The 288358-nt window shown below is 44.7% G+C and overlaps 1 protein-coding gene across 2 annotated transcripts; it reads right to left on the bottom strand.

The window, feature by feature from the left end:
* Positions 1-60080: 60080 nt before the first annotated feature.
* Positions 60081-260123, bottom strand: GRIN2B (glutamate ionotropic receptor NMDA type subunit 2B). Of its 2 annotated transcripts, XM_021267270.4 has the most exons (14): positions 259970-260123; positions 258691-259133; positions 224565-224993; positions 175814-176412; positions 135191-135305; positions 92061-92269; positions 91587-91758; positions 90754-90907; positions 89073-89198; positions 85750-85979; positions 70978-71138; positions 68667-68854; positions 66612-66850; positions 60081-64349 (listed from the first exon to the last, which is right to left on the bottom strand). In XM_021267270.4, the coding sequence occupies exons 3-14, from the start codon at positions 224973-224975 to the stop codon at positions 62442-62444; spliced, it is 4512 nt and encodes a 1503-aa protein (XP_021122945.1). In that variant the 5' UTR covers positions 224976-224993; positions 258691-259133; positions 259970-260123; the 3' UTR covers positions 60081-62441. The 2 variants fall into 2 exon arrangements, with proteins under 2 accessions (XP_021122945.1, XP_071891853.1); XM_072035752.1 differs by lacking the exons at positions 60081-64349; positions 66612-66850; positions 68667-68854; ... (7 more) ...; positions 258691-259133; positions 259970-260123 and adding an exon at positions 250759-250828 and having other exon boundaries at positions 175810-176412.
* Positions 260124-288358: the final 28235 nt, after the last annotated feature.

Raw genomic sequence — 288358 nt, 5'->3', positions numbered from 1 at the left:
TGAGGGAATCCAGAGGATTACTGCATCAATTATCAGGCCTGGTTTGGACTGGAGGAGCAGCCCGAAGCAGGCTGCTGTGAATCCAGCTGAGAAGCGTGACACAGCGAATGCAGGAGCAGAGAGAGGCACTCACTGGCTGATGACCTCCTGGAGAGGCACACAGTGCCACAACCCAGAGTGCCACGGCTGAGGCTCAGCCGTTCAGGTGCTCAGCCCCATCCTGTAGCAGGCATGGTGGAGAAGAGACGACCAGCACCCCATGCTGCCACTGGAGGAGGAAACCAACAGAAAGAGCATGCAAAACTACGGAAAAGAGAAGCCAAATGACCACAGTCTTTCAAAAAGAAGATAAACCATCTATAGGCCAGTGACTTTGCTAGAAATGGGTGGTAGATCCTTGTGTACAATGACCCAGTTACATCAGGAAGCCAGAAAAGTTGGAGCGCATCCCAAGTAGGAAAGCTTCTTGCAAGTGAAGCAACACTGTGTGCACTGCAGTATGCAGATTTTTACATGTTAAGTAGGTGAACATCCCCATTGCTGGAAAAGGGCTGAGCTTGGCAGTCAGGTCACACCTTTGCTCTCCCACTGAACACCAAAAGGTGCACAAAAGCGGACTGTGTGGGGGAAATGTCAGTTCCTTGCCACCTCTGTGCTGAGCTATGCCTGGACTCTTTCTGCCTAATTAGGGGCATGAATGAATAACCCTGCCTGAAAGAGTGCAGCCCAGACAGGCTGAGAGCAGACACATGCTCATGACTGCAATGAGCTAGAGGCAGCCCTATGGCAGAGGTCACAGCCTCCCAGGGAGGGGACAGCACCCAGGTGAGCAGATGTGGGCTAAGGGGCAGCCAGAGCCTCCCAGCAGGAAGAGGCTACAGTTGTACCATGCTTCACCGGGCAGCAGCCCACCCTCCAAACCTGGCCTTGCTCCCCTGAGGGGCATCAGGGTCTGACCCTACCTGGCTGTAAGAAGTGCTGGGGATGCAGCACGGGGTGGCTGGGCTGCCAGGACCATAGGATGCTGGGCTGTCTGTCTGCTGCTTCGCCTCGCTGCCAAACAAAAATCAGGGGGAGGGATTTTTTATTTTTTTTTCCCTCTCTCTCCTCTCTCCCTTCCCGCAGCTCATTTTTCTTCAGCCTTTCAGATAAGGGAGCGTGCCTCAGCAGCGTTAATTATGTTCTGTGGAGGTGAATATGGGGCTGATGGCTGGTGGCACCACGTCCTCTCTGCCTGCAAGCCCAGGGCACTGCCTGCTGCTGCTCCCCTCTGCTGATGTGGAGGTGACACAGGGAGATGTGAGCTCACACCTGCCCAAGGAAACCCTGCACAGGGACCTGCTGCAGAGCTGAGGCCAACTGCCAGGGGGACCTCGGGGTGCCTGTGCACCATCCCCTGGTCTCTCCCTCACCATAGGAGCCGTGGATACTGCAGAACACAGCCCCAGCAGCCGAAGGGGTGACAACTGCAAGGAGAAAGAAGGGGAACGTATTAGTGTGGGACAAGCAAAGAGGTGAATGGGATGGGAAGGAGATGACACCAGGGTCAGAGGGGGATAAAGGAGTGCACGCTCCTACAGAAACTGAGAAACTGTTTCACATTAGATGTTTTCAAATATCGTGACAGTTCCTTCTTTCATAAAATGTTAAAGGGAGAAACTGAGCTCTAATTCCCTGCTCCCCAAACCCATTCTCTGCTCTTGGCTTGCAGCTGTGGCAGGAGGACTCTTTTGAAAGGTTGCCTGAGGGGGAGAGATTAACACAGAAAAGCATCTTCTCCATGCTCCTGAGCTAGAAGAATAAAGTAATTGGCCTGGTCTGCCTTCAGGGTCTGCTGGTGCCAGTTTCTGGCTGGAAGACAGAAAGGCACAGAAGAAGATGAATGATCAACCACCACCTTCATCCAAGGTGGTCAAGAAACCACCTGCATCCCGTCACACCAGAAGTGTCCCTGCTGGAGATGAACACAGCAGTATACTGCTGGAAGCTCTTAAGAGAAGTCCATGATAGCAAGTGAGAGGCAGGAATCAAAGGTCAATGTCAAGGGTAGAGGTCCTGGGCTGTCTGTGCAGCCACACACCAGAGTGGGCAGAGGAGGAGTGGGCAATGCACACCCCTTGGCAGAGCTTCCCCATGGGGGGAATGGGATGGACATGGGGATGTGAGGTTCATGAGCTGGATTGGACCTTCCACCCTGAGCACACCATCAGCAGCAAGTCTGGGGATCGGGTTCATTCTTCAAATATTTACCTGCATTTATCTGCACTAGCTTCGGCATCCTGGAGTGAACGCAGTACCTCAGCGTCCCACACTACTGATGCCTGGTAGCCATTCCTACCTCCCCGCTGCTGCTCTCTGCCACTGCCTCACAGGGTGCCCTCCAGATGGCTGACTAACCCTCCCCTCCCACCCACACAATGCAGGGAAAGAGAAGACCTCGGTAGAAGGACTTAGGTGCTGTCTTATTCCTTCACTCAGCCCTGAGGAGTATTCACAGCCTAACGGAAGGAAATTGTGAGTCTTTCTGCTCTGAGGGGTGTCAGAGCTAAGCAAGACCTGAAGGGCAGAAGGAGCACACAAAAAAGGTGGGGGGGATCACTGAATAGAGGAACTCATTGGCAATGAGAAGAGCAAGCAGAAACTATCAGACGGATCAAAATGACACTGGCAGAAAGGCAAAGAAGCCTCTCGCTGAGGTGGAGTGGGTTGGACATTAGGTCTCCCGAGTGGCAGAGGGGGAGGGAGGCTGCTGGAGGATCTGGTGGGATGATTACTTGGGGACCTGACAAACCGACGAATGCAGCAATTTCCATTTCAAATGGGAAGGCGAGAGGAGATCAAACACATTTCACAGTAATGATTCGGAGCCTTTCCCTGCACACAGACACACAAACACTCAGCATAATTGAAGCCACACGCAGCTAAGATGGAGAAGCAGAAATCTGCTTAAGGGGACTGGGGTAAGAACACCCACAAAGCAAACACAAAATCCCACACTGCAAAAACAAACAGCTCCGCTGCATCCACAGAGCACCCAAGGAAAAGCCATTCCCCGGTGTAATGCTTGCCTCCCTGCAGTTTGCCTACCACAAGCTGTCCGTACACGTCAAGAGGCACTCCAGAAAATAACACCACCCTCCTCATCCCTCCTCAAAATCTGCTGACACCTATTCCCAAGCCCATGAGTGAATGAGACACTTGGAAAATAAAAATAAATAAATAAATAAATAAATAAATAAATAAATAAATAAATAAATAAAAAGTGATGGTAATAAACACTTGCTATTGGGCCTAGGTTTTAGACGGATGTAGAACAAGAATGTCAGTACAGAAGATGAACTTCAGCTCTCTTTACTTATTCATCCATTTTGTAAAAACGATAAGGTGACTCCAGTATGAAATTAGTGAGGAATGTAGATCAAGTGTTCACTGGTTTTCATTCCTTTTTTCTCTCCTGCTGAGAATGCCTTTAGCTATTCATTAGTAGCCTGATATGGATTCTTTCTCCTGCCTATAAACCATCCAGAGATTCATGAGCCTACTTTAGAGGGTGAGACCTATTGCTATTGCCTCCCCCTAAAAAGGGGTTTAAGAAACAGACTGTCAAGAGGTAATAAGGACTGAATACCTTACTCAGTCCCAGATTTCCCAATGCCATTTTGAGAGAGCAAATCTGAGCCCTTCCCAAGTACCATCTTACAGCCTCAGTGCTTTCAGACAAGAGAGGAAAGTGTTTCCATGTTGGAAAATGTATGAGTCAGGTTTATTTCATGTAAAGTGTAGTGTATTTATTTATTCAGTGAATCCAAATTTGGTTAAAAATTCCTGCCCCAAGCTATAAATGCTTGCCTTTGAAACAAGAGCATCCACAACCTAACATTGTGTCAGTCACCCCAAAGATCATCCTCCTTCTCCACATTGCCACCTCAGATGACTGTCAGCAGAACATCAGGGCCTTTCACCCAGTCAGAAGAGCTGGGAACCCCCTCACTCGTGGGGATAAAACCACTCTGCAGAGCACTGGGTCTTTTCTCCAGCCTGAGGCTGAAGCCTGCATGCCTCCTGCTACCCACTGTGTAACTTGTGCAAAGCCACAGGAGGAGGAAGAGAAAAAGCAGTTTCTAAGGTAACCGTGCACCCAGTGCTCTGGGCTGCACAGGAGAAAGCAGCTGCTTGAACGGCTGGGAGGCAGTGGACAGAACGTGGCTGGGAGCTGTTCCCTGCAAGAAGCCCCATCTGGTATAGGGGAGATGCAATGCTGCAGCAACCTCATCTGGTGGGGACCAGGATGAAATGGCAGGGTGACACCACGTCATCTGCTCTGGACATGCTGGTGACACAAAACCCTCTTGGAGAGTACCACAGTGGATGCTATCTTCAAATCCTGTGGCGTTTTCTCCCTCCTCCAGCTGAAGTCAAATGCTGCTCATCATCCTAGCTGCCTGTCTCCTTCCCCACAGACTCACACTGTGGCTCTGGCTCCCAGGAGGGGTTTTAACACTTGTAGTCTGGCTTTCTCCATGGCTCATCTACTGCGGTGGTGGGAGACAAGGAGGAATCTACACAGACAGAGCAGTTATGTCCCAGGACAGAGATGGGACAGAGCCTGGTTGCACCATGGCTGGGAGATCTCCAGGTCAGACCAAGAACCTTTCTCTCCTGATAGGTGATGTGGCCAGTCCCCAATACAACTAAGGAGGTTTAGGCATCACAGGAGTTTCAAATCCTGCAGGGCTGAAATGAGAGAACTGAGGTAGCTCATGAGAGAACTGAGGGGCTCATGTGCATCACATGCTGAGGTGCAGGTCTGCATAGAGTGCACTGGGAACCCCTGGTTTACGTGCTTTTTGGACAAAACAGAGCACCAAGAACCCAAACAGGAACCGAGCCTCCAGCTAGGACCCTTTTTCTTAGCACAAGGTAGACGCAGTTCGGTGCCATCTCCAGGGGAGGTCACCCAAGCCACAGCCTGCCCAGCCTTGGAGGGGTTTTGGTCCCTCCTTTGGGGCTGAGGCTTCTGGCTCTTGCAGTGCCAGAGAGGTTGGCCTGGGGGAAAGAGGGTGAAGAAAAGCTCAGAGCTGGTACATGAAGCAGCATTCAGGCAAGCATGGAGCCAAGATGGCAATGGATGGCATGGGCTAAGAGGAGCCCTGCCCTGGGGAATGAAGAGAAGTACATATGTGCACCATGGGGCTGCACACAGGGGACAGACCAGTGCCCTAGGCATGAAGGAACCTCTGAAAATGAAAGAACCTCTGAAAATAGGTGGTGTGTGGGTGAGCACATATGCCCGGGGCAAAGGAGAGGCTGTGACAGCCTTGGGGGCTCTCAACCTAAAGCAACAGCGGTAGGTAGCCCTTCTGCTCACGCTGTGTTGGGCCCCACAGAAACCCTCTTTTGATGCACAGCCCTGGGCATCAGCACTCCTGGCTGGAAGAGTCTCCTTTAGCAGCAGTAGCATGTAGATGCATACATGTATGCTAGAGGCAGATGTTAGTTCCGTGTGTGTTCAGGGTGGGTGCAAGGGCACAAAATATCTGTGCCCTTATATATCTTATCTGTGGCACTGAGTGAAAGCCCAAACAACTATTTTCGAGCACATCCTATAGAACTTGGGCAGCAGAGCCTCTGCCCATGCATTACACAGGAGCACCTCAGCCAGCTGGCAGCCCCACCTTGTGCTTCAGCCAGCACCAACGCATCCTTGCCTGATATTGAAACCATTACTCTTCACCAGCCCCTCACCCTGTGCTGCCTCTTCATCCCTGAGAAGCTTGAAGCTAAAATTATACACCCGAATAATTATTCTGTGGCTTGGAAACAATCTCCCTCCCTCCCTCCCCACCCTTTTCTTTGACGTGTGTGTTTAATATCAAATTATTTATAACCCAGCCTCGCGGTCAAGTTTTTAATGAAAGAGCTGCCTGAGACTTTTAAAAGCATCGTATGCACTCGACTGGCCGCATTATGCTGAGTAAGGGCTGCAGGGGCTTTAGCAAAAGGAGACTTGCTGCCGAAAATCCCCCAGTCCATGTGCACACGTGTTTTACTTGCTCACGCTGCCTCTTGTTCTCCCCATGTCATTTGTTCTGTCTCTCCTCCTCCCTCTCCCCTATCTAGATCTGCAGTCTCTGCCTGGCTATCATGAAATTACTGCCAGCACTGATGTCTACAAATAAAAGAATGATTAAACAGGGATTCTTCAATACCACGTGGATTTTTCCTTCCCTAGGATTATGTATAGTATAAGAGAGGTCAAATAAATGCAGGAACAGTTCCTGTAACACTCCCTCCCTCCTTCCTTCCTTAGCTTTATCTGCTTTTTTTCACTGCACTAACCTTTTCCTTCCCTACATATATATATGCACACATACATATTTCTCGTCTCCTTCAGCGTGAAATATTGATGAATTCTGCTCCCCCAAATGAAGGCTTGTTGGAGCAGCAGCCTGCAGTTCATCTTCAGAGCAGAAGGAATGCAAATTTGCTGAAATCCTGGGAGGGATGGGGATGGGGCAGTGACATGCAAGGGCTGCTGCAGCAGCTGCCAGCTCATGTTTGACTCTGCGCAGGGGCACAGGCAGCAGCAGGGCAGGGATCTGCCTGAGCAGCACCCACTCGCCCAGCTCCCCAGCAAGATGCAGAAATGCAGTGAACGAGCAGGAAGCTTCCTATAATATACCTTGAATTATAGAGGCGAGCCAAGCTGCTCTTAGCACAGATGTAAATCTGTGGCTCCTGAAGCTAAAAAGCAGTTATTTCACATTTACACTGTCATTGGGGGGCTTATAAATGTAGTTTTCCGTGGTGAATTCTGCCATCTCAGGCACCACTGCACATGTCCAGCTTTTGGGGGCGCTGGCAGGAATAACACACGCGTAACAACTTGGTAATCAATTCCCTCCAGACCTAGTGTAAAAGACCTGTCCCCAGGGGATCTGAGTACTTGGAAGAAGAAAACCAACAACAACCCATAACATTTCGGGAGCTGCGCTTTTCTTTCCATCCTCCAAGGAGCAAACTGATGCCTGTTTGTCTCGGTGCATAATTGGGCTCCGAGCGCTGAGTGAGGAACATCAAAGAGGTGGTGTTTGCGCACAGGCCTCCAAGTGGAAGCGCTGCGGCCCTTTGTGATCATCTGGCGTATAGGCAGACAGGAGGAGGTGCAGCTAGAAGGGCTCCTGAGTCCCAGCTTGCAGAGGTCCCAGGACACAGCCTTTGCCCAGGGGAGCCACCCCTGCCTTGTGGGTGCTCTTTGAAGCCCTGTGTCTGAGGAGGCAACCTGTGTCCTGTGTCAGAGGCCTACTGGTCAGGCTCAGGCAAGGTGAAAGCAAGGAGGAAGCACCAGGTGCTAAAATGCTTTTCCCAGTCCCCCAAGCCACTACTGGACACTTTCCCCAGATGCGAAGGCTTCTCCAGATTAAGAGAGGAGACTGGCAAGAATTTCAAGAATTTCACCCAGATAAGCCTACCCCCTTGGCTCCCCAGCCCTTCCCAAATCCCAGGTCTCTCACACCACACCACTCTCTGGCTGCAGTGAATGATAGTGCCCGCTGCTCCCCCTCCTTCTCCTCCAGGCACTGCCAGCCTCATATTTTATTTTTCCCCCTCGCTCAGAAAGCAGTTTGGTGCATCCCACTGTGTGGCTTATCTTGTGCAATTAGCACTTCCCGCCATATCTGATAGGAGAGAAGGGCTCAGCTGCCCCTGATTAATTGCCGAGTATTTGCTTTCTTTTCCACTTCTGTGGCCTGGAATTAATTAGTTTATCCCTCTTATTCCTTTCATGGGCCAGAGAATTCTTCTTTTGTGCAATTATATATAATAGCAATGCTCAAAATACCCTGGGGAACAGTTGAGAGAAGCTCTCAATGGGGAAGAAAGGAGCCTGAAAGCAGGGAGATTATTAAAGGTCATATGCCCTACAGCTTCCCTGTGGTCTTAAAATATATACTATCCTCTCACTCCAGCACAAATCCCTCCCCTTGCCACCTGCCTTACTGCCTTCTCCAGGCTTTTCAGCGAGTTAATGTCCAAACAGCAGGAAAAGCTTGCAGACCCAAAACCCAAGTGCGAGTAAGAGATGCCAAGCAAGGGCCCCCTTGGCTGGACACCTCCAGGTGATACAGAAAACACAGATCTCAGCCCAGTGGGCGCAGTCGAGCAGTACTTATCTGGCCCCTATAAGCTATGCAGAAATAAGGACATTGGCTATAATTTAAAGGAGATGCTACAGCTCAGATGCAGTAGCTAAACAGTCTCTGGCTGAGGAGGATTGCTCCTGTGGTGCCCTCAGAGGACAGCCAACAGCACCTTGCTGGCTTGGAGGGATGGAGGAGGGAAGAGGCTTCCTGAGTGCAGAGCAAGCACACCATGCTCAATCCATCCCTTGCTAAGATGGGCTGTACTGGAACCAGTGCTCACGTCCCAATTCTGCCCTTGTGAACACTAGTGTAAGCCAGGAGTAAATGAGTACAAAAGCACTGTTACTGAAAGCAATCATTGCTCTTTGGCCAAAAAGAGAATGCTTTTCTGCTAGTCTTTATTGAGTCTCTCCAAGCCAAGCTTTGTCTAGAAACGACAGCCCACGGGGAATGATTTGTGGGTCAGCCCTCCAGGTTGCATGGGGTTGAATGAAATCATCTGGGAAAGGACAAGACAGGATTTTACCTAATTCCCATAGGAGTTGGCACTAGCTCAATTTAAGCCCTTATTTACTGAAGTTTATAGACCCATAATTGTCATCTTCCTTCCTATCTCATTCACACCCCTCATTAGGCAATTTGATCTTTACAGTCTAAAGCTCCTGGCCCATCTCACTTACAGCTGCTTTCTTTAAGCTGGGACTTGAAGTGCCAGACAACCGTGTTTAATCCAGAGCAGAATGAGTGTCAGGGTGCTTTTCAGGTGTCAGCATTCCCATGCGTAAAAAATCCATTGGTATCTAATCTAACTCATAGATGTGGCAACTCAGTGCAGCCAGGATGCTGGAAGTGTGACACTAGCCTCATCTGAGAAGCCGAGGGAGGGATTCTAGAACACTTGCGGCCAAAAAAATTTGGCAAGAGCTTGTTTTCCCACTGCAATACCTGCAGAGCTAAAGCTGTTCAGCTTTGAGCCAGGAAAGAGACAGCAGGGTGACTCTTCCTGGGTGTTTGCAGGCAGCTTGGGTGGTGGGGCAGAATAGGGTGCCTAAGAGACCCTGGCACTCTGCTCTTTGGATTGACATTTCTCTTCCCCTGATCCCCTGCCTCCCTAAATCCCTCCTATTCCTACTTGGCTCTGCCTTCATTTGGCCATGTTAATTATTAGCAGTGCCCGGTCATCTCCTCTGCAATCATTTTGGGCAGACTAATAAATAAAGGTGATAAACGTGTGGAAGGTGAAGCCTGTGCATCGCCAGGGCTGCAAATCAATGGCTGAGGATGGCAGCTGGGGCGGTGTGGCCTCTCCTCCCCCTCCCTTTTCTCCTTTTCCCGCTCCTGCCTAGCAGCCCTGCTTGTTCTGCATCACGGACTCCTCTGGACTTGTAATGCAGGCGGGGTACAAGCGGAGTGCAGCCGTGCTTCAGGAGCCTGTTACAACACAGAGATGTGAGATACGTGTGTGCCAGGGCAGGGGGAATGGGTCAGGGGCTGGCCAGGCACATAGCACGGAGCTAGGGAAACACAGGCACAGTAGATAGACTACACACACTAACACCCCTGTTATTTGCATCACCATCTGCACCCCTCCGTATTTTGCATGCTCTAGAGAGCATTTGCTGAGCAAAAGGCATTAGCATACAAGAAGGAGGGAGCTTGCTTTAAAGCAACTGTATGCATCTATCCAGAGCTGTTCTGCGGCAGACAAGTCATTTAGGGGACATAGTTGCATCTCTCTCCTTGAGAAGATGTTTAGCTCTGGTGGATTCTCCTTTGCCTCAGCATGGTGCCAGAGGAACAACCATTGCTCTACTCACAGCATCAAAAGGCAAAAACCACTGACAGAGCTGTTCCCTTGACCCATTTCTCTGGGAGAGGACAAGGTGGGGGTAGTTTCTTGCCTTACTCTGGAGGGTGTATTCCTGGTCCTTGTGCTGCAGGGGCTTCTGGGGAAGATGAGTCTATCGATGGGGATAGCTGTGCCAGTGGTCTACTACGGCTCAGAAGCAGCCTCTGTGGCACTGTGACCTATGTGTTTGAGTTCCCTACAGCAGTCACAAAGTCCTTTTTACTTCTCTGCATGAATTTCCATTTATCCCAGAAGAGGGATTATTCTTGGACTGGTGTCCTGGTTCATATCCTTTGACATGTCCATCCTCCAACTGTGCTCTGCTGATGTAAAATGGCCCATCTGCCTTGACTCGGGCAGTGCTGCAGTCATTTACATCTCCTGAACCTCTCTCTCCTTCATAATTAGGGGCATAACTGGTCTAACATGAACACCTCTAAATGGCTTTAAATGACAGAACTGCAAAACTGAGGAGTATTTACAACCCAGCACCTGCAATGCAATTCATGCACATACACCAAGCATCATCCTTCATTTAACCTTGCAATAATCTATAGCTTTACTAACGTGGTGCTTGCAGTGGTGACTTGAAAGCAAACCAATAAATATGACTTTTGAATTATGTGGAAAAGCCTTCAGTTTTCTATCACTTTGCTTCACGGCTCTGAGTAACAGCATGCAGGGAAGATATGCAATGTGCTGGCTTTGAATGACAAGGAAAGGCAAATGCCTGCCTGTGCTGGATCATTCAGGTTTGTAGAAACAGAGCCCAGAGGCACGTGCATTTCTGCAGTGGCATTTGCAATTGCAGATCTGCCTGTACAAACCAAGCATTTTGCACAGGCAGACTGATATTTACTCAGCTTCATTTGAATGCAAAGCTGCCATCATTACATACATAAAGTCAGCATGCGACTCCTCACAAGCGGACACACTACCCCCAGTGGTGATGGACAGCATACCCTAGCTTCCCAATGGCAAATTCCCTGGATTTCAGTGCTAGGCACAGCTCAACAAGAGCTCAACATCTCATCAGACTGCAGACTGCTGTCACACGCTGACCACCTCAAATTCTCCCTACTGGTTTCCATGCAAAGCATTTTTTTTTTGCTTCCTTCTGTACATGCTTTTACTGGGTTTCCAGACATTATTAAGCATCTGTCACAGTCCAGCCCAGAGGTAGCTGCGTTTTAGCTGTGGCTGAATGATTGCTGTGTACGTAGTTTGCAAAGCACTTAGCGATTCTTCAAGATGACAGGCACTGGGGATGTCAGTCATTTTCATTAACATAAATAAGATATGTTTCATTTTAGTCACTCTAAAATCATTGAGTCATTTATTGATGTCTCAGTAATTTATGAGCTCTCTGTCTTGGCTGGAAATCTACCCATGTGACTGTTTGCAGTAAGAAATGGGCACAGTACAGAGATAGATCTCTGTTTAGCTCAAGTTCAACTATTTCTACCCTGGGTCAAAGTATTAAACAAACGGGGATGACAAGGCACAAGAGCCTTTCCCCTGCAGCCCACACATTTAGTCACAAAACGCTTTCACTACAATGCTCTGGTGTTCCTCTTGGTGCCGTGCCTTACCATGGGCACCCAAAAACTGAATCTAATTTCCCTTTTGCTGGCAACCTTGTCCCAGAAGGCAAAGGTCACATTAGGACAGAGACTGAATTCCCTTCCCTCTGCTGGAAATGGCCAGCCAAGTGGAGAGGTGTTGGTGGGATGCTTGCTCTGCTGCTGCTGGTGCTGTATCTGACGGGGTGATGGAAGGGAAGTGTCAGTCTCCCAGGGTGTCAGTCAAGCACTCTCATCAGACTAATTTCAGACAAAAAATTTGTCATGCAAAAGAGAACTGAGTGGGTTCAGATGAGCTCTGGAGAGGCATCCAGATTTTCTGCTGATGAGACAAACAAAAAAAAGGGATGCCAGCTCTTCATTGTCCAGCTCTGGCCAATAATTTTTCTTGGGGCAGGAAGAAAAGGTGAGGAGCACATCATGGCACCAGTGGGGTGTGCTGAGAACCCATACTGACATTTTTTCCCATAATCTCACCTCTCTTGCTGGGAAAGAAACCACTTTAAAAACAGGATTTATTGGGTGCAGCAAGAAGGGGGATAAAAAGCAATCCAAAACCCAAGCTTTGTCTCCCTTTTTTGTCCACGTTTGTCACCCAAACTTGTGTCTCCCTTTGTCTCCTTCTCACCTTGTTCTTTCCTTCCTTCCTTCCTTCCTTCCTTCCTTCCTTCCTTCCTTCCTTCCTTCCTTCCTTCCTTCCTTCCTTTTTTTTATCCTCTGTTTCCATCATGTTTTCTTCTCTTCTCCTTCTCTTGGTTTTCTTTTGCATCCCTTCCTGCCTCTCCTAACACCTTGTCTCTTTCTCCTCCTTTTTTCCTTAGCAAACCCATAGGGATCCTACTCCATTCACAGGACTGCAAAAGCATGCAACTCCCTTAAGCTTTACTTTTAAACAGGTGGTGGCAGTGTTTCAGTGGCTAGCCAGAGGAACTTTGGCACCACTGTCTTGCATTCAGATTCTGTGCCAGTACACCCCTTCCAAACAGCCCAGGAGAGCTGGGAGACTCCCAGCCCCACATGCACTCAGGGACCCTTCCCCCCAGTGCAGAGAGGAGATGGTCCTGTCCTCACTGCAGTCTCATCATACTTGGGGGTGCTGCTTTTTAGAGAGCGTCACCAAAAGCTGCCACTTGCAGCCTACAGCACAGGGTAGTCCTTTGTCCACTTCAGCTCCAGAACCATTTGGACAACTTAAGTGCAGGGGAGATGTTCATGCACTGCTACATTTTACAGCTGGGTCCCATCAGAAGCCTTCACTTTGCATGGGCAAGTCACACCCCAAAGCCCCTGCTCCTCCTTGCTCCCACCTGAATGTCACTTCTGTGATATACAACCAAGCCTCAAGGCTGGAATTTGTCAATTCTGCATTTGTCAACTTGTCACCCAGGAATGTTAATGATCTCCATGCATGGCCTGAAGACTTCAGAAGTAAAATAGCTCATCTGGAACATCAGGACTCCCATTGGTTTACTTTTCCTGCTTCCAGGCAGCAAAGTTCTCTTGTTTTTGACCAGCTAATTGTATTTTTCAAATGGGTTTTATCTACTTGTCACGTGTCAGCAGGACATTGAGGACATACCTGGATGGGCTCACACACAGATAAGCAGATGGGCAGATGGGCACACACCAGCGAGGGGTGTTTTACACAGGCCATGGGAGCCATTTCATTTCAACAAATGGCACAGTTTTCTATCCAGTGGATGGTACGCAGCACTGGGGGTCCAAACAACCACTGAAGATTATGCTGCAGAAGTCTAGCACTTACTCAGTCCACTTGCTTTTGTTTAAATAATTGCTCTTTTGCAAGCTACCTAGTCTGATAACCCTAGCACAAGCTCAGTTACAACTGATGGCAGTGAAGCAATAGCACAGTAAGTTTTCTTGGCTGCTTCAATTTTCTCTGGCCAGTGGAAAGTTGTAGCTGTGAAGGTGCAATCTCCGTGCTGATGACAACTGAGATGCTTTATCTCCCATCCGTGCTGAGCTATTAGCATCCACACAATTATTTACTGCGGCCTAGCTATGAGCAGTAATAGAAGGTATCGTGGTATCTCTACTGTGCATTGGTATCTGCTCTTAGTCAAATAAAGCAGCCACTCTGAGTGAAAGTGATGCATGACATATAACACTGCTGGATGAGTTTTCTCTGGCATCCGAAAGGCAGAAACGCAAGCGGAGCACAAACATACAACCCAGCACATGAACACACATTGCTAAATTGTTAAAGGCATGCCTAAGCTTGTCATAGACAGGACACTTCTCTGAACCGGGGCATTATTGCTTTTTTTTTTTTTTTTTTTTTTTTTTTTTTTTTTTTACTTCTCACAAGATTTATTGAAACTCTTTCTCACTAAGCACAATAGAGGAGCCAAGGCTGACATTTGAAAGCTGAGGCAGTTGTCTAAATGTAAAAGGCAATAAATCTATACCAAGCCAAAAGGCCAGAACGATCTTAGGATATCTGAGAAAAGGGTATATCTAGGCTGATCTCCAGATGGGAGTCCAGACCAGTCCCTGTTGAGCTGCCACTGTAGTTGCTTGGCATTTCAGACCTTTTATTTTATATATTTTTTTTAATTTGTTGTTAATGTAATTTTTCACAGTCCTTTTGAACAGGTTCCACTGAAGCTCCCCATAGCTCTTGATGCATTTTGGAGACTTGGGTCACAGTGTAAAAAAGGTGCATGCCTGAGCTCCAGTGCTCTGGGCATCGGGAAGAGGTAGGAGCCCTCCAGCTCTCTCGCCTTGCCCGTACGCAGCAGCAGGATCATTCAACGTGGCCTCTTACAAGGATGAAGGTCCTGGCTTCAGGACTGGTTTCCTCCCTCCCTTTGGAACACGTGCCAATGTGTTTGTGGGTGGAGACAAGAAGGAGCCCCACTGTCCACATTGGCAGTGACTCAATATGCTATTTCTGGAAGCTATTATATGAGTGTTTTTTTTTCTTTTTTCTACATTAAAATACAAGAGCCCAGGAAGGTTGCTCAGGCCTATACTCCAACATGCCAGATCCTGTAACTTAGATCAATATTTAACTGTATAATAAAATATATTCATATAACATAGAAAGACCATCCTTCCTCAATATTCTTATAGTGAAAACCTTGTAAATCTCCAGTCAATTATTTAAAATAAAAAATAACCCAAATCTCCAAGGACCACACAGCCCTGTGTTGTGCTGGTGCACCCGCCTTGGCCTGGCCTTTCAAGTCACCTCCCTGCAGCCGTGCCAGTGCGCCCAGCACTGCAATGGGACTGGGTGGGCACCCATGTTCTCCTCTCCCACCACCCATGGCTGGGCTGCACAGAGCTGCAGGTGACTTAGAGAAGGGTGCACAGCCTTTTATTTTTCTCTGTTGCCTTCCGGGTGAGCCACCAAGCCCCCAGATAGCTGTGGACAGTCTGTCTGCTTTCTTCTGTGTCTGAGTTTTGTTCTCTTTCTCATACTCACTTTCTTTTTTTTTCTGGTTAAATAGGAGCTTTGCTCAGGGTTGGCCAGGGTTGGAGCAACCAGCTGGGAGCACAGGGGAAAGGAGCAGAAAGCACAGCAGTGGGGCAAAGGCAGGGAGACAGGTAGTGGCTCCAGATGGCAGGGAGGGGACACCGAGGTCGGGGGCAAAGGCTGGGGAAAGGAAAACCTGGAGGGAAGCAGGGGATGAAGAGATGGGGTGGAGTGAGTTGAATGAGGAATCTCAGGAGAGAGAGACCCGGCCGTTCAGCTGGGCATCACACATCTCACAGGGCAAGCAGTTTCTCTCAGCCTAAAATGGTTTTGTTAGTGCTTGGAAAAGGAATAAAATGTGTGCATCCCTTATATATATACATAGGTTAATAACGGTGATCTATTTATAGGGTGTAAATTATACACCATGTATGTTGCTCAGAGACAAGACATTATTTTGGTGCCAATGGGGAAAAGGGACTGAAAGGAAAAAAGAAAGAGACAGAGAGAAAGGGAGAGAAAGGAAGAGAGAAAGAGAGAGAGAAGCGAGGAAGTTGTGAGCTCCTGCAGCCCTCCCCTTCCCCCTGCTCCTCACTGACTGACAGCACAGTGCATGCTGCATGCAAGAGGGACAACTCTGAGAGGAGCTGCTTGGGGTCAGCTCTGGGAGCCAGATCCCTTCCCTTTCTTCCTGCCACAGACAAAATATCTGGGGTTGTTTCTGAATGAATCAGGGCATTTTCAAAGGCCTTCTGAGTGCCAGAGCGAAATACCTTGAAACACTGCAGAAGGGCTGATGGCCCCTGGTATCTGGCACCCTCCTGCCTGCTGCAGGCACCAGTGCATGGGCCACCTGGCAGGCTTTCCTGGTCCCCCAGCAAGTCACTTGAATGCTTCAGAAAAAAGAAAAAATTTCCTAAACACTCTCTGTTTTCAGTACCTTTGCCAGCCACCCTCTCCCTCCTTTTGCAATCACACATCCACAGAGGAGGCATCTGAAGCCAAATTCACCTCCCAGAGTTAGAAACCTTGTCACACTGCCTCGCTTTGCAGTCAATAGTAAAAAGGGAGAGAAGGCAATTCACTTGCCTGCCCTCCCCATTAACTGTAAGATGGTCCTATAGCATTTAATTGAGTGTAATAGTTAAGTGCCTAACATTAGATGAGACAAGTCTAGGCCTTATGAGAAACCCAAGGAATTGCTTCCATCAAGCTTGCTTTGTACAGAATGAAACCATTCAGGAGTAATCCTGGGTCATGGCACAATAGGAAAGATTTATTTTTAATGTAACTTTTTAAATGTAATTATTTTTAATGTAAACTTTTTTTTAAAACTGTAAACTTTTCCAAGAAGCCTGGGGTTTCAGAAAGGATCAGGGGAAATCTAACACAGCTTTTTTTTTTTTTTTCTGAATGTTCCAGACCTCTTTCTTTGGATATCTGAGCTTCATCACCTAATTGCTCTTTTCTTTCCACAATAATCCACTTTTTTTTTTTTTTTCCATCTAGAGTTTACACTGCATTTAATAATCCATTCCCTTTGTTTTTATACACTGAGAAAGGAACAAGGGGTTTTGATCCCACTTGCCTATACAATTAAAATACCCTTTGTCATCTCTCAGGTTTCCCCATATGTATCCTATATGATGGAAGTGAAAAATCTGGAATACAAAATCCACTTATTCTATAGCCCCAAAGTGAAAAGGACCATACACCCATCCTGCTGGCACAACAAACATGGCCTTGCATACCAATCCATCACAAATATCTGCAATATCCCCTCTGAGGGATGTTACAATCCAGATGTGGACAAGAACCAGGTACTAGTGCATGCAGAGCCTCAAATGCGAAGAGTAAGTACATGTGCGGAAGTATGCAGCACTGAAATCTGAATTCAGTCCACCTGTGTTTTCTCTGGTACTTAGTAATTGGCTCAGATTTGGAGTGCCAGCATCAACCACACTCTGCAGACCAGGTTTCCTGCATTTCAGTGAGGACAAGGGATGTCAATATTCAGAACTGGATAAAGATGAGAGAGATTTCTTTGACAGTCCATTCAATCATGAACAGCTGAGTAACAGGTGGCTGAATAACTGGCAGGTAATGCTTGACATTGTTTCAAGCCATGTGTTGCTCAAGAGAAAGGAACAATTTAAGGCAGTCATCCTTGGGGTAGAGCTACAGTGAGATTGTGGGCTTGGGTCTGAATTAGCAGGGCAAAAGGACAAAGTGATTCTCTGAGCTGCTTGTTAGGAGGGTTGGCATGCACATGCACAATGGTGACATGTTCAGTGTCACATGAGGAAATATCCAGTGAGCTCCCTGGAAGCTCCAGCAAACAGCAGAAGAGCATTACCACACTTGACATTGAGCCTTCCTCCTGGAGCCACTGTTACAAGCCACCCTAGGACACGGTCATACAGAGCAATCATTTTCATGGTGAATGCCTGTTTGGTGACCTGTGTGCAAAGGGTCTGTCTAGTTCCACCTGAAGGGGCACAGAAACACTATCCCAGAAAAATTCAAGGGTAACTCTCACACAGCGATATTCAAAGTTATCTGAGCAGGCACTTCGCGAAATGTTACATCATACAGAGTCCCATAAGAGCGTTGTACAGAGGTGCTGACCTCTGCCCTGGAGGCATTTTTTGATAGGGACTCTCCAGCGGTGATGCCGTGTTACCAAACTGCCTTTGCATCCCAGTGGTGGCTGTTCCCACAGCTGGAAGAGGACATCCGTGCAGGCAGTAATGTGTGGGAGGGGAACTGGCAAAGCAAACGCCGCTGCCAAATAAATAGAAACTTGGATCTCCAGAGTTTTCTGTTTGGCCTGGAGGACAAGTCAACCAGCAGAACGGATCAGCCTAGCTACTCCTCATCCGAGCTCCAGGGAGCAGCCCTACCTAAGCACAAGGCACCCTTCCCCCGCAAGCTCTGATCTTGCCAGAGCTCGAATACAAGCAACATGAAAGAAAATCCCACAGTTGCTGATGAATTAGTACATGCTGCCTCATCTCCAAGTTGATGCTAAAGCTAAATCTGTCTGCATCAGATTAGAGAGCCACATTGCCTCCCCAAACCCTGGCACCTCTAATCCTGCCTCGCTCCTATCCCCTGAAGCTCAGAACCAATTCCTGGACCAGTGCTCCCAGCAAGCAGACTGGCAGCCTGTACCTTTGGCAGGGTCTCGCAGCCAATCTCTATTTTCACTGGTGCAGCAAATCAGAACTGAACAGTCTCCTGATCTGAGCCTTGCAGGGCACAGCAGTCTCCAGATCTACTGTCTGTAGTACCCGTACTCATAGCCTTCCAATGCCAGAGACCCCCTTCATCTCCATGCCTCACAGCCTGGCTGTAACTCCTGCTCCAAGGGCAGACCCCTGCCAGGGAGACTCAGCAGGGCTGAGGTTCTGCAGAATCACATCTGCTCCTTTGTCCTGGTTTCCCCCAGCTCATCTATGATTTCATTCAACTGAAGTCACAACAGCTTTTCCAGTCCTACGTAGGCAGGGCACATCCCTTAACAGTTTTATATATATATATATATATATATATATATATATATATATACATATATATAGTGAGCTTTATTTTGGGGTGGGGGCGGAGGGGAGGGTGTTTAAATGCAAAAGTCTGAACCTATAGGATAAAATCTCCACTCAGCCTGAGGGAAGAAGCTGCCTGATTGATGGGGAGCGTCACTGTAGTGGGAAAGAACAAATAGGGTGAAGATGCTGCCAGATGGGAAACTGAATCCTCCTTGGCTTAGTGAGCATAGAGATAGCTGATGGTGTACATACCGCTGGCACAGTCTGCAAACAACCTTTAATCCTAACAGTAGCTACCATCAAATCCTGCCACAGCCTATGAGCAGCAACAAAATATTGTATCCTAGCAATCGGGGGTCTTCACAAAACCTTTCCCTGTCCCGCTCAACAGATTCACACCTCTGCCCTTACACTTGTGCCCTGAGCAGCCACCAGTAAAGGAGACTGGAAGGATGTCTTCCTTGCCCACAGCCCTTCTACCTCTCCGACATCTGGGTCCTCTGTGCAGCAGAGACCTGGGAGGGGTGGCTCCCTGCAGAAGGCAAGATGGTTTCTACGTGGGTGAGACTGTTGTTGTGAGGGCTTCGGAGAAGGAGAAAAGCCTCCTCTGTTACTAAGCAGGGATCTGAAGGCCGTTGTCGGGGGAGAAGCAGAAGAATTCCATAAAAGGAAGAATTATTCTGCCAGCAGCCAAACCACCTTGACTCCGATCTTGTCAGATCTCACCGCAGCAGGGCTGGTCAGCACGGGGAGGCGAGTCCCCTGGGGGAGCAGGGTGTTGCTGTGATGCAGGGGAGGAGGGAGGGAGCTTCTTGTCCTGTGTAGACAAATAAACATGTTTCCCCTACATATTTTTTAAGGTTTTATTTTCTGACCAAAAGTAAAAGAGCCCCTTATGATTCAGAAGGTGCTAAGAGCACATCAGGTGGAGCATCTGATCTGGCTTTCTCACCTGATTCCAGCAGGAGGAATTGGATAATGCCTGAGTACCATCCCTCTCTTTCCACCTTCTTTCCAGCCCCAACACTGTTTGAACATCTCTGAGTGCATAATGTCCCTTAGTTACAAGTGATGGAAGGCCCTTAGGAATACAACGACCCCTTGCTTGGTGAGCAGGACACTCCCAGGAAACCAGCGTGGGGATGGACGTGGCAGAGGAGAGCTTAGAGCACGGTGCGTCCACTATCAGTCCAATACCAGAGACAATAGGAATCACTGTGGTCTCCAAGGGAAAAGAGGCACCACTGCCCCTTTTTTCCACAGCACCCAGGGATTATCTAAGGGAATTTGTCTCCCTCCTTTGCCTCTGGATGATGCCCTGCACAGCCAGCAGAGCTGCAGAGGCTGACACCACAGCAGCACACTGGGAAAGAGCCGGCAGCAGGGTTAAGCATACCCGTCACTGTTTCCCCTTGGCTTGAGCAAGTTGGTGTTGATTTCTCTCCAAATGCCGGTTGTTTAAATTCACTGTATGACAAGTAGGAGGAAAAGAATAGATCAGGGGAAGGAAATAACCAACTCTCATCCTGCTGCTGCTCTTTGGCCGGTAAAGCGATAAGGCAGAAAAGAGAGAGGAGGCTTTTCCCTTGCTTCATTATGAAGCTGAAAATTGCAGAGCAAATGAAGAGTATATTTGAAGATAGCACAAATCCTCGATAAAGCCTCTCTGAAACTTGATGAAAATTTTCAAAGTGTATCAGGAAAGCTGGGATTCTGTAAGGGATAAATCCATCAGACAGGATGAATGGAAGAGAGACGCAGATGGTTGGTTTGGGCTTTCCAGAGCAAGGCAGGGATGTAGGGTGAGTTTTAACCTCTTTGCAGCCTGCTGGCTCAATGTCAGGGATGAAGTGCTAGCTTGGAGATGAAGCACTCAGGGCCTTCACTCTCTGCTCTCTTGTCATTTCCAGAGACAGCCCCAGCATGCTGGCACTGCAGACACACAGACTTTTGGGGCAACATGAGTGTGGCATGCTCCCCGTCCCACCATGTTGTGTTTCTTCCCTGCCCTGCAGACAAGCTGTAGACAGTGCAGACAAGCGGCACATTTGGTGGTTCCATGCATCTCCAGAAAAGCAGAGCAGCCTGCTCTTCTCCAGGCAGGGAAAAGGCCATGGCCAGGGTGGTTGTAAACATGGTGTTGAGGTATTTGGGAGGAGCTGTAGAGGCAGTCACAAACTTCAAATCTTGGTTTTCTCCAGTGTCTCCTGCAGAAGAGCAAGCAGAAGACTCTGCCTAGTTTTTCAGATCTGTACTGACCCTAACTACCACAATATGAAATTATTTGGCCTAAACTTCCTACCTGTTCTTCAAAGATTTCTCTTCTTCCCTTTCCCATAACCAATAAATTAATTCCCTTGAAAAAGGCCTGTAATTAAAAAAAAAAAAAAAAAAAAAAAAAAAAAGTACAAGACTTTGTGATAAGGTAAATACAGAACATGCTGCTTGGAGACAGAAATTCTTTCGATGCAGGTTAATTAGGCAGAGTTGCTGTCCTGGTCTGTCTGACAGTGGGGAAAACATGGTTTGAATGTTGGAGGGAAGTGCCCACACCCTTCCCTTGCACATCCAGCACCATCCACACAGCAAGCATTGCTCAGGAAGGTTCCTCAAACAATATGGGTGGTTCCTCCCTTTGCACACTTGTAGTTTAGGAAGAGATACTGCTAAGACCAGCTCATACAGCAGCAGGGAAAAAGGCCAAAGAAATATGTTTATCCTTGATAGGAAGAATTTGAAAGGACTGTATTTATTTGCCCCATGGGCACCTATTTCCCAAGGGAATGTGGACAGGAACCAATATTTGTGATGCTCTCAGCGCTTGATAGGAAGGCAGGTCAGAGAGAAGCAGTAAGACACAGCTATGCCTCTTCCTAGCAGATCATCCTGGCAACAGATGTTTTGCCTTAGGATTTTGTGCTCTTCAGTGCCCACCAGGCAACAGCAACCTGACTGCAACACCCTGAGAGTGAACTGATCAAGAAACATGCAGGGATAAAGAGAAAGAGAGCAACTTCGCTATATATGTTGAGTGGAAAAAGAATATCCCACACAAGGATGGATAGATAGATAGATAGATAGATAGATAGATAAGATAGATAGATAAAGCAGGCCACAGCATATACAGCAAAGGAAAGTATGGAGAGATGATGCAGATGTAGAATTCAACCCAGAAGCTGAACAGTAGAACAGTAAGGAGAAAAAAAGGAGAAAAAAGGGATGGAGAAAGGTGTACAAAGTATCCATTACTAAAAATAAATGTAGACAAAGAAGAACAAGGTCATGGTAAGACAAGGGAAACAGGAACAGATCCTGATGAGGAAAGAGAGAAATTGGTGTGGGTAGAGAGGGCTTGCTCTTCCACAGTGAGACTTGCACACGTAGCTCTTGCTAAAGGACAGATCTAAGCAGGGGTGGATTACCCCAAGCGAGGAGGCTTCTCTGCATTCATCTTGAACATTCATGTATGAACCTTTTCCCTCTGCCTGAGTTTCATGTACCAACTCAACCATCAGCTCTGTCAAAGATCAAAGTGAAAACGTGTGTATTATTCACAGTGGTCCCATCCCCATCACCACTCCCAGATAGGTAGGTAATGTGGATTAGGTGGCTATTAGCAGCAGGTTTTGACCCGAGATGAAAAGTGTTAGGCAGACTGGCCACCTCAGATTACCCATCCCTGCTTGTAGGAAGCCATCAAGGAGACCACACAGCTCTATGTAATTATCTTAGAAAGCTCCTGGTTATACATAATAACTTGTTCTTTTAGTAACTGTGACAATACCTGCTGTTCTTTTAAAAAGTTCGGCCTTCCAGAAATTTAATGGCAGAGTCCCAGAAAGCTGGATTAGCTGGCTGGGAAGGCATGGGCACTTCAGGGAACAGCAGGTCTCAGGGCTCATCTGGGGAGACATGCAACTACCAAGTGAGCTCTTGGCCCCAGGTAGTGATGGAAACACTGCGGACTTTCCCAGGAAGGAAGGAAGAAAAAATGTATTATAAGAAGAGGAAGAAAGCCTTTGATGCTCAGTTTATTGGGAGGCATAATGCAATATATGAGAGATTTAACCAGCATTATCAAGAACTGGAGACTGCTTCAGAAGTTCTTCAGAAGAGTGACACAGAGCTGTTCAGGACACATCCAGAGAATTTATAAGAGGCAGCATCACTGCTGGCCTCTTGTAGGAGTGCAGGAGTGCTGGGCATCTCCTTTGAGCTTGACCCCACATTGACTTTGGCAAGGAAAAAAAAAAAAAAAGACAACCAAAGAACTAGGAGAGCATCTCCAGATTACTGTCTTCCCAAGTCTTTATCCCTCACTACAGATAGACAGTTCTTGTACCGTTTATTGGTATATTGAAAGAAAATAGTGATACCTCACAATGCCTTCAGCCACAGATAGATATTATTTAGTCTTGTTTTAAAGGAAAATCATATCACAAAGGATTTCAGCTGCTATGGTGAAACCTCAAAGGCAATTACACCTTGGATTGCCAGGAGCTCCCAACAGAGGCAGGAAAAAATACCTACAACCCTCCAGGCTGGCCCAGTCTCCAGAAAAAGCTCCCAGTTGGCATGAAGGAAGGTTGATTTTTTTCTCCCCCCTAGATGACTTTGTTGCCACCAGCTCCAGGCTCTGTACCATTTGCAGAGGCTAGCTATTAATTCAATGTGCATATATAAAAGTTAGGCCTGGGACATTTTGCCTACAAAGCTTCTTCCTTAGCAGGCAAAGGTCATGTTGTCATTTCGAGAAGAGGGCAACAGAGATAGTAAGAGTTCCACTTCTGATGAGAGAAGGAAGTTAGATACCCAGGTGGGATTAATGTCCTCTAATTTTTGATGTCAAAATACAGGTAAAAGGATAACATAGGAAATGGAGCTAGACCCATCTGCAGTCAAGGGAGAGACAGGTACATTTATACTGTGATTCTTCTGATATATTTGACATAGGTACATAAGGAAGAGTTGAAACATGCTCTTCCTTCCCCATGGCTTTAAGGGAAGCCTGACACTGTGGTAGACGTCTATCCTTAGAGAGAGAAACCCACCACTGGCTTTGAAAGACTCCAGTTCCCAAGCCAAGGCATAGCTAAAGTGGCAGTGATGAATAGCCTCGTACATTTTCTATGGGATATCAGTGTCACGGGCCTTTTGCTAAAACTGATATACTTGTGAAGATGTGCACACTTTGCCTGCTGCAGGTACAGGACCTCTTCCATCACCTCGCTCACCCCAAAGCAAGCCCGGGGGGCTGTCTTGGTCTCCGATCAAGAGCTCGGGTGCTTTCCTCCCAAGACACAGCAGAACCCCACCAAACAGGCAGCTGTGGAAAGCAGGGGCTCATCACCCTGCAGACACACAGGGCCACCACCACCCTCCACTGAAGGGAAAAAAAATAAAAATAAAAATAAAAATAAATTAAAAAAAAAAAAAAAAAAAAAAAAACAGGCAGTTTCCATTTCCTCCATGAGAAAACTCAGTTTGTTTATCCCATCAGAAAAATGGTCTCAGTGCCAAGCAGGAGGTACTGTTCCTGTCTGTCCAGCCACATCTTCCTCATTTCTCTGTTCGTTGGGGTCTGCTAAACTTGGTCCATGAAGGCTGCAGAAGGGTCTATTGCTGAGGAAAATAGCCCAAAAACACAACCTGAAGAAAGGACAATTAAAGCAATCATTTGCCTTTTCTCTGTCTGACTGGCAGCTAGGTGCAGGGTGCAGGCAAGGAGAGCTGTGCCATGATATGGTGCCAGAAAGGTACTTCACAGAGAAACTAGGAAGATGTTCTTAGGAAAAATATCTTCTTTTCTGGGTGACTCAGAGTCCTGTTTAACAGGAACCACATGCAAGTGAATAGCGATGTCTCAGGAGCCCCCTCCCTCTACTACATTTAAGTGATCTTGCTGATTTCCAGGGGGGAATATTTGTGTGTTTATGTTGGAGAGTGAAACCCTGTATTGCAGGGTTTCATGAAGCAGATTCCTTCCCCCAGTTCTTCAGCATTGCTCTCTGAAGGAAGAAGCTGGCTTGCTCCATCTCTGGCATCTCCTCAGAGACTGCCGACAAAAATGCAATTAGTTCCAGTTGCAGAAAGCTGTCAGTTTTTCATGTGTGTGAGCACATGTGCTGACCACATAAAAACAAGCTTACAAAGCTGGAAAATAATTTCTCTCCTGCATAAATTTCCTCTCCATCTTCTGTGCAGATACAGTAGTCTGGGCAGTGGCCGCAAATGGCACGATTCAGACAGGACCTGGAAAGAACCCTGACGGCCCATTAGGGATGAAGGAAAATTTCACTGCTAGGATAGGGCAGGGGGAAAACTGCTTTTCAGGGGGAACAATACATGCCAGGTTTCTTTGCATAAAGGTGTCCATGGGGATTCTCTGCAAATTATGTGTGCTGTCCAAGGTCTGGCCACATGCCAGCATGAATTATTGCATCTCAGCTTCCTTTCCAGTTCACATCATCTCATCTATGCAGGACACACGTGCTAGGGGTAGATTATAGGTGTCCTATTTTCCCCCTCTAAACCATTCAGAAAAAAAGTCATGGTCCAATATGCATGAGTTGTTAGCACTGCAATCACAACAGCTTTCCATTGAAACAAGGCAGATTGAGGCCATTCATTTTGGATGTGCTTAAGAAAGTTTTAGTTCTTGTTTTGAAAACACCAGATCTAGAAGCTTACTTTCCAAAAGCCTCCTGAGATTTCCTGAAATCACCAGAGCCCAAGCCTAGCACTTTAGTAAAATCCTACGCAAGGCTAGGAAGCTTACTTCAACAACTCTCAGCAGTCTCTGATGTTACTGCTATCTGTAAGGCCCTGGTTGCAGTCTGTAACTTCTACTCCAAATAAAGTACAAAAGTAAACATCCTGAAAAATAAATATAGACCAAATGAGGCTGCTTGCTTCCTATCCTGTCCACAGCACATGGCTTCTCTGCCCCATTATCTTTCAGCCGTTGCCTTCTGTGAGCACGTGCCATCTTTGGAAGCACTTCACCTGCAGCACCCAGACTAAAAGCACAAGCACAGCACAAGAAATTCAAACTGGGCCCACAAACAAGCTCCATCGCCCAAAGGAATTGCAGAAGATGGCAGCAGAGATATAAATCATGACTGACACTAAACCCCAGATGCATCACTTCACAAAGTCCCAGGGACTGGTATTCGGAGCAGAGGAATTAGGGAGTCTGGTTTGGAACTAAGAGGCAGAAGACTTTGTGCCAGACTGCCTGAAGGATACTAAGTACATTCATCTTGTCCACAGATGAATGAAATGTTATCAGTAGAGCCAGAGAGGATAATTTGACCTTTCTGTCTTTCTCTCTCCCTCTCTCCCTGCAGCTCAAGGAGAGAAAAAGAAATCCTTCACAAGTTCTATCAATAAACTTCAGTTCCCTTTCTGTTCCCTGGGGCCTGAGAGTGCAGGACAAGCCAAAACACCCCTTGCAGGCAGGAGAGACTGAGGATGCAGCACAGGGAGAAGTGGAGGAGCAGGAGCTGGCAGAGGGTTGCCTGGGAGTCAGGGCTCCTCATATTCAAGCACCTCATCTCATGCCAGCATTGGAGACATACCAGCAACACGCTGCAGAATGCATGGCACCGAGGGCTGTGTCCAGCCAGAAAAGCAGGGAAACCAGAGTACCATTGAGACTGGATACTTCTTGAGCACTGGCAGTCCTACTTGAAATACCCCTCCATCCAGCCCTAGTAGGACTAAACACTCTCTGAAACACTGGAGAAGTGCACAGTGCACACAATGAAAGAAGGAGCCTGCTGTGGGAATGAAGAGCATTGGAGCCCACGGGACATGATGATAGCCAGGCACAGAGCACACTGTACTTTGCAAAGTTGTGCAAAGGCTGGCAACCAGAACTTCCCTCCTCAGCTCCTTCTTGCAGCAAACCTGACAGAGACACAGCTTCATTCCTCCCAGCTTCACCCCACATCTCCCCTCACGCTGGGGTCTCCCATTCAAGTATTCAGCAAGTTCTTCTGGTAGAAGTTTTACTCTAAACGATAGGATATATTTTTCAGTTAGTTAGGATATATCTTTTTGGCTGAGAGAGGAAGCTCTGAAATGCCAAGAAAAAGAAGAAAATGTGCAAAGCTTCTGTGAAGTCCAAGAGTGGGAAAATGTTCATTTGGAGCAGTACAAGCACCACATGAGCGTTTCTCAGGAGTGCTGGGGGAAAAGAAAGAAAAATCCAGCACATCATCTCTTCTATCAAGACCCAACACACCATCCCTCTAGTGCCAGCACTGAATGTGAAATCCACTTTTCCTCAAAAAAGCAGCCTAATTGATGCACAGAGTGTGAGCACATTACCAGGAGGGGTAAGCACTGTGGGTCTGTGCATGCACAGGCGTCAATGGGAGCAGGAGGCAGTGGGCAGGGATCGATGTCCCCCAGCTGGGGGCTGGAGGGGAGCAGGGGCAGCGGAGGAAGCACAGGGGCCACAGAGAGGTACCCTCAAAGGACAGTGCAATGGCCCGGACAGTGCTCAGGTTTCCCAGCACTCAGATGAGCACACAGCCAACACACTTGATGGGAGCTGCTATTTAAGCAAGCCAGTTGTTAATAAGTGGAGCCTTTTAGCCCTAATTGTTGGAGAACCACAAGCCAGCAAACCTCCCGGAGCTCTTCAATTATTGATCGTGCCCCAGAACTGCTGGGAACAGCTAAGGCATTTCACAAGTCACCACAGAGCTGCTGCTGCCCATCCCTGCTCACTGCCCTGATGCTGCTCTGGCATGTCAGAGCTGGACATGACTGACGGGGGGGCTGCCTGTGATAAACCTCCGCGGGCAGAAACACCTACAGCCAGCCAGAGGCTCTGGAATCTGGGGAAGAAGGGCTTTCTGTGCAGGTGTTTGCAGCTATTCTGCACCCTGTCCACTGCTGGTTTCCCCCCATTTCCCACCCATCAGTTCAGCAGAGTCTGTCTGAGTCACACAGGTTTTGTAGCCAAACAACCCCCAAGTGTTTCCAGCAACGGCCCTTTTGCTTGGTTCCTACATCCCTTATGACTTTGTGTGTCCTCTCCCATTTGAGTGCTGGACAAGGTGTTTATTTCCACACCCAAGCAGAGCCAGCTCACAACTACCAGAGTTTTATTCCTAAATTATTGCCATTTCTATGCCTTCAGTCAGGCTAAGGAATCTTTCTTCCCTTGATATTTATCTCATCTGCAAGATACCATCAGTTTTAACTGCCTTCCCCCCTGTAACCCTGAATGCAAAGCATGTAGATGGGGACCACTGCCAGATGTATAATGATCCCTTCCCACCCTGCACCTCACGAGGCGAGGAGCCAGCACGCAGCATGTTGCAGGGACACAGTAAGTGGTAGCAACATTCACAGGAGGCAGCAATGGGCTCTGAAACTCCTCTGGCTCCACGGTTTGAAGCCCATGTGGCTCCACCAAATGAAACATTCAAAATGTTTAATTTTGAAAATGCCTATGGGATAGCTACAACTTTGGAAGCCAAAATAATAATAATAATAATAAAATTCTATCCTGGCTACAGCTTCTGGACTCCAGGGTACAAGCCTGGAAGCCCACGTGAGGGGCAGTATGGTAGTTGTCTTCCTGCTATTTTCCTGTCCCATTAAACAGATATTTAATATGACCAAGCCCCATGTTTGTTTGGATTGAGGTCTGTGGATCAGTGTACTCTGCCAAACAGCAAGAGCCTCATGAATCAGCATTTTCTAATAATAATAAAAAAAAAAACACTCTGTCAGATAAACTCATCAAGCCACAAAGCCTTCCAGATCCTGGGAGACGTTACAGTACAGGAGAAGTTTCAGGAGTGGCAACCATCTTCGTGGGTTTTAGATCCATGACTTGGACCCTCCTCTTTCTCCAAAAGGAAATACGTTTTCTGTCTTCTGATACCACTGTGTGCCTTCATTTTCAGAGCCCTCAGTTGTAACTCACAAAGATAAATAGAGGAGTAGAGGGAGGAGGGAGCTCTGAAGGAGCACAGCAGTGCCTGGGATGCTTCTCTAGAGCCAGCCTATTTGTCCTGCTGCCAGTGTCTTGCAAGGACTTTAACTGGCTTCTCCTGAAGGCACCTAGATGCTAATAAGCAGAGTAAGGAAGGGGATGCTGTTTATTTATGTTTAGTTACGCGTTTTTAGACTCAAAAGTGAGCCATGCTCTGGGTGAGAGCCAAAGTCCCTCTTTCAGCACAATCTCTATGCACAGGAGCTGCCTGTCTGACCCAACTAGCAAGACCCCTCAAGGCAAAGGCATGCTGGCAGGGGAGGCATTATGTGAGCCACTGCACCAGGAAGGGCTGAGCTCTGCAGGACTACATGCAGGTCATAGCAATGGCATGCATGGAGGGTAGAAGGATGCTAAGCACTGTTGGTCATCTCTGTTCCTGCTCCTCGGACTGTGGTGAGGAGCTAACCTCTCAGACATGTTCAAAGGGCATGTCAGCACACGAATGAGCTACAGGCAGAGTTATTCCTTCTTTGTCCATCCCAGACCTTTTCTCTACGGCCATATTTGGTTTACGCAGTTCCATTATCTTCTCATAACTCTCCAGTAAAGCCCTTTTCCCGCAGTCCCTTTCTTCCTAGGTTTCTTTCAAGCTTTGCTTTGTGCTTTGCTCATCAAGTCTGTGAGATCTGTTCAGGATAGCACTTGTGCCATGGGCAATGGCATTGCTAGTGGCTTGAACAATCAATCACTAACAAGGTCCACGGCAGATTTCAAAACAACTCTGGAACATGAAATGTGTGGTAGCTGGAGCTCTGATCTGACATGGGGCAGCTGCTGGGTTCTGCTCACAGAGACCAGCCCTGCAGCTTCCCCTGCTACCAAGCCTTTGCCATGTAAAGCCTATGCAGTATGCAAGTCCTACACTATAACATGTTTTTACTCTTGCAACAAGGAAAATGACAAATAAAATTCACACAGATCATCTCCTGCTCTTGGGCTAGGGACCATGCAGGAGACTGTTCAGAAACTCCTGGGAGCTGCAGAAGGCCTTAAGCTGGGGCCTGAGGCACAGGCTTGCCTTACCTGACTCCACAGGTTAGTCCCTGAAGGGTTTGCCCCATACCTACTGCTGTGGGGTTAGTCTGTAGCAGACCCACAGACTGAGTATTACTAGCAAGGTAAAGGCCAGGCCCCCATTTGTGGGTGAGAGAGGGCAGCAAAAGCCACCAGGGCTTGGCTGAAAGAGCATGGTTGCCAGAGGCAAAGAGGATATCCATTCCCAAACAGCCTTTTATTCAGTGAAAGTTGTTGATAGAGATAGAAAGCTCAGGCACTGCTGCATCAGTGGGTTGGTGGCACCACAGAGGGGAGGCTACAGGACCCCCCCACACTGTGGTGTAAGAGCTCCAGAATCACTTCCATCTGTCTAGCTCATCCCACCCAACATTTCTCTTCCTGCCCAGAGATTACACATTTCTTCTGATTGTTAACATTTGAGCTAATTTTATTTATTTATTTATTTATGATGTCTTCACCGTAACAGTACCTCCTCCTGCAAGCAGCACTGATCTGCTCAGCCCTGTGCAGGAATGGGGCAGCCATGGTGTAAGGAGAACCTCAAGCCTAAGAAGACTGTATTCCTGCCTGAATAACAGCCTCTGGTGCCCTGCTACACCTCCACCAGCACCGAATCAGTGCTCCCATGTGCCAGCACGTACAATGATACAAGAAGGCAGGTCACCTAGGGACTTACTCCTTCACACTGCTGCTGATAGCAAGAAGTGTTATAACGCAGCACAGCACTGGTGGCCCAAACTTGTCCAAACTGCTGCAGCATGTAATGCTGCAGACAGCAGAGTTGCCCTTATTTGATGCTTTGCAGCTTTTGAAATCTGCCAGCAGAGGAGAACTGAACGTCACAGCTATAGCAGCTTTTCATGCAAGCGGGTGATTAAATCCTGCCTTTTCCATCTCTGAGTCCTGCAGCCAGCCACAGAGGTGACAGCCCACAAGCTGCCCTGAGTAGTGTCAGAGAGAGGAGAGATAGACATTCTAAGGTGGTTGTAGGTGTACGTAGATGCTGAAAGGCTCAGAAGTTGGGAGAGTCATGTAATAGGTGAACCCCAGAAAGAACTGGGCTTTTAGATGGTTCACACTCTGGGATTTACACATTTGTATTACTATTTCACATCACAATAGGGGAACTACATCAGAAGTGCACATGTGCAGTTCTTGTCATTGCCTTGCCACATGGAGAGAAGGTCATCTTTCTTCCTGAAAGGGAAGGGTAGAGATGGGGGAGCTGGTGTAAACCACTGGAAAGTTGGGGATCACCAGTCTGTGTGCCACTGTGCAGAAGACACGACATGCTAGAGCCTACTGCAACTCTCCAGCTCATGAAAGCAGATCTGGAGTCAAGCATTTGATCCCTGTACTGGTGGACATAATAGCAAAGTTGTCCTTATATCATGGAGACTATGTGAATGTAACTACGTGGACAGAGGTGAGATCTGGCAGGCTGAGAGGCAGCAGAGGCATGCAGTTTAGATCTCATCTGAAAATGCATAGGCATTGTAAAATGCTGTAAATTAAAGATCAGTGCAAGTGTGTGCGTCTGGCAGGATTACAGTTCAACAGCAGCTGCAACCAGCAAAGCAAAAATCATTGAGAACTTTCTGATCTGGACAAGAAAGCCACTTGGGAAAGATGCCCTGTTTCTACCAGAATCTAGCTGGCAGTCTATACATTGATCACCCTGTTAGAGAGTAAAGGGGGGAAATAAAACAACATTATACAAATCTGATCTGAAGTCTTTTAAAAGTGGATTGTGTTAAAATTAATGCGCCAAAACAGCAGTTATTTCAAGAAGTGGACTTGACCACTTGACCTTGAAGTGACCGTGAATGCTTGTGGTGGCAGTGAGAGCTGTGTGCCTCAATGGACAGGATCAGATGACTGCCGGGCCTGAGCTGCCTTGTTTTTGATGTTACCCCTCTCAGCTAAGATGTGTTTGTAGCAATGATCACAGCAGCACTTGTGAGAAATAAATGTTTATAATGCTCTGGCTGAAAACTGCTAACAGTTCCTAACTGCCCAGAAGGAAGCACAAGCAAACGCTGCAGGAACAAACATACATCTAATTTTAAAAGCCACAGTATAAAGGCCAAATATTGGGGCAGACAAACAGCAGTGACTAGACTGACTTGCAGTAAAGCAGAGACAATCTCAACACAACGAAAAGGCATCCAGGCACAAGGACTCTGTGCCGTGCATGCTAGAAAAGCATTGGAGAAAAATACTGTTCCCAGCAGACAGAAATGTAAAATGAATTAACAAAATGTCTCTGAAGGACAAAGCCCTGCTGACGATTTAAATAACTGTTTTGAAACCAGCCTTTACCACAAACTGGTTTGAGATTGACAGAAAGAAACAAACAAAAAGGCAAAAGAAACATGACAGAGATTGAGCCAAGCACAGCTACATCACAGCAAGGACCTATTTTGATAAAAATAATTTTCTGAAACAGCCACCAAGGGGGTTTATGTTGCAAAACTAAGCCTGACATCTTTGCATTACCAAGACCAATTACACAACTAGAATTTGGAGTTAAAAATCTCACCTGGGCCTAGTTTACAGATCAATGTGCCAGTGAAGACATCACTGCTTGACCCGAGATATTACTCAGAGGAATAGAACTCCCTTTGGCACACAGCAAAAGGATCACTTCTTTATTGTCTCAAAACTACTTTTTTCCCCTTTCTTTAAATCAACAGAAGTTCATGAATTTTTCTTTACTGCATGCTAAGAAAAGAGTATTTAGTAGAGCATAAAGAAATGACTGAATTAGTTAAATAGAACCTCTGTGGGAAAGTCAGTTGATAAAAATCCAGGAATGTTTTTACTAATGGGAAAAAAATCTGCTAAAAATGCAGGACTATAAATAATGGATAAATTAATACTTAAACAAAGTATTTCTGCTTTGTTGCAATTGAGTTGCTGCAATATTAAGTTGCTCCTCATATGAGGAGGGACTGAGAGCTGGTGCATTCCAGCCTGGATAAGAGAAGGCTCAGGGGTCATCTCATCAGTGGAAGGAAGGTACTAAGAATACACAGCCAGGCTTTTCTCTGGGGTGCCTAGTGGCAAGATAAGAGACAGTTGACACAAACTGGAACACAGGAGGTTCCTTCTTTATATCAGGAAGCACTTCTTTACTGCTAAGGTGACTGACCATTGGCACAGGTTGCCCAGATGGGATATGTAGTCTTCATCCATGGAGATCTTCATGTGCACCTGGATGTGGTCCTGGGCAACCTGCTCTAGGTGACTCTGCTTGAGCAGGGGGTTGTATGACCTTCAGACATCCCTTCCAACCTCAACCATTCTGTGATTGTGTGAACTGAACTGGCAAGCGAAAAAGCTTTGTGGATGAAAAATACATTGTCAAAGATGACTTTTTCAAGATTAATAGTCCAAGGTGTTAGCTAGTGTGAGATCAGAGAAGGGGTTGTTGGAACAACTGCCAAACTGTGGCATCTAGAAAAATGTCTAAAGACAAATTGAGAAAGGATCCACAGAGGTCCTAGAGATTACTCTTTGTTCATGCTCCAGGTACTGTTAAAAAAGAAGGAAATATGAAAAAAAAAAAAAAAAAAAGGTTTCATTACTATGAAGTAAGCTGTTGCTCTGGATCTAAGGTTAATTAATAATGACATTGCTACGACAACAACAAACCCCACAAAAACAAATAAACAAAACCCTATGTGCCAGGACATACAGAAAACCTTTCTAAAAAAGATGGTCAGACTGCTACTTGCTAGAAAAATGAGAAAGAATTAGATGTGTCATAACCCACTAAATGGCACCATGTGGCACAAGTGACTGTGACATGTTTGTATAAAGATAAATGACAACAATAGTGTTTGAAATAGAAGGCTGATCATGAGTCTGGGTTAAAACACAGCCTGCCAGTGGAGAAATCACAGTTTGATCAAGGGTTCAAGAGCAGTGCAAATAGTTTTGGAAAGAAATTGGAAAAGCTGACTGATAAAACACCTTTTCCGACACACATCTGGGTTATAGGTCTGTGATGCTGCATCATAAGAGAAACAGAAGAGAACTTGCAACATAAGAGAAACAGAAAATTGCACCTCCTTTTCCAGGACACACACACAATATTGCTAATGCCATTCTGTGTTTGCAGAAGGAACCCAATACCTCAGGGAACTGAACAAGGTTTGCCAGCTACCAAAACCAGCCAAGTGGCCAAAGTGGACAGAAGAAATGCAAATAGTTTGGTCCCACTGTCTGACTTTTGTCTGCTAGCAGGATTTTATCTCTGATGTTCTCAGATTCAATATGTTTGCTTTTATTAAGTTAATAGAATGGCACATTAACAAACAGGGATCAAAATATGTTGCACTGAGGAGCCACTCACTTGTACTCCCACAGTACTGTGCCTTCTTCTCCGCTGAAAACAGACATATTTTCAGACATATTTCACACATATACTTCTGGGGGTTTGAAAGCAATAATGTTGAAGCACTTGTGTGTCTCAAGGCCTCTCTGCACCCTCTCTACCTGATTATGCAAAGATACGATTTCTCCCCATTAGTTCTGCCTCCTGCACATCCATAGATTCTTTACCTTTAAAACTGAAGCACCAAGTAAATCACTCATGTACATGGTAGATAAAGTCAGCCATCAAGAATAGTCTGCTTGCAGCTCTCCTTGAGCAGACATGCAAACCCTCTGTCACGTCCTTGCAGCTGCAAGGACACAGAAGGCCATGGAAATGGCTCATGTTCCCTCTGGGTCTGTCACAAGAAAAGTGGAGCAGTGGGATGCACTGCCAGGTGATAGTTCCCTGTGAAATATTTTATTCATGTTAAATGCCTCAGCGTTTAAAAAAGCAAAGCAGATGTACTCTAGGTCTAAGAACAGTACAAGAGTCCCAGTACCGAATATGTAGCTCCATCCAAAGACAAAAACCAGCCTTGGTACTCACCAACTGATTGCATTTATATCCTGCCAGCAGGACGGATTCCTTGTTACTCCCAAGAGCAGGGAATTCCCATGCAGGGCTGCCTCTAGCTGCTAACCCACTCTGTGAGTTTACTTTTGATTTGGGATTAATTTTCAAGAGTGCCCATGTGGTTTTGCATGGCTGCTTGTTCCTAAGAGCATTTAGCCTACCCTTTAGAGTTCCTCTTTTCCTTCTCTGGAAAAAGAGCTTCACTAGAGATGGAGTTCCTGATCGAGTACTTACAGAAGTGATGTAGGTAGTGAAAACACTTTTTTTTTTTTTTTAAGAGCCTTACTTACACTGTGTTTGTACTATGGCATACACCTTTGGAGGCGACCTTACTACAGACCTGAACCCCACCTGCTAGACCCTGTACAAGCAGAGATGACAGGAAGGCCCGCCCTATGAATTCTGCATACCAGACATGGTGAAAAGCTGCTGGCACAGCATGGCTGCCAGAGGAGACACAGTCCACCAGCTGCAGAAGGGCAGGAGAGCTGCCTTAGCAGCCCGGAGCAGAGATCCCTTCTCAAGCCCTGCACCCGTGCCCTACCAGCTGCTCTACCTCCCTGACCACTCCACAGCAGGATAACCTGTGGTCATGCCATACCCACTGTCAAGGACTTATTTAACCATCATTGTAAAGAGAAATTGGAAACAAGGGAGGCTCTGACAGTGAGATGGAGGCAAGAAGGAGTAGACACATTTGCCTATTCCAGCTACCTTTCCTCCCTCTTCATGGCTGAAATAACTAAGAAGCATGAATGTTTTTTGCTGGGTGTTCCAGCACCCAAGTGTGCCCAGAGCATCCTCTTGCTAATGTCAGCAGCAGCAAATCTCATTATGGTCACTGGCATCTCCATGCACAGACTTTGTGGTGAAAAGGCAATGAGAGAACTGCTGTGGTTTTTGTTGTGGGTCACTAACGGCAGTCAGACTGCTTTAGGTGGCTGCTTGGGCTCATCCACCTCCCTCCAGCAAACCTGGGCAATCCCTCAGAGCACAGATCCTCCTACTTGTGCAGCTTGCCTTTGCTATGGCCTTAGATGAATCAACTGGAGATGTCGCAGTTTCTCTCCCCTACCTGAGCCTTATTCTACTCATAATTGTGTAATCCTCTAATGTCTTCCCATCCCTGCCAGGGATTAATTTATGTTTTTAATCATACGCTTGCTAAATTTCAACCAAGTTCAAACTACCTGTTGGGTCACAGCACTCCTATATAAATGTCTAATCCTTAAATTTACTAGTCCTTGTGCTGGTCTGTGACAGTGGTTTTGCTCTGGACAGGTGGGAATTGATGAAGCTGTTCCCCTCTGAGGGCTGTTTTGAGCAATGAGAACTCCAGCCAGCTGGAGCGATTGGGAGAAGAGCTGTAAGTCTCTCTGAGGGCATTGCCCAGGAGCTTTGTTGTGAATAAATACTCTGCCTGGCTTTCCACAAAAGCTGTTGCATTATATATATTTGATGTATGAAACGAGCAAATCCCAGGGACTGATTAATTGCAGGGTGAGAAATGTAAGTCCTTTTAATCTATAAAAAGGGAAAGCATGTTGCCTTTAAGACTTCTTCTCTTATACCAGGCTAACTTGGAGTGTCTGTTGGCCTGTTCTTGATCGTTCATCATCTACCTGTTTATTGCCTTCATTTCAGTCTCCAGCATCCCTAGTCTCTCCATGTATCAGATCCTTACTCACCCCCTGACAGCTCCCCAGCCCCTCTTGCTTCAGATCATTTGAATTGCCCTTCACTGGAGTGATTTCTACACTCCTCATTAATTACACCACTCCTGTTTTCCCTCCTCATGTTTATCCTTCTGTTTGTATCGGCACACCTCTGCTTGTTTTACAACCACCTGGCAACACATGATGACAGGGTGTTGAAACAGCTTAGCTGGTAAGGGCTGGATAGCCGTCAAAATGCCACGTTAGGTACACAGGTGTTGCTGACTGAGGAATTGGCTCAGACACCCAGTCACCTACAACAGCACACATTCAGATTACCACATTACTGAGCTGAGGGAGTAGGGAGACATGCCTGGCCAAAAGCTGCACTAGCTCCCATCTGTGTGGGAAACACTGGGGACATAAAGACAAGAGCTGCAGCCTTCTTCCTCCACAAAGAGGAGGACACAGGGCTTGCTTAAACCTCTTTGTTCCCAGCATCAGCAATGGCATCACAGTGGGGCTGTGATCTTGTGGCTGTCTATTTGCTAAGGAAGCCAGGCATGGATGCTATTTCTGCAACCTACAGCTGTATTGAATAGCCCTCCCAGCCACTGATGCCTGCTGGCAGGAGCTGCTGTGCCATTGGAAATACCCTCTGCTAGCTGAGCTGCAAGCCCAAGCACCTCCTGTGCTTGCAAAAGGGTCACTGGTAATTCTGCAGGCTCAGATTCAAATCCCATGTGACAGGACACACATGCAGAGAACATTTCACTTGCAACTGAGATGCACCAAGCTCTCACAGTCAGTGGTACCCAAGCACTCAGGATATCACAGCCTGTTATCCGACAGAGGTGGAAAAAGGGTGTACAGAAAGATGCATCTAATTGCTCTGGGAGAGCAGCCTCGCAGTGCAAGCAATCACTGCTTTCTGGGCACATATTGTCATGCAGTCAAAAAAGGCTTCCCTTCACTGGAAAATGTTTCATGCTATCACTTACAAAGCAGATGTGCTAATGTGGACAGTTTCAGTGTTGGCTAGATAGGCTATGCAGTGCTACTGCTGTACTGAGCCGGGCAGAGCACCTTTGCCACAACAACCCCATGCAATGTTACAGGCTTGGGGCAGAGTGGCTGAAAAGCTGTGCAGAGGAAAAGGATCTGGGGGTGTTGGTTGATGCTCACTTGAACATGAGCCAGCAGTGTGCCCAGGTGGCCAAGAAGGCCAACGGCATCCTGGCCTGTATCAGAAATATTGTGGCCAGCAGGACCAGGGAGATAGATGATTGTCCTCCTGTACTCTGCTCTGGTGAGGCCTCACTACAAGAAGGACATCGAGGCCCTGGAGTGTGTCCAGAGAAGGGACATGGTTTAGGGGGTGACAGTGGTGGTAAGGGTATGGTTGGACCAGATGATCTTGGAGGTCTCTTCCAACCTTAATGATTCTGTGATTTTATGATCTGGGCTGCTGAGATTATCCACAGTTACCAAAGGGATTACAGGAGGCAGTTCCCCTGGGCAGGGTTTAACTAAGACAGTCTGCACAGCAGCCCTTCAGTCAGGCTCTAGAACAAGGACTGTGCAGTCACTTTTTGGTACTTTTGGGACAGACATTTTCCTCCACATTGTTAATTGAAGAATATGTCTGCAAAGAACAGGTCTCACACAATAATCTTTCTGTGATTGCATCTCCTGAGCTCGGACATGTCCAAATGAATATGCAGTACTGTGTATGTGGCTGATTGCTGAATAAAGAGCAGCATTCAGATAGTTGGTGCAAGGAACACTGTGCAGTAATAAGTCAGTCTATGAGAGGTTTGGATAGTTCAGGGTGTTTTCAATATATGGATGAGCATTCTTTCTTTTATATTTTCTTAGAGGGTATTATTGCATATAGCCCTATATAGTACATTGCACAATCATACAATAATTTAACAAAAATGAATTACATCTTTTGTTGCTGGAACAACACAAAAGATAAAAAGAGGAATATAAATATGAATGCATACGTATATAAAGGAATGAAAATGTATTTAAAAAGTCAAAAGAAAAAAAAAAAAAGGAAGTTGGTGGTTTGAAGTCAGGATTGGGAAAAGAAATCCAGCTATACCCATTCAAAATTACAGGTAGAATTTTTAGATAAGAAGAAATTAATTATACAAGCTGGAACTGGGCCAGGACACTGTCTTTTTCTATACTACACAACGTTATCATGTTTGAACATGCTCGTATCTAATTGAGACAGAGAACACAATGCTGAGTGCAACTTTCCTCTGAGAGCATGAGCAAGCCAGCACCCCCTCTCTAGGTCACTCTGGTCTGATTGTCATGGGACATCATGCATTTCAATGCATTTTTTCTAAGGCTCCGCTGACCACAAGATCCAGTCTCTGACTGAACAGTCATCTTCAAGCACCTCTATCCTTCATGCTCTTGCACACATCTGTGCTAATGTTACACCAGCTGAGAAGATAGCTCCATAGGATTTAGATACGGCAAACACCCCTGTGCAGTTTACATGCATGGGGACCTGCAATACTTCCATTTCTACAGTGCTTTCTTTACATCTCACGTGTCAGAAAATGGGGGAAAAAAAGAGAAAACACAACCTCACAGCTGTCTGTCAGACCTCATTCAGCTTTTTCAGTCCTGGCTCAAAGCATTAAGCACATCTTACACCAACTGTAGAATCCTAGTTTCCCTCTCCCATTAAAGCTTTACCCTGTGCAAAGCACCACAGCAATGACTTTTGCTGTAGGGTCCTCTAATAAGCCTTTCTAATTTGAGAATAATGAAGGCTGAAGGGTTCACATCCCGCAGGCCAGCCAAGGAAGAGGGCAGGCCAGGATAGTACAGGTTGGGGAGGACACTAGTACATTTTAATTGCCTGCTAAACTCTCACTTGTCCTCCTGGGATGGAAAGGGGCCCTCTCACTCCACGAATTTTACTGATGGCACATGATGGAGTGGTTTCATTCCCCACACCTTGCACAGGAGAACATGGCATCTGGCACAGGAACTTTACTGGAGCAGTCACATTTCTGGATACCTTGGGATGAATGCTGAAAAGGTCTGAGTAGGTTGTGCTTATGGAAATGGAGGCTTCCAGTCACACTGAGGGAAGGAGTCAGGAAACCTGCCCCACTCCTAGTGGGGTAAATCCATTTGCCAGCATTTGCTGGGGGATGCCCTCAAGAGATGCTGCACCCAGAAAAGGAGAGTGGTTCCCCAAGACAGGCACAGGAGCAAAGCTCCTTCCAGCCACAGCCGTATTGACAGCATGGCAAGGAGTGTCAGGATTAGCTCCTGGAGGATGGTAGAGTAGCCATATTTTGGGACAGAGGTGTAGAGATCTCCTTGTTGTATTTGAGACAATGTCAGCTACTGCACTCATATATATCTTTGATTACAGCTACATTTTTTCTCCAAACACACACATTATTTTCTGACTCCTTTTACTACTTATTGATCTGTTGAGTACAGGCTGCCAAGCGATGCAACAGGCAGTAGAACTCATTATGCTTTCTCCTGATCCCTTTTTACATCACTCAGCCCTCCCCTCCCATGTCCCTGGCATTTTCAGCCATACCATGGCAGAGAATTTGTCCTAGAAAGAAATCTCATCCCCTTTCTCCTCATGGTCTGGCACTCAGTGCAACATATCTGCCAGGGAGGCATATCTCCCCTACCATCTCTGCCACCTTAACTTAGATACATGTGAGCTTTGGTTGGCCTACCTTTAGCTGTCTTCCAGTAAAGGTGTCCATGGATCCAGGCTTCCAGCAGAGACCTGCCCAAGCAATGAGTTTAGTGGGAGATATGTCTGAGCCAAAAGTGGCATCTGAGATAATATAAAAAGTCTCTAGAATCCACTGGCTGGACCGAGTATTGATGCTAATTGGTTTCACTGAAAACCTAAGCATATACCTGAGATTTCAAGCCCTAATGCTTAGGTGAGACCCTCCACATACACACACGTACACACACACACACACATGCACATGCTCACACTGGTCTCAGTTATCTTGGCAATTGTCAAGAGAAAGGCTCATCTGGGGACAGTTGAACCCAGCCATTGGCTTTAGGCAAGGCATAGCTTATGTTTGAGAAATGCCTCCTGCTCTGCCCTGAACATGGAGAAAAGCTTGGAGACATCCCTTGCCAGACACCTAATGTTAGGAAGTTACATGCTCACCTAGGTGGCAAGCGTAGCACGCACTGGATGTAGCAGCGAATAGCTTTTTCCTATCATTGTCATACTGTGCTGTGTTTAAAATCTCTTCTGTAAACCTTGGATTTAGAAGAACAAAAGGTGACAGTGTGGGCTGATAACATCAGAACAAACTTATACTTATGAAACCTGAGTATCGTAAGGTTAGTGATAATGTGATTATATCTCCCCATTTTTCCCATTTTTTTTTTTCATAGCTACTCCTGAGCTACCAGATTCTGGTGGAGGTGAAAGTCAAAAAAGGAGGAAAACTAATATATCTTTTTCCAGTTCCAGTCTGTTGCTGTGCATCTAGGAGATTCAGAAAGAACCTGACTTTTTTGGTTGCTATCTCATTCACTGATAGCATCTCCCGACTTCTAAAAAAAATTATTTGCTTCAGCTAAAGAGCTGCCAGTTGAGCTGTTTAAGTTCTGCTTGGATTTTATTTCAATGATATTTACAGAAATGAAACTTAATGAGGAGAGTATTTTTTAAGACCCTTTGGATGATTATCTTTGCTTTTCACTTATGCGTGCCACTTAGTTTCCTGCTGGATTGCTTTTACTCTATTAGTAGTTTATAAGTGTGCAGTTTGGCCCAAATGTGATTTTTTTTTCAGACTGGAAATTGTATATGTAAATGGGCAGACATTTCTTATTTCAAAGCAGAACTTGCCAATTATTAATTTCAGTAACAACAAAAAAAAGGGGGGAGGGAGGGGGCATACTATGAAGAATATTGAAAAGGTGGAAAATTGGCCTTGTTTGAAAAGATAAAAGATTGAAACTTTTTGAAACTTTAAAACTGTTTACTTTTCCCCTGCACCTCCAACAAGAATTTAATTCTGGCTTGCAAGTGAAATCTAGTGAAATACTCCTTCTCCTTTGGCAGAGGAACCTGAGGAAAGAACTAAATCTTGAATGATCTATACTATATTACAGTTATATGTTGGAGTTTAGTCAGTTTTGCTGACAGTGTCCTGCATTAATGCAACTCTGTCCCTGACCTGTTAAGAAAACAAAAATATCAGGTTCTGGCTGAATTGGCCCCAAACAATCACATTTCATTTTTGCACTATCTAAGCTAGTGTCAAAAGAAAATAAATTTGATTCCCCATCAAAATAGGGATGTTTTGAACTCAGAAATACAAGGGTGAACACCTCTGCCTTAGTAGCTAGCACATATGGGCTGAGATTGAAAATAAATAAATAAAAGTACTGACACCTCCCCCTCCTCTTCTGGTATCTGGAGTATTTATGTAAATATAAGACTCTTTACCTTTATATGTAATAGCCATAGATTTTCTTTACTGGTTCACTTTCTGCTCCCCCTATCAATTATCTGCATTTACTAACGTTTAATTTCCATCAGCTGTTGTTAGAAGCTCCCTCAGCTGAGCACTGCTTTTTATACTGAGTCTGGCTTGCCATGTCTGAGTGTTTCTGCCATGTTCCACCCTTTTAATTGCACCCCATAGGTAGTCAAACAACCTCTGAGAAGCTCATCTGGTCCATTTTATTTATTTTTAGTTCCCCTAAAAATACCTAAAGGCTCACTACCCTCTTGCCATTAAAGGTGACCCACTGTTCTGTGTTTTCAAAAACAGATAATTCTTAGCACTTCTTCAAAAATATCCTCCTTGTCCATTTCTATTGGTTAGACCAGGGCAACCTCTGCAAAGCTCTGCTCTTACCTCTTGCCCCAACTTCCCTGCAGTCTTACGGGCCCTGATTCATGTGGCTTGTGCCAACACAAACTGACATTATTGGACAGTTCCCTTTGCCACCCTGTCCTCTTCTATAGGCTGGGCTTTGTTTTATGAAGAATATGTATCAGTGTCTTGTCACTTACTGGTCTGACAGGAGGCGTTCAAGACAGCTCCAAAATATGACAGTTTGTTTAGTGGTTTTACCAACAGCTTCATGCTGGCCTTTGGCCTTCAGCCTCCATCCAGTTTCCAGGCAATGCAGAGTGAGATAGAGCCCATGGAGGGAGTCTGCCATCCATGCATCTTCCTCAGCATGTGTTTGTGCTTCTTGACTGGGAAAGATGCCAGATGTTATTCCCTTATCCACTCTCACCAGGTAACCCCAAGACACAAGGCTCAATCTACAGCTGCTTGTGAATGCCAGGGGAAGAGCCCCTCTCAGGTAACATTGTAGCCTAACTTCAACTCAACCCCATTTCAGACTTTCACATCACAGGCACAGCGCAAATTCCCAGGCATTCTCCAGTACAAGTGTAAAATGAACAAAGACAACAACGAAAATGTTCTGAGTATGGGTTCTGATTTTTTTAACCCTGATATTCTGTGGTAGTTTTCTTTATTTTTGAATATAAAGTGACAGAAATAATTTGTTGTTAGAAAAGAGAAAGTATCTTTGACTATTTACAGATTTTGTACATCACAAAGGTTTTCATGTGTTTGTTTGTTGTTTTTTTTTGTTTGTTTTCTTCTTTTTTTTTTTTTCTTTTCCTCCACATCCTTTAAACAACGCTGAACTGGAAATCTCAACAGTTCACAAAAACCCTCTTCCCCAAAAAACAAACCGCAATGAGAAACAAGAGAAATCAAAGAGGGGGAAAATCAACTCCTTTCATAGTTTTTCAGGAAATCCATTTGCTTAAATATATATATTTATATATTTATATATATTATTTTTTTTTTCAAGTTCAAACACCAAAATTCAAGAGAGAAAGGAAAACGAAACTAAACAAAACAAGTGTCTTCCCCACCCCCCCTCCAGAATCTGTTGATCCCTGCTTGTCCAAAATCAGAAAGAGTTATTTACAGAAAGAAGAACCGGAGGGGGGTGAGGGTATAGGGAAGAGAAGGATAAGGTGGTGACTGGTGGAGGAAGGATAGTAGGATTAGGGCCTCAGAGAGATGAGGCAAGCCTGAGTTCGACCGCGCTTTCCCTTAGGAAGACGCTACACTGGGGAAATACCCACAGTGTCCCCTTGCCCCCGTGTTCAGCGCAAGGGTGCTGCCTTTCTGGGTCCCCGTCTCAGTCCCACACCAGGTGCTTGGTGGTCATCGCTGTCCTTCTCTCTGCACCCTCCGCTGGTCATCCCCACGCCAGCCGGCTGTGCGCTGTCCTCAGCGCTCACCTCTGTCCCCAGCCAGAGGTGCTCTGGGGAGCAGAGCAGAGCACATTGGGGTCTCCACTGCACCCAGCTGAGCCCCTTTAGGAGGACCAGGGCCAAGGTTATGAGGCCATGACAGGCAGCAACGTTTCTTGGCCCTTTCCCTCCCTACTGTTGCTGCTCACCCGTATCACTCCAAGCCTCAAGTCAGCTAAGCTTCTTGTTCACAGCATCCTGACCCCAGGGCCACAGCACTACATGAAACTCATCCTGTTGCCAGCTGTTCTTGGCATCCTCATCTTCTGTTTCACAGCTGCAGGGCATTGGCAAGTAACAGGTGCTAAGGAAAGATTTCTCCATGGAAAAGCCACCTCTGATCCCTGTCCTTCCTTCCCTTCCCACCACATCCCGACTCCAACAGCAACCTGCTGGAAAAGTTTTGCCAGACAAGTCAAATATTACACTGCACAAAAAGAAGTTTATGTTGCAGATGTGAGCCTGCAATTTACACATGATTTGTGTGTATTATAATGTATTAATCAGGAAACACTATGTAAATGTGTGTAAATGCAAACCACGATCTTAAATCAGTTTTGCATAATACAAGTAAACAAATTAATCTCCCAATGCACTTGTAAATGTTAATAAAAACTTGACATTAACCATTAAGCTTAGATAATGTTATTGGATGAGAAAGCAGTGTTGTATGTCACATGTACCCTTGAAGTGCAAATGAGTAAAATTTACATGTCCAAGACATGCATGTTCTTAAGAACACAAATTGCTGCTTGCTGCAAGTCATGTAAGCTCTACTTTTCCCATCAGCAATTTCTTTTTAAAACACTGCCTCCTCCCTGGAGAGAGTAAACCATCTGAAATTAAATGTAAGGAACCCTTGAATATTTGAAGAGTGGCAGTGAATGTGTAAGCAGGAGTATGCATAATTTAAAGGGGCACTGGCAAGACAGACCTAAAATTTTGGTGTGATTATGAGGCTGGAACTTGTACTTAGCTGAACTGTAACCTTAAGAAAACTGTTTTTATCAACCTAGCCTTTGAAGAGGGAAGGAAGATAGGTCAACCTCTGTCCAGTTGCATATTTGTTTTCACTTCAAAGCATCCTGCACAGTTTGGAAGCAAAGCTGGAGAAGAAGCAGTCTGGGAAGTTCAGTCACTATTCAGAGACCAGGCTGTCTTGGACAAACTTCATCGAGAGCTGGCAAGTTGGATGAACACTGTGCATGGTGCAAAGAGGTTCTTGATGAAGCCTCGCCAATATGACAGCCTGAGGTGTTACTGCACATTGGTGGAACTGAAAAAGGAAATTATTTTCTATACAATGTTTTGACAGCCTCCCTGTAAAAGCTGAGAGTTTGTAGCAGCCTGACAAAAGTAGAAGAGGGATGTGCAGGACTACCCATGAGGTGTACACTAAGATTTTGATGTGTGAGATTCCAAGGAAGGAACATGAGTTGTGTTTTGATTCGTGGTAGAGCCTCCGTGATCAACTCAGAGAAGTCACCCCAGAGTAGCAGAAGAGGCTGACCCCATGCATTGCACATATCCTAGAGAGTCTGTACTGCCCAGCATTTCCCTGGGTAAGGCCCATACATTCCATTACTTATTCTGCCTGTAAGAGCAGAATTAACTAACTAAAAAAAAAATGTAGCCAGTAAAACCTCTCTTTGGGCAAGACTGGGATGAGGTATAGCACCCTCAAGGCTTTGCTCAATGGAAGAAGTGGAGAGAAGCTAGAAAACCAGAACACTGTCAGAATAGCAAGATTTCTCACAAAACTCACCTGAAGCAGAAGCTGATTGCTTTGGGCATGTCTTTGCAAATAGCACTGTCCTCCCTTCATGACCTCCAGAGGGGTAATAAGAAGAAGACAACATCCTGCCAGGTACTGAAATGGTGACAGGCAAGTCTGATGTCTGATGTGTGGCCTGCTGCTTTTGTATGGATTACACACTCACCTCCTCACTGTTCCCCTGCCTGAGTATGAAATTCTCATTCCCTTGTCATGTGAAGGGAGCTCAGTTGGTGATGTTTGCACAATGATGCAAAGTGACTATTTCTTTCTCAAAAAAAAAAAAAAAAAAAAAAAAAAAAAAAAAAAAAAAAAACCACAAACAAATAGAACACAAAAACAGGCTGAACCCCTGATTATCCCTTCAAGCTGAGGTCCCAGCATCTAAAATCATGTCTCCCAGCACAAATTTCCTGCACTGCTGCTAACAGCATCCCAAATAAATTTGTGCACTTTTGTGCATTGCTTTCTCCAAACAGCAACCATGAATGTAGTACATGAAAATGTTAGATGTCTTTCCCCCCTGCCCCTTGGCTTTACCACAGTTCATACAACAGGCCCCATTAAGTCACCTAGCTTATCAGATCTCTTGGTGCCTCAGTTATTTCCCCTATTTCCCCTCAGTTATTTCTCCTATTATTTCCCCTGTAATATGTACATGTTTCATTTAATCTGAAGAAAATTAGATGCAAATACACGCAAGATTTCAGGATATTTGCATAATATATGTAAACCATGGCATCTGTCAATTAACTTGTAAATGCTAATATCAATGTATTTTAGTTTGGCATCAAAACTGCAAACTCTTTGAAGTAAGGATTACAGCAGTGCAAAGCATCGAAGGGACAAATCTTGTTTGAAAGCAGCACCTAAATGTTTTTGATCAATTTTATGTCAGGGTTTCACCTTCCTGGCAAAACATCTCACTTGACTTGGTATTTGCCAGATTAATGACTGATTCCAACACCATCCAATTCTGCAGCAACACTGCTGTTGTTAGGAACAATGGAGTCATTTTGAGCAACACAAAATTAGCTCTGAAGCCACCAGCCACTGCTTGCATGCAACGTGCATCCCCTTTCTGGTGAAATCCCAGCCAGTGTGCTACCCACTTCCAACTGTCGAGGAGGGAGCTCCCGCACCCTCTGAGAGTTGGTGGTTGAGATTATTACCACAGTTTTGTAGGCTTAGGAGAGCTGTTAGTCTACCTGACTGTTGAATACTGCAGTTCCTTTATAATGGAATTTTTTAGAAAGGATAAACATTCTTAAATTTTGTAGTGGAAATTTTAGCAAGCATCTGAACAGCTAAGCACATTTGGCTTTCAATTAAATGGGGTTTATTTTAATGTCTCAAGTGCTTCTAAAAACCCTTCTCTACTTGCTGAAAATATGGCACAAGCATTAGCTAATGATTTCTTCTCTGCACTCAGTGCTGCTGGCCCCCATACATCCCCCCATCTAACCAGGGGGTGTAGTCAGCATGCAGTGCAAGCCATGCAAGCACTACGTGTTTAAGATTCTGGACTTGCAGCTCATCCTTCAAGGTCAAAGAGGCACAGAAAATGCCCCTACCCTTTTCAGCAGAAGCTGGACTCTTCCTTCAGTGAAAGGCTGTAGAAACATATGCAATGCTTGTGTGTGGATACCAGCCAAAGATCTGCCTTATTCTACCCCTGAAAAACAATACTCTAGTTTAGACAAAGATGCAATAGCCTGAGTTTCAAATGAGGAAAGAACCTTTCTTCTTTTTTGGGGGGAAATTTTCTTCTGGGGGCAAGGCAAATAGACAAGAAGTAAACCAGCCTCCTCTTTTCTGCTTAGACATAAGTCTACACACAAATCTTGAAAGAGTGGCAAGTGTGTGGTGGAAGTCATTTAACATTTCAGTGCATGTCCCCTCTGCTAATAGCACAGCAGCAACCTGCAGCCGAAGGGCAATCGCTTACCCAAAGCTTAACCTTGCATCTGGCAGACCTTGGTCTCTCGCCTCCTCAGCGAGGATAACTAATCAGAGAGCCACAGAGACAGGTCCAAAACGTCATGCTTCTCCAGTTTTAATCTAATGCTTCAGATAAGAAAGCGGCCATGAAGCTTTTACTCTCTGCATATAAAGAAGGGGAAGGTCAGCAGGGACAGCAAAACAGGCTGTCACTGCAGCATGCAGAGAGCCCTGAAGTGGCTTGGGGAGAAAGGAGAGCATCTGAACGGCTAGTCCCTAAGCAATATGAAGCTGCAGAGCCAGCAGAAGTGACTGGTTCATAACAACTATCTCTCTTTAGTCCCAAAATGGAATGCTTCCACCTGTGTCTTAGCACAGCAAGGTTCAGCTGCAATAGCTGAAAAAGGAACATTTTGGCAGAGGAAAGGGCCACCAGAGCCAGTGGAAGTGGATTTACCACTTGGAAAAGTCCCTACTTGTGGAAGGCCAAAGAGGAGCTCTGAGCCTGTTTATTCCAGTGAGTGAAATACATCAGCAAATATCACATAGGTGTGGGACTTGCATACTTGCAGATATCTTTAACTAAATTTCTAGGTCCCTTGTTCAAATGCAGAAAAGACACATAGAAAAGCTCTTATCCACTGACAGAATCTTGGCTTTGTGATGGACCATGCAAATCATCTGTGAGGGCAATCAAACTTTGCAGCACTCACATTAACAAAGACAGAGAGATATAGATATTTCAAGGAGAACAACTAGGGTTGGAGTGCTCAAAAACTCTGGATTCCTGCCCTTGCCATATGTGTGTGTACTGGAAGGATATTTGCCCTTCTTCTGGCCTTGTAAAGTGTCTACCTCTAAAAACCTGGGAGATCTGAGCAGTGAGGTGTAGAGACAGGGTGGGCAAAGTGCAAGCTTCCCCCAGAGTGAGATCAGGGTGAAATTATCCACTCCATCACTACTGGCACAGCCAGCCCTTGGAGTCTAAGGAAAGAGAATGAGCCTGCTGATGCACTCTAGGGAAAGAAACATGAGTGAGTGCAGAGGCTGGAGTGCAAGAATGGCCCCTGGCTGAACTTCCAGCTAGCATAACACATGGCCAAAGCCCTGGTTCCAGACTCTGACACATTATGCTTGGAAATCCGAGTCTTCACAGCATTTGCCAATGTTTTGTTTTGGTTTTGTTTGTTTGTTTGTTTTCAGCTCTATTCCCCTCCAATTCCAGGCAATTGCTTTCAAAAAGTATTCCACCCAGATGCATGTTTCCAGGCCACATATTTACTCCTAGCCACCTGTGTGGCAATGTTACCTATTTTTCTCCACTACACTCATTCTGCTGCAGGTATTTCCTGAAGAAAGTCCCCAAAGCTGAGATTTTCACTGTGACTTTTCCTTTCCTACTACCAGAGCCAGCCATGTGCTGTCAGGCCAGCAGATCTGATGTGCAGAATGCATTTTCCATGCTGAAGCTGAGGTCCCTCAGATGCTCAGTCCCTTTCATGGTCCACTTCCTCACATCCTCCATGGAGCGTCCTGCTGATTATAGAAGAGAGAGTGATAGAGCACCTCTCAGATGGAGGACACAAGAAAGCCTGGGGGTCATAGAGTCACAGTGCTGCTCTCACCCCATACCACATTCTCTTGCTGGTGAGCACACACTGCACACTAGCACAGCATCCCACAGTGTAGAAGACTCTCAGACAGAAAGGACAGAGGTAACAGAGAAGGTCCCCTGGTAGCTGATGGTGAAGTGTTTTAATGATCAAGTGGAAGATGAAAGCATGATGGATGGAAGACGAAATTCATATTCAGCTCTGACTCACACAGGTCAAGGAGTGTTTTTAAGACAGAATGGACAGAGAAACCCACCAGATTCCATGGGATAGTCCAGAAACCAGCATCTCCTGTCCTCTGACAATTCAAAGGACTAATCTCTTGCTCCTTGGCAGGGTGGGATGGCTGCTACCCATCCAATGCTCTAGCACCTAGCATCAGAGCCTCCCAGGAGCCAAAGAGCACTAGCACACCACTTCCTTCAGGGCAGCAGACAATCTCCATAATTTCTAAAAGGGACCGGAGTGCTAAGAAAACAAACTGTTTTGCTTGGAATTGGGAGAGGCAGACTACTTCCTTTTACACTTGTATTTTGATTTTTTTTTTCTAAAAGGAATGAATAACGGTACCAACGTAGCTTGCAAAAAGACAGTACCATTTTCCCTTACTCAGGAGGAGATACAAAAAATTCCATGCTTAACTCCTGTGCTTCACAGAGCAAAATTCAAAACTTTGTTAACCTTTCCTTTCTCTCTGACCTCCTTCACACTTGCCTCTGCAGTACTGCAACCTCAAATGCTCAAAAAGGACAAATAAAGCAGAAAAAGAATCATGAACACTGTTAACACTCAAAAGCATTCATTATTATTTTTAATTTGCCTTTTGTTTTTTGAGTCTTTTGGATTAATTCCATTCTTATTTTCAAGACTTTCTCCACAGCAGAGATAAAATATTCTTTTCATATAAAATGTGAGTTGTGATTTTTTTTCTTTTTTCTTTTAACAATCACAAAACTCCTGTAACCAAGATTGAAGAAAAACATCAGATATTGTTAAACTTGCTATAAAAGCCATAGCAGTATCATCCCTCTCTCATATAACACTGCTTCTCTCTTCCTTTTTTCCCTCAAAAACTAAACAAAAACACCCTCTGCACAGCTTTTGTTCTTGATCATTTTATTTTGGTGGTTTTCATGCTACATAAAAATTAGTTTTATATCAAAAATTATTCACAATATTTCCAAAATAGTTCAAGTTTTTTTTTTCTTTTTGTGTTTTTTAAATATTTTTAATTTATTTTTATTTCTTTTTTTTTTTTTACTGCAGCTAGGGTTACAAAACATCCCATTTCCTCTCGCCACCACCAATTCACTGTCAGTTCCCTTTTACATTTGCATATGTAAAAAAGAAAAAAAAAAAAATGAAAAAGAACAAAACCTTTTTTTTTTTTTAATCATTTACTTGAGAAATAAAAAGTAATTTGGCACTCATGTCTCTGTGGCTCTGATTTTCACCAGTGGAGAGTTTGGAGGTGGGCATGTGTGTGTGTGTGTGTGTGTGTGTGCACGCGCATGCATGTGTGTGTGTAAAGGAGATGAGGAGGAGGCAAAATTTAGGCAAAGATGGTCTCAGAAGTGGATAGGGAAATATCTGCTGTGCACAACAGCCTGATGGGTGGCCAGTTCACCACAAGATACTAACAGCTTAAGAGAAGAGGAGGTAGCCGTGTTGGGCAGTAGAAGACTTACACTAGAGGTGAGTATTTCTTTTCCTTTTGGTTGATAGACTGAGCTGATCAAACATGCTCTCAAAAGTAAATGTACATAAGTTAGAAATCAAATACAGCCAAAGCTGACCAGAGCCAGCTTTAGAGACGCTACCTGCCCCAACCCTAGCAGACACAGCAGTCCTACACTACAGCTCTCAGCCACTTCCACGTGCCAAAGGATGAAGGTGCCGGGCTTTCTGTTAGGTGGCATGGCATCGAGTTCTGGGCAGATACACATGCCCCACCTTTAACTCCTACTTCATGGCCTGTGTGACTTTGTTCCTCCCTGAATGGCATTGTCCAAGCTGAGGGGCAGCCCTGTCCAGTTGCAGATATCTAAGGGGAGGCAATGCTGGACAGCTCCGGCCTGGGCAGGGTTATTGACCTGTCTCCATGGCCTTGCTCCCACTCTGGCCTGGGGAGGCCTGTGTGGGGAGGAGGAAAAAAAGGGCAGTGAGGGGGTGGCTCAGGCCACTCCAGATCAGTCGGCCTCTTTTCTGCCTGTTTGTCCTCTTTTCCCCTCCTCCTGCCCACACATGGGTGGGTGAGAGTCTTTCCCCAGCTTACCCTCTTGGCCTGAGACCAGAGTCCCATGAAAGCACGGGTTCTCTCTTGGGCACCAATGGATTTTGGGTCAGGTCCCTCAACAGCCACAAGGCCCCTGCCCAAGGAATCACCACAGAAACCACCCGAAAGGGCCTCTCTCCCTCCTCACAGGGGCAATTCCATGTAGCCTCTGGAGGGAGGGACCCAGGGGTCAGATTCCCTCTCCACTTTCTCCCCACCTTTTCCCCACCTCACAGCAGCCTTGGGGGCAACGGCCAAAGCTCACTGAAGTAACGCACATTTTTTTCAGAGAAAAATCAAGAAAAAGAAGAAAATGAAGGAAAAGAGAGGGAGTAGCAAGAAAAAGAAAAACAAAAAAGAAAAACAAATAACAAACAAACAAACAAACATCTGTGCATAACAGTTTGCCTTCTGTGACTCCATAGGGAAGTCAGTGAAAAGCTACTTCCCAAAAGGCTACTGCCTCCTCTATAGACCAGCCCTTGCCTCCAAATACAGATGGTGCTTTGGTCACTGGCAAAGAGACGTTTCAAGATAGCCCTGCCTTTCAGGAAAAACACATACAAAGGAAAGACCCCAAACACAGCTGAACCATACAAACAATAACTGCACAGAACTGAGGTCTCGGAAAGTTGTATTGCTGAAAACACCTCCCTGCTCCCACTAAAAGGACTGCAGAAAACAAACAAATAAATGAAAGAAATCAACAACTAATCAACAAAGACATTATTTCCACATTAGAAACTTTGAAAATGCAAAGCTAAAAAGAGCAGTTTGCTGCATTTCTGACCGCATGTGAGAGAGAGCCTGCTCCAAAGAGAAGAAAAGCAACTGGACAGGCAAAGAGGCCTTCAAAGCTAACAGCTTTCTTTGCTAAGGTCCACTCTGACCGTTGTCTAGTGGGAAAGTCATTTCCTACAGCACCTCTTGAAGGCTGCAGCTTGCTAGGAGCTTTTAGGTGTATAGCATGTTGATAATAGTAATAATACATAAAATACACACGTACATATACTCATACACACATACATGTATATCTTCTCTTCCATAAAACACAAGCCTGGCAGAGCACAGGATACAATGTGATGGAAAGAACGGTTGAACATGGTAGAAAGCAAAAGAGGTGAATGGATGTGGTCTGATTGAAGGAGTCACTGGATTCCAAAGATTATTGTGTTACATCTTATATATATACATAAAAAGAAGCCATCAAAGAGGCCCAGTGACACCAACATTAATGGGCTGGTTAAGCAGACTTAAGATGGTGTATATGATGAGGGCACTAGTCACTAGGTGTTGCTCCTCCCTCATCTGGTTAATCATGGCATCTCTTCAACAGGTCCTGATTGTCTTTTCTGGCTGCAAACAGAGGACAGCAGTGTCTTGTCCAGCAGTTTGGCCAAAGCACTGTACTGGTTGGCACTGTAGGGCCCTCCTAACAGGTTGTTCTCTCTGGTGCTACTAGTGTAGAGATCTCTCTGTGAAATGAATGGGATGAACGATGGCTGCAGAAGATTCACTCCCTCCCACCCTTCCTATTTACCATCTCCTCTGAAGAGAACTGGGGATTTGCAAGATCCCAGATCCAAGAAGCAGTGGTAAAGGTCTTCTATATAATGGGCATGGGAGATCAGGCTAATACAGCTCAGCTTGTGTCTGATCCAAAAGCAAGAAAGGACAGGATAGTGCTTTCTTGCAAGTGGACTTACAGTGCTTGCACTGCCCTGGAAAGCAGCAAAAAGACAGGCAAGGAAGCCTCTTGTTTGAGTCACAGGGAAGGATTGACCAGATGTCTCTTGAAAGACTTTACCAGTCAATTCAGGATTGTCTTCCTGCTCCACTTGCCAGTTAAGGCCTAAGTAGGTAATGAGTGTGGCACAATGGTTTGAAAATGTGGCACAGTGGATTCAGCACAGACGTGAATGAAAGTATGGAATAAGTTTCTGGTGCTGTATTCAAACCATCTTCAGGAGGTCTGTGTCCCAGCCTTGTCACTGATGCAGACTGGTCCTCCAGACTCCTAACAAAGCAGCCACGCCAGGGCCTACCAGGTAAGCAAGAGCAACAACAGGGCTGCCATGGTACCTATGGGTGCCCATCACCTGGCTTTAGCAGCATACGGCTTCAAATACTTTTTGCTTGGCTCAAAACATGCGTACACACACCTAAGCACACATACAGGCTGTAGCATCACACATACAAATGTGCGCAGGCCACATAAATACACATACAAATACAAACCCACCCTTGCTCCCCACAAATAGACACATGCAAGAAATACAGACAAGTAGCAATAGGCATGCAACATACACATGATGATCCCAAGCAGAGGGAACCCCTCAAAGCTATGTTCAAGCATGGTGAGTTCCTGGGAGAGGAGTCCTGGCAAAATGTATTGCAGGAAGAGGCCAACACAAGCAAGAGAATCCACAAAGGACATTCTAGGCATCTAAACCCTCATGTAGTTTTGAGAAGCTTGAATTTCACAGTTACTGGCCTGTGTTGATGGATCTGGTTCCAAGGCCTGGAAGGAAAACAGAGGGATAAAGCACAAAGCTATCATCTTACCCCTTAGTTAATTTTCGTCTGTTCAGGGGCAGGTATAAACTTTTTTTGGGTGACATGGGACTTACCAGCCACTGCCCATGGATCTAGATAGAAGTCCCAAGCAATATATGTGCTCTCTCCAGACACCCTGCAGATGCTGCAGGTATGTCATGTTTATGGCGCATTGAATAAGCAGCGGTAACACAGAAAGGAACCTAGTGACAGTGACAAAGGCAACTCAATGTTTTGGCTGAAAGCTAATTTTATAGGATGTACTCCTAAGGAGATGGCTGCCATACAGATGCACATTGTTGGTGTAGCACCAGACAAGCCAGTGATTTCTGACTTTATTTATGTTTAGAGTTCTGCCAGGAGTCACTCAGATGCACAGTCTCAGACTTAACACCTTCTCCCAGACTGACGGGTATTTGCAGTCATGTATTCACAAGTACACAGCCCACTGTGGACCATGCTGGGACAGCCATGCCAAGGTCACAGCAGAGGTACATGAGGGGGACGTCCACCCTGCTCACTCTTGTGGTTGTAGTGGCTCCTCCCACCCAGAAACCAGAGGTGCATGGTGATCAAGTGTTGGCAGAACCAGCTGGGAAAAGGCTACTGCTCCGGATAACCTCTGGGTATGCTGTCTCTTTCCATTGCTCCTTTCACTGCCCATATACTTGCACACAGTACAGTTTGAACCCTCAGAGACCATGGCACATGGCAGTACATGTACATGCACAGCGAGGTTGACTGACCCTTTCTCAGACTGTGACCAGCAGACCCAAATGTCTTCACAGATGAGCAGCTGGCAGCATGCATGGCAGTCCCAGCCTGCAGAGGATGGTTGGTTGATGGTGATTCAATAAGGACCAATGCAAGTTGTCCAAAAGGCAAGGAAGGAGGTGTCTTGGCATCTGCCTAGAGCCCCTACCTGTTTCACACTGGTTCTGTTTCTGCATATTCACCATGTCATACCCCATCGCTCTCTTTCCTGGTGCTAGACCACAAACCCTAGTTATCTAGTGTCAAGTTGCCAAACAGAAAGGGACAAAATACTACTGGCACTCACTCCCAGGTTTGCAATGGCAGAACATAATGTAGGAATTTAGAAGTTTAGGTATCTAGTCAGTAAAGGAAGGGAGCCCTGTGCTTCTAAAAAAAATAGCATGCTTCTTTCCAGAAGCCTTACTTCATTGATGTAGAGTAAAAGGGAATGACTCCACTGACCCTGATATGGGTCAAACTGGATTGGATAAAACTGTAACTCCCCCTGCTATAAACTCACCAGTCAGCCATCAAGGAAGGAAAGGATATTCTCTCACTCAGCTTTCTCAGAAAAGACAATTTGTTTACTTCCTTGCACTAATTAATTTGCCAGACTGGTTGTTTCTTATTTCTTGAGCAAGTAAGAGCAGAACTCCATCTCAGTAAAACTGACAGAAAAGTCAAAAATAACTACCAAATATCACCATCTAAAATCCTGGTCAGGGCTAGAATTTTCCAGGAGATAAGAAGAGGCCTGGCCTTTACTCTTCCGCACAGCATTGCACAGTCCAATGAAGACAACAGAGCGACAAGACAGAAGAGGAACACAGTGGGTGAACAGCTGGTATAAGTCACTCTGAGGGAAGAGGCATAGAGATGAAATTGAAAAATCAACATGAGTAAAATGGGAAATAAGTAGATAGAAGGCTGGGGAGATGATGCAGTAAACTGCTGAAGAGATCAGAACACCTGAAAATGAGGTTCTGCTCAGAAGAATGAAAAAGAGTACCTAAAGCAGAGGAAGTAAAGTGGGTAAGACTGGCACAAAGGGTCCGAGATGGTGCCACCTCCCCTCCCACAGGTATTGGAAAGGCCACGAAAAGAAGGAGATGGAAGAGTTGGTCAGGAGGAGATGAAGGCCCAGAGATCCCTGTAGTAACAAATGTAGTCTGCTGACATCCCAAAGGGAAGACAATAGGGACCAGGGAAGAGAAAGTAATCAAAGAGCAAAGAGCAAAGCACATAGAGAAGGAAACAGCCCTGTGCCTCACACAAACAGTCCCTAGCAATCAACACTGCTTTTATTACAGGAAATTATTAACACCCTCTGCTACCCACCACCCCTCACCAATCCCAAACCTCCCCTGTTTGGGGACCCTTTCTTGGCACACACATATAACATCCAGATAAACTTTCCGAACCAGCAAAAGCAACCACTGAAACAACTTCAAACACCACAGACCAATAAAACCACAATTTAGAAGTTAACTTTCCCACCCCCCCATGCCATTATTTAATAAGGAAATACTGTACAGATATAAAAACCACCCTTTTCCCCACCTGAATATAATTGCTTGAGTTAGTTTCTGTACATATATACACATATATTTACACAATAATGCTGCAGTCAAGAAAGCAGATATGTAAAAGTCACAAAGTGAATACATAAATTAAATAACTACCAGAAGAACTTTAGGAAAGGTCACGTTGTTCCTACTTGGCAAAAACACATTGTGGGACAGAGTCATTAAGTGTACTGCAATGTACCATATATATGTGTGTTTATGTGCGTACGAGCGCACAAGCCTCACAGCTTCCTGCTGTGCTGGGCTTGTTCATGTGTATTTCATTTCCCCAGTATGTTTTGTATGTGTACACATGCCCAGAGGAACCCCTGTCCCACAGCAAGGAATTCATCTGACCTGTTGGAGTGCATACCAGCGCTTGCTGTGAGCTTTGAATGGCAGGAGGCCACCAGGTTAAGAGATCTGTAGCTACTAACATGTTGCAGAGACCTTCCTTTACCTCAGCACCCAGGAGACTGTACCCTTGGCATTGACAGACCTGAGTCCTGGTCTCTGAGATACAGTTTCACTGCCTTTTTTTACACAAGCAGATTCATGCTGTGTCAGTTATGTTGTCAGCAATGACAGAAGGGTGCCAGAATTCACTCAAATGGCATGGCTAGGAGAGGAATTCGGGGATGCTGAAGATATGAATAAAGAACTCAAAGCCAATTGCTAAGGTTTTTTTTGTTGTTGTTGCTGTTCTAATGGCAGACACCCAGGTCTGTCTGCAGTCAGCTCCAGGGAGGTCCAGAGAGCCTGTGATGAGGATGAAGCAATAGCATTCATATTGCCAGTGAGACAGTCAGCGCCCCAGCTTGCCTTTGAGGGGAAGGGAGGGAGGGAGACACAGGGAGTATAGGTGGGTGAATGCAGCAAGGGTCTATGGCTTGGAAATCTATTTGGCTGCAAATTGAAAATAAGCCCTTGTGGGGACAACAATCGGGTCCCACTAGTTACTATCTCGATGTGCCCTGCAGCATCCAGCAGCATGGTAGGTGTGTTCCAGGTGGACACGCCAGGTGTGTTCAGCAGCAGGGAAGCACTTATGGGAAAGAGTGGGTGCGGGGATCGTGGCTTGGAGTCTGTCCCCATTTGTTGCCAGCAATCCAGCTCCTTTCTTGCACACAGCTCCCAGGGGCTCGGGTTATGAGCCAGGCATATGCCACAGAGAGGCAGCATAATCAGACCCTACCCTCTGCCAGCTTGGATTGAGCAGGAAGGGTGAAGTATAATTCCTTAGAGCAGTGGCGCAAAGAGTCAGCACGAAGTCCCTTCATCAACACTCATCATATTTATGCCCTCCCCTTTTTCTTTTTTATTTTTTTTTTGGCAACCAAAAATACACGGGGAAGTGCAACCTCCCACCCTTCTCCATGGGAAGAGCTCATCAAAGGTTGCTTGACTGGAGTGGAGGATGTGTGAAAGGCCTAAGTCTGATCATTGGCTGTGTTCCCAGGCTTGCTTCCATCTGTTGATAAGCAATGGAGGTGGGAGGATATGCCACATTTGATAGAAAGCTCTAAAGCAAAGACTTGCCTATAAAGATCCCTGAGGTATCTCTGATCACTCTAACCTGTCACTACCATCATATACATTCTCTGTCTCCCCCTCTCTTTTGCTGGCAATGTTGCTGTGAGAAACAATCCTGATTTGAAGGTACAAAGGGGCTTTTTTCAAAATGGATGCTAGAGTCTTCTTGGAGTGGGGAGTTCAACATCAGCATGCATTACTGAAGAAGTCATAAGCAAAGAGGGCCAGCTTGGCAACTCTTAACTCCTCCACCAAATCCTTCAGGACAACATAAAGGAGCCTTCCTTCCCCCATGCACTAGACGTCAAAATACCAATTCCCTAAGGGCAAAGTTCATACTTGCATATTGCTGAGCATTTTGAACCCACTGGGGTTCTCACCTGGAGAGTTCTGACAGCGCATGCTGGATTTCAGAGGGAACAGGATGAGTTTTTGCCAAGGAGGTGGGGCCGGTGTGCTTCATTGTCTTGACAGACAACAAGTCCTGACTGTAGCTTTTCTTTCCTATTTATGATGTGACATGGCAAGTTCTGATAGTGCCCTCACTGGAAGGCATGATGGGAGACAGAGGACTGCTACACCAGCATGTGTTGTGTTGTGCTACAGTAAAAAGCTGGTGTGAATACTCCAAGAAGGTTTATGATGTGGAGATCCACGGCTGCAAGTTCTACCTGCCAGCTGCTTTCCACTGTGCATGACACATCTCTGATATTTTTGGAATATTTCCTCCATCTCCTTCATACACATCTTCCTTCAGCTGAGTACATACACTCCAGTACCACTTCAGAAGAACATGGCTCATGAAATACCTCTCAGGGAGACATGCCTGGGGCTAGATTGAGGAGGCAAATGTCAGAAACATTGCCAAAGACACCTAATCTTTCCCAGGAGGCTGGCTGTAAATATACAGTAGAGGTCAACAAACTGTAGAGGACACAATAGTTTTTGATCATTTTTCTTGTGTGCAGAAACTTTCATAAAGGGGAAATGTTCCCAGCCACTACCCCAGAAAATTCTGGTGTTTCTACAGGAGAGAGAGAGAAATGGCAAAGTAGGGGATATGGAATATTGTCAGGCTCTGGTATGAAATCCCATTCTTTTCAGGACAGGTAATAAACAGCACATGGGTGGTATTCTAGTATAGATGATACCTGCTGCTAATATTACCTGATTGATTCACTTGAATGCTTAGAATGAAAATACACCAAATCTAAATTTCTAAATATATAATCAGAGTTTAATAACATCATTGATTTATTTTCTGGATTATGAATTACACCCTCCCCCTGCCCCTCCCTTCCCCTCCCCTTCACCTCTGTCCCAAACCTTGTTGACCTGTCAGAACTAAAATAAACAAAGCAACCAGAAAAGATCACTTATAGAGAAAGAATTAACCTGATGGACACGTGGCCTAATTTATTATGGGAGAAGGCAAAATACCAGACTCCTGTAGTTAGACCAGTGGTTCAGTCCAGAATTTCCAGTTCTTCTTTTCTGGTTGCCCTAGAGCATTCATTTGAGTGGTTTGTGGCACAGTTAATATTTGCAGAGCACTCCCAGTGTTAACAGTGCTACACAGTATCAACACTAGATAATGAGTTTGGCAAACTATCATTTGCCAATCAGTGGAACAAGGGACAGACCAGTTCGGAGAAAATACGAACCAACTTTCACCCCAGAACACAAAAATCAGAACCTTTGAGAAGAGATTTGAAAAAAGTTCCGTTAACTTCTTTTTGGTTTGTTTTCGGCTTAATTTCCCTGCAGAGCCACCCTCCAGGTTTCCTTGTTCCAGGTGGGGAGGGATGTAAAGTACTGAAATAACCACCAACGAGATTAGCTGCCCTTGCCAGCTGTCAAGCTCCCCCCCAAGCCCTTAGGAAATACCAGAAATTCTCACAAGCTTTCCCAGGTCCAAGATTTCTAAACCAAAGTAGCATTGGAGAAGTCTCTTAATGTCAAGTGATGGTCCAACCTGAGCGGCCAACTTGATGGTTCACCCCACCACTATCAAGACAGCGTAGTGCCTTGAGGCCCAAACTCCACAGAGAGATGCTGGTACAGAGAGTTTATATGCAAAAAGGAATTGGGGGTGTTCCCATCAAAACATGAAACCCTGCTGGCAAGGCTTGAAGTGACGTTCCGGCGTCTTCCATTCATGAAGATAAGGTGACTGGGCGATACGGGGGGCCTTGGGGGAACACAATACACACAGGATTTTCCTCTCTCTCGCTCTCTCTCGCTCGCTCTCTCTCCCTCATTCATACGGCCTCGACCCGCGTAAACCGCTTCCAAAAACGCAGCCTGAAAAGTTGTAGAAAACAAACAGAACGGAAACAAACTCCCCTCCCTCCCACCCCACGACCTGAATATTCACGAGAAGAGAAACACCAATTTATACAAAAACGCAATAAAAAAGAAATATTTACAAATGAAAGGAACGCCTTCTTGGTGGCCGCTGTCAGAGGCGTCTGACAAGCTGCCATGTGTTCTGGATTGCAGATCGCTCTGGTAATTTGTTTGGTTTCTTTTTTTTTTTCTTTTTTTTTTTTTTCTCCTTTTTGTCCTTGTAATGAGAGAAGAGGGAAAGAATAAGAAGTTCCCTTACCCCAAAGATTAAGGGGTGGCATTACAAACACTCTCCCCCTCTTCCCTCTTTCAATTTCCTCAGTGAAATCTAAGAAAATGTTCCCCTCACCAATCCTGCCCACCCTCTCCTCACACTCTTTGACTTTACAGGCAAATCCCACTCTCCCCCCACCCCAGCTTTAAAAAATAAATAAAATAAATAGGTAAATAAATAAAAGGCCTTCTATTGGCTTAAAAAGAGAAAGATAAAATCAACCAGGGTGTGGTGACAAATGCGAGAGAGGTGGCTTTCAGCTCCAAGAAATGTGGCTCATAAAGGGGCTGCCATCTCCATTCAGAGTCAGTCCCCTGAAATGTCCCCATGTCCTTAGTGCAGGGCTCTCTTGACCCTCCCCCTGGTGAGCCATGGTAATTGTGACATTGGGACAGACCCAGGAGAAACAGGAGGGACTTTGCCACATCTCTCGGGATGGGACATGTTGGCCCATGCCCCCACCTCAGGAAAAAGAAGACATATGAAGGGGGAGTTCAACTTCTCACTCCTACCATTGCTCCCTTTCCTTTAGTTTAACTTGCATCTAAAATGATACAATGGAAAGAAAAAATCACTCTTATTGATACTAGGTGCACCAGGAAAGCTGTCACTACAACTGCAGGGATGGGAAACCCTAGGCTATTCCAGCTTTGCACTTGTGCTAGTATCTCTCTTGCACACAGAGGCACACGTACATGTACACACACATCTCAGCCTTGCACGTCTTGTCTTCAGCCCTCAGCACAAGTTTCTGTGCTCTCTGGCATTTATTCAAGCACACCCCTTGCCAGGAAGACAAGCCATGTACTTCCCTTGTACATTCAATAGTAAATATACATATGTATTTCCCATGGGTGTGCACACCCTCTTCCCACTTCCACATGTCCAAGGAGGCATCAAAACAGTCCACCAGCACCACCGCCACCACATGCACCCTTTCATGGTGTTTTTTTTTTTCTTTCTCCAGCACCATGCCACCGTTGGCAGAGGGCACTCTGTTCCTTTTGTTCCATCCTGCTGGCCAAGGGTAGGGAGGGCAGAAGGATGAAAACCTTTCTTGTCCTGCTCTCCTTGCTGAAAGGACATGCCAAAACAAGGTTGGTGTCCCCTCAAGTGAGAGTAACAAAAATCCCCACCTTTCCCTACTCTTTAGCTCTGTTCCACTGTTTGTTATCCAGACACCTTATAGGATTGTGGGTTTATTTTGCTTTCTCCACAGACATTTCAAGTATAAGATTATTGTATATACTCGCGTATAGGCTAACCCATATGATATACTGCTCCCACCCTTGAAATAAGCCACAACTAGTGAGCAATTCATAACAACCCAGCTTTCCACTCCTTTCTCCAAACTCCTTTCATTTCAGTGCAAACCTGCATCCTCTGTCAGAGCTCCCAGAAGCCTCCCTGACTCCAGGGTTGCTTGTCCAGACTCAGACCCCACTTCCTTTCCAACTATCCCAATGGTCTGCCACAGATTCAGTGGCTGTAATAGCCATAGTGAAACCACTAACCAGACCTGCAGACATATCTTCTCTCCCTCCCCCCACACCCCCAGCAAACAATTCAAAATTTTAGAGTAAAATTTCTCAGCATATACGCAAATATATATATATATATTTCAGCCCTAAACCCCCATAGTCTTCACAAAATAATGTTAACGAGAACCTCAGTATACCTAACATATAAGTGCATCATCAAGTTAATCATGTTTTTCCCCCTTCACTTTCTCCATGTCTTCAAACATTACTCTTTTCTAGGCAGTTTTAGGAAGAGTTGCCTGAGCAAGCATATGTTCCTGCATGTCCATTACACTGCTTCTGCTGTCTCCTCCTGCCACACACGTTTGTGCGTGCACATGCCTTTCTCTGCTGGGAGCCAGCAAAAGTGAAATACTAGAGTCACTGCTGCTCCCCCTCGCCCCACCCCTTCCCTGCCTTCTTCTCCCCCTCCTGAAATCACGAGCGAGGATATCCAACTCCGACGTCACTGTAAAGTGCAATGGCCAGGAATGGAGGAGAATGGGAGGAGCGAGAACATGGAAAAAGAGATAAAAGGGGAAGGGTGGGAAAGAGGAGGAGGAAGAGGGGAAACCAAAGAGGTGGCACTTGTCACCAGTGCTGCACTACTCAGAACTCCAGTATCCCACAAACTAAGGACGACCAGGGAGAGTAGCCAATGGGAGTGATCCCACCCCACCCTCCCATGCTCCATATCCACCCCCAGTCCCTCCCCGCGCTCTTCCCCTCTCACTCAAACGTCAGACTCAATACTGGAGAGTTTCTCATAAACATGCCCGTTGCTGGAGCCATTGAAAGCCCTGGGGTTTTTGTTGTTAGGCACACAGGGGTTGGACTGGTTCCCTATACAGATGTCCTTCTGGAAACGGGCTGGCACAGCCCCATGAAGGGCTGAGACCACCGGCTTGTTGGTGGTGACGATGGCTCGGAAGTCTGGCCTGGCTTTGGGCCCTCCTGCCACCACAGGCTGCCTGAAGAAATAAGATTTGCTGCCGTGGAGCAAGCATTGGTCATCCCCAAAAGTGGGGATGAAAGGGTTTTGGGTGACCCGGTCAGGGTAGAGCGACTTGCTGAGCATGTATCCCCCGCTGCTGCCGGGGTTGTTGTGGTGGTGGTAGCTGGTGGCGGGCACTGAGGACTTGTTGTTGGCAAAGGTGGTCTCACTGGCTGGCATCTCAAACATGTGGGCGTAGGGGCTCCCCTCCAAAAAGCGGCCCTTGTCCTTGAGGCTGACGCTGCGAGGGGCCAGGGCTGAGTCATCCTTCTGCAGGTCCACAAAGGTGTCGTAGGAGTGCTGCCGGCGGAGCTTGTTGCGGTTCTTCTTCTGCACCTTGGAGGCAGAATTGGAAGGGCTCTGAGGATATTTGGAGGAGGAGGTGGCACTGGTGGCCACGGGCACAGGGGCAGATGGCTGGTCCAGCTCTTGGAGTGAGTTGTCCTCACTGATGTCATACAGGTTGCCCGCTTTCTTGCAGGCCTCACACCGGATGCAAGCCTGGCGGGTGGAGTTCTGCCCCACCACTGATGGTGTGTAGTTGTGCACCTTAGAAGGGCAACTACGACAGAAATTAGTCCCAGGCCGGTCCTCCCAGTCTAGGTTGGTCAGGTTCTTCTCCCATGGCGCCGGGACCCCACTTACAACACCATGCTTGTGCTCATTGCTTCCGCCAAACTCACCCGAGCCATGCTTATGGTGGGCCCTGTTTGTGCAGGATCCACCCCCTCCTCCTCCTGTGTCACGCTTAAATTCATCTCCCCGCTCTTTGTAGATATCCGTCAGGTCCACATGTTCCCAGTGCGGAGAATTTTCCTTGGCTCGAAACTGATCCAGGTAGAAGTCCCGTAGCCCTTCCTTGTCCCTGAAGTAGCGCTTGTGGTCGGGCGAGCGGGGTGGTCGTCGGCGGTAGGCCAACTCTATCTCATCAAACTCCCGCCGGGACTTGGCAGAGGCTGGACGTTTCTTCAAGCTGTCCTTGTACTGCTGCTTCCGCCGCTTGGCTGCATTGCCTTCGATGTTGCCATAGGTGACTGTGTGAGTGGAAATGTCAGAGACATCCGAGCGGATCAGGTCATCATGGGCTCCGCTGCCCCCATAGCGGTCACTCTTGAAGGAAAACTTGCCATAGAGGTCACCCAGCTGGCTGTGCTTGGCAGGGGGTAACCCCAGGTCCAATGGCTTCTTCCCAATGGACCGCGACTGGGCATTGAAGGGTGGGTTGTCACAGTCATAGAGCCCATCGATGGAGCTGGTGCTGCCAATGCTATGGGGGCGGTGGTGGTGATGGTAGTGGTCCTGATATACATTGCTGTCCTTCAGCTGGAGGTTGCCAAAGGTCCTCTCTACCTCACTAATATAGTCACTAAAGAGATTTTCCTCACAGGGGGGGTTGTTGTAGGACTTGCAGTCTGAGTGTGTGAAGCTGCGGCGGTGCTCAGAGATATCGTAAACCGATGACTCACGGCGGATAAAGTCCAGGGCACTCTGAGGTGAGCCATTGACCCCTGAAAGGTTGGCCATGTTCTTGGCTGTCCGAAGCAGGCGGAGGATGTTGGAATGGGTGTTGTTCATAGTCGCCGTGGGGGAGTTCATTGCTGACTGGCGTTCCTCAATGGCCACACCGTGGATGCAGCTGTAGATACCCTGAAATGAGAGAAAGCATGAAGGTGAGTGGTCCTGCTACAAATACACAAAAGGGGTTGTGGGCTCAGAAGCACCCTGTGCATATACAGCACGTTTATGTAGCGTACACCTGTCAGCCTTCCATCATGAAACACTCAAATGAAATGAAGCTAGATCAGTTCCACTAACCCTAGCTGCTCTGCCTCTCTTTCTTGCCCCTCACTTTTTTTTTTCCTTTTCCTCCATTTATCTTCCTCTCCTTTGCTTCATGTCATATCTGGATGCAGCAATAATCATCGCAGTCATCATCGCAGTCATCATCGCAATAATCATCGCAGTCTACAACTTCCTCGTAAGGGGGTGTCGAGAGGCAGGAGACCTTTTCTCCATTAACACCAGCGACAGGACCCGCGGGAATGGAGTTAAGCTGAGGCAGGGGAAGTTTAGGCTGGACATCAGGAAGGGGTTCTTCACAGAGAGAGTGGTTGCACACTGGAACAGGCTCCCCAGGGAAGTGGTCACTGCACCGAGCCTGACTGAATTTAAGAAGAGATTGGACTGTGCACTTAGTCACATGGTCTGAACTTGGGTAGACCTGTGCGGTGTCAAGAGTTGGACTTGATGATCCTTAAGGGTCCCTTCCAACTCAGGATATTCTATGATTCTATGATTCTATGAATAACTGCTAGAATCCATAAGAGTTACTCAAATTCAGTAGGTGTAACACAGAATTGCAAATGGGGGAAAATAATATCCTTGGGAATGAAAGCATCTAGACAAAGGATTCTGTGTAGACAAGAGGAAGAAGGTCTATTTTGCCCCTTGAAATTCATCTGGGCATCAGTGAATCAACAAGACAGGAGCTATCTTAAAAAGGAAACAGCTTCATTTGCCATAAACTTAGCTACATTAATCACCAGTACAGATTAGAAAAGGAAACAGAGAAAGAGCAGAACTGCTGAACAGGTATATGGTTCTTCTGCATCTGGTTGAGCAAGGTACAATAGAATTTTTAATTGCATTGTATTAAATTTAACAGTGATAACAGCCTCCAAATTAACATCCCTGAAAGTGAAAGTTCTCGATTCAACCTTAAATCAGACAGTAGAAGTGCCTGATCCCTCCACCTTCCCCACTAGCTCACTTCATACAAAAGATCACTTCATCTGTGATAGACGGTTTGCAAGGACTACCCCAAGGAGCTGAAGGAAAGGGGCTCATTTGTTACCTGGCCTACCAAACAGAGCCTGCTGATTAATGTCAATTGTGAAATGGACACCACCACATCATGTTACCATGGTTTCTCAGCAGCTAGCAGATGATTAACGCTTTTCAGACTTTTCATCAACCTGGGCCAAGTCTAACAGATAACCCCAGAATGAAAGGATCTGTATTCAGCTAAGGATCACCAAGCACAGTCCCACATCTCATTTCCAGACTAAAACAGGTTAAAAACTAATGGTATAGAAGAGAGATATGTCCCTGCATGCAAAAGGCTTGTCATTTCTCCTAAACAATATGCTATGCAGCAATTATATACTCCTAGTACAATCAAAGTTAATTCTGCTACAACAGATACCAAGATCAAACATGCCAAGACTTGACCTCACTTCAGAATGCATCAAGAGAACAGACCAGTGACAGAAAGAAGAAAAAGAAGCTCCAAATGGGTTGCTGCTACCGACAATAATAGCAGGAAGATGACTCAGAAAATACTAGAATCTGCTTTAAATGTAAATAGTATTCCCTAGGGCAGATTTGCATAGAGCAATTGCTAAGTTTGCGTGGTCATCCTCGCTGGAAGGATTTTTGCATAGTTTAGCAGATGGCTTGTGGTTTGGTACTTCTGGCTGCCACCAGTAGCACAGTTCTAGTTAACACAAGTTCAGGTGAACAGCTGTAATATAGGGGACAATGAAAAGCTCCTGAATTTCTAATCATTATCCACTGTTAATTGACCTATTGTCCCTAAATTTGGTCTGCTTACAACTCACATTGGAGGAGCAGACAATTACAGTTGACTTGTCTTTATATTGCATTTTCATTTCCATGTGAAATTTCCATTTCTGCTACTACAATGAGGCAGATACCAGAAATGTCAGAGAAAAACAGTAAATACTTTTGCAACGTTAACAGAGGAAAGACACCAGCCTTTACATTGCAGACCATCACTCTGTATCACCTGTGTGTTAGACAGCCTGGGTGGATTTCCCTATCTCCAGGACCTAGGACTGTCTGAATAAAGCCTGACCCTTTTCCACTGTGCTAGCTAATGGCACTTACCCTGCTGATGGAGAAGACCACGCCAGGCTTGCCAGAGCAGACACCCATGAAGCAGTGGCGGAATTGCCAGTAGAAGAGATGTTCACAGATGAAGGTGATGAGACTGAGGGCCATAGCTGCTCCGAGCATGTAGAAGACACCTGCCATATTATCTATATCCAGCTGGCTGCTCATAACCTCATTCTTCTCGTTGTGACAAATGCCAGTGAGCCACAGTGCTTCCAGCTCCTCCATCTCCCCTGTAAAGACATGAGATGGAAAGAAACAGGTTAACCCACCCTGCAATGGCTAAGGAGCTCAATCTGAGGTAGACTGAATACAAGAAGCTGATTTAAGGTAATTTCTGGTGGCCATGCTCTTTTTCCACATTTGTTACATCTGTGAAATATCCCAACTGCTCTTCTGATAGGGGCAGGTGCAATTAGTCACTGGGAAGGCAACAGGATTTTTCCACAGTCTGATATTAGGCACAAAAATCTGTTCTGCATGACACAGCTACCACTTGCCAAAAGTCTACTGTAAGACCCTGAATAAGTTGTCCACCAGATGATGGAAGACTTTGCCTCACAAACTTCCATTTTCATATTAGGTCAATGAAGGGAAAATCAGTGACTGATAGTAGTAGACAGAAATGAGTCACTTCTAAATGAAAACATTGCCGTCTCAAAATTCAAAATGTTGATTTTTTTACATGAAAATGACTGATTTTGAATGTGTTTTCATCATATCCATAGCTCATTAAAATGAGGTGCTATGTTCTCCAAAATATTTTTGCATTTTTACCTGGTTTTCTTCCCTTCAGTTTTGCCAAAATTTGACACTTCCAAGCCCGTTGACCAATCAAAAATATTATTAATTTGTATCAACTAGGAACAAATGTTCTGTAGTCTAATTTCATACCCCACTTACTCCCATTATGGTATTTCATGAGGAGAGAGAGAAGCACGCATGAATACACATGCTAATACTGAGACATTCAGAAACAAACTAATTTTACAGGTCAATAATTCTTTTCATGCTGCTAGGGAAGTTATTTCAACCTCCAGTCCGGTGTCAGGGAAAAAAAGATCCATATATTTATACGGCATCATAGTACACTCTTAAAAGCTTTATGAAGACCCCATGTCTTTTTCTGAAATAATACATATTAGACAGCTTAGACACCCTATCCGTCAGGTGATCAATAGTCTGCAGAAGTATATAAAAGCTATGTTCTTTACATATTTATTATATTATTATACCATACGTTATTGTCAGGTTTCAGGGAAAAAAAAAAAAAAAAAAAACAGAAAGAAAGAAAGAAAGACAGACTGATATATAAAGTAAACTGTGAATTTAATTTATTAAAAAAGAATCCAGAAAGGTGTAATATGGAATGGAAAGGGAAAGCCAGGTAAATATTTATTAAAAAGAAATTAATTACCCCATGAATAATTTTTTTAATAACAGCTCTTTCTCTGTAAATAATGAGATGAATGAGGTAACTATACTGTTCTGATTAAAAATTTATTCCAAAATGTTCTTCTGAGTCTCAAGATCTTCCTTGGTTGCTTGGTTGGTTGGTTGGTTGGTTGGTTGGTTGGTTAGTTGTTTTTTTAGATTTGGGGAAATCTGAGTTAACTTTTTCATCAATAAATAATTAGTCTATTATTTCCTAAAGTCTGCATGGCTTGGTCATGTCTAGAACTATGAAGCATGGGGCAACCATGGGAAGTCCAGTATCATTTGTGGGTTTGGTCATAGCTAGTGAAAAATTCACAAAAGAAAACTTGTTTTCACAAGACACTCTTCTCACAAGATATTGTTCAAACACACATCAGAGCTGATTCTGTGAAACCCCTAATGCTTTTGATATCATTCTGCATCAACAATATAAAAATGGGTGACTTCCCGCACATTTCTGGTGCAATGTCTCCAACAAACCCTTGTTAATAATCTCCTGTTCTCAGCTCAGATCTGAAACACCAGATCTAGGGAGACAGAACTTCTACTCCATATATGCAAGGCTTGATATTTCTTAGGAAAACTGCAACTCCTCTTTTTCCTGTCACTTACCATCTCCAAAAAGTTGTAGAATGGCAAGATCAACCTGACGCTTCCAGCCTGAGTCCTTTTGGATGGCAATACCATAGCCAGTGGAGGCAAACACTTTCCCACTCCCAATCGTCACCAGCTTGCAGCCTTCATCTCTGCCAGCCATGTAGTTCAGCACTGCTGCATCATATATGAAAGCATCCAACTTCCTGCACAGGTACAAAAAACAAAAGATGTTTTAGCACAGGAAAGATAGAATCTATTAGTGCAAAGGTGTTCTCATCTAATTAAGGCAAAATTAACCTCTTCTACATAGAGTACAACAGGTTGGCATCTTCACCTTCCTTAGAGTTAATTCAGCTCTCAGGCTAGAATCTTTTTCCAGGTGAAGATATATTATAAATGACGATTGCCTATTTCTCTCTGATTCTTTGATAATTGTCATTTCTGCTCTGAAAGGAAATTTGGAAGACAAACATAGCACAAGATGAATGAAGAAAAAGTCCAACGGATCTATAGTCCTAAGAATAGCTTATATTTCTGTACTGCCTTTCATCTGAAAGGAACCTTAAATACTTTATAAAATTTATCAATATTAGATAGCAAAGTAGGGCCTGAAGTAAAGAAAAGATTTTCTCCAATCCAAAGTGCTGGATGACTTAACTGAGCAAAATATATTTTTTTCAAATTAAATGTAGCCAGGACACCATATTTAACTCCTCAGTTACTGTGAAAAGCTCTACCAGATATTTACCAATGTCAAATGGCCATGATAACAGCTGTACCATGGCTTACCATGCTAAGTAGCTCTTTTGTAAAGACTGTTCAGCTGAAAACCACAAGTGTCTATTTCAACACAGAGAAATACCCTTTATAGTTTGGGATGGGCAGACAGCACAACAGACTGATGAGAACCTTCCTTTCACCTTTCACCTCAACAAATTGATTTGGGAGTGGGGAATTAGGGGGTTACATCTTCCATACAACCAGAGACAGCCAATGAGTAAATCCTCCCACTAGACCTGAAATGAAGCTCTTTCTGGTAAAAGACCAAAGACCTTCCACCTCACGCATTCTCACACCCACAATATCTTTTCAGTCCATCTCCTGAACATATATTTCCAGGATGGTGATTATCTCAGTTTAAGTGCATATCTGTAGGGAAGTTTGTCCAAGGGTGGATATGAAGCCAGGATGACATCTACCACAAGTGACGAGCTCTATTTCATCTATGTATTTCCAGGACAGAGCATATTTATTTCCTGGATGATGACTATACTGGCAAATGTACCTTCCCAGGACGGTATCCAAAAATGGTACAATCATTTATAATGGGCTGTGTGCCTCTGAACCTGGCAAACAGGTTTAGGAATATTCAGTCAATCTAGTAATTAAATTGGCTGAACATCTTCATTCGTGCTTTGGAATGAACTCTCTCATAACACTGTGACATGGGTGTAAGAGAGAATGTTTTTTTCACTGGGGCTGATTTCTGACAACCAAAATGGTCAGCTCTAAAAGGAGGCTTTTAATTAAAAGGGACAAAGGCTTACAAAGACTAATTGGGGTTTTAAGTTAGCTCCTCTACAGATTCACTGCTATTAAAATAGAGTGAGATGTTTGAAGATACTTTTTGCTAATGATTTTTCCCACAGTTCCCAAATTACCCAAGGAAATACCCCCTTTTTATATAGTTCCTTAATATTCAAGCAACATTTTGGTCAGCTTTTAATACTATAATATTCCAGAGAGAAGGGCTACTTGCAAACTATTTGCTTCAAGCACACCTTCTATTACACTATATAAGCTATACACTGGAGTGGGATTAGTCTAAAGATTGTTTCAGCATCCTGATTAAACATAATGTTTTTTATACACAGAAGGAGAGAAAATAAAGGAATTTCCAGATGACAACACAAATGCTCTGAAAAGAACTTTGCCCACAGAGGTCTGTGAGCTTTTCGTGTTTATGCATAAGGGCCCATCAGCATGAAAGAGCTTGCTGAAGCAAGATCTTTGGGACTAATACACACAAGGCTAATATACACAAGGTACAGAAACTCTTTTTTTTTTTTTTCTTTTTTTTTTTTCTTCAAAAATCTTGTAAGTATAGCAAAAACAGAAACTCTTATACAGATGTGAATTTTAAAAAAGGCAAAAAGGCTAAGAGAATCACAAAAATACTCTCCTGTGTGTGTGCAGTCTAGCTTCACTTGTAATCATGGAATGATAATGGAGGTTCACTTTCCAAAACCCACAAAAATTTTCCCAGACAAGCATGATAAGAAGTCACATTTCTGGTGTTAGTAAGTTTGGAAGAAGTAAGCCTCACCCAGTCTTCAGTGAGAATAGTGCATCATCCACCCCTCTCTGATTGAACTTCACCATGTAGCTGTGCATTTCAGGGTAGTTGTTGCGGATGTTCCTTTCTGTGCTGCCATTGGGAACTGTCCCAAAACGGAAAGGGGGTGAGAAGTCATTGGGTTTCTGGAACTGGAGAAACAGAAAAAGAACATTTCTCACAATCTTTCAGCAGGAAGCAATCATCTGCATGGGATAACACACTCTCACCAAAGACCCTGTGTCCATTGCAACACAGAAGGTAGCTCTGTTTATTTTACTATCAGGTGGAAAACATTATTGAGAGAAGATACTATACTTCATTGTTTTCAAAGACAAACATCTCCTGTTAGTGTCTAAGAACCAAGAAACAAAACTGAGCAATCTGGTCTTTTGTCCACTCTGGATAAAGTACATAAAATAGCCAGTGATCAGAGATTAGAAGGAGGTTAGATAAAAGGAAAAGGGGAAAAGGAAAAGAGAGGTAACAGCAGCTTTGGAACACAGTCAACGAAAGATTTTCAATAAAATCTATGTGAATTTTATCCACGTAGTGTCATTTAGTTTCTAAGAAGTATCTTTTTCAGTTTTATCGATGCGTTTGCACTTCCTGATTCTGACTGAAGTGGAAAAGCAATTAATGAGGAGAGAGGCCTCTCAAAACACCTCCCGCCCATTTCACCAAATGAAGTATCAGCTTTCAGACTTTTGGGCAAATGTCCCAAATGAAATCCTATCAGTGGTTGCAAGTCACTAGTAGCGTTTGATGCCCAGAACACAGCTGGCAGAATACTCAAAACCTTTTGCTGCTCCCAAGAAATACATTCATCATAACATTCCCCTACGGCTGCAAGGCTGTGAGATTTTATATGCCACTTGCTTAACTCAAGTCATAATCAATGCTCTCTGGGGTTTTATGAGCAGTAAAATTTAGACTGTCAATTATCAAGACTGCTTAAAACCCTCAGAACCAGCAGACGGGAAGGAGCACAGAACTGTAAGCCAAGAACTGAATAAGCAGTAAATGAAAATATGCACAGGTAGTTCAGATGGAGGGAAGCCCCCCTCATCTTTTGATGCATCTAACAGTGCTAGTTTTCATTCTCATCTGAGACTGCTTATTTGGGTAATCTTAAGAAGCATGCTAAGAACATGCTAACAGTCAGACCAAACCCATTTAATGGCAACAGTTCACCAGAGACATCAATACGTGCAGTCATGCATTGCTGTCTTCTGTGGTGGAAATCTGGCTACTGTCTATAGCTGTAGATTCAAAAGCTTGCAGTCAGGCTTGGTTCTTGAATTCTGCTCAAAGCCAGTCTGAACCTCCTTAACCCAGCTGCAGAGTATCTGCTAAAGCAGTGTATCTCATTCACAGCATTTCAGGAAACAGACCAGTTAGGACCTGTGTCTGTGGATACCTGATGGCATGGTTCACATCACCAGAATGAATTTATTGCACCTACTTCTCTGTATCAGTTAACTGATCTGGCTGTGCAGGGAATCATCTCTCCAATTTGTGTGAAGAGATGGGCTGGCTCATATGTGCATATGTGTGTGAGACAAACCACATGTCCTACTGCTTTAAGCCAGTAGGAAATATCAAATCCGTTTTTTGAAACATGTGTTGGCACATCAGTGAAAAAAAGGTTTCACATAGCATAAAACAGGCAGTAAGGTGCCTCTTAGAACCTTGTCACACTCTCAAGGGATGAAGACAAATTCATAGCTATCAAAACCTGTACTGAAAGCAAACTTTGATGGGAGAAAAATCACTGCAACATAAAAAATTGTTCTTTAGTACCATGCTGATTACAGCAGCAGCTTAGGGGACCCCTCACAAGAAGGGCATTGCCATATCAGGCACAAGGTAACACAGTCTTTCCCCTGGAATGCTAAAACATGACTTTCTAAAGTAGGCAACTTTGGAAAAAGTGGCAACTTTTTCCCAAGAAGCTGCAGAACCCAAAGCTGAAGGCAGATGAGTCCCCATTCCCCAGAGCCCTCCAGCAGAGGCAAGACAGCAAGGCAAGCAGGCAAGCCTGACAAACATTGCTGTGCCTTCAGCTTCAGCATGCCCTTTGGAAGGGCAGCAGCTATGAGAGCCTCTCTATGAGCCCAAAAAGTATTAAGAGAAAAGTAGGCTCCATCCAACATTCAGTTTATACCTCCTCCCTCCATCCTGTGATGCAATCTCTAGTTTTGTCTGCTTCCATTGCTTGCCTATGAAATGGAGTAAAAAAGGATTATAGAGTGAGGCAGAGCTGTGATAGGGAAAATGACATCTCTGAATGATCCTTCATTACGGCTCGTCTTAGTATAAACCAGCCAGGGGCAAAAGGCCCTATATTTCATTTTTAACCTTCCAGGCAACCAATAAATAAATGAAAGCATTCCTCCTGAGGAAAAGGACTTTTTCTGGCATCCAGAAAAGTGTGTTTCCAGAGAAGAAAGCCAGGCTGATGGCTTCTTCAAACCCATGTACTGCACATTCACTTATCACCCCTCACTCCCTGTTTATTCCTCAGTCAGACCAGATCTGCAAATGCAAATTCTTCTCCACACACCCACATGCACACACATTTCAACCATAGAGTGGTGAAGAACGAGACAGGAAACAGTCTGAAAGGATCCACATGGGCCCTACATCATAGGTCTTTAGCTTTAATGTCTAAGGGGAACACGTACTCATCCCCAGCCTCCTGGATTTGTGTTTGCAAAGCTGAAAGCAACTGATGCCCAGTAGGCTCCACAGCCCATGGAGACAGTAAAAAAGCAGCTAACTTTTCCATGTCTGAAGACTAATACTGGCTCCTGCATGCAATTTGCTATCAGGAAATGGCAGCTGAAAATTACTGATATTTGCTGCTCGACAGTAGCTGGGCACAGCTCCATCCAGGGATGGAGGGATCTGCAAAGAGCTCTCCAGAAACAGAAACTGCTGCATCTACTTTAGCTCACTTGTGCCCCACACAACTCAACTCATAATGAAGGAGCAAGGAGGCATGTAAGGGAAAATGTATGGGATAGCCAGGGATGTAGTGTGTCCTCTCCTGGCAACAAGGCAGAGGAACTTCTGTGGAGGAAATGGAGAAGACCCATAAGGAGGAAAGTTCATTGGCACTGCTGTGCAAGATTTTAGTAATGAGAGACACTCATATGGCTTCTCCCAAAGGCTGGGAGAGTGGGTCTGAATCAAGGGTGTCAGCACCAGGTAGCAGGGTGCTTTGGCACACTGATCTAAAAGGAGTCTGAGAGATGTGAGGCAGGAGCTGAGGCACAATGCCGGGGCCATTACATAGAGACAGCCTGTGTAGAAGTAATCTCAAGGTCTCAGTAAATATTGATAAAGGAATTAACTGCAGATATTGACAGAAATGGTCAGAATTTAGATTAATGAGGGAGCTCTTGCATAATTTCATGTAATCATTACCACTGTCAGGGCCCTAAGTCACAGTTACCATGCCCCAGGCATCTGTAAACAGGAGCTATGTGAGGCTCCTGCAAGAAATACAGTGATAGCAGGGAAAGGGAAGGGAAGCAACCACACAGGTTGCTGAGCAAACCTGGCTGCAGAGTCACAGGGAGTGGCAAACAGGGTCTGTACATGTAGAAGCCCCACTTCATACCTGCCTGCAGAAGGACCTGTCCTGCCACCCAGCCCTACTGACCTCAAGGGGACACTGCTCAGGGGGGAACCCGCAAGGCTCCCCTGCAGACCTGCACCCACTGAGCCCTGGGTAGAGGTGCACCTCAGCTGCAGCCTCCTGCTTGCTTACCATGGGATCTCAGTCATGAGATGCTCCCATCATATACGAGGTGATGTGACAGCCTCTCACCTGTGAGAGAAGATCCCTTAGACAGCTGGCTTCACATTAAATTTAGGCGGGAGGTGGATGCTACAGATGGGTCCTTGCCTCATCTGACCTGGGGGCGGGAAGCAGACACGGAGCATGCCTGAGGGGCAAGACTGAAGGCAGCTCTGGGACAGGCAGTAACAATGTTCAGAGCCTGGAGGCTGCCCACCTCCACAACTCCTCACTCAACAAATTGAAATCAAGGAAGATTAAGTCCAAATCAGACCACAGGTTTGTGAATGTAACCCTTCAGAGTCAGAGGGCAGAGATCTCACTGCTCTGGAGAGCCATAAACACACACGCTGGGGGCTATTAGCACGCCCCGAGTGGAGAGCCCCTTTCCTGCTCCCTCCTCGCAGCTTGCTGTGAGCACTGTCGGCAGCAGCAGTGGGAGCGGGTTTAAGTGACTTGTCTGGCAGAGACGTTTCATTAGCAATTTGGAGCCGTGCCGTGCAGAAAGCAGCATTGTTCTCAGATGTTCGAATATCAATCTGCATAATGAAACAGGTGATAGGAGCTCTTCCCATTCAGGCAGCCAGGATTGGAGGGGATTCAGGAATGAGGGGAAAGGGTTATAGCTAATTGGCCACAATTAATCTGATGAGAATTTTTTTTAAAGATATTGTCTATCACCAAATGGTTCATACAGAAAAGCGCATCTGCACTTATTTATCTGCCTGATGTAGACCCTGTTTACACTGTAAAGTGTTTGCCAATAGCACTGAATGCAGTTTCCCAAACTCAGCAGGTCTTACAGCAAAAAGGCTCTTTTTCATCTGTCGATCCACTTTTACACTTCTTAATAAAGATAATCCTCTGCTGCATAACACAATGAGCTGGTAAAACTGGGTATGTGTGTGTGTGTGTGTGTAGTATCTTATACCTACACAGCTTCTCTGTGGTGGCTCCTTTCACTTTGTAAGGCCCAGACCCTCTGATTAAATTTTCTCCTGCATGAAGCTCCACAGCTCTGACCCTCCAAAATAAGGTCCCTAGGTTCAGCTTTGCTGTTACCTTCAAATCCAAAAGAGCTTGAGCCCGTGTTAGATACTCCAGGTTCAGTTTATTTGACCTAGTGTGTAAGTGCTATTTGAAATGCCCTAGGGAATTTCACCCAGGGAACAGGTCCCTTGTAGCCCCAGAGTCAGATCTGCCAGATACCTGAGGGTATTTTGAATACTCCAGTATTGGCTCTAGACATCTGCATTTGTACAACTAAATTTAGCCTCTGGACCATTTGGACAGCTTCTCCCACCAAAAGCATAGGTAGCCAAAAGATGTGGGTAGCAGACAGCCCAAAATGCTCACCATTCTCTTGAACTTGCCCATCAGGGCATCAGTCACAAGCTTTTGCGCAGACACCTATGAGCAGCAATCTGCTTGCTCTTTTGGCAGGCTTACAACCAGCAGATATCTGTTGTGACACAGGCCAAGTATCTCTAAAAAAGATGGCATTAATTAGTGAACTGTAACATAAGATTTAGTGACATAAGGCTAGAAAAGCATAGTCCATGCTCAAGTGCATAATTTTAGCACAACCTCTCTACATTGCCCAAACATCCTTGATTGTCCCCTTTTGCTCTGGTTCAGCTGCATGTCACTGCAGTTAGCTTGCACCTTTTTCATTGCCTAAGAGTCCGGTCAGGATATTTGCACAGGAGTTTGACCAGAACTTGTTAAAAATTAAAGGCTAGGTCAGTGGTTTTCAGGTCTAACTCCAAAGTAGCTCTTTCCCCTACATTTATGTCTTGACAGACTACTTGTGACTGCGGCCTTGTCCTTTTCATATTCCCCAAATACTTCATTGTTGTTGCCCAAGCCATGCCATGAACAATGTCACAAATCACAGAGCTGGAATTGGCCTCAAGAAGTTGTCTGCTCTGTCCTTTTTTTCCTCTGGTGGGACTCTCCTAGAAACCACTATTCCTGACAGCTCTTCATCCAGCCTTCTGTGGAAGATGGCAACCCTTGGAGACTCCCCATTCCCTTGGCAACCTACCCCAGCTTTGCTATTGGGAAGTTCATCCAAGTGTCTGAACTAAAGCCTTCCTGCTGCAATCAAAGTACACTATTTTCTGTGATCTTCACCACAGATAGGGAAATCGAAATAGTCTTTTCCTCTCTGAAGGTGACTTTTATGTTTTTGAACACCGTTGAACTGTTTTTCCCCCATATTCCAACACAGAGGATAAAGAAGCCCAGTTCTCTCAGAGTTTTTTGTTTGTTTGTTTGTTTGTTTGTTTGTTTGTTTTCTGTGTTATCTACACCTCCATCTGTTCTTGCTACTGTCCTTTGGTTGTATCCAGTTTGGCTTTCCTTGACTTGCCTTTGGTCAGTGGACATGCTCCCAACCTCCACTGCACCAAGAACAATCTGATCAGGACTCCAAGATGCTGAAAGAACATTACATTTTAAAAACTCACAGAAAGACGAAGCCAAGGAAATAAAGGCAAAGTAAGAGATAATGCTCACTATTATTCTCCTCTTTGCCTCTCTATATTATACCTTTTCCACCCTGTCCTTTACTCTTGTTATCTGCAGCTTGCAAAGTCTTCAAAGCTGTAACTGTGTACTGATCTGCATTCAGGTGGTGACCAGTTTGTTTCTGGAATGTCAGTCATCACTGCCAGCACCATCTGCAGGGCTTTTCCTGTATTCTTTTCATCATCCAGCTTGACCATGCACATAGGCACTTCCGCCTAATTGTGTCCCATCATCTATGCTGGTAGAGGAAGTGCTCTACAGATTCCCAGGTGGCTGCTCTATTGGTATGTTGGTTCAGGGCACTTTTATATTGCTACAGCAGCATCCCAACTAGGAGTGTGCCAGCACAACAGCATAGGCAAAAAAATCACACTTCAAACCTAGATCACAGCACTGGTACAATAATCTGTGAGGACAGCAGACTAAAGAGACTGTGCTGCTCTTTCTTCTATTACTCATGAATCTCTTGTACAGATGTTTCTCAAGCTTCACTCCTAAAACATCCTTCTCTCCTCTGCACAGTCACCAAGCTTTGACATTACTGACTTTTTTTTAAGTCCCAACGTGGAACTCATAGCCGCTTCCAAGTGACTACAAATTTTCAGACCTTCCTTTTCTCCTAGCTCCAATTTCTTCTCATCTTCTATATTCCCTCGCAATATGACTCTCCACCTCCTCAGCAATGGCTGAGACTCCTTATAGGTGGCCTCATCAGCTCTTTCTGATTGTCAGGCCCCAGACAGAAACCAGCCCTAAAACCACAGTGTTTCTTGTCTTCACCAGTCAAACAACAGTCCTTGACATAAAAAAAAAAAAAAAAAAAAAAAAGGAATGAACAGCATCAAATCCAAATCCAATACAACTCCAATACAACTCAGTAAGTTAGTTTTGGAAGGTCATAAAAAATCCTTGTGCTTCCTCAGACCTTCATTTTGTTGTTTATCATATTGTTAAACACCCTGTGATGTTTCTTACTTTGCATAGCACTTTCACCCATGAATTCCTCTAGATAAGTCTGAGAAAGGAGTTATCAGTTACTGCAGCTGACAGCAACAAATTTGGCAAAGAATTAGATTAAAGCCAGTTCTAAAAGAATATGTAGAGTGGGTCAGACCCACAAAAAGAAGAAAAATGTCTATGAATGTTTGGTGGTAAAACAGTAACACGTGTGGGTCAGGGAAGGGAACAGAGCAACTAGGGACAATGCAGAGGTGTGGGGGGCGGGGGCAGGTGAAAGCAAAAGAAAGGAGTTCAAATATAGCAGCTTTAAAAATAGTTGCCCTTGTAAAATAATTGAGATGAAAGCAGAAACCCAATTGGTGGAAGAAGCCTCCATCACATGCAGTTATTGCCAGAGCAGTGCACACAGTAGGACTGTGCAGCCTCGTTGCTAGCTGCATTGCTCCGTGCAGACCTGCTCTGTGCTGCTTCTGCACAGAGCAGAAGACTGCAAACCTCTGCAGGGCAGCCTGATGCCTCACAGATGGCATTTAAGGGGTCCCACATCTTCTGCAGCCAGATCTATATGCACATGCTGGGACCACACAGCCCTTCTGCTGGCCCAGGTCTTATGGACACCCCAGGCGTAGGCCTCCATTCAGGGATCGGACGCTCACATGGACAGAGTCCACCCACTGCCAGAAAAACATGCATCTCCTGGGACAGTACCACCCAGCTGCCAAGTGCGTGAGCATTACGTGGAACCTGTGCAGCCTCTCCACCCAAAAGATAACACCAAGGTTTTAAAATTTCCTCAGGACATGTTTGGCAGGCTACAGGCTTCATGGCAGCCACACTGTTAGGTGTCTCTCAAGCTTGACCAGAAAACAGCACCTGTAGTAGAATCGCTGAGCTTCACCAGCCAGAAATGAAAGCTCCTTGCACAGCCCCAATACTAGTAGGTGTGGTATCAGATACGCACACAGTCATATCTGTTACAGTTATGTGGGTTATGTGGTATTACCTACAGGACACTCAAGTTTTGCTTGCACATATGAAAGCTGGAGATAACCTGTTTCTCCCAGCATCAAATCATGTCATATATTTCATCCTTGGAAGTCAGTTTCTTTGGAAGTCAGACACAATGGGGCAAAAGGCACATTCTGAATAATCTCGGGCAAGCACAAAACAGAAATTAGTGAGGCAGAAAGATGCTGGTTAGCACGCTTATGTTAATACCATTGGAAGTGTACATGTTCATTCAGAGGGAGAAAATTGACTGATGAAAAAGACCTTGAGAGGAGAGGTGGCAGCTAAGTACAGAGGAATTTGAAATCTGCTTTGTTTGCACATGAGACAGCTGGTTAACAAATTATGAAACTCTAAGAAATTCAGATGACGTAGTTTGGTGGAGGAGGGAGGAACTCTGGTTTTCAGCCATCTTTACTAAGAAAGGCAGGTCAGAACCTCTTATCTTTCAAGCACAAACAGTAGCCCACCCACTTTGGCAACTTGTTGCTAGACTAAAGCAATAAAATTTGCAGCGAGCTGGGGGGTTGTTGTTTGTTGTTGTTTTTTTAAATCATGTAGATCTCATCCTTCCATCCCTTTCCCACAAGGATTTCATTCCTGATCATTCAGACGAAGAAGGCCAGCTCTCACCTTTCAGGCTGCCAAATCCTGGCATCAGGGCCATTATCTTTTATTTGACTGCAGAGTGCCAAGTACATTTATGGCACTGTATAAATAATAAATAAAAATATTCATCGCCTCTTTCTCTGCTGACTTACACCAATGCAAGAAGCAGGACAATCCTTTGCTTCCCTCCCGCCTCCCGTTATGCAACTCTCCAAAGACAACGTTTTCCAGGCTGCCAAGCAATTAGCACAGAAGCAACCAAGTTTGCCCAGCATCTCCAAAGGGCAAGCTGCGAGAGGCGGTGAGAAGGAGGATGAAAAGGAAGGGCTGTCCATGACTGAGGCTCAGGAAATGCAAGGAGGAATGAAAAAGCCGGAAGCTAAGGAATGCTCTGTGCCTATGTAGCTGACTTCCTCCTCCAGCAGCCTCCACCTGCACCACAAGCAAAGCCAGAAGGGTTGTGCTGCACTCTTCCCTTTCCAGCAAGGATAGACTCAGCCTACGGTCTTGCTTTGTGTATCTCCTCCCCTTGCATTCTACCTGCTCAAGCTCCCAATTGCATTTAAACTGCCACTAATCCTGAAGAGTCCCATTACAAGTTTTTACTGCTGCTAAATCCCTCCTGATTGACAAAAAAGAGAGTATACTGAGAGGCTGAGCTAAAGCATATCGCAGCCTCCTTGCTGTTCAATGCTACACAGCACTGAGCTTAAAAAAGAGGGGGAATGACAACAAAAGTAAAACTGAAGGGAGTGGATGGTTGGGGGGGAACACACGCTTGAAACTACACTGGCTTTAAACATTTATAGATTTATAGTCATAAAACTACTGAATCACTTTTTAGCATGGACATGGAGGTTTGCTGAAAGGATTTCAAAAAACATAAAGACTATGCCAAGCTGAAGAATGAAGGATGATTATATCTATGATAAATGGACCCATCTACAATTATAAAAGATTATCTGTGTTCATATTTATGTACACAGTAAACGTAAGTCACTGGTTAGAAAGATGTATTACTAACGTTATAAGCTGTACTTATTTATTACTTTGGAGATTTTAGAATAATATGCAATTAAACTGCATGTACTGCACTATTTACTATTTTTATATGATGATTTACAAATAGATACAGAGAAAACATCAGATTTTAAGGCATAAAATTTGAGCTTTTCAGAGGTCTAAATTTTTGCACTTCACTATGAACCAACATTTGTCCTATCAACCACTAGTTGGTACCGCTAATGTTATATATAAAGGTCATACAGAAACAAAGGACTGAATGCAGTTCAACTTATTTACAGGAAAATGTCACCCCTGGAGAAGCACTGTGGAAAGAAATTCATCTTTATGGTGTAAGGTTTGGGGACACTATTTCTTTATTTTTTGGCCAAGTAGGATGTGTCTCAGTCTAGGGCTCTACGGATTTTGAAGAAAGGCTCTGATTTATCACAAGAGTACTGGGCATGGTCTCCACTGGAAATGGCATGGTTTTACTTTTTTCTAGCTAATTTGTAATCACCACAGAGGTTTCCTGACAGTAAAAATCATACTGCTATTGAGAGGATTATATATTTTCTGCTATTGGACATTGCCACATAAAATTTCCTTTGTGTCATGCAGAAATCTGTGAAAGTACCACAACTGTCCATAGACAGTAAATGTGTAATCCTGTGGAAGATTTGTGCTGCCTCCAACCCATACACTTAGACAGTCTTCCCTCTGATGCACCTTTCTGGGTTGAAGACCGAGCCCCACTTATGGTCTCTTTGGAAAAATTTCTGTCTGGCAGCTATGTCTGCTCTGCACTTCTCCTAGCCTTCTCCAGAGCAGGTATTTGTTGTACAAAAGCCGCAAGCTCAGAAAGGCATTTAACTTCAATCATGTGAATAATAGCCCATTGACTTTAATATCACCACTCATGAGCGCAAAGTTAAGCACATGCTTAAGTGTTCTGGATATCTAGGATCCTTGTATAATTTACATTTAATGTGCCGCAGAGTACAATGTGGGAAATAATTCATTTTTCAGTTTCATGGCCAAGCATCTATTAGTGCAGGAATAAAGCAGATTCATTTTTGCAGTTTCTTCAGCAAGATTTTTGCTTTGTATCAACCTGAAATGCTTAATCCACCTCAGAATACTGTGTTTCTTTGTCTTTCAGTTATCTCTTTCCATCCCCTTCCTTCATTACAGAAACATCTTTTTTTTTTTTCCCTTTTTCTTAAGTGTAGGTCAATTTTATGATTAGTGCCTTTAGAAAATAAGAAATTAAAAAATACACATCAGAAATATCGAATAAAATGTGTTTTTTTTAAGTATACTGAAATGATCTACTTGGGGAAAAATCAGAATTTCTCTCTGCCTTCTTGCACACTCCCAAGATTTTTTTCAGTAATAAAAATTGTCCAGTTTAAACTCCAAATTTATTTTTTTTGAAATAAAAGGTATCCATTCAGAAAAATTAGCTGACCTATGCTGCATAGAAGTAAACCCGTTGTCTCAACATTTCCTTAACTTCTTAAAAACAAATAAGTCAAATACATGTGAAATTCCAGCAATCTATACTAATTTGCAGGCATACACAAATCCATTTCTTTCCTTTTTATGTCAATTACGAAATTACCATTTTGATACTTTATTAGCTTCTTTGGCATTTTCAACTAATTTATAGGCACGGATACTTTTTTGTTATTATTATTATTATTATTATTAACCTACTGCATTCTAAATTATTTTATTTAAATGTCCTGCTGGCTGTCCACATTTGCTTTTATTCTATTACTACTGTATATGAATGGAAATTATGTATAGCTATTAGATTATTTCACACATTAGCTCATTTTATGTAATCTTTCCTGTATTTATTGCCTTCGTTAGACCAAAATACCACAGGCATTTTTTTCTCTAATGTTTCTGAAGCTCTCCGGTTATAGGAAATTGGGTTACATCTCCTGATTACAGACAGACAAGATCCAGACCTGGGAGCTAGCCGTGATACCCTGTGACAGGCCACCTTGCTGGCCAGGCTTTTGCAGGGGTGGTGGCTGCAGCAGCCCCTGGGCAAATGCAGCTGGGACCACATCCAGCCATGCTGCTGCACAAGGTGGCCTGGCAGAGGTGACAGGTGATGGTTTGGCATCAGTGCAGGAGAAGGGCAAGCCAGGAGCGCATGGCTGGAAGGGAGAGGCCATCAGACCAGCTCTTTGCTTGCAGGACATGCAGGGCCAACACCACTGTGCAGGAGGAGCAAGTTTCTCCTCCCTGAACCTGCCCATGCCTGCACTGGCTTTAAGAGACACAGTTTGATGTGTTATTTAGCAGCTGCAAGGGTTAATGTGGGGGAATTTGGGTTCCTGGGTCAGCTCTGGCGTCAATTTTTGGCAGCTGAGCACAAACGGGTGGCACCAAGCAGGGTGAACATCACCAGGGTGCACCCTCAGGGCCAGGAGAGAAGAGCAGAAGAGGTTATGAAGCTCAGCACAGCGAGTCTCCAGGTACCCTCCATCCAACCTACCACCCTGGTACAGAGGTCTCTGCTCTAGTCCAGCTCGGACAGGTCTGCTCAAGCACCCCCACAGCACATCAGAGCCTTGATGTTAGTTCCTGTCTTTCACTAGAAAGGAAATGCTGGGGCACTGCCAAGATACCATCCCAGTTCTTAGACAGCTGAAACATTTCAGCCTGCTCTTGTGGGGAAGCAGCAGGTCAACAGCTGTAGGCAGCTCTTGGAGCAGCTCTTCCTGGGCAAGGCCCACAGCATCCAAGGAGACCTCCTTTGAAAATCTGAAGCAGCTAATTTAAGCTGGCAGGAAAAGGGAGGAAGAGCACAACACACCTCCATCTCTGGGGTATGTGCAGTGTGCAAGCTTTGAAACGGGGAAAGAGAGGAGATAAGAAAGGTGAATTTCCCAACTAGGGCATCCTGAAGCAAGGCAATGGGCACCTGAATGGCTGGTCTCAAATTCTGCAAGGCTCCTCTGCATGTACAGAGTGGAAATCCAAGAGCCCAGCAGATCAAGGTTGCTCACTCAGCCTTTTGGACAGAACTTTTCCCACCTGTCTTTATTCTCCAGAGGCAGCAGTTGGCCTTCAGTTTTTACCAGTGAATTTTCATCTGGTTCCAGATGCTGTGGTAGATCATAATTTTACCCATATGTTGCACTTGCACTAGCAGCTGTGTTTGAGGCACATCACAATCAGCTGAGTATGTGCTGTGGTCTTTTTCTTCCCCAAGACACCCAGCAAGTGCTTTAGGTAAGCAAAAGCAAACAGAGGTATGTAAGCAAAGAAAAGCAAAAGAAAATGACCTCAATCCAATACACACAGGCAACCTTACAGTGATATTGACCAAAATAGGACTAGAGACCTATATCCAAAGCCTCTATGAAGCTCCAGGAGTTACCACTTTCAATTGGTATTTCACACACATATCTCTGCAGGTACGGAAAGTATTTTGAAATACATGAGGATGAAAGCATAACTCTCTCCATGAACCTAGGCACAGCCTGAAACAATAGATCACAGGTATGAACTACCTCATTTAGCTCAAACAGTTGAAAACCTAATGATGACAAACTAATGTTAACTCTGGTAGGGCTGGCTGGTTTTGAACAGTGTCTTTCAGTCTGAGGGAGTCCACAGCTTCTCAGGTGTCTCTGCTACAACCTCTGCCCGTCAGAGAAACAACCTCCTTCTCACCCCCCCCCCCCCCACACACACACAACACACTGCAATTGTGGAGACACCGTGGAACAAATTGGGGTTGGAATTAAAACAAATAACGAGAGCACTTTTGCTTTGATTATATTATTCTGTGTCATATTTCATTCCAGGAAAAAAAAAAAAAAAAAAGGAAAAAAACTCTTAAAAATGAATCCATTACAGAATTTCCATCATGCAGCACAGGACACGGTATATACAGGGGGCCTGGCCACAATTTATTTCTAGACTGTCATGGGGGACTCAAGAGACAGTAACTAAAACCAGTCCAGCAGCAGAAAACTAACACCTTCTTGCTGCCATCCTCAATAATGATGTGTGTACCCTGTTGCCCTTTAGTTGCCCTACAATGACATGACCCGTTAAGCAGCCCCAGTGACTGAGTAACAAATTCAGCATGGGTAATCGAGCCTCACAGAACTCAATTCCTTGTGAGTAACCTTGCAACAAAACAAAAATAAAGCAGTGTGCACAGCTTCAGACCCTCATGAGCCAGACAGTGCTACCCTGCATGCATGAGCAATCTCCTCAAAATCCTCGGTTTGCAAAGCCCAGCAAAAGCAAATGCTCTGCGAGAACAAAATTCAGTGCATGTAAACAAGGCAGTGAAACACATTCTGAACAGGGAATGATCTCTTCTGCTAAGCCTTGAAAAAATGGCAGTATAACTTAAAATGCAAGCAACAGTAAATCCTCAAAGCCGAGCTGATTTACCCCCATGGGCAGAACTCGTCCCCAGAATAAACTATCATATTTGCTAGCCTAATGGTCACAGTTCCCACACAGACAAATTATTTCATCCTCAATAAACAGGTTACAGCCATTATACACGTCACTTCCAAAGGAGCATTAATTCATTTCTTGCTGCCAATCAAAGCGTTGTTTGGGATCATTCAAGTAAACACAGTTCAGTTCGGTTTCCATAATTCACTTCTGAAGTGCTTAAAATGTGTAAAAATGCAATTGAATACCAGAAAAGAGCAGTTGTGCTATTAAAATGAGGGACTACAGAAACATTGCAACTGACAAAACCTGGACATTTTCCTAGTAAAAGCAAAGGAGAAAGGGTAGAGCAGTCTCTTGTGTGAAGAAGGCTGCTTTAGGGGTTTGGGTGGATCCATTACCTTTTTGTCGCTCAAGCCAGACACCTGGTCCACGTATTCTTCTTGGATCATGAAGGCAGCCAGATTGGCAGTGTAGCTGGCCAGGAAGATGACAGCAAAAAAGGCCCACACTGACACCATGATCTTGCTAGTGGTACCCTTGGGATTCTGCACTGGCACAGAGTTGTTGAACACCAGCCCCCACAGCAACCAGATAGCTTTGCCAATGGTGAAAGAGGGACCTCCTGGCTCTAGAGTGATTGAGAAACAAGACCCCACAGTGAGTATCTCAAAACAAGTGAGAGGAATGCATTTCTCCTTACATACACACCTTGACTTCAGAGTTAAGAGCAGGGATATTCCCACATGAGATGAATACCCACAGCTGTGCACCCATGTGTTCAAGACACTATATCTAAGCAAACCATGACCCTGAAAAGTGAATTTTTAAAATATCCTCAGGTTTCTGTATTTATTCTATCTCACAGATTTCCAGTGAAGCCTTATATAATGTACCTGATTAGAAAATGCAGGATTTGAAACATTAAATTTCAGTTCAAGTACAGTCAATAGAAAAAGAGTTTGGTTAGAAACACTCTATCCTCATTTCTAGCTCAACAGTGTTTGAGCTAGTTCAATTCATAATATCTATTATGAACGATTCTAGTTCAACAGTGATGTTGTTCTTGAACTCTCAATACACACCTGTACAACATACGGCCACCACTGTACTTGGACCAGTGCAAGAAACAGCACTATCTGAAATAACAAGGCTCTGCAAATACCTCTGCAGGAGCATTTTGTTACCCAGTCTGCTGATGATGCACAAGCTAGAGAAGCACCAACTCCCTCTCTCTGTGTGCTGCATCTAAGCTACATGTGACATATACTTCAGTCTCTCTCAAGAAAATCAGCAGCTTCAAGAGTGGGTAAAATGTTTACAAAGTTGCTACTTTCCCCTTAACTCACTTTTCAGAGTAGAAACTCACTCACACCCCAAAAGCCACATGTGCTCATGAAGCACCATGCCTGAAACTTTGTGAAATCCTGTCTGACTCTCAGCAGTCTCAGATCCCCAGCATACACTGGTGCCATTAATGGGAACCAAAACCAAAATTTGTTCAACTTGAGCACAAGAGAAGCTGTCAGGGAGACTGCAGCTGGAATTACTCTAAGGATCCTACTTCAGGCACTGAGAAGATTCTCTTAGGACTGGAGCCCTCTGGCACAGTTCAAGTAGTGCCTGTCACTTTTCCAGTGGTGCTACCCTGGCTCTGCAACCCCTTGGTTTAGTATCCCATATGTTTTACCTCCTTCCTTGGGTAGGCTGAAGCCTGGTGCTGCTGCCTGTGGTTACAGTTGGCTCCAGCGCAGAAACAAAAGGGAAGAAAGTCTATTGATAGCTCCTTTCCAAAGTGCTGAGCAGGGAACCTTATGGATCATCTCAAAGCACTAACTGTGTGCACTCTAAATGCAGTTGAAAGGTTCAAGGGACTCATTTTTCACTCTGGGAACTGCACGCCAAGTTCTAAGTAGAATCATCACCTGGCAAAACTGGAGCCTCTAGATGCCAGGGAGGCAAAGTTGTTATAAGAAGCATGGTTTGACACTCCTTGCCTTTTTTACGTTCTGGAGTGGTAGTTTTAAATTCCTCTTTACTCAAATGAGTGAGATATCTAAGCCACATGCATATGTAAGGTGCAGTACTGCAAAGTGTGGACTTGCCCTAAGACATGAGTGCAAGCCCTGCAAAACACTAGTGGGAATTGTGGAGTGTGAGGAAATCTTGACAAATTCCTTCTCCACTAATCACCCCATCTGCTTGCACAGTTGTTTTGTCAGCCATAAACCAAGACAGCAATGGGGGTCTCCAGTCCACACCAGGGATCCGAATCCTTCTGAGCTCTCAAACTTTGAGAGACCAACAAAAACAAACCAACATAACTGGGGGCTAAGACCAAGGTATGCCTGCCTGTCCTGGAAAGAAATTCTTGGGTGTCCTTAAAGAGAAAATCAAGGTATGAGAGCAGGGTTATACCATGGTAGACTAGCTTGAATGCAGCCAAAGTAACATTTGCAAGAGCGCTCATTACCAAACAGGCACTGCAGTCTCTGCAGCTGCTTTCTACATCTTCACGTTACATCTGTCAGTGATAATATCTGCCTGATCATGCAGTACCACTCCTAATTACTCAGAAATATTGATACTGCAGCTGCAGTTCAGCTAACTTAATAACTGCATGGTTGCACACCTGTGCTAAGAACTGCTTCCAGTTACACACCTGTATTAACACCTCCCAGGAGACTCATGGGTTTAACAATATTTACTTGTATCCAAACATCTGTGTGGTTAAAAGTAGTTGCCATGAAGGCCCGACACAGTTCCGCGATAAGAGTTCTCCACTTCCCTGTGTATGTGGTTCTGTCTACATTCCCATTAATGCTTGTTTGTTTGTGGTGTGTTTTTTTTTCAGTTCCCTCTAATCTGATGGTATGAATTCACTCAGAGTACTAGACTGGGGAGGAAATGAGTGCATTTTCCAGTAACTGTCTCCCTCCCATCACTCTGGACTCTCTCCCATCATTGGTCCCATTTTGGGACCAGTAAGTCCCAGAAAGGTTTGAAGTGCTGATTTGTCAGGGGGTGAAGATAAGGAGATGACAGCAGGTTCAACTTGCTAACTGTCTTCCTGCCAATAAGGCAAAAAATGCTGTCTATCAGGCTGTCTGTCCATCCTCTCTTTAACTCATTGGGCTGTATTCTGAAGTTTAGAACCACAGAGTTAGGTCACTCACTTGTTCCCATCTTTCCTCCTGCCTTTACAAGATAATTCTTCGCCCACTCCCAGGGAAATAAGCTTCCCACTTTCTCAGCTGGACTTGGCAAGCCAGAGAGCCAAGCAGGGGAGGGACGTGCCCAGCTGACAGATGTGGGCTCTGGAGGACAGCACTATGCCGGGGGGCCAGTAGAGCTGCCTGCTTTCTGGGGAGACGTAGCACTGCAGATTGACAACAGAGAGCCCGCTGATTGCCTCAAAGAGAGCAGCGCCGCAGCCACTGCCAGCACCAGTTACCAGCACCCATTTCCCCTCAATGAGAAACAAATTGGCGTTAGTGTGTGCTTTAGAGATGAAAGACGCCACATTCAGTCTCCCAAGCCAAGCAAATTATCTATTATCTACATCTGTTCTCTTCAGAGCCATTTTCCACCTCCCTCCCTGTCCTCTTCAGTCTGAACTCACAGCTCAAAGTGGGCTGTATCTGCATCACAGTTAATACAAAGGAAATGCTGGTGCCGGGATTGGAAGCAAGAGAGGTTCATGGCAAGGAGCGGCTCCCCTTACCTCTGCCATCAGCAAGGCACCGATTATAGCCCACAGGGCTGAAGTACTCGAAGACAAAGACAGCCACTGCAGAGATGATAAGCAGCATCACAAACATCATCACCCATACATCAGCACTGAATGGCTCTAGAGAGGAAGAAAAAAACATGTTGAAAGGCCCAGTGTAGCACAGCTACCTCTCCCCCCCCCCCCCCTTCTTTGCCCTCCAGAGCACCCCGTGAGAGTGTGTGGCTTGGGAAAAACAGAAGTTATGGAGATGCCTTCAACCTCAGTCTGAGAAATGTCCTGAATTAGTAGAAGTGTAGTTTCCTTTTCCTGTAATGACTGCATTCATTCTTACAGCTACATCTGTGACACATGGCTCCATCTGGAACCACATGCAGCCGCTGTGACATGCATTGATAAAATAAAATGCATTGATAAAAGATTGTTCTCAGGAAGTCCTCCAGCACCATCTGGAGAGAGTGGGGGAAAATCAAACAGAACTGGCAGAATTTCAAACAAACATTCAACTTTCAAGATGTTATTGAGCCAAAGAGCATCTCCAAATTTCTGAGGTTCAGCCGTAATGATAGTAGTTTTTCAGCTATTCCATTCCTGTAGCAATGGGAACACTGGCTCATTCTAGAAATGTTAGCATTCATATTCTGCAAGTGCTTGATCTTTGACAGGTTTTCTCCATCTGCAAGCATGAACAGGTAAAGATGGTACTGTACCAGATCAAACAAACCTAGGATGTTGGTCCACACTATAGTCAATATTTCAACTTGATTTTAATATTAATTTAAATATTTGGAGTTTAGTTTATTGTTGGTTTTACACACCCCAGTAATATTAATGGAATATTGGAAGCCAATTTGCCTTGGCTAAAGGCAAAAATTGCTGAAGAGTGAGCAGTAATGAAACTCCTTCTTCAAGAGGAGTTTGGAAAAATTTCTTTGCCCATATAAAATTATTTCTGTAAGTGTTCTTAGGTTCCTGGCAGAGAGCAGACAGTAATTATATAACTCATATACTGTGTTTGCTGCATCATAAAGCATTTTGTAAAGCCAAATAGTAGTTACTAGGAAGGCATGGATGCCTGGGGCAAATGCAGTATCACTTTTGCATTCTCCGACCACCCTCCACCGCTGAAGAGCAACAGAGATCATTTTACTGGGATGCACAGTGTCAGCAAAGAACTGATGGCTCAATCCTTCTTCAAAAGCTGTTAGATCTCTAACTTCCTCCAGTTGCTTTGTCAAGGAAGGATCAAGATAATATTCTCTTTACAATAATGTCTCTGAAAGCGCAGCAATTCTTTGCTAATTGTTATCACTAAGTATAGTGGCAGAACAGCTCTAAGGTTTGAATCAATTTTTTTTCTGGCCTACACTGTTTGAACATGCTATTAGTTGAGTCACTGGGATACCACATGCTGTAGGGTAGGTGACAACCCTGAGTGAGCCCATTCTTTGCTAGGATTACTGAGAAATGCCTTGGAACTTCTAGGCAGTGCTTGTTTGCGTTTGCCTGGATTTCGCTTGCTTGGGATTTAGAACTAAAACATCACAGTTTATTTTTATATACCTGTCCCACAGATATTCCCAAAAAGGGACTTTCAGGCTAAGAATCACAAGTAACCTTCACCTAATTTTTGATGAACACTGGGTGAAATTTTAATTTTAGACTAAAATGATACCTAAGAAGGCAGAAGGTGAGACAGTTCCATTGCTACGTGACACCATGACGCTGATTCCCGTCTCTATGAAGGGCACAGAGAAATCCACCACTTCTGAACGTTCCTCATTAATTGTGAGGGATCCCACAGCCATGTAGGCCCGTTTGGTGACAACCTGGAGGAAACAGAAGAAGAGTTCACATGCACAGACCCAAGGCTAGCCCCTCTCAAATACCACAACCAAACCCCTTCTTACCCTCCTGTCTCTCCATGCAGTCCTTTTTACTCCTGTAATCCCATTCCCTATATTGTTTCTATCATTTCTCCTTCCTAATCTTTCATTGGGACACCTTTTTCTTTCAGGGAATCTATAGACATTTATCTTCCCCTCAAAGCTGGTATGCGTATAAAAAATAAATCTGCAGAGGTCTTAGGATAAACACATCATCCACCAAGAAGACTTCTTATCTCATTTTTCTGTCCTTGCTTTCTCCTCCTTCTAACACTGCAAAGTCTTATTTCATTCTTTATACATCTTATATATGATCTAAGCTTAATCTAGGTTGCAGCCTCTTTGGTGCACAGATATCACACTCTTTCTTTGACTATAAAGGCAAAATTTGTGACACTATAGGGAATAATAATTAATTGTCAAACAGGAAAGGTGGTCACGGTCAGAGTGTCAGAGCAGATTAATTCACACAGTGCCCAGAAAGAATCCAAGCCAATCATTTCCATAGAGTCACCTCCGTCCTTTCCCTGGCAGGGCACACAATAAATGATGGGAGATTGGACCTGACCTATAGCACCCAGCCCAAGAAAGAAGCCCACCATGCCCTCCCTTTGCTGCTGACCTCTCCAATCATTCCATTCCATGTCCCATTGATTTTTTTCCCATGCTTGCCATTAGTCACCAAGTAGAGATCATAGGTGAACTTGACAGACTTTGAGATTTTCTTGAGGATGTCAATGCAGAACCCCTTGCAACATTTCTTCATATAATCTGGCTCCTCATCGGTTTTATTCCTGAACAATCATAACAGTAATGGGTTAGAAGGCTGGTGAAAATCCCCTTAATTCTTCTCTGCTGTCAGTATGTGCTCCCCCTCCCACAACACAACGTGGAGAACTTCACTTGTGATATATGTGCTGGACACACTGCAAGGACTTGCCCAGTGGGGCCAGTCATGAACAGGCATTGGCCAGGCTGGGCAAAGTGAGGTGACTTTGCTAAAAATGATTATCAGGATGTGCCAGTATTGGCCCAATAGACTCTACTTTCTGCTGAGAAGGGAGAACCCAACAAAAAAAAAAACAGGGGTGCATACTCAGTCACAATGCGTTTTTGGCAAGGGACAGTGTTCCTCATGCAGGTGCCACTTAGGGGGTCCACATTCTCCACAATGACAAACGGTGCCTCTTCCAGGGTCACTATACTCAGGTGGTCGTCCTCACGTTCCTCAGAGTCAGGATACAGCTCAAAGCGGGGCCACACATAATACTTCATCTGCAGCTTTTTTTCCTTCCATTTTCCCACCTGTGGAGACACACACAACACAAAATAGACTTCTAGCTGCCCCATCCCTCTGCAGCAAACACATTCCCACAGGCCCAGACAGAACAACTCTGGAGTACTCAAGCTAACAGCTGTTGGACAGAGATATCTCTGTTGGACAGAGATATTTCTGGAGAGAAGGCTCTGAGGAAATGGGTCCAAACCAAGGAAGAGGGAGAGAAAGAGAGCAAGAGTGTGGGGATGTCTCATCTCTCTGACGGTCTCAGCCTCTGGGCAAGTGAGTGGATGACAAGGGGAATACCATCACCCTGGTCAAAAAGACATGATGTCTTTGAGCTTTCTCAGTCAAGCAACAACCATGTAGCTTGTTGTCTCCTGAAAAGTTGATTTCAGTCTGCTAGCCACAATAAAAATGGTAATTTTCCCTTAAAAAAGAGGACAAATATATGAAGAAAAAAAAAATGAAACAAAACACAATTTTGAAACAGAGAAATTGAAATATCTCACTTGAAAAAGTCAAAACAAAACATTTTTTCAAAAAATTTGTTTTCACTTATTTTCACTGAAATTAATCAAATTGCTCCATTTTAACCAAAGTTGCCTTTGTCAGAAATAACTCATTCTGGAAAAAAAGTTGCCAACTCCTAGTCAGGACTGAGTTCTTCCAAATGACAGAGGAGATAGGCAACCAAAAGAGTTAGGCTCAACTGAAGGTGTTCAGCAGTTTCAGGAGTATCTTCACAGGAGATGAACATAGACAGAGATGCTTGTTTAATAGTAGTTCTCACTATCCCCAGCTAAGGGCTCATTAAAATACTTGCACTTGTCCTTTCACAATGACTTGGTTGCATATGTTAGCTGGAAACAAGGAATTGTTCTGTTTCTGACACATGAAAATCAAGCAGCATCTGTTATTTCTACTTTTGCTATTTTTTCCACAATGACATATTGCCATTTTATATCTTTTCATTCTCCATTTCTTCAGCAAACAGAAATCACACCTTCAGAGACCAGAAAAGGGGGATGGGAACCCCTTCACCTTATACCTACTGTCACAAGTAAGAGTTGTTTTGAAGCCACTCCATTCCCCAAAGAGATGATGCATGTAGCACACCCACTGCCAATGGTAGACTAATCCTTGCAAAAATTCCAGGAAAAGAAAATACCTGAACAACGACTACACTTTGAACTATCAAAGTCTCGCCTCTGTTCTCATTTCCCCCCATCACAACTGACACTAATTAGCACCTTGGCTCTCAGTTTGAGATGGGAGGGCAAGAAACTAACTGGGCTCAAGAAGGAACTTTCCTGCTCAGTCCTCGAACAAAGCCCCCCAGGCTGGGGCTGAGACACCTTCACGGGGAGAGGCAGTGGAGGGGGGGCTTGTGTGACTGTTTTTTGGTGGTGTACCTGCTCAATGGGTAAACAGAAAAGCTTCATTCCACTGCAGTCCAACACCACCTCCCACCACCGCCAAATTTCCATCATTTATTTATTTAAATGACAGAAAGGGAGGGAGAAGCACTTATTAGAGGCTCATTAGGTGTCAGCGGTTATTCTGTGAAACTCAAAGCCCAGCTGGGGTTTGGCATTTGAGAGCAGCCAGAATTCACATAAAACACTTGTCACCTTCAAAACAAACAAACAACTGCTTCATCTGGCCATGAAAGAAAAACCCACACTGGGGGCTGGTGGAGGGAGAAGAAAGGCAGAAGAAATCACCCAGAGACAACAGCCTCCCCATCCATCCCTGCAGTGTGAACACGGCACCCCAGAGAGAGTAGGGCTGCACTCTTTGTAAGAAGAGGGTGAAATGGCTGGGCAGCAGACTTTACCCTCCCTGTGAACCCTTACAAGCGCAGCAACCAAAAAATGTCAAGGCAAGTTTGCTCCTAATGCTTCTCCCACCACCAGAATCATCCTGCTTGGGCCAGCAAACAGGGTACATAGCTATTTATCTTCTTTTTCTCTCTTTTTTTCTATTTTTTAATTGATTGGGCAGGGAAATTGTTTTCATTTTTACATACACTTTGAGCATCAGGTGGAAGTTGGCAAACTGGGAGCCCAGGGAGCTGGTGGCATCTTCCATCCGCAAAAGACAAGTAGCGTTGACTACCATAGCAGACGGTCTGTACTCACGTCCCTACCTAAGACTGGATGTGCAAAGTACATTTCTGAGGGAATAGAAAGCATATACTCATATGCTCACCCAGGGCCTGCTCAACCCTGCCCTTCCTGCTCATTGACAGAGCAGATCAATTTATCATCATCTGAGCTAGAGATTTCTGCAGTGCAATTCTAGTCTTCAAGTAACTGGGCTCAAATCCCCAAAACCCGTTCAATGAGGCCACCAGACAAGCAGAATAACTACACGCACAGGGCTCAGGAGGGACCAATGATTAAGATGCTACACAGAACAGCCCAGACTTCAGCTCAATAACATTAACTTATCATAGAAATAAGCAGTTGATGAAAGAGACATCTTGCAGTATCTCAGCAGCACTTAGATATCACAGTAATAGGCATGATATAAACCTTTAAGTGATAAATTAGATCAGATAAGCAAACCCAACTCGTAATTACCCAGAAGTTCTCTGGGACAGAAAGGGGACTTTGTAAGGCTGCGTGCCAAGCACGTTTCACAGCATTGTACTACACAGGCCAACATTATGAAATTAGGACAACAATGACAGTCCTACCATTGCCTCCTGCGTGCTGGAGCACCTCACCTGCAAATATAGTAGTACATGTCCTTTCCTTATTATCCCAATAGAGTCCTTATAAATTAACCAAGAAGGAGGAAAAACAGGGTGTAAGGAAATGTGCTTGCCAACATTTTCAAATGAACTAAGACTGTCTCAAGAGTATGTGCAAATATTACATTTCTTTGCTAACCTGAGCAATCAGGCATGCCATATAATTACTCACACACCTGCAGGCATGTATTGATATGAGTCAATGATAGAAACAAGCAAATTCAGAAAAGGTTTATGAATTAAGAGAGGGCAGATTTTTTTAGGTGCTCATGCATGTAAGGATCCAATGTGTATACATGTAGTTAAAGAGAGGCCTTAAGCAACATGTAGACAAGGACAGTAAAGATAATAAGAAACGCCACATGTGCAAAGGACAGAGACAATACAAGAGAAAGAAAATAAAAATGTGCATTGTATTCTAGATAATCTGGCATGAGAGAGAAGGAACAATTCACTCTGGGGACAGAGGTTAGCCACAACAGAATTAAATGTCACAGATTTGTCCAGGTAATGATGCCAGCTCTTAAAGAATATAACCTGCCAAGCTGTGCAGAGCAGAGCAAGGCACTTCTGAAGTCTCAGGGTATTTGGTATTAACAGCTTGTAAACTGTTATTACTTAGGTTTTGCTCAGTGCTTGCCTCAGCAAAAAGAGGAAAAATAAACCATCCCAGGCATCCTACATATTTGTCACCCTGCAGTTTCAAGACCCACTGGGTGTTCTCTGATCAGAGCCCAGTTATCCAAACTCCCACCAGGAGCACTGAAGGGTTACAGAATCAGCGAAAAATGAGGATGCTAGGGATCTTAAAAATAAAATAAAATAAAATAAAATAAAATAATAATAATAAAAAAAAAAACACTTCTAATCATGTTCTCCAAAACCCAAGTATGATCCTATATGCCGGGGGAGGGTTCCTAAGAGCCAGAATTTCACCTTAAATCCCCCCTTCTCTGTCTGTACCACATCTGATCTTATCAAGAAAGGGAAGTCACTTTGGTTTAGAGATTAATTTGGAGGCATTGAGGCAGGGGAGCAGCTAACTTTCACCTTCAAATATAGGATCCTACTTTGGATTAAAAAGCTGTTGGGAGAAGTCCAATGCATTTGTGAAACAAGAAAATGAGAGCTATTGTAGAACAAAATGTTAATCCTATATGCTATTGGTTTGCCTAAGTGTATAAGCTATCATGGGCAGACAAAAGGTAAGATTGCCTACAAAAAGTCAGAGCCTTCCGAAAACCTTCCAGCCGGCTGGCAAATTGCCTTAAACACAGTATAATGCAGCCAGAATAAAAGTGTTCTGCAGTATGTTAATGTCCATCCTTAATGAAAGGTTCTGTAGAACGTTAGCTCCCTGAAACTAATTCTTAACAGAAGCTTTGATCCCCTACCAAGAGAAGCTAAGACTTGTAACAGGCATTTCTGACAGATGTTTGTCCAACCCGTCCTTTTTACCAACAGAGAGCCCATGATCTCTGTGGGCAGTCTATCTGTCCTATTTAAAAGGTTAAAAAAAAAAAAAAATCCTTATTTCTAACCTAAATCTTCTTGCTGCAGTTCATACCAGGAGAGTATATTTCTTTATTCTTCTGCATGTGCTCTTTTCCATGTTATCATGTCAGTAAGATGTTTATAACACAAGAGCTGGTAGTCTCCTTCAGTGGATACCTTAAATGCTACATTGGCAAAAGCAACCACCAAATGACCAGCACCCAGTCTAAGCATTTACAAAGCCCTCACTCAGATTTGTAATATAGACAAGTCCAAGCTACTCCTATGAATCTCCAAAGCTGCCTGCTGCAGCCAAGGCAGAAACCAACCTCTGAGTATCTCCTACTATGCTAAGGAAGGACCAAAGAACAAAAAATCATCTGTAGAAACCTCCAACTAATGTCGACAGGTAGAGAAACAAAACCTCACAGAAATATGGATTGCAAGGACTAGGCAGCAGAGTACAACTGTGGGTGAAAAAAGAAGAGGTTCAGATACATTGCTTGTACAAGATACTCAGAGCCCTTGTGTTCTGATTTGGGGTTTAGGAGAACTACGTCTGGGTGAAGATCTTTGATTGTTTTTTTTTGATTCAGGCTCCTATTTGTACCACGTTTTGCACTAGTCTTTAAATCTCTCACTTCCTTCCACTCTTGGTATAGAAGAGATACAAGAAAAGGAACAAAACATATTTGGTCTCATTTACAAAATAAAAGACCACTCCAAACTCACTTAGAACTCGAATGCTTTCTGCTTTTCCCAGAAAGTTCAATGTTTCCTCCCTTATTACATTTTGTTTTCCAGGAGCTGAGGGGCTTGTTCATTGCAGTGGGCAAGCACAAAGACAACAGCACCGGGCAGGGATTAAAAGGCACATCCCCTGTTTTGCCAAGGACCTCTGGGACCTGATCTGCAAACACCCTTGTCCCTCCACTCCCCATTGTGTAAAATGGAGATAATGGTACATTCTCATGTCTGGGTGCACTGGGTAGATAAATACAGAAAAGGTCATAAGACTCGAAAATAATATTGAAATGAGTAGATACACATACAAAGATGTGTCTGACAGATCTAGATGAAGGAACTCTAATAGCAAGCATGAAAAGCTACCTGCCATTTACCTTCCTGTAATATAGTTAACTGGAAAGAGTTTATGTAACTTTTACACATGATTTTAATACACGGAAAAGGCAAAATCAAATATACAAAAGGTACAGGTAAGATGTTGGGCAGCTGGCAGAAAATAGCAGTGTTATTGGCAACAAAGCTGATGGAAAAGCATACCTAACCCCTCTGGGAGAGAGGGAGGGTCTAGGGAGAAAGACGAGCCTTGTTAGTACAATTCGTACAGCTCCTGAATGAGGGCATAGAAAAACCAGAACAACTGGGCAGGACCTGAAAAGGACTACTGTAGGAATAACTGAAGCACCATAGAAATAACAATTATAACTGGGACACTGCCAATGGGAGGTATGTGCTGATTAGGGTTCATAAAAGTAATGGTAAACCTTGGGGGTGCTGTTAGAACCTTAATGCTGAAGTAGATTGTATAGAAATAAGTCATGCATAAATAAAATCATTGGGAATAAAGAGATTTTGGAAGGCTGGTGCAAGATATTCCACTGGAATTGAACTACTGTAGATCCACAGGCTTGGCTTTTGGGGTGGATAGAGATGTCATTACTGTTATTAAATATAAACTATACCAGGAACCAAGTCATCATAGGAGGCTTTGGCTTCACAGAGATAAGGTAGAGAACAAATGCAAATTTTAACAGCAGCACCCTGATGTGTTTTTTTTCTGGATCTGGTAGCTGACGCTTTTCTTCGCCTCAAAATTACTCAACAGACAATAGGTCATGCTGTTTTACACTCAGTTTGGGTGAGCAGCAAAGAACCTTACAGAAAAGCTAGTTATCAAAAATAACCTTGGTTTGAGTGATTAGGGGAAACAGAGAGCCTGCCTTGAAGGAGGAGATTAAAAAGCTTGTTTAACCTAGATAAATGAAAGCCAAGAGGGGATATGATTGCTCTGTATAAATAAAGGGGGGACAGATACACAAGGGAGGAAGAAAAGTTGTGGTTTTTAAAAGCAGAAAAACAATATTGGCACAAGAACAACTGGTTGTGAGAAAAATTGCCTTGAAAAGAAGATGTTTTTTAACCATCAGAGGAGGGAGGTTCTGGAAAAACAAATCAAAAGGAGAAATGAAAAAAAAAATAAGATGGGGTCAAGAAGAAGAACAACTGGTTTGTATAGGGCCATGCAATGTCACTGCCTAGAGCAGCAGGGATGGAACCAGATGAGACTTTCCAGTCCAGTGGCTTAACTAAGCAGGAACAAGAGGAGTAACTCCTTTGTAGAAAGCCTTTTCTCCTCACCTTTTCTGTCTGCAGATGTCATAACTCAGTCTTAATCATCATATATCTGTCCCACAGCTAATCTATGTGAACACAAAGGCTCTTATTATTGATGTCTTCACCTCCTAAGCTCACATTTCTCTCATTCATGGAATGAGGTAACCATCTCCAGGGCCCTGAGAATAGAACATCCCTCTTAGCCTTCACCCAAGCTGGTTAAGTTGTGACTCTCACACTTACACTGCTGACTTCCCAGCTATTTCCAATCCCAGTGATGCTATAAGTCTCTAGCCTTGCATAGGCTGGTCTGTAGCAGGTAAAGAGATGCCACAGAGAACAACAAAAAAAAATTTCCTGTTTACAGATGCTTAGGGTGATTAATTAGCCACATCAACCACAGCAGACAAGAAATGGTTGTGAACGCTCCACATGGAAAATTCATTCACACAAAAACAACACTCCTTCCTGAACCTCAAGCTCACCTTCCACCGCCACCTGGGGAAGGCTGCTTTCTCCACCGCACCTGCAGAAGCAGGAATAGCTTCTAATAGTCATTCAATTAAGCATGTAGATTACAAAAGATGGTGCAATTTTCTTCCCTGTTTACTTATGCAGCACCTAGCATAAACCAGGGAGAGGCTTGGTGCATAGTACAGACAGGGTGAAGTATCTGCTCTGGCTTTATAACTCATTTCTGAAGTTCTGGGAATAAAAGCACTTTGCAGGAACACCGTTTCCCAGCTCACTGAGGTCTGGCATTTACACAGCTCTTGCTATTTTTGCTGAAACATTTCTTTATTGGTGCATTTATATGCTTTTTGCAATTGCTGAGGTCCTGTCCCCTGCCATGATTAGAAGGAGAAGGTTAATGAGATATACTTTGAGTGCTTCTGTCTTCTGCAAAGTCAATGAACTATGGAGCTCCACTGGTGTCAAGGAAAGGTCAGGACTGCAAGAATGCCGAGGTGTTTGCCTTGGTAAATCATTCCTCCAAAACAGAAGTTACCAAGAGAGCACTACATGCATAAAACCAGCTAGGATCAGCTGATTATTTCCTCTAGGTGATGGTACTGCTCCTGGTGGTAGCATTAACTTGGTAGCCCAGAAGGGGTTTATCCTGACAAGGCTGACTCAGGCAGGAACTGTATGGTTTCCAGAGGGACATATTAGCTCAAGGTCCTCAGTACTTCACAATGTACAGGTGACCATGATTTATGGAAGTCCACACCGCAGTCAGCACAGGCATAACCGGGGGACATGAGAGGAGAGGTTAGAGAAGTCTGTTCATGGTAATATGGACTGTGATCTGAGTAGTCTCAAGGATGTAACTCAGGAAAGTCATAGTTTCTAGAGGGAAAAATTAGGTGTTATGATGCTGGAAGAATTGGGGGGGGGGGGGGAAAGGGGAGGAAGTATATATGACAAGCATTGCAGACTGAATGTACCATCCAACATAAGCCACCTCCAGTTAACAAACACTGACAGCCCGACTCAGGCTCTTACTTCAGGAATATTGCATCCTTTAGACCTGTCATGCCCTTCTGAAATGAGGCGAGGGGAGTTGTTCTGATGTCCTAAACACCAACATCAGGCTACTCAGATTCTGGTCTGGCAAATAAAACCTAAAGCCAGAGGCTTGTATATATACATAAACCCCTGTCTTGCTCATCCCAGGTTTCACCTTGAGGATCTCTACTGCTCTCCTCTGCAGAACCATGGGGTGGGGGGTAATTTAGCAGGGATATTAGTAACACTGCATGTTTTGTGTGACAGGGGTTCAGGAGTCACAAAGGTTTAAAGAGAAGTGTATTTTTATGTGCATGTATAGACATCTGAACACTTTATGGAAGCATTTTTCAGTCTCAAGGAGGGCATCCGCATTGTGCAGGTGTGTGTCTGCATCCAGTACGTGTCCATGCATGTAATGCCCTATCTAATGATTTTTCCCCTTGGCTTTCCCTGTTGAGTGCTGGGCTTGGGTTTGCATTTTGCTGAGCTTTCATTTCTTTTACTCAGGCTTTTTTTCTTCCCCTAAAACATGTTACACAGAGGGAGAGATGGACTTGCCAATTCACACTGCAGTCTGGGAGATGGGTTAGAGCATCAGCTGATAAGTGGGTCCTGCACAGCAGTGTGCAAACCCCTGATGTGTGTTCCTCTGTCCAGTGACACCTACTCTTGACACAGAGCAAATATCTTTCACAGCATCTCTTGAGACCTAAGGCTGAAGGCATGTTTAAAAATGCAAATCCAAAGGCAGCCTTGTGCTGAGAAAATGTTGGTGTCAAAGCAGGCCCCCACAGGGAGAGAGGAGTCAACATGAAGAGAGAGGGGGTGAGTTGTCTAAACTTCACTGCTCTCTGAGCTGTGCAAGCAAGATGGAAGGCATCGCTTTGAGAAACATCTCTGAGAATGTCAGAGAGATCCTTTAACTTTCAGGAGCAGGAGGCCAGGGCAGGTGCAGCACCACAGCACCCAGCACACACCAGCCCCCTGCCCACCGCACAGTGGCCCCGCATGCAGAGAGCCTGGGCTGACACAGACAAAAGCACACCCTCGGCTGAGAGATGTGGCATGTTCAGCTCTTCTCTCACTAGTGAAAAAGGGGGACATGGCTCAGTTGGGCCATTGCAAGGGGCAACCAACTGAGCCACTGCCTGAACCTCTGACTGGCCTCACCTCTGCCCTGAAAGCAAATGGAGGCCCAAACCAGAGCAGTGTCAGCATTGCACATCTCCACCAGCAGTGAGCACCACCGGGGTACTCCTGTCTGTGTGCTCTACACTGACCCAGCACACAGGCCAGCTGCCAGCTGGGGGTCTCCCAGGCATTGGCATGGGCTGCTCCCACCAGCTGGAGAGTCCTGCCTTAGGAGCTCACGCTTCAGCCTCCAGCCCTCATGGTGCCACCTCTGTAAGGGGTGGAGGCTCTAGAAGGACAGCCTGTGAGCTGCAGGGCCCTCTGCTACAGCCAAGTACTGGGCTTTGCCCGAAAACTATGGCACTCTGCCCTGCTTGGTCAGAGCACAAGACAAGACCCGCCAGCTCTACCTGCTCTCTACAGGCAAGGCCTGACCCTTGGATGAAGTCCACCAGTGGGACAGCTGGTTCACTGCACATGTGTGTGTTGCTGCCCTGCTGGCTGGAGCCAGGAAGCATGCTGTGAGCAGCAGGGAGCTGCTCGGCCAGATTTCACTCCTTTCCAACCCCATACACAGGTGCAGACACACACACGCACAGGTACCCCCAGCAGCAGTTATACTAAGGTGATCTGGGCTTGGAGTCCAGACAGAGCTGCCAAGGGCCCAGCTGAGGCCATCTGGGCTACAAGTCATCTCTGCGCAAAAGGAGTGCAATCAGACTTGAGTAGGTTAGAGAGAAAGGTAACCTTGAAATCAGCGTTTTGGGAAAGAGGCTATCTGCCAACCTTAGCCAGCAAGGAAGTGTTAAGCCAAGGACTGCTTTCTTGGGAGCATGGCCTCAGGAAGATAAAATACTCCCATTCTCTCAGCACTGATGGACCTCAAGAGCACCTATTTTTCAAAGACTTGTCTGTCATTTTGTGCCTACACGTGGCAACACAAAGCAGGTATTGTGCTATTTCCTTTCTGCAGCTTGGAAGTAGAACAACAGGCATGGCAGGCAGTCTTAGACTTCTAAGATGAAGCTAAGGCCCGCGGCAGGTTGCAAAAGGTCTTTTGTGACATGTGCAAGTCCACACAGGGAATGACTTCTTGCAGTCTGGAATTAGCTGGATGACTTTGTATGTGAATTTAAATGTGTGTGTACTGTGTAGTTACCTCTATTATAGGGAGAGTTAGTAGTAAGCCTGTAATTAGGTTCTCTGACACTTTCCATTACAAGAGTCTTTAGGCTGGTTCTCTGAGAAAAGCCAACATCTCCGCATTTTGCAACAGGCATTTGAAAGTCAGCAGGGAAAAAACCCTGAGGCTAAGGACATGATTTTTACTTTGGCCCATCAAATTTCATTCAGTTCTAACTGCGTTATAAACTGTTAAATAACCATCATTTCTTTTCTGTCACTTTCTTGCAGAAATCCTGGCAGATGGCCCAAATGCCATTTGAGCATAAATGTTCTAAGAGTTAAGCCCATCAACCCAGTAAACCAGTGGGGACACCCCTACCAGTACTAGTCAGAAGAATGAAGACCCCAGCTTTGGCAGAGCAAAGGAAAGGCAAAAGCCAGATCAGACAGCCCACAGAATGGGGACAAGCCATCCAGGTTCTCCTCTGTCTTTTAAATGGACTCCACTGTGAAAAGGTCACTTGCACTCCACCATTTAGGATGCAGAAGAAAGTCAAACCAGTTTGAGCTGTCATGAGTGTCTGTGGAATAACCACAGGTTAGTCACTGGTTTGAGCAGTCAGACTCAGTGCCAAAGGCTCAGCGTGTGTGAGAATGAACAATACAGTTGTACAGAAAAGATTTGGGGTTTTTCCCTTAGAAAATAATAATAATAGTAATTAAAAAAACCGACAACACAAAGAAATGAAAAAAAAAAAACATCAATCAAACTACTCTGAAAAGAACTTATTTAGGTTGAAATATTAGGAAACGGCAGCTTTACAGTTTCTTTTTCAACCTTTCTTCCATCCCACTTGTGTGTGGACATTTCAATTCAAGTATTAATTAATGAGTGCATACAACTTTCTCCATGGGGTCCCTGCCTCAATCCCTGTGCTGGGAAGGTACCTGAAGCAACAGAATTAAAGTGGCCTGTGAAACAAGACTGGCAGTTCCTAGCTTGGCTTTGCAAGCTACAAATGAAATCACTGTTCTTTTATTTTCTGTACGTAATCACTTATACAGCTCTATGAATGTGCTTGAGCCCTTACAAAACTAATAAGCAGGCCAAGAAAGAATCAGTGAAGATGGAGAAAGAGCTGTCCATGAGGTACTGAATCACAAAGCACTGGCAGAGGAGAGAGGAATAAAGAAACAGCAATGGACAGCAAACCAAGGAACTAACACAGAGATTATGCAACCCCACGTTATGAGAGCAGCAGCCCTGACCTTGCCAAGGGTTTGAAGGGGCAAAGAAAGCAGAAGCCAAACTGGAAGGGAGTGCAAAGGGAGGTAGAAGAGGGTGAAGCTGGCAGGTGTCTCACGGCCATGGTGGCTGGAAGGTGAGAAGAAAGGAAAGCATTAAGACAGATCATGTTGCAGGCAAGTTTCTCACTTTGCAGCAACAGGTGTGTAACTGGCTAAGGGAGCAGCAGACCTGGTCTGCGTGTATGTACAGATCCAGGCTGGTCTGGTCTGCGTGGCCCTACAGCAGAGGCATGAGGGTGGTGGTACGTGGCACATGGACACCAGGAGGGCTGGATGCAAGCCAGTTATGGTCCAGATGCCATCTAGCCACGCTAGCCCAGTAGAGCTAAGCTGCAAGCTGAGGCAGCTCGCCAGGCTCACACAGCTGCCTTTTACCCTGCCGTGCTGCTGGGTCACTGTGGCACTGCTCTGCATGACGTGGATTTACCATCGCCAGCCTACGCCAGCACAGGCAGTTCCGTGCTGGGTTTCACAGCACAGACTTGCCCTGAGCAGCTGCAGCAGCTGCATAGAGTGCAGATGCTTTCTCCCCCAGTGCCCTGGAGTGAAGGGACCCAAGTGCTGGCTGTAATCTTGTCCTGTGCTTGCTGTGTGACCTTAAGCAAACCATCTAAGCTTTCCAAAGATCGGTTTTCCCCTCCACAAAAGGCTCTTAAGAATCCATCCTGCATTGCAAGGGGGCTGTGTGTTCCGTTAAAGCATCTGAACAGAGACACAACAGTGGGGAGCAGCAATGTAAGCCAGTACAGAATGGAGATGGCTCACCTCATCCACCCAGGGAAAATAAAGCAGCTCAGGGCTGGCCCTACAGCACCCTCACACCTCGTGTCTGAGGAAGGGGCTTTGCTGCAGAAGGGTGCCAGATGCTGCAGAGCAGCCATGCGCGTCAGCAGTCAGCCACGGAAATCGTGCTGATTGTTGAGAGAGTGACTGTGAGCAGGCAGGCACGTGGATCAACGGCTGTAAAAGGAACAGCGAGATTTCACGCAGCACTCGCTAAGAACTAGTTTGGGATCAGGAGATTAACTAAACCTCAAGAGCACGTAATTGGGTCCTCTCCAGCTGCTTTGGAAGCTGGAGTGTTACAAGTGACCAGGCAGCTGTCTTTCCTGGCTCTAGAGACGCTGTTCTTGGAAAAGGGAGCACAGCGATGCTTGAGCTGGCACAACAGTGCTCAGCTCTGCCCCTTCCAGCCTCTGGGAAGCAGGCCCATCTGACCTCTGTGCTCAGAGTAAAACTCAACCAGAGCATGCCCTGGGCCACAGATCTCCCTTGCTGCTCTGCACCACCTCTCTGCCCCACCAGGACCCTATGTTTCTGCAACCTCCCCAGAAGGCAGGATTTCTTCTCCTGTCCTGCTCTCCTATGAGCACTCCTCCAAAGCTGCTCCCCAGCTGCAGCTGAGAGCTGTGGCTCACTCTGTGGTGCTGTCTTGCAGAAGCAAACAGTGGGAACATCCAAGAGCTGTGCAGGAGAAACAGCCTTGGAGAAGGACCTGGTGAGCAGCTGTCCCTGGTGGTGAGATGGGCACTGTGGTGGGGTGGCCCATCAGGTGCAAAACAGCCCCGTGGCCAGCTGGAGGCACGTACAAGCACAACTGTGCCCCAGTGCCAACTTTAGCCCTGCCTGTTTATCTGCTGTGCCAAGAATATCCAGTGAGCCAGGCTTTACTTCTCTTGCAACAGATCGTGCTTGTGACTGAACATTCATCACTTCCCGTCTTCTGATTATTTCACCAGGCAACCTTAACATTCCATTAATATCGGTCTTTGTGGAGCTAAATATATACACTAAGCACATATACAAATACATATAAATACATCTCTATCTAGCAGAGAATCCAATTAAGTGAATATGTTACGCCTTACCAATTAATGAATTCAACAAGCTGAACTGCCTCATGCATATGATTAAAGTTCAAGCAACACCAACCACAACAACAAAAAGAACCAAGATTTTCCTGTGTCCTATCTACAAACAGATTGTTAACACTTAAATCAATGGTAAATTCAAGTGCATTTGCAAGCCTTGGGAAACTCATCTTCCCATCGATGTACAGCCTGTCTTTCAACACACTGTAGCCTAAGAAATTCATGTCCAATTGTCCCTGCATGCAGCTCCTCAGACAACTGCTAAGCCCTTATATATCTTTCTGCAGCACTTTCTGGATGGCAGGTCTGTTAAAATGCTGGTGTCCTATGGGTTAAAAGAAAGCAAATTCCATGACTGAAAAGAGTTAACTTTGTAGACACTTGACTGATGCAAATACTGTCTTTCTTCTTGTGCCTTTTTTTTTCTTTTTTGCCATTTTTTTGCCAAGTTTTTTTAAGTGTGTGTGCGCACATTCATGTCTCCATTCTTTTGTATGTTAATCTTTTTCCAGGACAAGGTGTGTGTTTTGTTGTTGATGTTGTTTTTTGTTTTTGTTTTTGTTTTTCATGCAGTTTCTGCAATAGACAGAATAGACAATACTCAGCAATAGACAATACTCAGCAATAGACAATACTGACCCCTCTAGGGAGTGCTCATTCCCTCCTTCTCTCACAATACCCCTCCTCTGCATTCATAAGACATTCCCTGGGGGCAAGTTCTACAAAAATAAATATTTAAGTAGCCACTAAATGAGAGAAGATGCACAAAAGCACACAGAAGACTTGGCTGCAGAATTCAGGGCACAAGGAGGAATGAACAGAGGCATGGCTTGGAGGGTTGGGAGAAGGAAAGCGTTACGAGTTTGAACTGGAAACACAAGCATCCCCCCTTCTCTTCCCTGATCCAGTGGTACTTTTAACCCTGAGACTGGAGCTAACTGATGTAAGATAGGTGCTGTTTCCATATCGACAGCACCATCAAGTGTACCAGCTTGCGGATCCTATACCCCTGCAGAATTATTTGTGCCTACGCCCACAGCACCACAGATTTTACCAGTCTCTATGAGATATCAAAGAATAAAGCTTGGATCATTTCTAGACTATGCGAGAAACACTGATTTGAAAGTAGGTATTATAGGGAATAGCACATAAAATTGGCCACTTATGTCACCCATGTAAGATGGTAGTTTGAAGGGTAATAAGCAGATAAAATATGCCATACCCGAGGAAGCCACATACTACTTCTGTACTTCCCAACACATCCATAAGAGCTAGAAATCCCTCAGAAAATCCAGTTAAGAGCCAGGTTCATGCAGAGTTGTGGGAGCATACTGTGGCATTCACACAGAGCCCACAGCAGGCACCAGCAGGCTTGAAGCACCACTTGGATGGTCAGAGCAGGACATTTTCTGTGTCCTGGCGTGCAGCTGTCAGAGGGTGATGCTTCTGAGGGATTTGGAGATCCTTCCTTCAGGAGACTGTCCCAGATTTCTCACTACCCCAGAGAGCTGAAAAGGTCAAGCAAGGTCCCCTTGCAGGCTCACAAGTTTTATTTTCTCCTCTGGGTACAGATGCTGGCTGCTATTTGAGTTTTGGTAGGAGGCAAGCCATCAACAAGAGCTTTGGGTCTGAAGTGAATGCAACCAGCCAAAGTCACTACTACACTCTGTTTCAGCTGTTTCTGCAGGTTTTCTTCTACCCCACCAGAGTGTATCATCATTTCACCCTGCTTCCCATCAGTGTCCTTTGGGGGTGTCCTCACTGATGAGAAAATAACATACCCACTCTGATTATAGGCATCAAAAAACAGCCATTGCACATATGCAAACAAGTGTACTCTACAGGAATGACAGAGGGGATGTTTTCTTACCTGAACTCTGGGCAGTAAGAAATGTACCTTCTCCCCTAGGCAGCCTTCTTGTCTCACATGGAGAAGCACCCCTTCCCTCTGAAATCTGAACAGTGAGAAGAGCCAGCAGTGTCCAGCAGACCCGGAGATGGAGCTGCCCTGCCAGTGTGGCATGTACCACTGAACACAAGAGACCAGCCCATTTCTGCCATCCATTCCCACTTCTTTGTAAGCAGAGCAGAAAATGAAGACAACCTTCCCACAAATAGTCATTGAGATGTCAAAGCATAACCGCATTTGCGCAGTTGGGATCCCTTGGGATTTTCACCCCACACAGCTGTCACAGCTGATGATTCCCCAAAGTGGCTGCTGTATTGTCAGGATCCTTGTAGCTTGCTTTTGCTGTGGTATCAAGCCCTTTCCACCCATCACCTTCTCCCCGTCTGTGATTACCACTGCCTGTCAGCACTGCAGTAAATATGTGTATGTTTCCAGGTCTCCCATTTCTCACTTTACAGAACACTCTCTTAAAAAGACTTTCCCATCAGAGCAGACACTAAAATAAAGAACAAGCAGGATTTTCTTGAAAGTTTCACCTGCTCCACTCACTACACATAACATTACCTGCATCTAAGCACACTTTTCTGCTTCTTTCAGGAGGTTATTGCACTTCTGCAGCTGTAACTTCTTAAAGCAGTTGTCATAGGCGCTCATGATCTCATAAATGAAGAAAAAGTCAGGTCTTATGTGAGGGTTGGACAAGGTGTCTCCAAAAACAGAAGTCTGAGGAAGTACAGACAGCAGCAGATCAATGGGACTGTGTGAAGTAGACTTCTGTGCTCCAAATCCTCGGTGTAGGAAAGCAGCCACCATAGTGCTGGACAGACTGGCTTTTGGAGAGGAATATATCCAAGTTCTTGACACCACTTTGTCATCAACAGTGCAGGTGTGAGGAACAGGATTAAGACTGAGGACCTTCCCAGACTATTGTAATCCTGCTCTCTCCCTTACTCTAACATCTTCTCTCTGGACATGACAAATGCCGCTCAGACCCCCTGCACATCCATTCAAAAGGCTGTTTCACAGATCATTTGCCAAAATATCATCTTTCCCCTTTCTTTTCAGTCTCTCTTTAGCTCCCCACTCAGCTGCATCAAGCACTCCTTTTCCAAGCTGCTTGATGTCTCTAATCCCTCAGTCTGTATCAAGATGTTAATGCTGACCTTCTCCACCTCCTTCAGTATTGTTTTTAGAGACCCATGTAGGTTTCTTCCATTTTGACCTTCTTCCTGAGGGAGGTCCCATGAATACCGGTGAAGTTATGACATTGTTTTTCTTCATACCCTGCCATAAGTCTCTCTTTTGCCCAGAAGCCTGCAGATAATTGACAAGTCAGGTTGCTGACACACTAAATCCACAAAACATACAAACACCGACCAATTTTCCCCTTGTAGTCCCCTAGCAGATCAATGCAAAAATGCTCACAGCCATCAGTGGATAAAATAACAACATCTCTTTAGAGATTCTTCCTAAAGGAAGCACAGCAAGAAAATCTTGGCTATTTACTACTGTTCTTAACCTGCCTGTGTTCCCTGTGTGTTGACCCTCTCATCTGTCTATATACCCATGTTTTCTCATGTTACTTACAGTGTTTAGTGGCTATAGCCATCATCTTGGTCTCTTGGTGCTGCTCCCAGCACAATGGAGCACTGGTTAATGGCAGGGATTTTCAAAGACTACAGTAATACAGATAATTAAAGTAACCATAAGCTTGTTCTGCACAGTTCATGAATCAAACTAACCAAGGATGCTTTTTTCCAAGACAGTGAATGACAGCCATATTACTGTGCTATTCATTACAGCCTTTCTCTTTCTAATTACCCCTCCATTTTCACATGTTGCCTAACTGCCAGTTAGAATGGCTCTGCACTGACAAACAGCTGCCACATCTTATCCCAAGGAGGTACGGCTGCTTCCCTACAGAGGTGAAAGTGATGTCTACAAACAGGGCTTAACCACGGAGAGCTCAGGGACCCACTAGGCTAGGTTTGCGGTGTCACAGATCTTTATCTGCCTAACCAGCACAAGATCACAGCAATGTGGAAAGTCTGTCCTGGATTTATACGAGTCCTTTATAGCTAGCTAGCTAGCTAGCTATAAAATTGTAAATGAAAAAATAGCAAAAACTCAATAAATGGATTTCTCTTTTCTTCCATTCATACCTCAAAAGCCTCCCTCCCTATCCTTTCTTCCCCCCATCCCAGCACAAAACACACACTTTAAGGCACTAGCTGCTCACTCCATGCATTTGACAGACTCTGATTAAACTCCCAGATAATAACCTTGCAAGGCAGAGCCAAACTTGCAGCAGTACAGGGTGTTCTCATCATTGGCTCCCAAAAATAGTTCCTTGCCAATAAGTGTCAATTGATTCTGGCTTTGCCAACCTGCACATCTACTGTCCCCCACATCCCAGGGGCTGCTGACATAACTCACCCCCTCCAGAAGGCTTGTAAGGCTCTAAATATGGCCAATAGCTGTGTATCAGTTGCCGAAAATACCTCAGGTTTGTAATATTAATGTAAATTAGGCTTCCATGGGTCCTTCCTGTCTCTGTTCCCTTGTATAAGGGAGATATGGGAGTCCTGGACTGCAATACCTGTGAGACAGCATTTGCAGGCTTTGGTCTACAACATCTTCCACAGCCTCCTAAGACCCAGTGGCAACGATCATCCTGGGATGGATATTTTAGCTTTGTCCCAACAACACCTGCTGCAGAGGGTGCCTCAGCAGAGCTGGGTGCAAGGAGGGAGCAGAGGGTGGGGAATGTACAGCTTAAGGGAGTGTGGGGTTGCAGACAAACTGATCTAAAAGGAAAGACAAGTACTTGGAGAAGAGAAGGTCCCTGGAGTGAAGAAAACAGAAGAGGGGGCTCTTAATGTGCAAGGATGGAGTGCAGTGCTGTCAACAAGCCAAATCAAGCACAAGAATGGGTCACTTTTGGGACAGAAACCACTCTATTACGCCTTAGTACTGTTCATTTTGATGTCTACATTCCAAAAATTTACTGCTGACGTCAAGCAGTGAAACTACTCTGAAGTCAATGGAATTGCAGATACTTATGCCAGAGGTGAATTTGGCTCCCAAAGGACTTTTCTATGCAATCATTTAGATAATGACCCTTCAAAGCTTATGTTGCTGCCATAGCATGACAGTGGGAGAAAAGGGGCCAAAAAAGGCTGCAACAGAATAGCCATCTGTCATACTCAAGTCTAGAGCTCAAATAAACTATATGGCATAAAAAAGAGCAAGAAATACTGGAAATTAATGAGCCCTCCTGGAGGAAAACTTACCCCCATCTAAAAGTACAAAATCACACGGAGTGTTAAAACAGGCGCCTTCATGCAAACTGTATCCCAGAATATTTCACAAAGTTAAATACAAGACAGCAAATGGCATGCAGCATAAAGAATAGCTGGTGCACTGAGCAATCAAGAGGCAGTGCAAACGGCCATATAATTTTGCCTTTTAAAAGCAACTGCATAAAAGCTCATTCATCTGTAAAAATGCTGCGTTTCTGTTTTCTGCCTTCCTAGGAGCTTTCTTGCCTGCCCTCTTTATCACCAACTACAGACTTCAGATCTTCTGAAAAGAGTAAGAACAAACACCTGCCCCTCAATGCCCAAACATTGCCTCCACACTTCAAGGATATTTTATATAGCTTCTAAGTTTTATCAGACGAGGCTAATCAGAGAGTTCACAGGGTCTCAGGCTCATAGTATATTTAAAGTACTGCACATGAAAAGGGGCTATGAATAGACACAACAAAAAACATGGATGTCAAGACATCATGTGGTGAATACATTTTGAATTTGAAAATTAGGAATGAATGGGATATGGCTTCAGGCATGGAAGAATATATTTATTTCCCACCTCCTTTGAGATGATAGATACTAAATCTGCCACTCTGACATCCATATGAAACCTAGACATAATTTTAAACATCATGAGATTCAACCTCCAAACTCTTTACAGCTATGATATCTACAAGAATTACCAGCCCAGCTTACAACAGCTAGTCAGGCAGCAAGTTACAAGCACCATTCTTTATGCTAGAGTACAGATATTTGACTTCCTCATTGCCCTCAAGATCTTCCACTCTCTCTATACCCAAATTTAGTTTATCTACTTGTAGTGTGCAACATCTTCACTAAACAGTTTGAGAAACTGATCTCTGGAAGGTGTTTTTGCAGTGTCTAATACAAGACACCTTAATACTAAATTGAAAGATATGAGAATTGAGATTTGGAAGTCCAAGGGAATTACAGTAGCTCCAATGGAAGAAGACTGAAGACAAATAGAAGAAGTCCAGGAGAGTGCAAGTCAGACAAGCTAAACCACTGTGAATGTACAATGGTGACAGACAGATAGACAGATATATACATATATAAAATGCAGATAGAAGAAAAAGGCAAGGTCCTTGGTAAGACCAAGTAAGGCAATCAAGAGTGAAGCCTGGCTTAAAGAAAGAAATAGAAGAGATCATATGAAGCCTTTATCCCTCTGCCATGGTTATAGATGCTGTACAGAAAGCGGCATGCCCTCACCAACCTTTCATCTTCACCTTGAAGACCTGAACTGGTGTGCAGAACACATTATGAGTTGCTCTAATTACTCTTGGAAACCAAGTGGCCTCTTGACCTCAGTGTGCCCACATGCTCTGAGTGGGAGAGGTTCCTCGTGAGCCTGCTCATTTGCCCCTTGCCCCTGCTCTCCTCTGAATGCCTCCAGTGCTATCACACTGACCAGAGTCTGAAGGAGCTGTTCAAACAGATGGGAACCACCTGGACTTCCACCCACACAAACCCTGTCATAGAAATTCTTCCTCCATTGGGGACCAGGTTAGAGTCCTGGCACAGGACTCTCTAATATTGTCATGCAGTGCTGTCGAAGGCAGCTGTCAGTAAGAAAGCTCAGAGACTCAGAGTTCTTTGCCTATTGTCCAGTCTGTCCACCTTTCTCCCCAGTCCTCTCAACTTATAACTAAACAACCCCAATTCATTAAATAACTGCTTGTTTGCCTTATATTCTATACCCGTGATTAATCTCACGGCTTCCCCCAGCCTTACTCCAGTTTGTCCAGACCTTTCTTGCAGTGTTATCTGCAAAACCGCACTGAGCTTTTCAGCCTTACCATTGCTGAGCAAAGCACAGAGATTACATCATGCGCCTTGCAGGCTGAACTCCTATTTATACATCCAAGTACAGCACTTGCCTCCTTTTCAACAACAAACAACCATGTTGAGCTTGTGGTCTTCTTTTATCCTGCCCAATCCTTTTCTGCAGAACTGTGATCTAGTTGATCTTTCTCTGCGCTGTATTTATGTAGATCTTTACTCCTGCCAAAGTACAATAGTTTGCACTTGTCTCTATTGAATGACATCCCACTTTTTCAGTGTGTATTTCCAATTTGCAAGATCATTATGAATTCTAATCCTGTTCTCCAACAAATTCACAGTCCCCCACTAGCTTGCTGTCATCTTCAAATTTGATATTCAAATTCTTCACCAAAGCTGTTAGAGAAAACATTGAACTGAACAGAGCACCAGACAGACCCTCACAGAACCCCATTAAATGCTCTCTTCCATTTTGACACTCTTATCCATTTTGCACGCATTTGTTACTAGCTCTCCTCGAAACCTTGCTCCTCTAGATTGCTAACAAAGTGTGATGAAAGAGATGGTAAAAAAAACCTTACTGGAGTCAAAGCAGATGACACCTTCAGTTTCACCTCTGTCCACAACGCCTGTTACCCTGTCACTGAAATATATTAGATTGGTCTGACATGACTTGTTTGCAGCAAAATCTGTTGCACTTTTACATGTTTCCTTGTAATTGTTCAGGTGCTGACAAGGGGTTTGGTTAATTCATGTTCATATTTGATTCATTTAATATTTTTTGAAGAATCAGGGTTAAGCAACAATGATTCCCCAAATCTGCAATTCCCAAGCTTCTTCCTCATCTGCCCACCTCTTCTCTCCCTCTGCCCCAGCTCTTTTTTAAAGGCAGGCATTCAGACTTCTCCAGGATCTGGCTGATACTACCTGGGGACAGATTTACAGGTGCAGATCCATTGCAGTTTGTTCACAGAAAACCCCTTCTGTATATTTCCTATAGAAATAAAGGGCCAGGTTGTGTATGTAATGTAATGTGCTGCTGGAACAGGAGAAAGGAGGAGGTTACCTTGTCTTGGGAAACATGTACCCTTACCCTTGAGCACGTCTCCCTTGTCATGTTGACAGCAGAATAGAGACTGGTATTAACATGCCCCAGACCTCCTGTCCTACAGTCCTGGCCTGCTGCATATCCTGCCATTTCAGCCCTTGACAGCAATAAGCAGTTTGGCCAGTGCACCTTAGACCCCATCCGTGGCACTTCAGCTATTTTAGTCCTTCCTTCCATTCCACACATCTTGTCAACACTCCTGTCCTTCTCAGTGGCACCCCCAGCTACTCAGTCCTGCTCACCCCAAAACCACCCATGTGTTCGGGGACTGAAGATAAACTGATGGCCTGCAGCTGGCCTGACACAACAATTCTCAATTATTCTTCTTCTTTGTCCTCCTCCAGCTCCTTTGAGACATTTCAACCCTGACTTCCCGCTCCCTCCTGCACCCACAGCTAAGTCAGTGCACCCTCCATACTGATGGAGAGCAGCTAACCACAGGCCAGCAATGAGTTGTGCACTGTTTCACAGCAGTAATCTGGGAGTTTATCTGAGCCCTGCTGCACTTGTTTCACTTATGACAGAGGACAGGCTGGACAGAAGTGGTCGGGAAGCGACCCGCTTGAGGAAGGAGTCTGAGCTGTGGTCTGGTGTGCCAAGTGGAAGTCAACAACCATGTGCTGGGAGCACACTCAAGCTCTAGGCTGAAAGAAGTCAAGCAGCTGAGACCTTTGGAGGAAGGAAGCTCCTCTATAACTACTGAGAAAACAATTAACTGGTATCCTGGGGAAATGGTGTTGTTCCAGGGATGAGCTCTGATGGACAAAATAGCATTTTCATGTACTAAATACCACGTGCACTCTTCAGTGCGGACAAGGACCCAGGTGCTCATCAATTATTGAGCTTGCTTGAAAAGGCATTTAGGAGAGTGCACAAGAGGCTGGTCTGCAGCTCTACCTCAATCCCAGCTGTGCTGCTCTTAGAAACTCAGCCAGTGAGAAGGGAAAGAAAAAAAAAATAAAGAAAAAAAAAAAGGAAAAAACAAAAAAAGAATATAAAGGAGTAGAGATGGAGAGGCAGAGAAAAGGAAAGTATCTAGTAGATCCTTCCCCTTGCCAAAGGAAATCAAATGTGGGACAAGAGACACGTCCTTGATGCCTGGTAGTATCATTCCTATAGTATCCCCCCCCATCCTCCTACTTTCTGGGATGAGGGGATGAGAACACCTTGGATTTGAGTCAGGGGAAAGCAAGGACACACTGTTGGCTCAGCAGCGCTGTTCCCACATCCCCACTGCTCGGCTGCCCCAGACTTCAGTGGAATTTGCAGCCTTCATAAGAATGCAATGTTTATGCAATTCAATGTGCTATGAAATATCCCAGGTTCTTCTATGCCAACTCCAATAAAGTAAATAGATGCTCTTATCCCAAACCAGCTGCCAGTATTCAAACATACCTTCACATGCAACAAAGACTGTGCCCTGGGTAGAACTGCCCCTAAAATTTTTGTTTATGTTGGCCACAGACAGCATTTAATCTTTATTATTGCTTTGGAGACATAGTACAACTCTCCAGAAAGTCACATGTCCAGGTGCAGCTCTCTAAGGAGATTCACAGCTGATGCGCATTGAAAATGAGAAAATGAGAACGAATCTCAAGGAACAGCTGCAGTCTCAAGGAACATTCATTCACAATCACTCAGAACTTTTCTATTTGTGAACTAGATTTCCTAAGATGTGAACAGACATTTTCCACTGAACAAGAATGTAGTTAAAATGTAACCAACCATAGTTATCTTACCACTAAAAATGGTCTTTTTAATAAAAAGAGCTAGTTATTTCTTTACAATAATATTACTTGAAAAATAAATATAAAGGTCAAATTCTAAGAGCTTTTTTTGTTTCAGATTTTTATTGTTATAGTTTTGCATTTTTGAAGAAACTTTGGGTCAAGTGTGTGCCAAAATAAGAACATACTGTATTGTCATGTAAAAGTGAAAATACGGCTTCCAGAAAGGAAGTGGTTTCTCAACTATGAGCTTGTGGAGGACTAGATACAATTATGGCAAGGAATACATTATGTCTGGAGAGTCAAAGTCCAGGAAAGAAATGCGAGTCTTATCTTCAGAATCAAGAACCTTTAAAAGGTTCTTTTTTTCATTAGTGTCTTTTACTTAGGATCACACATGCAGGCTTTTGAGACCAGGAAATACTTCTCCACACACAGGAACATCAGGTTGTGGAACTTGCTGTAATGGTACAACAGTGAGGGACACAGCTTAATGCAGATGAGGAAAGGACAGGGGCATTCCCAGCATCAATAGCAATGCCCAAAGTTGCAATGTCAATGATAAGAAAAAAAGAAAAAAGAAAAAAGAAAAAAGAAAAAAGAAAAAAGAAAAAAGAAAAAAGAAAAAAAAAAAAAGAAAAAGAAAAAAAAAAAGAAACTTGGAGTTACAAAAGCAGTAAAAACTCCTGTGATACAGGTTATAAATCAAGACCGAAAGAAGTGAAGGTGCATTAGGCAGTGCATGCACATGCAGAGAAGGAGGCAGTGCTCTGCACACACTGCAAGGACCAGTATCTCTAACCAATACATGCAGGACCAGGATAAGTGCTTGTCTCTATCACTAAGGTTTTTTTCTTCTCCTGAGCCCTGGGAGATTATACTCAAAATATCCTAGGGACAAGGCCTTGTCCTCTGAATCCAAATCACTGGATATTCATATATCACCAGAATTTTCAACTGCTTTCAAGATCTGTGGAAGAGACTGGAATGACATCCCAGAAATCAAACTCACTTTGTTCTTCAGAGAGCATAAGGCAGTCCTACCTTGTTACTGAGAAAATAAGATGTCTTGAACCACTCTGAAGTCTCCCACATCATGTACTGGCAATACTAAAACACAATGAACATATAACCTGCTGTGGAGATGCTAGACTCATAGCCAAGGACAGAAAAGCCTGTTGCGTAGAACAGAGCTTTCTTAGCAGATGAAAAAAAAAATAAAAAATCCCTATTTCTCATCATCACCAGTGAAAACCTCCTGGGTTGTGTTTGCTACGAAACCAAATGGCAGAGGCCTTTCCCTGAAGGACATCTTCTGGATTTGACATGTTCTGTCAAATAGTACTTCTCTCTGTCACCTCTTTTTGTTGCAAGTTTAATTTCAGCCACCATTTCTCCAAGTGCCTCTTTCTCAGCAGCCAGTAAAGTTGTCTTCTGGACCCAGTGTCAAGAGGAGGTAAGTAAGGGAAATTGTCACACAAGGATAGTTTCATCTGTCCTCTGTTTCTCATGGAGAGTTTGTACACAGATTAGAGAGAAAGGAGGAGTGAGTTGGTCTATATCACATGCCTTCCATTACAGACACCAAGGGTACTACCAGAAAGACCAAAAAAAATTAGCATCTCCTTTAAAGAGGCAGTTGCTGCTTACAGTGTTGCATTAAATAGTACCACTGAAAAATATGCAATAAGAAAAGACACTTTCCCCAGCCCACAGGCCAGAATACCATTGATACTCAGCATAGCTTCAGGACAGAGAATTATAAAATGCCAAGATGTTCCTTTTTTTCAAATAAATTAATTTGTTGAGAATGGGAGTAGGTAGAAAATTTTCATTCTTGAGCAATAAATCTTGAGCTTATTTATCCCAGAAACAGGTCCTTTTGTAAACTTCATTGTCAAAGACTGAAGATGGAAATCAAAGCAAATAAAATTGTCTCCTTCAGTAGATTCAGAAAAGGGCTTATCAAAGACAGCTTTAGTGAACTGCATCAAAACAGTTTAGAGGCTTTTCTCTGTATGTGGCAAACTACAAGGGGCATCCCTATGAGCTTTCAACCAAATTCTTCTTCCATAGCCATGGTTATGCAGGTGCAGGTATCTCCAGAGGACCATGATATAATGGGAAGGAAAGTGCTGTCTCCATAACATGAAGCACCTTTTTCAATGGCAAGTGATGATAAAAGCAATCTGTGTAGATCAATCCATCCACAATCCAGAAGGTTCAGCCAGATATGATTTTGCTTCTGGTGCACCAGCAGAACAGAGGAAGCAACTTCATGCACTGCTACAGCACCAGGGCTTGAGGATTTCCCCAGGCTACTGTGCTGCTCCTCATTTACCAGTCAAGTCTTATTCCCTGGGACTTTTGATGTAAGTTGTCTGCAGTCCATCAGTCTTTTTTCTAGGGAAATTAGAGGCATTGACCTAACCCAGAAGAAGGCCACTTTGTCTGATTGCCTCCTTCTCTCCCTTCCACTCACCTCTCCAGCTTTTGTCTTCTTAATTAACAAAGAAGTCAACAAATCCCTCAACTTTGTTTTGTCACTTTATATTTCACATTTCCATTTCAATTTCCTACCTCCTACATCCCCCCAAGTCAAAGTATGCCTCCCTTGTTCGTTGCCTGGCCTCTTGGTCCTTAGCAGCATTTCTGGTGTTTGCTGTGTGTAAGAGAGAGATCCTGTGAGAACCCTTTCTCCAGAAGAGAAGCCAGAGAAAGAAGGACAAATAGTTTATTAACCAACAAGGAGGCTCCAGGCACCACAGACGTAAGGTTTGCCAAACCTCATAAGATCATTGGCTTTATTTATTTCCCATTCAGTACTGTGTATTATTTCAATCTCTCCAAGTGCAATAGCAATAAAATTGAAAAACACCCATGAAAACACTTCCAATTAACACAAGGTCAGAAAATGACATTAGAGACCTCCACAGCCCATAAAGAAGAAATATACCCGACACCTCCCTGTACTACCATTCTCCTCAGGAACAGCCTGAGCAAACAGGCAGGCAGTGCTACTTGTCTTAAAGGTCAACAACCTTCATCTGCATTTTACCAAGGGCATGGAAGAATGTATCAGTATGTAGCACCATGTGCCAAGATCACACCACTGGTAAGATACATGCAAAAATACACAGATTTTTAGCTCAATTAATCTAGTTAATTCCAATGTAGGTTGTAGTACAAAGCTAAAAAATAGTCAGGTTATAAAGACAAAGAGGGATTTGGAGAGCAAATTCAGCACCTTCAGCTGCACCCAGAAACACAAACAAAGGTAGGCCCACCACTGAAAAAAGGATGTGCTGTAGGATCATTGCATGAACATCATTCATTGAAATGGATTAACCTTAGTATGACTTCAACACAGGTTCTTGCACAGTGCTCTGTGGCACACAGTAGCAAGAGAGATAATGACCTCAGCATGAAGGGCACAAAACACAAATCAAAACAGAGATGTCTTTTAATAACTATGGTGCTATTGTTTGTCTGCTCAACATCAAAAAGATGAGAGACCCCTGTACCTGGAAGTGAGCCATACAGGCTACACAGGCAAAGTGGAACATTGTCGAGTGCTTCTGAGACTCTGTGCCCTCTTCCAGCCAAACCTCATCCTCCTAAACTACCAGAAAGATGCCCCTAGCACTTATATGGAAGTCTTATTCCCCAGACCAAATGCTCTTGCATAGATAAGCAATTACCTCAAACTACCCTGCAGCTGAAGGAAGCAGAAAAGAGGTGTTTATAGAAGGTGTGTGGGCAATCCAGCAACTGAATGCTGGTTATTACAACCTTTACAGCCTTGCCATTCCCAAACTTGGCCTGAAAGAGGTGAAGAAAATCAGAGTTCTTCAGATCTGCTTCCACACAGATATTTCAGCAAGCACCTTCTCCTACAAGGAAGCCCTCTGGCAGGCAAGCAGTCAGAGAGAGAGCTCATCTACTTTAAAAAATAGCTCTGCAATATCTCCTAGAGTTGCTCCTGTGAGGCTGGTAACCTGCCTCCTCCTCTTTCTACAGAGGTCAGGGTGATGTTAGAAAATCTTTGAAGCCAGTTACATTTTCTAGCACTGTTTGTATTATGCTGCAGGTAGATAGTTGACTGGCCACATGACAGCATACATACGGTTCACTGCTCTGCAAACTGCTTCAGAAATAAATGACCAGCAACAGCAAAATTCTAAGCAAAAGTAACCTTTCTTTTAGTCTCTCCCCCAAGACAATGGAAACAATGATGTAATCAATCTGCTTTCAATGCAGATCTCATGAGAGTTGTTTATTTTAACACTTACACTTCTAGTTCCTTCTTCTTTTCCTTGACTGCCTTCTTGTTCTGGCTCTGCTGACCTTTGCACCATTGTCCAGCCCAGCACTATTTGGAGGTGTAATTTGGAAACAATCCTGATAAGCCATCCCAGGCCTGCATACGTCACATGAAAGAGCAAGGCAAGTGGTGCCAACCCACCATTAGACAAAGGTGCTGCTTGGCCCCACAAAGAGGGGTTGGATTGGGAACCGCAGTACCAGTTTTACAGCATCATTACAACACAGAGTAGTCCAATTTGCAGCAGCACAGAAACTTCTGGAGTAAGGAAAGGGGAGAGGGAGAGGGTACAAGGCAGCAAAGAAAAGATAAAGGCTTTGCATGACTCTCTCTAGAGGTTCATGTTTAGGTAGCCCACAAGAGAGGCCGTTCAAACACAGAGCACTATGTTTTTGCTTTAATTTTTATAAACCATCTTGTAAAGTTGTGAGGCTGCATAAATATTTAGCATTAATTCCTATACCCCGTTCCAACCATTTCTATGTGTTTCTGCCACTCAGTTGTGCCCATGCTCACCATACCCTTCATCAGCCCTCAATAGGAAAGAGATTGCAGCTTCAGGACCTTGACTTTGCACTGGTATCTACCCTTAGCTGTTTCTTCTGAAAGCAAGGTTCAGTTATTCCTGTCAGTGTCTGCATGGTTTTGCATTTATCATTGCATAACTTTCTGGAGCAGAGATGGTAATTTCCTCTGAAGGAGGTACACTGGCAAAGTGTACATTCCTTCTTTTAATACCAGAATCATCTGGTTCTTGGCTTCCTGAAACATACAGAAATATTCATTTGAATATAAATGAGAGGAGGTCCCTGACATCATTTCTTTTGCTGAAAATTTTAAAACTGTATACAAAAATTTGAGAACAACAACAAAAAATCAATTTGTACTGGTTGTAGCAACAAAAGACTCTAGAGTAGTTCTTTCAAACTCCTCAGCTTTCTCACAAAAAGTTGGAATGTCTCAAGAAAAACAAGCACCTCATATGAAAAAGGTGTTTTGTTTTGTTTGTTTTTTCACAAAAAAAAAAAAAAAAAAAAGTAATCTCAGTTACATTTAGACAGAGTCATTCAAAGATGCATGTCCCCTCCCTTCCTCCCTTCAGAGGACTACATACAAATGGTATTGCACACCAACATCGGCAGTTCATAGGATTGCATCACTGAGACAAGCCCCAATGAGCATAATAGACAAATGAGTCTTAACCAGTGCTTCTTCCAGGATAACAGTTACACTTTCATAATATTAATATCTTCATTATATTCCATTTGGTGCATTTCTCTAAATTAAATGATACTAGGAGCTTGCCCGCAGAGGACGATTTACCAGTAGAAGCTGTATCAGTTGACAAGTCTTCAGCTTGAAGTCTCTTGCGGACCTTCCATCATTGCTTTAGGAAACCTCTACTGCCTTTCAGTTCCCCTCTGCACAGTTGTAGTTTTCTTAGAGCCAGCAACTGAGGTGGGATGCAGCATCCAGCATCCAGCACATGGGCAGACAGACAGCATGTACTGTCACAGGAGATCAAGACATGGGCTGCTTCTTCACTCTGCCTTTCCATCCACCCACTGCAACCCTGGCTGCATTCCTGGCCAACTTAAACAGCAGTCCTGCAGCATTCTCCTGCCAATGGACTCTACAGAAACGTTCAATGGTCCCCAGTGCTGTTCATGCTGTAGCATCTCCAGAGACTGCACTTGCTTTTTGGTGAGAACCTATCACTGCAGCTGGCTCTGCAATACCAGCAGGAGTCTTGGCTGTGGACACACACAGCCTACACAGGAGCTGTGGTACCAACATTAAGAGCACTTTGGAGGCAGAGAGGAGACCTTGCTGGGATACAGGCTTGTCCCCACTTGAGCCTGCTGTGGCTGGTCTCTGCAGGCTCCCTCTGTATCAGAGGAGGCAAAGGGGTTTTCGAGCAGGGGTCTGAGTTAACCACTCTGAACTGCCTTCTGGAGCAATCAGTCCCACCACTGCTCATAGGTCTGACCTTACGAGTATCTCCTCCTTTTCCCCTCTGGTCCCAAGCTCTGAGCCTGCCCAGCAGAATTGGGGCCAAATAGCACCACAGCTGCCAGTGAGGCTTTCTGCTATGCTCCCCATGTCCTGTGAGTTTGTGCTTGGAGGTCCTGTCTTCCTCAGCTTCTCTCATCATCTTCCTCATCCTCCTCCCCTACCCACAGCAAATGCACAATAAAGGCAAAGGTCCCCCACACAGTAAGACCTGCTTTCTGAAGCAGGACTGCGAAGCATCTATTCCTCTACTCATGTTTCCTTTCATTTCAGATCTTAACTGAAACTGTGGGGGGCTTTTTCTCTTCCTTACCTACCCCTCTCACTGCCCTCTATCTGAATTTTTTTAGCTCTTTGAAGCATTACCAGATCCACTATATAGGAAAGATACAGCAGAAGAAATTAAATTGTATTGTTAGGTATCTATAATTACCCCAAACCATTTTTTTTTCCACAGTGCAGCAATTTCAAATCTCTCACAGCACTCTCTTTGTAAACCAGATGTTGACCATGTCAGCTGTGTGCTAAGAATGCATTTTCATGAGTTGCGTTTCTGGAAGTTTGCAGAGGGGTGGTGGTGGCGGAGGGGGACGCTCCTGGAAAATTCCACCCGCGCAAGCGCAGGATGGGTGGTGCAGAGCCCTGCCATGCTTGTCAGGGTGCTGGAGGGCTTCTCTGCCCTCTCCCTGCATCTTACCTTCATGCAGAGGGTGAAGGAAATGTCCTCCATGCTTCCACCCGCAGGAGGGCAGAGGGGGTGGCTGGGGGAAGAGCATGTCTGGGAGAGGGAGGATTTCCCTGGGGGTGCTGTGCTGCTGCGCCTCCAGAGCCGCACACAGAACGGCCTGAACAGTGAAAATAAAAAAATTGGTGGATGCCTTTTCAGTCAGTACCACTGTGCCTGCCTGCCATTTGGTCTGTCTTGTCCCATATTTGATAGCCACAGCAACCAGGCTCCCACCATGCTCCCCAGACAACTGGTTTGCATCTCCTAAAAGAACCCACATATACCTGATATTCTGCTTGAATTCACTTTTGCTTTACCTCATGCCTCCCCATTACTCTTTAATTGCACTCATTTGAATTGTCCTAAAGAAGTCCATCCTTTTCTTATTGATTACACCCTTCAAACACTTGCAGAAAATTATCATATTCCCTGTCTGGCAAAAATAATGCCTCGGGAAAATCTGTCCTCAGCAACCAGCTGTGTGTCCAGTAAGAAAAAGGCTACCAAGAGAAAGCAGGTTTTAACTAAAGTTCATGTAACATTACACAGTAAACCCTGGGAATACTTCAGAGTGTTTATCTGAGGCAGGGGACTTCTTAATGGAGAGAGTCCATGGTGTGGATTTCACCAGACTGTACTCTCTAATCTTTATTTGTAAGACAGTGTCTCCATTAGTCCCAGGTTGGAGCAAGGTGTCTGGGCAATGAGCAGGAAAATATATACACATGCAGGATTTATTCTGGGACCAAACACTGGAGACAGAGCACGAATGCGAGCAACTGTTCAAATACAGACACGGCCTGGTATGGGTTTGTTCCTCAGTCATCCCGAAAGCCAGGACCTTAAACATCAATCAGCTGTAGAAAAAGATACAAGGTATGGATCAGGAGAAACGTGCAGATGTGGGTTGATCTATGCACACAAGCTCATGGGAAACAGCTGTCCACAGGTAGCCTCTCAGAGGCAGAAAAACTGCAGAAATGTGATGCTGCTATAATACCAATAGTCTTTAGAAAGCAAACACAATTAAATGCAGTGATACAAAGAACTCCAGCCTGAATGAAAAGAAAGATAACTGCAGAAGAAAGGACTCTTTCTATCGAAATTCCTGAGTGTCCCAGCTTGGACAGTGAGACTCTCATGTGATGCTGCTCAGACTGGTAAACTTCAAGCACACCTCTGCTGCCCGCTGCTGCACCCAATATAAGTTGATTTGACAGCAAAAGCTATTTCTTTTGAAAATACAAAGGATTAAGTAATACCAAGGTGGACTTACCAGGAGAATGAAAGGATCTGCAGGACCTATTAGTGCTGCACTCTAGCTTATGTCCTGTTACACAGTGGGTAGCAAGTTTCCCCACCCTTGCAAGTGCTGGCCCTGCATGCTCCAACACAGCGCTCTGATTAGGAAATTAGTTACACAAAAACATATTTTTTAAAACAACACTTGAAGAACACAGGAAAAAAAATAAGGTATTGCTTCAGCATAAAGCCAAGTCTGTTTGCTTTTTTTAATTTTCCACTTATCAAACTCTTCCATTCAGCGCACACGCACACAAATGTATTGTAATCAGACATTATTAATAAAAGTGGTGTAAATTTAGATGAAAAAAAAAAAAAAAAAGGAAATCTGAAAAGACCTCCACCACTCGGTAGGAAGGAAATAGCATTTTTCAAAAATAATAAAATAAAATAAAATAAAATAAAATAAAATAAAATAAAATAAAATAAAATAAAATAAAATCCCAGTCCCAAGGGTTAGATCTGTGTCCTGAGAGGTGGTGGAGACCTCAGTTTCAACCTTGGTTTTGAATCAGGCAGAATGGATCTGAACACCATTTTCCCACTGCCTAGGAGCCTGTCCTCAGCGTCTGGCTAACTGGGATCTAGAGGAGATGCTGCCATCTCCTCCTCCACGTCGCCTCTCCAAACAGCATCTAAAGACTTTTGTGAGCCTACACGAAAACACTCAAATGTCAGTTTTCATTTACAGCAATGAAACTTCCAAAACAAATCCTTCAGATCTGACCAAAATTAATGAATATTTTCATTGATCCCAAACTATGGTTTTTTTTTCACAAAATCACTTCTTCCTCCCACCATATTTCTGAGGTTTAGGCAGTATCATCTGGAAAGAGAAGGACAAAGGGTTTATATTTCCTGGTGTTGATCTACGTCACTTTTTCCCAAAACAGACTTTGGGGATAAAATTGGCCAGGGTCCATTCAAAAACTCACCTCCTTCTGTTTGAGACTCCTCTTTCTTATCCTAGACTGCTTCACGGTGCTGCTTTGCATCATTAAACAGCCTAACCCCATTCCACCATGAGTGCCTGAACGTTACTCAGAGTGAAATGTTGCTTGTATGTTAATTTTGTAAAGTGCTTAGGATCCTTCTCGAAGGAAGGAACAATAGAAATGTAAGTCATTATTGGTACAGGAACTGAGGAAATAAACCTAAGGAAAACAAGCACTAGAAACTGTCACACGAAATGCAGACCAAGTCAAAAGCTTAAACAGGAGCAAGAAAGGCTGTCAAATAATCTTCCGGGCTTGGCATGGTAGGAGACGTTGCAGAATGCAGCTAGCCCAGCAGAAGAAAATTAAATAAACCTGGCAAACTCCTGACTCAGCAGAAGGCAGTACAACCCCCAGCGCACCTTAGAAATAAACCTGGGTCCGTAGACGCCAGACCCTTTCCCAAGGAAGAAAGGCCAAGGGACAGTGACACAAACTCAGGCACCATGGCATGGCAAGGAACGAGTGAGCACTGGCATCTAACATTACCGAAGGCAGTCTGAAAAAAATTACAGACTCAGGGAAAACACAGTTGAGGCAGAGGGAAAACAAGCGACACTGAACATATTGTACACTCAAATCGATGGCACCAAGCGCATGCCAGAGTTCATGAGCAGTGAGAGCAACTCAAGCACACAGTAGCTGCAGTGATAACCACAGTTTTAACACCAAGATACCTTCGCAGAGTAGCGGAGAAGCTAACACATAACAGCGCAGAGAAAAACACGAGGGAAAAGACTGGTCTTGTAAAAAATACTGCCAAGATGCAGGTCAGCTTTAAGCCAATCCAAGCCAGTAAGCACAAAGAGGATTCAAACCCAAGTGAGGAGCATGTGAGAACCAAGCACAGGAACACTGGCCAGAACCAACACCAGAGGATTGAAACTAAGCCAAAGACACCACAAACAAGCTACTCCTTACTGAATAAAAAGTCTGAGCAATTTCATATTAAGAAAAAATTGTTTCAAATGATCTCAGAAGCAAGTGCAGTCTGGCTTCTACTCCAGGAAAAGCAAACTGCCAAAGCCCTTGGAAAAAAATGGGGAGAGAAGAGGAAGAAGAAAAAGAAAAACAAAAAGAAAACAAAAAGAAAACAAAAAGAAAGAAAAATGTAGGGCCGTATGAATATGCAAATGAGGGCATAGCATCACCTCCTTTCTCTCAAGCCCAATGGAAAGAAGACAGAGCCTCCAGATCATAATATTCAGGAAATATAAAGATAGAAAAAGCAAAGGAATCGCAGGTCAAGCAGAGACATCAACATGAGACAGAGCTTCAAGCAAATGCAATCTAACAGGTGAAAACACTCCCTCAGGCATGTGGGCACTTCCACTCCTTGTGAGGCTACTTCAGCAGAAGCTACATGTATGTTAGCGCTTTCTCCCAGCTCAGTTTGGTTGGTTACTTCCTCTCTACCCTGATGCCTTCATGAATGTCAAGCCTTAAAGCCACCAGAATTCTTGTGTTTTTCTCAACTGTTTTTCTTTTGCATATTTGGGAAGAGTTTTGGGCTAAAGAGAGTGGAAGGGAGAAGAATCTTAAAACGTCAGTACATATCACTTAGATATATCATAATGAAATACTTTGCTAAAAAATGGCAATGCACAAAATGAAAGCTTTAGAAATTTTCTTTCTTATTTGCTATTTTTCTGTCAAAAATTGTCTATGCTACAAAATGGTTTTGATACATTTAGATGACCTGAGAAAAAATATATTTCAGGTCCAAAATATTTTGTGTTGACTCAAACAGAAATTTGAATCTTTTTCAGCCACCAGAAAATACAAAAGAACAGCTACGTTTCTTTCTTTCATTTCTAACCCAGTCACACCTCCCTTTCCATTTCTTTTGAGGATGTCATTGATTGATCAAGGATGATGGACTGGATTCTTGATAAGGCCTTGTGATAGAAGTATTTAATTATTACACTCATTCTTTAAAGCTCATCTTCCCACAGGAGCTCACCTATCATCTGAATTAAGATAAGGGTATTTATTGTCAGCAACCTGGGGTAACACATCCCCACAATCAATGAAACACTCACAATGAAGTGGACACAAGTACACACCAGCAGGGGACATGCCCCAGAAATCTCAAAGCGAGTGGCAAGCAGGAGTGGTTCTGACCACAAGAAATGTGGTTCTGGCACCAGCTCTGCAAAGGAAGGAGGTAATGAATCACAAGGTGTAGCCATACCCTAGGTGGTTTTGGTTCTCTGTAAAGCTGGATTATAACCACATGTTAAGAAGATTAGAAACTTTCCAGCAATACTGAGTATTTTTGAGTTGTTGCACCTTCTCAGCATTGTGTTTAAAGCACGCAAAAGCACCTTTACTGCTTTTTCCCATCTGCCCTTCATACTCTCAATGAGGCCCCATAAGCCTGCACAAAGTCCATTATAATTCTCCTCTGTCTATCAAACCCTTCAGAAGAGTTAGGCAGTTGGTGTGTAAAGCCTGCTGCCTACCATGCTGACTAATGTTGTCTGATTGTTCCCGTGTACTCCCCCGTTGGTCCATCTGTACCCATCTGCTGCCTTTTGTCTTCTAATTAAAGTGTAACAACTTTGGGGTAGAAGCCCCTTTCTGGTTAGCTCTCATGCAGCTCCCTGCAGAGCAGAGTCCCAGGTCCATAACTGGGTGCTGGGGACGGTGATGACAACACACAAGAGGTAACTGCACGTAGAAGCAGCAAAGGGGAACAGTGAGCTCCTCGCTGTGTGGCACAGGCAAGTCAGCTGGAAGAAAGCCCCAGACTAGAGCAGTCCTCCCAGATAACAAAGGCAAGATCAGCCTTCTTTCTCCTCCAACTGGACAGTGTTACAGCACCAGTGCACCAGCCATGGTCCTTAGGGTTGCCCTGTCCAAGGAGTCAGGCTGGCAACCCCAGTAAAGGTCAGACAGCTGCAAGCACTCAGATCAGCTCTACCAGCATGGGAATGATAGGCAGTATCCCAATACTGACTGTGCTTAATAAAGATCTCCATATTTTCTAATATCTGATTTGCACTAAAGGACGAGGTCTCTCCAAGAAGCTGTCATTGTTTCAATGTAAGTATTCCCTCTGGTAGCCAAAGAGTAGGGCCTGGTGGAAAAGAGCCAGAATATTTTTCTGCAGGCTCATGAATCATAAAAATATACTTCAAAATTCAAGCAAACAAAGTCAGGAACTGCTTCAGCAAGAGGCAAAGAGAGCAAACAGCTTACACTGTTGTATGGTTAGGAGGGGGCATCCAGCAAGTGTCCTCTTTGGTCAAAGAGATGGACTAGCTCATTACTGCAGGCCGCAGTAATCTAATCTAACACTCTGATACAATCAATCAGCAAAGATACCATTTGATAAGAATGTCCACAAGATTTAAGTTGGAGGCTTTTTCAGAAAGATCGTTGCATTTATCACCTGATAAGGAAAGCTTTGTGTCGCACTTGCAGCAGCCCTTTCCCTTAAGAGTCAGTGTAAGATTAACATGGCCATAATTAGCCATAAATCCATACAGTAGTTGGATCCTGGACAACTGTGAGAAGCCAGGCCAAATCCTGGCAGTGGGTGCAGCATAGGTGCATGAGTAAAGCCATCTGGTTGTCTGACTGAATCAGGGTCATCAACAAAGCTATCAGATGTGACCTAGATCAGGTATCTAAGGGACACTTGCTTGGGAGTGGGGTATCCATAAAATATGTATTCTTTGATGCAAGCCTGCTGTCTAATGAGAAGCAAGGAATTCAGCAAATTTTGATCTCTTAGAGAAATGTCCAGAAAAAACACTCCAGAAATAAGGGGGAAAATGAATGTACAGAGTCCCATTCTAATTTCAGCTATGTGTGCTTAAATCCAGAGTGATCCATCTGCCCTAAGTGAAGCTATATCCTTCTAAAAACTGGTTCTATGGGAACAGAATCAGTCACTAAATCTGAGTAGGTTTAAGCAAACTCCTATGCCATTTCTCTTCAGGGACAATGAGTCATAAATCCCCATGTACACAAGGAAATTAGCAAAACAAGACTGATTGGCAAAAACAATCCAATCTTGTCTCACCATAAAAGGAACTGGTGGGATAAAAAACATTTCCTTTGTGAAGTCCATGGACATCAAGATGCCAGAACTCTGCACACAGAGCAGAACCTGGCCCAAGAAAAAACTTCCACCCCAGTGAAAGAAGCATATCTGTGCATGCCTGTATAAGTGATCAGAAAAGGTTGCTCAGGTGGGCACCAGATAACGCAAGGAGGAAACTGCCTCAAACGATCTAGTCATCTTTCCAAAGGCAAGGGAGGGCCTTCAGAGAAGATACTTACATTTGTACGGCTGCAGATTTCACCTCATATCCCTACATGCTTGTTCCTCTCTTATTTTTAAAGAGCCTTCTTCAGCACATGAAATAATTAAATAAATTGAAATCCTTCCTTCTCTTGGGCAACTTGACATACACATGATTCATACTGGTTCTTCATGAAGTGGCCAGTACCACACAGATTCTTACTAAAAGCCAAGAATACCAATCAGATTTTCAGTCCTCTCCTTCTCTGTTATTTCTGCCACTGGAACACTGAAGGAAATGACTGTGAACACTTATTTTAATGTGCAGAAAGACTTGAGACTAGGCCTATACATCTTTTTCCTAACAGAGGATAATTCTCTCTTTGAGCTTGTGATTCACAGAGAGATGCTCCCAAACAACATTTGTCACGGTCACTACTGTCTCCTGGTCCCACAGAATCAGGTGGTGTCTAGTTTCTTACTGCTCTGAAGGCTGCAAAACTATCAAAAGCTACAGCCTCTTTAGCATCTCTGTGGTGTTCATCAGACCTCCAAAGCTGCAGACTCCTGGAGGTGACATATGCCTCCATAAGGGCTTTTGTTTGCGGCCATCAAACAGCCGCCTGCTCATATAAAAGGTACATGATAAAGGATGCAAAAACAATGTCCTCACCAGGTCAGGATTGAAGTTTTTGCTGATCAGTCTATCCATGACCTAGATTTTCCTTCCTATCAAACAAGAGGGCTCTTATGAGACGCTCTTTGGGTTCATCTTGCTCACCTAATCACAGAAATGTAGGCTGCCAGAGAACCACATGAGATCATTTACTGCATTCTTCTGCTCTGAAGCAGGACAGGATAGAGAGAAAAATACCGAACAGTGCAGGGTCTGTGTGTCCTCCAGCAAATGAGCCTCACCAGCAAATGAGCCTTGCCGTGTCTCACCATGCTAATGATTAGACAGCTCCCTACATCTATAACTGAACTATTTCTGCTTGAAAATTTAGCAAGATTTCTTCTTCATCCTACTCACTGTGGACACAAAAGGCAACCGGCCATGAAGTCCTTTGTCAACAATGCTTTAGATGTCCAAAGATGTATCTTTTTCCCCTTTCTCTCTCTCTCTCTCTATTTTTTTTTTTTTCCTAGATAAAACAAATCTTATTTTTCCATTTTACTTTCCTCAATCCTTCTTCCTTCCTGTGGCTCCCTCCTACATCCTGAGGGAACCTTTCCTGAGCACAGATGTGCATAACACATCTCCGTGGTAAGCAGGGAACAGGGTCACACAAGTTCATTGATTTAGAAAATCACCTTATGTGGACTACGACCCAGGCTGAACACAGCTCTGGAAAGCCCATGTGGCAGCAAGCAGTGGGACCACTTTCCACCCTGTTGCAAGGTGGCAGTCACTGAGACTGCCAACAGAATGTCACAGCAAACAGCCCCATTCCCAGGGAGCACTAACGTGTTTAGTGGTGTAGGGGAACAGGCTAGGAGCAGCCTGTCTGTGAACTCCTAATCATGGCTGCACCGATGGCTACAAGAAGCGGAACAGATGCTACTAATTGATTTTCAGGAGTTCAAAAGTCAGACACTGATAATTACAGGAGCAGCAGGTAAACATTTCATCTTCAGAGGGGGTGAGGGTTGGTATGGGCAGAGGATTAGTACATGCATCAGGGAGAATGAAGCTTTCAGCATAAGCTTCCCATCTGTCTCCTCTAAGATGTTTTGTAGTGGTACCCTGGACAAACCCATCATTTAGGGCTTTGCATACCCAGCCAGGAGCAGGAGCTACTGGGTTATTCATGGGAAGAGATGCCCTGGGAAACTTGTAAATCAAAGGGATCTTTTGGGCAGCACAAGAGGTTGCTGTCATTAGCATGTGGAGAGGTGCTCCAAATCCCCAGTGACACACCAGAGAGAAGAATCAGAAAAGCCTCAGCAAAATGGAAAGGCTGAGAACAACCGGGTGACAGAATTGATACAAAACTCACAATTCTCCTATGTTAATGATTATGCTTTGGAAGGGAAAAAGAAAACAAAACAAAAAAAAAAAGTGTTTGATGGGTAGAAATTAAAGCAGAGAAAGAATCTCAGAGAAAACCTCAGAGAAAGTGAGGTTTGTGTCATCCCCAAGGTCACTGGAGGAAAGGGAGGCAGCAGACAGGAGGAGCTGAGAGCTAATGGGACATGACTGCTGTGCGTTGCCTCAGCAGAGAAGGTGGATACGAGCAAAAGCTGGAGAGAAGCACCTGCCAGCTCTCACAAAGAGATCATGGACCCCAAAATACGTCATCATCATATGTGGAATTATAGGAGAGTAGAGGAGAAAGGCAACCAGTAAAGAAACTGGGTGAAAACTATTCCTACACAAAACACCACAGACACAAAAATTAGTGCAGTGCCTAGCCTTTGGCTCACCTTACAAGACCTCTGGCCCCAGCTCATTGCTGTATTGAGGCAGGGCCATGGGGTAGATCTCCTTCACCAGTACTCGCATGCCTGTCCCTCTATACTCAGTACAACAGAGGCATCCAAGCACCCCAAAACACACCTAGACTACATATGGCCAATGAAGCAAGAGCTCTACTAATCAGCTAATTAAAAGCTAGTGAGAGAAGGCATGTAGCCTTCTGCCCCTAAGGAACAGTTATGCCAAGAAGTGAATGAAGCACAGAACATTTGTTATCATGAGATGAATTGTTACTCATTGCTGAAATAGCAGAAGACCTCAGGATACTGCCCCTTTCCAGAAAATGGTTCTTCCATGATTGTCAGCTCTACAGGGCTTCAGTCTGTCTGAAGGACACAAGAGATTTGTCAGCATTAGGATCTGGGGACAGCTGTAGCTCTTCTGGAAAATGAAACCCTGTTCTGAAATAACTGGTCCTTTTTTCAAGATTTTTCTTTCCATATTGGGATGAAAAATCAAAATCTCGGCAAATTTCACAGATATGAAATATGGTAATAGGTTCATTCGCTGTCTGCATCTTTGCTGCTCAGAAAATGGAAGGCTTCATGCCTGTTGTAAAGCTTTCTTTATATATATATACACACCCCATGAGACATACACCTCCCAATCTATTTGCCATCTTTCAAGAATCATCTGCACCACCCCATACAGAGCAGCAAATTGTGCCATTTAATCCAGAGGAGACTAATAAAAATGATCAGAAGACTACAAAACATGACCTACCAGGAGACTGAACAAATTATTGTTTAATCTACAGCGGAGACTGGGAGACAACATGATAGAAGCTTTCAAACATACATATGGAAGATAGAAAGAGAAAGAGAATAAACAATTCTCTGTGTCCACAAGGGAGATGCCAAGTAGTAATGGGCTTAAACCGCATTCAGGGAAATCTAGGGTAGGCGTTAGAAAAACTTTCCAGAGTAAGGAGAAAGAAGCCATGGAAGAGATTGCCTCAGGATTTCACGGAGCATCGAAGGACTCTCAGAACAGGTGAAGCAAACATCTGTCAGGAATAATTTCAGTCTAGCTGATCCTTCCCTTGGGCAGAGGGAGGAACTAAATGACCTCTTGATGTTCCTTCCAGGCACAGCATCTGATAATGGATAAAAGTGTGCAGAGATGTAATTAAAGACTGAGCTATTGTGAAAGCACACAAGTGGACTGAATCAGTGTTTCCCATGCAGCTGCTTTCATCCTTCATCTCCTACTGCCTTAGTGTTTGGGAAACTCCTGTTCTTTGTGCAGTTTCTTCTGTGTATTACCTAGAAGGTGTTAGGACCAAACACCTTGCTAATTTAGCAAAAATAGTGAGACTTTGGATGATTTTACGCTGCAAAGCAATGCACTTACAAACTTATTTGGATTGTGTGCTAATAATATATGAATAATTTATGGTTTGTATCATGGCATTGCCTGGGAGCTGCTGTTAATGGCCAGCATTCCACTTTGTCTGACTCTGCAAACATGGAACAAAATTATGATCATTGCCACAAAGGGCTGTTTCAACCTTACATTTTAATGCTTGCATTTCAGGTGAATGGAGAAAATTAAGAACAAGGCTATGATGCTCCAGCTATGAAATGTATTTTTCTGTGATCAGAGCGTGATGGAGATGACTTCTGTGTTTTCCAGGAAGAAAACATTCAAACACCTCAGAGTTTGATTATAACAATCTGATCTTCCCACTGAGTGGGACCCCACTTCAAGGTAAAACATTTGTGTTTAAAAAATGCTAAGGGCTTTTCATACAACTAATACCATATCTCATTATGGTCTCATTTCAGTCCAGCTTCTACAAAATGAAGAGCTGTTCTGGCTTAATGCACACCAAGTGGTCCCCATAGACAGCAGGGTTCAGGCAGGTCCTAGGTCCAATCCCTACCACTCAAGCTCACCAGCATCTCTTCCACTAATTGTCTGTCTCAGCTGAGAGACTCCAGATATTCTCTCAGAGACTGAACAGGTTCTCTTACTGCTAATGGAAGACCCTGAGCCCTCACTGAGGGTGCAGCAGGGTAGTACATGTGAGAAGCAGGATGAAAAGAAGATTATGTTTACCTGTGCCTCCTCAGAGGCCTGCAATGCGTTCCAGCAACCAATTGCCCACAGGCTGCACTGCTAACATACCCTAGCTGGATTCATCTGGATTCATGGAAATCACTGCCTTGATTTCCTGCTATGATAGTGGAATTTTCCTGTGTGAGAATAAATCTGATGCCAGCTAGAAACAAATCCACTTTGCCTGGTGGGCTTTAGTGCAGTTATGCAAGGGGCAGAGTTTGACATGAGATACATTCTGGAGCAGCCCGTGCAATATCCAACCAGCCCGCCTCCAAACATGTCCAAGGGTTGTCTGCACATGCTATTGCCATGCTGTATGTTTCCCCATGCTCCTGTCCCACTGAGACCTCTGCTGCCAAGTACTAATGTGATGGCTCTTCTGTTTCCTTCAACACTTGCTCCTCCAGCCCTCTTCTGAAAGCACTTCTCCTGACAGCCCTCTATTTCTTTCTCATTTCTCCATGAATTCTTCATGACTTTAGCCATGCAGGATTTTTGCAAGTCCATAGAGGAGACAAGTAGCCAAGGAGAGAAGGGTTTCTCTGCCTGGTGGGTCAAGGGGACATTTTTCTAAGCCATACACATGATCACATCCAGGCTGAGCTCTGCTTCATATCTGTTGAGTGCTTTGCTGAATTCTTCTAATTTTGCTCTGACTTCTCACCTCCATCACTTTTTTATATCTTATAACTACCTCAAGCTACCCCAAGCTACTTAGCTGATTTAAACCCTTTGGGAATGCTTGTTCTGAGCCTGGACCACTGACACTTATGTGGGAGGTGAAATGAACCAAAGCTTTGCACTAACACAGAAATCCACACCATTTCTAAAATGGTGGTTTAGGTTACATGCAAATTATTCAAAAATATGCAAATTTAGATCTTTGAGCAACTTGGTATGATCTCATGTACACATTCTACCTAATGCACCATCCCATTGCGAATGACAGTGGCCAGATATATCAAGCACAGTTAACAGCTGCATATTACGAAGTGTGGCTATAGCTCAGTCATAGCCATTTAGCATACACAACTTCAATGCCTTCAAGCCACACAGAGAAGTATTTTCTGTCTCTGCCATTGAAACTCATGGCTCAAAGGAGGTCTTTTCTCTGAAAGGCAGGGAAACTTATGTTCAGAGGTGACAGAAGGGAAGCTGATTAATTCTTTATGCATGCTAATGGAAAAATGTAATGGCATCCTGCATGGAGATGACAGCAGCCTGGGTATTGGAGATACCAGTGGCCCAGGATGCAAGGAGATTGCCGACTCTTCATGAGTACAGAGGGCAGGAGGATTATTTACTCAGAGCTTTCCTCTATCCTCCTCCTGTGTGGTACAGTTGGAGAATTATCAAAGATATCCTACCCTCTCCCACTTCCTCTCCTTGGTCAGAAGGATGATCACCAGCTTGGGATGCATCTGGTATCCGTCCTCACTGAATGACAGGTTCCTGCCTTCAAAGGTAACATTGATCAGGTACCTGTAGGAGAGAGAAAAGAGCAAGACGAACATTAATGCTTGAGAACTGAACCCGACACAAGAGCCTGCCTTCCTGTCTGCAGTTTGTGTTAGGACAGTAGGAGCATACTACAAACAACTGTTGTCCAGCTGGGGACAGCAGAGGAAAATCTAAAAGGAAGTGGGTGGTAGAAGCAGGATAAATACTCCAGGAACTGGGACCAAAAGTTGAGGCAGCGCCTCAAAGGGCCTACATTTCCCCCATTTAGGACCAGGATAAAGAAGTGATGTCCCATGTTGGTGCTCACTGAATTCCTGAAAGCACAAGTCACATGCATACACATGTGCCCACAGTCCTTGATTTCCCCTTTCCACAAAGGGCAGAGGGATCCATAGCAATTAGCAATGTCAACATACTCCACAGCCTACATTTTGCTCACTGTCCAAGGGGAATTTCACATTGCATTTGAGGACAGCGATGGCCCACAGGTAAAGTAGTGGGTACAGCCTCCCCTGCTCAAACATCGAGGCAATGATGACAGAAGCTGCAGTGAGCAGAGGAATGAGCACCTGTGAGTGCTCTGTCCGTATTAGAGCCAGCATGCCTTAAGGGGCCCAATATGATCCTCTCAAGCAGCTTAGGAATAGGGCCAGGGGATGCTGGGGTAGCCCAGTGAACGTCCTTTTCCCTAGGGACAGAGTCATGTCATGTACTCTGCAAGATCAAACTACAGGGTGATCAGCCCTGCAGATCCCTGCAGCCAATATTAACGATTCCCTTTGTCTGGAAAGGCTCCGTTGCTTCTGTGCAAGGCACCCCGCTTTGGGCCATCTCATGTCAGCTGTACAAATGGACTATTAAACAGTCCAGGCTTCAGTCTCATTTATCCTCAGGCCTCTTCACTCAGCTCTGGCAGTGGGGAAGACCTTTAAGTGGACCAAGATTACAGCTACACTCATTTCAAGGCCTTTCTACATTGTGAGAGCATGTTGAAGCAGTGTTGCTGTAAAAGAGAATCAAGTCTATTGTTTTCTTAACTGTCAGACCATCCAGAATGACACTGTGGGGAAGAGGGGGAGGCAAATACACATTTCACAGTTCATTGGCTTATAAGACATCTCCGTGGCACTCTGACAGTTTCCCCTGTTCATATATTTCACTTCAATTCACAATCCTGTTGCATGAAGTAGATTTTGCCTTTGTACACCTGCTCTAGCACCAGTAGTATCATATCACTGTGAGAGGCAGAGGTGACTGAGCTGCCTGCAGGGCTAGCCCCAGGACATTGCCCACCCCTGCTTCGCCCAGTTCTCCTAAAATTACACAAGCAACGTTTCCATTGCAGACATGAGAGGCTATTCTGCTCTATTACACCACAACAATAGGAAATATTTCCTGATACCTAGCTTCAGTTTGTCCCTTGTGAACTCCATGTGAACCAATAACAGGAGGGTGGGAGAATGTGGCACTCAAATTTCTGATCTTTCAAGGGGTTCACACATTCCACCCATCTGAACACAGCACAGAGAAATCCCTACTAATGTAATAAAACCTTGGTTAACAGGCAAACATCTTCAAACAAATAGAAAAGTGGATCAAGATTTGAGCCGCTTCCTTTTCCCAAGTCCACTAATCAATGAAACTCACCCACTATTTCCCCATACACACTGTGACCTTCAGGGGATGTGTGCAGTGTAGGGAACAGCCATATGGGAGCCTGGGGTGAAACACTGCAACAGACCTATCTATTTTCAAAGGCAGACTATTTGGCATTTTCCAAAAGCCAGACCCGTTCAGCACCCAAACACTGAGCAAACCCCGAATCATCAGCCACCTGGAAAATCTTAGCCATGTAACCGTTTGTAATGGTGTAAAACAACCAGTGATAGCATCACACATGCTCTTCTGGCTCTCCCTTCCCAGCTGTTTGCATTACTTTGGTACAGTGAGTGCCAGACATAGACCGCCATGGGCATGTGCAGCCTACCAAACCTACAAAGGGCTTTGGCACTGAGAAAGACCTTCCAGGGGACCAAGATTACAGCTACACCCCTTTCATGACTTCCCTGCACTGGTGCTCAGAGTTAACAATGAAGCAAGGCTCTGAAGAGATGAGGATGCCATTAGCATGATGGGAATTGCAGCTTTATGTGTCAGTATTTAGAAAGCAGTGCCAATATCTAATGAAACAAACAGCAATATTAGACGGTTCTCGGTCCTCTTTCCCTTCCTACCCAAGAATGATGCCACTGTGGGAATCTCCCTTGCACAGCCTGACAAGAGTTCACATAAATCAGCATGAGAGATGACACAAGAGGGTGTCATTTCTGTTCATTTTCCACTGGAAAGATTAGAACCACTAATAATAATCAAGGAGGGATCATCAGTGCCTCCGATCCTTGGAGCTGCCTTGAGATTTACACTTAAAGCAGCACTAAAATCCCTCACTTTGCACCTTAATGACTGAAATTAGCCTCCAGATTCGGTACAATAACTCTTCAGAGGGTTTTCTCTGTAACCCATTAGCAACATGTTTACCAAAGTTTGAAGGAGGAGAGCAGAAAATTCAGCTCCTCCTGCAGCTTTCCCACATTCCCACAGATCACAGGGTCTTAAACCCTAGAATTCGGGGCAAGTGGCACCCAAGGAGTTGCAGGGCTTGCTCAGGTGCACTGAGCTGCATCCATCCTCCCTCCAAGAGCCCAAGTTGGTGTTGGGCAGCAGCAGCGGGTGGGTCCTGGGGGCATGGGCTTTCCACAGTGAGCTGAAGGCACACATGAACAAGCAATTTGCACAGCCATGGTGGCTACTGGCAATTCTATCAGGGATGCCGGATGGGCCTGGAAGGTAGGTCGGGGAGTGGGACAGGGGCAGGCTGGAGCCAAAGCATCAAGGCTTGAAGGACTCCCCGGCAGCGTGCTGCAAGGCAGCCCTGCTTGGATGGCTCTGCCCTCCATCACTGGTATGCCAGCATGATCACTGCCTGTTCTGGCCGGGGGGATTTATTTCCTCCCTACAGCCTACACGTGCAGTGGTCCCTGGAGAGGCAGCCGAGGGGCTAGGAGACTCCCTGACACATCTGCTCTAAGCCACACTGTGCTGAGGCACAGCACGGAGGCAATGGGCTATGCTCGTGGGTGAGGTAACGCAAGATGAAGCTGTGCCTGTAAAACGCAGCGAGGGCTTAATTTGTGATTTCCTGAGTGTATGCAGTTCCGAGATGGAGAGAGAAAGAGAGAGATTATTTTAATTAATTTCATTTGCTGGAATCACCTTTCGGCAAAGATTTTTGCTTGCACAGGTGTTTCTGAAGCCACTTACTGCAAGCACAGAAGGGTCCGACCCCTCCCCAGGCTGGCGGAGGTGCAGTAGCCACAATCCCAGCACAGAGCCGCATGGGAGCAAGATGCACATAACACTGTGGAAGCAGAGTGACATTGTGAGTCCCATGGTACAGATGAGCAGGCAGGAACAAAGCAGGATGGGACATGTCCTTGGGCACAAAGCAAGTCAGGCTCAGGGGGACTGGGCTCTGTGCTCTGACCATTAGGTAACATCACTCATCCTAGATGTGAGGTTGTCAGCCCTGTGAGCGAATGGAGAGTGTTTCCAGAGCTGGTTGGCATAGGAAATAGAGCATTAAAACCATATCAGATGGCCAATTTAGGACCAGCAGAGAGATTATGACATTTTAAATGGTTTCAGCTAGTGATGGGGAAAGCCTGGAGAGGCAAATGTGGAAGGCTCAGGGAATGTGGGGGGAGGCAGGGAGGGTGTTAACTGGGTCTTTCTCTGCCCTAGAGACAGCTCTGAAGGGGATGCATTTGAAATTAGCACAAACTGCTCCAACTTCTGCCTCCAGTGCACTGCAGGGAATCAGCTCCTCCTGAAGCTACTAAGCGTGTGGGCAAATTTGGGCAATGCCTTGGTTCAGTCCATAGCGCTCCCTGCCTCACATGTGCACACGCACACACACGTGTGCATGCACACGCACTCCCTTGTGCCCTGTCAGTGCTTGTTACACTCCGATACGACAAGCGGTCTGCCTGAAAAGGCATGATTATCCTAACATCGACCGCCTCCCCGAATAAGACAGGTCATATAAATAAACCAACCTCTCCACCGTCCGCATCAGGGAGTCGTCTCTGCAGCCCAGCACACAAACAAGGAATAAAAGGAGAAATGGAGTGCAGGCGGAGGGTGGGGATGAAAGGCGACAGGATACCTTTTCCAGAGAGGATTTGCAGGGTAAAAGGCAGATGGAGATTGTTGCAGGATACAGGGAGGGGGACACAGACTATCATCAGCCTCTTTGGAAACTCACAATGTGAAACACCGAGGCCAGTTCAGCAGCATAACAGCAGTGAGGGGGAAGCGGTGCTAGGCCTTTCCCCCAGAAAATCTGCATGGTAAAATAGCCTTTTTATTTCATGACAGGATTAAACAGCCACTGGCGAGAGCTGCCAGCGATGGGCGCAGTTGCCTGCCCAGCCCCACTTCATGCCCAGGGAAGAGCATGGATGGTGTGTTGCTGCATCCCAGCACATGTGCCCCACAGCTCCAGAGCACATTCACTGCCTGCTGCAGCTCCTGCCTGCCCCACACACCTGCTGCTGGACCAGGACAGACAGACAGAAAGGTGGGTGGGCTCAGTGGACAGGCAAAAGGGGGCTTAGGACTAGTGTAGTTATCTACAGATGGGAATTCTGATCTTCAGATGGCATGAAAACAACCAGATTGACAAACACAGGTTTAACCAGCACTAATTCCACTGTTAATAGCTTCTCTCATCTGAGAGACTGAAATAGTGTAGATTTTTTTTGTAATGAGAAAACTGCAACTGATCCCTTCAACTTCTAATTTAAACCTCCGTTCTCCAAACCCATGGGAAGCTTAAAATAATGCAGATATTATTTCTCCCTACTGTTGCTTGGCAGTTCTGTGGCTGCCTGTGCCTCCGAGGACAGCCAATATACGCACCGCAGCCACCCAGACCCAGCTGCGAGCACATGAGGTCCCTCAAGATAAGGCAGCCCCCAGGGAACACTGAATCCAATTGCTCATTCCCAAAAAGATGAGAATAGGCTCTTCACGGGCCCTCAATCAGACTTCCCCACCCCTGATACTGAGCCTGGCCAGGGCTTTCAAATGCTGTCCCATGGCTCCTTCCCCTGTGCTGCTCCTGCTGCTGCGGTGCTCATGGAGCTGTGTGAGGCGGGCACATCTGGCCACATCCGTGTAACATCTGGCCAATGTCAGGTATGATTTACAGTGAAAGGATTCCACGCAAAGGGTATGAGAGCAGCTGATTTAACATAATAAGGGGCATGGACTCTGTTCTTTCTGCGATTATGAGAACAAATTCAAAACAAAATAGACCAAAAAAAAATAGAAGCAGCCACTGACTGGAAAAATTAAAACTTAAAGGAATAGCATCTCGCTCTTTTTAATTTGCTTCTTTCTCCCTCACTGTCAGTGTTACCACTGACTCTGGGGAGATGTGCTGCAAGAAAAAAAAAGCTAGCGTAGAAAAACAAGACCAAACAAATTCCAAAATACGCAGGTATCCTACACCAGAAAATCTGTCCAGGCTCCAGCCATTTTGTGCTGCTGAGAACCAACCTGACCAGTAGGCTTAGAGAAACACACAGAGCTTGGGATTGTTTTCATTAAACAAAGAGGTTAGGAGAGCAACTAGATTAGGAAATATCCCTCAGGCTATAAGATAACAGAGGTATAAGAGATTAATATGGTTCCTTCTTGCTGTCCACAACTTTTTAGAAGAGAAGAGGACACGTACTGAGCAGGAGTAAATATTCAGCTAATATCAAAGGCGTGATACTGTTTGGTCTGCTGAGGTTCTGGCCGCTCACCTCTAGGAATGTTGAATTTTCTCAGTGTATGCTTCTAACCTGTGAAATACCTGTTTCTGGTGGAAGAGAAATTTCTGTTGATCTGTCTTAGCTGTTTCTCCATCATATTCTGCAAAGTTGTTTTGAAAACAACTTTTGAAATGTACTTGTGTGCTGAAACTTCCCAGTAACACCTTGCATATACAGTGGAAAGGTGAAAATTTTTCATCATTTCCCCCTCTTAATCATAAATGAAACGGTATTTACACTTTCCCTCCCATTTCATCTATTTATCTGCCATGAATTTGTCACTTCAGAAAGACTCTGAGCTGACAGTTCCTGGGGACTGCTAATATATCTATCTGCAGAATGTGCAGGGAGCCAGAGCAATGGCAGGGCCACTTTCCTACATGCATTGCTTGATCCTAATGAGTCAGGACCATTCCTGAGGATGAGAAGTTCACTTTCCACAGCCTATGCAGTCCAAGCTCCCTCCTGAAAATACTAAAAGGAAAGTCAAGCACTGCATCACAGGATTTTGCAGCACAGGCACCTGTCCGGTCAGGACGTGGGGATCACTACCCCACACTGAGAACTTGGGGTCAGCTTCAACCTAGGGCAGAAATGACATTAATGACACTTAGGTGAAAGGCTGTTTCTTCAGTGAGCTTCAGAGTTTTCAAAACAACCTTTTTTTTCCATGTACATAATACTATCAAGGACCTGATCTCGTTTGCTTTTCATCCTCTGCAGTCAGTGTCTTTAATAGAAAGGGGGAAAGAGATGGTGTCCATCAGGTCCCATGGCATTTCACACCCCTTTACCAGGGTGCTGCTGACAGTACCAAGGCCATCCTGTAAGTGCTAGGTCACTTGAAGGAAATACAGGTATAGGTTAGGATGAGGTGACCTGTTTATGAAGAAAAGGGAAGGACAGATCTTCATTTCCCCCGTTTGCTATGTCAGTCCCAGCAATATCTTGAAAAGTCAACCACAGCCAAATTTCTCTCACACACTTCCTGACTAACCTATTTTGACAAATGCCAGGGCCAGAAAAATTATCTATCAAAACCACCTTTTTAATGGGAAAGGGGGATAACAACTTGGCAACAACATTTTCTCATGAGGAGGTTAACATTTTGTCAGAAAGACAGAACCATGAGATCTGAAAACTGTAATGACATTGGACAGAAAATGAAGCTCCTGGCATGTTTGTGCCCTCATACCGTCTTGTCCTTTGTATGACACCTTCTACCCTTTCTTTTTTTGGACTAGAGTCCAAATGCATGTAATGTGCCACCATGAAAAAGTCCTGCAAGGGCTAGCACTACCTCAGCTAGGGAAGGGATATCACTGGAAATTCAGTCTGTTCAGTTTTCTAGAAAGAGAAATAGGAGCATAAAATTCCCATGCTCCTAATCACGAGAGAGAGCAAATAGGATTTCCATGTCAAAATATTACATTTTAAACCCAAAATATTTGATTTACAACTTTTGTTCAAAAACTATCAATTTTGCTGGCAAAATGACACAGTCCCAACTAGCTTGAGAATACACCTCTACACCTTCTGGCCTCACTGGAAATAAAACTGAAACAAGGAAAAATATTAAGAACATATTCTGGTTAAAGCTGAAAACACCTATAAATCTCAAAGGAAATCATCCTATTCTCAGAAAGTTTTTTTAACCAAAAAGCTTTGATAAAAATAAATATACTTCTGAATTGACTCATCAAACCTTTAAGTAATATAAAATAGCTAATAGAAAATAGCTTTAAGGTCAGAATTGTTACAGTGACTGGAAAAAATAAAAACTAAACATTCAAACCAAAGTGGTATCAAGCCACAGAGCTTTACTGAGTTACTGAACTCTTGCCAATTACTGATTAAGTATATTATTTTTAATTTCCACATTTTCCTGTCCTTCTTTATTCGTGAAGAATGGTAACATACCACTTTTCTCCAAAGCAAAAACATTGGAAAAAATATTCCAAGGTATTTCTCCTGTCAGAAAGGACTACCAATCTGCTGTGATAGATTTACATGGGGCAGTAAAAGCACAGAAAATTACATTTGTCAGAACAGCTGACAATAGGTCGTAATTAGGTCTTGGCATCTACCTAACAGGTCACTGATGGAAGCCATACTGCTAGGAACAGTCAAATACTGAAAGGTTAAGCACTGTCGTTCAGATCTGTTTATCCATCTTAGGGCATAGGCATACAAACATTCATAGGACAAGCAGTCATAGGACAGAAGTCACATGGGGCTCTTCACCTTGTGATTTTTCACCCAGGATGATTGTTTGTTGATCTTTCTTAATCTGTACTGCCTTAAAAAATATCCCTGTTGAACTGCTGGCCTCATACAGTGAATTTAAACACATAGACAACAGCCTTACTTCTTTCTCTTAATCATTTTTGGTCTAGATAGCTGTGGCCAAGCGGCCAAGTGAACGTACATCTCAATAGCCTCTTTCATTGTCTGAAGGTGAATTGTGTGCTAGAAGTTAACCATAAAGATATCTCCATATGTACCTAGAGTTCATTCCAGTTTCTGTCCTGGAAGTCAAGACCAATAAATGGGTGAGCACACCAATTTTCCTCTTGAGCTTTCAGGACTTTCTTGTTTGCAGAACCTCCCCCCAGATCTGCCTGAGAGGTCCCCCTCACTGCTGCCAGAAGCAAAGCAAGGCTAAAGTAACTGGAGAGATTGAAATAAATCCATTTATTATATTCTTTTGAACAGCAGACTAACTTAACTTTCTTGGCCCACTAAAAAATTCCGTTATTTGATGTTTATTGAGTGTTGAAAGCATCCAAAGTGTTTGCAAGAACAGAAATATCAGCATAGTTCAGCTGGAAGGGACCTACAGAGATCATTAGGTCCAACTGCCCGACCACCTGAATGCTAAACAAAAGTTAAAGCATGTAATTAGGGACATTGTCCAAATGCCACTGGAGCACTGAGAGCCATGGGGCATCAGCCACCTCTCTAGGAAGCCTGTTCCAGTTTCTGACCGTCCTCATGGTAAAGAAATTGCTCTTTAGAAAATTTAGAAAAATTTCTTTAGAAAAGAGTGAATTTGTGGCATTTACAAGAGAAGAGTCATTGCCTGGAAGGACACTTGGTCTGAAAACTGGATTTTCCTCAGTTCATAGCAGTTCTGTCAAGACGGCACCCTATTTGTTTCTCCCTTCCCCATCACATCTCCCAAGGGGAATAGATTAAAACAAACAAACAAATGATCACCCCTGTCAGTGACCGTGGAGGGGTTCATTTGAATTCTGCTGCTCCTCCTTTGTCAGAGGAGCTGCTCTCTGCTCACTCCCTCTCCCTTCCCTTTCTCTCCTCTGTGGGTTGATGTTTCCATGGAAACATGTTCTTTAGTGCCACTGAAATTACATCGCATTTAAAGCATTAACCCTTCCTTGGGCTGAGGAAGGTCTCAGAACAATTTGGGTCTTTTTTTTATTTTTTTCCCCTCTCCTTTAAACTTCCTTGTGATTTTTTTTTTCTCTTGCAGCATTAGGAAAACCTCATTCTTCCTGAGGAGACCTCCCAGCTAGCATTTGTCTGGCGAGGGGCACAGGATGCATCAGCATGGGGATAGCATCTAATTTAAGATTTCTATTTTCTTTTTCATTTATTTTTACACAAAACCATTAATGCATTTCTCTCCGCACAAGCCACAAATGGGGAAAATGCTGCAATAGCAAAGAAGCAGCAAGCCAGCCACAAGCTGGCCCATGGGAAGAACACAGATCTAATTAATGCCAGAGTCAAAGCACTGAAACCCCTCATAGCACCGCACTGAGCAGTAGCTTCTTCACTGCAAAGTGTCATAATCGCAGACCTCACCACTCCTCCTTGAGCCTGCCTCCTCTTCCTCTTCACAATCACATCTGTAATTAGCCACTTTTGTCTTAAGCACTCCAAACACCACTGTAATGCTTGATGCAATCAGTACCCTCATCACCAGCACCCATCCTTCTGCCACTGCTTCTCCACCCAAATTTCCATCTCTGACATCCTTCCATTGGCACTTTAATGCCACCCACCAGCACTTCCAACAAAGCCATTGCGAGGGCATTGCTGTCTTCCTTGCATCCAGCTCGATCACACAGCCCTTTCTGTGACCCCACTGTGGGCCAACAAGGCTCTGAAAGTCAGAGAATTTCCCTCCAGGTGCTTCCTGGACCCCATGTCTCTACTCAAAATTACTCTACAAATCCTCAGCCTGAAGCCTTTGTTTAGCCTCACCCCAGTCACAGCTATAACCTCCATAAGCCCTTCCTTCACTGACAGCATCCCCTCTTCAAGCACTGGGAAGACCTAAAAAGGAGATAAATACCAAGAATCTCCTTCCAGTATTTTGCCAGGGTACCTACATTCACGCATGCCCCCTTTCTGCTCCAAAAGTCCCATGACTTGACAATTTTCAACCCCCTTTTATTACCTCTACCTGCACAGCTACAGGGTCCATATTCCCTTCTATCATCTATTTTGGGTTGCCCAACTCACACTCTGAACACTTCGAGCATATCTCACCATTCTCAACTCTTGCCCCAAAAGTCAGAGTGTGAAGCCTCCTGCTTTGAGCTGGGTGCATATATAGTGCCGTGAGGATGGATCAGTGTGGGAGGAGGATGCTATTCTGAAGTGAATGATAAATATGGATAATAAACTCAACCTAAGTCTTTTCTGCCTGTCTCTAGTGGGTTCCCAATATGGGAGATAGAAATATCATGGGTACATTTTGAACATGGCTGGGAAAACTGCCAAAGTCCTACTCAGAGTTCACACATTTACATCATTTATATCACATCCGACTTGTGCTTTGTATTATTAACTTTGTGGAGTGTTTTGTGATGTAGTTTGTAGTCCAGACCCTGTTAAATAAAGTTACACACCCTTTTTACCTTCCTTTTGATGAAAGGGTGATATCTGGGGCTACACAAGCTCTTACTAAACCTAAGAGGGTGACTGTCCACTGATGTGGTTGGTCCACTCCCAGGTTCTCAAGCAGTGCTCTAGAAAACCTTTGGGGACCTTTCCCTGAAAAGTGCAAAAAGAAAGACAATATTCAACCCTAGGTCACAGGTTCTACTCCTAGCCCAGAGTAGTATCACAGAATCACAGAATCACAGAATCACAGAATTTCTAGGTTGGAAGAGACCTCAAGATCATCGAGTCCAACCTCTAACCTAACACTAACAGTCCCCACTAAACCATATCCCTAAGCTCTACATCTAAACGTCTTTTGAAGACTTCCAGGGATGGTGACTCCACCACCTCCCTGGTCAGCCTGTTCCAGTGCCTAACAACCCTTTCGGTAAAGAAGTTCTTCCTAACATCTAACCTAAAACTCCCCTGGCGCAACTTTAGCCCATTCCCCCTCGTCCTGTCACCAGGCACGTGGGAGAACAGACCAACCCCCACCTCACTACAGCCTCCTTTAAGGTATCTGTAGAGAGCGATAAGGTCGCCCCTGTAGTAGTGACAGAAGATTTTTTCTCTGCTGCTGGATGTTCAGGAACCTCTGTGAAATGCACAGATGGGGTCCACCTGGCAGGTGCCCAACACGGCTCAGTGACTACTCAGGCTTCTTCCTCAGCAGTGTCAGAAAAGAGGTTGAAGACAGAAGGAGACCAACACCCCAGGTATCAGGACTGAAGAAATTATGTTAATCTAGAACAGAGTAAAGGTACGTTGACAGAGGAAGAGATAGAGCATTGCTGATGCATCAAGCTTTTTGCTTTCTGCAGGACAGACAACAATCTGTGGCAGCCAAAAATCCATCGCCTTCCAGGAATTCATACAAAAGAAGAGGAGTTACAATGACCCAACACTATGACTTTATGGCTTCATAAATCAATAATTTTTCCAACAGTCTGAAAAGACTCTAGGTTATACTCCATCACCTACTCCACATGCCCTATTTAGACTGTGACTATTATGGCATCTGAGGCCAGACAAGCAACAAATGACTCAGATACCTGATACACGCTGACAAAAGGGAAAGGTAACCACAATGTGCATGTCAGGTGTCTGCAGTACACTGCCTGAATGTAGTTGTATATATATTAAAAAAAACGCATCCTCAGTGTTTCCTGAACAAGAAAAGAGAGAGAGAGAGTTAACTTCACCCCCACTTGCTGCACCTCCAGTGAAGTAAATGTGCCATTTTACTCTAGAGTTGCATTTGATTCTGAATTACTTCTCTGCTTCTTCTCTGAGAAAAGGTCAGTTTAAAGAAGCCCCAGGCATGATGCTAACATCGCCTCCAATAAAAGACTCTCAGGAGGTCTGAAATAAGTACATGGTCCAAATTTGGCCTATATTATCTGAATTCTTTCCCTCCTCCCTCCTGAACAGTCAGAGTGGGAAATCTCCCAAGAATATTTCTGTGCTCAGGAGACTTCCAAGACTCCTTGGACCTAGAAATACTGTGAATGAGCTTTTGCAACATGCATCTGAAGTTCCCAAGCCACAGTGCCCACTGCGGGAAGCCTGAACACAGCACAGATGGAAACAGCAAGTGTGCTGAGAGTGACACCAGAACATTTCCATGAAGAGTGCAACAAAGGGTCAATTCCCATGTCTAGCACCAGTCCACAGCTCTCTTCAATTCAACCAACTAGCAGCAATGTTATGAGAGCATGCTAGCATTTATCAAAGATAGCTGGGTGGGTTTATTCAAGCTGAGCAGAAACATGCACTTCACTGACTTCACCTTTGACTGGTGCTTAAGTTAACAAACTAAAACATAACTCACAAACCACACACTCAAGTTCTGACAGAGTGTGGACATAGCCTGGCATTTTGGGAATTAGCATGAGCACCAGGTGGGCTGACATGAGCTCTGGTCCTGGTCTCATTCAGTACCTTAGGCTGCATCACTTCCACACTTCTCACCATGCATATATTGTGGCAGTGCATGAGTTGTCTGCACCCCTTTCTCTTGGCAGCACTCACTATGATCATTTCAGAAAAAGCAGCCTCCAGAGGAGGCATCTTTCAGAAATCTCTCACTCCTCCTTTCACTCCAACATGACTTGTTTGCTTAAACGTCACATATCCATGCTCCAGGCTCCGAAAGATGCAGTGCCTTGAAAAAAAAAAATGGTCACAGCCTCCACTGCCATGTAAGCACTTCTCAAAGCCATAACCCTGCTGGGCACCCATTGGCTGCAGCTTCCCTCTGCAGCCTCCCACCACCCTCCCTGCAGGAGGACTTCACCAAGACAGAGACTTCCCCCTTGCCCAGGGACAGGGTTTCAAAGATGCATCTAGAATCAACCCCACCAATATAGTAAGATTGAAAAGCAAACTTTTAGCACTGGAAAAGGGGGAAGGGGACATCTGAAATTCTTCATGGATTATAATTTTTCCATGGCAACATGCTTCAGAAACAGAAGGGATGGGGAGGGGGGACGAGGAGAAGGAGAGAAGCAGAGTGCCGAGGAGGGAGCGAGGAGGGAGCGCACAGCACTGGTACATTGCCATGGAAACCCTCTTGCATCGGCAGCCAACTGCCAAAGTCAGTCAGGATCCCAGAAACGGACTTGGAAGGGGGCCCAGGAGGGGCTGGGGGTGGCAACCATTGCCCGGTGAGACCTAAGGGTGCCCCATCCCTGTGAACCCAGGCCCTGCTCCTCTCCCCCTTCCCTGCCAGCAGCACCACTGCTCCTGGTGCCCTCGCCCCCGCCAGACAGAGCCAAATTTGGCCCAGCTGAAGAGTGGGAGGAAATACAGCTCGGCAAGTGAAGCAACCAGGGCGGGCGGTAAGGAGCGAGGCAGAGAAGGATAATTTTTCTGGTAGCCGTTGCTTTGCTTTCCACCTTTCTGGATCGATTTGGACCACGCAGATGTATTTGTTTTCACACCCCAGATGGCTGTAGAAAGAGGATGTCACTCCTAATCACTGAAATCAAGATGGAAATGTTACTTCCCTGCAAACTTAGCTACTGAGGCAAGAAGGAAGGCTGTGCCTGACTACAATTTGGTGGGTGCCCGTTTGTGCAGGGGCATGTTGCTTTCAACTATGCCTATCCCACACAGTACAGCAAATGTCCCAGCCTCCCTCAAAGATGTGACAGATATCACCACATTGTGGCCGGGTGGAGAATTAGAGGAGATTCTGCTAATGAAAATGAAGCACACTATGAAAACGAGTTAACACTGCCTTCCAAGCCTCTTCTGCAGCACTCAGAGGGCAAGCAGCTTGGTGAAATGAATGATCAGCCATTCACACCCCTTTGCACATTGTGTTTCAACAGAAGCCTTTTGCTGCCATAAGAAACTACTAAAGACAGATTTTGGAGAAAGAATTTAAAAGGGAATGGCAACTTCAATGAACCCTTGCTAGTATTTATAGTTGTACCCCTAGGATCGAAGGGATGGATGAGTCGTTTCAGGCTGCAGACGGCTGCAGACGGCAGGAAGGAATTGACTCCTACTCCAACCACACAACTGGCTAAGCAAAGTGTGGAGGAAGATTCCCTTCTCCTGAAGCATCTGTTATCACCCATCTGAGTGCACAATGAATCAGTAGTATGAGGACAGGGCACTCTGAGGGTGGGGGGAGAAGGAGAAAAAGATTGCAAATCAGACAGCTATAAAACAAGGAGTTGTCAGTTTCCACTTTGTCAGGGCAAAGGACATCAACCAGATGAAGAGAAAGGGTACAGTTTTCATTCTTTTAAGCTATGTGTTTGGAAAACTACTGATAGTATACCACTAATGAAGTAACTTAACTTTTAATGCAACAGTAACTCAGTATTCCCACATGTATTTCAGAGCAAAGGATCCCAAAATGCTCTGTACCATTCATCTCTCTCCGTCACGTGCACCAATGAAATAAGACAGACATCTTGCATGGGCAATTCTACATGGCTCATCAGCAAAAGAAAAATCTTTACCCTTAAGCTCCATGCACGGTACCCAACCACAGCTCTGTTGGACCACTAAGTGATTCATCTGTACACCTTTGCTTGTTATTGATATTAGAGCCCAAGCCCAGGCCACCAGACCACTTCTAAGCTATCCTCACTGCTAGTCATGTTACCTGGGATAAGGGGTACCACAATCACTGATGTCTTCAAGAACTCAACATCAGGGTGAAAATCGTCACCATTGTACCAGGTTCCTACTTGGACTGTTAGTGGGACCTGAAACCAGTCACAGTTTGTGGAACAAAGAGGAAATAATAATGACCGTTATGGACTTGCATAGTAAACTGCTCAATGTGCAAAAAGTCTGCATGGGGTTAGTGGTTTTTTTTAATATGGACAGAGTTCAGGCAGTAACCAATACATCAAATTCAACTTGCTGTTGATTTACAGATCTCTACTGAGAAGATCCTGTTAAGCTGCTCAACTGGGACCAGCTTCAAACAGCTAAGATCATAAGGGCTGTTTCTTCTCAGGCTGAGCTCATTTAAAAAGTTGAAATAGGGTGATAGGTGTTACTCTGCAGGCCAATATGAGGGATGATGTTAAGCAAGGTAGTAGGTCCAGATAAGTTCAAGTTCAGTGTCATAGCTAGCAGTGAGACAGGGTCTGATTCAAAGCCTGGATAAGGTAATGTGCTCTGTGGGCAGGAGAAAGCTGTGAGGACTTCTTCTCTGCCCTAATTCTGACCCAATGAGGTGACACTGTGACCCTGACTCAAAGAGGCACAAGCATCCTTCTACAGCAAACCTGAATCTTTGATTTCAGCAAAGGAGAGGACAGTACCCAATGGTCACTGCTCTCCTGCAAGGCCACCTCTCACCCCACAACTCTCTATTGTGAGTACAACAATGAACCATGCACCAACAAAAAGAGCTAATCCCAAATGTTTTCGCCTTGACCTCACCATCACAATTACTCTCCAGGAGATCTTCAGTATAGGACACATGAGCCAAAAGTGGCACAAAATCTGTTTCCGGAGATGTTCTACTTCTGAGCTCCACTGGCAGCTAACCCCCAGCACCTCTGTTCATTATTTACTGGTCGGAGTCAGGACCAAACAGAAGCGTCTCCATGGAAGCCGGACTCCCATGGACTACCATGTCCCTGCACCTCCTGTGTCTGTCTTTCCCTTCGCACAAATGATGAGTCTATTAAATATGGACCCATATCGCTTACAGGAGCTTTTCTGGCAAATCTATGAAATTGTTCTCTGTCTCTTGAAGGCGTACGCAAGAGACATTCTTCCCCCCCACCCCACTCGCCCTCATCCTCCATTGATGGATTGGGTCTGTCAGCTTGTCAGCTCTCATTGGGCACTGTTTGACATAAGTCCACATCAGGGCAGTGAAAATCTGTTTGCAGTCAGCTCTTCCAATAGCTCCTGCAAAAGAGGGGAGGCTGACCCTCTCCAAAAACTGCTGCCTATGCTGGCAATAGGAAGGCCACTGATGACAGATATGTTAGAAAACAGCTTGAGCCAGGGTGAGAACACTAAAGGTTTCTTTAGGGTCTGTTGGTGCAGAGCAGGGGGAAGGCTGAGACCAGGGAAGGGAACTTCATGGCTCTTGGATCCCACTCACAGACACTGCCAGCAAGAACAGTAGCCAGTGACTAAAGAAGATGAGATCTACACACTGGAGGTTGTGCAGGAATGCAGCTCAGTGGTGTGGGCACTGGAATAATGTTCCAAGCATCCCTGGACTCTCAAGTTGCAAATGTCATCTGTCAATCCTAGGCACTCTCCTTCCTGAGCAGTTCTGCCAGAGGTAGCTGAGAAGGAACGTCAGAGGCTAGCTAGGCCTGCAGTGCCTCCAAAGGGTAAATTGCCATGCTACATCAAGGAGCCAGTCATTCAAAATAGGGTTTCTTGACCCCGCTTTCTTAATGTCTAAGAAAATTGCACAGTTTGATATCCCTGAAAATCCTTCTCAGAGTCTTTATAGAAAGAGAGAATTGAGGTTATGACGGCCATCATGGTGTCTTGGAAGGAAAATGTTAGATGATTAGGAACACTTAAATTGCCACCATGACCCTCACATCTCCACTTCCCTTCAGTTTATTCTGACATGAGAAAAACCATGCTAGAATACCTGGGTTTCTAGGAAGAAGCTGAGGTGCTACAATGGGCAGTTCAGAGACTAACGAGACTGAGTGCAGCCCGCAGAGATTCTCAAGAGGAACCATTTTGGTGGGGAAAGTGGGAACTATTTTGAAAAATTTCAGCCTTGTAGTTCCACTTCCAACAGTAAGCCCTCATTTGGCAAACACTCCCTCCAAAAACATAGAGATTTTAACCCCATTTAGCATTGCAGCCCTTGATAGGGAAAACACTTCTACAGATGAGCTCTTCAAATTGTAATTTTGTGCTCTCCTGCAACGTAAGATTTGTTTAGGCAGTAAAAGGAGAAACACTTGATTGGATTTCTATGCCTAGAAGACAAGATTCCAGATACCATCCATTTCCACCACCCCATGTTCTGTGAGGTAAGCAAATATAAACACAGCTCTGGACCAAAATACAACCGTGGCAAACTTTTAGAGTAATAGAAAAATTCACGTTGGAAGGGACATCTGCAAGTGATCTATTATAGTCCTCCATTCAAATGAGAGCCAACTTAGATCATTTTTCCACACCTGCTTTCCAATGAAATAAACAAAGATTAAGCTATGATCACTAACTTGCTATTCACCTATTGTTTCATGTCACAGTCACGTACGTATTCTCATATACCTGCACAAAACATACACACACACACAGAACTTTTTAGCTCCTTCAAACATATATGAATAGAATCAATGGGACTTTCCAGTCACTCTAACAAATAGAAGAATAAAAAATAATGAACAAACAAAAACAGTAAATTGTACTGCAGTCAGGTACGATGGGTAACAAGTAGGATGGAGGCTAGGCAATATAAGAAAAAGCGAGGGGCAAAAAGTGAGATTGCCTGACAGGGATGGATGAGGAGGTAGACAGTTGCGGCACAGAGAACCTCTGGATCTGTTCTAGTAGTAGTAAGAAGCACTGGGAATCTTCCAAACAAGGTTTATTTTATTTCTGAGTTTCTTAGCTTAGTACTTCTTAGCCAACATGTATGAAAAGTTGAGCTAAGCAGCCATGTTTTGGATACTGAAGGGAACCTCCTTGCTTTCAGATGCTCCTTCTCATGGAGACTCATAGGGTACCAGCTGCCTATTCAGCTGACCGTACTACCTTCTCTCCACTTCAGTCAGGAGTTACCCTGGGTGTAGGTCGAGGGACCCATGGCAGAAAGGACTCAGGTGCGCATACATAAAGCTGAGACAAAAGCTGATATTGACATAGAGAAAGAAGAATCAGTTCCCACACCAGGACATACAGAGGGAAACAAAGAGGGATGAGAGACCCAGAGTGAGCGGTGAACATTTGGCCAGGCTGAGTCACTTAAAGACGAGCCTGTTCTCCACCTCACAGCCCTGACCTGTGCGCATCAGCTTCATCATTATCCATGACAATAGTGACAGAGGATTCCCATCCTGGAACAGAGCTATGAAAGCATCTGTGACTTCATCCCATCGTAGCCCAAATGAACTTCTTCCTATCTCTGCAGCACTGATGCATCAAGTCCTATCGAGCCTTGTGTAATAGCTGGGGCTAGTCCTATTTAGAGAACTAGCTAATCCTTGCTGGTATCTTTTTAAGTTATTTGCCATAATATTCACTTAAGGCAGTAATTTCCATACTTTAACTAGACACTGTACTTTACATCTTCTCCTTTTAGCCTTTTCCCTTTCACGCATTTTACATTTGCTGTATCTTAACCCCAGGAAATACTATTTGTTCTAGGACTATTCAAGAAGGCATGGGAGGGTCAGGGAAGGAAATCTTAAGAAATTAATACTGAGATGGAAGAAATATTAGCAAACTCTCTCAAAGATAAAAATGGACCCTGCTGAAGGAGTGGGAAACACATATGAAAGAAACACAGTGCTTTGAGAGCACCTTGCCAAGGGCATAATCATGGTGGGGGGAGGAAATACATGGGAGAAAGGGAGCACCCTCTTGGTGCATGTGCTGGTCAGTGACACTTGATGGGGAGACATTTCACCACTGCTCCTATAGGAATCCCATGCTAGGTTTGGTATAGATATATTTGTCTATTCCCTTTAATAGCAGGGAGCTCTTATCCATGAGTTTATGCAGAGGTCCCTCACATCCTCCTCTCCAAAGTGAAGACCCCAGGTGTTGATCAACACTGATGATCAACACTTTGATGGTGTTGGCCACCATAGTGCACAGTGAGCCAGTATTTTCAGAGATCTGGCAGTGACCTCAATATCTCTTCCCTGAGCCTCAAGAGTCAGTCCAGCGGTCAGCAGAGAGTAGGCATGGTTGAGATGATTTTTCCGTAGATTCATTACTTTACATTTGTCTGTGTTGAAGCTCGTTGCCATCATTTTGCCCAGTCACTGAGTTTTATGAGGTTCTTCTAGAGTCTTCAGTGTGGCAGCTGACTATACAAAGGAATTTACTATAAACCACAAACCCAGAGTTTGCTCTTCACTCCTATCTCCCAGTCACTGATGGCTAAGTGGAATAAAAGGAGCTGGGGTGGGAGAGGGCTGTGAGCTCCCATGCACAACAGAGGGTACCCCAGCTCTGACTGACTCTTTGGGGGTATCCAGCATGCCTGAAGAACCAGCTTGCTGTTTCAGAAGAGAGCTTCAGAAAACAGCAAGCCCTGCAGTGAAGGGCTTGGCACTCACTTGGGACTAAAAACAGAGCACTTCTTATTAAAGAGGCTGATGTAAAGCCCATAGCAGGGAAGCGGGGGGATGATGTGTGAAGGGAGGACATGTGATATTCATTCAGTAGAAGAAAAGCAACAGCTAAAAAATGCGCAAGGTTAATATCAGCCACTTTTCCTGCCCTAGAGCTTCTTGGTACTAGGAAGCCCAATTGTCTGGGGTTTTTTCTTCACACACACACCACATGAACACACACCCTATCAGACTCAGCCTCCCACTTTTGGAGAGGAGCAGATATCTAAACCATTGACTAAAGACAAGAGCTCTGTAGGGAGGAGTGCTTATCTCAGAGCAGGACTGGTCCTAGCCCAGACATGACCACCTTCTCCAACCCCCAAGCAAGCATGCAGCCAGTCAGTGCAAAATAGAGATGGGCCACACAGTTCCCGTGGGAAGTGCATGCAGATTGGGAACATCTACATCCTTCCCTATATCTACCTCCCTTCTTCATTCCTGCTCGCAGTTGTCTGGCCTTTGCACTCTCTGTTGGTGCTAGTGTCTCTCACATTTAACAGCCTCTGTGATTCAAGAGACTCAGGGCAGCACGGCCTCTAGTGCCCATGCTCCAGCACAGCAACATCACCCAAGGCAAGGGCCAAAATGGGAACCCTCTCCAGGTCAGGATAGCTGCTAATCCCCAGTCTCCACCTTGCATAGCTCCAGTTCTGGTCACTGCCATTGCTTTGGTTCCAGTACACATGCCCAGAGCTATTCTCACTGCTTTCTGCCTGGTTTCTATCCTGGTTTCCAGGTGTTTATCATCATAAATTGGTCCTGCTTTGCCTTCCTCTCTGTCCAAGGCACAGTGCAGCCTCTTGCAGTGTTACATAGCCAAGAAACCAGGATCAGTCCTAACCATATTTGAAAGGGAGAATCAATGGAGGTAACAAGACAGTCCATTTTAGCTTCAAGTGACAGCCAGGGAGAGCTAATGAAGACAAAGCAGCAAAGGAGGCCAAGAGAGACAGGTAGGTAGACAAGGAAGATGGTGCAAAATTTTTATTTTCTATTACCCACATGTAAATGGATTTGTTGCCATGAAGCAATTTACAACAGCTGGAAACTGGTCCATAAAGGCCCAGAGGGAGTTAAAGCGTTGTCACGTCCCAGAGAGCAGAAAAAGTGGATTCAATGCTCAGCTATTGTTCACTAGAAGCCCTGCTATGTTCACCACACGTTCAAAATATTGGTCTGTATTTTCTTCACACTGTGACCAGAAGGACAGAAGAAATCTGCTCCACTGACCACCTTCCTTCCCCTGCCTGACTCAGCCACGTGCAGAACAAACTGATAATTCAGTCATGCGTATTCACCACACTCTCACTGCTGCCCACGTGCTCACCCACCTGCTGCCAGAATAGGCAACCCCCCATCGCCAGGGTTGGTCAGGCATGTTTCTTCTCCCACTCACACAGTCCCACTCAGCTCCATCCACACCCCTGGCTCTGTCTGCCTTTAACAATCATCTCCAGCTCTGGGATGGAACACTGCAGATTTGCATCCTAGCATTTCTAACTTCACATTCGCTACATCACAGAAAAATGCCCTGAGCTGAAATGAAATTTTGCCATGCTGTTTGCCTAAGGGATGGGGAAGGAGGCAGGAGGGTGTTAACAAGCTCTTTAACATGATTCATCTTAGAAATAGAATGGCTGCTGCTATTTGTATCACTATCTTTTACTTGAGTGAAAATCAGGAAATGGATCCACTTCTGGCTAATTTTCTATGCCCATGTGGTGCGATAGGGATACACCAGGAATTTTGGCTCAGGTGCTGATCCATCATTTCTAAAAGCTAGTTCTCAAATACTAGCCTCAGGTTTTACAGGGGCTAGTATTCTTCACACACACACCACATGAACACACATGATTTCTGAGAGAAAAATGGCTTCAGAAACACTTCAGAGATCAATAGAACGTGATGCTCCAGTGTAGACAGAGCCATTTACAATTTGCATCGTATTCACAAGTCCTCAGTTGCAAACATCCTCCACTCTTTCTACTGCCTTCCTGTCACCCACTAACAACTTTCCTTCCTCCTCCAAAGGCTCCAGTGGTTAAAGACATTAGCCAAATGTATGGGGACCTCAAGGTGGAAATGCTTGGCTGTTCAGATAAGTACGTTAACCAAGCTCTCCCAAGGAAGGTCCCCTAAATTTGAAGTTATCATGTATACTAATACAGTTTCACTAAATCCCTCCTTCTGAAGCATTTTCATCATTGAAAATATCTAAATATCCCTTGGAGCAGCACCTGGAGTCTGAGTCTGCAGTATCCAAAGCGAGTACCTGCACAGCAGGGTATAGCACCAGCCCCAGTGTGGCTAAGGATAGATGTGATTGTACTGATACAGAAATATGTGTGCCACCCCACAGCAGCTGTCCCTTGGGATGACAGAATTACAAAGCAAGATTTCTTCCCTCAGTCCTGCAAACATCTTGCATACATAAATCATACCAGTCCAGGGGACCAAATCAGTCTTTTCTCCCTAAGGCTCTTCCATCTTCCATCCTTCTCCATCAGTATGTAGCCCACACTACACAGGAATGTGAGGGGAAAAAAAAAAAAAAAAAAAACCTCCTCCAACATTTTTCCTTGGATACTGGTTCAAGAATATGATGCTGAGAAACCAGAATGATATCCTTTCACTCGGTTCACTGAGTTCCCCTTTCTTCTGCTAAAGCCATAGAGATGGATTTTATCTCTGCTCTGCAGGTGTAAACCTTCCATGGCTTCACTTAGTTTTCATCTGCTGCCCAGTTCTTCTGTGGGACTCAGTCTTCCAGGCTCTGCTGTTACAGATCTGCATCACGATAATCAAGGGAAGAGCTTGAGTCTGTCTCCACTAAGGCAGGTTTGCTGTAAAAGTATATAGGGAATTGTACTTCACTGGGCAAATAGATTCTGTGTCCCTAAAGGATCCCACCTGAGACAGAAACCGTGTTTCCAATTCATCTGATTGCTATAGTTAAATGTTCATACCACTCCATTACACACATCTTAATTAATCTGCTGATTGTTCCCATACTCTCCCAGATTAGGATACCCTCTCCTAGAAAACATTAGCTTATTAACCCCAGTCATTCCTTCTAAAGTAGTCCCAGAACAGAACATTGCCTACCCGCTAAATGCCAAGGTATTCATAATGTTCTGGTTTACCAAGAGGCATTGCAAAATCTCTCAGAAGTATCTGAGCGGAGGAACAACACACAGGCTCTTTCAGTAGCATCATTAAAACCAGACAAACCTTTCAATCCATTTAGTGAAGTGCCTGAAGGTTGCCTTTTCAGAGAGGGGAAACAGCACACTGAAATTGAATACACGTAGTGCCACAGGCACCAGCCCTCTTGCACATCATTTGAGATGCTGATGTTTTTTCCTGTTTCATCTTTTTCTTCTATCTATGCTCAGTACATTTCAGGCTCGTGGAGGAGGCATCATAACAGCCCTGGAGATTTTTATTTATTCCTAAGAAAGATATAAAGTGGGCAGCAGGTAGGGAAGTTCCCTCTGCTATGTTGAATGCCAGCCGGAAAGGATTACTTATCTGCCATGAGAAGGCAGTTCTTAGTCCTACTCAAGCCCCTGCCCCTTCTGCTGTGAACAATTCAAGTGAACTAAATGAGAAGGGGACTGGCTCAAGAGAAGGGTAATGTCAGCTCTGAACTGGATGGAGACTATCTTGTTCATCTCACATGTCCCATCACATTGCTGGTGGCGAGCAGGAATTAATTAGTCAAATAGGAATTAATTAGGCATTGAACTAGTCAATTATAATGGCAAGGTTCAAGGCTCCATCACCCATTCTCCAGAACCATGGTGTTTCTGTTCCTGAAACCATCTTCTAGAAGAGACAATGCCTATCCCAGCATCCATGCAAGTGATGCTTCCACTAGGCTTTCTCCAAGAGTATGGAGAGTGCAAAGGAGTGTGCATCATGTGTCAGAAGATGTCCAGGCAGCTGAAGCAAATTGTCAAATATTTCTTGGCATCTTGACCCCAAACTTGTCCCCTCTTCCAGTCCACCACGTTCTGTAATGTATAGCCATAGTTTTCACCTGCAGTCTGTACCCTCATCATGCCACTTGTCTCCAAAAAATTTTGTACAAAAAGTGAGAAGAAACAGTAGCTCTGGTATGGCTTTATTTTCATGAAGGTTTCTCATGCTAGGGGACAAATCACAAGCTGCACGGGTTAAAGCACTTAGGCGAACACAGGACTGCAAAATACAGCCCCGTAGCCAAACACCCATGGCTGAAGCAAAGAGGGAGGGAGAGAAGGAGGAGAAAGAGAAAGACGGCCTGTGGAGGATTGGATTTTTTCCACTCTTTTGCTTGTTTGTTCTAACTGCTTGGCTGGTTGGTTTTAGTTCCATGCTGGGGACTGGCACTGGTTTTCTTTCATTGTGTGACATGCATTTTTAAATGAGTATTAAAGGTGCTGAAAGCCTGGGGTATGATTTTTTTTATATTTTTTTAAGGAATTTAGCTTTTAATTCAAATTCAAATAAAACAAATCATTTCTCTGCTTGCTGACTGAGCCCCAGGTTTGAGCCCCTATGTACAAGGACATGTTCATCCAGTGAGAAGACCTTCCCTGACCTCCTAAAAATGCCCCAGGAAGCCCACAGACATAGGTGAAATGTGCATTTGCTGTGGCTGGTACTATTGTCTCATCAGGCTGCCCTCTGCTAAAGCCTTCTTCACAGATTCCTCTGGCTATGCCAAATTTTATTGTTTGGATTGAAATTTTCCACGGGAGATGCTTAACCCAGGTTTGATATTTGAGGAAAATGGATGCAAAAAGGGTCTCTTCAGACTAGAGGAAAGAAGCCATTTTACCAACATTAAATTGTGACCTTTTTAAAAATCTCTAGCAAGCTCTCTGCTTTCAAGGGACTTGAATTTATGAGAGTAGAAAGAAAAGGTTCTGTTTGTGTCACATGCTGATTTTTGCCGTACTCGTGAAAACCTAGACAGGTCATAAGTCTTTGGAAAAACTGCAATTTACACTTGTTCAGCAGGGACTTGATAGAGTTTTTCAAACAAAACCTTTCTAAAACCTTTTCCTCACTGGGCCTTCTTGTAGGCTGAGAGACTTTGTCCACACACTAACTCCAGAAATGTCCATCTCTGGACTGGGGAAGCAAGAGGAGGAGGACTGCACCTCTCAGGTTTGCATCTCCACTCATCCAGCCTGCTCCCCACACATGGGGACAGCTGAGAGAGGAGGCTGGTGAATTCCAGAGGAAAAGGAAAAAGAGCTGTGAAGGTAATCAGGACAGATTGACCTGGGGCACTGGGAGACGAAAGCAGGTGACTGAAATGCTGCAGGGGAGAAGAAAACTGGGAGGTGTGACACCTGGGGTGTTTGTGCAAAGATACTGGGGCTTGCTGGGGCTGAGGATAGGGGAAGACAAGGACAAGGAGACAGAATGTGAGATAAGTGAAAATGGATGAAAACAAAAGCCACACAGTTCAGAAGTAGAAGCTGGGTTTTTCAAGACCCAGGAATGGGACCTTAGATGAGATGACTGTGAGGCATATCCTAGGTTTGCTAGGTAAAAACCAGACTGAAGCAAGGTGCCCAAAGGATGGAATAGATGAGGCAAACTGGGGGAGATAAGATATAGGATGTCAGTGGTGGAAAGAAAGGCTAAAAAGTCCTAAACCATTAAACCATACACTTTGCCAGATCCTGGCCTCCAAGCCTTGCTCCCACGTTTCTTTGCAACCAGCACAGACATGAAATGTGGTGGTTACGTGTCCTTTTCAAGACCTGGGGGAAAAAAAAAAAACAAAAAAAAAAAACAGGCTGGCATTCCCCCTCTGCTACTGAAGCCAGTTAACGTTTACTCAAAGAGAAGCTGTCTGGGTAGGGCACGTGGTTGCTGATGCATACAGGTATCAAAATGATGCCACGTGGTGGAATTTCTGAGAGTTTCTTTTTTTGCAACATTTCTGCAGAACATTGGAAATTGTAGGCACATACACAACAGATTCTACATGAAAAAGATTATTCATTACACAAAGTCAGGCACTGCAAAATGGGAAATGTCAGCATTACAGTCGCTCAAGCAACCTGAATGCAGCCCATTTTGCATAACCACTGTGAGTCAGTCCAGAATGATACAATCAACTACATTTTTTCTTGCAGGACCCCTGTCTCGTTTGGTGCACCAAATGCGTTGAATTAGGAATCAAACCTACTGTTTGGAAAAGTGGGCATTAATCAAAGGAGAGGTACAGAATGGCTGGAATAAACAGTACAATCAGATGGCTAAGCCAACTGAAAGCTACATCCCTACCTCTACACAAGGATCAGGGTGATGCCAGGAAAACCTCTTAAACCAGATTCTTTGCAAGCAGCCACTAAATCTGTACACCTCATTTTCTGGATGCTTGACAAAAGATGGACAAAGCCTCTGGCTTCCTTTTTGTCTGGTGGCAATTCCAAACAATAATAGGTACTGTACTGAGAGTTTGATTTTTGGCAAACCAGGAAGTATTGTTGTATCATTAGTTTTGACTCTGTTGAGAGAAAACATGTAATTCAGCCCAGTATCTTTTGAATCTGAACATTTTCAAATACCTTTTTTCAAATAAAAAGAAGAGACATATTGAAATGATAAACTAATTTGAATAAGAAATTAAATGTTACATCTAAAATATATTGAAAGAAATCATTCAAATTAAAATTGAAAAAGGGAAATAGTTCAGAGGCTGTTTTGTTTTTCTCCAGGGTTCAAGATGATTTCTGCAAAACAATTAAACAGGATACAAAAAAAAAAAAAAAAAAAAAAAACAGCCTGTATAACTTGCATGCCACCAAATCTCCATTTTTGCATTAAAAAAAAATAATTATAATGAAAAATGGTGCTCAATATTATTTAATATTTGGGGGTGGGGACTCAATTCAAGGAACTGCTGAGTTGAAGTCAAAGAGAAATTTGCTTTGAACTCAGAAAGCATTCTGTGATGATCAGTACTTTGAATAACAAAATTCTAGGTGTCTCAGATGGGCCATAAAAAATTAATAGATATTTTTGACCTTAATCTTGCTGCACCTCAGTTCTCCGCCTATACAATGGATTTACATAAAGCAGCTTTTGTCCTCTCATCTCACAGGAGTAGGGTGAAAATCCACAAACTTGACGATGTACTGAGATACCACCCTAAGGTGTGCCACAGATAACACCTTGAGATGAAGAATTCTCTCTTTGCTGCAGCCTGTGAAAGCAGGCACAATACAAAGCTTAAGGCTGCACATTAAACACAGAGAAGAAAACAAAATACTGAATCACTGCTCAGTTGGGAAATGTCACCCATCCTGCATACAAAAGCAGGCAGGGGTCCTGTGTTGAAAGATAGTATGCAGTCTTGAAACCATTGCTCTGTAATGCGTAGACACACAAGTGCCAAATTAAGATTGCAACCTTAATTCTGGCATTTTCTTCTGTTTGAAGTGCTTGCCTTCGCAACCTAAATAATATTCATCTGACACAGTTGTGTGTGCGTAATATATGAAAGGCTCTTGGCTCGGGGGCCTTGGACTTCACAGAACATTGCCGCAGTCCCCCTGAGTTTTCCTCCCTGGTTATTTTGCTTCCAGCTCATACCGGTTTTGCAGCACTGTATTAGAGCCTGTCTTTTCTGTCTCCCTCCTTTACTACATGTCCTTCCTTAGCCCTGCTTTCTCACCTCCAGACACCCACCCCACCAGCTTAGCTCTCCAGTGCCTTCACTGCTGCATTGTTAATTATTTGCTTGGGCAATCATGATCTTTGGACTCCAAGCAGACAGAGGTCTCACTGCATTAGATATAAAGCAGCAAATACGATAGTTAGAGGTTCCCTAATTACAGGACAGAACTGCAATAATGTGTGTTGCCTTTCTGCATCCCTCCCCGATGTGGTTAATGCAGCAGAGGCTCCTGCCTCCACCATTTCCTCCTTTGTGACCTTCTACCCAGTAGCTGTACTGGTCGGATGCGAAAAGAAAATCCTTGGCTCACCACATCTGCCTGCAACTGCAGTTCTCAGTTTTTTTCCAGTCCCAGATCCCCATCACCATCACTGCTGTCCACCTACTATGGTCTTGTCATCCTTTTCCACATCTCTTTACCTGAACAGAAGCTAAACCATCCCCTACTCCTCACCTGAAGAGGACAAAACTCTAGGCACTCCTGATGGGATAAAATCCCATTCAGAGAACTGCTGTGGTTTGGTTTATCCTGCAAAATGTACCCATGTAAAGACAGTGCATGCAATAAGCTTGCATCAAACAAAACAAAGGCACCATTTACTTTTCAGATCAAAAAGCTCCAGAGTTACTACTTCTGTTTTTAGCCACATCCAAACATATCAGAATGGGAGACTGGAGAAGACCAAACACTTTCTAACCTGCTCTGCTGATATCATTTGCATATGCTGATGTTATTCAGGAAGAAAAGAAGAGTCACAGGAAAAGCTTTCCAAGCCTTTGGGGGTCCCCAAGGCTCCCCAGCAGGTCTGCTAAGCTCACAGTCACAAACACCCTACCTCTCATTTCCACCTGCTCTTGTGGCCCCTTCTCCTTTACCACTAAGTTAACGTCCTGCTCAGTCAGGTCAATACAGACATCCCTCTTACACCTATTTCGTAACAAGGATTGAGAATCACCCAGCAATGTATTTCTTGGCTGCAATTCAGCAGCTTTGCCAAGCCTGAACACGTTAGGGTGGGAGTATAGGCTGATGTTTCAAAGACTACACAGAGGGAAGGACAACTTGGAAATTGCACCCCCTCCTGCCCCCTCCCCCCCCAAAAAAAAAGACACACGAATAATCCTCTTCTCCCTGGCATCATGATGCCAGTAAGCGCAGATTCCTCCTTTGCTTACATGCCTAGTCCAGCCCTATTGTAAACTGTTCTACCCCTTTTTTCTCCTTATTCCTTCTTTCCATTCTTCCCTCTCTCCTGGCTCTCCCTGGTGAACTGTGAGCTGCAAGAAGCATGCCTGGGCTAGAAATTAACATATTAATGAAGAAAGAGCCTTGAAAAAAGGGCTGAGAGATGGGGAGAAACACAGAGGCGAAGCAGGCAGAACAAAATAACAAAGGGAAGATATAATGAAGAAGGGACACAGAGCCAAAGCACAAAGAGAGAAAAAAAATGCCTTTCTCAGGAACTTGTGTTACTTCAAACACTTCCACGGGAAGCAGAGATGAAAGAGAGGAAAGAAAGGGGGTGGGGAAAATGGGGTGGTTCTTCTGTTTTAAAACAAGATTTAATATTTCTGTAGAAGAGAATCACCTATTGAAGGAAGGATGAGAAAGATGGAGGATGGGAGGGAGTAACAGAGACACACAAAGGGGACAGGACTAATAACAAGAACAGTGGGCTCATCCCTGGCAGCTTGCAAATCACCGCAAGTATGGATGCATAGATACATCAGTGCAGTCTTTGCCTATGGGTTATTACCTCCTCTGCAACCCTTCTATTTTTTTCTTCTGCAACATACTCCTGAAAGCCTGCCCCAAAATTATGTCGAAAAAGCAGAAAATGTCAATTAGCAAAGACTACCGTTGATCTGGCAGGCTCACAAGAGTCCTGCTCTCAGCCCCTCTCAGCACTCTCCGAGGAAAATTGTGGGAAACCCATTAGGATCAGTGGGTAGAGGAGGAAGTCATGAAATGGTTAGTTCAAATATCTACACACTTGCTCAATCATCTGCTCCTCTACTTGCCTACCCACCATTTACATCCTTGGTTAGATGCACTACATAAGTCACAAAATTGCTTGTTCAAACATCTAAGCACTTGTTTAATCATCTGTTTGTCTACTTGACTACCCAACACTTACATCCTTGGTTAGATGCACTAAAGAAGAATGTATTCTAAATTTGCTCTTGCACCCACCAGCCAGAACAAGCCCACGACTCACATACCTGCTAACAATGCAGGAGGAAAAAAAACAAAACAAAACAAAACAAAACAGCCCCACATCTCCTTTCTTCTGGGACACGGTGCTTTTTATACTGGTGAGGGAAGAAGGGCCAAGGACTAGTTCTCACTCAGCCATCTCCATACGAGACCCCAGGTACTACCACACATCTTTCTTTTCTGAGGCTTAAAAAAACTTCCAGCAAATCCCTCTGTCAAAAGCATGACAAATTTATATGGCTATTTTCCCTTAACTTCTCCTCAGATGATATCAGAAGCCTGCAGAAACTTTCTGGTGTAAGAGTCCTCGTGGCCCAGCTTCAGCAGAATGGCCACAGCCAAGGTCACAACATTTGTGCAGCTCCTGGCTTGTGGCAATTGAAAAGGCAGGCTACAAACCACGTGGAAGAATAAAGGTCAGTGCCACCCACAGTCCTCCCACATGAGGAACCGGCTGTGTGCCCACCTTGGCAGTAGTCTACCTGCCCTTCACAGTGAGTGTCATAAAACCAAGCAGTGGTGCTTCTTGTTTCTCCACATGCTCCTCCTTCTGCACCATCAACCTGCAATCCTTCTTTGCCTTTCTGTTAGTGCCCTTCTCCAGGGACCTGCTTCCACTCTGCTGATTGATGGCCACGACGAAGATTTCAGAGCTGCTGCAGCTGAGCACCACCATACAGGATGCCTTCTCCATGCCTTGCAAGGACCCAGAAGGAGGTGGAAAAAAGGAACAGAACTGTGCAAACCAGCCTGATTGTTAGTGGAATATGGTGGGTGCCTCTCATCTAAGCAGTTCTCCACTTTCCTGTGGCTTGAAGGACCACATACCTCCACTCTGGTTTACATGGTACTGCCAGTACCATCCATTGTTCCATTGTTGGGAGTACTATGGTCTTCTCATTCAGTTCCCTCACTCTGCCAAACTTTCTTGTTAAACAATTTCATGGAACAATAATAAGCTATCCCAAATCAATTTTACAGCATTGCTAAGCTTGTGCTTTCATCAATTCAAACTTGAGCCTTCCATGAAAAATTGCTTGGAGAAATAAATACAAATTGGTAAATTGTTTTTAAGTAAACCCATTCTAGCCAGTCAAACTCGAGCCTTTCCCAAAACTAGCATCTTTCCACAGCGACCAGAGAAACTGTGACTTTGCGCCATCTCCAAGGTGCTTGTTTCATCTGACCAGTCGTCTCACATTAGCAAGACCTCCTCCACCTCACAGCTGCATTGAATCCAAAATAGATCTGCAAGCAGAGTTCCCTCCAGCTATCTCAACTACATGTCTCAAGGAAAAGGAAACTGAGAAGAGGACAGCAGAAAATGCAGAACCATGAAAGATTGTCCCTGCTGCACCTCCTGGATTTGGGCAATTCAAGGGCTGGAGAGCTCAGCATCCCACGCTCCCCCCCTCCCCAGAACAGCTATTTGACAAGAATACATAGAAGGCATACTGAAGAGCAGTTGCTATATTTTCAGATTTATTCAGAGGCTGTAAGCGTCTGTACTTTGCACCTCAAAGTCTTCACAGTCCCTTGGTGATACTGGAGAGCATTCCTTCATGGCTTAAGCACCAGCTCTTCTGAGCTCTCACCATGCCACACGTCACCACTTAGATGCAGAAGGGCAGCGTCAGCATCTTCAAGAAGAGGATGGAAAGCATTTCTTGCAGCAGTCTGTATTTGAGGTACTTCATGTCACTCATCAGGCTTAATCTGTCAGTGTCGCATTATTTTAAGGGGGGAGGAGTGCTATAAAAAGCATCCTTTTGGGGGACCGTCTTTTATTTACAGCATCTATTACCTACGTGGCTGCATCCTCCCAGAGCTTCATTACATACAACCCTTTTGCTCCCCATCTGATTCTGTTTCTCATTTTCTATGCCCTGTGGCAGGTACACAGAAGTCTTGTTGGACCTCTCCCTTTGCCCAGGGCTGTTTCCAGGGACAATAAGCAGGTAATCAGTGTAGAATCTAGATACATCTGTCCAAAACCTGTCAGTCACAGTCTTGTGATAAAGGAGGTCTCTGAAAGTGCATATCCTCTGCTGGTGAACTCTGCAGGCTGGAAAAGCTGCCAGCCTCCTCCCTGAAACCACTTCTGGAACTGCTGGCTGCCTGCTTCACACAGGCACATGAGGAGCATGTGTGGCACTGCCACTAATCTCTTGTGCTTATTAAACAGCCCCAATGTCTTGGCTAAAATCCACCTCCAGCAATTTCATTCTGCCAGCTGAAACGCCTCTCACAGCTCCAGTGAGGTGCAGTATTCATCTCTGCTTCATACTACGTGCTGTTAAACCGTTGCTCTATTTCACCCCAGAGATGGTTGAATTTTAGTAGTGAATTAAGCCATCCCTTCCTAGTTTGTAAAGTGCTTTGGAATTGCAGATAAAAGATACTACAGCCTGTCATAAATAAATGTTAAGATGCTGACACTGCTTCTGGAGGTAGCCATCTTGCTGAAAAATGATTTCATTTGTGACACTAATAATACAGGCAAGAACACTGGGCAAGACACTGAAAACTCATTTCCATCTCGTTTTAATACTGCTTCAGAAAACAGAGAAAAAAACAGCCTCAAGTCAGCATTTGTTTTTAACCACTGTCAGGCCACAGAGGTTTGTGGCTTTTCAGCCCAGTGTGGCAGCTCTCCTCCACACCAGCTACGCCACTGGTGAGTAGACTTCTCACCCAATTACCTGACATCTCGCCAGATCCTTAGGCAGACCAACCCAAATCTGTTTTTCAAGCATTTTCCATGCTGTGTTACTGCGGAGAGGAACTCTAATCACCTTACAATCTTTACTTCATCACGACAGGTGTGGAGACCTGTTAAGCATGATATAGCAAGCTCAGAAGCCTCTCCATGGGGGTGGAAAAGAGTTTTCTTTGTAGAAAGAGGGGTGGCAGCATTCAGCCTGATTGATCATTTCAAGGGCACTATGGTCAGATTTTAATACTCATTTTATATTGAGGTGCTTGCAGGCTTGAGTAGGGACATTCTGTTATTTAAATGAGGAAAGAATATGTTGTAGGAATGACAGAGCAGGTAGTGGACTGGACTAGCTGGCAGGTCTCTGCCATTTCTAGTCTCTTTTTTCCTTTTTCATTTGCATTTGAGTATTTTAAATATCACATGTTTAGATTATCTGTCATTCAAATATTTTGTGGAACATAGTATGCAGTGAATGCAAAATACACAACAGTGACATTAAGGTAACATACACCACCTTCAAATGTTTATATTTGTTGCAAAATCTATTTTTCTAGCTTTAACAAAACAAGCATTCCTTGTCCAACACTACATATTGATTTTTAAAGTTTGAAGTGCAGCTAGCTTTGAGTTATTTGTCCACACCAACAAAAATCCCACTGCTGGATAATTATTTGAAAGCAGAACAAATGCATTCATTTCACACTTTCATGAATCAAAATTGGATGAACAGGTTTTTTTGCTCAGGTTTTCCAAAATGTTCACCTCCAGACTGACGATGAAAATAAAATTTGCTACATGAAATAAAATGTATTTTTAAAATTATAACTGTTTGAAAATAGGCCAGTGCAGAGGGCTGCGAGCTACCGAGAGGTCTGGATTCTGCACACTTTACAAGTGTTTGAAGCCACAGCTCAGTTTGGTCTATTTGAGATAAGTATTCAGCTGTACCACAGATATGCAGATCCATGTTTTCCCAAAATTTGGATGCAAAACTCAAGTGCACCCTTAAAGCAATGACTCTGAGAGGAATTTCAGCAGCAGCAGCTAGTCAACAGCACTTTAAGCCTCGATTCAGCAAAGCACTTAACCGTGAGCTTAGCTTGAAATGTGTACAATGATTTCTTAGACTAAGCGCATGCAGCAAAGGCCACTTCACCTGCCCCTGAGCTGCAGGTGCCTCTGAAGGGGAGCACACCAGCTCCTTAACAGGATTTGGCACCATCACACAGCAGTGTAGAGCAGAAAGGGGAGAAGAATATCCCATCTGAAGTTAAAATCGCAGGGATTGTTTTAAGACTCCAAAATGTCACAAATAAATCTCAGCCCAGACACACCAGGGTTAAAGCTTAGAGTTTCTGCCAAGAAAGGCCGTCTGATTTTATTTTTTTTTCCTTTTATTCATGGATTTCTGCCAGGGATGAACGCTGTCCCAGCCCCACGGGACGGAGCCACTAGGCGGCGTGCCGGGCTGGTGCCTTGTCACACCGCATCGTGAGCCCAACCTGCATCAAAGGGATGAGATAGCTGCTCCGGAGTTGCACAGGGAGCCATAGCAACGCAGCAGTTCCTATTTTTAAAAACTTGAAAGATAGTAAGAACATTAAGTCTGAGGGTAAAAAAAAAAAAAAAAAAAAAAAAAAAAAAAAAGCATTTCTATCAGGGAAAAAAAAAGCACACGTTCCTTACAGGATCCAGTGATGAAACCACAAGCGGCTAGCCATTGATTTGCAGGTGTGCAGGTCTCTGAAATACCCCCACAGCCACAACAAGCCAGTCCCTGAAGGAAGGAGGCTGTTTCTCACCTTCTCTCCCCTGATCTGCTAAAGCAGGTTTTCATATTCCCTGGGGCAGTTTAAAATCCACAGAACCCCGGCTGACTGGGGGAAGATGCTGCTGTGGCTGATGCCAAACCACAGCCACACCACAGCCAGAGCTGAGTTGGTGGTTTCACACCGCTTCCTTCAGCTCCACCACAGAGGAAGGATTTTTATTCACTTTTTATGAAGAGCATGGAGAGCTTGAGTGCACAAGTGAAAGCATATTGTCACCAGCAAGTGAAGTTGCCACAGTATTAGTACTAATTGGACTTGGCTGTGGTGCAGGAGATGTCTCAGAGGGCTGGAAGCAGAACATGGACATTTTCCCGTCTGGAAACTGATGGCGCATAATGAAATTCATTCCCAGCTGGTGGATTTTGGAGGCCTTCATGAAAGGGCCTGTCCTCTAATCAAAAGACAACCCTTGCCTAAAGCCCATGACTTCACTTGAATCCTCCCACCCTATTTTATTTGCAAAGACAATGAAAAATCCAGCTGTCCACACAGAGCAGGTGCCTCCTCTCCCACTCACAGAAAGCCCAGCTCTTCAGGACCAAGGCATCTTGCTCCATCTGCTAAGGAACAGACATTTTGCTGTCCTCTTGCCCCAAATCATATACTCTCTTTCAGAAGCCAGGGGTCTTCAGTCTCCTACCAGCATGTCACACTGGCTTGTGTTAGACCTCCCCGAGCAAGCCAGTAGGAGATGCAAGGTGGTGGAGGAAAAAATAAAGAGAGCCACAGTGCTATGCAAGCAACAGAAACCAAGGTGACGTAGAGCAGGGGACACAGAGAGACAGAGAGACCCTGGCAGAGGCAGGAGGCACTGGCCAGCCCCGGACTCCAGCTGCTGCTGGAGCAGTGGCAAGAACAAGCAGATTTCAGCACCAGGGATCTCTAATCCATCAGCAGCGCTCGCGGCATGTGCTGCCAGCTAGCACCAGCCTGACAGCAGCCAGGTACACGGACCAGTGGGGACATAACGAGCTGCTAACAAGACCCCAGCTTAAAGGCTCCGAAAGGTCAAAGTTACATATGCTCCCTTGCCCTCCAAGTTTCTGAAAAGGGCAATTTCTGCATCAGTGGGAACATGTTATTTATATCTTCTCTCTCCTCCTCGCAGGAGTTAAGAAGCAAGTCTTAGCACTGTGCCTCCCACTACTGGAGCAGGGCTTCCCAGACACTGGGCAAGCAGGTCCCGCCGAAGCCAGTGAGACTTCAGGGCCAGCCAGTGCTCTTGGTTATAGCACAAGGTTCACTCATTAGTCCTACAATGGGAGAAAGGGCTATGGCACAAGTTCTCCTTTCTCCGTTCCTGCTCTCAGCTGCCTTGCTGAGTTGTGTGGAGGTACATCGCTCACTTGGCTGTGAGACAACCTCCATGACAGTACCTGCAAATGACATATGATAATCCTTGAGTCTGAGGTGACAGGCAATACCTACTGTGGCCGGAGAAAAAAGGGCAGCAATCCTATTGTACAATCCTATTGCAAGTACTTTTAGTACTCACTGACTCACTACTCAGCTGTCCCAAGCCCTAGCAACTCCTAATTTCCACTAGGGGAACATGGTCCCGTGAAAACAGAGCTTGTCCTTGATGTCTCAGGAAAAATGTTTTCCAACTGTTCATCAAGGGATCTTTTGCATTTCTTAACTGGTTGACACAGAAAGCTCCAGATGAAAGTATTTCACCCAAAGTGGAAGTATCATGTCCAAACAATGCACCAGGCTAGCTTACCAGCTGTTTTCATATTTGAGGAATCTGAGGTGCAGAATTTAACTTACCTTTGTTCCCCCCCTTAATTTATTTCTTTGCAAAGGCAGTATAATTCCACATTTGTATTTTCATTCCAAAGCAAATGCTTCGCTGCACTTTTTATTAAAATGAAATCTGGTGTGTGCAGCCTGGTGTTAAATGAGAGACTATTAAAGCCAATCAGTGGAGAACTCATTAGTAACCCTACAACAACAAACTAGTAGTTATGGCCCAGCATTCACAAGCAGTCATGACAACCAGTAGGAAGAACCCAGGTCTCGTTGAAGGCTATAATAAAAACATAGCTTATGTAGTCCAATGACTGAATATCCATACAAAACGGCTGATCTTCTATTTCTCAAATGATATGTGCCAGAAATCATATTCTTTTCTCATGACTCATCCCTGAATACCTCTCTCAAGAATACTCTTGTCATTTAGCTATTTCTTCCCATTTCTAAAATGTAATGAGAAGCACCCATCCTGAGCTCAAGGAAATCTGTCCCATCAATTAAAATAACGAAATAAGCAGAAGGCTGCCTATAAACACATCCACCTCTGCCCACTCACTCCTTAGCAGCCATGGTGAAAGGAGAATAGAAGAGTTTTGCAGAATGCCTAGAAGGTTAGCAACTCCACTTGGAAGGGCTAAGAGGGAAGAACTCCAAATCTGAGCATCTCTCCAGAGGAAAACCCTGTTAGAAACTCCTTCCCAACCTCTGAAATCTTCTTGCTTGGCAGAGCAGAGTAGAAGCACAGTGATTTGCTGAATGGAGGGGAGAAGACCAGTCATCAAGATAACTATAAGCTTTGTGGACTGGAATATTCAAATCAGATCACTTTCTGGGACAATGGAGGAATAAATAAACGGATACCTATTAAAAACAAAACAAAGAATTAAAGAGCGCAATTGAACTGGAAAACAGCATGTGGATAGTTAGACTCCAACTGATCACCTAAGCCTATTATTAGCATAAATTGAGATATATCCCTCACAGAGTAAAACTTGCTCAAGAATCCTTCAAAAAGAAAAATAACAATACTTGTAGAATGAACCTTCCTAAATGTGTCACACTCTTACTAGTTAGTAGAGTTATCTTGCCAGCAGGTTCTTTTCTAGGACAGAATTTACAATGTTCAATGGTCAAGATCGCACTTCTGCAGTTCCAGTCTAACACAAAGGAGTATCAGCTTCAAGATAGACAAGAAACAGTTGCTATGAGACCATTATTAATATGAGAAGATGCACACCAAACACCTACAGTGGTGAGAAATGGCATTTAGATAACAGTCCATCTCAATTTATTTATTTTTTTGTGCTTGCAGACATACCTCAAGGAAAGCTTTATTAACCCAAGCACTTGCAAAAACAAACAAAAGCGCCAATGAAAGAAGGGGCAAAAACATAGAGAAATTGAGTTTTCTTTCTGAATTTCAGCAACATTTGGTCCAATTCCTCCTCAATCCATTATGAACCCATAGAGCAGGACCATTGATTTTAGTTGCATCCAGAACTATTGAATGTTAAGGAAAAAAAAAAAAAAAAGAATAAAAGAAAAAAATGTAAGAAATGATTAGGGTTCAAAGGCAGATCTTGGGAAATGACTAATTCACAGTGTTAGTGTATAATGTGCCCAGCTGAACTAAATTACACATTTTTTTTAGTTGTATGTGTCACTCTCCAAAGAACAAAATGGGAAAATTCTTTTATTGTACTGACTCCTAGCTATGGATTTGAAGTAAATCAGACCTCTTTGGATTAGCTTCAAGAGTTTCTGAAACACCAGCTACGTGGTGATGTATTATCTGAGGTCACACACACTTTGCAGTCTCCCCAGACATCAAGCCCACGTACATACATTTCTCTATTCTGTGTAGGCATGTGGAGGGGGAACTGTAAATTGCAGATGGCTGAATATAGTATTGCCAGGTCCGGGGCAGGACTATAATTAGTTTTCCAGAACCTTCAATCCAGTCCAAAGTATATCAAGAGAGGTTTAAAGCTTAGGATATAGTGAATTCCAGTGGTTCAACATGACTTGAAGGTATGAACACAGATTATAACCATTAACTTCTGTGGACCTTGGTTCAGGTAGTGAGGTGAACTTATACCTTCAAGCTAGCTTCTTCCCACTTCCTTCTCCCTGTCGTCTGCTTTTCCTCCTGCCCAGATTCAGGCTGTGAGGCTGAGCTTGAAGCTCAGCACATTTTGACTGAAACTTTGGATTTGTAAAAGCAAAAGCTACTTTTGGACACCACTAGCTTTTATATGCCAAAAGGTGCCTGAAAGTAATTTAATTTAAAAAGAAGACCAAGCACACAACCTACTAGAGGTCACGCTGTTTAACCACCTCACTCAGAAGTACCAATGGGGTGGAAACATTTGCAGGAGGCAGAACCCCCAGCCTGGCAGAGCACAGGTCAGCACTGTGTGAGGCAAAGCGAGTATTTGCACAGTGATCACAGAAGCAACTGCAACACAGTGTAATGATTTCTGAGCTAGTTCAGGTGCCTGCAGCAATCTAAGCACTGGCAGAATGGAGCTTGGCATGGACTAATTGACTCCGTTTCTCAGAGAGACTGATGTCAGTACTCAAACTAAGTTGGGTATATCTACACGTATCTGCAGTCATTGCTGTGAATGTTATACCCCAAGTAGACAAGGGAGAAGGAACAGAATGATTTGGGCCATGAAGGTGAGAAGAAATATAATTCTTTCAAAAGTGACAAGAGCTGCTTTAGTGTGGGGTGCCCAGGCTTCGGGGCATATCTACGCTGCACAACAGTGCTGTCATATTTAGAGACTCAAGAGTCTCCGAGCAAGTGCCTCCTATCCAATGCAAAGGAATGCTATGCAGAATCTGATGACTGCTCACAGAAGCATAGCTATATGGGTGTGATATTATGCACAGGCTAATTAGTAGAAGGTCTCTGCAGAACACAGCATCACACAGCAGGGGACAACATTTTTTTTTTCTAAAGAAATGCTGAAAAGTCACAACACAACTCCCCTCCAAAATCCCTATCTATTTGGAAAGGTTAAAAGCATCCTGCCTTTATGCTACTTCTGACAACTTTGTATATATTAAATATATTCTCCCTGTTTAATTATTCCAGGGATGACTCAATGGAGCAGCACGAAACACCCCTTTCCACTAAGCCTAACTGGGAAGGAATTCAATAAAAATACTGGGCACCTTCGGTGATCCAAGACTTGCAGACAACAAAAAGAGTGAAATCAGGAAAGAGGAAATCAAGGCAATGAGACCTGGTAATATGTCAATGGATCACAGAGACGAAGAACAAATAGCAGACAGAGTCATGGGCAATCTAATGGGTAAAAAAGGAGACTTCTTTCAATCCACAACTTTCAGGCAATGCAAAATCACGTTCTGCTTTTTTGTCCACCAGTCCCTCTATTTTCCAAGTACAGTTTACAGCAAGAGGTCACAGCACAGAAACCAATCCATCACATTTACACTACTACATGATTCACGGAACAAATGAATAAAGATGCTGCACTCTCTGTGGCCACGACTCTCAACAACTACTACCTGGATTCCCCATATCCTACTGCAAAGGAACTGACATGCCCAAGGATTTTATATGTAAAACACTGGAGAATGACAGCTGAGCAGGTCAGGGGACATCTGTCTAATTGCAGATATCACCTCCCCCAACTCTTCCCATTTCTAATTTTCTGGGTTGCTTAGCTACACACTCAAATTCTAGCTGGGACAAAAAAGGAAGATCTAGTAATCAGAGGTTGTTCCACCGCATGCTTCCTCTGTGGCCTCGAGCAGACATCTTAGCACTGTTTCTTCAGAAAATTTGAATCTGAATTAGACAAAGATGATTAATTCAAATAGGTTTTAATAGGTTTTCCTTTTTTTTTTTTTTTTAATATCCTTTGCCATCTATAAAAACTCCCAGTCCTGATGGAGGTGCTTAGGTTCTCTATGTAATGTGCATAGAGAATGAGACATAAAACAGCAAGCGGACACTGGCCAATGAGATGCCAATGAGCAGGATGCACAAGTCCATTCTCTTTGAGTATACTGGATGCTTAAGGCACCTGAGGACTTAAAAAGCTTTAAGGGTTAAGCAGGAGCACACCAGAGTTTTTGACCTTAGCTCTTTTTACAGCTTTAGTTCTCCAGACCACTCTGCACTTCCTTCTCTCCTGTGATTGAGGGGTAATGGGCAACAAGACACTCAGTACACAGACAACAAGTGCCATGAAAATATCCCAGATGGGTCACACAACCATCACCTCTAAAGGACACCTGTTCATGTATTATTGGTGCCTGGAACAGAACCTGGGGCCTTCTAGATTTAAATACAAAAATCCCCACTGCCTGCAGCAAGAATCCACCTGACACTTACAGACTCGTTTGTGCAAAGACTCTCCAAGAAGTTCAGCACTGTTATGGAAACAAACCTGTTATGCATCAAGGGGCACACCCAAAATTTGCATTATGCCTTCACTGTGCCTTTGTCTTGTGTTGGCTTCCTCTTCATGTGGTGTGGCTGCTTTCAAACAAGATAACAGTACTGGCATTCAGGACTTAGAGCAAAGCAAGCCCCACCATTAGCACAGCTCCCCTTGCCCAGGTTCTAGCCAACACAACCCACTGATCCACTGTCCTAGTAAAATTATTCTAGTGGGCAGAGGTCCTTTGTGACCCCTCTTTTGTAAGGCTAGGCCAGCCCTCTCCCTTACCTGTTGAGCATGTTTGACTGGTAAATCCTTTTCTCCTGGGTGTTGTAACAGCTGCTCTTGGGCTCAGGGATGAAGCTGTGTTCAGACAGCATATCAGAAGCAGCCGTGGTGATTATGGCTATTCCATCCCTCACTCTGGCAGGAAGACCGTAGTCCCATTCATCATATGAGACAGAGATGAGCCCAGTGGGGAACTCGGATGGCACTGTGTCTGTATCCCCTGCCACCAGGCTGGGCACGATCCACGTGTAACCATAGCCTGTCAGACCCACAGAGTTGGCCACCTCAAAAATGTAGGTGGCCTCTTCCTTGGTACAGTAGAGGAGGATAACAGGGCTTTGGAGCTTCTTGAGCTGGTTTTGGATCTTTGAGTCCCCATCATCCAGGGACATGTCCAAGAGGAGGACCTCCTCCAGTTCCCAACCCACAAAGCTGTGTTCAATGGTACTGCGGATCTTGTTCACAAAGTCCTGGTAACCAGGGAAGTAAGTTGTGACAATGGAGAAGATGTACCAGTCATATTCTTCCATGATGTTGAGCATGACAGAAGCTTGCTGTTCTATTGATGGGCCAAACTGGAAGAACATGGATGACTCATCCTAGAATAGAAAGCCAAAGAGAAAAAGAGAAAGAGAAAACAAGAATAGGTCAAAGGAAATATACAACATCGCTAGTCAACCCATTGAGCATGTAGAGGGAGGCATGCAGTCAGAATCTTACACTTCATGTCTTGGCCAGAGTCTAAGGATTTTTAACAAAGTGAAGCAAGTGAAAAGGAAGTAAAAGCCTTTTTATGGCCAGCTGTCCTTAATTTATTTTTAAAGGCAGGTTGCTGAAATTACTTAAAGGTTTCAAATGTTAGGCATGATTCTAACAGACAGGGAACAAGTGGTGCACAAGTGAGGCCAGAAAGAGATATGCAAAGTATGCCATATTTGCAGAAATTAACAGCTTTAATCTCAGGATTATCACAACCATATACATAGGATAAACAAGGTACATGTTAATTACAAATACATAACCACATATATAGGATAAACAGCTCTGATTTTGATTTTCGGACAGTCACTCTAGTCTGAATATCCAGACTGAAATATACCTAGAGTAGGAAGAACCATTGGACAGAAATAGATCTGAGAACCTCTATTGCAAGTTCCTCTCAGAGCAAGCAGTAACACAAGGTACTGTGACTGTGAAGACTCAGTCTTAGAACAATATAAAACCTACTAAAATTGAAATAGAATTCTAAACCATCAAGGGTTTTGTTTATACCATGTTTTAGAGAAATGTTGGCTTAATATTTCTCTTGCTATTGCCTTCATATCCTTCCACCATGCCATGTTCATCTTTGCAAGAATCAGAACATGCACTTTTTTTATAACTCCCAAGACTATAAAAGGGTTATATACAGATCTCATCTCTTCAATGGCATAATGCAAGCATTCTTTGTCCTGAGATTTCACAAGATACCAGGCTTTCAATTTTTAACAGATTTGGTAAAATCCAAATCCCACTTTTGCATGGTTCCTGATGGAAAGGGTTGGAAAGGCACTTCCCAATATGTTACCCTATAAACTGATCTCCACCTTTTTAAGTCAACTGCAGATTCCTACTGACTCCTGTAGAATAGGATTTAACCACAAAGGAAGAAAAAAAAAAAAAAAGCAAACAAACAAACAAAAAAAAAAAAAAAACAGAATTAAGGTTATCATTACACAGAGATTCACATTAAGATAACAAAATCCAATCACTACTTTTAGGAATAAGATAGCAGCTCTGCCTTCTCTCAGTCAGACAGAAGAGTTGAACCAGAGATCCAGAACAAGGTAGTCAGGAGGTTTAGATCTGGGGGAACTCATTGTGAAAATGCCCCAAAGCATTACCTCAAGACATTCACATTTAGAACAGCTCTCTACTAAATTCACTCTCCAACAGTTTAGCAGGTAGAGATGGTTTTCAGCAAGGGTGACAGTTAATCAGATATCCATCCATTTTTTTGTCATGTTTTTTATTACGTATTGTCATTTTCCCTATTGGCAAAACATGCCATTGCTCAGCAACTCCAGGAAAAAAATCTCTGATCTTGTAACCAGCCTTCAGCTGTTTATCTTCCCTGAGCTCCCTGTGGGTCACAACCTATACCAAAGAGTTCTTGTTCCCAGATCCCAGTGCCTTTCCTATGAGGTTGTGAAAGTACTTTTGGGCTGCTCTTTGCTCACTGGAAAAATAAATGTACACAAAAAAGAAAAAAGAAAAAAAAAAAAAAGAAAAAGCAAATTGGAGATGAGACAAGACAAGACAATAAATAAATATATAAATAAAAGGAACAGCAACTGAGCCTCACAATCTGTGGAAAAGAGCTCGTATTTCCTAATCATTGGAATTCACCCCTTCTCCTACAATTGCGCTCAGGAAAAAAAAATACTCTTTCAATGAAGAGATATGCTTTATCTTTGAAGCTTGTGGATAAAATCAGGAAAGCCAGATGAAAGATTAAACAGCTGTCACGGCACCTGCCTGATATTGAAAACAGCCTGAACAAGCATCTCCAATACCCTTCATTGCACTGCGCCTTTGAAAGCCACCTGTAGCAAACTGAATGCTACAGTGTGAACACTCAGCTTTACCATAACATAAGAATGCAAGACACCCACAGTGGTAACTAGCATTTATTTATATATTAAATTCAACAAAAAAAAAAAATCTATTCTTATGCATAAGAATCTCTGCACTGAATGCGTGTTTCCAGTTTCTAGTAGAGTCTAAGAGTTGAAGGACCTGGCTACTGAATTATGGGAAGACTGAACACACAGGATCTTGAATTCTTTTCTGAATAAAATATTGGGTGCTTTCTTCAGTGACAAAGAGGGGACATGAGGTGGTAAATCCACTAGCATGTCAAGGCTGTGGAGACACATTCACATATAGTAGTTACTAGACATGGTAGGGAAGTGCCCTACCACATCTAGTAACTACGAGGGTTCTGCCATCATTGCTGTGATTCAAAACTCAGTCAGATGCTCCAACTAAAGCATGTGCTGGCAGTTCATTCCACATAAGTGCACAGCACAGTTGAAAGAAATTCAGTCCCAAAGGCTCAGGCAGAAAATTCAGCACTCCTTACTAACCATAGCATATCAGAACATCAAAAATCAATACACCAAATAGATAGCTTTACCACAATCCAGCTAAACAATTCCTCTCCATCAAGAAACATATGCATCAGTCCTTAAAGAGCATCGACCACTTGGCTGTGCATGTAATAATTGCTCTTGAGCAACTGCTTGCATTTTTATTACAGAAGCAGCAAGAAGAGGCAACTTATATTCAAAATGTGAGCATTAAGGAGGTACAAGCCAGTCCAGCTTGCACCTTGGCAAGATGTTTCTTGGCACTTAATCACCCCAATAGTTGGGTAGCCAAATGTTCTTCATTCTCTAACCAACTCAGCACTCAGAAAAAAAAAGAGGGGTGAGCGAAGAAGGACAGACAACAGTGTGGAAGAAAGTGTCCCTCTCATAATAAATCAGGAGAATTGCTGATGGAGCTGGATGAGAATCTCAGTGAGTGCCTTTTAGGGTATAGAAAACCAAGTAAGAAATATTCCTGAGAGCCACAGTTTCCTTATTTTTGACCACACCTGATGGATAGCCAAGGAAAAAGAGAAAACGCTGAACTGACGGAGAACCACAGAGTTATCAGAGGTGGAAGTTGACCTCACTGTGGTGCTACAATGAGAGACTAGATTAGGAGGCAGATCCAAGTTTTTCACCTACAGGTTCATTAGTGTTTTATTAGTCTAAAACCAGAAAGGAGTATCTTACCCCTCCAGATATTAAAGACTTCTATAAACATTGCAAGCTCCTATTTTTCTCCTGCAGAAATTTCATATTCCACCCTCCCCTTTTTCACCCTGGAAGAGCCAAAATATGGTTCAACATCGCCACTGGGAGACAGATTTAAGTTTGGGATTGGGACGGGTTGAGTTAGAAGGAGACGTCCCTCACACTGCACATACAGAGGTTAAAAACAATCCTCTGGCTACATTAGAAAAGCTTGTCTTTCTTCTATAGCCCTCCACCTGCAAGCCTGGGCTCCCCCATAGTTAACTGCTGCAAGATGCTGTAAGATGCAGCGGAGGTGTCCCTCACCCAGTCTGGAGGAAGAGAGACTCCATTACAGGATCTCAGTCCTCCAGAGATCCTACTACTCCCCCACCATAACCCTGCAAGGTCAGGGATCTGTGGTTTGCAGAGCTGAGCTGGAGGTGGAGCCAATCGACTGACACAGCACCACTCCCCAGCTGACAGATGGCTTCCCACAGAAAATCTGCTCGGAGTTTACCGATGCTGGGACAAGTATTGCCTCCCCCTCCAGCATGTTTAACCCCTCAGGGAAGGAGAGACTGGATTGCACGTGGTGAGGGAGCAAAGGCACACACACTGAGGACTCCTCTTTGAGAAAGGTGCCTAGGTGGATGGAGATGGGTGTGGTGCAAGATTCAGGAAATGACCAAGTATTATTGCCAGTGCTTCTAAATTGTCAAATGCCTTCTGTCCCTGAAGGGCAGATCCATGTAGACGCTGCACTGGGGGCCAGATGAGACCCCCACCCCGGACCTGGGATGATAGCCCCTGACAAGGCTCTTGAAGGAGCCCTCCTGCAGCTACACCAGTTGAAACCAATCTCTGCTGTTTAGCAAACCATTTACCTCTGCTGTGGCAGGAGAGGTCCCCAGGGTGCTTTTCTCACAAGTTCTTTCCTAACAGCCTCTCTGGATTCCCAAGACAAGCAAAAGCAATTACTGCCTTGCAAACAACATCTTACTATTGAGAGCAAAACGGCTTCTCGGCATGGGGCAGTCTTGAGAACATCCCATCCCTAAAGCAAAGGAATGTAGGATCCCCAAAACCAGTTGCAGTGAGCCAGTCATCTTGAGGAACTAGAGAGCCTTCCACTAAGCTATAGCTGCTGATTTAGAAAGTAAGAAGATTGGCATTTTATGTTTCCTTCTAAGGTTCCTCTGTGTAGATTATTCAAATATAATCTGGCGGTGTGTGTGTCATGCTGAGCTGACATAATGGCTGAGTCTCAAACAGATCTTTAGTACTGGTAGCAAGTTACTTAGTATCAGTGCAAGTGCCAGAGCCCACAAGGCCCAGGTGTGTCAAGTTATACACAAGGATTAAGTGTGTGAGGAGTGAGTCAAGAGCATATTTTTGCAAAATGCCCTCAGCTGCTATCTTTGCACAGGTGCAAGAGAAATACAGTTTGTTCTGCTCTGGGAGTGGTTCCTTTTCATTAGGCTTTTGGAAGCATCAGTATACCTCATACCCATTTACCAATGTATAAAAACACCTGTGCTGCCATAATTTAGTGACTGGGGTGTGTCCTTCCCATCTTTTCCAGTGCTCTGGTTTGCAAAGGGGATCCTGTAAGATCTTCATGATTTCGGGCCACTCTACCTTTTCAAAGCCTTGTTGTCATTTTCCTGATTTAGAAGAAAAGTTGTGTGTTTTTAGTACTGTCTTGATTTGCAAAATTCCTCTATGACCTACAGACAAATTACATAGGGCTCCCTCTTGTACAGACTTCAGCCCTACCTACCACAGATTTTATGGAAGCAAAAAGGAGTGAGCAAGCACCAACCAACTTCAGGGAAAACACAGACCTTAATTTCCCTACCTATGTATTTCTTTTCTTCAAAACTGAGACACCACTGTGTACCTATTTGTCACAGTCCTGGTGGGATACCTGATTCAGAAGGAGTTTTATTGTTCATGATGGAAAATGCCACAACAGTTCAAGGTCTTATAATTAAATTTTCTATATTTCTGAGTCCATTTATTATAACAAATCTGACAGGAAATCAGGATCTTTGTTGCTTAAGTGTTCATCTACTGCTGTTTATTCTTACCACAAATGCATCACTGCTTCTGGCTAGCCTGGAGCCAGAATCTTCTGCCTGTTTGTTTTTCCTCCCCACGTTTAATTTTTTTATTTAGTTTTCAACAACTCAATACAATAAAACTCTGTTTTTAATATTACCCTACTGCCTCTTACTGTTTGAGTACTGTTCTTGAGTGCTTGCACTAGGGAGCGTGAGAATATAGTGGCACTACAGCCCTAGCACAATGTCCCCATGGTGGGACTGGGGACTAGAACAGTGTCTCTGCATCCATCACATACACACATTTCCACAAAGACACACATTTGCAGCAAAGCCTACTCAAAATAAGGCTGGACTGTGTCATTTGTTAACGACACTCTTTCTAGCTGATACCATTCAGTAGGATTTCAAATCTCTCCTATCTTGCTACAGTAGGTTCCCTGGGTTATTAGTGATTTTGGCTTGCACAGCAGATGGAGCAGATGATCTCTTGCAGTCCCCTCCCAGTGCTCTGATTCTCTGATGAGCAAATCGTTCTTCGTGTAAATCTTCAGAGCTGCCCTGGGAACGTGCTGTCATTGGGAAGTTCAAGTTTGTTAGATACAGAAATGTGGTTGACATAACTATATTTATCAGTTCCCTCACTTGTTCTAGTAATAGCTATTGAATGCATTGGCCTTATTTGACAGAAGGTCACATCTCAAAGATGATAGTCACAGAGAAATTATTACAAATGTTCATATATGACTGAGAGACATGTTTCAATGTCTCCACTGAGCGAAAGGCAAGCAGAACTCAAGACACCATCAGCATGGCCATTGGGCACACATGGCACAAGACAAGCCAACACACCAAGGGATATCATAAGAGACAGGAAGGAAAATGGACGTTGTCACAGCTGGAAATTGAGTGTTTCAGGCACATACAATACAAAGCCAGAGGAAAACAGGACTCATTCTTTCCACTGTTCACACAGTTTGAAACTTGTCATAGCAGAAACAAAGCCCAGACATACATGGTACCAGGTGGCTTTGACAGGATAAATACTGTACAGAACCATTAACACTGTGACAAATTAGTAGAGGGCAGTAAGACCTCTCTTTTACAGGCCAGCATTTTGCTGTCTTCCTGGTCCCTGCTGTAGTGCACCCAAGTAGACAAGAAAGGTCTGCAGCAGTCAGAATAGTTGTTGACTCTCTAGGTCTTCTCTGGAAGTAACCACCACTGGTGGCTGCTGCGAATAATTGTGATAAGGAATCTAGAGTTTCCAGTCTATCTCAGTTTTGTTACCCTGATAAAGGGTAACAAAGCAACCAAGATTCACATGTACAGTGATATTAACTATACACTTAAGTATCATCATATACACAGCCTCCAGTTGTGGTTTGGGCATTAATCTCTGTGTAGCAGTGAAACTGATTTGTTGCAGAGCTTTAGCCCAGGGACAACTGTGTAAGCACTCTAGCACCAAGGAGCTCCTGAGAGTCATAATGAAAAGGTCTTTGATTAAAGATGACTCAAGGGCTGAAAACAGCTAAGAGATTTCCAGTTTGCACTTAAGAGTCTGCAGAAATCATTCATCCGAAACATTTTGCAACAGAGGAAACAAGAGACATCCTAGATTTTGTTATCTTGATCTTTGGAATGTTTCACTACCACATGCATTTAATGAACAAAATGAAAGAGTCAAACACATCAGGACCATTGTCCAGTGGAATCCTGAGGAAACACCAAAGGTTGTTTGCACCAAACACCAAAGGTGAGGGGTCCACCAGCTGTGAACTTCATACGCAATCACTGGTGAAATCAGACTAATATATGATGGTATGTCATACCAGCTTCTCAGAGCATCACATATGGATGCCAGCATTTCTCCGCATTGGGGAAACGTCAGTTAGCAAGCTGCCAGGATAAACAATTTTCACATCAGGCATATTGCATTTCCATTTTCACCTCTGTATGTGTGTGCTTCCTTGTTTGATGAGCTTACATATAATGGATTAAGCCACTGGTCACTCTGGGTAGATTCCCCTGTCAGGTGCCATGTTATACCACACTGGCAATCTAGGCAGTCCCAGCTCAGACAAACCCACTGACTGGGATCCTGACAGGGTGAGCCCAAAACAGTTAGAGGAAAGCCAGACTGCCCCATTACTCATCCACTCAATTACATAATGGTGTTTGCCCAGGGATTCTTTTCTGGCTGTCTTATCCTCCAGTCTAGGGACTAAATTTTGACTGTAAGCTGAATGGCATGTCATTGGTATAGCCAGATCAATCAACAGCAGCCATAAAACTCTCCAGCACTCTTTAAAAAAGTCCAGTCACAGTATCTGGCAAGATGTCATTGAATAAATTTTGCAAATCAACTATCTAGGATGAAATACTATTTCTTTTTATCATTTCTAAATTAACTGGTCTTCCATTTCATCAAATATTCCTTTGGTCTTTTATTAAAAGCAAACCTGATTATAAGCTGAATGTCCAAAGGTTCACAGAGTCTATTTAGATAAGCTCTGGAAGTTCAGCATTGTGTCCGATGCCATCTGAGCCTCCCAGGAGCTGAAGATCTCCTCTCACTGTAGCCCAGCTGCGTACCATATCCAGGGACTGTCTGTGAGGAACCTCATTCCCCTTCTCAGCCACAAAGTAGTGATACCTTCCTTCCTCTCAAATTCTACATTGCTTATTAAAGCAGTAACCCTTTGTGGGAAAAGCTGTTGGTTCCTGTGTGTCCTGCTACATGGCACCTGCAGTCCTGATGATGCCAAGGTCTGCTCAGCCTTTATGGACAGAGTGAAGTTGGCTGTGCCCATGCTCCAAGCTGGCCAGACCACAGCCAAAGTAGAGTCATCAATTTAAGGTAATGTTGTATTAAGACTGAATCTTTTCTCAGAAACTGTCCTTGTTAACCAGTTTAGACTGCTTTTAATGTTCTGATATAGCTATATACCCTTTGGATCAGAGATAGCTTGCCTCAGTTAGATCAGAGTACAGTATGTGCAAGCAGCTGAAGGCAAAGCCTGTGTACATGTGTCCTCCGCTTTCCTTAGCTAAGGAGCAGTAAAAAAATTCAGCCTTTAAAAAATAAGAAAATAAAACTTAAAATGGGAATGTTCTCTAGCAAGGGGACAAAAACAAGAGCTGAGGTCTGACTAGATTACAGACACTCTAGATTTCCCACTGCCCCACACCTAGCTGCCTCTTCTCTAAGAGGGTCATAACCAAGGCTCTAAATGCAAAAAGAAAAAAAAAATAGAAGAAAAAAAAAAAAGTTCCAGCCTTCACCGCCTTGGTTCCAGTTCAGAACTAGTGTTTCCCTGGCAACCACGCACACGTAATACAGCCGTGGCCATAAGCTCCTTAGAGCTGGTGCTGGCAGCCACAAAGGATGGCACCGCATTGCTCCCTGCAGTACTGCACGGGGTATGGCACGTCCCACTGGTGTGGCTGTCACGGCTGGGGCTGGGCATTGTTACCCACATCCACCCACCCTGGATCTTCTGTCAGCCTTCTGGGACTGCAGAGATGAGGAGAGGGCCTGACAAGCTACCCATCTGGCAGATGGGTAGAAAGGGAGGTAGCACCTGCAAGGACTGCCTTGGGGATGGTCACCTATGTGGTTGGTCCTTCACAGTCTTTGAGGTAGGAAAACGTGTCATTTTTGAGGCTCCTTGGAGGTAGGGTCTTGGGTGTGATAGTATCCCTTCTCTTTTCTTCTTTCCCCACTCTAACCTGGATCAGCAGGAAAAACTGTTGATCCCTCTCAAAAGGGACAAAGGCCACCCAACACCTTCACTTCTCCTTACCAGACCAGACAGAGGGTGAAGGATGTGATCCAAGGCTTCTGAGGCAGAAGGAGACTGCAGAATTCTGTATTCAAACCCAAATCTACAGACAAGAAAAGACATTGCCTCTTTCTTGCAGAAATCAAGATTTCCCTTCATCCTTATGCCCACCCAGGCTTCCTTCTCCACAGTAGCTCCTGACTCCCTCTATGCTCCTTGGCACTGTTTTCCTGCGTGGTGGGAGAGGAACATATGGAGCATATACACTGCTGTCTTTGCTTCATTTTATTCATACACTGTTTATACCCAGGAATTCAGTCGCAGAAATACAGCAAGGTTTATTCGGTTAGCCCAGGTCACTGGCTTCCTGCCTGAAGGTTGCCTCATGATTCAGAAAGAAGTGAGGCTAGAGTCCCAGCCTGTCTTTTCTCCTCTTGAGCCTGAGAGTAAGCACTCAGCCATTTCATATAGCATTCTGAGACTGCAAGGATCTACTCTATCTTCACTGCATGCTCCAAATTAGATCCTATCACTTTGGTAAGGAGGTGCTGCTTGCTCAGAGTACACCTCCTCCCTGCCCTGAACTCTCCCAAACATGACTCACCCCAGCTCACTCCAACCTGTGTGTTACAGCAGAGGCTGGGACGGGAGCAATGTCAAAGCCTAGCTGTGCACAGCAAAAAGGCCAGCTCCCTGTGGTATGCTTTAAGAGGACTTCTACCACCTTCCTTGCACTGCCTGGGCATAAAATGAAGAAACAGCACCCTGGTCCGTTTTTGCTCAGACACGCTTCTGGCAAGCAGCTGCCTCATTAGCGCACAATGTGCATGTCTGCACCAGGCAACAGGAGGTACACAAACCCTGAGCTGGCCTTAAGGCATCCATGCATTAGCATTGCATGGATATTACAGCACAGGCCCAGTATAGCTGCCATTTCAGAAGACCTAACTAGTTCAAATCCTGGCCTGCACTGCACCTGTGACACTCCTTCTGGCTTCAGATCTGGCTGGTGACTCTCAAAGCCTAAGGAGAAGAACGAGAGGTGGATATCTGAACCATAGGGTCTGGACTCTGGATACAACCCCAGCTTTGGGAAGCTACCATATCACTGAAGTGTGTTACAAGAGTCCTTGGCTGAACAAGCAATAAGCAGTTCAATATGCAGCCTCATTTGTCATGCCTGAAGGCCTGATCCCCATCAGAACAGGCTGTGGCCAGAGCTAGTTACCTCTCATGCTCCAGGATGGATGAAAGCATGGCAGTACCTGCCTTCTCCCTGTCCAGATCTCCTTCCTAGTCAACCAATGAGCAGCACCTCTGTCAAAAAGCTGCTGTCTTGCCTGTCTTGCTCATCTAATTGATTCACAAACTTTTAAACGATTATTGATTCTCCTCCTACCCACCGTGGAGACTTTGAGACCAATAAAGCACATGGAGTTATTTACACGGATATTAGAAAGGAAAGAAGCTCCCTCTTCAAATGTTCTTCTTGAGCTCCCATCTATTAAGTCTCGGAAACTCAATAGGAGGTTTCCTACAGCTTTACAGACAAAAACACTCACAAATATCTGAAGTCCCCTGCATGCACACATGCCCATCCAAACATTTGCAGGATGTTCTGCCAAATTCACACCTGCTGAATTATTGCTTCCTATTATTTTGTTTTGGGATCATAGCTCTTTAGTTCCTTTTCTTTGCACTGATGATTAACAGCCATTTGCTATACCCCTTGCTGCTATGAGAGTAAGACAGAAATTATGGCAAACCTGCTATTCTAGGAAAAGCCATTTCTGAACTCCAATGAATTGGAATTTGTTGTTGGTAAAAGAGTGGATCACAGGAGACCTGCAGAGGTAAAGCTTGCAATCTTCCCACAGTTCCAGAAACATTTCATATTCATAGTTGGTACAGTGACTGGTGCTGGAAGGACTATTATACCCATCTCCATGATCTAAGTAGATGAACATTTACACTCCTCATAGCCTGATGAAGAGGATTTAGGGGAGGGAATCAGTCAGTCTGACTTTGCAATATGGATGTGATAAGTTTCAGACCTGCATTTCTCTTCAACTGAGCAGCAAAAGTCTGTGAGCTCGTTTTTAGTCAGCTTAGCTCTGTGCCAGAGTACATGTAATTGAATATGCTGTTTTTTTCTATACTTACCTGCATATTAATAGAAGGTGCCATCTATATATTCGTTGTGCCCTTGACATAACTTAAAAGCAGCAGCATAATAAATAAGATGTTCTTTTTGTACTTGAATTCAAGTTTTTCTATCTATATTAGGTTTTATACTTTTTTAAACAAAACCCAAGGCTGAGCTTGAACTGCCACATCTTTTTCAAGATCACACGTGCACATGAAGCACTGAGATTTCTGTTGAGGATCGGCAGGGCAGAGAAAGGGATTGACAGAGCAGCAAAAGAATTTGCCTCTGCTGGCCATTAATAGTAAGAGTAACAAAAGCACCTGTGAGAATGAAAGCCAGGGTGAGGTATGTAAGGTATAGAAATAACTCTTTGACTGACTCAAAGGCAAAGCCAATGCATCTTGTTTTCCTGTATCTCCCGTTGTCTTTCCTCTTTCTTAACTACACACTCCAGCACAACAGGGGAGTGGGAAGTAGATGGAAGCCTCAGCAGGAGCTACCATAAGCCAGGGAGAAACGAGCTATTCAGTCTGAACATTGCCCTGCCAGGGCTCGTGATAAAAGATGGACAAATAAAGATATGAGAAGGGAAAGAAAAAGCCACATCCAGCACTGCACCTCCTGCAAGCGAAGAGTCGTTGGCTATGATGCTTTGTCTTTTCTTTCCACTTTGTCTCACTCTGTCTCATTATTTCCTGTCGTCCTCTACACTGCTGCCTCCGGGTTCTTTAGTGAATGCAGGTAGAGAGAGAGAGAGAGAGAGAGAGAGAGAGAAAGAGAGAGAGACATGGACATGCACAATGGCTCAAGGTAGGCAAATTGCCTCATCTCCGATGTGCCAGTTCCACTCCAAATCAGGCTGGCAGAGCCTGTAGTGGATTAGCATCTGACAATGATCCCTATGAAATGAGGTGATGGTGCAGTCCAGCCTTTCTGAAGATTAGCGTCTACATCACCACACATGCGTTCAGAGTTAATTAAGCCTCTGGTTAGTGCTCTCAGAGAGAAGCCAAGGATTATACAGGCTGCTTCACTACACAGCCCTGGTCACATCCCTGTGGAAGAGAACTCACATACCTTCAAATTATGGGGGAAAGGAACAGAAACATGCTTTTAACAGATCTTATTCTTCCCAACAAAGTAATGCCCTTCAGGACTCATCTTTCATGGAGGCAAGTAGTTATCTAATTGATATATACCAGGAAGATCTGGGTTTAAAAAAAAATAAAAAACAAAACAATAACAAAAAAAAAATTTCTTTCCTTTAGACAGGTCAGAAAAACCAATACATGTGGGAAGAGAATAGCCACAGAAAGGTCTATTTCAGAGTGCAGCTAAGCAATTCTGGAAGCTGACAGAAAGTCATCAGTCTGGTCATCTAGCTTTAGGGTTATCTTTATATATATATATATATATATATATACATTGTAGAAAGAAGTGCCTTTTCTCTTTTCCATGCAAAATATCTGAATATCTGACTCCTGAGAAGTATTCAGCTGAAAACCATTTCTTTCAAGTCTGGTGGCTATTGTAAGACACCCTAACCTTTTCATTATCTCAACGGATGCAGGATGTGTATATCCCTATACTGTGCATCCATCTGCACTGCATAGCAGCCTGCAGTGGTAGCTGTGTACATTTCATCTCAAATGACACCCTCTTCTTTTCTGTGCTAAGAGTAGAAGAAACAAAGTTGAAGAACTACGCACATTCATCATCTTGGCATTAGCACTCACCAAGACATGCAACCTTGCAGAGTGAATGAGTATACTGCGTAGGAGATATCAGCCCAGTGCTCAAAAGCTCATGTGGCGTCCAGCTGCTCTTGCTATGTTATCCAGTAACTTCTAAGGGCTGATAATAGATCTCTTTCTCCACTCACTCATCAGGCTAATCCCATTAACTTCAAAGCCGCAGTATTCTCTCAAGGTGGAAGTGAGAGTATGGTCAGCCTCCTCATGCATGCAGCAGTAGGTTATGGATACAACCTCTGTATTTATCAGTGGCAAAACAAGGCAGATATCCCTCACTGCCCCTCCTTCCCATGGAATCTCTCTAATGTATCCCTAGGATGACCAAGGAAGGAAATGTGGCATTTTTATGTGTTTGCATTTTTTAAAACATACACACTTATCCATAAATAGATGGCTGAGGGTCCTAAATCCCCATTATTACAGGGAGCTTTACGAAGGGTATGAGTTCCCTTTCAGCTGACCGCTGTGTGAGACTTTGCACAGCAAATTGCATATTCCCCAAATTCACTGCTATGCAGCAAGCAAATTCTTGGGTCCTCAGAAGACTTTCACTTCACTCCATAAGCACCAGCATGTCTGTTTCAGCAGAAACAAATCATACAAGCCCTCCTGGCCTTGGACTCAATCCTTCTCAGGGCTCCTCTACACAGGGGAGTTTACTTCCTTACAATTGTGCTTCTCAGACATCAGCAGAGGAAGCCCTTTGTACTCTAGACACACTGACAGGAACGTTTCAATAGCACACAGCAATGCTGCGCAATAGTTAAGCATCTAAAGTAAAGATGAACAACATTTCAAACAGAAACAGCAGGAAGACGTTAAGCAGGCTGCTCATAATCCCTACTACTGGGATGTAGACAGAAGATACAAACCGGTCCCATTCCAGGTGACTCTCAGAAAGATATTTTTCAGGACTGTGAGTGGACAACCCTCTCCATCCTACAGCTTGCACCAAACCACCTCCTCGGAGTTTAACAGCATCGTGCAGTCTTTACAGGCTCAGAAAGGAGATTATTGCCTCTTGAAGTGCCAAGAGCTTTTGCTACAGCTTCTAGGTTTTCCCTGAAGTGCTCCCCTCCAGGTATTGAAGGGGCTAGGTATTACAACTGAAAAGACTTTCATTTAGCAATTTTTTCTTCTCAGTAGATGTACTCAACGCAGAGGGAATATGCTACATGGGATCTTTTTGCTCCATCACATCTGCATAAGCTAGTTTTTATCACACTGTACAACTGTTTCAACTTCCCAGCAACACCCTCCTCACATTTCCAGACCTCTTCAAGGCATGTCTGGATGGTGTAATGCCAAGCCCCGTTGACAGAGATGCCAGAGCTAACCCTGGGCAGCCTACTAAGCACACAAAGAACACCAGCACCTTGTAGAGGTATTACATTGGATCCACAAAGAGTGGAGTTGTCCTGAAGCTGAGCTACGCATGCGATGACATGATTGTACCACCCCTGGAATTAGCCTGCTGGGCACTGCCTAAGGGTCTACACACTCTGCCACACAGTAACACTCTCTGAGAGACTCTTTCCTTTCCTGCAATTACTGGGCACCCCAATGTCTCAGGGTGCTTCCCACCACAGCCACCGTAGGACTTAGGCTTGCTACATAAACTCCTGAGGCCTGCAGTGTCCCCATCACCTCACCAGGGGTTGTTGTCCACAACACAGGAAATAGTGAACATCTCAACCCCTGGCTCTGGGGTGATCTGGCACCTTTCTCCTGCACCCCCCAGCCCCATGGGGTCCATCAGCAGCAGTTCCTCTCCCACCTATGCTCAGTGGTGACTGCACTGGGCCTAGGGTGACAGGAGGCAAGGCCAAGAGGACAGCAGACTGTGTGGTGCGTTCACGTCCACATTAACGCGCGTGCTTCCCAATTAGGGATCCAGCTTTGTTCCCATGGCAACGGGCAGAGCCGCGGCAGCATGGGCCTTTCTTGCTCGTGCAGGGGTGGCCAGGCTGTGTGCCACTAAATCCTTGTGCCTCCACCGGCCACCACCGTGGTGTGCTGGCAGTGACCCACTCGGCCTGCCGCAACTAATTCAGCTTGCATGCTTCCTAAAGCCCCATAGATCAGGGCACACAGATCTCCTGCCTGTGACGTGCCGTCCTGCAAGAGGAGAGGGAGGATGCACTAACAGCGGCAATAGAAACTGTAACCGATGGCAGTGAATCTGTAAACCCCTTAGGACAGTATTGCAGAGAAATGTGTTTTCTTCCCTGGAAGTTGGCAATGATGGCCAATGTCCCACAAGGACAAGCCTGGGCTGCCTGGCCGCTCCGCTGGGCCCCCAAAACAGGGAGGTGAAATGCACAAGGACAGCTGAGACACCGACTCTGGGACCTGACGGCCTCCTCAGAGCACAGCCAGATGTTTCTTCAGGCCTCCTGCAGTCAGAAAAGCTCCTTGCTGGCTTAGAGCTGGATCAGAAGCAGGACTGAAGCACTCGTGATTTCTTGGCCATTGCTACTATATGTCTTAAGGGTTGTCTACAGAGGAATGATTGGGAAAATTAATCCAAATTAACTAAAGTTGTGAGTTTAGCATGTATTCATTAAATCACATTAGCCTTGAATGGACACAGTTCTTCCAAATTAAAGCAACCCTTAGAAGAAAATTGAACTAAACTGAATTAAGGTCCTTTTAATTCTGAAGAACAGAGTGCCTGCATGGGGCTTGATGTAATTAAGGAACAGCAGTCTGGAAGGGATGTCCCAGCCCTGCCAGACAGCCTCTCCATATTACTCTTTTCAGGAACCTGTCATGCTCTCATTGAAGAGGGGTTAGGTTCCTTGATTTCCTTATACAGTCTGGAAGCTGGGGCAGAACCTCTGTGGACTGATGACTTTCAGCTGAAGCTTGTTCCTGACCAGTTCATATGCTCTTTACCTTAAAGAACTTTCCAACAGCCTGAGTGCTTTACTCCACTATGTTTTAATGGAAGGCAGTCTTTTATATTCCCTCAGCCCGCATTTTCCCAGGCTAGACAAGCCACGTTGTCTTAGTCTGCTCCTGTAAAACATGTTCTCCCTTCTCTGATCAACCAGGTGCTCTTCCGACTCCCTTTTGCTTCAGTTGGGATAACTGGAGTTATACACAGAATTTTACCCAGAGGAAATTACAGTAGAGCCTTTTACATTGATACTGATTCTTCCCTGACGTGGCAGGGAATATCCTGCCTGGCACCTAGGAACATAATTGCCTTTTACGCTGATGTCTCATATCGAAGGTTCAGTCATCACACCAGTAAATAATACTCCCACTTTTTCTCTTCTTCATTTGCTTCCAACTGATAATCCCATTGTTTTGGATCAATTAGTAGGAGTAAAAAAATGTCTTCCCATATAGGCCAGCAGAATGTGCAAAGTCACACAGACCAGCTAGAAGAAATGGAATTATGTTAGTGCTGCACTCTCCAAACAATTTCCCTTGCAAGTCCTTCAGACCTAGCACGGGTTCTACCACAGGAACCTAAACCAGGCACTGCAGACTAGTCTATCTGCATGTCCCTTGACTTCCCACCAGTGCATTTCACCCCATTTCTATTACCATAGTCCTCAAAACTGTCCAGTTCTTCCTCCATGTTCCTTGTTTCACTTCGCACTGACCACACTGCTCACAAGTATGCAAAAATGACCTCATGGACCTAATCCTTCATTCTCCTACAACCCTAAGCCAGAGCCAGACATTTGGAAATGTTTAAAATTCTGGGCCTTAGAAAGTTTCAGATTAACCACACTACACTTCATCTCATTTCTGAGGTGTGAGGCAGGAGTGAGGGAGCCAGCTTGGAAATGGGTAACTAGTGAAAGCGAGACAAACAGACCAGCACTACCCATTGCAGGTCATGAGCACATTTACAGTGGGTGTCACATGAATACAGCCAATTAAAAAAATAAACAACATTATTAAAAAAAAAAAAATCTTTGTATACTATAGATCCAGGCTGGGGTCTATATCAATACAGAAAATCATGGTACTGAGCAGCAGAAAAGACGTAAATTATTAGGTTCTTATTCAACATAACATTATTGCCATTTACTGAGGACCAGGTTACTTCTGTGTAAAATCAGATTTTTGTCCTGGTAATTCAGGCCCTTTAAAAACATTCATTCACATTTTTTATGCAAAATTGCTTAGACCCAGCTTGTCTGTGTTTGTTTGCTTTCAGTGCTGATGTATACAAGTTTTACCTGCATATTCATGAATGGAAATGTGCAAAAACTTGCAAAAGTGTACATCTTCCATGTTCCTATGCAAGTATTCATGCCAGAAGTGCTTGTGTGCTTATTCAACAAGGGAACAGAAACAATACCAAATAGATCTCTCTGACCAACCCTAATTAAGTAATGCTGCCTGTATCAATCCATAGAGTAAATATTTTCCAAGAAGTTCACTGAATAAATTCAAATAAATTTGAGGAAATTATGATCTGCACAATTGATATTCCATGAGTAGAAAAAGAAGCTAAATTCACTGAATAAATTATGTGTTGTGAATTAGTCCCCCAGCTCTAGCAATTACTATTGCTGGATTATTAAAATGGATGGATAATTTAGCATCAATAGTACTATTTTTTGTTCGGGGTACTCAGATAATAATACTTAGCTTTTCTATTGCATTGCTCAAATACATCAGTGTTTGCCTTCTTTACAGAGGAGGAAACTAAAGTACAGAAGCCACCTTCCTGGTATGTACCAGCTCAGCAAACTAGAGGAAATACAGCCCACATCCCTGAACAGCCAGCTAGATCCTTCCTCCACCAACAACTGCAGCACAAGAACTAGTTAGGAAGGGATCCCTCATGCACATCCCATCCCTCTGTAGAAGAAGATGGCTGCATTTGGGATGCAGGAAGAGTAGGGATCCTATTAGCCTAAAGCAACAGGCAACAGTTATTGTTTGAAAGTGTCTCACCACATTTAATGGGCTAGTGAGCACTAGATTTGCCCTTTTAGAACAGGTCCTTTGGGAAAATCCATTATTAATTGTGATCTCCTCTGTAGTGTCACTGAACTATGACGTTCAGTAAACCACTCTCCAGTCTGAGGGGTAATTTAGTTATTTGGAGAGCTAGAAATGAGACTGAGACGAGCCCATTATTGCTTTGGGATGAAAATCCCAAACGTGGGATCTTTGCCTAGTTCCTTATAGATAGGTGTCCCCATCACTCCAAAACACCTCTTTCAGCCCTATGTATGCTGCTGCTACTCTCTTGCAAGGAAGGAAAGGGTGGATGAGGTCTGAGCTGCACTGCCACCTGAGGAGGCTTCCTCGGAGCAGGGGACAAACAGGAGGTAGCTGTGGGCTGTCTTCATTCGTGCTGCACCTGGGATGGTGGTTAAGAAAATAATTTCATGCTGCAAAAGCCATCAATTCGGCATCTTGCACCAGCCTCAGAGCTGTTCTGGTTAAAACAAACAAGGCAATTTCCCAATGATTTCAAGGCAGAAGGCACTAAGAAAAAATTGTGAGCCCTCCCAGTCCTCATGTAAAGCCGTGGGTTAGCGCTTGTCCATTACTCCCTTCCCCAGGTGCTGTGCTGCTGCCACACGCGAGATTAACAAGGAGGTTATATTTAAACTTCCAAGAGGAGCTGCTGTGCGATTATGGGTCTATTTAAAATCCTCCGGGCAGCTGCAGTACATAATAACAAGTCAGCGGGAGGGAGAGGGAGAAGAGAAGGAGGAGAAGGAGGGGGGGGGTCAGGAACGTCACGGATTGTCTCCAAAAAATCGATTGCCAGAAGATGGCAGGGGGTGCAGTCAAGTTAAAGATGCCCCCCATGGAGAGGGAAAGAGAAAGGGGGGGACGTGCAAGAGAGGTGCCAGCACTGGAGGAGTGCATTGATGGGGGGATTGGAGAGACCAGCATGGAAAGCTGCCAGACCTGAAACCTCACTGCCTCGGGCAAGGACGTCATTCCCTTAAACCCACTCCGATCGCTCTAGAGGGCTGTCACACGCCACTGGGTGCCTGTCCAGGCTTCCACAGATCACAGGCGTTTGAATGAGTAAATAGCTATTATTAGACTGTCCTCTCCAGCCCGCCCACACGCACACACCTAACCCTTCAGGCCAGCACAAAACTACCCCAGAAAACAATGCCCCCAAGGCTTTACCCAGTCTTATGCTTTGCTATATCCCCTGGGGACCTGTTCCCCTGTCTATATTGCAACCGAGGAGGAAGGGTTTCATCACGGGGCAGCAGCAGGGACCCAGCTCTTCCTGCCTCAGCACAAAGCACATTTTCTGGGTTTTCTCCCAACCCTCTCACCAGCCGCCTCCACCATCCTCTGTCACTGGGTTGGGGGCAACACGTACTGAGGCTGTCTAGGTGCTCAGGGACAAATGTCCTCGGGTCACAGTGACATCACAGCTGTGAGAGCCTCGGGCAAGTCCTGCAGGGAGGCCAGGGGTAGATGAGGCAGCAGCAGCAGTGGCTGGGCTGGTGGAGGAGAGCCAGGTCCCAGCGCTGCAGGAGGCTGTGCTGGCAGCACCTGCTCCCAGCTGAGCACAGGAAAGGGGCCCTCAGTGATCTGCATCACTGGAGGATGAAGGTTAATTCTTTTTTAGTTGCCAGAGTGAGACCTTTCAGCCACAGGTGTATTTCAGGTAAGTCCCATCCCAGTGCACAGGCTCCTGTCTAACCTTTTCCCTTCGGAGGTGTCACAGCCGCCTGCCTGCCTTCTCCTAAACTGTCAAATTTCCATGTCCTTTCAAAGACTTGCTGCAATCCAGACAAGATGACTGCATTTCAGTGCTGACTGGAGCCTTTGCGATGCAGTCTATAAAACACTTTGGGAGCTTTCCAGAAGGAAGATGGTCGAGAAACATCAGCAATAGCAGTCCATACACCTTCTTTAACACTGTCCTTTATGACCCTTTCCTACTCTTCTCTCCTGTCTTCTCCCTCCCCCTGTCCCTACACAACCATTTTCTGAATTGAAGGGTGGTGCTACCACCAGGCAGGGAAAGAGTCTCTCTCCAGAATGAGATTTGCCTCATTCCATCAGCAACAGAGAAGAGGGGGGAAAAATGTCCAAATTAAGCTGCTTGATTACTGAAATTAATCTTGTCACTTAGCATCCCTGTTCCACGGAATGGGGCCTTTGATTAGCCTCCTTGTTTCAGAATATTACAAGCAGACGTTATTAAGCAGAAGACAATTCCTCCACGGGGGGAGAGGGGCAGCTGATTCCCAAGGGAAGGCTGCTCCCAGGATAAGATACAGCCCCAGCTTTGTCTGCATCCCTGGCAAGCAGGGGGTGCTGCTCCGACATCTCAGCCAAGGGCTCCCAAGGATTCTCCCAAATCCTCCCCCCAGCATACGAGTAAGGCCCACCCTGCTGTTACCACCATGAGCTTGGTATTTATAAGGCTGGCCGCTTTTGCGGGAGGTTATCACTTACTATTACCGTCACCCTGACAGCCCTCCAAGGCTGTGAGGTGCTGCATCCTCCCTGCCTACTGGCTGTGAACACTAAGGGACCTCCAGCACCACACTTCCCTCCCCGCTGCCTCTCCAGTACTATGCAACACCACAAACCACACAGCTATGACTTTGCACATCCATGCTGTCACGGGCAGCTATGCACATTTCCATGCCATAGGGTACACACTCAGAAACCACAGCCTCACCGCAGGCAGGGACTGCACTCACTGACCCATCATGGTGTGCCAAAACTGCCTGGGTGGCTGAAGGGAATGCTCAGAGAGGGTGATGGTATGCCCCAGGCATGCTCCCAGGGAATTTCAGAGCCCACCCTCCTCTGGGAGGTGCCAGCCAGGAGCTCCAGAGCCCTAAAAAGGCACTGATGGTACAGAATTGGGATGAGAGATGGTAGGAGGCTATCTCCAATGGCTTTTTCTGACTGACCACCCCAGCCAAAGGGTGCTTGGACCTGGCAACTGGCATGGTGGCATGTTCACCACCATCTTGGGCATATCACTAGCAAATTTTAATTAAGCTAAACTGATTACAGGGTTTCAGGCTACACAGCCTGTCAGCCAGCATTGAACAGTTGTAAAATCAAAGATCAACCCTTATGCTATTTTCCTTCTCCTTCCTATGCAAAGGAAGGTAAAGGGTTTTGATACTGCAGACCTAGCTCACAGTACTGCTGCTAAAATGACTATATTCCAGTCTCTGTATGCTACAGTATCACAGTACCAGTGCTTAGTCCTGCAGGAGAAATATAGATAAGAGGGAACATCAGGGTAAGGCCTCTGTAAGTTTTAAGTACAACTGTTTACAGGCTGTTGTCCTGGAAGCTGGCAAAATTTGGCAGTTTTCTAACTACTTTCATCAGAGGGCCTCAAACTACCTTCCAATCATTATCTAAATGGGTTTCACAGTAGCCCAAATCCTCCAAGCTCTAGCTTACACTCAGCAGAAAAGTTAAACTTGCCAGCCCCTGGGGAGGTAACCAGGTATGATTAACATATCTATTCTGCAGATGTGCAAACTGAGGCACAGGAACCCACACGATTCAGAGATGATCACAAAGAAGAACCAAGAGAAGCCAGCTTTTCTTGCTTTAGGTCTTCCACAGCCCTCCACATCCCTAGTCCTCACAATGCAGCTGCTCAGCTTCCAGGCTGTATTCAGTGGCCCATGTACAAGAGCGCATCAAAGATCCTAGCACTGACCAAACTTCTTTGAACCTCCAAAACTATTCTGAGGGGCCCAGCTGGAGGCTGGGACACAGGTGTGTAACAAGCTCTAATTTTATCTAAGCTGATTTGGGCTTGCTCGTCCTTTCCTCCCCCGGGGTGGTGGGCAGAGCGTATGGGCTGCATGAGAAACGGTGCTCTGATGAGGCATCTACAGGTTTGCTGCGGTTTTGTTTGCGGGTTTGCTGTTTCTTGGGTACCAGGGCTGTGCAAAGCATTGAAATTCCACCCTGAGCAGCAGTGAGCGGCAGAACCTGGTTTCCATAGCACTGCCATGGAAACCGCGCACTGCGAATCTGTGCCTCCAGGCCCCTCTGCGGCTGAAGCATCTCTCGCTCATCCCCAGCACCCACCTCCACATTACAAGCCCCCAAACCTTGCTGCATGTCTCAGAGGACTAATGGGCACAGCACAAAGCAAAAGTGGACCCTGTTTGGCTCCCTCCTGAAATATAACATGCAAATTTGTCTTTGGAAGAAAAATACTAACAGCATACTTGTTTTCCCCCTCTTCCATACATAAGGAGTAGAAAAATGTACAGTTAAAATTCCTCAACTTGCAATTGCATGAGTAAAATCTTGTCAAGTAATATATTAAGTTGCAAACCCAATAATCTCATGCAATGGGTTCTTTCATCTTCCTTCGTCTGCCTGGAACACTGTCTGAAGGATTTAATTAACTGTTGGAATGTGGAACTGGCTCCCCTCAACCTTTTCTTCCTTTATTTTTTTTTCTTCCCATCCTGTGGCTCATATTAAAAATCTCATGACAAGGGCTTGATAAAATGGAAGGAAAGTCATATGATGTGTGTACACAAGATATGTGCTATTTCTTCCCTGTGTCCACTGACTGCTTGTGGAAGTGCACGACAAAAGGTTCATGTAAATGGCACACCTCTAAGAGTTACAGCCTACGAACATTAGAAAGCCACCTTCCCTGCCTGGGAGGTCACAGGTCACCTAGCAGCTTGACAGGTCAGTCCTTAACCATCTTGGTCACCATGAGGAGCTTGAAAAAAAAAAAAAAAAAAAAAAAAAGGTCTAGATTTCAGAAGGAAAGCACTGGAAAAGCAAATAAGAAGGAAGAAAAGGAGCAAATGGCAAAAGCTTCTACTCATGTTCCTGCACCATGGGTCTTCAGGAAAGAACCGTATCCAGAATGAGAGAAAAATCTCATCTCTCCTCTGCCAAAATCATGGTGTCACATAAGATTACTGAAAATGATATGTTACCAGGATAGGCCACACTCATAAATTTTGTCCCAAGTGGGTTGGAAATCTCCCACAGCCAACGATACAGAGCCGCATTATGTACTGTCAAAAATAACAGCTCTCATCTGACATGCGCGGAGCAAAGAGCCCTTGGAGAGGAGAAGGACCAGTTCTAACTGACTTAGGTCAGAGTCCACCAAGGGCACGGACCCTCAAACCCTCCTTTCCCAGGCAAGCATCAGAATAACGGTAATCATCAAATATCAAGATAATACCAAATTTTGCATTTTTATAAGAAGCATATTGTATTGCCCTCTAAGGTGCCCCATGCTGTCACATGAACCAGCTTTTCTCCCTGAGACCCATGTGCAGAGCAGTGTTGAGTGTGTCAGTCCTGTTGTGAGCAGGGTCACATCTCTGTCACCTGTCCTGGCTGTAACTCATTTGAGGGCTTGCTGAGCAAAGCGACCAACTCGCTGCATTTCATTATGGAGCGTGAAGAAGGTCACCTGTCTTCCATCATGTGTCCAGATGACCTGAACAACAGAGTATTTTCCTGTGTTACTGGGCCTACCTCTAGCTTTTCTTCTCCAGCATGTATGTGCACAGTATCCTTTAAATGAAGAAAGGAAGCTTCTCAGACCCCAAATGCATTGAGCTTTTATTTTTGCCTTACTCGTCCCTTTGTATAACTAACTTAAAATCCCAAGTGACTTTGACTTCAGTTCTGGAATCCTGATTTCTACTGGACAAAAAGCCTGCAGGAGGCAGCTCTCACTATTGATACCATGCTATGATTTAAAAAGCTCAATAAAGATGAAACTACAGCCCCCCCCCCCATCCTTTTCACTCTGTTCTTTATTATTTTAGTGAGGTTTGCCACACATCTGTTAAATCATGGATGAAGAAAACTAGCAGCTACATGTCAAAATCCATGCAAACTACTTAAAATTCATGCCTGCTAAACTAGCCTGTTGTCAGATGCTACTAAGTCAGGTGTACCATGCCTGGAAAAACAAATTTGGTATGCATGATCACCTACTTAGTCAATGTGTCTTCTGATAAGGTTAACTTGAGGAATTGAGAATAATAGCTTAGGACAAGTACATAGTGACTTGTTTTATTTTTGGTTTTGTTTTCCAGGTAGTATGTAAAGATCAGTGGCTACTTTGGTGCAAGGGGCCAATTTTCTCCTACCGCTAACTCTTTCACTCAACCTAGCTTACACTTTTTCTATATGAGTAAAAAGCTTTGACAGCCTCTTCAATACCACTGCTCTTCTGAGCTCAGGATAAAACCTCTTTGGCCCCTCTCAAGTTCCTTTCAAATCCCTAAATTACTCTCATATTATCTTCAGTCTCTCATCTCATATTCACTGGACATCTTTGCACAGAAGTGCTGTAAAGACCCAGGCTGCTGAAACCAAACGAGGCACAGATTTGCTTACAAAGATCTTGGTATTTTTTTCCATATCAGTGGGGCAGTATTGGTGACACTGTGATCTACCTGCATTAATAAATCCTCCAAGTATGTCATTTACACTACATTGGTTCTGGTTCTCCATAAAGCTTCTCAGATCCTCTGATAATAAATTTATAGAGGTTTAAGGCAGCTCAAAATCTCCACTATCTAAATGTTCATGTCCTAAGTGCTAGAATTCTTCCTCTTGCAGTGGCAAGAACTGATCTATTTATAAACATTTATTTATTCTTTCAGATCCTCTGTGTCCAACTTTAGGCATTTCCCTTCTTCACCTGACGATTCCCAGAGGAACAAACCTTTTGAATTACTTGAATCTCCACTCACCACCAGTAGGGAATTTTCTAGGATCATGAATCATTGGCTGACTTCGCTCCTCCCACTCTACCCTGTAGCCAGGCAGCCTCCCTCACCCTTGGAAAACACCCTCATGTGGTATCTTCAAGAGATCTCTGCTTAACTGATTTTAACCTGAGAATGGCAGTATTACAGATCATTCCTTCTCAACTTCATCAGGTTTTTAGCCATGCTTTTAGTTCAGTCACTCCCCTCCTAAAAACTAACTCACCCCCATACATCCTGAATTTCTCTACTTTATCACTTCCTTCCATTAGTTTTTCTTTCAAGGGTAATTTCATTTTTTTCCTGGCATCAGACTAACATACTCCCATGCAACTTCACTTCAAGAAGTGTCCCACTTGCTTTGAGGGTGACAACAAAATCATCTGCTATTGCAAAACTGTCTTTTGCAGCTACAAGGAGCTGCCCAGTTTTAATGATGTTGGCATCTTCTTTAACTATATTGGGAATGCATTTGCAAAGTATAGCACAGCACTGCAGTTCTTACACCCTTTTCTCAGATGTCAGCCCTGTGTTGGTTACTGTTTGCTGCAACATCAGTAGTTCCCTGTGCCACTCTTGGAGGATGCTGACTTTGAAGAAGAAAGGTGGCCAAAACGCTTTTTGCAGACTCCTCTTTTTACAGCATATTGGATTCCTCACAATGTCTAATCTCTCTCTGGATTTGGTGATTCCTCCCCCAGGAAATTCAGAGTCTTCTTCCAAGGTTTACCATGGAAATTCCTGTATTTGTGATCTCTGTCACCCACAGAGTTTTGTCCCCTCCTATTACCACACAGTCTTTTACCAGGGACTGGTTTAACCTCTTAGAATTGACAGACAGGGCCTTCAATCTTTCCTCTTTCACAAGCCCTCCTGAGTTTTCCTGTCTTTTTAATGCTCTGGCTCAAAACCACAGGTTGAAATTGCACTGGTTGTTGGATCATTCTATTTACACACTCCCAGTCCAAATGTAGCTTCATACTATGGCTGAAGTCCCCAAGAATAGCCAACACCCTAACACAGGAACTGCTCCCAGCTACCTGCTCTTTTCATTTTGCTTGCAGGTTTAGCATCAGTTACCAGACAAGTCTTCCCTTGCATTACTGCTATTTCCACCAGCAAGGCTTTTTGTCTGCTCTGTTCTTCTACTCATGTTTTCTTAGCTCATTTTATTCCTGGTATTATGTTCTTTCTAGCAGTTGCTCAGAGCCAAAGAGCCCACTTCATTCAGCATCTATTCGCAGGCCACTCACAGGAGTATGGAGAGCATCCCTGTAATACAATAACTGGCTTCAGATGGCTCCTGCCAAACCATCTTAAAGTTGCATGTTCCCACAAACACTGGAGAGTAAGTCCTTTGTGCAAGGACTTGCCCAGGCAGCTCAAAAATAACGACCTAAAGGGCACTCAAAATGAAGCGGACCTTACAAATCAACATTACCCCTATGCAGGGGATTTGCCCATGCATGGCCTGCTCTAGAATTCATTCCTGGTAGTGGCTAAAGCTTTCTTGAAAAGCCCTGGTGATCATCCCATTTTCCAAGGTCTTCATGCAGAAATACAAGCATATGCTACTGGTGGGTGACTGGTCATCCTCATTACAAACTTTGGAAGCAGATTCAGTCACCCATGCACAGTTGCAGAATGTGTTCCCTTCACCAGGCACATCAGGCTCAATTATTTCATCAGCTGTGCCCCTCGCGGAACTGCCATTACTGTGCCCTATATGTCTTGGGTATCATACATACCAATGTACTGTGGATCAACACTGCCTTGAAGGATGATCAAGAAGACACTGGTGCACACCGTTACACAATGTGTCCAGTTGCAGATAAGACCAATTGCAGGAGGTAAAATTCTAAGCATTTTGGACAATCAGCACACAAAGTCCAAGTGAAGCACCTCTCCTATGAACTAGGCTATTCATCAGGCCTTGGAGAGAAGAACACACACCTATATGGGAAAAGGATGTACCTGTTCCATAGCTATAGTTTACAAATAGACCCAGAGAGTAGCATGTCACGTCTGAGTCAGAAAGCATCCTTTTTATCTATGCTCCCAAAAAATATATATTTGCAGATGCAAATACACCAGCGTGACATCTTGGACCCACACAAACTTGCTTTGAATGTGACAGAATGAGGTGTTATGCAGGACACCAGAACTAAGTGCCAAGCTCAGCCCCTCTCTATCGTGAGTCTTCAGACTTTGCTGATGACGGAGGACCCCGAGAAGCTTGTGGGGAATTTCAGAAATGGGTTTTGTCTGGAGGGGCACGTGTGAGTAATTGTGCTGCATTTCCTGCACCAGCCAGAAAACCAATGCTGCTTTGTCTACAGATGGAAAGTAAAAGAATTCTCCCATTATCATGTACGAAAAGTCAAACATTTGACACATTTTATGAAAAAATAAATACCCAAAAAACTCCATTTCAGGAGATCACATTAAAATTCCTTTTTTTTAGCCTGCCATCTACTCTGCTGGCAGGCAAGGGATCTGGCAGAGCCACAGCCCCTCTGCAGACCAACCAACCTGCCCCATTTCCATCCCCATTGTGATAGACCTGATGTGTTCCCAGGGGACTTTTCAATACTGTACAATCAACATTTTCCAGCATAAAATTGCTGTACCAGAAATCTTTCAGCCAGCTCTACTGTATATTTAGAAGTGTTTCATATATACGAGCACACTGGGCATATATATTCATATGCTATTCACATTCTGTAATCTCCAGATATTCTCAGTGCCTGTACAAAAGAAAGAACGAAGTAAAATATGCCCCTTAAAATGCCAATCCCACATAAAATAGCAAATGATCAGCACAAGCTTTTGTGAGATGAACTCTAAGCTGGACTCTAATTTTCCTTCTTTCACTTCATCTCCATCCAGAGGCTCTGGTTGTTTCCTCGTTTTTGATTAGCGGCATTTAGCTGCTTTGGGCTCTGATCCCACTATTGACTGCAGAGCGGTTTCTGCCATATCTGTGAAGAGCCTCCCTGAAGTCCATAAGGATCTGCCAGGGAGCCAGAGACACGCATTATGAACACGCAGAATCCAAGTGCGCTGTCCCTGTACGTTTTCTGCCGCACAGAAACGTGTGCATATTGCATTCATACGCTGGATTGCAGTCTCAACTTCATCTTTTCCTGAAAGCTCTCCTCAGCCCCATGAGCTCTCTCCTGTGGGACTTTGGGGCTGGGAAAATTAAAATTTTGTTTCCTTCAAATGCTAAGTCTCTGTTTTTCCTAGAGGCTGCTACAGTTCTTTCTCTGTGATCTGAAATTGCAGCAATAATTATATTTCCTATTTTGTTCACTGTAGTTGACTGTTTTGGCAGTCATCCTGTAGCAGTAATCCACACATAAAAAAAGTCATCCTGCATTTTTCAATCCAATTTAGAGGGAATTGTTTCTCAAGGAAAGCAAAGGGGTGAAAATGTTCCCTTCTGGCACCACCTTCAAGTACTTGAGTATTACTTGCAAAAGTTTTACCTACCTCTTATTCATCATTGCATTTTACAAGCACTGATTTAAATTCTTTGCACTTCTGGGGAGGCCTGAGAGTTTCTTCATGTTGCTTTTCCCTTAGTTCTCAGCCATTCAGAGAGAGAAGTCTGAATATTTTGGTTCCTTTTTCCAGATGATGCTCAGAGCACTGAGTGCTCTTGTTTTGTTCTTGTTTTCTTCTGGGGCTATTTGTTCTAGACTGGGGGAAAGGATGCAGTAGGAATGAAGGCAGGGATGCAATAGAAGGCAAGGGAATAATTATTCATTCTTGCCCTCAGCTCATTCCCTTGGTTTGATTTACACAAGTTGCCCCAAAGTTTTCTAATTATTTTTTTCTGAAATAATCAGAAGCCTTTAATAATGCCATTTACATGTATAATGCAGCATTATTAATGTTGAAATCCCCTCCATTTTGCATGCTCCATACCATTTCAGAACAAATTCTTTTCACAGTAACCTCTCCTAGACACAGACAAACTCAGACACACACCACTGTTGCTTTGTTAAGTGTGAATACTTCTTCCCTTTCCCCATTTGTTTTCAATTTTGATGTTCTCTAAGACATGAAGATACACGAGCAGAACAACAATAAAGATGCTGGGATCCGAAACAGTTAGAGTCAGGGCAAACAAAGTAAGGTAGCAAGAAATTCAGCCTTTAAATTCTGAATGTTATAACTGCTGAAGCTCTCTCTGCATACCAGACAGGGCAAGCAACTAGAATAATAGCATTACAAGAAAGACAAATGTCAGGATCTCAGTAACAACTCGAAGAAGAAAATAATGAAAATTTAGGAAGCAAAGTTGGCATTTGGGATGCATCCCAAGTCCACATCCCAGCACATCTGAGTTCTCTCCCACCTTTTCCAGCTCGCACCACCAAAACCTGCTCATCACCTGAGGAAGCTTCAGCTACATCTGTTGCAATTAACAGGAAGTCCTTGGAGCTTTGCTTTGTACTTTTTAATTGTTGTTTTAATCGGCATTTCCTTCTCACAGACATCAGTGATTGAGGCGTCTGTTGTTCCTTACAAGACCTCTGCTGCATTCCCCCCTGTGACCCAGCTGTTGCTCTCTTCGGCACACCATGACTGCTCCAAGCTATGCCCCATGCCTTGCTCTCTGCTGAAGCATCCTGGTGCAGCTGGACAGGAGGCTACCGGAGACATCAGGGCACTTCCACAGCAGCAATGCAGCACACGGCAGTTTCCCTGGGATGCATGATCTGTTCCTGTGCCAGAGTGCTAACTACTCACCTGCTCAGCATTGCAGCCCAAAAGCATGATCTGTGTATTAGCTCCTCAGAGGCCTGCAGTGTGCTTGCTAGAGGGAAGCAGGAATGGACTAAAGCTGAGTAGATCAATGCCAATATAAACTGAGAGTGCAGGGGAAGAGAGTGACAAAGAGTCTCTGAACCGTAAGGACAGTTCTAGAAAGCTTCTGCACCTCAGAGTCATGTATCACTTCTGAACCTTCATGGCATCAAAGAAATATTAGCTGGACAGGCCTCAAACAGTCCCCTTGCAGTGGGACCATCACCAACAGTAGATTTGATCAGCTGTGGCTGAACTCTGGGCCCTTGTTACAGCTCTGCACTACCCTCTTAGGTTTTTTTTTCGTTTGTTTTTTTTCCATGATGTCTAAGGAGTCATCTTTGTGTCTCATTACACTGTCTGGGACTGCCAAACAGTTTGACTACATTGTTTCTGTAACTGCCCTTCAGATAGTAATAGGCACCTACACCTCTTACCCAGGTCCATCAGCCTCTCTTCACAGAGCATGTGTGGCAAGCTCTGACCATCATCTGACCAGCAGCAGGAGCTCAGAGGGCAGAGCCAAAAACCAGTCCCTCAGGACAGAACAGCTGTGTCAGGACCAGCTCAGGTAGCTACTGCAAGTAACACCCATGTTCTACAGGTCTTTTTTTTTCCTTCTGAAAAGTCTCATGTGGAATTAATTCCCCAAAGTGATGCAGAAGAGGCAAAAAAAAAAAAAAAAAAAAAAAAAAAATAGAAGTATGAGGATAGATGACAACTGGAAAGGTCTTCCTCAGAGTCAACAAATAAGTTACTCTTGCAGAAAAGTGACAATTAGTGGGAATATATTAGGGACCTCTAAAATCAGGAGCTGGTTAAAGAAGGTGAAAAGGGTATAACTGTTAGCTGCTTTTTCCAGTAGAACAATGAGGAGATATCAAACAAGAACGTTAAGGGGCAAGTTTCCAACAAGGTACTTCTTCATCCCATGAGCAGTTAAGTGGTGTTAAGTGGTGTAACAGCTTGTCCCTTGGATGCTAAAAACTTATATGGGTTCACAAATACTAGGAGCTTGCATGCAGGTAACTACCTGGAAGAAAAACCCATCCAGTTTCCATCCTGGAAGAAAAACCCATCCAGTACTACTAAATACAAAGAAGCACTTTCTAGCTTAAAAAGTCCAAAGCCATAACCCACGGGATACTTAAAGAATATTCTGAGGAAGCATCACTACTTGATCCTCTATCTGTTGGATACAGAATACTGGGATAATCAGTCTTTGATGTAAACCTGTTCGTATATCATTATTAAAAAAATGAAATTAATATTTACTGAGGTTTGGACAAGTTTAAGTATCCTTGGAAAATAAGGTGGTGTCCCTGTGGTTATGGGTCAGACTAATTCACAAGTCTACCCGCTTCACTTTATTTAAATGCTGTATCATTAAAGAGAATCAAGACTTTTTGCTTCCTGGAAAACAGATGTATGTCTGATCATACCATCAGTCCAGCGTTACACTACTGCCATCCCACAGCAGCCAAAGGTGCAGAGTACACGGGACTGAGCCCAAGGAGTTCAGCCATGGCACATCACTCTGCTATGCTCTTCACTTCACAGCCAACTGCCCCCAGCTCCAGAGCATCTTTTATGAAAAACAGCAATGCTAAAGCATGGCCAGGCTGGAACAGACTTTGAGGCCAGTTGTCTTCTCAACCAAAATTTACACCTTCATCTCCATTCCAAACATTCACAATCTGCTAATTTTGCTCTCCCCTGATTTCCTGCTCATGGCTATGCATGGCAGTCCCAAAATATACCATATATATAGTTTAAAAAAAAGGGGGGAGGGGGTCTTGGGGTAGTAGCACATTTGGCCAGGGGAAAATAGAAGCAGGAAAACCTCATTACATTACCTTTTCATTTGTGCCTTGGTGGATAGAAAATGCTGGACCGTACTGCTCTGCCATGCATCAGTCCATGACAATACTCAGCCACCCTGAACTGCCCACCACAGGCATGCCTTCATTTCTGCAAGTTTCCAGCACTGCCTATGCCAGCTCCTTTCTCTTCCTACTCCCTCGGTCGGAGGTGTAGTCCAGAGAAGGCAGTCTGGCTGGGGGCTTCCCTGTGTCAGACTAATCCCAGCTGCCACGGGGGGCCTTGGGAATCTGTCAGCAGCCAGAATTAATTGAGCTGGGTCTGACTCATGCCAAATCCTAAGTCTGCAAGGGGAATATACAGGTGCAGAAGTGGTGTAAAGGCACTTGACTGCTTCAGTGCAGACACATACCAGATGCAGGGGGGACAAGGCCCTGTGTCACAATGCCCCTAAGAGATGGATGACTCCTGTGGTGCCACTGCAAGTGCTTGCACCATAATGGATCAGACCCTGGGAAGCTAAGGCTGCCCAACAGATTTCAAGACTTGCCAGCACATTTATATCCTCCCCAGGTTTTACTCCAATAGCTTTTCTAGTCCTAAAATACATCTTAATCTAAATCAGCCAAGTGCCCAGCCCTGGCAGCACGGGTGGAAAAATGAGGTGATGGCGCAGAAGGCAATTAGCACCCCACAGCTACGCACTGCCTACCCCCACTAACCTCCCTGCCTCTACGCCCCTCCTCGCCCCCGTCCTGCCACGTTTTCATTGGGGAGCTCAAAGCTCCCCCTCGCAGAGCCAGCACACACAAAGTTGGCACGGGCTTCAGAGGAATTAATTCAGACGGGCAAAGTCTGATCCCTTTCACGGAGCGTGCAGGAGAGGAGGCAGCTCTCAGCACTTCAGACATCAAGGAAGAGGGGGAGAAAGAGATGAGAGAAAGCCTCGCATGGAAAAGGCAGCAGAAAAATGTCCTAATTTGGAGAGACATGCCTCATTGCCATGGCAACCCAGAATCGCCCCTCAGCGGCCAGATCTGACTTCGTATGTGGCGTTAAACGGTTCAACCGTTAAGAGGAAAAAAAAAATAAAGAAAAGATAACGGGGCTGTTGGCTGGAATGTATTTGGTAGCAAAGAGGTTTTGTCTTTGGACTTTCTGACAAGGGACATGAACCTTTTGAGGCTTAAGTTGTATTTCTCTCCCCTGCCCCTAGGTGCAGACACGTTTTTGTGCACTTGCTTGGGCCCTGAAGAACATGTCCCCCCTCCCTCGCTGTACTGCCTTCCCACCCCAGCCTGGCATGTGCCAGCGCCAGGTCCAGATCCTGCCTCCCAGGTGACATGGAGAAAAGCCTGGGCCAGCCTCTGGTCCAGGGCCCTGCAAAGCACATGCAGGATTGTTTGCAAGAGAGATAAGGGCTGCTGAGCCCGACCGACCAGGGGGAAGTGGGAGAGACAGTGAGAGAATTGCGCTCACCTGAGGTCACACAATGCACATATTGCTGCCTGAGAGAGGCAGATGCATCCCAGAGGTTGTTAATTACTCAATCTTGCCCTGAGGCCTTTCTGCCCACTTTATTCTATGAAGGACTGAACATCCCATCACACCTCCTCTCTCCAGCACCCTTGCCTCTTTGCACCCTCACCTTTGGGGTACCCCAAGAGATCCCCCTCCCCACTGCTGACCCCTGTCAAACACCTCCTATCAGTAGGTCTCCTCCATTTCTTTCTTATCCCAGACAGCTCCAATACCTTTTCTCAGCCCCCATGAGAAGACACGCTGATTTTGCAGGGGCTACCCTTCAAAGGCTGCTAGCGCATGGAGGTGGATCACTACAAAGAAGAGGAAGGCAAGGCAAACGTGAAGGAAAGAGTACCATAAAATAGCTTTATCCTCTGGAGATTCACAAATTATAACTGAAGGAGCAAGTCCTGGGGGATATGTTCCCAGAAGACCATCGCCTACAGGTTCCTAAGTGCAAAGAGGTAAATTGATTGTCACAACAAGATCCCTATCACCTCGTAAGTGTCTAATCTACTCATGTCAGCTCATTTCCATATCCAATTTATTCATCAAATGAAAGCAAAACATTTGGCCAAAAGGATTCCTTGATAGCAAGGACGCATGCAGCATGGAGAAGGAGAGGATGTGCTTCCACATGGGCTCAGTTATACAGCAACACACCTACACGTTCCCCACGCTGTTACCCCTTCCCATATAAAAACACTTCTCTGGCCACAGAAACCCTAGCATGCCGACTGAGAAAATCCTTTTCCTAGTACTGAAGGCCAGACTAGAGCTGGAGATAGGGAAACCGAAAAAGTAACTCAATCCTCTACCACCAACGGAAAAAAAAAAAAGCCATCAACGTATGATTTGAGAGATTTGTGTGTTTTATAGCAGCACACGGCAGGAGATGCTGGCTGGTTCCTGGCACTCTGAAAGCACAAAATACTTCCCAACAGCTTGTATTGTATATTACTGAGTATTATTACAGGCATATCTCAAGCCATACAGCAACACACTATTGGACTAGCATAGTGACCAGTGAGTGACACTGTTGGGCAGAATTGCAGCCCTCAGCACAGCAGGAGACAAATACTGCTCACAACCTCCTCCTCCTCCAGTGGCCAGTATCACAGCATGCTTTTGCCAGTCCATTTTGCCTTTGTTGAGAAAGCTGACAGCCACAGCTTCAGTTTGTAACAATTAAGGAGATGAAACGTAAAACCCACGCATGCACATAAAATCTTTCAAGGGAGCTCCAGCAAGGGCAGGAGGATTGGACAGAGAAAAAGGCTCTTAGAAGCCATGGTGAAGATGCGCCCCTGTGAATTCACGCCAGGACATGGAGACAGAGAAGGTTAATGGCATCATGGCTCATTGGGGGAGAATGGACCGTGGGCATGAGGAGCAACACAGCCTGGTGAGGTCTCCAGCCATTCGCTAAATGAAGCTGTTCCACCATCTGCAAGCAAGCATACTTCGGCATTAAACATTTTGCATGATGGCCTAATTAATGGAGCACAAAGTGACTTATTAAATCTAAATTAAGGAAACAACTGAATAACAAAAGAAAAAAAGTGGTATCTCTGACCAGGTAATGACTGTATCAAACAGTTGGATGTGCCCAAAGACCAGCAAAACTCCCCTGGCAGATTCCAAATAAACAAAAAGTTTATCAAAATATAATCAGATATTTTTAAAATAAAAGAGAGGGAGGCCATGAGTGTATAGGAAGCCTGCAAATGACCAGAACTAGCAGAAATATAAGGCTGGCTCATTACCATCTGTCCAGTTCCTTCCCATCTCCTTCCACCTCAGCAGTGCTGTCTAGTGCAGGTGTGCACATATTCCAAAACTTTGTCAGTCCCATTACAAATTATTTTAGTGTTGATATTGCAGCTGCAGAGGTTAGCCCATAGAGCAAAAGAAGACTCAGTGCTCAGAGATCTGCTCAATGTTTGCTCAGCACCTCCCTGCCCCGCATTTCTTCACATTACTCTTTCCAGACCTTCCTGTCTCTACCTCCCCCAGGTGTCCAGGCCTTTAAGCAAACCCCTTCCTCTAGATCAAGGGATACATAAATCTCTTGTTTTCACCTTCAGCATGGCACCTCCTCAGCCCACCTACTGCTTAGACCATGCCTTGATCTCCTTCAGTGCCATTTGAGGCATGCAAGTCACCACAGTTTGCTGTAGCCTTGCAAAGAATAAGAAAGCTCAGGCAGACCAAAGGCAGAAGGTGTGCAGAAGGAAAGTAGGGCAGAAAACAGATGCCTGCTTGTCAGTTATGAAAAGAAAGTAAGGCGTAATTCACATTTTAAGTGCAATTTTTAAGTCTCTGTGTTGAAAATATAAAGTCACGCAACTTCCTCTTCCATGGATAATACTAACGGAATAATCCAATTACTGCTGCTGTCATCAGGCTAATTTCTTTTCTCAAGAGGTCTGTTTCAGGATAGAAATATTAAAATCTTCAAGCCTTGTGCCATGTTCTCCTTCAAAAGCTAACCGATAGGAGCATGAGACACTGAACAAGTGTCTGCTCATGATTATGTCTCATTTGCTTCTGTGATCCAAGCCACCACGGCATGTTAGTGTGAGTCACAGAGCGCATACATGTGCACTGTGCACAAGTGTGAACCGAACATCCAACCCCAGGAGACAGCGCAGCTCGCATTGCATGCTTGCCTATGCAAATCACAGAGCAGGACTGCTCCGGGTGAATCACAGTGAGTCACCCTGCAAGCGTGTGGCAGCGATGGTAAGCATGCTGCAAGCGTGTTTGAGACATGCTGCGCATGGGTCACTTGTATAGAAATCACAGCTCATCAGACACTCCAACGCAGGGCTTTGCTCACCTCCTGTGTGTGTTTTTAGCTCATTTTTGCGAGGAAAAGAAGCTTTTGCAAACCTGGTACATGTGTTCGTGTGTACATGAGTCAGACTTCCCAGCAACTCTTGAACCTGCTGGCAGATTTCCACCTGATTTGACAAAGGGGCAGAGGACTCAAGGAGAATTAAATTCTTACAGTCCTGTACAAAATAGAGCCTGCAACTGCACGCAGTCCCAAAGCCTTTGTCTGGCCACACAGCAATGTGTATGATTCATCCAGTCACAGGCACACGCTATGGCTCACTAGGCAATCGGATAAATTGCATCTTGGCCAGGCAACATGCCTATGGTGGGCAATCCCTATACACATAGTCCTTGGGGCACCACAGTACATCTCCCTTCTTCCCAGACAGTAGCCATAAAATACAGAGTAAACCGGGGGAAAAAAGCAATAGAGGACCTGGGAGGAATTAAACTCCTGTAGGGAGAAGGTGTAGTCAACTCCTGGAAAAACTGAAGTTTCTATGGGCACACCAACTCCTTTGGACTGGACATACCCTGGTTGAAACTGGGTAGTGGGTGGAGAAATTAGGTCCTTTCAATGCCTCCAGTCCTCACCTTTGTGTAAAGGCTGAGCTCAGCTCTTCTGAAATCTCTTCACCCTGCTCAAGTTATCTCCTCTATGGATTCTCTGGTGTCTACTAAAGGATGAGCTCACATTACAGTCTCAGAATATAATTCAGTCAAAGAATCAATTAACCATGAGACATGTATCCACTAAAAACAGGATTCACTCATTTGGGAGCTGACAAAACTACTCCTTCCTACTGTCCTTCCACTCACTCTGTCTTTTCAACAATCTATTCCAGTGTTGGGTCATAAAATTCACTTTTTTGTGTACCAGATATAGGAAAAAAAATAAAGAAAAGCCTCTAGCATAGATTCTCAAAAGTGATGAGGGACTCTAGGTGTCAATTAGGAGATACGACATGAAATACCCAACTTCCAGAAGGTAGAGATGCTCAGTCTTTTTTCAAATTTGGGCTGCTTTAACCTGCCTCATGTTGGATGCCAAAAAAAAAAAAAAAAAAAAAAAAAAAAAAAAAAGCATTTAGAATCACTGTTCACGCTCAAAAGACTTTAGCCTACATCTTCAATTTCCAGTGCTCCTTGGAGGCAGGCAGAGCCCATCCAGATAGCAGGTGTCCTGTGCCTGGCATCTTGGCACACAGTACTGCATGGAAAAGGCTCTCCACTCCACCAGCCCTAATGCCACCTGTTCCCCAACCTCCCTGCCACCCACCCAGCACTGCTGTGCTGAGGAACAGGCTGAGCCTGGCCCAGAGCCCAGGCCGTGAAGAATCCCAAATGGAGCTAGGCAACTTCAAGAAATGGGAAAGCAGGCACTTCTGAGATTCTCTCTCTACGCCATTATCTGGCAAATACACCGTTATCCCACAAGAGCCTCTCTCTCCCCTCTCTGAGCAACTACCTCCATTGTTAAGAATCCACTGACTCTTTTTTTGTTGTTGTTATCTACAATGCCTTTATAAGAGAATCATCTTCCTTACATTTCTTCTGTGCTCTGCTAGGTGCAGGTTTGTTGTGTTGGTTTTTGTTTTTGTTTTTTTACTGCCTTGAGTAGATAACTATAAGGTATTGGTTACCATCAGCTCAAGTGTGTTTCCCTGAAAAGACACATACTCTCCTCTCTCAATTGCAGTCCACACTGCACCAGTGACAGGAGATTCCCTGCTCCCAACAAGCCTTTCTGAACTGAAAGTGATGGAAACCACTGTATTTCCCATGGAGTGAATCTCAGCGGGAGGAGGCCATTCCACTCAGAGAGAAAAATCATTTATTTCAATAGGTTCAGAATTACACAGCCGCTTGCATGTACAAATATTTCTGGCTATAGTGATCTTACCTTACACTCAGGCCCATACAAAGCATTTGAACCCCATGATTTGGGAGGCTTAAACAGAAGTTACGTCAATAAATGCCTCCCAGATCACTGACCTCTAATAAATGGGAAAAAGTGGTTAATGTAGCACACAGAATACTGAAACTTCATCTCAAGCAGGTTCGTGTTGGAAAGAATGTTAGACACACACACAATGGGTACTGAACTCACTGGGGAATTCCCTCTTAGATTAGCTGGGACAGAATTATACACATCATTAGGACAGGTGCAACGGCTTAGAGTAAGTTCATGATGTCTTTCCTCAATTCCAAACCCCTCACTAGCCCCTTTCAACCAAGGTGCAGACACATGGCCAGCCTGCTAAGCACAAACCCCCACCAGATGGCCACCACAAACCCTCACGCAAGTGATCACCATAGCCAGGTGTTCACATCCCCATGGTTCACCCCTAACTGAGGTGGCAACAGCAGTTACCCCAGCAAGGCCCACACAGGCTCAGCAGCCTTAGCCCTTGGCTGGAGAGAAGCAAGAGGCATCATGTAAGGCTTTCCCCAGGCTTTGCCTCCTGTTACCCACTGGTCTGTGACGTGGTGCAGGCACCACCAGACTGTATGCTCGGCTGCGGTGAGAGGATCACCAGCCTGTCAAGTTGGTGATGTGAAGAACAGTATTAACTGAGTAATTAAATCATTTCTGTAATTACTCTCACACAGTTATAAATAATGTAGGCCCACACGTTCTCTCTGGAAGCCACAATAGCAAGAGAATAGAGGGTGAGGGATGCAAATGAAAAAGAAAAAGCAGAAATAATAACAATAATAAAAACACTTAACATTTATACCATACTTTGCATTTTCAAAGCACAGCGCAAACAGTAATTAAGAAACGGGTAGAGTGACAGACAGAAGCGGGTGACAGAAAGGAAAGGAGGAAAAGGGAGGGGAGAGGAAGGGGGCAGGCATGGCACTACAGGCCCCAGCAGGCTGCCAGCCTGGAGGAAATGCTGTCCAGCCTTGTGGCCATGGGGCTCCTCAGCCCTCACCACCACACCTCCCCAGTGAGCTGGGGAGCACCAGCAGGACTCTGCCTCACTGGAAGCAAGCAGCCAAGTGAGCAGACAAAGCACTGCACTTGCCCTGAGCCAGGGTCCTGGCAGGCCATGGGGGCCTCATGTTGGCTAAGGGGCACCTGGCTGAGCATACCCTGTGCATACACTGGGAGACCTGCTAGCCTTTCCCCATGGGAGCACTGATGCCACACCCCTGCAGAGACTTCCCTTGCACCCTTCCTCACATCAGGTTTCTGGTCCTAAACTACTCACCCACTGAGGTCCTTCACACATTTGTCTTTTTCTCTGCTGCACAGTTTTTCCTGGGTGTATTCTGACCAGATCTCATAGGAGAGCACCTTCAGCCCCAGCACAGCCTGTGCAGCCCCCAGTCCAAATGCAGTTTTGAAGCACAGCTTCAAAGGACAAGATCTCTTCAAGATATTTGTAGCAAACATCTAAAAAGATTCTGCTACATATACACAATTTCTCACAGCTTATACCAAAGCCAAACTTGGAGCAACCTATGCCATGCAGCAGCAAAAGCACATTTTGATTAAAAGTCCTTCCCTGCAAGACATCTCCAGGCTCCAGTCCTTGCTCTAGAGGCCAGTGATGGTCAGGCAGAATTGTTGTAAGAAAACACACTAACGTTTTCAACATGAACAAGTCACGTATCTTCCTTGCCACATTTTTAAGACAGCTATTTTATTCTCCAAATAAATAGAGAAATAAATCAATCAGCTTGAGGCATACACCTGGCATAGGAAACTTTGCTCAAACACTCATCGTCTGGCAAAGTTACAGGCAACCCCCAAGAGGATCTTATAACAGGGAATGCTGGGCAAGCTTACAATAGACGGTGCTATCAGCCCTGCATACAATAAGCTTTCCTGCATGCTGCAGCTATTCAGCCACCTCTAATGGGGGTTACAGCTTCTCCTCCTGGAGTCCAGATTTTCATATCAAGCATTGTATTTACTTCAGCTAGAAAAATTCATTAATTGCTCCCTGGCAATTAGGTAGCCTTTAGCTTTTGTACAGCTCGAAGTACTTTACAAAAACATCATTACTGTCTTCATACAAAGGGCAAATTAATGTAGACAGAAGTTGAGTAGCTGTCTCAAAGTCATGTAGAAGGCTGTTTTAGAGCAGAGCTGCAATGAGCACTCTGGTCTACAGGACTTATTTGATTCTGCTGGCCATAATGAACCCCTTAGATCAGTCCTCCTCATTGTGTGTTCTTTTGTTTTTGTTTTTTTTCCATCTTGCCTTTAGACTCTCTACCTCCTTCATTCCTCCTCCCCCCCCTCCCCTGAAACATACATTTATTATCAGGAATCTCATAGATACACAGCTAAAAGCTATTACCAAAGCACAGAAGAAAAAGGACCTCAATAGAGCATTTGGTGTATATTTTTTCCAATTACCTTCAGAATTTTATTTAATATATCTTCTTTTTCTTCCCTACACCCCATGATCCTAGATTAATAAGAAGTTTTCCTGTAACTGATCTTTGCCGCCTTCTTTCTCCACCACCTCTCTAGCCATATAACACAATTCTCTAGCACTTCGTTCAGTCCTGGCTGAAAACCTGGTTGAAAAAAAAGCTGAAGCAACATGCTTTCCACACTCTTGCACAAGGAGACTACAGCACATCCTAATAAAACTCAGTGTCTGAACTTTCTTCTTGATACACATACAAATGATATCTTTTCTCAATTCATCCTGTCTCTCCTTCTGGCAACTCCCTAAGTATAATTTTCTCTAATTTTAGTCTTTCTCTGTTCACTGCATATATAAATCACACCCTGACTCATTGTTCAGCCAATCTACAACATACACGTATAGCTGTTCCAGTCTTTCTTTATACATCAGTCCCTCCAGACCCTTAACAGGCTCACAGACTAAAATAATATCATTTTCTGTACTGTTTTTCTCCCCAGCCTGTGTATATTTAATTCCCTTAACTTCCTTCATAATCCATCCCATCCAAACTTGGTTAATGAAGCAAATAAAAGGCAAAGAGAAGAGATTCCCTGAAAACAATTGTTTCCCCCTGTCCTGCGGTTACAGGAGAATGATACGCGGATCTAAAGCAGCAGCATTGGGCAATTTCACACTCCATATTTTCAATTTCATTTTGAGGCCAGTTTAGGGTTGGGACAATTTGAGTGTAATTAATTTAGATTTTGTGAGACAAGTAACTGCTTGGGGTTGTAATAAAGGACTGCCTCCTCCAGAATGAAGAAACTAATCTCCTTGTCCAGCTGGGGATGGCACAAATTGATTTAATATTTTTGTGTTGCTTGGGCTTTTTGTGTTTTTGTTTGGTTTTGGTCTTTTTTTTTTTTTAGTTTATGTTTGTCTATTTTGAAGAAATAGTAATAATAATTACAAGTAATAATGAGTCAAGATCTCATAACGCTCCCAGATTTTCTGTGGACAGGTGCTCATGGATTTGGACATCTACCCAAACACCACCAGCATGAAAGTCATGGTTAGAAATCTAGTAAGAAAGAACTTTTCCACAAAAGCCCTATTACTTGGCAGGACCAAGCTGGGTGGGAAACAACATTTTCCTCAGATATTTCAGTACTTCTATTTCCATGTAGACTATGACAACACCTCATTTAAACATTAGTAGGAAAGAAGTTAACAGTTTCTTTTTCTCCCAGGCAGGTTGTAGGGGTTGCATGAAAAGCTAGGCAAGGAAAGGTCTTCTGACACTCAAAAGAAAACATCACTATAACAACAAGAGAAAAAACTAAGTACTCCTAGAAGAAGAATTATATGACCCAAAATAAAACAGCTTATAAATAGCTACAAAAGTCTGATGTAAAGGAATCAGACTTCAGGTTTGCTTGACGTACATCATCTGGGACAACTTCTGCCAAGGGAAGGAATTGGCTCCCCCCTGTAAGTTCCTTCACATTCTGCACCCTACTCCTGTCCCAGCACTGCCACTGCTCAAAAGCTCCACATGGTCATTTGACAGGGCATGAGCCTCATGGGAGTCCCTCCAGATTTCCCCCTCCCCAGCCTTGTGCCATTCAAGCAAAGATGGTGCCTTCAGGCTCCAGGTGTCCAAGGCTCAGGGTAGATATGAAGTGCATCAAATTGAAATGATGAGGAAAAAAAGACAGGAATATCTGCAGGAAAGCTATGTTTACCCTAAATACGTACCTAATACATACATAAAAATAAAAGTGGGCTTTCTTGTTGTTTTGTTGTTTTTTTGTTGTTGTTTTGTTTTTTAGAGAAAATAATTGAACTCCATACTTTTCTCTGGTGACTGTCAAGAACACTACTCTACAAGGAAGTGAAAGCCTTCAAATGGCATTCCTATTTGAAGCATGTGGGAGAGAAAGTAGAGAGAAACTTGAAAAATTTAGAAAACATGCTATTGTATTATGATATTTAATAAAAGAAACAATACATTTCTTTGAAAGGTCTTTTTTTTTTCCTCCATTGAAATAATATTAACAAGAGTACTCAAGCTCTTGTTTAGGAAATGAGAGTTAACATTGAAGGATTTAACGGCCCTGGGGAGAGGCTAAAGCTCTTAACAGTTCATTTCCAGGTTTCCTAATATCTGAGGGATTTTTTAATGCTGCAATTTATTTGTAAAGTAATAAAAAAATGTTCTAGGGAAAGTTTGAGGTATTAATTAAACTCCACAGAAAAATGCTACCTATATTTCTTTATACAAAAAAAATATTTTTATATGGGTGGATTCCACACACACAAACATAAATTACTGATCCACCTGGCCTATGATTACATGTGTATACTCAAGAGAAAAGCAACACTGAACTGACATACAATACAGGCTTTTATTCTCTATATCTGTGACCTACCTTTTTTCTCCCTCTCCAATTTTTACAGCAGACTTATAGTTTGAGGACACATGAAATTTAGTTCATTATTTGTGAGCTACACAGAGCTTTCATTTGGCAGCAACAGGAAACAAAGTACCAAAAGCAAAAGAAATAGATTAATCGTGTCCTGAATAAAAATACTAAAAGCTTGAAGGGGCACTGCTGATTTTTATTTTTTTTTTAAGATCAAATTTATCTTTGCTAATCACGAGATTAGTCTAAGAAACATTTAAGCTATTACTATCATCAAATGCATTTTCAGAGAAATGAAAATGTCTTGCAAAATTACATCAACTGCACATCATTTTGGTGGGGAAAAAAGGGATATAAGTCTTCTAACAACACTGAATTGTACTCTTTCAACATTTGCAGATCAAAATGCATCTTTCTTCCCTTCTAAGCATCATTTTGTTTGTAATTTATTTCACTTTCTTTCATATAACCATTCAAAAGGAACTTTTCCTGTTGTTTTTTACTGAATTTTTCACACAAAGGCTCTAAAAAATTTCTGATGACATCCCTCATGGAAATGAATCAAATTTCCATCTGAAAAATGAGGTTTGCATTCCCCATGCATCTCTATTATTTAACCTTTGGAAACCTGAGAGTGAAAGTGCTTTCCTTTTAATTACAGATGTACTGCTTTTAGCAGCACTGTCCCAGTGTCTTTGACTTTGTCCTGGTTTTCAGCATATATCAAGGTGCTCAGCTTATCCAACTAGTTTTGGCTTCCCTCTACCTGCAGCATTATTTTGCTACACTCTGACCTATAGCTAGATCCCTTCTCTGGTGCTTTACACCCATTGACCAAGTTTCAACATGCTTGCTCCCCACTGAAATGCCAAATACCACCATTGCCAAAGCAGCATGGCCCAAGCATTGAAAAAAATCACCTCAAAGTTCAGCATTGAAACAGAGAGAGAGAGAAATCTTGGAAACCTGACAGAAAACAAAAAGAAAGGGGACAAGGACTTATGAAGCAGAGCTGGCAAGTTGGAGGAAAAAGTATAGCTTTAGTGTGAATGGGGGGGGTGGGAATGCAAGGTAGTAAAGGGAATAGTGGAAAATTCAGCTCTATGCTGTGTAAGAAAAGAAAGGAGAACCTGGCCCAGAAAGGATCAAGGATTTTAGATTTCAGGTTAGTTTCACACAGCTTTTATATAGATTTTATTATAGACATAGCCTTATTTCATAGATTATTCTTCCCTATCATTTTATTTCCATCAACATGGCTACCCTGTGTGAACAAATCCCAGAGAAAATAGCACAGGACACAAAGATAAAGGAAAATAGAATCACACTCCTCTTCCAATATTTTTCCTGGGTGCTGCTTGTGCACCATTACATTACTATAAAGCTGAACAGGACAAGCAGCTTTAGTAAAGCATGAAACCCAGCAAAACTGCAAAAAGACACTTCTGCCAAAAATGATGGTCACCAGCTATGCTATAAGGCAACCCAAGACAGTTTCTGTTCTTACCTTTTCTACTTTCATTATCAGCAAGTTGACTCTTCCTCTTTTTAAAAAGAAAAGTCTGTCGTTACAAAACAGACCACTCAGCCAAATGCTGTGGTTGTTTTTTTTTTGTCGTGAATTGAAGTCTTTTCCAACACAGTAAGCGTCCTAAATCTGAACAACAATTTACTCTTCCTTTAAGATGCATATAAATTTACATTGTTATTATTTCCTTTTCTGCAACTGCACCTCTACCTCCTAGTTCTGTGAAAAAGTGATAGAAGGCAATATTTAAAGTATAATGAAGAGAAGCCCATCCCAGGTTTCCAGTCTTAGGTCTGCAAACACAAGATACTGGTTTGAGTGCTTATCTGAACTGAAGCTGCATTTTCAGCCTTGAAGGTTTGCTCCCATCATCATTCTCCTAACATAGAGCATCCTCATCAACCAACTACATCCACATTGTGATAGGACTGAATTTCTGCTTTTAAAAACAACTTGGGAGAGAGGAAAAGTAATTTTAAAAACTGGAATGGGAGCAGATGTCACTGGTCACGAGTGCTTTGCAGTCCTCTGGACATGTGGTCCTAATTCCTTTTCAAGGTGTCAGCACCAAAACAAGGACTAAATAAATGTTCATTCATAGGACTCAAAAGGGTGCAGCCATTCTTGCACTCTACCCCACAACCGCAGGGCTTGCTCCTCTGAGAGGAGCTAATATAGGGGCTACTGAACCCCCTTAGCCACCACTCCCAAGCCATCCAGCCCCATCAAAGTGACTGCTGCAGCTCCCAACACTTGGCATCACTGCTGGCAACCTCATCAGAGACTAAAAGGACTGAACCCGTGGTGAGGAGAGTCTCCCTCAGTAAAGTGGTCTCTCCAGCACTGGAGTGCAGCACAGGGTGTCTGTGCTGTACCAGCTTCCTGGAACTAAACCCAGATCTCAGTGTACACACATCATCTGGTCAATTTCTTCTGATGCCAAATTAGACAGATTAAATGCAGCGCTTTGTAACAGCTAAACAGGTGGGATTAGAGACATGAACACCGAGGAGAGAAACAGCAAAAACATATGCAAATGACTATATAGTTATTGTTCAGGGGAAAAACATGGAAAACAAAGTCTAAATATTATCTACAAAATCTAATCAGATGCAATATTAAAGAGCACAAATTTGAACAAAACAATCAGGAAATCCAGATGTTACATTTTCAGCAGCACACCTCCACCTGCTATGTTACACCTAGGGCAAGATTTGTGGCACTTCACTTGAGGCGTCAAGAGCAATTTGGAGTAGAGCCTTCTTCAGTAATCAGTGGGGAGACACAGGACTGCCCTACAAACATTTCATTGTACCCCAAGGTGCATGGAGATGAACTGTCCTCAGGTGGTGCCTCCTTCCCCACTGATTGTAGCAATGCGATGCCTAGACTTTTGCTCAGTTAGCAAACTTTCAGATGGATGTTAACTGAGATGAAGGCAGCCTATGGTGCACATTGTACAAGGTTTCTATCAGGGGGTGGGGGCATAAATTCAGGCTGGAAATCCTTTTTTGCCTGTCGTTTTGTGTCTCAATTCACCAGCTTTACAGAACATTACGAAGTTAATTTCACACATGGACCCAAATTTCCTCACAGACACACTTACCAAACCCTCACTGAAGGTTAAACAGAATTTCTCATGCTCCTTTAGGGAAGGTGGTTCAACTGAGGAGGTTTTTGCTTTAACCACCAGAGAAGGCGTCAGCAGTTTGCACTCTTCTTTAGGTTTGCATTGATGCCACTGATCGCAAACACACAAGGAGCACAACAAAACTCTAGGTGCAGGTCTGAACCTGTGAAATGCTGAGCGAGTTTGATCACAGCTGACTGCTGTGAGCATTGAAGGGATGCTGAAAGAAGCAATGTGTCCTTACGGGATCAAACCCCAGCCATACAACTCATTTGCAAACTACATGACTAAGGGTCAGTAAAAGAAAAGCCTGTCAACGCCCTCTGTGGAAAATAGATTGTTAAGGACTTACCAGTCAGACTTCAGCATTTTCAGGAGAATATCAATGTATTTACTCTCCACCATATTTTAATTCAATTCATCAAACAAATATTATCCATTAAAGATTACGCACCTGTGAATCAGAAGCTCTAAAGGTCAGCCCTTTCGATTTATGCTGAAAAGAAATCTTGGCCTTTCCTAAAGCCACAGATCTTTGTATGTATCCTGCTTCTCCTGCCTGCAAAACTATGAAAAAGGGAGCTTGATAAAACAAAGATCTCTATTTATAAGGCTTCCACCTTTGAGCTCCCTGTGGGCTGCCTGACTGCCAGAAGGCTCTTTGGAAGCCAACTGGTGGAATACACGGGGTGGCCGCTTGAGATACCACCTTCCCAAGGAGAGAGGCGAGAGAGGCAAAGATTTTTCTTTTTACCAAGTTCAATAGGCCAAATTCCTCTTTGAATTACAGAGGCGTAAATTTGATCTAATCCTACCATAGGCGGTGGTGCTGTGCTGGATTTACACCGCAGGAATCGGAAATCGGAACTTGGCCTGCCAAGCTCAAAATCGCAAGGATCTTTTCCCAGTGCTTAGGACGTCTGGCAACAGAGACACTGATGCTTGTTCAAAGAGGATATAAAATGCCACCATAAGGATGAAATGCAGCACTAAAAGTAATGTTCTAGACCTGTTTTGCACAGACACTGACAACCATGCAATGCAGGAGAGCAATGAGACACAAAGTTGTTGCCTAATTCTTCTCAAGAAAGCAAAGTCTCATTGCGGGTAGAATGGGGCATAATGACTTTATCATAACTGTAACTACTGAAGGACAGAGAAATAAATGCCTGTGATTCTATTACTCAATGCCTACTTTAGTTCAGTGACTGATCTGAGAAAATAACTTGCATATTAAATGTACATTTGGCAACTGAACAGTCACAGAATGAGAAAATATCTTGTGATTAACCTATTCCCAGCTACTCACCTATGATGACCTGCACTGAATTAGTTACTTGCAAGGTAAATGGAACAGAAAATGCCTGATTTCTCAAGTCCACTAGATCTTTCTGAGGAAAAGTTGCCACATTGGCCAGCTTACTTCCCCCCCCTTCCCTCAATTACACCTGATTCTGCCAAGTGAAATCTCTCAGATTTGCTGAAGAGTGACCTGCAAAAGGAAAAGACTGTCAGCTTGATCCCCAGATTGTTTCTTTATGAAAGTGTGGTGAAGAGTTTCTTCTCAATAAAGGGGCTTTTTTTGCACCAAGCCTGCAGGGAAAAGGACAGATCACTTCTCTTGGATATTCCAGCCAGCCCACAGCAGCTTGGAGGCCACCGTCAGCTGCACTGGCCAGCCCAATGCACACTCAGGCGTGAATTTCTGGGTCCCCTGCTCCTCCTGCCAAGGAGATTTCTGTCAGGTCCAGCTGTACACCATGCATGCTCTCCTAAGCTGACAGTTACCAGCTGGCTAAAGATGGTGCTCTCTGCATCTTGCCGTGTTCCAAAGCAGTGGCAGGAAGGCCTGTTTGTGCAGTTAACTGCCAAGAATACTAGCTTGGGTTGGGGAAAACAGCAAAGCGTCAGTGATATGACGGAATAAAATAAAGTGGAAACAGCTGGACTGGTTCAGACCAGTTATTTGCGTTAGCTAACACTATTTAACTTCAGGAGCTAATGAACACTTCTGAGAGATGATAGCTTTATTAAAGATTCAATTATTTTTCAATTAAGATGTAAGAGCTGTATTAAGCATCTCTGAAAATGCCACAATGTCCTCCAGCTCCGTTCAGGGAAAACCCAAGCTAGTATTCTTGGCACTTCCAAGGTAAAACACCGGCAAAAATAAAACCTTAAAAAAAATAACAGAATTGTCAGAGGCTCTTTACACTTCTTAAGGAAGAAGAGAGCTCATTCTTTTGCAGCTCTCTTCTATCTGCTCCTTTCCCTTCTTGGTTTTTCCTCTGTTGCAGATAATTCCACATGATTAATAGGCTCTTCTCAGCAGTGTTACACACAGTTAGCTCTTTTAATCTCTCTTTGAATCTGAGTCTCTCTAATCCCCTAGCCCTTCTGCCCCAGGAGACTCCACCTGAGGATCACAGACTCAGATAGTTCTCTCTGTTTTAAGTTTCAATCTGCGGGTTTACAACAGAAGTTCAATTTACCTTATCTGCCATGATCATAGAGGAGCCTCCATGGATGCCCAGGATGGGAGTGAGGGTCTGGGCAGAGATGAAGTCCAGGATCTGAGCAATGGCTTCCTGGTCTGTGTCATCAGCAAATACCACCCCTTGAATCTTCCGATCTGACATGAGGTCACAGATGCGGGTGATGATGCTCTTGGGATCTGTCTCATTCATGGCCACCAGCTCCACCCGGGGCACCACTGAGAGGTGGTGGAAGTCATCTTTCTCGTGTGCATCTTTGATGGCCACTTCGTCTGAGGTCCCCACCAGGATGACTGCAATGCCAATGCTCGGGTGGCTTTTCTGGGCATGGGCCCCGCTCCCTGTTGTCGCGAGGACTGCCAGCACCAGCCAAAACTTTGGAGAGTAGCACTCCACCCTGGGCCTCATCTTCGGATCTTACACTCCCTAAACAAAGGAGAAATAAAAGGAATGGGGGACAGTGAGAGAAAGAAAGTGATTAATTGATAAGTCAATCACGCACTCAACCCTTCAAGGCAGATCCATCGATCCTCCTCAGCCGCTGCCATCCTCCCACTAGCCCTTCTTGCTCAATGCCCAGTCCTTCAGCTGCATTCAGAGCTCTATTAAATAGTCAGAGGGACTCAAACTGAGTCCCAGTCTCTACCTCAGAGTTTGGAGTCACCTCAGAGAACAGCTGTCAGCAGAAGATGGGATCATGTCATCTCTCAGGTCCCATGTCACACCGAGACCAAAGTCAAAACTGATTGAGAATTGTCCTTTGACGGCTGTTCAGCTATCTTCATGAAACTAATTGCTTATGTCAAGCCCATGTCTAAATGCTTGCCCTCAACACAAAGGAATTATTGATGCTTGTGATCAGTTTGGCCTTCAGCTGGAGGTATAGCAGAGAAGCTGAAGGGACCAGGCAGACAGGATACCCTTTTACTTTCTCAGCACAGTGCCTCTAGAATAAAGTGAGGACAATTGTCAAGGCCATTAGATGGATGTGGGAGTGAGTTACTCTGTGTATGCATTGCATGCAGCCTGCCTACTAAAGGAATACACACTGCTCCAGTCCTTAGTGGTTCATTAGTCATATGCCTTTCACCAACACAACATCCATTTCTTTTTAAAATGCCAAGAACACAAATTTTCCTAATGTTCACAGCTAAAAATGGACCAGCGTAACATGGGGAACACATTCCCTTCAAGACTCACATGCCAAGTCTTTTTGCTAAAAAGGAGAAAAAAACAGAGAGCTCATAAAGGTTCACCATCAGCTATCACAGCCAGGGATGTTACAGGGATCTTCTCCCTGAACACACCCACTTTATTTTGTAATCACAACAGCAGAAATGGAAAAACCCAATGAGGTCATCTCTCCAGCCCCTGCCTGAGCAGGACAGCTCCCTGTGGGATTGTTCCTAGCTCTTTCTTTACTCAGTCTTGTTTTAATAATACCTCACATTTCCACAGCTCTTTTCATCCTCAAGGCACTTCACAGACACTAATGAATTAACACTTGCAGTACCTATGAGGAGTAAACATTATCAAAATCCTCCTGGTCTGGGGACACAAACAGAGCAGTGGCAGTCCTGTGAGAGGCAGCACTGCTCAGCACGCCCATCCAGGGCCACTTTGCTGTCCCAGGAAGATGCCAGGCATTTCAAACTAGAAAAGACTTTCTATCAGCTCTTCATGCCCATAAATCTGCTCATCAACAGCCAGATACACTTAGAATAAACACACCTGCCCTGCATTTCTTTGCACTACATCACTGATCCTCTAATCTTGGGGACCAAGAAACTGGAACCTTCCATACCCTTCACTGCTGCACGTCAAGTGGGTAGCAAGCTGCAGCAGCAGGGACAAAAACAGCAGGGTTTTTGGGGGAAGTTGGAAGTCCATCCAACAAGCCCACCGAATGCCAGTCACCCCCAGAAAAAGGGCACAAGGGACTCCATCGTGCCCTGCCCAGGAGAACACAGAGGCTCAGTGCCTGCTTCCTCATTGCCATGCTAAGCAGAGAGAATGTATCCTGCATTATTATTACCAGATAAATAACCACATAATAAAATAGATAATAAATATGCACCGGAGGAACCAAATCCACTTAGGAGGCTGAAAGGAACCACGGGTACGAAGCAGCAATCGATTCTAAACTCTGACGGATCCACTTTCTGAGAGACGCTCACAAGAACCAAGGGACTTCAAGAGTTTGGCAAAATGAACAGCTAACTTCATTCCAGCAGGACTGTTATCCTCCAATTACGAGTCACTAAATTAAATTCCTTCACAGTGAAATGCAGTCCCTACTCCTGCAATGCTTTATTAACTTTAATGCACTCTATACGCTCGCTGTCTCTCACTCTCTTGCTCAGTCCCTTTAATGCTATATTTGCTCTCTTTAAAATATGTCTCCTGCGATCTCTCTGCAGAGTCTCACACTGTATATTATGCTTGGTTAGGCAATGGCTAGCTGTGATGCCCAGGGAGCAGAGTGTAGATTTTTCCTAGCCCCTCTCCCACCAGGAATACTTTACAGGGCCTTCCAACACAGGGCTCAGAGAGCAGCAATGCAGGAGCTATGCAGGCAAATGAGGCAGCTGTCTGCTTTCACACCCAAATACAGACTTCTCCCACAGGAAAAAATGCTGGCCAAGAAACCCGTTCCCTTCTCTTCACTTGCACCAAAGCCAATAAATCTCTAGCATCTACCTTCAAGGGCCAGCAGATGAGAGCACAGATCCTGAAGAGCACTTAAGTGCCAACCTACTGCATGTCTGGCTCAGGGGACGTGCCCCCCAGACAGATCTTCTCTTCAATACAAGATGATGGGGTTCCCTGTAAAGCACCACCAGATATCCAGCCTTCAGCCAGAGACACAGGGAGCAGCTAGGCCTACGAAAAATCTAATCTGAAGAAGTCATCAGTGCCTCCACAGCTGACCTGGCATCTCCCTCCACTTCAGAACCTTGGCCATGAGCCCTCTCCAAGAGCAGGAAGAGAGATGCCGGTGTCCACCCAACCACCCAAGGCACTTTTCCTCTGTCTCTTGCTCATATACGAGTTCTCTGTCATGCTCGCTACATGTTTGAGGAACACGGATGGCCCATATGCCAGGAGCCAGCATCCATCTGCAGCAATTACAGGTACCAGGTTCAGACTGGGCCCCTGGCAGGACAGGATGCAGGGATGTGACAAGGCAGAATGCCAATAAATCACACCAAAAACATGGCTGGGGGAACCCCATTAGCTCCACCAATCAGCCCCAGCACACTCCCACAAGGCAGCAGCAGGTTCACAACATAGAGGTATGCTGCTTAAGTGCAGGCTGTTGGAGATAGGAACGGGCATCTGGGTATCAACCCCACCTCTCCTTTCTCCCTTAGTCTGGCTCACTATCAGCCCTTTTTGAATGTATGCTAGTAAAGTAAAGGGGTACACAACTGCAGACTTATTGTAAGACTAAAGTGACCCCATAACTACTGTGAGAAGGTGTTTTTGCATACACAGCAGCAAGTTTTATCCATTAATTTTGGCAATGTTTAAGCGCAGAAGTTTGAGACATCCAAACAAGGAAACACTAGGGACCCTCCTTGAGGGCTGTCTTCTTTTATCCAGTGAGGATTTGCAAATTCACATTGAGAAATTCATAAGTACATGACAAGCTTGCAGTTGTAAAACAGGAAATTTGCCACTAGTTGTTTCAAGAAACTTCAATATTCATAGACAAATTTCACCGGTCAAGAATGACTTTAAAAGTGGGCTATGATGTTTTATGACAAAATATTTTACATGAGTAGTTTTTTCCCTTGCTGGTGATGTGGGGCAGCATAGTGTCTGGGAGGCTTTTCTGTGCTTTTGCCACTCCAAAACAATTCGGCAATTCCTAAACTCCAGTCTGGCCAGTAACATCTTTCACACATTACTCCACACTGTTATATTCTCCCTTGCTCGCTGGTATACAATATATGTCAGGGATATTAGACAAAGTGGTTTCACAGACATATCTATATTTAGGTATAAACATGCCTGTAAAACCATTATACCTCTATAATCTCATTTTACTTACCAATAAAACACATCCACCATTGTAGAGGAATGCAGCATCTACTTAATGCTGCAGAGCAGTGTTACACAATCACTGTAAAAACGAGGAGGGAGAGTTAACTTTCCCAACTGAAAATGCAAGAGAAATGTAGGTAGTCAGACAGTAATTATTCAGATTGGAATTTGGCCAGGACCAAAGGTTAGATTGCTTTAAAATATCACGAGAACCTTATTTGACACTGCATTTTATGTGGATCATATCTAAGATAAGTATTAATAGAAAATTATTAGGCTGCACAGGCAAAAATACAGCTCAGCATTTAGAGATATTTCTGGGCTATATTTCAAAATACCGAAAGTACACAAATAGGTCACTGTGCATTCAGCCAGGCAAACTGTAAATAAAGTGCTGCTCAGCGTACAGCAAGGCAAGACAATCTTTAGGTGGGATAAAGAAACTGAGGCAGAAGGTGGGCTAGTCTCAGGAGCTTGTGGTCGTTTCTGTTGTGTATTGATGCTGGTGCCTCCGCTGCAGCCTTGCCAGATGGGCAGCAACATGCAGTAGCCCCCTGGGAGGGTATTTGCAAGCCCCAGAACCCCACTACCAAGCTAAACATAGCAAAAAGAAAGGAAGTTCTGTAATGCTGTAGCCTCAGACTAAAAGCTGCCTTAAAGGCAACTTTCCTAGTAAGGAGGAAGACAATGGTTGAGATAGGAGGCTGAACAGCATCAGCAGTATGAAGGGAACTTTGTAGGGATGTGGGCTCTGCGCTGGAGGAAGAACAGTGTCACCTACAACTTGCAGCCTTTCCTGAGGAGCCATGAGGAGGTTCATACCAGAGTGCTTTCTGGACTCTGCCTACTGGGAGCTCTAATGAGGTCACAGTTAAAGGACTTCAAGCCACAGAATCTGAATTCAACAGCTAGTTTTGCATCTGTCCCAACTGTAATGCTAACTGTCAACCCTACCCTTACCCCTAATCACTAGCCCAATTCCAATACTTACCGCCATACCCATGGCTGAGCTACTACCTACAGTTGTCCTACCATCTCCAGTGTTACAGTCTGAACATTGTTGGACAATGAATCAGAAACCAACCATCACATTTCCAGCCCTAGTTGGAGGTAGGAAGAACTACACCTCAGCTGTGAGATACTCTAGAAAGCTAGCAGGTGTTTTGTGCCCTGTATCCAACACACCACCAGGGAACAGCACAGCGCACTAGGAGCCGTAGGGAAGTTAACATTGCACTAGACAAGTTACTGGGCTGTCTGGCAAGAAAATACCTGTATGTCTGGACCAGAGAGCACTATTTCTGTGTTAATTAACTGCAGAAGACTGCAGTTTTGGTCTGCTACCTGTCTTGCGGGTAAGCTGCAGGAGCTGAGAAGACCCATGTAAGGTGTAGGATTGATTTAAACTCCATAAACTGTTACTCCTAAAAGCTGGGGTTTAAGGCTGTAAATAAAAACACTAGGCTGTAAATAAAACACTAATTTACACCCAAGCTTCTCCAACTCACTGATCTTTGGCAATCCGGTTTCAACTTAGGACAGCATCCCACTCTTATGGTTAATGCCACCTCCCCAGTCCAAACACACTGCATGTAGTCTACCTCTGAAGAAGCACTCCTCCCTTCCTAATGCTGCATTGTCCTACCACAGCTTCAGCCCAGGCTATTTGTACACTGACAGCTCCTGCGCTGCTGTGCCACATATTACTGCTCACCAGGTAGGTGACATAAGTGCGCATAAATCTTCTGGCTCGTGTCCCTGTTGTTCCAGGAACTTTGTAAACAGAGACAAAGATGAGGATGAATCTGGGGCACAAAAGATGTGTCCTGGAAGCACCTGCACACTTCAGGTGCTGATAAACAGAATGAATGACACTGCAGGAAAATATCCACACATTCAGAGTAGTAATATGGCAGTCTACAGGTATCAGAAAGTTCCGTGTCCAATGATGAATGAAAGAGCAATACAGCACCTGAACCAGAAGGGTCCATTATAGTGACTCTGACTGAATTCCCTTGCCATCCCCCAGGAGAAAAGTGGTATGTAGGCTCAGTTCTATTCACAATTTATTTTCTTTTAACCTGTTTGTTCTTTATTAAACCAGGTACAAACTCCTCCCTGGCCTGGACAGTGTCAGATTCATCCCATAGATCACATATTTACTCCTTCCCATCTCCAAAGCCTAAATTGCTTCTGTTTAGGTCTATCCATTCAACAGGTCTATCCAAGGATAAGGTTCAAAAAGCACTTCCCCTTTTCCTGCCCCACATAAAGGAGAAGAGTAGTTCTCTCCCTACACTTGAGGCGGTACAAGGAACACTTTGATCATCAATTAGACCCAAATCATTCCCAACAGATTAAGAACTGTGTCTCATTATTGTAAGCTTGCCCAAGGGTAAATTCCCAGTGTCCTTCCCACTTCCTCCCACCCACATATTTTACATATCACGGGGATAGCTGATACAGCCACAGCCTCTGAGCTTCTGTTGAGTCCAACATCAAGTGATTCAGAGAAATTACACGTGAAAATCCTCTGCTTAATAGTCTTGCCCTTCCCCCAGTCACTTCAGTATCGCTGTCTGCAGCATCTGCTTTAGCACACTACCTGCCCTGAAACAACTCAAACAATAGGATTACCACCACTAGAAGATGACTCCAAGGATCACATTTAGAAGTGTTTCTCTAAACTCAGCCTAAATTTTCCCTTTGCTCAGCTATCCTGTTACTTCAATATCTCCTTCGTTCAGCCTAAACAATTTCTCCCTCTTGACTCACCATTTCCACCCTGAAAACGCTAGTAAGATGGTTATCTGATCACCCCTTGGGACTTTCGTCTGCTGCAGCAGAAGTTCAGCTGTGTTTGTGTCCCTCTTAAGCTGAGCCCCCTTGGGCCCTCAGCAGGATGAGGGAGGGAGGAGGAAGGTAGCAGCCGGGCCAGGGAGAGCAGCAGAAAGCCTGACCTGCTTCCCCAGCCTGGCATACAAGTGCAGAGCAGCAGGAGCCAGTGTAACACACACAAAAGCCATTAAGAGAGACAGCAGGTCAGTCTGGCATTGCCCGGTGCCAATTTCTAAATGCCAGGGCAGAGAGGCTTGGCACAGCCATCGCTCTCAACAAGCTTGACTGGCGGAGCCAGGCTGGAGCCATCCCTCCCCTGCCAGGATCTCACCCCCAGCACCCCACTTGGACAAGTTCAGAGGGACAAGACCAGCCCTCCTGCCAGAGAGGAGGAACGGTCCTTACCACCTGGAGCGGTCAGCTGCCGCTCCATGCATGGTCCAGTTCAAACAGGGCTTTCAAGTCTTTCAAGGTCTCTTTACCATGCAGTTTCCCACTTCCGACCATTGCCTGCCCCATCTCAGGCTCAGAGCAAATCATCCAAAGCAAGGGATGCATCTCTGTGTACATAGCCCCTCCAAAGGGATTTCAGCATGGTTAAAAGCAGCTTTGCCTCCTGGCGCGCAGGACAGAGGGAAGCTAGGTTTAAACATACAGCAGAATGCTGCACCCAGAACAACACCAGTTTTGCCAAATAAATCCAGCTGGAACAAGTTGGTGACCCATGCTGCAATCCCTTCCTTTCTTTCTTAATTCTCTGCTTCCACTTTTCATTTCCAAGCAGAAATCAACAGCATATTAACAACCTGAGTACATTAAAGACTAGGATTTCCAAGAGCTAGGGATTTAAATAACTCCAATCCATTAATAACCATGAAAAAAACACACCTTTAACTCTGGTTAGATGGTTTGGAGAAACACATCCTCTGCATTTCTGATTACTTGCTGTATTAATTTGAGGTTTTCCAATAAACTCTGCATTTTACGTACATTGGCAGATTGTGACACTGAATTTCAAAAAGTTTAAAAGAAAAGGAAAAAGTGTTTACTGTCAAGGATGGAAAGATTTTCCATTCCGCAGATTCCCTCATGCACTGCATTCAGTCCCTGTTCATTCCCCTTTCTTAAAGGCAAAGACAGAGCAGGCAGGTGAAGGCTGCTGTCTGCTGAAGGCAACTGCCAAACACCATGCCAAAGCTGAAATCCCATGGGCTACTTAAGACTGTCTCTTGATGTGATACTGAGTCTTTGGATGCCACATACAGCCTTAAACTACACCTGCACTTTAGATTCAGCCATCTAGTGTGTTGACAATCTCCTCAGATATAATGTATGACAGTGGGCAAAGCTTTAAAGCATTAACCAGCCTGTCTCTTAGAAAAGATCTTCATGGGTGCGTGAAGACCATGCAGCAAGGGCAATCTAGGAGAAACTCCCTGCACTGTTTCTGCTGCTTGTGGCACCATCGTAGCAAATCTTAAACAGTGTGCCAGAGCTCACCAGACCTGATCGGGCCCTCATAAAGGTGTCACAGACAGCAGGAACAGCAGAAAAGGCCGTTGATGCCTGAAACATCAAGATGTGAGAGTGTCAAAGTAGCTGCTACATGAAGGCAGAGGTGTGGAGAGTGGGAATTGTGTTTTTGTGAGCTGGTCTGGGGCAAAGCCACAGCGCTAGACACTGATGGGCACTGGTACATGTTTTGCAGACTGCCAGCATCTCTCAGGAGCTTCATGACCTCGTGATTTACACTGGTATGCAGCACTGTGGAAAGCGGGGTTTTGTCACTAAGTGACCCTGCAATAAGGTCAGCCTTGCTCGTGAAATGAGCCAGGAAATTAATTGGAAGTTGAGAGGGGCAAAAAGGTAGACCACAGTGATCAGAGCCAAAAGTGATTGAGAACTGGCTCTGGTAAGGCCACTAGAAAGGATGGATGAGTACTCAGATAACTTTGTTCTCAGGTCTGCTTCTTTATAATTGCCTCTCCCTTGGTGAAGTCGTGTCTTCCCTTTTCCTCATTCTGATTCTCAGTAAAGAATTTTTCTGTTCCTGTTATTGCTACTTTAAAAAAAAAAAAAAAAAAGCAAAACAAACTTTACGCAGGAGAAGTAACAGGGGGGAAACCCAATGTGTGACACCAGAAAGAACGCCATGCAAGATGCTTGGAGTTGTACGTTCCCACCCCAGTAGTATCTTAAAAATCACTCATCCCTTTAGAAAAACCTGATCCTTACAAATAAATACTAAAGTCAGAATGAAAGTGGAATTGACAATTGCAAGTTACAATTTTTTTTGGTGGCCTCATTTTCACTCTCCTTTCCCTGTTCCTTCCTTTCCCTCTTCACTTGTCCCACCCCATGGTCTCCCTTTTCCTTGTATTTCTCTCCCTCAGTTCAACAACCAGTAAGGCACCAGCCATCAAGCCACTGGATGCAATATGTTTTCACACTACATTAGTGCGGTGCACCAGACCATGCAGCGCCTGCAATTGTATGACGGGTCATGGCCAATTCGTCTTACAGAGACCTTCAATCAATAGCATCCAGAAAGCTTTCCTGGCTGGAGGGACCCAGCCCAGCAGTCACTGACCTCTTCCTCTGCTCAGCAGTCCATCATATTTATGGAGTTGCAGTGACAAAAACTACAAGAAAAGCCACATCTGGACCACAGCTCATCAGTGACTGTTGATGCTGAAAGAATAGGAAGGCCCAATCCAGCACAAGAAAGCAGATTAGATTTGGCTGAGTTGAATGAATGCCATTTCCATGCATCTTTTCCCACCAGATTCCTCTCTTCTCTTTTCTCCAGCTTGTCAAATTCATTCATGCTTGGTATTTCAGCCCCCTTTCCCAGCAGCTCACCTAGCTATTCATTCCTCCACAATGCATACAAGGATGTACCTGCAAATTCCTCCTCCCAGCCTAGCTCCATCACCAGCTTCCTCAAGGTGCAGCTCCACTCCCTTGGGCCACATCTTTTTATACATAAGTTACTATAGGTTACATTTGGAGCAGGGAGAAAGAAAAAAAAGAAACATTGGCAGAAAGAGCAAGAAGGAATAACCTCCAAAACCAAATAATGGTCACAGTAAAGAATATACTATCAGTAAATAAAAATTCATCCCATGAAAAAGCATAGCTGAGTTACTTATGTTTTAAGGTCAGTTTACACTTTTAGAACACCATAAAGGGGCTTAAGTATAAAAAGAAAATCCAGAATTTCAATATCCCCATAAACTTCCTTTAATCTACAATGCATGCCCAAGTCTGTTATCCTACTCAGCTTTCTGCATCCATCCATCACTTATCTCTAATCTATATTTCGTCCTCCATGGCTCCCACAGTCACTCCATTCCTCGCTCTAAGCACTGCTATATTTTTGATCCATCCATGGTACCTCTTATCTCACTTGCATTCACACTGTTAGGTATCTGTTTTAAATCTTAAAAGCATGGAGGGAACGAACCAAAACAAGTGAAACCTGGTTCTAATCCCTTACACAACCATCCAAAATCAATAAGCATTTTTTGAAAGTGTAAACACAATTGTTTTCTTCCTCAGCCCTTTGCCTTAGTCTTCTCATCAGAAAGACAGAGATGCATCTTCTCTGCTTCACAGAGCTAGAAGGTTTAATTATTTATTGTATTTAAAGTACTTTTGGCTCTCAAGTGATACAAGCTACAGGAGTCAAGATTATTATTATTGCTTTCCATTGCACTTCCCTGAAGGCAGCAATGTCTTCTTGTGAGATCATACCCAACATTACTCACAGGATCCCAAGAGAGTGTATTAAAACCTGTCTGTCCAAGATCTTCAGGACAATAAATCCTAGTTTAGCTAGGAGCAGAGAGAAAGGAATTGCTGTAATACCATAAATAGTTATTGGTTTCCAAGCAAAACCCTTGATACTCAATATCGACTTTGCCACATTAACTCAAACTGCAAAATACTGCTGATCAGTGGTTTCTGAGGAAACAACACATTGTCAGCAAACGCTGGTTTGTTAAGCCTGTTCTCATGAAATTATCTCAACTCATGATATATTTTCACCTACTCCAGAGCAGCTTCCGGGCCAGGCAAGGAAGAGCAAGAGCTAAGTAGAGCTTTGGAGAGCAAAGCAGAGCTGCAGTGGGCAACCAGCATCTGGGGTTTGGTGTCAAGATGCAACTCTTTGGGGCACCAGGTGCCATCCTTCTGGCACCTTTAATCCAAACCTGAACACCTGTTTCATCAACAGATCTGCCCTGGGGGTCTGCCAGAGATCCAAGGAGTCTGGTTCCAGCAGCTCCTGGACTGTGCAAAAGGTAAGGCCCGTCTCAGTCTTAATACACTTACAGAAACTCAAAGTACAAGATCTCTTTCCTGGGGGTCTCAGAAGTGGAGGTCCTCAGACCCTGGGTTTAACAGACCCGGGGAAGGTACCAGAGCAGAGTCACCCAGCTTGTATAGTATGGCTGGAAAGTCCTGGGAGCTCTAATCCCCTCCTAAACAAAAATCCTGGTCTTACACCAGCGAGCCTGAAGACTCAGAGACCCATCTGGGGCTACAACATCAGAAGTCCCAGAAATCTGGGATTCATAGAGAAGTCCTCAGATGTAATTCAAAGGGCCCACAGCTTCAGACCAGGCTGTAAGTGAAAGCACCCCACAAACACTATGAAGCCCCAGGGGCCAGGAGAGGAATCCAACAGGTTTGGTGGAGACAACATTGAATTTCATCCCTTTTATATCCAGGTCACTCCTTGTGGAAATGCAGCTTCCTAGAGACAGAAACCCAAACCTCTCTGCCATTCTGGGGGCCAGCAGAAGGTTATTTCGGGAGCAGGGACAGAGACACCACTCTGCCAAGAGGTGCAGATTTAATGGATATGGTGGCAAAGCTGCTTTCACACTGCTTCTCCTGAAGCACTGGATCAGCACTGGGATGCCAGTCCTGTTTCATGAGAAGCTTTTGTACAAACCCAAGGTTGCAACACCATACAAGAGTTAGGTTTAAACATTCAGTCAGAAGCAGGCTGGGGTCTTTGGCTAGGTCTCATCCTTGTTTGTATATGACAGTACCAATATTGACATCCTGGGCAGCCAAAGATTACAGGCTGCAAATACCACCCAGCCCCTACAATAGCGTGGGGAAAGCACACCAGGTCATCCAGGCCACAGGGCTGAGCTGCAGCCCAGTAGGGTCACAGCATGGCTCCCATCATATACAGCAAGACCAGCACTGACCAGGTACATGCACACTGGATAAACCTAAGACAAAGCCCCCATGCTTAGAAACAAGCATCTCAAAGTCCCATGGAAAGGGAAAAAATAAAATCAGCCCTTGGATGCCGTGCTGGCTTCCTGCGTGCCTCTCCCTGGCAGTTCCTGCTTTGGCATCCCGTAAGAAATACACTGTGACCAGAGCTCTTCTCCAAACCAGGAGGTATTTTTCCATGCAGCTACATGGATTTATAAGCATAGAGATGTCCAAATAGAGCAAAATTCACAGACACTTCTGCACTATTTCCATGCACCCCTGTGCCAAAGGGGTTTAAAGCTGATGATCTGGTGTGGCAGTGCTTTAAAACCACTTGCATGGGTTTTAACACCTTTGTGAGGTACTGGATAACTTGGAAGGGATCTATCGTTCCATAGGTTTTTCAACTAGAAAGAGAAAAACTGCAACAAACAAGCTACGTATGCATTACCACTTGACTGTGTTGCCCCTGGGTTCTCTGGGATCCTTTTCCTCTGGTTTGTACTTTATCTTCCGAGTCTGTAAGACTTCTGGGATCCTATAACCCTCCCTGACCAAAATCCTCACACAGCCCTGTCACCACCCCATCCAGAGGCTGGGAATATTTCAACAAGACTAAACGCAGCACACGTTTATTACTCCTTTCCTAACTAAAGAGAACAGAGTATATATGAGACCATGGCTGAGCCCCTGGCCCCAGAGTTGAGGTGAGCTGGTGGGCAAGCTGTGCAGCCCCTCTGGCCAAATCATTTACCCAGGCTGCTCTGCCATGTGGCTAAAGGACCACCTTCTCCAGATCCATCTGCCTTACAGGTTCCCCCACTGCTACAATTTTTATTTATGAAGAGCAATGGCCTAAAAGTATACATACATACAGGGAAAAAAAAAAAAAAAAAAAAAAAAAAAAAAAAAAACAGGTGGCCTAACATTAGGGAAAGAAAAGCACTCAGGCAGTGCACAAACTCCCCAGGGGAGGTGCTCAGGCATGAGTTACTGCCAAGATGACATCTGTAGGGAAATAAGCCACCAGATGCAGGGGAATGGACTGGAGAGGCCCAGAGCAATGAGGAGGAAAAAAAAAAAAAAAAGAAATAAAACAAGAAATGAAGCAGGCTGGTTTGCTCATCAATAGTTGTGACACTTTACAGAATTCACAGGTGTCTTTCACTCTTCTTTGTTGAAGCAGCTTCCCAAAAGCTCATGTACCTGCTTCAAATCACCTGGCCTGCCATTCCCCATCCCAGCAGGCTCCCAGCCAAAAAGGCTTCAGTGACTTGCAGCAGAGCAAAGAAGAGCCATCTTATCCAGCCACTCTGGTCTGATGTGCCCAATCTCCTCTTCTTTCTACCTGAAGGGCCACCACTTCTCTCATAAGCAAAAATAACCTCATAAACATGCACACACATCCCATTTTGTCAGCTTTCAGAGCAATGCACCTCCCCAGCCATCCCTTCAGAGAGGCCATGAGGAGACTGTCATCTCCCTTGCACCCTCAGACATGAGATGGTGCAACAGAAACAGTGGCATGAACAGGGCACATCCCATGCCAACAGAAACATGAAGAGGATGATGGTCCACCAGATAGCTGGAAACTGGTCATGGTGGGGAGAGAAGACCTCCTGGAAAACCTGGCCCTGACACCAGTAAATGTCTCCTGGAGTGGCAGCGCAGGACTGCTGGAGCAGTCAGGGCTGGGTACCTGTGTGAGAAGGCAGGGGCTACAAAGCAGCAATCACACATCGGGGGTGGGGGGGTGGTGAGAACCACACACCTCTACAGGGCTTCTGGGTGTACCAGCAACCTTGGGCTACAAAGACACGTTCAGACAGGGAGCATGTTTTGTGGCAAGAACAGAGAAAAATATGTATGTACCAGTGAAGGGAACAGGATAATGAGTCAAACCATCTGAACAGCATTAAAACACGTCAAGCAACGGGTGAAGAGCAAGTTCTAGAGAAGGCTCTGCAGCAGAAGACATGCAGAGTACCAGCCCATGGAGCTCACTAGCCCAGACTTCACCCTCTCCACCCCAGTATCATCTCAGAACCATTGCCAGTGCTGGTGCTCATCCACGTTTCAAGCATCCCTTCTAGGCCACCACCTTAGACACCATGCCTGAAAGTTCAAATGATGGCCAGACAACTGTATGTTGTACAAGTGAAACCTGTGGTTGTCCAACATGCTTAAGGAACCGGAGGAAGGTCCTTGCACATTCTGCAGTGCTTTCTGTGTTCCAGCAGGCAGACCTCTGGCAGCACAGAAAATACAATCACATATAGGAAACCTCAGCTGGAGCTGTCCCCCCCCCCTGTCCGACCCCATCTTGACTGGATTTTTGGTTTTGGTGGTCGTCATCACCATACTATGAGTGTCAGCCAATTGTGTGGGCATAGCTGACTCAGAAATCTGCAAGCCCACCACTGGTGAAACAGGGGGACACCAAAGGGGATGGATGTGCCTGTGTTTCCCATTGGATGACTGGGCCCATTCCCTCTTCTAAGTTTTCATCCAGAAATGGACCTAAAAGAGGTTGCCCAATAGTCACAGCCCTAAACTGGCTGACACACGAAGAGCTGTATGATGGAGAGAGGAATGAAGGAGAAGGTTTCTTTTTCCTTGTTCTCAGGGTGCTTCCCTGGCTCAAGGGGTACCCACTCCCCAGAATGCCATCAGCCTGCACCCACCTCCAGTCATGTTAGGTTTTCTGAAGTGGGAATGCTCAGCTGGATGCAGTCAGTGCTTCCACTCTATCACACTCAGCCATCCATTCCAGGTGCAGCATACACAACCACACAGCAGCAAATAATGATTAAAGAAAGAGGGGGGAAAAGCCAGGGGAAAGGACACAGAAGGGCAGAGAAATTGGAGCCAAGAATGAGGGTGAAGTCAGAGGAACAGTGAAAATAGTAGAGAGAAGGGAGAGGCAGCTACTTTGCAAACTGTAGCTAAAAGTCTCCCAACGTTTACAGCAAATGATGCATGAAAACACACTGTCAGGAATGTGATGCCCAGAACCTATTGCTGCTAAATATTTAATCTGATTGGCAGGGAGCCGTTAAAGCCTCCGTGTCTGGATCGCAGGCTTCCACAGAGCAACAGGTAAAGTAAATACATCAACATGTAGTGATTCACCTTGGGTGCCATCAGCTTTTCCTACCAGCAGCACTGCATAAGGAGGAGGAAAAAAAAAAAAAAAAAAAAAAAAAAAAAAAAAAAAGTTGATGGATATTTAAAACCAGGAGAAAAAGAGTATGGGAAAGGCACGGTTTATGTACCTTGGCTCCCACTGCAAGCTGAGGGACACATGGAAGGTGGGTATAATGAGTATCTTCTTCAGAAATGACAAGATATTGCTCAGAGATCTCATACAATAAAGTCCATGCCTCTCGAGCACTATAAAGTCACACAGTAGTGTGTGTACATTGAAGTTGCATTTCTGATGGCCTGTACTTCCCTGCATGTAGCTCCTGAAGCCAGTCTGAAGTAGACCAATGGTTGCCTCCAGCGATCAGCTTCTACCTCCTGTCAGGCAGGTAGCAGGTTGCAACACCCTACATTGGTGCTGCCCAGTGCTCACACACGTGAGCACAGTAGGACTGGCTGGGTGCACACAGGTACGTGGCCCTTTGGGGCAGAAAACCTCATCAGCCAGTAGTGCAGCGCAGCAAGGGGACAACAGGACAGCCGGCTGCTAGCAGGAGCATGTACACACATGCATTTGAGCATCCATGGCAATTCCTGCTTGCTGACACCCTATACACAACCTCCAGAGCAGCTGCTGTCTGTGGCAGCTCTGCTCTCCCTAAGCCAGTACCCGAGCTGGGTCTGTGCTCCCAGACAGCCCCTTTCTGGAGCTGCACAAAGAAGAAGGATGTCATCTAGGCAAAGCTTTTGCATTTTCAAACCACAGCCCCACTCCAGCTTCTTCTCAGAGGCTTCTGGCCATTCTGAGACACTCAGGGTGGGGGGAAGAATTTCTTCTTAATCCTCTCGTATTGCTTATACATATCCATTTTTGGAATTAAGTCTTCACTATTTTTCAGATATAACAGCTTAATTTTTACAAAGCTAACTTAAAGATAAAGATGCTCTTCTCTATAGAGACCCAGACCAAGTTCTTCACCATCATCCAACACACCGGCAACAGGGGTGTGGTTCTTTGTACAGACCCTACAGATTCTGGGCACAGAGTGGACACTGCACTGGCACTAACAAGTCATGAATTGCACCAGCCCAGCAGCCACCTTTCCAAAGGATAAAAACATAGAATTACCTATAAATATATACACAGGTAGTAAAAAGTTATTACAAAAGTATAGAGGAGAGCAACATGCCCCATGGTTATTTCACAAAGGGCACAGGATTTGGCTGTATCTAAAATCCTGTACCACATAGGACATCTGCAAATCTAACACTGGCTGCTGAGCCTTGGGAGCCTGGGAGGTAACACAGCACCAATACCTTCCTTACTTGTAGGACTAGAGCCCCATCACAGAGCGCTATTCCCCAGCATGAGTCTCCCATGACATTTCCCTTTTTGTATTTCTGGCTGCTTCCCTGTCCATGTCACAGCTGTTCAAGGAGCTGACTTCATCAGAATATGCTTTGAGAAGTGCTCTACTGCTCTGTACAATGGTCCTGCTTTATTTCTTTCAGAAAGTGCCAAACCACTGAAGAATGCCAAGGATAGAGCTCTGCAAGTCAAGACCAACTGAAGAGCAAGTATTTTTCTATGGCATCATCAGCTCCAAAGTCCCGTGGACCTCACAAACACAAAAGAAAGCATGACTTCAGAACACAGCTTTGCTGTGTGCACGTCCCTCATCCCAACCCACAGACGAACACGTATGCTGGGCAATTTGCCCATGGGCTCTGACAAACCCTGCTACCATGGTTTTAGATGTGGCTGCCCCCATCTGGCCATGCTCACAGGAGGCTACTGCTTGTAGCTGGACTGGCAGGAGAGGTGCCTGCACTCCAGCTGTGTCAGTGACAGCCTGATACAGCATGACATCACTAAACTGCTGCAGGAACAAATTGCTGGAGCAGGGAAGGGAAACGACTTTAATGAGAACAGCTATTTATTAACTGAATAAGCGCCATGAATAATCCATAGAAAAGTCAGATATGGGATCCCTCTGACCTGCCTCCTATCTACACCGCAAGACTAGTCTTCTCTATAGCCCAGGACAGCATTACCCCACTTGCCTGCAGTGCTTCAGCCTTTGCCTTAAAAAGGTGCTCTTCTGAGTTTACAGCAAAAATCTGTTTCCTTGATGCTGGGTTCCTGTCACTCTTTGAAATCCTTCTTAAAATTGCCCAGGAACTAGCTATGTCACTGGGACACAGTCGCTGTCACACAGGGAACAAATCTGAAGCATTTATTTTACAAACAGCCCTCCAATCGGGTATCACAAAAGAATAAATTTGTGATGCTCTTTACATCAGGCACGACAGAGCCATTTACCCAGAGAGACTGGAGCCACCAGCTGAGATGCTGTGCAGACGCGTGGCTCTTCTTCTCATCCTCACCTCTTCATTTCCCTCAGAGATTCCCCACTGCTCACTTTTAAAAGCAGTTCAGGAAATTAACATTTCCAGGCATGCAATAGCCACCTGGCATCTGAAAAAAATGGACTTTCTATGAGAAAATGTGCAGGAATTCTTATGTACAACTACATGAGAAGCACTGTGAAAAGAGCTTCTGCTTTTTGATATTTTCCTGGGCTTGTCAAAACAAGGAGATATATTACTGCACAGAGTTTTTTTTTTTCTTTAAGCTAATTAAGCTATTTCATACCTCAAGAAAGGTTCACACCAAAAGGGAAAAAGAACAGCTAATCTACTCTCACTGGAACTAGTTTCTCGTTGCCTTTTTTTTTTTTTTAGTAAAAAGCGTGCGTTTCATCTGTAATCCCTCCATTGCAAAAGGAAGCATTCAAACAGATGCATCACCAAAGACAAAAACATAATTAAACAGAAACATTAACAAACGTGTCCTAAACAAATAACCTGCACAGAAAAAGCACCATAGCACCAGCTCGTTTACAAGCCCCAAAGCCTTTTAAATACTCTAAAATCACTGAAATTAGATGAGCCCTACATGGTAGAGCAGCTGGTTTGGGCACCACCCCCTTGCTGAAATGAGATTGATTTCCTGATGCCTGTGTCATCTGCTTGTAAGTGGGTGTCTACGGTCACCCCCGGTATCTATATTCACAACTCCCCTCCTAGCCTCTGTGCCACCTAACATTTAGGCTCTCTCTCACAGGGATCCTCATTTTGTAGCTTCAGCTACAGGCCCACTTACTTCCAGATCTATCCTTAGTGACTAAAGAGAATAATTGGCCCCTGTCCTCTTTTTATAACAGTCCTTTTTGGATTGCCGACAGTCAGGCTTCCACCCACAGCTGCTGTTCCCCTAGACCGAACATGCCATTGAAAGACTTTCCTACAGGACTTGGTGTCTGACAGCATCTAACCCCATCCCTTTGGCTTGCTCCCCCTCCAGCCTGTGAAAGCTGGGAGGGCTTTTATTAAAGAAACCACACCCTGAGACAGATGCAATGCTGCGTAATCGCAGCCAAAAGGACATGCAGATAGTTTCACCCCGTGCCCTGCAAATTGGATGGGGAGGACTCTTTTGGGAATGCTGAATCCTTCCCCTCCTCTTCTCTTACAGCAAAGCTCCCAAGGCTACTTCTGTTGAGACCACCAGCAGTGCTTTACCCTCTGCCACATTGCACAGCAGGGACCATACTGTCTATTCAGTGCTTGCTCATGTTCGCTCTCCTGCTATTGTTTGGTTACAGCTCCTTCTCCTCTGGTTCTGCTTCGGCACCTGCACTGCTCCCCGTGCCGTGCAGACCGGGCATTGAAGCAGCAGTGCTCCACGATTCCTCACTCCCTTTCTCTCTCTGCAGTGTTTACATTCTTAAGCACACACTTTAAGGCAGTCATCACATCTCCCTTTTAATTGTCATTTGGCCAAGCTAAATGTAATTAGTTACTTTAATCTCCCCTCTTAGATCAATCCCTCCAGCATCTTAATCATTTTTGTTGCTCCACTGAATTTGTTCTAATTTGCTGCCATCTTTGGGGCACTGAGTTCTCCAGAAATGAACTCGATAGCCTAGGTATGTTCAGACCAGGCGTATTAAACACAAGTATAAACATGTAGAAAACATTTCCTTGCTCCAAGATGCAATAGTTCTGTTTATGCAACCCAGAAATCACATCAGCTTCTTTGCTGCCGCATTGTATTGCGAGCCCATATCTCATTTGCTCACCAGTGTAACCCCAGCGTCATTTCTGGCATTACTGCTTTCCAGGGGTGTACCTCTCATCTTTGCTTTCTTTACGAGTGCAGTCTGATTTTAACTCCTACTATTCAATTTATTATCCACTCTGCTAATCCCCAAATCCTATTCTGAGGTATGACTGCTTAGCCAGCTATATATCTCAAATCTCTTTGATTTCCAATGGAAATACTCTCACAAAGAAAAGGCACGGGGTTTGTCACCAGAATGAAGGCACAGCGCATCCCTAAATTCACAAGACAATATGGATTTTTCACACACCTCTCCTCAGCATCAGCCCCTCATCGAAAACTGCCAAAGGGTTTTCTGATGCTGCAGCTGGGCTTTCGTAGCGTATCAGCATCGTGTCACTGCATGAGGGTTTCGCATCAGGCCCCACTGCTCTCAGAAAAAAACAGTAGCCCTTGGAGAGCTGTGCAAAGCCCTGAAAGAGCAGCAGGGAGCAGTGGGCAGGTACAACTTCAGCATCACGCAAATGTGCCACTAGCATGCAGGCAGAAATGCTGCCTTTCTCAGTATGCACCCTCAAAGCAGCACAGCACCTTCCTATGTAACCTGTTCGTTAGCTTCCTAAATGGATGTGTCAAGGCTCCCCTCCTTCATTCCAAAGGATGGGGGAAGAAGGCTTCTTCAAAGCCTTTCTATGAGACTCATGCAAACTGTGAGGTTTGTGCAAAACACCCCAGCTGGTGGGGATGGCACCAAACTGTGTGTCTCCAACCTGGAGGAGCGGGGAAAGGAGGATGGAGGAGCAAGGGGAAGGTGAGGGCAGCATTGATGCATCGCCTCCGCGGCAGTTTAGCTTCATGCGGGAGATGCTGCTCAGCACAGTCCTGCTTCCCCTGGCCACAGGGCAGCTGCAGCTCAGCAGTTTCTAAACAAAGCAGGCAGGGGGTCCTTGCTGCTGTGCCTCTGTTTGTCCCTGCACCCCTCTGCTCTAGGTCCTTAGGTGCAGGGAGGGTTGCCTACTTGCACAAAGCAGGCTGCAGCACCAGGCTCCCTCTCCCAACAAAAACGGGGGGGGGGGGGGGGGGGGGGGGAAAACACATCGGCAACTCCCTCCTACCCTCTCCCATGCATATATACTGCTGGTGCAGGGAAATTTATGAGCCAGTTCTCTCCGTCCCTCATGGTCCAGGCTTTCCCAGGATCGGAGTGCAATTTACTGCCAGTGAAAGTCCAAGGAGGTGCATAAATCTGCCACCACCTCTTCTCATGACCCATGTCAACCTACTTCCTCCACACCAGCAGCAAGGAGGAGTTTTTGCTTAATTTCTCCATCTTATCTGCCAACAGAAAGGAGTGAGAGAAGAGGCTTAGCACAACTCAAATCACTTGAAAAGCCACAGAGCATGTGAATTGGCTGGATTTATGACAGCATTTAGCACCATCGCAAAGATCTTAGCTACAAGTAACAGGATCAGTTTGAACAGAGGAAAAAATCAAGTGGACTGAATAATAGTACAAAGCCACAAAGAGTACCCATTCCTTGGATGTCCAGAAAATGCAAGAGGGTGCAGATGCACACTCTCACCTCTACAGTTTGCACTGACTTGAAGCCAATGGGTCCTCCTTGGAGGAGGCTAGGTCAGAAGATCTAGGGATGCTTTTAGCCCAAAACAGAGACTAGACTTATGCATGCATCTAGAGGAGAGGACCTCCAGCCAACCCACCTGATTCTGGCAGAGACCAAGGATGGGCACTTTCTGCCAAATGCTGATCAGCATATACTAGACCAGCTCTGCCAGGATGGAGAAGGTCAGCTTGGCTTCAGCCACCTGGGAGCTGCCTATGGCCAAGAAAAATCTTAAAACAGCTCTCACCATCTTGCTTTAGCAAGAAGAGACAATTCTCAATTACATCTTCTCTAAGCCCTCTGGTTTTGCACCAAAAAAACTTCATCCACTCAGCATACTGCAAGTAGTGCTCAAGGTTGCAAAGCTCTTTCCCAGTATGTTTTTCTGCTTACTGGTATGAATATATAATATCTTATTTCCAGCAATATTAAGAGACACAGCCTAACCTGCTGCTTCTACTCAAGATTTGCTCTCTCTATATAGCTAGTTTGTTCAGTGAAATGACAGCGTACCTCTGGATTCTTTCATCCAAGTTGTATTTTTTTTAGCAGGTATAACAGACATGATATTTCAGTAACACCAAGGTTCAAGATAACTCTTTTGCATATGAACTTCTCTAAACCCCAGGCTTCACCTAAACAAGGTGTAAGTTCATCATATTCACGAGTAGCACTGGACTAAACACTCTTTCTGCTCTTTTCTTCAATCTCACTGAATATTCTTTCATTCTATAGTAAAGGAAATGAGGAGTTTTAAAGGGAATTTAGGTCTTTAAACCCTTATTTTTCCTTCTCCCTCTAGATCTCTGATGGTAAAGTCAAATTATTTGATTTTCCAGCAAGTTTTGTCCTACAATATTTAAAATGCCTTTATGTTGTTCCTCCAAAGTCATTCAGATTATAAGAAAATGCCATTAAGTTGCTTTAAAAGTCTCAGATTGTGTTCAAACGGAAAACACAGTGATGCCAAATACAGCCATTTTAAGCAGTTCTTACCAGTCATTGATTTTTCTCCTCCAGACACAGTCCATGAGGATTTGGGGGAAGGAACATGACACAACTTAATCTGATCCCCAAACTGAATCTCAACCATATTCTATACTTACTGCTGTTTTATACTGCAGGAAAGACAATCCAATACATTGTCCTGAAAATACAATTATTTATACAGCAAAAGAAACATAGATGAATCTGTTGCTTATCACTAAAAATCATGCCACATGATGCTTGAAAAAATAAGGAAATTATCAAATGCAAAAGACAAGACGTAGCAGCCACTCTATGTAGCTAATATCAAGAATCTATACGGCATTCACTGCAGGCATCAAAACAGCAGCCTAGAAAATACTTCAATAACTGAGATTCTCTTCAAATGAAAACTACAAAGGAGTTTATAAACAATAATACTTTGAAATGAAGCTGATTAAAAAAATATATATATATTGAAGGTACTTGTGTCTAGTACCACATAGCAGGTACCCAAAATTGGTCCAGACCTCAGCAGAGCCAATGCCAAGATTATACCCAATTTCAAAGGGGTATTGGGTCCAGTCTCCAGTCTGCAGCTAAATCCTTCCGTAGGTACACATCACAACTTGTTCTGCCACAGCTGCCAAACTACAGTATCAGGGAAGACTTATTTCCAAGAAGATACACAGATATCTGTATTACCCTATGCACTTAAGAGGACACAGACTGCTGGGGCAAACCTTAGCACTAATTTTCTGTTTTGTTCAATTTTTATGCTTCATCATGCAAGCAATATTTTCTTATGAAACATCTGCCTTGGTGGAAACAGACACTGCTTCTAAATACATGCAGGCAGAGATGTACAAAGATGCATTATTAAATGTTATTCTTATACCAGCTCCCTCCCAGGAAGCATTGGCCAATGATGAAGTAAGCCCTGTCCATCTCTCCCTAACTTTCCTACAGCATCCTGAGGGACAGTTCTCTGTGGGATGCCAAGGACCAGTCCTATGATACCTGGTCACGTCAAGGGAGCTCTCCTGCTAACTTGCTACTCTGTGGCTTGAAGCTAAGGTCAGAGGAGTCCAGAGATCAGTTCACACAGCCCAGTAACAAATCAGTTATATACACATTACTGTTTCTTGAAAATTCAAATCACATTTGGGAACCATTAACATCAGAACCAGATTGAGGGATCTCCAAACCTTCATATTCAAAAAGAGATGGACTATCGAGTAGCCAATTTTCTTACAGTGGAAAAATACACGGCATAGGACCCAGGTTTAGTAGACTTTTGATTCCTCCTGGCTCCTGACTGTTCCAAACTGGGTGGTGAAAGAGGGTTAATTTAATACAGCTCATGCTCCTTCCAGCCCCCAACCTAGTAGTACACCCTTAACACACACATACACAGATCAAACCGTTGTCTTAAAGTCCTTCAGAAAGCTTGCCCGCATAGCTGTCTTTGTAGTCAAGAGAGATTAGTTTCTCCAAAGAGCAAGCTGGAGCACATCCACCAGGCTCCTGTTCTATGCTGCCCTTCAAAGGACACCCCCTGCTCTTTCTCCTCTGACTCAATGGAGAACCTCTGGAAATAAGTCTCCCACAGTTAGCCTTAGCTTTGCAAACACTCCCCTTCCTATATAAAAGTCAAATATCTCACCAAGCTCATAAAAGCCAACATATAACGAACAACGAGAGGGGATACACTAAGGAATACAAACTGCAGGAATGAAAATCTCAAGTGATTTTAAAGATCTAGAGACAGCTTTAAAGAGCTGCCTGCACATCATAGAAATGAGAAAATTTTTCAATAACTCTGGTTTCCTGTCACAGAGTCTCTGTAGTTCTCATCCCTCATCCTTTGTTTAAGAGCAATTGCTTGAGGATAACGTCTTGGTTCCCTGGGAATTCACCTCCTCCCATCACATTTTCTCCCACCTGGAGTCAGCACTGGAGCTGGACGCAAAAAAATAAAAATAAAAAATTTGTTGTGATAGCAAAATACAAATGCACCCAAAGCATAACAAGAACAAACTTGCACTGCTAGTTTGGAGGAGTAATTAGCTCCTGTGTCTCCCATATCTCAGAGGAATCCACAGCCTCTGGGCTATGGAGACTGCTTCTCCATTTCTTTCACACTGAAGTCATTTCCCTTCATATAAAGTAATTACTTTATACCAGGCCAAAGAAACAAACTACCTCCACAACCCAGTCTTTAGAGCGCTCCTTCTCCAGCGCAATGAATAGGCATTTATATAAAGTAGAACAGCTCCAACTGGAAAAGTTCCAACTGAGAAAGCATTACTGCAGAGGACCCAGGAGCCCAGGTCCTCAAGTTGGCTAGAACAAGTCCCCACTCCAAAATGCGCAGAACGGAAACATATCACCTAAAACCCAGCCACTTTTCTGCTTACGAGGCTGCTAAGCATTCTGTGCTTTTCTCCATTTTTTTTTTTTTTTTTTGCTTGTTGGTGTTTTATTTGTCTTGTTTCGTGTTTTTGTTTTTTTGTTTATTTTGTTTTTAAATGAAAACATATCAAGCGCTCTAATTAATTTTGGCACAGAAATAGCAAAATCTATGAAATTGATATTTTTCTGTGGGGCAGTAAATCCATTTTTTTTTCCATGTTTGCTCCATTACAAACCTCTCGTGTCAAAAGTCTTAATCACTATTTCTGACGTCACAAGCTGAAATCAGGGGTCTCTCCAAGAAGCAGTGAACAAGGAACACAATTTCACCTTAACGTCCTAACAAAAAGTGTGAGGTATGTAATTAACCAACAGTCATCTTCCACTGTATGCCTCCTGGTCTTTGAAAGTTATTCTTCCCTCCAGTCAAAAAAAAAAAAAAAAAAAAAAAAGCATTGCACAGAAAGAGTTGATCATGTCAGACACCACTGCAGGCATGCAGCTCCTGCTTCAGAGAGCACAGAGGCATAGGCATTTAGCTCCTGCAAAGTTCCCCAATCCCTGTGGTTCAGAGAGCCTTTTAGACCCTTTACTTCCCATTGAAACGGATCAAATTAAAAGGGAATGAAGCACGATCCTCACAGCTCACTCTGAATCCCTGGTTTGAATGCTTGCAAAACTTTCAGAAAAGACGACTTTTCAGAAAATAATAACTCTTTGCAAACTTTCAAACGAGGGATTCAGAGAGATCGTTCTGTCAGAAGCACTATATCTTTCAAGGCAGCCATCCCACAGCTATCCTATTTTTCTAAGCTACTTAGCTTTTATCTCCTCCTGTTTAGAGCACAGGCCCCCCATCACGTAATGAAACGATCTTAATGTCTTTTCTAAGATTCCATTTATGCTTTTGTGGCATTTACCACTTTGTTACTTCCAGATGGAAATTTAAAAGCTTCCTCTCAACATACTTGAATATGTGGCACCTCAGACCACATCCAAGCTGCTTCTATACTTTGACTTTCAAGGTTTCAGTACGCTATCTTTGCACTTCTAATTAAATATAATATTAACTTGTTCAGTAATAAAATTAGAAGAAAATTTTAAGTCGTACCAAAGACATGAAGAGCTGGAGAGGAAAGACTAAGAGAACGAATTACGTCATTCTGTCACTTTCATTAGACTCTCCTTTGGGGATTGTCAGCCTCTGATGTTTCAGCTTGACTCTGCTGAAACACATCTGACATGAGGGAATCTCCCCTGAGATGCTTAGGGCAGTGACTACAGCAGCCAGCGATACCAGAGAAACATAGAGGAGAAGAGAGAGGGGCACAGGGATGTGCAGATCGCTCCTGCGTGCTTTCCACGCAACCACATGCCTACGTACAAGTAGTTGCAAACTAGCGCATTTGTGCGCATTTCCTCCACCACAACGGACTTGAAATGCATTAATCAGCAGAGTCCAGTGACAAACATCCCCTAGTCATTTGCAGTTAACTAACATTCTGCATTATCTGGCACAACTAGATCCACAGCAGCGACCCTTCTCCTGGAATGGCTGTCAGCATACATACACTTTTCCACACATCACTGGAGCCACTTTTCTCACCACCCAGGCTCCAAAAGCCCCCCTAAACTGAAGATTTAGAATTGTCCCCAGAATCAGAAGGCATTTCCAGGACCTTATTCCCAGCAGTGGATCCTGGTGAGGCAGGCAGCCCACACAACAGAAGGAACCACAGTCCCTTATTACATGAAGCTATAACAGTAGATTTTGAGATTTTCTTCTCACCTATTCACATCCCTCTGTATCCTGCTCGTAGCCAATAGCTGGAAGCAATACACAGCCACAGCTGTCTCCAGATATTATTAGGCTATTATGCCTATCACCTGAAAACAATTTTCTCTTCATTAGGCAATCAGCTGTGATGTAGGACATGGCATTTGTGCTAGTAAATTATCAGCAGGTTCATGACACAAAACCTTATCTGTCTCAGTTGGTTCCTAGTAACCATCTCACCTTCTGGTCTGCTTTGAAATACTGAACTTATAAATCTTGCATTTGTTTCCTTTTGCAAAATCCTCCAAATTCTTCAGAGGTCATACATGCAAGAAACAATAAGTCCACAAAAAAGAGTTGTGTGTACTAGCTTTTCAACAGTGTATGGAAACCCTAGCAAAAAGATTAGGAGAAGAGGTGAAATAAAAATGTTTAATCCAAGTATAATAACAAAGACAGCTTAGCATGTCATTTCCTCCAGTTGAGTTTGAGTTTGTCCTGGACACCTGCACAGAGAACTGATTCTCACAAAAAACGTCAGAGGTAAGGGTTACATACTTGATGCTTTGCTAAAAAACTGTTTTATCATATGGGGACTTGTATCATAGTACCCCTTTTTGCTGATGCACAAGAGGATATGAATTGGCATAGGCTTATGGTCACACTGTACATTCCTCAAGTGCTAGCCGAATTCAGTCTCAAAATGGCACCTTCAGCTCTCTCAGCTACCTGCAGGGGAACCTCTAATGATTCAAAGTGAGGAGACCTTTCCCTGAACCCATTAATAAGACCTCCCATCCAAACCCCAATTCTACACAGGAAGACCCTCCAACTCAGAGCAATCCTCCAACAGAGAGATGCAACTGCAAAGGATCGTTTGAGCGAAGCAATGATTCTCAGAAACCACTATGCTTATAGCTCTCCAGAACCTCAGATTATCTTCTGGAAGCAGCAAGGGTGAGCGAAGATAAGGCACCTTTAAACTGGAGCTCATTTTGCAAGACAGAAGAATGACATCATAGAATGGCAAGGCATTTATTTTCACTTTGTTCAGTATGCAATGATGTATGTCACCTCCCCTTGCAGTATCACGTTTGGGCACATAAGCATGGTTTACACCCTTAGACGTTGTAAGGGTGTAAAAGCTTGAAAACAATGGCTACAAAGGGGTGAAGTTTCCTAACAAAAGGAACATGGTCTCAATCTAGAAGAGGTCAATTTATACCAGGATTCAAGAATTGTACCTGCAAATTCTAAACATCATGCATGACAGGTTTGTAAACCCCCCCCCCCCCCCTTGCAAAGACTGCTACACGGAAGCTGTAGCAGTTCCCCAGGTCTTGACATGCTGTCACAACATACCAGAGGTTTTGAAAACTGGACATCTTTGAGGAGCTTCTGATACACTTTGTGAATGGAAATCAAACTGTGGCACCAGTCAACACCATCATATTCACTCCTACATGTACCAAATGAGATTTAAAGCACAGGGCCAGTGTCAGACCCACTCACTTGGGGAGGGTTTCCACAAATGGGACAGTCAGTCCTTCACTCCTGCACACAGAACAAATTATCTCATTAACTTTCATCCAAAGTTATTTGGCTAGGCATGCAAATATCATGATCTATGGTTCACTGGAGACAGACTTTATTAGATACAAACCTGATAGTTCAGCACCTACATCTAGCTTTAAATAGCTTCAGTCACAGCCATTCTGTCACGTTTATCAGCATCTTCTACTATCACCTAAACCATTCTTTCAGTAATCATTTAATTTGATGTTTAATCTGTATTCTCTTTCCTTCATCTTAAACTCCTTTATTTCCTGATCTATCCTCGGTGACTAATGAGAATAATTGGCCCTTGTCCTCTTTCTGTAATGGTCTTTTATATATTTGCAGACAGTTAGGCATACACCCACTGTTTTCTTTTCTCCAAACTGAACTTGCCTGGCTCTTCCAGCCTTTCTTTACAGGTCTTGTTTTTTCTGATCTGTGATCATTGTCTTTGTTCATTCCCCCACGCTCTCCCCAGTCCTTCCCTCTCGTGGAATTGCAGTCCCCAAACAGAGTGCACTTATCCAAGTAAAGCTTAACCACCTCCCTAACTAGATTCTAGACATGCGGCTTCACCATTTTGTACAAATGAAGACTGCATACAAAGCTCACACATGGACTGGAGAACAGGTTCCATGAAGGATGGTAGTACCTAGAGTGATTCATTTCTTGATGGGTAGTTCAAATCCAAGCTAGGAGTGTGGTATGAGAGAATTGTTCCCGTCTCACAACAAGATAGGTACAAGCAGACAAACTAGTACAGGCTGACTGCTACTTTCAGAAGTAACTTAGAAGTTTGGCACATGGAGAGTCAGCTGTGTATGTGCTCCTGTGTGCCCAACACGCCAGGGACGAGCAGGAACAACAGAACATTATCTCATGGATTATTCAAGCCAGACACATTGGTGGCCCCTTGCCTGTTTTGGTGGTAATCAATCAGCAGAGACACACTACCAAACAGACCATGAAAATCAAATTCCCATTTTTCCCCATAAAGTGTTTCTTCCCTATAAATATTTCAGAACAGCCATGCATACCAACATCAATGACATTCTACGTGTTGGGGGAATGGGGAAGCATCTTCAGTGTTCAGAGCTGGCAACCTAGCACTTCACCTGAGCCACTTTCAGTGATTCTTTGTGGTTTTGAATTTTTCTTGTGAGTGGGGATGGAGGTACAGCAAGCAAACGCTACAGAGGTCTCAGCTTAGAGAGGCTCAGCTTAAGGTCTTCACCTTAAGCCAGTAACAACGCTCTCATTTGTAATTTCTCTTTTTCCCAGAAGCTTAATCAATCTATGTGTATTTTTGGCTCTGAAACATTGTCTTTGCATCAGAAAGGAAAGAGACCCACCCAGCATACCTCACAGCCTGCAAGTACCTTCTGCGTTAGGAAGCATCAGCTGGCTGTGCGTTTCAGAATGTATACCCTTTCCCTCTCCCCTATTTTAGTGGCCCTCAGTACAGAGAAAGCAGTATTTTTATTCCCCGCACATTAAGTGCATTCAGTGTACGTGTAAGAATTAATGAAACATCAGTCAGCCTCTCCTCCTGCCCACAGCCAGTGTTCTCTCCTGCTTCTAAGAAAACCAAACACTAAACAAGACGCAGCCTTGCCTCGAAGGTCCAAATTAGCCGTGGTTTGAATTGACGAAGATCACAGTGCTGTTTGCACACTGACGAGTGCCATATATTTGTTTCTGAGCACATGGATTATTTTTTTTCTCTGTAGGTGACCTCAGGACCATGGCGGTAACACAGCCTGGTTTGCACCGACTGTGCACTTGGTTGACTTTTACAGCCACCAGTTCACAAGCCCATGCATGACTCTAGCTGGGAGCTGGCGGTTTGTGGCTTAAGCCATGAGCTCTTGAACTATTAGGCATGGGTTGGTTTGGATTATTTTTCTTTCCAACACAAAAAGGGTAATTTTGATATTAACCTGTTTGGGTCAGTCTCCTGACTCCCAGACAGCACCATGCCACTAATTTTGCCAGAACAAGTGTCAGTACAAACCTGCTAGAAATCTACTCTCCTGTCTTCGGATGAACAGAGAAGCAAGGCAGACAAGACAGAGGGGCACTGTAGCCCTCTTCATGGCTGGAGAAATGGTCTTTTTAGTTCCCATTACAATGCACTTAGCTGACGCAGGAACACAAGGCTCAGAGGAAGAGAGGAAGCAATGCTAGCAGGAGAGCCATGCTTGGCTTTTAATCTCTTATTTTCTTCTTGTTCCCTTTCCACATATTTCAGTGCTGTGATCTTCACTCTGCCATTTTATTTTATGCCGGAGGTACCCAGGGCAGTAGCTAGACTGTAGCAAAGCAACTACATGAATAAGTTGCATTCATGGTGGTTGAAAAAATTCTTGTGGACGGGTCGGTAAAGGATGGATCAGGACAATAGCAGATAACATCAGCCATTTTTCTCCCAATCACTCCCTGCTTTTCTGTCAAGTACAAACATATCTCGGAGAAGGCTAACCACAGAAGAGTCAGGCAGGCCAGGAGCCCAGATACCAGGCTGAGTGGATACTACCAGCATCCCACTGTAGATTAGGCAGTCAGGGTATGTGGAACCATCTCTCTCAAAATGACCACCTAGTGCATCTCACCAATTAACTGATCCATCTCTTCATGATAAATTGAAGCTTAAACAAAGAAAGAAAAAAAAAAAAAAAAAAAAAAAAAAAAAAAAGCTTCACATATTCTCCAGATGCAAGAATGCAAGACAACTCCTTCCCTGCTGCCCACTCTGCCCACTGAGCCATGCTGAGAAGCGGAGTGCAGGCAGAGTGTAGCTGTGGTATCCCTAAAGGCCAAGCAAATTAAAGCTCTAGAGACCAGCCCTCGGACTGGACCATCTCACAGGCAGCTTTTGCGCGTCTTAAGGAGTAAAAGACAGGAGCGGGGAATGGAGCCCATTGCAGAGGCAAGCAGTGCTGTCTGTACAGCTCTCCCATCCTCTGCCAGCTTGGGGGAATGAGAAAACAGCGCTGGGAATCAAACCCAGACCTCCCACATGCTACTGCAGAGACACCGAACGCTAAAGCACCAAATCCCAGTGCCAGCCCAGGCAACAAGAGTCCGGTGAGGGAACCGAACCCAAGCACGTCTCCATGCACTAGCGCAGAATGGCTCCGGTGCTGGAGCCGGTGTCCACCTGCCCTCTTCCAAACCAAGCACAAGAAACAACCCCAGCTGAGCTCCAGCAGAAGGCGAAAAATAGAAGCGAATGTCGCCATCTCCTCCCTCTATAGGCAAGGGTTTGGAGGTGGGATGCCGGTTTTTAGGTTGATAGAGGGTTTTATGAGGGGCCATTGATAATCCAAAATGAAGATGAAACAAATCAAAGCCTCGATGATTAGATGAGGATGAGGGGTTAGAATTTTCACCCTTGGTCTGCATTTCCATCTCCTTCATGCATTCCCATCTCCTTCTTATGTGCACAGATATAAAAACCCAGCCATCGATGCAGGTATCCTGAGAACCCTGACCAGGCCAGGGTAGCTGGGGTCTGCTCACTGACAAAGGGACCACAAGGAGCACCAGGACTGGAGCAGGCAGCGCTGGGCGGGTGCGGCAAGTGTGTGTCAACGGTCCAGGGTCCCCAGGAAGAGGAGCACTGGCTGTGATCATGCTTCTTTCCTGCTGAGACCTTTCCCTGCTGACACCTACCTCTGCCTACCAAGGCAGAGCCAAGGGAAAGCTGAAGCGGGTCTCACCTCGCAAGTTGTTGTCCCATTTCACCCTATCCTAACCCTCTGAGACCCCCACCCAGCACTGGGAGATGAGCTGGTGTGGCGTGGAACCAGAGAGAAGCGGGAGATGCGGAGGCAGCGCGAGCTGCTGCTTCTTTGGGGGCGGCGTAGGAGAGTGCTTGGAAGTCACCCATACCCAGAGCTCCCCTCTTACGGAGCGCCTTGAACCCACGCATGGCTGCTGTGCTCCCCAGAGCCGCAGCTGGGGCACGCTGGGTCACTGGACACCCTGGGGTGCTGAGCCCCTGCTCTGCTTCCCTTGGGCTTGGGCAATGGGGCAGCACGGGGGTCCCCTGAGCCAGGGGTGCTGCGTACCCAGACCACCCTGCCTGCCCAAGGAGGGGGGACCAGCTGCCAGCCCTGCACTGCTTGCACCCACCTGGGGGTGGCTGTGCTTGACGGTGGAGGGCAGTATTGGAGGGCTCCTCCTTTTGCCCACGCTGGAGCTTGCAGGGAAATTGAGGAAAAATCCCAGGCAAAGGTGGCAGCACAAAAGACTGGGAGGTAAAAGGGGGTGAGAGGATGCAGCCCATGCTGCCTGCCCTCGTGAGCATCAGAGCTGTAAGACCCCTCCCCAGCCACCCTCCCTACCTCTGCCCAAACCTGGCCCAGGTCACCTCTGGGAAGTGCCACAGGGGGATGCAGGGCCCACCCAGCTCAGTGCCTGCAGGCAGGGCTGAAATCAGGCAGCGCTGGGCACCACGCAGCCTGGCCCAGCATCCTTCCCCTGCCCTCCAACCTCCCTGCGAAACCTGGGGCGGGGGCTGAGACAGGCTCCCCCAGCACCTCCCCTCCTGTCCTTTCGCCCTGGTCATTTGAGGGGTGGGGATGCACTCCTCCCAGCCACCCCACCCCACACCCCCCACACACACACCAAGGGTTGTGCTTTTGGAGGCTCTCATGGGGAAATGAGACACGAGGGAGAGGGCAGCACCCCTCACCCTGGACGGTGCCGGGGTCCCCAGGGGATCCGGCAGCAGCCACGAGCTGTGGGGCCTGAGAAATTCCTCCCAAAAATGGGAAAAAGGCTCCCGCACGCCCTCCTCGCTCCGCACAGGTAAACTTTCTACTCCCACTTGCGGAGGGAAAGGGAGGGAGGGAGCTCTCTGGCAGGGAGGATCCAGGCGCGGATAAACCCTGGGAAGCCTTAGATATTTATAGAAGCACAGTCAGAATATGGCAGGGTAGGTGGCTCTCAGCCCCTCGACAGGGAACGGCTCCTGGTTTTTAACAATAGCCCAGTGAAATCCCTCAGGAAAGGGAAAATGAGCCACTGGCAGGACCAAGGCGAGCAAGGGGGCGGGCAGTGGTGTGCCCCCACCGCAGGATGCTCGGATGCTCTGGGTGCTTCGGGGGCCCCGCTGCTGCCCCAGCCCCCAGCTCGCCTGGCAGGGCTGCAGGGGGCTGCGGGATGCGGCCCCTCTCCCACCTCCTCCTGCTGCTGCTGCTGCTGCTGGGGGCCTCTCTCGCCCACTGAAGGCCTCCAGTCTGGTGTAGGGGGAGGTGGGTTGCAGGGAGCCCACACTGGAGCTGACGGTGGGGATAAGAGAAGGGGGGGAGGACAGCTCGCCCCCGTCCCCCCCACTGCTCTCCCGGCATGAGGGCGTGCAGTGGGGACACTTAAAACAGCCCCGACGCGTTCAACACCTTGCACCCAGTGCTCGTGGTGAGGCACGGCAGCCACACGCTCCCGCACCCCACGGTGCTCCGCTCCCTTTGTCTTGCCACCATCTTACAGAAAGACTCACATGGCACACTACGGTCGGGATGCACCGGTGTCTCTCACGTACCGACAGCACGATAGCCATTTTGCATCCCTCCCGAGCGGGCTGGGGAAGGGGCTGCCAGCATGGGGATGCGGGTGGTGCAGCAGAGAGGGGCCACGATGTCCCACTGCCAGCCCCCGCGGCCAGGGATAAATTAAAACCCGTGAAGTTGCCTGAATACGGCACCTCGTAGGCTGAGGTTAAGTCTCTTGACGTGCTTGGACTTAAAATAGCCCTTCACCTCCACGCAAGCAGGCGCGCTTGCCTCGGCACTGGGCTGGCTCCTGCCGCGGTGCCAGGGGCGGCCCCGGCACCCCGGGTCCCTGGCCCCCACATTAGGCCGCTCGTGATCAAGAGGCCAGCGTGGGTTTGAAATAATGCACCACCCTCCACGCGACAAGCAGGTTTCTATGAACTGGTATTCCTAATGAGCTCTATTTTCTCATCAAAGCATGACAAGGAGCCACTGGACCACTGAAGAGAAAGAGACAATTTGCGGATGGATGGACAGGAATTATCGGCATTTTAACCCTTTTCCAAATCCGTGTTCCTTCTCCCGTGTCTCCCCCACCCCACCTGCACACCCCCCCACACACAAAAAAAAAATCACAAGGGGCTTTCTACCGATTCACCTACACGATATGCAACTCAAAGCATCCCTCTCGCCTTCTCTTCCCATCCTATTTGATGAGCCTAGAAGAATCAACATGTCTGGTGAATGTTTCTTCATTTTCTTTTGCTGTATCTGATGCTAAGAGCAGCAACCCTAAACCTTTTGTTCTACCGTGAGTGGTCGTCCCCAGGCAAACCTGTGTACAGAAAACAAGCTGCCACCAGAAACACAGAAACAGGAATTTCCCTACCTTGGTTTGTAGAAGCAGAACCTCTAGACGGACAGATCAAGGGAGAGAGCATGTTGGGAATGTCCAGTCTCCTCTTCTTGCTTGCATATCCACATAGGAAGAATAAGGGTCGGGGGACAAATGTGGAGGAATGAGTTTTAAAAAAAATCCTATTTGGCCGTAAAAAAAAATAGAGAATTCTTTGTGGCAATCTTGCGTCTCGAAGCGGTGCAAATTCAAAAGCAGGAGAGAATCACTTCAGAGGGTATTCAGCACGAGTGGTGAGGATCATCAAATGCAGGTTCCAGAGTAAGCATTCCTTTCACCTTTTTAATGATTATTCTTGTAATTCTTCTTTTTTTTTTTTTTTTCCTGGAGCCCTAGTGGAGGAGGTTGTGTTTAAAGCAACTGGAGGTCGGTGCTGTTCTTCTGTGAAGCATGATTATCCTCAAAGCGTCCCCTTCCTGAAGGGAAAAATAAGCATCAATTTTGTATTAGAGGGGTCTGAAGGCGATAAAAACCGCTCCCCAACAAAGGCATTAATACATTGAGAAGAAAGGGAAGCAAAACGCATTTCCCAACAGTGCACACAAGCGGAATCAAGGAAGGAAAAAAAAAAAAAAAAAAAAAAAAAAACAGCTGGCACGGGTCTATAAATAATTCAGATACGGGCTGACTACACCATTCCTGGGCTAGGCATGCATACGAGACGGGGTAGCGGGCGCGATGTGAATCGCGGCGAGCAAACGAGCTCCCCCCCCGCCGCCTTGCCCACCGCCCCCTCCCCACGCACGCCCAGCATTTCGCCCACCCCCGGGCCCAGCCCCCGAAGGGCTGGCGAGGGCCGTGCCCACCCCTCTGCAGTGCTGCCGGCACCGCTGCCCGCCGCGCTCCGGCTTCAATGGGCAGCGTGGGGCGCGCTCCGCGCAGCCGGGCGCGCACACGCACGGACACGAGAGGGGGGGTAAAGGGGAGAGGGGGAAAGAGAAGGGGGGGGGGCTTCACCTGCAACGTGGCCGCTTTGCACTACGCGGCCCCGCACACGCATCGCCCCCCGCAACGCATCCATTGGCTTCCTGCGGTTTGGGTTGGGTTTTTTTTTGGGGGGTGGGTTGGTGGCTGGGGGTCATCCCCCGACACCCCACCGGTGACAGGGCTTCTAGCTATGCAGGCATTTATTTAATGAACTCGCAGGTATTCTTTTTTTTTTTTTTTCCCTCCCCCTTTCCCCTCCCATCTCGCCCGGAGAACAATTCACACTTGGAGCTGTCACAAAACCCAGACCCACATACATACATACCCGCAAATCCTGCTTCAAGCACCCGGGCTGCTCTGAGCAGCTACTGCCCCCCTCTCTCTCTCCCTGCAAGGCTGCTCCACCTCAGACATGCTCAACTTCTTCACTCTCTTCTCTGCTACTGCCTGGGTAGGAGATACGGGGCGGGGAGGGGGAAGTGTTCAGAGCATCACCCTAAAAATATATGGAATTTAAAAAAAAAAAAAATCCTCTGCAATATAAAAGCACCCGGAGGTGGAGAAAGCACAGGAAGGCGAACTAATAAAGCGGCTTAATGATTAATAATAATAAAATATCCGCGCAGATACCGGTGGGGAGGGGGAAAAAATCACGGCGGGAGGGGAGGGGGAGGAGGGACTCTGCGAGCGAGCAGAGGGAAAACGGTGGAAGAGGAGGAGGAGGAGGGAGAGGGAACGGGAGATGAACCCCTCCCCGACGGGGGTCTCAAGCTCCTGGCGGGGGCGATGGGGCTGCCGGTGCCCGGGCTCCGGGCCGGGGCCGAGCCGCAGCCGCCGGGGGGCAGCGCCCGGGGCTCCGCGGGTCCGACCCCAAGGGAAGCGGCGTCGAGCTGGGGGCGCCCGTGGTTGGAAGCGAGCGATTAAAGGGATGCTTGGGAAAAAAAATAATAAAATATTAACAATAACCGTAAAATAGTAATAATAGGAAGAAAGGAACAGGCGCCCAGCCAGCAGGCAGGCAGCGGGATTGGATGTGAACGGAAAGAAAGGAGTGAGAGTGGAGATAACGCTAATATCCAAATTGGATGCTCCGCAATTAAGCCCGGTGCTTTAATTGCTATTCTCAGAGCCCCCTGGAAGCTAAGGAACGTGAAATCAGCCTGAACAGAAAGCAAAGTGCGTTTGCGCACGCCTCCCTGCCTGTGCTGCCCTGCCCACCCGCGGGTCTCTGCGCCCCTGCTCCCCAGGGTGCTGCGGCCTCGCCCCTGCAGTGCCATCCGCAGGAGGGCTCTGTGGCCACGGCTCTGTCCTTGTCCTTTCCACACCTGGGATTAGCTCTGAGTGCCCAACAGGGCAGAGCACGCCCACTTGCCCCACACAGCACCACAACACAGCCCTGAGGGAAGTTTGTCCCAGCTGGGGCAAGCCAGGGGAGATACCGAGGCAGAGCCCCTCCAAGAGGACATGCCAAGTGCACCCTTCAGGACACAGAGTCATCCTAGGGTCACAAAGGCTCACCCTGCCCCGGGTTGGGTCTTGGAAGGAGGTCTGGATGGGCTCAGACAAATCTTGGTAAACCCCTAGAGACAAGAGCAGTGGGGAAAGCCCTCCCCATGCTGCCCCACCAGCTATGCTCATCCTGCGGTAAAGCAGACCCCACGTTCAACACCATATGCTCTGCCTCAGTGCCCATCTGGGCTGCATTGTCCAGCCTTTGCATCCCCCTTACCAAAAGCAACCTTCTAGGAAAACACAGTAACCTCTACTTATCTAGGCAAGCTCTGTGTCCAGGAGCAGTAATGAAGGTACCCCTCAGAAGATGGGCAAGGAGGGCTGGATCCCACCTGCTAAAGAGCTGTGCTCCAATGAGCAACCAAGCACTCTCAATTCTGGCCCTTTGTTGCAGGTATGTATCTGCATGGCAATAGATGGATAAGACAAAGGTCCACACTCGCATGGATGGTCAAGGTTCCTGAGGGAGAAAGGCCACCTGAAATCACCACATCGTATCTCAACCCCAGGGTCCTGTCACTTTGTACCTCGTGGGTCAAACAGGGTTTGCTGGTCTGCAGAAAAGGTTATGGATGGCAATGTGGCCATGGCATCACATGCACATACTGATATGCGACATGGAGCTTGCTGTGTCCATGTACACTGGGTGTACAATGGTGTTTTTCCATGTAGCCACAGTGACCACAAGCAATGCCAACGTGTGCTTGATCTCCTTGCCAAAAGCACACACAAAGATTTTAATTTTGACAGCCAGGATCTTCCTGAGGGTGCTGGTGAGGTCTGTTCTGTTAGAAAGATTTTCCTAACGTTTTTAGGCATGCTTAAAAAAAGTGACTATGATCATTTTCATTCTAATTTCAGTAAAAATGGAAGACATATTAGCCAAAGCCTGAAGTAATCTGAAATTATCTCAGAACAGTTGGAGGAAAGAAATGTGGAGTGATACTTGCATACAGAAGTTGCTAATAGCTGAAGAGATTAGTCATTTGACTTTCCTGTTCCTTTCACTGATATTAGTGATACAAGAATAGCAGACAGGATTTGGCCGAAGGATGTTTTTCCTTTCTCTATGGCAAGAAAGGATAAGCTGGAACTGTGCAGGTCCTCCTGCATTCATCTGGTTGAAACAAGAGCAGGAGCTTGACAGAAACGCGAGAGAATGGTTTTCAGCTAGCACACCACATAGAAACACAAAATGGAGGGTTAAGAAGTATCCTAGGAACTATTGCTGAAAAGGGGCCCATCAATCAAAAGAGAACAGCTGCAATTATTTTCAGCAAGTCAGCAATATTTAAGATTATCATTCTCTGTGACCTTAAGATGAAGGAATTAATCAAATGTGAGTTTTCTTTCTGCAACACCACAACTCCACAGTTGCATGCTACATGGCAGCCTGCATTATTGCTCACTTTTAAGGATAAGACTAATTGCCTTTCCACTTAATGGATGTATATAGAAACATTATACAAACATATTATGCATATACATAAAAATCATAAGGTCCAAGTTCCCTAGAGGGCTTAGGGGTCTGAGCATCTGATTTGAAAGGTGGTCAATTACCCTTGCCCAAAGAAATTGGGCTCACCTGCAAGTTTTAAACTGGGCACCCAACACTTCTGATTGCTTCAGCATATCTTCTCCTAGAGATTCTGCACAGCATCTAAACTCCAAATTACTTTCACATTAAGATGTAGTATTTATTATAAATAATGGGTGTGGAGATAGGAGGCACATAAAACTTGCTACAAAATCTCCAGCAACATAGTACTATGACAGGGTTTACTTTCACTAGCTGGGACTGACTTATTTTTTCTTCAATCAGCTAAGATGAATGAACAGCATAAAATGAAACAAATAGCATCTCTGATGGGAAATTGGTTTTTCAAACATCTCTTCAATTCAAAAACACTTAAATGTTATTTGTAAGAGAAATTGAGGGATTTATTTTAAATGTGTCCATGTTTACTATAAATTAAGGGCCATATTATTCTTGTCCTGCCTAAGATAAATGAATGTGGATGAAAGTTCTTATACCAAAAGCAACCAGGGCTGGATGTGGCAGAGGTGGTGTGGGGGAGGATGCACAGCAGCAGAGCCATTGGGCCTCTACAGGACAGCATCTGTCACCACTGACAGGAAGTACTTGTGCTGTGTTTAACCCTCTGTAAATACCCCTGGCTTCATAAAATCAGTGCACTACAAGTGGCCTCTATCTGCCCACTATGGTCAGCAAAGGGAAAAGATGGGCAATTCATGGGTCATCTGCACAAGCACCAATCCAGTTGCATCAGTGTAAGAAAAAGGCATGTCCATGCAGAGCAAGGCTTTATGATCAGTGAAATGGATGGATTGCTCTCGAGAATTCACACCATACATAAAAAAAAAAAAAAAAAAAGAAAAGAAAAAAAGAAAATATTTTTCATAATAACATTCCTTGAGATGTTTGCATATGGCACAAGCACAGTAACCAGATCTCCAGCTGCTTTTATATGGTGCTCTGTGCCCTGCTCCATCCAGTCAATCTGATTATAAAATGGCAAAATAAATCCATGCTCATATCCTAGACCTTCCCACTCTCAGATCAGAAGAGACACTGTGGCAATCCTAGTGTTCAGGTTCTGAGCCTATAACATCTTTGGAAGATCACCATAACAGTGACCACACAGGCCCACAAACAAGGATGCCACGTCATACTGCATGAACAAGATTTATCAGAGAATTAAAGGGAAAGCAAATAAAGCAACTAGAAAAACAAACCTGACAATGCCATGATCACCTGGATGAAGGACTGGGCTGGGTTTTGTCATGAAACCTTTCATCTTCGCTATTGCGCATGGCTCAGGATCAAGAGATACTAGAGAAGGATTGAACCAGGAGCCAATGGTGGGGGTTCTGGTTGATCTCCTTCAAAGACACCTGAACACAAGGAGACTGCTTGTCTCATTTGCTACCTGAGAGGACAGTCAGCCTGCCAGCAGCCTTGCAGAAAAGAATAGTAAGCACTGTTGCATTTGCTTTGAAGTGATACACACGTTCTCTCAGCTGTCACGCTAGTACACTTAACTGAGTTCCCACCGTTTTACATTGCAATAATTGCAGCATCCCCTACTGTCTCCACCATGGCCAGTCTAGCCAGTCTGTCCCCAGAAATCCTAAACAACTATCGGACTGGTTTTTTGTCACACAGAATCAAAAAATGGGTGAAGTAGATTAAAAGAGAAATAGCTTTCCCAGTGTCTTTATAGACTTGTTTTATTCTTTTGAGTATGGAACGCCAGGCTCACTGAAATTGTTTTTTCTGGATGGTCATTTATATGTGAAATACATACACATTAAACTAAGAAACTGTGCTGTTCTTTCTTTCAAATGGAAATGAGTTATTTTTAAACTCCAAAAGTACAGACAAGATTTCAAACTGTCATTGTCACTTTTTTAAGATGGTGTATGGCTCTACTACCCATACCACAAACAGACCAAAGAACCTCTCTGTTGACAGCCACCACACCTAATAATAACTAGCAATTGTCATCGGATGCTGTATTGTACATCACCAAAGCATTGTACAAACATTAGGCATGTATGTCATCCCTTTTGGCATGACATCCTACACATAACATGCATGTATGAAAGGTCGAAGCAGTGCCTCATGCAGGTCTAAGAAGCCCTTCTCCTCCACCTCTAGGGTGCAAAGATCATTTCAGTGGCTGGAGATTTCGTCCCACCTCGTTAGTCTTAACAGGGCACAGTTTCCTGATACACTTCAATGAATGGGAAACCACAGCCCTCCAGGCAGTCATCTCCATCCTGTTCCAACCCTAACAAGACAAACAGATTATCTGTTTTCTTGTTTAAAATCAGATCTCTGCTTGATGAAAACCTTATTGGTTCTCTCCAGATTTAAGCGATGACACCCTTTCTTCTCTTTACTGGAGGAGCTGCAAAATGGATTAGGTAGATTGCCTTCATGGTTTAAAGGAAACTGGAAAACTGCTTTCAGTAAGAGATAAGGCGTAGCTTTTGCTAGCTTATCATGATGAAAAGCAAAAAAAGAGTCTCCTCAAGAAAGTGTCTGCATTCACCTATTCTCCTTACAGGGTGTACAGCAGCCAGCAAAATCACCCTTATGTCTGAAAGCTGTCTTCAATGTTCTAGCACAGGATCCATCAGAGCATTCAAAACTAAATTAAAATCCCAAGGAGGAATAGGGGATTTAATTCTAGGATTAAGCTTTGAAGTTGCTCCCAGGAAATAAATTATTATTGGATGAGAACCAACATACCAATTACCTAGTTTACTGCTCATGCTACTGAGAGCTGCTGCACACACCCTGAGGGATCGGATACCACAGCTCTACCTAGCCAGTCTTGTCTTTAACACGATATTCACATAAAGGCAAAAGCTCAGCTCATTGCATTCCAAGAAACTTAGCTTCACAGCTCCCATTATTAATAGAGAAACCGCCCACTACAAAATATAGGGCAATATGATAGAGTCGCTTAAACTCCCCGCTTTTCACCTTTTATCTTGCTTTGTTGTGGATAATAGAATAGTTAATAACACGCCACTTCTTTGCTCTGTATGTTATAGTAGGGTCAAAGTACTACAATATCCATGCTACCATAAATAAGTCCTTTTATTTTTCTTACACAGAAGGCCTACATGCTAGTTACGCACCAGGCAAGCCCTATTTCATTCAAATGGCATCTAGATGAAGCAGTGGGTCATATCCAGCTTTTCACTTGCTATTCCACAGATTTCTTCGAGCTACCCAGAATGCCTCAACTTCACTAATGCAGCCTATATACATGTCAAATCCATAATGCTTGTTCAACGGCACATCGCTACAGCATGAACCACCTCCTGAAGAAGGAACAAATAAAGTGAAATAGCTCCAAGACAGATAGAAGTGTCTGGAGCAAAGAGGAGTATAGACATCAGAGCTGATATTTCACTCAGACTAAATGCTAACAGTTAATCAGTGCTATTATAAACTCACTCAGAACACTAAGTTACTGTGGGTAAAAAATAAATTCTTCCCTCAGAAAAATATGCATGTGTCACCATTGAGGCAAAAGCTGGCAGTAGCAGTATACACAAATACTCGATTTTCTCCCAAGAAATATATTTTTTGTTTAAATACCTTATGACCCTAAAAATACTGCCACCAAAGCATACCTTTTTTTTTCTCCAAACACACGGTTCGTATCTTCTGTCCAGGGTTTCCTTACACTCTTTAACACAGGAAAGTGATGTGCACAAAGCCAAGATGAAATTTCATCCACCTTCCATGTCCTCCTTCACCCACAAGCTGTACCAAACCTTTTGCTGCCATTTTATACACACATGCATACATAGGGATCACAAGGAGCTAAGAACGCAGCTGGAAGCAGCCAGGGCTGCACATTCTCCACCTCTGCAAGGAATTTTACAATTGGTGCAAAGTTCACCAAGACATGGGCAGCCAACCACAGGAGTCCAGCAGGTGAGCAGGCATAGAGGGCATGGCTCTGTTTTGCAGTGGCCTTGGGTTGTGAGGTGCAGATTTGACTCCCTTCTCACTGTACCCAAAGACAGCAAGATTGCTTTTGCTATAGGCAAGTGAGGGGATTCGTTTTAATGGAAATGTGGCAAAGTGGAGGCACCAGTTATTGTCACCAGCCGGGCTCCCTGCTGGTGCAGCCATTCTGACAAGCACTGTTGTTCACAACCTCCTAACAGACCTAGCCTTTTCCAGAAATGTTCAGGGTCGATAACAGCACTGAGTCTCTGTTCTTCTCATTCCTCCTTCAGGTGAAGCAGATGGCATTGCAAATAACTTGCTGAGCAGGAGTGGGGGAGAAATGGTAGTGAAGCAAAGTATTATTCTCACTGACAAAGATTCTGAACCAGGATCTGCTTGATGTTAGAGAAGCAGGTCGCGTTTCGAAAACAAATATATGGGCCTGAAGGTCTTATTTGAAACAGAAGAGTGATTTCACCAGCAAGCCAAAAGCATATGAGCTAGGGATGTTCCCATGGGTTTTGGATTAGGTGCTCACTCCAGCATTTATTGTACATTTGTATTGACCATCTAATTTAAGACAAATGTTTTCTGTAGACACATTTTAAAGTGAAAAATGATCTCAGTTAGCATGCAGCTGTGGTCCCTGAGATAGCTCCTTGCCCAGGGGCAAACAGAGTAGAAATGTTAATGAGCTAGAAAGTAGCTCTGAAAAGCAGTGTCCATGGTCAGCATTGCGCCAGCAGGATCAGGGTCACCCGCTCCTGTAACCACTTATTTTGTAGTGTCATTAAATAAAAAGTATATGCTAAACCAGAATATTCACAGAGTAGGCAAAGTACCTACCCCCAGCAACTGAGGTTATCGTGCTGTCCCACCACCACCACACCTTTCAGGCAAAAAATAAGACACCCACCCTTAGAAAATTACTTTATGCAGATGGAGATAGATTTCCCTTGCCTGAGCTTTTTCCCAGTGAGCCAGCTGACTCAATAGTTCAGCCCTCTAGCAGTAAGAAGCATTAAGATTTCTGTCAGATTGCTCTATATCCTAAAGAAAACTGCCACCTTCTTCTCTCCTTTACACAAACATACCCTTACTTAGACATCTAGGAAGAGGCAATAAGCAAAATACCTCTGGTACACCTCATCTGCCTCTTTTAATCTGCCATCAAGTTGAAATGGAGGACATTAACCTCAACTGCTTTGAAACCCAGCAGCCCATTTATGCTCTCATGTTAGGTCTGACTCAAACTCAAGCCTCAGCATTTCGACTGCATACACTACCCACAGACTGTCTCGTGCTCTGGGTGCTCTATGCCATGCAGCAGCTGTAAACCTGAGCCCACCAGGCCTTACTCAAATATAAGCTCTCTTCCACCTTCAAAACAATTAGGACTTCAACGGAGCAAGGCCTGGCTTCACCTGAGCAGCCTTTGTCTTCCAGCAAGCCTGCAAGTTTGCTCTCTCCTGTGCATTACTGCCAGGACCCAATTGCTTGTTGTGTGTTTTCTGTGGCCCAGTAGTAGGAAACTAGAAAGTATGAACCCATCACATATACAGGGCGTGCTTTTTCTTCGTCCTTTAACAAGTACTGAATTCAGAAAAGCACACGCTGTTTTGTCCCCCTTCCCTCATCATCTTTAGAAAAGGTCTGCCCAAAACTTTGACCGCACTCTGGTGACTTTCCCAGCTCAGGGACAGAGGCTGGGCACATTAGCACAAGGCAACGTTTTTTTCAAAGTACAGCACAAAGTGTCTCAGTGAAAAATTTATTGTCTTCTGGCCCTTGTAGACAGGTTTGGCTGAGAAGGGGTTATATTCCACATTAAATTGGTTATATCCTATATTCTTTTTATGCCATTCACCTGTATTTATGCTGTTGTGTTGCTCAGTTTTTTGACAAGGCCATTTGTCCTTTGTTGTGCCCTTTAGAAACACATGCATAAAGCTCCTGTGGAGCTGTGACATGTTCCCCTGGCAAAAGAGCAGTTGGGCATCTCTGCTCCAGCCCCTATGTCGGTCAGGAGTCAGTACTGTGAGCTTGCCATTCTACCCTTTTTTTTTTTGTGCTGACAAAGAGTAAGCCTGCAGGCTGTTGTGTCCTTGCTGGTCATTTCCTTGTTCTAGGTCAAGGATGGCCATGTGTTTTCATACTACCTGATAGAATGGTACTTTTTTTTTTTTCTTTTGAACTGATCTGCATCTCTAATATGAGAACTTCCACAGACACCCATCTTCTTGCATTTGCCAGTTAACAGCTCTATTGGATTGGAGTGCACTCTCCACAGAGGACACTGTCTCAGTAGAGACATACCCTCTGTTTCAGAAGGGACAGCCCACAACCTAATGAAGGAAAAGAACAGGAAAAGGCACCATCACTAACGGCAATTTTCCCACATACTTTTCTCTTCAGCACCATTAGAGGAGGTCTGTATTCTCAGCTATATTGTTCCCTGGTGGCATCTCAGAGAATGCAGAGATAGGAAGAGATATTCTGGGAGAGGATAATGAGAACAGTGCAAGGAAGAAGTATTTGACAAATTCATGTATTGTCAATTATGTGCCACCTGTCAATTATGTTACCATATTTCTTTCTGCCATGGAGATATATTACAACAAGATGATCCTTTCCCTACCAGGAGCCATCCAGTGCTGGTTGCTCCATTGGGCTGAGCAAAGGCAGATCAGACTCCAGTGAGTCCAGTGTTCATGGAATGGCTCCTGGTTGAACTTGCTATGTCGTGTTTACCACAACAGGCTACAGGTACATCAGCAAACCTCAGAGTGCTGTTACTGCTGACTGAACATGTAAATTACAATAATTCATTGGGAGCCAAAGGTTTAGCATGATCATATCACAGCCAGTACGATCAGAAAGGGATATAAGAACTAAGATGTGTTGCATTATTTGGAACAGAGGTTGCTAGTAGTGCCATAAAAGTTTCTGTCAACAGGTTAAAAAAAAAAAAAAGCCTGATCAGGCCCTGATGACAAAAACAACTTCTGAAGATGTAGGCATAGATACATCCAACATCGCCAAAATAGATGTCCAGAGTTGGTCAAGCATCTTACACTGCTATCCACACTTAATGTAGGGACACCTACATTATAATGGTATAGGGCCCCTTTTTATTCATTTGGTGTGTCATCAGCTCAGGTTGACAATTTTTAGAGCCACAGCTCCAGCAGCTGCAGAAGCTATTTTGGGTGAAACTGCTAGTTTCTGGAAAGCTACAAGGTATGCAGTGCCATGGAGGCACAGCATGAAGGGATAAGAGGTATGCACCATGGCAGTGACTACTGCTCCTGTGATGATCTCAGTGATGAAATCCCTTGCATCATGCTGGTTTGCCAGTCATTGACAGAAACAGTTTTCTGTTTTCTGCACACTTGGCCTTAAAGGCTGTATGCTAGTAGTCTGAAATGTATGCAAGCTCTCAGCACAGCATGACAAACTAAGGTCTTCATATGTATACAAATTCCCCTGTACCCGCTTCTGTCCATCCCAGAGCTGAAGAGCATGGTCCTATTGAATGTTGGTCTCCAGCTCCTAGAAATGATGTTCTGTAGCAGAGAGACAAGGATCAACCACAACCCAGTCAGGTAAAAATCTTAACAATATCAGCAGCACCTTGTGGCTTGTGGCAACAACTGCTTTTCTTCTGTGTCCAGAGCTGAGAATAGATCTGACTGAAAAAGGCCTTGCTCCTGATCCAGAAGAGCCAGCAATGCACACACATAGGCTCCCTGACAAAAAGCATAATGAGGATTATATGAGGCTTTGGTGCATGCATATAGGCAACACAAAGATAGCAGAGGAGTACAAACTCTGTGTTCCTTAAGTAATTTACACTGTCTCCTTCAACCTTTATCCCCCCAGAAATGCAAAACAAGCATTTCTCCTCTCAGGACATGCTAAGGAAAGCATAAGGGACAATAACTGCCAGAAAATAAAAGTTTGGTTTCAATTACCATCATTCCAAACACATCTCTACAGAACCACATAAGTGACTGCAGGAATCTCACTCTGAAATGGTGGTATTTGGCACAGAGCATTAAACCCAAGTGGGCCATTCTTGTTTCCTTGATCTGGAGGCAGACTGGTGTTGAGTACATGTGATAATACCACTTTGCAAACTGATGCTCTGAAAGGACAGCTTTTCTGATAGTCATCAGCGCACTTGAACATGACATTGACATGGAGCAGAGTTAGGTATCTTCTGTCTTCAGGCTGACTAGTAAGGCTGCCAGGGAAATTGTGAGCAAGGAAACTGGCTATCATCATCTGCTTCTACAGTACCCAGGGAAATAAGTCCTTAGGTACACTGTAAATAAATAGGTTCACACAAAAGATAAACTAACTGTACAGACAGTTTCTTTGCTTAGTGAAAACAGGCTGGCAAGACTGCTGATGACTGGCTAATTTCCTAGGCCACAGAAGAACAATACCAGGCAGGTGACAGCCCCATCCCCTTTCAAACCATCACCAGGGTCTGCATTACTCTTGTGTACTACCAGGAGCTATGGCTCAGCTGAATAGAATTGAAATAACTAATCACACTACCTCAGGTAATAGTGGTAAGCCTTACACTCTAAGAATGCAAGCGTCTAGCAGACATACAGATGATAAGTGTCCCCTGGAGTTACCACTCAAAAGACCAATTTCAGAGTTTACATCAGAAAGGACAAGCTCCTTAAAATTATGTTCTTACTTTTGAAGTCCAACAGAGGTCAGAACTGCTTGGTCTCTTGATGTGCTGCAATGAAAGGAGAGTAATCTCTGCCTTCCTTCACAGGGATGAATAGAAGCAACTGGCTTCATTATTAAGTGTGTGTGACTGTCACTGCATCTGCAACATTTTTGTTTTCAAATTTCTCTTGATGGCCATGAGGGTTGGAAACTTAAGTCTGGAAACTTTGTCCATGTGGAAGTGCTTGGCTCTGTGCGGGTGTTACAGTGAAATGACAAAGAAATAGCAACTGCTCTTCCGTGTGCACAAGGTCAAGGGTTATAGTCAAGGGTCATAGATGTCAGACTGGGGGGAGACTCAGGAGGCTCCAGTCCAATCTCCTGCTTGAAACAGGGTCAGCTGTGAGATCAGGTCAAGTTACTTACAGCTTTAGTTAGCCAGGTCTTGAAAATATCCAAGGGTGGAGACTGCACAGCCTTTCTAGGAAACCTGTCTGCTTAACTGTCCTCAGTCAAGTCCTGCAGAAGTACAGAAGTAATCTCTGAACAGTCTTTGAGCCCAGATTTCTGAGAAAGCCTATCTGAACAGGAAAGGCCAACCTCCCCCGTGTTTACCAGCATGCCTCCACAAGGTCATGGGGAGGCACACCTTCGCATCATGCCCCAGGGTACCCACAATCTCGTGTCCCATACCTCTTCAAAGTCCAGGTCGGTATTGAGGTGGGGTCCAGCCTCCCCATCCCTTCTCTGCTCACATCCCTGCACATAATGCTTGCCAGCTCCCTACCCCTGTGAAACCCTACACACATGGCCATGACCAGTCTGGTCATCTCCTCTATCACACAGCTCTGAGCAAAGCACAACCAGCATGAATCACTGTGCTTACCATGCACACCATCCTCCCCTGGATCTCCCTTCCCCTTCCAGTGGCAGCATTCCCTGAAGTGCCCCCTCTGACACTGCCAGCTGAACTGCCACAGCAGGGCAGCCAGGCAACAGCAACCCACCACAGACTACCTTGAAAGGCAACACACCTGCCACCATTTTGTCTCTCAGCAGCTCTTCCACCCACACACAGATAGTATCTGCACAGGTCCACCCTCTTCTCTGCCCTCAGTATCCAAAAGCACCAATGCAGGCATTCATGCGATGGCCAAGCAGGCCATTAATTAATCAACACAATTAATCAACACATACTCTTGGACAGTGCATGCACGCAGAGCGGGCAAGGAAGTTCAAGCAGGAATGGCCTTCATATGTGTACCAATCACCTCCCTGTCTTGTGTGGATTGTCAGTCAGGACAGCATGGATCTGTCCCATCTCCCAGCAGCACACTGACTACCCTGGGCTGTACAAGCACACATTCAACATACAGATTAGAGCATTTTAGCGTAGCAGCCATATCTGCAAAGCAGACCTTACAGGATACTTGTGTACCCACCCCGACCTCCACCCAATTCACTCCCTGTCCCCTCTGCATCCCAACAGCTGCTGCGGACTCCCTGCCTGCGTCTCCATAGCCGGGGCTGAGACTTAGCACTGATCTCAGCCTAGCTGTCTTTCTGCTGTTCCCATAATCATGCTACATACCAGGGGTCAGTTCCTCCACATCAGCCCCAGACAAATGATCAAGGTGCTCACTACCCGACTCATGTTTTCCTTTCCCAACAGGGCTGTTGCGTTATACAGGGAAACTTCTTTAGCCTTACCCCAACTCTTTAAGATGAAGTACAATGTTTTCATCTGCCTACAGAAACACACACTGTCCTTGCAGACCCTGAGCAAATGCAAGGGCATGACCATGCTGTGCAATAGGGTGATTCCAACTTCTGGAACAAGCACACCAGTGGATATAAACCACAACTGCAGGAGACAGAGATAGCAGAGAGATCAACAAATGGTTATTTGCTGCAGCCACTCTCGCCCAGCTCTTTCTTCCTTTTGCCTCTTCCTGAGGCAGTCACAAAACCTTCTTGGACCAGCATTAATGACTCACAAACACTTTGGACACTGTTTTTACCAAGTGTATCACTGTTAGGGGCTGGGATCACCATAACAGTTAGCTCTAAGTTGACTGTACAAACACAGACAGCTCTGTGAGCACCTTTTAAATGCTTTTCCAGAGGGCCATGGCAGGGTCTTCTCTTGAAGTTATTTACATTTTAGTCCGTCATCTCACACAAGTCCCAGGCTCCAGTGGGAAACCAAAGACTTCCCTAGCACGCACAATGAGAGGCATCTACGCAGCCAGGGAGGATACAAAGAGACCTGTTTGCCCCCAGATATGAGTAACAAAAGCAAAGATGTTTCATCCTGATTAAGGAAGTTATTTATTTTCATTGCATGTTGCCTCATGTCCTCACTCAGGAACCTGAGTTCCAAAAAAATGGATCTCAAAAAGTTCCCAGAACTGAGCAACAGGCTTGGCAAGGCATATCCATACTGTCCCATACCATAGTACACTGACATTAAAATTCCAGCTTGTGACATATGATGCTAATGCAGCTGTGACCTGCCATTAATCAGCCCAAGCATAGAACCTTGCTGATATGAATCTTAGATTTTTTTTTTCTGCTCAGACCCTACATACATATATCCACCTTCAACAGCTGCGTGGACATCCCTTTGTATAGATTTGTTTTAAATAGAGGGTTCAGATAAAGTAAATCATTTCTTCTACATAAAGTGATTGCACAGACTTAAATTGTTATCTGTGCCAACCAGGATTAAATCAGTGCAAGTTTGGGTATAGACAAGACTTTCTTTTTGTTACTAATATCATTCACTAATCCAAGTTTTGACTGGTGTTAACTACAGGATAACAAATGGACAGTCTTCTAGTATCTGTGTCTTTATCTAGCCTCAAATACGAGGCAAGGAAGAGCTCTGTACAATCCTGATCCTGCCCTCAGAATTCATATTTAGTGAATTCTTACCTTGAACAAAGAACCCAGTAAGATAGCTGCTTTTTCCATAAAATTAGCTTTTTAAAAGCATCTATACAACCATTCCACAAGAAGGAATTTGGGCAAAGTTCCGATTCCACTCTTACAGAAAAGCTATAGTTTCTGGAGAAACAGCAGTTAACCAGAGAATGCCATTCCAGCATCTCGTCTATGGGTGCTGTATAGGGATGATGGTATTATCCTATTTTTCCTTCCCAGCTAGTTAATAGGAAATCCCCTTTCAAAGGCAATTTCCATTTTAAATCACCCACATTAAGAAAGACATGTTTAATACCAATAAATCCGCTTTCTTAAAAGAGACAGAGAAGCCAGGCTCATCAGCTGACTAAATCCTCTCCCCACACCCCCATTCCTGCCTTGCAATCTGTAGATCTTGCAGAAGGGTGATCTAAGACAGCTGTAGTTAGCTAGCTACACTTCTGAGCACTAAGCTGCTCCTTGCTTTATATTCACTCTGTGCCAAACCAAGGTCACAGGGGCACAAGGAGCCCAAAGACTTTCCATGCTATAAGGGAGCAGAAGTCTCAGCCACAGATGCTCAGATGCCAAATTTCTACATACCTCCCACAGGAGCCTCCCCCCTACACCAGTCCCCAGTACAAGTCAGCATAGGGTGAGTGGTTTTAAGGGCTTAGTATGTGAAATGAGGTTTCTTTCCTCAAAGTTTCTTGCAGCAAACCTTGGAGAACCATCCACTGGCTCCCACAGGGATCCCCGTGCCCTGAGGGCTTCTGCTCTGCCATGAGACCCCATGCCTTTATCACCATCGCTTCCTACCTTCCGAGGAATTTCTAGCCTCATGGCTCTTGCAGCCATATTTACCTCCTTTGGCTGAGAAGCAGGAGAGAGCCAGCTCAAGACTCATCTGCCTAAAGGAAGAGAGAAGCCAGTGGCATAAGCAGTGCTAAGTCAATACTTCCCCAGAAGCCAGAGGGTGACCTGGTAGGACCATTCAAGGTCAGGACTGCATCAGCACTGGGACAGTGGCACAGGTACCTTTCTTGTCTGACAGGAAGAGACAGAGCTGACTCAGGTAGGAGAACGGGGAGCTCCGAAACCTGAATACACTTCCCTCTGTTTCTCACTGCTGTAACAAGGATTGGGAGCAAGAAATACAGACTAAGGATAAGGCTTAGTGGAGGGAAAAAAAAAAACACAAGGTACAGCAGAAAACCTTGGGTTGGCTGCCCTTGGTGCTGCCAAGAACAGCCCCAGTCACCCACGTGATATTCCCATGCCTCTTCATGTAGCTCCAGTAGCCAGACCTGCTACTGGCAAGTACAAAGCTGTGGTGCTACAATGGTTTCCTGGGAGAGAATGGCCAACTCTTTTCACTGAATGTAAAGCGTAACACAGCAATAGGAAACCTGAGGAGGACTTTGAAATCATATCTGAAATAAATGTTAGAGATAATGGTATAATCCACTGTATGTTTTCCCAACTGCGAAGTCTAGGCACCCTATTTGGCAAAACAACATTTTTGGACACATCCTTGTTTCCCTACTATGCACACAGGCTCCAGTTCTGCAAACACCCTTAAAGGTGAGTCTAGCTGTGCTTATGCATGCCAAAAGGAGCGTGGCTTTCAGCTGGTAGCACCCATTCACCCATATAAAGTAGGGCCTGTCAGAGTAGGGAACTTAGCCCAATGACCTAAGAGGTCTCTTCAGTGGTGTCCCAACCCTGCATCAGAACCCATCCAAGCAGATCCTTCCCTTCCAGGAGCACTGCTTGGACAAGGCTTGTTGCCAGAGGAACATTTCAAAACCAGTTTTCTTTTTAAGGAGCTTAAATTAAAAAAAAAAAAAAAGTTATTAGACACCTATTTTGTGCTTTGTTTAAAGCACCTTGCTCTCATTTTGTTCCATGCATTGTCTATGGCTGACTGGGCGCTGCTCAGCAGCACAGACAGCTCTTCTGCTGTGGGGAACAGCCCTGCCTTTGCTGAAGCAGGAAGCCTTCTTCCTCCTCCTCCCTCGCAGCACTCTTTCCAGTCTAGATAGCATGGATAATTATATCTGTTTCCATGTTCTGCTTAGCCAAAGTGGTACTTTTTAAACAATTCCATAAACCCAGATAAAAGCACTTCTCTCAATCTTGCACTTCTTTTCCACTTGATATTAAGATCTGTTTCCTACTTCAAGAGTGAGTAATCATTAAAAAATAATAATTATAATCCTGTAGTAAATGGGAAGGAAAAAAAAAGGAAAGACATAGAAGGAGGTGGTTTCAGGGCCTATTGCTCTGCAGTTTGTTATAATAGGTCATAGCAGTTAGGTTGTTACAACACAGTACCTATATAAGTAGACCAGGGCAAAGCATACAAAGATTAATATAAAATTCATACCCCTTTTTCTAAATACTGCTGCTACAAGAAGAGAAAAAAAAAACTCACAGAAAAATAACGAGAGGAAGGAGAACACAGTCTTCATTTTCTGTTATTCCAAGATCTTTTTAACCTGTTCAGTTGACAAAATTTTATGCTTGACCAAAATATTTGTGGTAGAAAAATGAATTAGTGACCTGAGTAACTTCTGTCATGCCCCAGGGTGGAGTTAGGTGTGTGCTAGAATGTTCCTATCCGTCTGTATCTGCACTGAACTGTTAAGCAGATGCTCACTGAGGAGAAAATAGACTGAAATAAACTAGCACTGACACAGATCTGAATCGCTGGAACTGCCATAGAGATAGAATTCATTTAAGAAGTGTGGTTTCCATTTCCATTTTCTTTTAATAAAAAGCTATTAAACATTAAAAATATCAACTATTTTCAAATAGCAAACTATGCACATAAGTAAGAGTGAAGAGGTACTTTGTTTTATTGATGTAAAATTCAAATACATCACAGTACTGGACCTTATGGGAGAACCAAATTAAAGTCTCTTTTCATGGCAGGGAACAGATCCTGTCCTCATCTACACAATAGGCAGTACTCAAGATCTGGAAGAATTTAGAAGCTACGGTCAATATATGGGAGTCCCCTGGACCCCATTAGGAAAACCACACATAGAAAAGAAGAGAGCATTCAGTGCAACACACCTAAGTGTCTCCACCGCATAATGCTGTCAGTGAACTGCCTTTCTCTTCCTCAATAAACCTGCTCCTTGTTCGTACTCCCAGCACCGCATTCCAGCCACAGTCCAGCTGCTTTATCCCTGCTCTTCCCAGATTAAGGCAAGATCATAAAGCAGCCCATTCTTTGACTCTGATGGAAACCCCTTCCAGTTCTTCCATGGCTGCTTCAAATACATGTAACAAGCTCCTGTTCTGTGCAATGCGCAGTCATTATACACAGTCATTACAAAGCCAGAAAGTAACATAACATAGAAAAAATTGGTTTCTCCTCTCACAATTCTGAGAAGAACTCAAGCAATTACAGTGCTAAATTAACCTGACTCCAAATCGAGCCCTCAGTTTTGCACTCTAGGAAGATTTCAGAGCACGAATTTGAAAGACCCATAGTACTTAGATAACAGAAGCAGGAGTGGAGAGCTATAACGGGGAGTTATATATCCCTGCATCCTCTCCAATACCTTTTGAGCCAGGCCAACCACTCCAGAGGTGGTGGTTAGCTTTCACACCATGCCTTCCATTATGTACCAATGAGAAGAATTGCCACGCAACCCTAACTGATGGTCAGATCTACCCTAACAATGTCACTGAAGATCACCATGGGTACCACAAGTCACTGCATAGTTTCAACTCTAAAGTAAAGAAAAAAAATCTGAAAAGAGTTTTAAATTCCACTTTTCGTGGCTATTAATCCTGCACTTGGACATACACATTTCTCCTGGAAACATTTAGCATCACAGTGTCCTGAGCCCCATCTCTTGTGCTCCCTTGTACTGACTGTCCCAAGGTGAGTGAGAAGCCTTGCACCATTGAGTCCATTGAGTTGTTGGAGAAACATGGTCTAAGCTGGAATCTCAGGTTGCTGAAGAAAGTTTTCCACTCACTAGTATAAAAGAAAACAAATCAAGAATTAGCAAAAGCATAAATATTACCAGAAAAAAAAGAAAAAAAAAAAAAAAGAAGCTCATAGCTATATTAAGTTTTTCATTTCCAAAAAGAAGCTAAGCAGTTTCTTCTTTAGAGCAACATTTTGATATAGAATAGTTCAGTTGGAAGGGACCTACAAAGAGCATCATGTCCAACTGCCTGACCATTTCAAGGCTAACCTGATATACAAACATACTTACATTGCATAAGATTGGGCAGCCCACCAAAAGGAAAGCCCAAGAAACATCACTACTCCTTCCAATACTGCCTGGAAAAGTACTTTTGATGAAGGAAAGGAAATTACAGTATTTTGAGGAGATTTCTGAGTCAAGACCTAAGAATCTCCTAAGACCTTTATTTTCCATCAAGTTGTCAGGGAACAGAAGGGGCAGACTGCTTTGCAAGCAAAGGTGAGCCAAGGGTGACAGCAGTACCATGGTATCACCTGTACAGGCATAGCCCCAGAATACCCAAGCAAGGCTAGCAAAAACAGTCAAGCAATCACCCAACAACTACAAAGCAGGTCAAATGCCAGTCCAGGGATTCCAAACAGGCACAATAAAGCTGAAGGCAGACTTGCTCACAGCATAACTCAGGCAGAGAGCAAGACTGAGGCTATATAAATGCTCACAGGCCAAGGAGCAGAGCCGGCGCATGGGTGGGGGTCTCAAGTGAGGCTGCTTGGGATAATTACAGATTGTCAGGGCAGTCAGGGCTCAGCAGCGGCTCACTTTGGGCACCAGGCAATGCTTAGTTCCTCCATTTCCCGTGTATGGGCCATGAGTCAGCTTCCATTGCTGTTGCTCTGAGTTTTTCGCCTAGCAACAAGAGAGACGGATGGATGGGGGGAGGTGTTAGGAGACATTGAAGCACAATGAGATGAGAAAGACAGAAACCAAATTGTCAGGGAGATTAGTGGGTGGGTGCAGTGCCCAGAGCTACTGGAGTGTCTAAAGGACAAAGACCGGTTTGCAGGTAGCAGAGTCCCTTCTACACTTTAAACCTTCCTGGGAAACTATGGCCACATCTCATGGGATGAGGGACACGTGCAGCTCTCCCTCAAGCCAGGCTGCGGATCTGAGGGCTTGTATGCTTTGGCCTGCACGTCAGAAGCTCCATGCCAGCTCAGCTGTGACCAAAAGGCATTGTCATTTGCTGTGTGTGAGCTCACCACAAACCTGCTTCAGCATGTGGCACAAAGCGTTCTGTCAAAGGGTAGCCATGATGCAGCCCTTGCCGAGCCCACAGAGCTACCACAAGTAAGCACTTCTGTAGCTGATTTTCAGCTGGTCAAACCAAAACCACTGGGAGGATGGGAAGATGCAACACCAAATACTTCCAGGGGATAACTCTCGTCAGGGACCAGAGCCCTGCACCCTTTCCCAGGCCATGCCATGCTGCCACCATCACTGCTGGTGACAGGCACAGGACTGGGGGGAGCTGGGCTGCCCCAGCACCTCTTCCCAGAGGAGAGGATGCTCTCAGAGACTCAGGGGTCAGTGCTAGGGAAGGCTGTGCCTCCTCAAACTCTAAAAAAAGGACTTCGTTCCTGCTCAGCATTTTTTTCCCATCTGGGCTAAATCCACTCTTAGAAAGAGATAACTATCTCCAGGGAAACAGGCACTCTGCGCTCTCAGGGACTCAGCCAGCTCCCCCTCTCCTTTTGCAGCGGGGTCACTCAGCAGCAAGGCTGAAGCATGCAGGCACCATGGGATGTCAGGCTTGCAAGGCTGCCCCACACCAGGAGCACTGTGAGCACAGGATGCTCCAAGCTGACATGGGCTGGTCGCTGCATTGGAGCCAGGGCTACCACAGGGCCTTCCCACACCTGCCCAGTCCTGGTGAGCTCACACAGGAGTGATCGCAGAGATTAACCGTGTTCAGAAGTCTCTCATTACCCAGACTGACTCGTGCAGTCTGCTTTGAATCTTCTTCTTTTCTGCCCAAAATAGCTTCATGTTCTCAGCAGCAGTTTTCTTCACAAGCATGCTCTCTGCCCTCCCTCCCTCTGCAGAGAGCCAGACATGCCCTGCTCACAGAGGTCCTCCCCAGTCACCCGGGATCCCGTCCTCCTTACTACCCAACATGGGTCAGCTCCACTAGAGCATCCACATCCCCAACACAATACCCCTCCATACTCCATCCCCATCCTGTCACTAGAAGTCTGTGGGATGCTTTGGGCAAGCTGGGGGACCAAAACATCTCAGAGTGAGCATATCACCACGTGACAACAGGCTGAGATCACTGCAGGTCCCCACAGGCACCATTTCCAGCTTGCTCAGGCCAGTTGCCACCTCTTCTCCCCACCTGCCTGACCTCTGGGGAAGCAGTCCATGTCATGGTGGAGGAAGGTTTCACCCAGCAATTTTTGGGTTCAACCCTCCAGTCTGAGCCCCAAGGAAATTCCTACAGCAGCTACATTTTGGAGTGGTTCTTTATTCCCACGAGCCAACCTCCGTTTGAGAGAGCTGTTCTTGCATTAGTATCTGAGCTGGAAAGGAGACGAGCCCACGAAGGTTTTTCTGGGTTACAGTCTTCCACCTGTGGGTGGCCATGAAACTTCTCTTATGGACTCCATTCCAAGCAAACCAGCCCTTCCCTGCTTTGGGAACCAACTCCCAAACCTGCACCTGCTGCTCCTGGATGCCTCATCCCTCCTCAGAGGCAGAGACACCCAATGCACCAGCAGCCCTGACAGCAGACCCTGCCCAAAGAAACCATTTTTGAGACCCCAGATGAAGAACAGCACAAACTACCAGTGGACACACACCTCTCACTGCCTTCCTGCACCATAGACTTTCAGGCACTTTCAGTGCAGAAGCACAGACCTGACACAATGCCCGCACGGAGTTCGTTGCAGGATCTATGCCTTATCGCGCCTCAGCATCTGAAAGCAGACTTTGGCTAAGTCCTACACGCTGCTATTTAAAGTAAGCCAATTTGTATTCATTCTGCCTGCTACATTCACCAGTTGTTCTGAATTGTGTTTGAAGCTGAAGGGAAGAGGAAATGTACAACAAGAAAAAATTATACACTGGTAAATTTTGTTCTAATCCCTTCTCCTCCCATTATTGCTTCCCCTTTTTTGGGTTTCTTTTTTGTTTTCTGTGTTTTATGTATTATTAGCTTTAGCATAATTTTGACTGAGAAAATATGTAGCTGATAGGACGGACTAATTACACTACCTAGAAGAATTAATTACACCATCTGTGACTGACAGTGGAGCTTGACTCGTTGCTTCCTGGTAGATGGAGCTACAACACCAGCTGCCCCAAATCTTTCCCTGTAGAAGGAAAAAGAGGAATTACTGTAGGAAACATCGTTTAAAAGCCATTACTTCTATTTTTGAGCAATTTAACATCATTGGGTGACCTAGCCTGACTGGCCAAGACAGGGACATGGCACATCTGTTTTCCCTTGTGATCTAGAAAGGAAATATTTCTACACCCATCCTGGCCCTCTGCTCCTAGCAATCAGCTGGCCCAGTCAGTCCAGACAGCTAAAATAGATCAGGGCCCATTTGCAAGGCAAGGAGCACAGTGTGGCTTGTGTCCCTGTAGCCACTCTCTTCTTCTACCCCTTCTGGACAAAGATTGTCCATGGACAGAGATTGTGGCTGAATGTGGGTGATGGAAAATCTATTCAGACACACAGCCTTGAATGTGTGTTTTCAGTTAAGGGAGAGGAGTGGTGCCTATATGGGCTAGGGAACTCCAAATAGTAATGTTGCAAGGTAGCCATTCCTGCCCTTTTTCTTCTAGCTTTGCTGTAGCTTCTCTTCCCACTCCTCTTTTAAGCCCACACAATTTAAGCAGGATAAGCTGTTGTAGTTATGATGTTAAGGCAAACCTCTTGACTGCATAATAAATGCCTTCCTAACTAAAATTCAAGACCCTAAGCATAGAGCTGTTCCCCTTTCTGTTGTTCATCCAGTGCACATTACATGGACAAAAAAACTGAAAAAACTGTATTCCCCAACCCTTGATTCCCAATTCTTCCCAGCTCTTGGTACTGAACAACATAACACAGTGATCCTCAAACTGAGAACCAAAATCCTTCTCTACATAACCAGTGAAGAGCTCAAAATATCCACTGACACCTGATGTTTGTCTGGTTCAGTTTTTGCACCAGGTCTTGAACAGCATCCAAACTATAGTTTGGTTAAGCCTCTAGGAAATGCACAATAGTAGGACGTGGACAGATCCTGAAGAATTCCCAAGTGTTCACTGTGAGGTGAGCTGTATTTTAGACTGTGTATTGGGAAAAGTCCAGGATGGTAACAAACAACTATCAGTGTGCAAAGATGCTCTGCGCATCCTGTAGGCAGGTTGCTGAGAGCAGCTCAAGACTCTCAAAAGGGCTTTTTTTATACATCATGAAATTCTTCAGGGTTGTGGAAGTATCAAATACTAGTCCTGCACTGCCAGATCAAGGATTCATGTCTTACTCATAATAAATATCTGCACAGATGAATTTCACATGGAAGAAACTTCCAGGAATCCTCCTCCTCTTCTGGAAGCTGAGGAGGAGCTATGGAAACAGAAGAGCAACAAAAATCAGTGCTTTTTTCTTCCCCCCTCCCCAGTTAATCCTTGTGCCTCTCATTCTCACTGAAAGGAATTCTCTACCTCCAACTTGGAAAGTACTTTTCCCTGCAACCTATATCCACTCCCAGCTTTGAGGACACACCACCAATTTCACTCCAAATGACCACTTTTTGCAGCTGTCCCAGTTCTGAATATACAATTAAAGGGTAGCAAGAGAGCAGACTGGAGAATAGCTGGGGAGCAGAAAGGAGACATGACACTGAAGGAAGAGGAACAAGAAGCCAAAGAGGGTCTAAGAAAAGGGTATCTATATGAAGGAAAAGGATGTGCTGAAGTGTCACTGGGAACAACAGTGAAAATCTGGGGAACAACAGCAGAGATGCAATGAGTGAGCAAAATGAGAGGAAAAAAGGAGCAGATGCATGCAGAAAATACATGGAGATGCCAGTCTGCTGCTTGCAACACTGGAAACAGTGATGGGGTAAAAGATTTGGACTTAGTACGGGATATTCATGTACATGTTTTTCCAGAAGCTGTTCCTGCATTCCCATCTGACTATTTCTGTGACCTTGAAATGCCACTCTGTTTCCTTATACTACAGCTTACTTACCCGTCACTTCAAGGTAGTGATAATATTTCCATCACAAGAGCGTGGGTATGTTTAAACAAAAAGCTTCAAGATCACAGGTGGAGGTACAAACTATTGTCACATTGAGATGGATTTCACATACAAACATATGCACATGTGCTCAGATGACCATATATATCTGTAACTACACATACGTAGATATAAATATATCGCAAAGATATGTATCCTTTTATATTTATTTAGGCCAAGCTGACATTTCATGGTTGCTTAGTTACCAGAGAACAATAATGAGAATCTGTTTAGTATATATTGCATGAAGAAGGGAAGGAAGAGGGCAGCTGGGTATCATGTCAGACACAATCACTTGTCGGGCAGACTAGTCCTTTTGGTGGGGAACATGGAGGAAGGCAGAAGAGATCAAAAGGTGAAAGGAGTTCAGATAGGAAGGCAATGAGCTGGTGCATGAGGTCTGTGTAGTTCTTGATTTTCCCATGGCATCTCCATGAGTGTCAGTCAAAGTTCAGGTCATCAGGATTCCGTAAGTGTTTATTATTTCTGGGTGATATTCCATCTTTCATGTTAAACAGACATTAGGAACATCAGAATTATTTACAAAATCTGCCTCTCCTTATGCTGGGCCTCTACTGTCCTATTCCCCATCCACACCAACACTGTCACCCTTGCATCAAACCAAGTATCTTTGCTAACTGTAAGGAATAAAGAGTTTAGCCGGTCAGAGTGGAAAAAAGAAATAAAAAAAAAAAAAAAAAAAAGAAAAGAAAAAATGCTATAGAAGTTAACAGCAACAAAGAAGTACATTATATCCTCCAATTATCGTCTCTAAGATTTGCCTCAACTGCATCTCAAATTTGTTCGGCCTGCTTTTGCAAACTCATGGAAGAGCCTTAAGCTTCAGGAAGTCATCTTGCTGTTTCACTTTGTGCTAAAGATAGTCATCAACCATAAATTTTCGTGATGGAAAACAGCCTTTTCATATTGACATCTTGTTTTGCTAGCTCTCACACCAGCCCAGAAAGCATAATGAGGGAGCTTGAATTTGTCCCAGGCCACCACGATAGTGGTTTATGGCTCACCATTCCCTTGGGAATAGACCTTCTGGAGCTCAACCTTCCTGAAAGGCACTTCTAACAGCAGACAAGGAGATGAAGATACAAGTAAAGATATTTGCTACAATTCATGTATTAAGAATAGAATTGCTAAGCTTAGAGAGAGGCATACAACAATTAAAGAAAAACAAACTTTTACTGTAGTCGAGCTGGCAGGAGTTCTTTGCTTCATCCAGTTAAAAAGATGCTAGAACACAGTTCTTGTATCAGGAATCAAATCTTAGGAAAGACCCTTGTACTGGGTATTGCACAGACACATACTGGATATGTTATTTGTCTTAAATGTATAATTCCCTTGTGGGGTTACACAGAGATTTAAGCCCTCCCCAGTCTCCAATAACTCCCTGTGATTCATAACATTAATATTTAATCAAGGCATGTTAACATTTATTCCAAAGGATTATTGGCTGTCCTAGCTTTAGAGATGCTGTTTTTTCCCTTGATCATACCTAAGAACAATTCTGACAAGATAGTGGGGGGGGGGGAAAAACTCTACTGAAGAAGTTAAACACTAATGTTTCAACTTGACTCAGAACAAGCTGTTTACATGTTCTTAAAGAAATATCTCTTATGTTGTCAGAGCATATGTCTGAGTTTGGACCCAAAGGACCACCTAGCCCAGTGCTCTGACTGCAACAGGAAACAGCAGAGGCTTAGGGAAAGACAGTGCAAATACACAGTGATCCTTCTCCCACTGTATTCTCCCAGCAGCCAGCTATCCACTGAGATATTCAGTGAGAGATTTCCTGAGCAAAGATCACATCTGCGTCAGTGTTTAATAGATCTTAATGTCCTTTTTTTTCCCCATAAATGTGTCAAGAATCTTTTAGAACTATTTATAATTTTGCCCTACACACCATCCTGTGAATTCTATGGCTTAAGAATGCACCATATGAAAAAAAAAAAAAAAAAAATGTTCCTCTATTTAGTTTTGAGTGATTATTTTACTAAGCATCCTATTTTTCATATTAAAACAGTCATTTCCTACCTCCCTCTGTGAACCTCATAGATATCTGTCATGTCCTATTCAAACATCTCTTTCCCAAGCTGGCTTATAAACTGAAACATTGAAAAGTACACAGTACTGTAAAAAAATCACAGAATCACAGAATCTTAGAATGGTTTGAGTTGGAAGGAACCTTAAAGACCTTCTAATTCCACCCCCCTGCCATGGGCAGAGAAACTTCCAACTAGACCAGGCCCATGTAACTTGGTCTTGAATGCTTCTAGGAGTGGGGCATCCACAACTTCTCTGGGCAGCAAATTATATAGATGAAGTATAAAATAGATATACATTACAGTAATACATTAATGAAAATAACATGCACAGCCCATTACCAGCTCTTGATGAAAACTGGACAGGATAGCAAACAACAAACCCTGAGGATAACAGTGTGCTTATGACAAACCATGCCTGCCCTGATATTGAAAGAAGTTGTTCCATCACAGCAGAAAAAAAAAAAAAAAAAAATCTTTTTTCTCAAAATTCAAACTTGTTTCAGCTCAGTTAAGCTGATCCCAATCAGCTATACTGCCTGAGATCAGATTTCTGCTGTATTTCTATCAACCCCATTCCAAAGCCTGTTCTACATGAGACTGAATCCACTCAGCAAAAGTGACTGCCTGAAACCCAACCTAAATTACAGATCCAGCAAGTTTTAGGTCAAGTTTAACTGAACAGGTTTTTTAACTACCTTGAATTTTGGAGACCACTGTACAAATCTGGAATTTGCTTTTGTTTGTTTGTTTGTTTTTTGTACACCTGTATCTAGATAAGTAAAAATATTGCTGTTTAATCCCTTCTGCAGGACATAAGTCTTCTTACTGCCTCTCCAACCTACCTCCTGGGCTGTGCCATAAACCATGCTGGGGGCAAAGCATATAGATATACTAGATATAACATAGGAGATAAAGAAACAACAAAATAACGACAAAGATCTGAAAACATCCACCATAAATTACAACTCTATTGTGCAGCCTATACCCTCAAAGATTGTGGCACCTAGGGACAGGTGCTAGTGAAAGATATTGAAGTGACCCTTGACTACACTGCCTACCTACTTAGCAAAACTTATTTACTTCATGTTCATCATGCAATCTGAAATCATCCAATAATAACTATTCTAAAAAAGTCAACCACATTTTCATATTTAATGTACATACTGCAGCTAAATAAAACCACTTTCGAGGGGTAAATAATTGCAGAGGAAGAGAAAAATTCAAGAGCGTAGGCTATGAAGATGCACTTTCAGCTGAAATGTTTTAAAAAGCGATTAGTTGAGGCAGAAAAGCAGGAAAACTGTTCTTATATGGCTAAACCAACGGTGGAGGAGGGTTTCACACTAACTGTGGTAGATAAGTAGAAGAAAGCAAGGAGATGCACAAGAAGGAAGGGGTAGGAAGCAGGTTATGGTCTAGCAGATATAGCAGACAAGAAAATGAACCTGAATCAGAAACTTTGTCTCACTCTGGATTTAGGAGCAAGTCCCTTAACCTCCTCTGTTAACAGCTTTTCTGTTTGCATGGGAAGGGCAGAGGGTTGAATCTTACAAATGGGGCATTTCAAGGATTACTAGTGTGAAGAAGTTTTTGGAATAGAAACCCAGAAATGTCATTACAAGGTCTTCATTTTTTTTTCTCCTAGAAATGCCACCGTGTTTGAACTGCCTGTTCCCAGCTCCCTAACATGTGATGTTCACCGAATCAGCAGCATTCACAAAAGTCAATGGTGACTTTGGATCATCCCTGCACTGACACTGGCCATTCACTCAGAGATACAGAAAATCCAGCTTCTCCCCACAAGTGTTGGTGATTTCTCCTCCAAGCATCTCCCCATGTATAAAAACCAGCAGTGAATTATTCACTTCTCAGGCTCACCTCTCCTAACATTGTCCTGGTGCATATAATTTATTCCCCATTTTTCCCCTTTACTCCGTAGCACGCCTCTGCTGAGATTCTTCTCTGTTCTCCTACCCCTACTGCAACCTGCCGCATGGGTTGTGGTCAAATAAGGTGGAATAGGATGGGGTAAAACAACACAGACTCAGGAGCATTCAAGACTTCCTGCTTCTTTCTTGCCCAGGGAAAAAGAGTTTGGAGTCTCACCTTTTCTCTTTTCCAAGCCTGGTACTACAAGGCTAAAAGTGAGTGAAGCAAAACAAAGTGAACAAACATAACAACAGAGGAGCACTGCATGAAACATCTGCTCCCTCTGCTCTTCACTAACAGGAGGTCAGCCGTCCTTTCTCTCCAGTTAAAAACACAGTTTTCCAGACTTTTTCAGAATACACAAAAAACAGTAGCCATCTGCTCAGTGAAACAAAGGGCATGGTTGGGTGCCATGACCTGGCCAGAGATGTAAGGGAGCACAGACCCAGACTGAAGAGAATAGCATGAGGGGACCTTTTCCAAACACACCTGCTTGGTGATCAGGCGAGACAATGCTAGGAGAGGCTGTGAAATAAGGAAAGCTTGCAAAAATCAGCTCATGAATCACATGGGAATTGCTTTGCTGGAGAGAAAAATGTTGCAATGGACAAAGAGGATCTGAAGTGAAAATAAGGGCTTTTCTGGAGGTAGAATTGAGACAATTGGCATATGCAGACCACACACTTTGCCTGCATTGATGTTGCCTCAGGGTTCATCCTCACAGAAATAGCCCAGCCTAGATTTGGCCAGCAGTGGTACAAGCAGCATGAGGACACAAAGCAGGAGCTGTGTTGGTGGCTCTGCAGACAGCGCTTGCCACCAGAGACAGCTCTGGATGAGCACCTCCCCAGAA

Source organism: Anas platyrhynchos, chromosome 1 (assembly GCF_047663525.1).
Source record: "Anas platyrhynchos isolate ZD024472 breed Pekin duck chromosome 1, IASCAAS_PekinDuck_T2T, whole genome shotgun sequence".
In the NCBI taxonomy this organism is placed as follows: domain Eukaryota; kingdom Metazoa; phylum Chordata; class Aves; order Anseriformes; family Anatidae; genus Anas; species Anas platyrhynchos.
This window is presented reverse-complemented; position numbering and strand designations above follow the sequence as displayed.

Coding starts and splice junctions, on each gene's coding strand:
- GRIN2B (XM_021267270.4), bottom strand. CDS start 224,975: ATGAGGCCCAGGGTGGAGTGCTACTCTCCAAAGTTTTGGCTGGTGCTG. Junction 89,199..90,753: donor CTCACCTTCTGCCTTCTTAG/GTATCATTTTAG, acceptor CTTCCTCTCTAG/AGCCATTCAGTGCTGATGTA. Junction 64,350..66,611: donor TGGTCTTCTCCATCAGCAGG/GTAAGTGCCATT, acceptor CTCTCATTTCAG/GGTATCTACAGCTGCATCCA.